A 288,358-nucleotide genomic window follows, 5' to 3' on the forward strand; every position below is an offset into this window, starting at 1 on the left:
CATCTCTGAAGGTTTTTTGCCGTGAAAATTCTGTGTGTTCGTCATAAGTTAGCTGTGACCTGGCAGCAAAAAAACAAAAAAAAACCTATCCTTACTCTTACTCTTGGATAAACATTCCATGTAGGGGAATTAACTTTGTTTCACATCCAAAATTCAAATAAGCAAAATTCTTTTTAAAATAAGTTTTTTTTCTGAAACCGGTTTGAAAGAAATAGTTACCAACTTTACACTTTTCAAGGTAAGGATACTAGCAGATATTTATTGTATAATTGAGGTCATCTGAGAAAGTGTTTCAATTTGTTCTCCGCCTTTTATTCGTGTAAGGAGTGTCAAAACAGCATACAAACACCTCCCCTTTCTCTCCCCACAACAGGCACCTTTTGAGGTAGGTGGAGATGAGAGAGCTCTGAGAGAACTATGACTAGCCAGCAGGCTTCATGAGTAGGAGCAGGGAAACAAACCCAATTCGCCAGATAAGACTGCTCATGTGGAGGAGTGGGGAATCAAACCCGGTTCTCCAGATTAGAGTCCATTGCTCTTAACCACCACACTGGTTCTGTTTCAATGCATAATCAGAAACCTCATTCTCTACTTTCTGAATGAATCTGGGGGTCTTCATGAATTGAGCTCACACCCTGCCGAAATAATAATGCATGCATGTATGTTGTGCATTTGAGTACTTATTCCTATTCTTCCTCAGCACCTGTAAAGGAATAATTGAAATTAAGGGCTACGATAGATGCATGTGGAGACATTGGCCAGTTTGGGTATTTTAACTTACTGGTTAACACTGATATTGCAAGAGTACAGGCCTCGGATGATGACATGACAGATTGCTCCAACGATTCCCTGGAAGCCATTTTTCTTTGTGAGACAAAATTGAAGCATGTTTTCTCTAAGGATATTTCAAGGAGATGAATGCAGATTAAGGCCCACCTTCCCAAAGCAGCTGTTCCTGCCGTATCAGGAAATCAAGCTTCAGAAGGAAAAAGTTAAGAATTTGGAAATAAAGCCAAGGAGTCACAGGGACAGCCGATATTGGCCGAATTGAATAATTGTACTGCCTATTTTCAGTGCTAGAATATGGTTGATTATAGATACAGATGAGGTTCTTCTGTTCCTAATATTGAGGCACTGAGAATTGAATACACAAGTGAAATATACACAAGTATACACAAATATACACAAGAGATTCATAATTACTGGATCGTCCTGCCATTCTGTTTTGAACTGAAATGCAATTGCAGATGAATGTCAGTTTCTTCTGAGCATAGGCAGGAATAACAGATACTTTTTTTCTCTGTACTTTCCATCATATTCCATATTTCCTCAAGTTGCTACTTGTCCTGTGTGGATACCATTTTTTCTTTTCTAACTGCAGAGCTGAAAGCAGCTTGGTGGGGGTGCGGAAGATTTAGAACTAAAAAATCGCTAAAGGGAAACGATCCGCTCTTCTGCCTGAGCCCTGGAGAAATGAACAATTGCTTCACCTCCACAGGATGCATTTTAGGGTGTGGGGGGAGAGAGAGATTGGGAATCACAACTCTGCTATGTAATCTGCAGTTGGCTGTCAGTTTGAGTAGAAATTATACAGAAATGCTGAAACCCAAAACAAAAGTTAAGTAATAATGACAATAACAGACAGCCGTGTGCAGGAAATTCACAACTACCTCCCCCCAAAACCCCAGTGACTCCTACTCTATTCCCACGCCCAACTCCATGCCCAGAAGATGGCAAAAAAAGCCCTCCGGCCTGAAGGAAAAATTTCTTCTTGACCCCAAAGTGGTGATCAGCATTATCCTGGCTTGGTTATGTAAGAAAAGGCCACGAGAGCCAAGCACTGACAAAAACCTTCCTGCCTTCCCTCTCATGGTCTGCCCAAGTTCACTAGTTGGGAGAAAGAAAGCTGTTTCAATCCATGATCTTAAGGCCTCCTCTTGGAAGAATCCTGTGTGAAAAGCTGGTCAGACATGCAGATTTAAAATGGTGCTGGTGTCAGGTTGCATCCCTGGCCTTTTGAAATGAAGGAGAGGGGGATATTCAAGCAAGTTTCCTTACAAGGGAACACTAAAGTATTTGGAGCTTTTAAATTTAGAAGCAGAAAAAAACAACCTAAGGAGAGAGAAGAAGAAGAGTTGGTTTTTATACTCCACTTTTTCTGTACTGTGAGTAGTCTCTAAGTGGCTTACAAATACCTTCTCTTCCCTGTTCCCCTCCCCACAACAGACACCAACGTGAGGTAGGTGGGGCTGAGAGGGCTCTGAGAGAATTCTGACTGGCCCATGGTTGGCCAGCAGGCTTTATGTAGAGGAGTGGGAAATCAAATATCATTTTCCAGATTAGAGTCTCCTGTAGAAGAGTAGAGAATCAAACTCAAAAGACTGGCCAATGCCTCATTATGGCTCACTAGTCACCACAAATATATTTCATCCACTGTTTCATCATCTGGCAAAAGACAAGTGATGGACTCATTCTTGATTTTGAAGTTCCATGATTTAGTCTCAAGGTTTACTCCCTTGTACTGAACCTATTTAGTTTTGTTGCTCTCACACTGGTCAATTGGTTGTACTGTATTTTGCTTCGTATGCAATAACATTTATGCATTGCTTGAACAATCAGGACATTAAAGTCAGTGGTGGGATCCAAAAATTTTAGCAACAGGTTCCCAAGGTGGTGGGATTCAAACTGTGGTAACGCCAATGGGGCTGGGTGGGGCACAACGGGGGCGTGGCTGGGCATTCCAGGGGGGGGGCATTCCTGGGCGGGGCTGTGGCAAGGACGCAGCCACTGCGCCAGTCCTTGGGCGGGAAACGAATGCACGCAGGCGCAGGCTGCCACGCACGCCGGCGCACCTCCTGCTAGACTGCTTCAAGTTCTGCGCGCTACTGCTGAGAGGAGGGGTGTAACTAAGGCAAAAATCACAAGGCAAAATCACCAATTAGTAACCCCCTCTCGGCACACACAAATAATTAGTAACCTACTCTCGGAAACCTGTGAGAACCTGCTGGATCCTACCTCTAATTAAAGTGCTCATTTGCCTATGATATACTCTATATAATGCTATAGAGTTCATTTTCCCAAGTGGCCATTTTCTTTCGGTGAAGTGATCTCTGTCGCCTGGAGATCAGTTGTACTAGTAGAAAATCTCCAGCCCCCACCAGGAGATTGGCATGGCAACCCTATTAACAAGCGAGAGCTCTGGGTTTGTGGACATTTTCATTTAACCACAGTGAAGTAAAAAATTCCGAACCTTGCCTCAGGTACCAATATATTTTGCGAGCTGAAAGATGAAGGGTGAAAATAAAACAACTATTGAAATCAGTCCTGTAAATAAAGGAGAAATTTTATTATCTGAGCTTAGAAAATGTAAACTTCAGCGTTATGCAAAAAAACCCAGAAGAAGCTCATATTTTTAGAAAAAGTGCTCCGTAAATAAACATCCGTGTAATGTGATTAAGGAGTAGCAATAAATATGAGTATGGGCCTGCACTTAATAATAATAGCAAATAGTTCTTCTGCTCATGGAAGGAAAAGACAATATTATATACAGCCTTTGAAGCTACCTCCCTTCATGAAACTCGCATAAAATGCGTAGGGGTGTACAGACAATAAATTTCCTCAAGCACCATTGTTTTTAGCTTTTCCTTTGCTGTACAGATGTATAGAGAAAACCATTATTGCCATTCAATACGTTATTAACAGTTCCAAATGAGCCTCAACTTATATGGCTCGCTTTATGGTTCCTGCAGTTGAATTTACACACATGTACACTCAAGAGATTTCAGGATTGGAAGAGGAGGCTGAAAAAGATTTTACTGGGTGTCGAGAAATGATGCATGTGCCCTGAGTGTGAAATCTTTAGCAGTAGGCATTAATAGTATTTTAATAAAACCTTCACATCAGGCAAATGGAGCAGCTATGGGTGACGCTTCCAGAAAATAGTTATTTGCTTTGTTTACACACCATCTTTCTCCCCAGTGGGGACTCAAAGCAGCTTGAATCTCCTCACAATGATCCTGTAGGGATGCCGTTCTCTGCGTAGGAACTGGGAATGCCCCAGCATTACAACTGATTTCCAAACGACAGAGATAAATTCCCCTGGAGAAAATGAGTGCTTTGTAGGATGGACTGTATGCTATTGTACCCCAGATTCCACCCCTAAATTTCACCTCTAAGGATTTCCCAACCCTACCACCACCACCCCCCACTGGTGACTGGCGGGGGGTGGGGGGTGGCAACCCTAAGTTTCAGAGGGTAGCTCTGTTGGTCTATCGTAGATCAGATAGATAGATTAGAGACAGAAAGATTCTTGAGCTTTCTCGTTGGTTCTCTGGAGTTGTCCCTGTGAAATAGATTAGGCAGAGTATATGTGACTGGCCCAAGATCACCCAGCAAACTCCCATTACAAAAATGGAGATTGAAACCTGGGTCTCCTATGTCTTAAGCGGATTCCACATGGGTCAAAAACAGCGGTGTGAAAATGGTGTTAAATGGTTTAAAATGATGTAAAAGGGTTTACTCTGTTTTCACATCATTTTCACACCGCTGTTTTTGGCCCATGTGGAATTCGTCTTAGTCTGACACTCAAAAAGTCTCCGACTCCTTTCATTGCAGAGATGTAAGAGGCAAGGCATCTTTCCCCATATATCTTCACTACAAAGCAGCATAGAGCTGGAGGGGTGGGTTTTTCCATGAAAAGGACTAATAGATTGTGCCAATAGATCATCATGTTATTGTGTTATAGCACAATAGCAATTATGTTTTGTTTTTATTTAAACCCTTCCCAATAAAATGGTAGGTGATGGAGGAAAGTGTATACAAAACTCGGCAAGTGCAAACATCTCTGCAGTGGTGATGATAGGGAAACAGACTCCTCACCACATAGATGCAGGTTTAGACAAAATACCCCTCTGTATTTAAGTTGCATCCCAGCAAGTGACAGATCCTTGAAATAAGAACATCCCAAGTTTACTCATTATACTGAAGCTATTGCATGTAACTAAGAAGAAGAAGAAGAAGAGTTTGGATTTATATCCCCCCTTTCTCTCCTGCAGGAGACTCAAAGGGGCTTACAATCTCCTTGCCCTTCCCCCCTCACAACAAACACCCTGTGAGGTAGGTGGGGCTGAGAGAGCTTCGAGAAACTGTGACCAGCCCAAGGTCACCCAGCTGGCGTGTGTGGGAGTGTACAGGCTAATCTGAATTCCCCAGATAAGCCTCCACAGCTCAGGCAGCAGAGTGGAGAATCAAACCCAGTTCCTCCAGATTAGATACACAAGCTCTTAACCTCCTACGCCACTGCTGCTCCTAAGCCCTAAAGTCCTTGAAAAATATCTTCAGAAGGGGAAAATTTGAATCTGAGAACAAAGAGGCAGCAAGACCATGCTCAACCCTTTTCTTGTCAGTCATTCCCCCCTCAAAAAATTCTCCTTCGCCATTTGTACCCTAGAAGCTTCCCAACCTGTGTTTGTGAGGGGAATCATAGGGAGGACCCAAGCACGTGTGGGGAAAATGTCAGGGGAGAGTAGAAAAGAGGGGCAGAATCTGAGAGTAGAAAAGAGGGACATTGGTCACTTCAGTCCTAAGACTGAACAAGGACGACATGTAGCAGGGATGCTGTTTACAGAGCCTGTTGTAACTTGACCTACTTATATTTTTCTTCGACTAAGAATAGAAAATTCCAGGCTTCTTGCCACCTATTAGGACTGCCAACAGTTTAAGAGAGTGAAATCCCATGCAGTTTATAGGTTGGGGTTTTACTTACAGACAGGGGCAGACTGGGGGGTTAAAACAGCTCAGGAACAAGCCAGGCTTGTGGTGCCCTCCGCTCTAGAAACCAGCCCAGACCTAGCTACAACACCAACAGTGAGGGGAGAGGTCATCCATTGGCTCCTTCCACAGTAGTTGGTGGCGAAGAATAGGCCACTGAAGGTCAGGCTCATTCCGCACATGCAGAATAATGCACTTTCAAACTGCTTTCAGTGCTCTTTGAAGCTGTGCAGAATGGCAAAATCCACTTGCAAACAGTTGTGAAAGTGGTTTGAAAACGTATTATTTTGCGTGTGCGGAAGGGGCCTCAGAGCCAATCTACCTCTGCTCTGCTTGAAGAGCTTCTGGGGCATGGCTGTCTCTGGCTTGGTTCTCAGTGGCTCACTGGGAACTTTCCCAGCAAGTTAGTAGCCAGTCCATACCTGCATATTAACATCTACAGGAAAACCTTTCGCCCTTCAAAGATTTCAAAGACTGAGAGGAAAAAGTAGTAATTAAGAATTATCACTATTGCCTAAAAATTGCCTTGAGAAAAAGTTCCAGAGTACTCAAGTTTTCACAATAAAACAACAAAAACAATAACTTTTTAATGTATTTGTTTTAAAAATAGCCAACCTTTGAGGCTATTCTAAAGCTGTCTTCTGTTCTTACTTTGGAAATTCAACATGTCCTGTCGCTGGATACAGCTGCAATTGTGCATCAGCTGTATCTGCCATTTCTGCCAAAGCAACTTTTCTGCCAAAGCAACTGCAGGTAATTCTTTGCCTTCGGATTTCAGCACTTGCATTGTATTTAATATTTGTCAGTGTGTTTTGGCTCAGCCTGTGTGAGTGAGCGTCTTATCTGTGACTTTTCTGTAAGCTGGCAACATGGAAGGGGAGGGCGGTGGTCTTGGCATTCTTGAAACTAGGAAAGCATCAAGAAGAAGATGACGACCTTGGATTTATATTCCACTTTTCTCAACCATAAGGTGTCTCAAAGTGGCTTGCAATCTCCTTCCTTCCCACTTTCCACAACAGACACCATATGAGGTAGGGGGAGCCAAGAGAATTATGAAAGAACTGTGATTGGCCCAAGGTCACCCAACAAGCTATATGGGTAAAAATGAGGAAACAAACCTAGTTCACCAGGTTAGAATCTGCTGCTCCTATAGAGGGGTGGGAAATCAAACCCGGTTCTCCAGATTAGAGTCTACCTCTCTTTACTACACACCATGCTGGCTTTCAACATTGGGAAGAAACACAGTGTGGCCCTCTTCCATGCAACCTGGGACTTTTGACATTACCCAAGCAGGAAAGGAAGGAGATGTGTACTAGCAGCTCAGCAGCCATGCAGATAATGTGAAAAGGGGCTCAATTTTGTTTGCCTTCTGATTTATCCCCATTCTTTGGCATCAAAATGTACAAGTGTCATAATACAGTATGTGTCAATCATCGGCCCTGTCTGCCTGCCAAGGAGGAATAACAAGACAGTCCAGTCCCTGCAAAGCACTGCTGTGTACATCAATAGCTTGGGGCTGCCTAGCAGCTGATAAGCGAAGACTGGCATGCGCCTTTAGCAGAGTCAATTTTTACACCTCTGCGCCGCAAGCCCCTGTCAAAAGGTAAGAGAGGGGCAGATGGAAGCTTTTCAGGGTATGGAGATCACCAGGTACTTTGCACCCCATGAAGCTTCTAATAATGGAACAGGACTTTTTTCCCCTCTAGGTGGTTGACAACCCTGCTGGGAAGAGACTTAGGGGCTTTCCCCACTGACAGAGTTGAACTGGTTTCTACCTAGGTTCGCCTCAGTGAATCCCCACTGCCACTGAGCTCAACATTGTTTTGTTTCAGGTCCCCCACCCCTCAGAACTGCTACATCCTTGTCGCAGTTATGAACTACACTTTTCTGCCGGAACAAAGTCAATACCGCTTCGAAGCTTCGAAGTGGGGAAGCATCGAAACAACACCTCATCCTTTCAACCAATCACGAGCCGCTTTTGTGGCATGTGCAGTCATGGCAGGCAAAAAGCACATGTAACTGTCATGGCGGGCAAAAGCACATGTAACAGTCATGGCGGGCAAAAAGCACATGTAACAGTCATGGCGGGCAAAAAGCACATGTAACTGTAAACTGTAAAAACTGTAAAAAAAAAAGAGAATGCTCCCGTTTCCCGCTGTAACACAAGCGCCAATCACAATCGAGGAGTGAAACAGGCACCAAGATGATCCCGCCCACTTAGCTCGGTTCCAGGGGGCCAACTCAGTTGCTGTGGGGACAGCCTGGAATCGCCCTCCACTGAAGGGAACCGAGTCAACCTTAGCTCCCTTCTGTAGTGGGGAAAGCCCCTAAATAGAGACAGTCCATTGGATGCTGTTTATTTTGGGCTCAGTGATGTCATTTTATAAAGTAGCTGGCTAGTTGCCTGTTCCCTTGCTAGACTTGCTAACAGTCTTAGAGGAAATGTCCTATCCCTTTAATTTACCTCCAGGCTATGAAAAGCTTCAGCTGCCTCTATCCATACAATGCAGCTCTATTAAAGGCAGAACCGCCAGTTTCCCACCAGCCATTGACTGGTAATATTTACCGTAGCTGTATCGTTGGAATGAGAGAATGAAGGTGCGTTTCCTAGCCCGAGCGAAAGAGTTCTTCTGCCTCAGCCTGGAGTCACGCAACAGAACAAAATAGCTAGGTCTTAGTTGGACTTTCATGCAGCACCTGCTGAGCAGGATTAAGGAAGGTCCAGGAGCTTGACTGAACTTCTTCATCTCAATATATGATCGTCTCTGTTGATTTTAACACAGCCACGAACTCAGAGCAATGAACCTCCGGCACGTGCAATCAAAACACATCGTTATGCTCCGATTACAGCTGTCTTTCTTTAGGGCATCAGTAGGGGAGAGAGCCTGTCAACCCATTTTTAAACGCAGATGAAGTAAATCGATTGCAATTTTCACTGGTTTGCAATTGGCTGTCGCGGAACTTTGGCATCATTTGTAACTGGAACAAAAATGGTGGTGGATTTGACAACTTTAGGGAGTCCAAAAACAATGAGACTATATTATCTAACATTTAGTTTCTGGCAGGGCATGCTCTACTATTACAGTGGGAACTCTACCCTGCTTTGACCTTCTCCCCACCTCTAAGCCTCCTTGCGATCCCTGACTACTGGTGAACCGCTTTGTCGGGCAGACTGAATGTCCTGCTAACAGCAGAGCTCAGCAGGGGCATCACCACAGCCTCCCTGTTCTAAACTCCACTGGAGTAACAGAGACCACAGATCACCTCAGCTTATTCTGGGACTGATGGGTGCCTCTCTGGATTACACCCACGCTGAGTAAATATCATCTGTCTGAATACAATTTTGGTTGGCACTAACCCGGAAATAATAGGTTCTGTTGCCAAATTTCTAGCATTTATGGTTTCTCTGTGCTGTTTCAGAAATGGCTTTTCATACACCATGGTGTGTTTTAATGTTTACTGTTTTGTATTCTGCCTTGTCTTTGCTTTTGACTCTGCTCAAGACCTTTGGTAAGAGGAGCATAACAATTAATGAAATAAAACTGCATTTGCAAATGTTTAGCCAGTGGCGTATCTGCCTAGGGACAGGGGGTACCCTCTGTCCCTAGGTGCCACTAATCTGGTCACTTGGGGTGCAAAATTGCCCCCCCTCCCCCGTGACCAGGAAGTCCTGCTGCCTCGTTGTCTTTGGGAGCCCTTGGCCCTCCCCATGTTGTCATCGATGTGGGCAGGGCCAAGAAGCCCGAGGACATCGCCCACTCAAGCCTCCCCCCCCCCTCCTGGCTCCCAGCTGGCAGCTGGCAGTCCCTTCTTCCCTGCCCTCTGGGGAGAGTAGAAGCAACTGCAAGGCTCCGTCCTCATCTCCTTTGCTTTTAAAAGTGGGGCTCATGGGCGGCAAAGTGGGGGGGTGGGGCTCATGGGTGGCAAATGCCAGCAAGAAAAGAGCATGAGGGGGAAAGATTAAGAAGTCCCTCCTCCCACATTGGCCTTTGGCTTCAAATTGCTTCCTCCGCTTCTATTTAAAAAAAGGGAGGGGGGATCATTTGTTGACTTATGGAACCACCCAGAGCATTTATTTCTGAGCCTGTTCTGTCTCACATGACTGTTATGTTGGAGATATTTCTGCATTTGTGATTTGTTGGGACAGATCATTTGACATAAACATTTGTGTTTTTTTCTGCTGCACCTTGCCTGAAGAATGTAGACATTGGTGGATTCCTCACAGCGTATGTGGAACAGGCTGCAATTGTTCTAAAGGAACTCGTTTTCCTTTTTGCCGTTCACATGTGTGCCCATCACCCGTTCAGGCAGCAACTGGAGCCCATGGAAACAATCCGGGTTGCTTTTGCTCTGTTGAACAGAGACACGTCTCTCTCTCTCTTTCTAAGTTTCCTGCAACTCATGCATAGCTGTGCAAGCATGCAGAAATGAACCCCCGCAGCCATACCGATCATCCCACAATACCATTGGGTGCACCTGCAAAGCTGCACATGTACAACGTACAAAAGAAAAAGGGACCTCCCTGCAAAAGCTAGGCAATAATGAATGTGTTCCTGTAGATCAGTCGCCGCCATGGGGAGAAAACATGCTTTGGGGGACTGTTGGGTGCTCAGAGAATCTGCCCACAACCTGCTGAGCAACCTGCATAGGATGGCGGGTGGGCAGATTCTTCTTGACAGTGGATGGCGTGGAACTTAAAGTGAACAGGTGGAAGGGAGGGAAATAAAGCATCTCCTGTGTTCTCACAGGAGCACCTCCAACCCAGGATTGTGCAAAAGGACTGATGGTTTAGCGCTCTTCAAAAATACCAGGTTAAAGGGAATAAAATGGGTCAAACTCATTTTGGGAATGACATAAGAACATAAAGAAGAGCCTTGCTGGATCAGACCAGAGTCCATCTAGTCCAGCTCTCTGCTACTCACAGTAGCCCACCAGGTGCCTTTGGGAGCTCACATGCAGACTGTGAAACCAATGGCCTTCTGCTGCTGCTGCTCCTGAGCACCTGGTCTGCTAAGGCATTTGCAATCTGAGATCAAGGAGGATCAAGATTGGTAGCCATAGATCGACTTCTCCTCCATAAATCTGTCCAAGCCCCTTTTAAAGCTATCCAGGAATGGGACCTATTCCCCCCCCCCCCCCCCCGCAACACACATCATAATGTCCTACACTCATTATATTTGGTCTGTGTGGAACCCACAATGTCCTGCTCTTTTCACTTAGAAGATACCTGACTGAAAGAATGACAATTCATTTACCTTGATGAGATTCATTTACCTTGACCTTGACGAGTTCCGCAGGGCCTGTAAGACTGAGCTATTCCACCAGGCCTTCGGGGAGACCAGCTGCTGATGTGGGTGCCCAAAACATCCTAAGAAGCACTCTAAGACCCACTGTCCTTCTCTTAAGAGGAGTTTTAATAGTCGGATGCCATCTATTTTAAACTTGATTGGGTTTGATAACTGAATGCTGCATTTTAAGTCTTAACTTTGTATCTTTGTTTTATTTGTTTGTCGGTGTTGTACACCGCCCTGAGCCCTTCGGGGGAGGGCAGTATAAAAATGAAATAAATACCGGTAAATAAATAAATAAATAAATAAATAAATAAATAAATAAATAAATAAATAAATAATGGCTTCACCACCTCACCACAGGATAAGAATGCTCAATTAGGGCTCAGATTTTCATCGCAAACCTTGTCAAGGCTGCCATGCTGTTTCTGATGCAGTTCAGAAATCACAGAATTATTTTTACCTCATCTATTTCACATGGAGACTATGCCAGGAGGGATGACAGTTGGCATGGCCCACAGCAGGGTTCTGAAGCCCTTCCCTTGATGTATCAAGTGTTACCTCACTAAGGCACATTTCATAAGGCATGTAAGTCTGTCACCGTGTCAGACAGACGTTGCCACCAAAATATTGTATGCCCTTGCTCCGTTGTTTTCAGGGAAAGTCTTCCTAAGGAAAGTGCTGAAGTGAGTAGCATTTATGGCACCACTTCTTTGCCTCCTTCCTTCCAATCCATCTCAAGCCCCATTTTTTGCAGTTGGCTTATCCCATTAACCCCTTCATTCCCAATTTTAACCAAGTTTTAAGAATGTACAAATGCATTCGCCATGTTGGGAAATTTCTGGAGATTTTGCAGGTGGAGCTGAGGAGGGTGGGCCTTGGGGAAGGGAGGAAGGAAGCAGCAGTGGCGCAGGAGGTTAAGAGCGCGTGTATCTAATCTGGAGGAACCGGGTTTGATTCTCCGCTCTGCCGCCTGAGCTGTGGAGGCTGATCTGGGGAATTCAGATTAGCCTGTACACTCCCACACACGCCAGCTGGGTGACCTCGGGCTAGTCACAGCTTCTCAGAGCTCTCTCAGCCCCACCCACCTCACAGGGTGTTTGTTGTGAGGGGGGAAGGGCAAGGAGATTGTAAACCCCTTTGAGTCTCCTACAAGAGAGAAAGGGGGGATATAAATCCAAAACTACTCTTCTTCTTCTTCTTCTTCTTCTTCTTCTTCTTCTTCTTCTTCTTCTTCTTCTTCTTCTTCTTCTTCTTCAATGGGGTATATAATGCTATATATGGCATTATATTCCAAAATGGCCATTTTCTCCAGATAGACTGATCTCTGCCACCTGTAATTCAGCTGAAATCCCAAGGGATCTCCCTGTACCACTTGGAGGTTCGCGGTCATTAGGAATCCATGACAGATAATGTTTTATGGAAACAAGTAGAAGTGTAGAGTGAAATCCACCATCTGTGGCTACTGTCCAGAGATATCATATGTAAGACCTGAATTCCTTTCCCCAGGCAAAAAAAAACCACTGTCAGCTATCTGCCATGAATACAATCACCAAACACTTGTGCCCAACTTTGGAGAAAGCCCAAATTTTCTACGCTTAATGAATATCTGCTTAATGCCCCCTGCTGGCTTCAGGACAGCAGACACTTATGCCTAGCAAAGTGGTATCGGACGCTGCTTGAGCAAACTTCAAGAAAACACGTACCATACGCAGAAGATTTATTTACAGCTATTACTAGGCAAGTTTAAGTGTTGCAGACAATCTCTGATAAATAAAAGCTCTCCAGGGTACCAAACTGTATGAAAAAGACATCTTGGGATTTCTCTGGAAGTCTGACGTTGTCTTGAAAAGAATACCCTGAAGAAGTGGCATAAATAATGGAACACGTCCTGGTTAAATATTCATGCGGGTTGTTTCTGGTTTGTTTACCGTATTTCAAAGCTCTTGATTGGGATCTGATGTAGGCGCTTTCAAAGAGGGGTACTGCGGGATTTAGGGAAGGGTGGTGGTAGAGCTAAAATGAACACGATGCACTAGAAAGTAATGAGTCATAGATCCACTCTACTTGCTTCAGCCCCTTTTTGATAAGAAGGGAGAAGAGCCGGAACTCCCACGTTATGTTGCCAACTTGCAAATAGGTTTCTGTTTCTAGGAAGAGAGAGACACACACATACATCTCTGGTGGCCTAATCTATCTACTGGGATGGGATCAGAGGTGGGATCCAGCAGGTTTTCACAGGTTCCCAAGAGTAGGTTACTAATTATTTGTGTGTGCCGAGAGGGGGTTACTAATTGGTGATTTTGACACGTGATTTTTGCCTTAGTTATTTATTTATTTATTTTTATTTTATTTATTTTTTCAATTTATTATACCGCCCCATCCCCGTAGGGCTCTGGGCATCCCCTCCTACTCAGCAGTAGCACAATCTACTTGAAGCAGTCTAGCAGGAGGTGCACCGGCGTGCGTGGCAGCCTGCGCCTGTGTGCATTCGTTTCTTGCCCAAGGATCGGCGCAGCGATTGCGTCCTTGCCACAGCCCTGCCCAGGAATGCCCCGCCCCCAAAATGCCCGATCACGCCCCCGTCGTGCCCCACCAGTCCCATTGGCGCTACGCCACAGTTTGGATCCCACCACCATGGGAACCTATTACTAAAATTTTTGGATCCCACCACTGGATGGGATTATGCAATTATCGCACCAATCAAACAGTACTAAGGGGTATAAAGAAGATGAATGGTGGGATGGATTAATAGAGTAGCCAGCCATGGTTGGGGAATACCTGGATATTTGGGGGGTGGAGCCAGGGGGAGGTGTTGGGGGACAGGACATAATACTGTAAAGTCCACCTTCAAAAGCAACCGTTTTCTCCAGGTGAACTGATCTCTATTGTCTGGAGATCAGTTGTATTAGCAGGAGATCTTCAGGGGCCGCCTGGAAGTTGGCATCAGTACTTAGATCCCCCCCAAATTATACACATACCCTCTGTTCTCCTTCTCTCTCTAAACACTTGATCAGCACTATTGCTAATTATCTGAGCAGGGCTGAACAGTTATGCACTTATATCAGGGCAAATGAGTTGGGGAATTTTTTTTCTCCATGAAGACTAAGAAAGTGGTGCATTGACTGTACATGCCTTGTAGACAGTGCGCTGGCCAGAGAATCTGGCTTTGGTAATCTGCTGAGTTTTAGGAATTCTAGCAAAACAAAACAAAAAGGAACATATGCATGAATTCCAGTGGCTGAGGTTTGAATTTGGTACTATTTTCACAAGCCCTGGCTTAAAACAATCTTTGCTAACCATTTTTTTTTTTGGCCAATACCTTTGATTCCAGTCTTAGCAAACAGCGATAGCAATGAACAGCACTAGCTCCAAGATTTAGTATTCACTTTGCATTTACCCTTGGTAAAAAAACTCATTTGAGTCATTACCTCTTTGCGTTAGTTACACGCTACATATTTTGCAGCACTGTTCATAAATCTCTAAGATTCGTATTCTTCCATTAGATTGTTCTGCTTCAGGATTAATGTTCACAGCCTACAGAAGCTTCATATAGATGGAGAAAATTTAGGGTTCTCTGGAGATATGGGGTGCTGGAGGAGAATCACACTGTACCAAGGTTAATGTCCTTCAGCCACACTTCATTTGAGAACTTTAGCACTTCTTTTACTCTCTGCAGTGGACTTGTATCCTGGTCATCCTTCAATACTGATAATCTGTCACAATCCCTGAAACGTTTGGTGGAATAAAAACAATTAAAATCAGTTATTTTTATGACAACTTCAATAGAAATCCCTGCGGAGGATAATCTAGAATGTGGGCACCAATACTAAGAAGGCCCCGCTCCCTTTCCCATCTAAATTCCTATTACAAGTTCTCCGTTTTTCAGATGATTTGGCAGCTGTCGCCGTGTGACATAGTCCTGTGCCATTTGGGACTGCAAGTGAATATGTGGCCGTGGTTGTTGATCCTATCAATCTTTCCTATCTGATAAGATTTGGCTGAGAAGGAAGACAACAAAATTGTGCCCTCCCCATTACTGGTCCCGCCCCTGAAGTTGCTTCAATCATGCAAAGTCCCCAGAAGCATAGTATCCTGCCCTGGGGCATCAAGGTTAGCAACACCCTGCAGATGCATCTGAAGGATGTCTTATTTATCAATGGTGCTCAGTCTCTGGGCATCAAGATGATAAATAATGCCATGTTTTGATTCTTTATACATTTTATGTCAAAAATCACATCTGAAAAGCCCAAAACTCACTCAAAGCAAATTTTAACTTCTGTCGGAAGCAATAAAGGTTACGTGTTTTCAATTGACTATTGCTAAGTGAAGCAGAATAGTCCAGAAGCAGAATCTCTGCCCCATGAGCGTAATATTTTTACACTAAAACAAAGAAATGTCAATAGTTCTTTGATTTTTATCTGAGGAGATATGGTGCCAGGTATAATGAATTTACAAGTCTTGGCAAACTCCATAATCATGTGAATCAAGTCTGGAGCACCTGAGACACCAACAAGGGTCCATTCCATACAACACAAATAAAATGTTTTGAGGCTGGAATATAAATCATTTGGGGCAGGAATTCTGCACAGCTTTTAGCCCGAAACATTTTGAAAACCTAGTCTTCCAACCTCAACACAACACATTTTATATAGAAAACACTAACCAGCATTTCTTTTTTCCCAAGACGTTGTCAAAACATTTCTTGCTTGCTATGCAGGAAGCAGGAAATGTTTTATTTTTCCTGCCAGAGTTCAAAAAGCTTTTACCATTTTTGCTGCTCATGCCCGCCATTTTCTGCGCTGCTGCAGAGCTCCTCTGTCCCGCTGGCCATTTGCTGAAGGTTTTCCATGGAGGTTTCCTCTGCTTGTAGCTCATCCACATGCGATTTCACTCCATAAAGTACATGTATAAAGTTAGTTGTGCCTGGCAATTCAGTGCACGTGTCATTTTTCCTCTTTTTTTGTTTCGTGGGAGCTGTCTTCTTCAGTGCTACAACGATACAATATGAGAATCTGCAATATATAGATATTTTTGCAGACATCCCCCTGAACCCCACCTCCAAAAAAGACACATGCGCAGGATCGCCAGCAAACTAACTTTATTCATGAACTTTACAGAGTGAAATCACTTGTGACTGATCTCAAGCAGAGGAAACTTTCGTGGGAAACCTTCAGCAAATGGAGAATCTCTGCAGCAGCACAAAATGGCAGGCCCAACAAATGAACATGACAAACTTGTGGGAGCGGGGGGAAGAACTATTTTGCCCTGGAAAGACTTTCTTTTCCTGCACTGTGCGAAAGCAAAAGCCAAAATGGTTCTTTTAAAAACATTTCCAAGACATTTTAAATGCTTTGTGTGGAATGGACCAAGATTTCCGGGATATACACTTTTAAGAATCAAATTTCCCTTAATCAAATATATCTGATGAAGGGAGCTTTGACTCTCAACAGCTCCTCCTTGAGAACCTTGTTGGTTTCTGAAGGGCTGCCAGACTCCAATTTATCTATTCTACTGCAGAGAAACATGGCTGCCTTCTGAAACGATTTCCATTATCACCTGTGGATTTTGAAATGTTTTGTGCAAAGGCAGAGGCGTATCTAGAGAAAATGTAACGCAGTGCAAAATCTGAGTGTCCCCCCACCGCCATATGGGTGGCCACCCTCCTGCACCATGATCAAACAACAAAGTCAGTGTAGGGACCCAAGGGGGAAGGAGGAGGGGTGTGGGGGTGACTAAATTACTGTAGCCTGGGAACACTTGGCCCCATATGTCCCACTGGGCAGTACGCCCCTGTGCAAAGGAACTCAAAGACAGGTGTCTGATTCTGAGCACATTCCTGCCAGACTGAGAGACAGTCCACTTTTTCTTTGACACTTAAAAACTGCCAAAATTTTCAACTCCTCTTCTCCTTTCAGTTCCTTTTCTCTAGCCTTTCCTCTGCTTTTGAATAGTGCTTTTTGACATTAAATAACCCCACTGAATCGACCTGAGAAGGATTCTCAGTAGACCAATTTAGAATAGGTCTGATTTCCATGTTTTATTGTATTTGCTCCTGCAACAGTAACCGGCCCAATAAGTAAACAAGTGGAGATTTCTCTGCAATTTATCTCCACACCAGGAAAAAAAAGCTCCTCCAGCTTTATCTCTGTGTCAAGATTACTGCTAAGTGCACAGGGAAGAAAGGGCAATCCTAAAAAGTGGCCAACTTTCCCCCACTTCATCATTGTCATATCTCCCACTCCCAATTTCTTCCCACATAAGTACCTATCATCACTCACATGGACACACACACACATTTCTATTTCTAGTACTCCAAGTTAGGTCTTCTCAAGGTTAGATTGCTATAATGCTTTGCGGCAATAGGACTGTCTTTGAAGGTCACTTGGAAACTTCAGCTGGTCCAAAACGCTGTTGTAAGATTGTTAAACAGGGACATAATGCCACAATGAGGGCATTCTGCCGTGTGAGCTTTAGACCAATTTTCCAGTCTGTTTCTAGGCACAATTCAACAGACAGGTTTTCAACCTGTGAAGCCTTAAATGGCTTAGACCAGGCTATCTTTTCCTCTAGCTGTTCACCTTCTATGGGTACCCCAGTCTTTAGAGGAGTAATGGGGGTTGATCAGAGATTGTGTTTTCTGTGCAGTGGCACAGCATGTCTAGAAGAGTCCTCCTTGGCTCAAAGATTGGCTCAACACACTTTGCAGATCCAAGTGCCCTCTTCCTTTGCCAACTTCACGGTCTCCAACTCTTGAAGACTGATGGTGTAGGTGAAGAGATATGTCTCCTCCCAGACACTGGTTCCAAGGAGGGAAGTATGCAGGGTTACTCTTCACAAATGAGTATATGCCTTCCCTCATGCCACTCTCCTTTTGGGTCACATAATTAAATGACATAATTAGGAACTATGCCTTCCATAACGCTATACAAAAATGCATGTGTGACATAACTTCATTAACACTGACAAACACCATATGGTAAAACTTAAAGAAAAACAAAGTACTTATAAATAATGCTGGCTGACTGATTTTATTTGCTCATTTATTGATATGACTAGCTAACAAAGGGTGCATAGTTATATGTGAGGGAAGGGGGAAACTAGAGCTCTCATTGGGCTGTGTAAGAACAGAAAATGCATGCTCTGTACTGCACTATTTGGATACCTGAAAACTAACTTAAACAGGGTTGTACTGCTCAGAAACAGCCAAGCGATCAAGGAAAAATCAGCTCCCTGACTTTTAATGACTGGCAAATGTCACAAAATCCATCCAGAGCCATAACTAGCTAATTTTGCACCTGAGGCAAGAATAGGAAATTGCACCCCATACTTCCATAGTAGTAATTTCTGTTAAAAAAAACAAATACATAAATAACAAGAGTGATGATAATAATAATACACTTATTTTAGTTATGATCTCCTTTTTCTACGCCGCTCAGCTTTGTGCCCCCGAGGCAAATGCCTCCCTTGTGATTTCTCCACACGTTTTTATGATGTTGTAATGTTTCTGTTTTAATGGCTTTTGTAGGTTATTGATTAAAAAGCAAGATGTTATTATTATTATTATTATTATTATTATTATTATTATTATTATTATTACAACAACAATAACAACGCCCACAACAATAATAATTCCATTCATTACAAATAACCCAAGAGCTTTACCAAAGCTCTCTTTTAACAAGAAGAGGTTCACTCCAACACAGCAGGTCAGGCATTCTATTTAATCTAATGCAGCTGTAATTCTTTTTACTTCAGATAACACTAATCTTCCTAATGGCTTCAAATGTATGTAGGCCTTAGCCGAACAGAAAATTACACAGTAAAATATAGCTCCTTTTAGAAATTGAACCATAAATTACTGGGATAAGCTTAAAATCTGTTTGTTTTTACAGAGTTGTGTGGGTTCAATAGGTAGCTTAGCTTCCATGTCTTCGTAGAAGCAAAGAGCAAAGAAAAGAGAGGTGCGTGGAAGTCACGAACTGCTGTAACATGAGGACTGTTGTGGCTGGAAATTTATACGGCTTTCTGTTAATAGATATTCTGCTGTATATCTCTGTGTGTGCGGAATTTGTGTGTATTTAGGATTCCCCTTGTGCCCATAACAAATCCTTGGATCAGGTTACCAGTCTTCAGGCAGTCGTTATTTATTATTTTATTAAATGGATATTCCACCCTTCCCAACTGAAGTCGGGCTCAGATATCTAAAAATAGGTAGACAGTAAATTCATAAAACTAACATTAAACATCTAAACTGAAAAAAACCAAAGATGACTAGCAGACAACAGCATAACCCTATGAAGAACATCTTCCCCATTTCAACACAGTCCTTTACTATGGGCTGTCTGAGCATGGGGGAAAATTAGAAAGAGAATGACTCAGAAAATGACATGCATGTTGTTAGTTGGTAACTGGAAGGCTGGTAGATGGAAATTGGACAAACAGTTACCCTCAACCCTACTAGCTCTGTCTTACAGGCTCTGAGGAACTGTTTAAGTTCCTGCAGGGCTCTGGTGTCAGCCCATAGATAGTTCTACCAGAAAAAGCCCTGGCTTTGGTTGAGGCCAATCTAATGTCCTTGGGACCAGGGACCACCAGGAGATTTCTATTGGAGGATTGTAGCGTCCTCTGTGGGAAATGTGGTGTGATGCAGTTCCACAGATATGAAGACCTCAAACTGCTGAGGGCCTTAAAGGTTAAAATAAGAACTTTGAACATGACTCAGAATGCTTCTGGCAACCAGTGCAGTTGACGTAACACAGGTGTTTTATGCTCTCTCTCTGATGCTCAGGTGAGGAGTCTAGCCACTGCATTTTGGACCAGTGTCAGCTTCCAAATCAGCCTCAAGGGCAGGTCCGTGTAGAACAAGTTCAGTAGTCTAACCTGGAGGTGACCCCTGTCAGAGCAAGATAGGTATGGGACCAATTATTGATGATGGACATGACCTGGACCTCCATAGACAGGGAGTGTGTGTGTGGCCTGGGCCTCCATAGGCAAGGAGGACTCTAAAGTCACACCCAGGCTTCTAACTGATGTGGCTGGTTGTAATGTCACATTGCCAAGTCATGACAGTTGGAAACCCTCCACCAACTCTCCCTGACCTTGCCACAGGACCTCTGTCATGTGATAAGCAGCCGCACCTTAAGTCTCCCCACATCGGCATGGCATCAGCACAATGCCAGTGGGTCTTGTGACCAGCATATCTCGAAACATCTTCAGGCTATGCCATCATAACTCAGGATGCACCTGAATAGCATGTAGTCCACATCTAAGACCCTTTATGCCAGAGTTTAGGACGGGGCTGTTAATCTCAAGTAATGATCCTCACAGATATGTTTGTATTACACTTGATCTTAGCCAAAAGACCAGGAAGCAAGAAGATATGTTTGTATACTTCCCTGGGATAAAGGAAGAAAGAATAGGTTTCATGAGATTGCCTAAAAGCTAAGCTACATATAAAAAAATTCATCTGATGCTGAATAGTACCACTTCAGACAGATGACACATTTGTACACTCCCTCATATAAATAACAAGTATGTCAGGGGTAAGTTTGCATGAGATTTTCTTTGAAGATATAGTAATGTAATTAGTACTATAATTCCCCTACTTTGCTTTGATTGTGTGTTCCAGCATGGCAAGGGGTTGGACTTGATGACTCTTGAGGTCTCTTCCAATTCTATGATTCTATGATTCTACTTGGAAGTGTGAATGGAAAAGTCCAGCTAGAAAAGCTGCTTTTGCTGATTATTCAGTTAAATAAATTGTCTTAGTTGCTGCTTCCACATAGTTTGGATCCTTCACTGTGTTGATAACATCTGTACTGAGGACCACGTGATAACATCTGTACTGAGGACCTCAGTACATAACACATATTTCTGATGTTAGAACAGCTGTTTCTTGGCGTGTCCACAAAACACAAAGGTCCCTGCCTGAGATCTTGCTGTGATATCTTGATCATACTGAAGTGGAAACTAGGAGATGGAAACCTAGAAATGAGGCCCATTCATTTTATAGGAATATCCCCACATCAAGGGCTGAGCTGCCTTCCCATATTTACCATTTCACCCAAACTGCACACGATTCCTTTATGTATCTTGCATCCATTGCTTCGTAAAAGTATGTAAATAGATTCTCTGTGTGAGTGAGAGAGAGAAAGCCTACATTCCCTTCCATACAGCATCACAAAACAGCGAGATTATGTGTTCCTGGCGATGAAGTGCACTATTAAGAGAATATGATTCTTTGGGTGCCATCTAGTGACCATAAGACGGTCCCACACAATTTCTTAGCACCTCCTAACATGTAAAATGCCTATCCCCTCTTCTCAGTATAAAATAAACTCAGTTTTTAATCAACCAGAATTACAGAGCAGGGTTTCCATGACGAGATCAGAGCATAGATTCATTTGTGTTATGGTTTCCCCAGATTCTTCTCTATGCTGTCATAAGTACATGAATTCATGAGAAGAATTAAAGATTGCCAAGCACGCGTAGAGTATTTTTCAGCCCCATTCAAAAGTCAGGCACCTGGGCAGGGCACTGTGGCTGCACCCAGCTGCCGCTCCCAGAGGTTTCCCAGAGCGTGGGAACACTTGCCTCTAAGAAGCTCCCATTGGGCTTAATAGACTTACATGCCATAAGTCTAAAGTCCCGGCCACCGGCATAACACCATGAATGGCTGGGACGGCACAGACTTCCTGCTACACCTCCTCAGCCCACTCCCACTATGCCAAACACTGACATTCCATCTGGCGCCACGTCCCAGAGCCGGGGGTGGGGGGGTGGCGGCAGCGGTGGCCACATGCCGCATTCCAATAGCTTTGCCGCTCCACTGGGGTAAGTGCTCCAGTGAGGGCAAATCCACCAGCACAGCCGCACACCACTTCCACTGGTAGATTTGCCACCATTCCCCCCCCCCCTCTTTCCTGGATGGGGTTCCCAATTTTAGTTCAAGTGCATCTAATCAAGGAGGGAAGAAGGCCGTGCATTGTCTTTTTAAAAGGGTGGTCTTGAATCACAGAAGGTTGTAAATGTGGGGCAGGATTGGACAAGAAGAAGAGTTTGGATTTATACCCCACCTTTTTCTCCTGTAAGGAGACTCAAAGGGACTTACAAACTATTTTCCCTTCCTCTCCACAACAGACACCTTGTGAGGTAGGTGGGGCTGAGAGAATTCCGAAGAACTGTGACTAGCCTGAGGTCACCCAGCAGGAATGTAGGAGTGCAGCAACACATATTTTCACCGATAAGCCTCTGCCACTCAGGTGGAGGAGTGGGGAATCAAACCCCATTCTGCAGATTAGAATCCACCTGCTGTTAACCACGGCACCACACTGGAATGGAGGTAGAGCATGAACAGCCAAGACTTCAGCTTGCCAGATGGATAAGCCCCTTGCTAGGTGCAGTTTGGCTCTTACACTTGAAGGGGACCATTGTTGCCCTAAGCAGGCAGTCTCTACCTTTTAGTTGGGATAATCAACTATGGAGATCCAGAACAAGAGGGGTAACCGGAATCAATAACCTGCCTATACTGGGATTATCCAGGTGAGAACTCTGACATAACAGGCAGTTGTATAATTAAATTGAGTTTTCGTAACAATTTTTTTTTAAAAAAACGAAGTAACAAAATAAGCAATAAGCACACATGCAAAACATACAAGGATTGACCAAGGGCTGACTAAGAAAGAAAGCTGGATAGAGTTTCAGAGGTGGGTGATAGTTACCAGGATTAAAGGGATGTCAGGGGGAGCAGCGCTGAGGATTAAAACAACCAGCGTTTTCAGGGTTAAGAGGAAGAGGCAAATGGTTGTACGTGCACAGATCCAGAACACACACGCATCACCCACAAAATATGGGGAGCTAGAGGACCAAGAGCCAGTGTGGTGTAGTGGTTAAGAGCAGGTGGTTTCTAATCTGGAGAACCAGGTTTGATTCCCCACTCCTCCACCTGTGTGGCAGAGGCTTATCTGGTGAACCAGATGCGCTTCCGCACTCCTACATTCCTGCTGGGTGACCATAGGCTAGTCACAGTTCTTTGGAACTCTCTCAGCCCCATCTACCTCACAAGGTGTCTGTTGTGGGGAGAGGAAGAGAAAGGAGCTTGTAGGCCACCTTGAGTCTCCTTACAGGAGAGAAAGGTGGGGTATAAATCCAAAACTCCTCTCTTCAATATTTATACCCCAAAATGGGTCCTGACATAGTATCAGATAAACTGGCAAGAAAGCCAGAGACAAAGATTTGATTGCCTTGCCGGGATTGTTTGGGGCATTGATGGGTCGTCAGGATGAATGAGAATGCTAGGGCTATTCTCCTGGATACTAATGAATTGCTGCGATGGATGCAGATGAATGCATATGAGGGTAAGTAATAGTCTGCTTGGAGCACTTTAGGGTGGCATAGTGGGGATTAGCTAGCCCCATTGTTCAGCCACACACACTTCAGGACTAGGGGAAAAATTCAAACCTGGGCGCCTTCCTGACACACAGACGGATCTCAAAATTCTGAGAGGCATCCATTTTGTGTAAAGCAGTGCCTTGCATATATGCCAGTTTTTGGTCACCATGTGTTTCTGGCACCCGAAAGCAGGAGGGGTCCAGCTACTTACGCCGTGATGATCCGAGTGCATTCTTCTTTTCTTTGGCTGCAAGATAACAGGCACTTAACCCGCCTCACGAACACCATCTCTGGGGATTAGGAGGATGGATTATTGTTATCAGTTCCATGTGAGAGGAATTAGGCGGCTTTGCACCCACCAGCCCACTGGAGGGGGAAAAAATCTTTTCTTCTGAAGATGAGCCAATCCTTTCAGGCAATGAGAAAACAGAATGGAAAAGTGTGTGGGTGGGTTGCTATTTGGGAATCCCGCCAGCTCAGGAAAAATAGAAAGGGGGACCTTTTCCAGGTTGCAAAGAATAAGGTTTTCCCTGGAAAAAAAATGCTCTGAATAAACTGAAATCCTTTGCTGTTTCCTCCAAATAAACCCCACTGAATAAACACACATAAGATCACACTCCACAAGCCACAAATGTCCTGACTGGTTGCTTCTCACGGCCTTTGTTTGAAAATTTCAAGTTGTTACCAGCAAGTTAGCCAAGATAGCTAAATTAACTGAGAAGATTCCCTGCCAATTTTAAAGGAATACTTTTGCTAGCTAATTTGTTCCTGGGCACAGGATAGTGTGGTGCCTGGATGCTACAGCAAAGAGTTTCTGGCTGGAAACCATTAAACCCACATAACTGAATACAAATTTATCTTGCCTGCCTGTCCCAAAAGAAATCATAAAGCGACAGATACCTGGACCCAAAGAACTGTAGCTCCAGATCCTTATAAATGCAACAGAAAAAAGTCCACTCCGAGTGCAATGAATATGCATTTATTTCATGGCTTTTCAGAAAAGGTACATCATGAATTACATTTTGCTTTAAATGTCACAAGAGTACTATGTAAAAAAATCCTACTTCCTTGTTTTAATTTGCTGGATAACTTATTGCTATGCAAGCAACACTTTTTTTACATTGGGGGCAGAGTCAGCAAGTAAAACTTTTCCCGCAAAAAGAAAACTCTAGAGCAGGTGTAACCTCAGCTTGTGGGTTCTGTGGGGCAGTACTTGGAATGAGTTTGCAAAGGAGCAAATTTAAACAAAACAGTTTACTTCTCTTTACAAATAACACTTTAAAAACATTTAACATTTACAATTCAAGGTTCTGTTCAGGTTGCATTTCAAGTCCTTCTATTTACAGTCTACTGATATTGCCAAGTCCAAATTCTTCTTTGCAAGTTGGCTGGCTCCTGAAGACTCCAAGGGCTTGATGAACAGGTTGCAACATGATGAAGGTTTCCAGGAGAACTCTCACCCATTACAACCACAAAAGAAAACCCTGAAACAATAAACTCCAACATTTACAACATAGCAAAAACAACAACTACCTTCCCAGTAGTTTCCAACAATATTGCAATTACCTTAACAAAGATTGGCGGCGGCGACCGTTGCATAGAAATCAAGGTCCGAGTCTGGTAGCCTTGTCCTCTGCAAAAGAGCTCTTGCAACCTCTCTGCTGCTCCGAGTCTCCACCCCCTTACTGGGTCAACCCATTCTGGGCATGGGGGTTACACAGGGAGAAAAAAAAACTATTGTCACGTGGCCCTTAGCTATTTGGAAGTTCAGCTCTTTACTGTTCAAAAGGCACTTAATTCATAGAAAAAGTGTAGGGCTGATGTTTGAAAAGCCATATAACTGACTGGCATCGGCCTCTCTTGAATTGATGGAGGACTGATTGACAGATTGCATCCCCAATATTTAGGTGGAACTGCTTTGATTCTCCAATTTTATACTAATTGTGTTAATTTTCAACAGTTAAGCATATGGCCTAAATATAGTTCTGGGAGGAGAAGGATGAGATCAGGAGGCACCCAAAAAGTCCTAGCATAAGTGCTTCCTTTGACAATCTAATGGAGAAGGCATCTTGTGAGGGGGAGCTGCTCGTTCTATGGATCATGATACAAAATCTGCCAGACAACCACATCCACAAATGGAAGCAGGGGGGTTCTTTATGGATCTATCACATGCAAACAGCTGTTGAAGTGCAAGGGAAGAGGTAAAGACCCACAAGAGGAACACTGAAGAAGCACATGGTGCTTCTATCTCACGTGTGCCACACAAATGAACGAGACAGGGAGAATGGCTGCCACCCATAGCCTAGGTACCCCCCCCCCCCCCGCCACAGATAAGTACTGTCAAAGAGTCAGTAATGGGAAGGAGGTGGGACATACAATCTTCTTCTTGGCCCTGAATATCTCTGCACTGAAACATCTCTGGAATGTGTGAATGCTGCCAATACTAAGGCTCCAATCAATCCAAACCTATGAGCGTAGAGCAGTTAGGGCCCAAAACTGCAGTCCTGGTGAGTTCCAGTCAGTTATTTGGTGGGATGGAAGAGCAGACTGAGCAGCTCCAAGTTCTGACAAGCAGCTTTCAGAATATCTCATTGACAAACCACCTGGATAGCATCTTGGAATTAGGTACACAGCAGCAAAAGATGCATGCAGTTCTCCATCTAGCTAAGGATCCAGGCACAGAGGGCAGGCGGGGGGGGGGGGGGGGTATGGTCCACAACTGCATCAGGGCCCCAAGGACCAGTAAGCCCTATTTATATTCTTGGTTGCAACAGGCCAACAAAGGTCATCCAGCTGGTTTGGTAAAAGCAGGTCATCAGGCAGATCTTGAACAAATTAAGATTTAAATTTAAGAGGTTTTTAAATTAATATTACTTTATTCATAGTCCACCTTTCTCACTGAAACGAAAGGCAGATAGCAGGATCCTCGAACTGCAGACTCTGCTTGTGCACTTACTTCCCTTTGGCTTCTGATAGGCCCCTGTTGGAAACAGGATGCTCGAACTGTTCTTCTGCGTGAACAATGTAGCATTAGGAACTCCAAAGCTATCTTCTCATTTTCAAAGAGATGAATTACACAGAGGTTTTGCACAATGTGAACTTTTAAAAAAATACACATCGCGCTTCTGTGGAACTCTCTGCCACCAGGAGCCATATGGTTCAACACTATGTCTGGAGCACACAATTTCAGGAAGACAGTTTCAGAAAGACAGACACAGCAATCAGGAGCTCAGAACATCCTTTAATTCAGTAGTAGCACAATGTTGTTTTGTTAGCTTCAGAGATGCTTGACGCAGTTATCTTAACTTGGGGTCATTATACTGATCTGCCCATTGTTAAGATGCACTTAAATGTATTGCAGGTCCCAGGATGCACACCATCTAATCACAGGGAGGGCGCAGGCCAGGTCTTTGCGCCTGGCCTCTCCTGCGGCCCCAATGGCTCCCTCCATGCCTAGGCTGCACTTGCCGGCTTCGTAGACCTGGGCACCTTGCTGGGTTTCGGGCGGTAGACCAGGGCGCCATCGCCAACCTGGCACTCCTCCGTGAGATCGGCAGACGGCTCAATCTTTCTCTCCCCTCCTCACCTCCCGTATCTAGGGAAAATGGAGCCCCAGCCGGGGGTAGAGGGGTTCAGATTTTGCCCCGGGCTCCATTTTTCCTAGCTACGTCTCTCCCTGCATGTTAAATCTGCACGATATCATGATTGATTTTACACTAAAAATAATATCTAGTCTGCATGAGGGCAGTATCTAGAGGAAAGTATAAAACCAGAGGCAGTTGTGTAGGGCGTGCTGTGGTCCAAAGGGGGGAATTCAATAGTTCCCTCCCTCGCTTTACAGCGCTCAGCCTCTCTCCCTACTGACCATCTGATCTCATCCGCAGTATCTCACTTTGGCTTTTCCACTCGTCAACCAGCTTCCTGCCAAAGAAATCCTGCAGTCCTTGGAAATGTAAACCTTGGAAACGGAAGAACTTAGTCAAAACAAGCCATTAATTTATTTGGAGTGCAATTGTTTTTAATTAGTTGTGTTGTATTCTTACCAAAAATAATTATTAGACTTTTCCCCCTTTCTACTACCATGCCAATTTGTCATTCCTCTGATGGCTCAAAGGCCAGATTATTTCAGAATGTAACTTTTAATGCAGATTATTCATCTTTAAGGATCTCACCCTGACTATCCCAAACACTGACATGAGCACATATTCCACGACAGGCCCTCTAATGTCCACTCTCTCATTTGAGGATATTTCCAAGGTCAGTCTCGCACCTCTGAGCATTCCCTGCTTCACAAGGCCGATGGTCCACTGGCCAGCACTTGCCCAGTCCCGTTTTCTTCTTTGTTGTGCAGTGCAGGTGAGGAGGCTGCCGTATCCAGATGGTTCTCCTCCATTTTTAAGGCAAGGTTGTCAAACCCAGTACTGGCGGTGAGTGGCAAGCTGGTCGAGGCAGCCTCTGCAGTCCGGGTTGGTGTGGAGCAATACAGGATGAATCCCACCATGATAATACCAAAGGACAGGAGATAGAGAACTGAAAACTGACAGATGCAAAAACAGAGTTTAAGATTATTAATAACAATAAAGTGAAGTCAAGTTGCTACAGACTTAAGGCGAATCCTTGAAGTGCCCCCCTTGAACTGGAGAAACTCCAGGTAGTCTCCCTGTTTCTTTTAAGGCTTCAAACCAGTCAGATGGGATGGCAAATTAGGTTGGAGGGACACTGTGTCTGTGTGAAGGGGTTAACCATTTACCTTGGCTCCTATATACTTTGTGTAGCTTTGGGATTAACCGCTTTGAGAAAGGACTGGGGGGGGGGGGCACTCTATCAAAGTAACACCAGGGGAAAAATATCTAATAATTCTTTCTCTGACTCCACAGTCCCAGTCTAATAATTTCCTTCCCTCTGGGGAAGTTTTTAAGACTTTAAAAAAATATTGAGGTGTCATCAAAATGTGAAGTTCACTCTTAAACTGCAGCCTGGATCCCTTTTCAATAAATGTAATGTTAAATTGTCTGGTGGAGATGCCACAATTTCATGCCATGTAAAATGTTTATTTAAGGAATGTACAGGCCTCTTTTAAACCGATGGGCCCATAAGAGTGTGCAACATAAACTATGAACCTCTCAGGATCCTGAAGTAAAAAAACACAAATAAACCCACCATTCCCTCAGCAAATTCTCCACAAGTGCACATGCCTCATTTCTACACCGCTCCACTGTTCCCACAAACGCAGCAGAAAGGGGCACAACATCATTAAAACATTAATAGTTTTGTAGTATTTAAAACCATCAGAAGCCTAATGACACAGACTAGGCCAAACTCATCAGACTTTGGAAGCTAAGAAGGTTGACCATAGTCATGATTTAAATGGGAAGCCACCTGGGAAGTCCAGTGTTGCTTCACAGAGGTAGGCCCTTGCCTTGAAAACCCTATAGCAGGGGTGTCCAACTCTGGCACTTCAGATGTTCATGGAGTACAATTCCCATCAGCCCCTGCTGGCATGGCCCAAAGGGGTCACAACCCACAGGTTGAGAACCACTGCTCTAGCACATTTTTAACCTGCCCTCCTTCAAGGAGCTCTGTGTGGTATACACCTTTCCCCGTTTTCCTTCTGCAACATGCCTGTGAGGTAGGTTAAGCAGAGAGAAAATGGCTGGCCCGAGGTCACCCAGCAAGTTGCTATGGAAACGTGGGGACTTGAATAAGGCTCTTCTAGGCCCAAGTCCAATCTGGCTCTAGCTAATGTGCTTTGCTGCAGTTACTCAAATGAAATTTCTGCTTATGATTAACATGCAGGTGTTACTTATTTCTGAACTAGTTAAGGTCCATGAAAGGTAATAAGCAAAGGGATGAAGGGTTCCAGTCAGTGGTGGGATTCAAGCATTTTAACAGCAGGTTCCCATGGTGGTGGGATTCAAATAATGACTGTTAAAAAGTATTTAAAAATATTTTAATATCACTTTTTATTAAAAAATATTAATACCTAATCATAATTTAAATTTTAATAACAGGTTATACAGAACCTTCGGAACCCCCTGAATCCCACCTCTGGTTCCAGTGTTTTTCTCAATGCCAAATCCCATTTATAATCTCTGCGGCCCTAATTAGCCAACCTGGCTCGCCATCTGCCTGGGTGTACCTAACTGCAGCACATCTGCCAGGCACAAAGAAAATCCCCAGCCTCACCCTCAGCATCTCTTGTTTCAAGAGCTCTCGGGGAGCTGCATTTCTGATTGGCACCTTGAAAAGTAGCTGCCGGTCGTAGTAAACAAACATGCTGACATGAATCAGCATATGTGGCAACTTCGTATGGCTACATATGTTCATTAGTGATGCAATCACAAGAGGTATAGGAGCAGAATTGATTTTCCAGCCCCCCAACCCCTGACTTTCCAAATTGAACATAAGATCCAGCATTGGAAAGGAACTGGTATTGTCTGCTCTGACTGGAAGTGACTTCCCAGGGTCTCAGCTAGAGGTCTTCCTGGTCCTTTTAGCAGATGTTGAGACTTGAACCGAAAGTCTTCTGTGTGCAAAGTAGATGTTCCACTGCTGAGCCACAGCCATTTCCAATGGCTGGTGAGCCCACCTTGCTTTAGTGTGTCACAAGTTGTACAAGCCTGGATGAATGCACGCAAGGGCTTCCCTCTCACTTCCGTTATGTTTGAATAATTCTCAGTTTCTGTCCACCCCTTCCACTTCACTCTGAACTTTGTTGGTACCTATCCAGAATTCAAGGTGGAAGATATTATTGGAAATTAATGAATGACAACAGTTCCTTCCCGTCCCATAGAAATGCTGTCCAGATACACCCTGCAGGTTTCTTGTTGAAATCCCATGGCTAGCTGACAAGGTTCCTGGGCTGGCTGATTTGCATGATATCAAAAGCACAGTGGGTCCAATTAATAAGGTGCCATAAGAACATATAAGAACATAAGAACAAGCCAACTGGATCAGACCAGAGTCCATTTAGTCCAGCACTCTGCTACTCGCAGTGGCCCACCAGGTGCCTTTGGGAGCTCACATGCAGGATGTGAAAGCAATGGCTTTCTGATGCTTTTGCTCCCGATCACATGGTCTGTTAAGGCAGTTGCAATCTCAGATCAAAGAGGATCAAGATTGGTAGCCATAGATCGACTTCTCCTCCATAAATCTGTCCAAGCCCCTTTTAAAGCTATCCAGGTTAGTGGCCATCCCCACCTCCTGTGGCAGCATATTGGGAGTAAGACCAATCACACGTTGCGTGAAGAAGTGTTTCCTTTTATTAGTCCTAATCCTTCCCCCCAGCATTTTCAATGAATGCCCCCTGGTTCTAATATTGTGAGAAAGAGAGAAAAATTTCTCTCTGTCAACATTTTCTATCCCATGCATAATTTTATAGACTTCAATCATATCCCCCCTCAGACGTCTCCTCTCCAAGTGTGTGTGGGGTGGGGAGCATGGAGAAGGCAGAAAGGAAAGCAATTCTTCCTGTGGTTCCCCTTCCCAATATAAAAATGCCACAACCAGTATGCGTAAGATATTCACACTGGGCACACCTAAAGCAGAAACGGGCTCCTCTGAGTAAGTTGGTTGACGTTTCTGATGCTTTCAGAAAGCAGCACTGCTATTCTATGAGGAATTAAGCATACTGTGCTTAGACTGGAGCACAGGGTTGCACTGTAAGACGAACAAAGTCAGGATGAATGGGAAAATCTGCAGATTTAAGAGAACATAAGCTTTTATATTATATATGGATATTCCCTCAGACAAAGCCAACTAAGCAATTCTGAGAAATGAAGAGGCTTATACACTCTTATGCGAACAAAAGCTTATGTAGGAAAAATTACATATGATTACATACAATGGACATAAATCACAGCAGAGCATTCATCCTGCATCGTCTGTATGAATGGGCGGCTGTATGAATGGGCGGCTATCTTCCCAGTCCTTCTGTAGGAGATTTGTTAGGTAAAGATGCTGGAGAATGATCCCAGGATCTTACGAATGCAAATCAGGCGCTGAAGCACTGAGCTATGTTCCCCTCCTTTGCACTTTCCCTGTTTTGCATCAGGACCTCAAAAATCATCCCTGCTCTGTGGGCTGCTAACAGCCTCTTGCAAGGAGCAAGTTCCGACAGAAGCACAGTGAGATGTTTCTCTCCATCTGCATCAGAGTCGAAGCACAAAAACAAATCAAGTCCTTCAGATGGGGAACGAGTTCTGGCTTGCAGGCTTATCGACTGCAGTTCTGCTGGGAAAAGTCATGTTTTTGAGTAATGAAGCTAAGCTTCTTAAAGGCAAAAGCTCCCTCCGCATCTCCTTAAAGACGTTCCAGCAAGTCAGCTATGCAAAGACGGCGTGGAAAATGGGCTTCCCGCCAGTGAAAGTGACATTGAAACATGTACTGTGGGGAAAAGTCCTATAGAAGGATTAGCGGCCTTCAAGAGATAATCAGAGAGGAAATTTTAGCTGAAAGGTCCTTCACAAGATCCACAGCTGCTTCGTTGCGTGGGTGTGTGGCGTATATAAACACACTGCCGCTGAAAGAGAAGGGCCTGTGGGAAGATGGTGTGGTAAGACAGATAATATGATGGGGAAAGTAATTAATGGTAAGATTTGTGTCCGGTAGCACTTTAAAGACCAACCAGATTTCCAGGCTATAAGCCTTTGAATGCCGAAGCTCCCTTCATTAGAGTTTTGATTCACCTTACTCCCTGGAAATCTTGTTGGTCTTTAAAAGAGCTACTGGACTCAAATCTCATTCTTCTACTGAAGACCCAGACACTGGGATATTTAGGGTGGGGCAAGCCAAGTGTGAGCCCCACTGCTACTTGTCTATGGGCACACAGCCCCCCCCCCTCCTTTGCAAAGCAGGAAGCCGCTGCCATTCAGAGGGCTGGTCTATCCATGGAGACCAGGTCTACTGACTCTGCTTAATGGCAGGTAGACCAGCCCTCCTGCAATTGAATGTAATACAGCGGCCTGGCCTCTGTGGAGCCAGGTCTGCCAATTCTTAACAGTGGGTAGACCAATCCTCCAGAGAGTTGGTCACCCACAGCTGAAAGTAATGAGTAGACCTGGCCTCCATGAAGAGCTGGTTAACAGTGACTGAAAGTAATGGACAGATCTGGCCATGAGAGAGATGGTCTTCCAAGATGGTGAAGGCCTGTTAGATTGGAGGGAGGGGGGCAATTTCAGTGCTTGTCCTGGGAACCACTTTCTGCAGATACACCCCCAGACACAGGTTCAAATCCCACTATCCTATGGATGATTGCTGGGTAATCCTCTTTTCTCTCTTGTTTTCTCTCTCTCCACAGCCCACCTCACAAGTTTATTGTGATGAGGATCCTGTCACAAGACCCTCGGAAGAAGGGGAGCAGCTAAAAGATTTTGAGGTGGGTTTGGGGAGAAATGTTTTAGGCCGTGTAAAACAGGTGAGGCTGTATCATCCTGGCTACAGCCCTGGATGGTGGGCTGCATTTAGCCTGGGGTGGATGCGGGGGACAAGGCGTATCAGTATAATTGGGCAGCCTATCCACAGCAAAACAATAAGTATCGCCTGGCTCTCAGTTGGTGAGGGGAGCCGGCTTAGTATGCTGGAATCATCCAGAGTATCTCAATATTATGGTCTAAATGTTCTGCCGCTAATTAGCTGTATTCCTGCAGCTCCAGCAGATACCCTGATTCCCAGCTTTGCAATCCCATCAAAGACCTCCCTCCATGCAGTGGAAATGAAATGGACATTTTAAGAGCTCTGGGCCTAACAAGGAGCAATTAACTGCTTAGCCATCATAACCAGCAGAGTTAACTTTTCTCCCTTGTCAAAAATAATCAGGAGATGGCCTTTTTACATCGGTAATAAAAGCACTAGGTTCGGTTAAAATTGTGGCTGTATTCTACAGTTCTGCAACAGCATAGGAAAAGCACAGTATAGGGTAGCAAGCATAAAATTCAGCAGCTTGACAATCTGAAGTTACATTAAAAAAATAAGTGTCCAACTCTTATAAAGCTGTGATGATAGGCGAGCCATGCCAGTTGATATCCCAGATGCCTACAAGAATGGCTAAATAATATCTCCATGAGATGGGAAGGTATTCCATGACCTGGACAGATACCTTTTTGCCCCCCCAAAACCAGCAAAAACGGGGATAAACTATGCAAAAGAGTGCTAATGACAAATGATGCAACATAAATTATGCTAATATAAGCAGCAGGGTTATGCTTTCCTTGGCACAGATTTCGAACTGTCAAGCAACAGAATTTAAGCCTGGCTGCAAATGGGGGGAGGGGGGGCTTACCTTGTAGTCAAATAAAAAGAGTCCAAAGAAAAGACTGTAGAGGTCAGCTGTCAGAATGCCCAAGTTGACCGACGTGGCACTGGTAACTCTGATCACTATCGGCATAAAGCTGTACAACCCGAACATGCACAGGGCAAAAGCCAGAAACAGCAAGACTGCAAGACAAGACAGCCTCTTAAAATTAAAAGATAAGGAACTCCAGTTATAAGAAAAGGAGAAAATGATAAGGAAAAATATTCTCAGAGTCCTTTAAACTCGTGGATGTGAGGCACTACAGCAGAGGCATAGCAAGGGGGGAAAGCGCCCGGTGCACTGGTGCATCCTCCGCCCCCGCCCTGGAACACCACCGCCCCATCCCGGAACACCACGCCATGCCCTTGGAACACCCTCACCACACCCCCGCATGGGCACGCACCCAGTGCATCGCACACACCCTGCCCCTTGGAGCTACGCCTCTGCATTACAGAAACCCCCCATCCCAGTGCATTTGGAGACCGACCTGCTGCCCCTCTTACTTATGACTAAGATCATCTGTTTGAACATCTTCCAGAAGGAATCTCAGGGACTCTCCCCTCTGGGCAAGCTTTTGGGCACCCCAGTTAAGTGGGAAGGGAATTTTAACATCCCTTTGATTCTCAGTTTTTAAAGTGGTATTCTAATGTTGTTGTTTTTTTAAAAAACATGTTTCATATGCTAAAACAACCCCAAAAGGGTTTTCAAGGCAAAAGACAAACAGGGATGGTTTGCCATTGCCTGCCTCTGGGTAAAAACCCTGGACTTCCTTAGTGGTCTCCCATCCAAATACAAACCAGGGCTGACCCTGCTTAGCTTCCCTGCTCCGATTTGATGGGGCTACCATGGTCAGATATGTGTCAAGTGAAATAAATAAGATTCAAATGAACTGAGTGCTGTCCAGAGTTAGCCATGTATACCTACGTTATGCTGATATTCATCCAATAGGCAAAATTATCTAACACATAATGGTTTTAATCTAATATTTCTCTTCCTACAAGCTGCAGCCAGTGCCACCCTTCAAAAGAGAAAGACTCATTCCACTAGCAAAAATCACTCTCCATCAATGGATATCTTTCTCCATTGAGGGGAAGTTTAACAGAGGCAAGTTTAATGGAAGCGACTCAAAGCTTCGCAAGACTGATCATGTGATCAGAAGATGGGGGAAACATACGAATTCAGAGCCCCATCCACTCAGAGGGTGGTCAGCTCTCCAAAGCCAACCTCCACCCCATCCTCTCTCACCTGTTTTTTACAGACAAGTAATAAAACTGAATGAATGCATAATACAAAAAAATTAAAACCAATTCACTGGAGCATTTTGCTATACGCTTACCGATTTTCCAGTTCCACTGAATATTCGCTATGTCTTTATGTTCCACAATGCCTCTAAAGAGAGGGCAAGATGAGGAAAGGGAAGCGAAAGAAGAACAAGGTCAATATTACTATTTTGGTTTTATCATTATTAACATGCACAATAACAAATTATTAACCCAATCCAATTTCCATCAAAACAATGCACTTTTAGGGCCCTGCGGGACTTGAAGGATATCCGCAGGGCCTGCAAAATGGTCCTGTTCACCCAGGCTTTTCCATCTAGTCAGCCGGGGAGACTATAAAGTATACCATCTGTTGCCTCGGCCTCTCATGAGCTTAGTGGGAGGGGGTGGGCTGCCAGCCATCTGGTTTTATCTGTTATATGTTTTATTCAATGGGCCTTTTATTGAAATATGGTATTGCTGTTGTATGCCACCCTGAGCCCTTCAGGGGAGGGCGGGTTATAAATAACCTTGGGTCATATCTATATGCTCCTCAACGGATGACCACCCCATCAAAGGGCTCACAGAGTGGCTTCTCGGAACAGGAGAAATGGAAACCACAGCTCCCAAACTCTGATGCTGGACATGGACCTTTAAGTGAGAACCTGTGCACCCACTTACAGGGAGCGTCATTAAAACAGTAGGATCTAGTTCTGAGGAAACATGTCTAGGATTGTGCTGTAAACTTCCCAATGAAGCAAGAGAGCAAGAGTCATAGCTCCTCCCACCCCTTCTGTCATTGGTCCAGGCATGTACTCCTCTTGTTCCCGTTAAGTGGCAAACCTGGAGATTTCTTTGCTGCAGGAGGTGAAGGTGACTCACGCCTCGTTTGGGAAGTTATACATTCACCTTTGGGCTAAATATTTAAGAGACTGCAGTGCTTCATAAAATGTAGGCCCTTTCAGCCTTGTTGTCAACAGTTTGCCTAAGTTTAAGGAAGTTGAAGAAAGGAAACAATGTCGAGAAGTCTGAGTGATATATGAGAGCCAAAACATAAAAAACATGAGTTAGTTCACTTTCAGTCTCTGAGTCGTGAGCTAGACATTATGCTTCCTCTGGTGGCTGGTTTGGAACCTAAAAAGGTTGTGGGAGGTAGGAGGCCAGGTGGCTTTATCTCTTTCTGTCGCTGACCCCTGGGACAAGTTTAGGCTCTGATGTAACTCTTTCTCACATTCTTTGGGAAAATGGGAGGGGGAATTGTTTCTGGATAAAGAGGGGTGCAAAAGCCAGCTCTGGCAGAACTGGCTTCTTGCAAGCTGAGTGCTTCGTTACCTTTCCAATAAACACTTCTGATCAACAATGAGCCTGTTTATTGATTCAAGAATCGAGACCTAACAGGATTCAAACCTGGCCTGCTCTAGTCCTAGTCTAGCCACTAAACCATGCTGGCATTCAGACTGAATGACAGAACATGGTTTACTGACTCTGGTTTAATCAAACCCTGTTGACTCCAAAGGTAGACAGTCTGCCAGTTTCATGGGAGTCAATTGTAATCCAATGAAGAGGCCTGCACTGTGAATTAAATTAACCTTTCCCACGTGAGAGTCAATATCGCTTCGTGTATAACAGACTTCTCTCTGTGATACACCTCTGAAGATGCCAGCCACAAATGCAGGTGAAACGTTAGGAACAAGATCCATCAGACCACAGCCACACAGCCCGGAAAACCCACCACAACCAGTATTGCTTCATTTGAAAACATATTTAACACAGACTGAACACACTGTCAAGTAGGCCTGTCACCTGAAAGAAATTTTAAGACCACCTTGGTGGATTTAATTGACTATATCGTCATAAATTCATCTGTAAATAAAAGAGTAGTTATAAAAGAAAAAATCAGGCTGTAATACTAAGGACACCTTCCTGGGAGTAAGACCAAGGACTTAATTCTGAGTAGAGCTGCTTAGGAGCGCTCCAATACTTCCTTTGCTTCCAGATGGTGCATATGTATGTCATAGCAAGCACCACCCATCCTCAAAAAGAGTGAGATACCTTTTCTATTACAGTTCGAAGGTTTTTGCTTAAAATTTAAGTCGTTCTTTAGCTACCACAAATTCCCCTTCTTCTACATTTCACTTCCTATTTGTTTTGGCATAGCATTCTAATAAAACAGTACTAAATTAAGGGATTGACTCCATGCCTTAAACATCATAGGAAGGGTACCTTATCTAGGACCAAATTTCTTTGACTTCAACTGCTGAATAATGGGGCAGAAGTCAGCAGAAGAAACTGTCCCCATTATGAAGAAAGAGCATCACCTTGATGGGTTTCTGCCCATTTCTTCAAGACACATTAGCCCTGCCCGCCCCAGCCCCCCGGTAAAAAGGTGTCAAAATTAACTGGAAAAGAAATGCCCCAAGATCAAAATTATTAAACCCACAAATAGTCTTTAGCCATGCAATTCCCTCTATGAAAGTGAAGGCTATTATGTGCAGGAGTAGCCATTACAGAACTCACAGGAGTAACCATTTACAGGACTCATTTCAACCGGCTTAGACTGGAAGAGTTCTCTTTAGGACTGCACTGGGCAAATTCCAAAGGTTAGCACGGTCAGAATCCAAGCCAATGGAGTCAATATACACACTGTTTATGACGATGCTCACTAAGTAATCTGGGGGCCACCTAATGCTCTCTGACATGCCACCTGTGTCTTTTCTGAGCACTGCTCCCAGTGTGACAACTGCCTCCTGTTTCAGAAAAATGGGCAAGACTTTTTTCCCAAGGTTGAGAAACAGCCAGAAACAGCTAGAAGAACGGACCTCCCATGAGGTGCAGGATTCATGCCAGGTGTGGAAATAAGTGTGGCTCTTGGTTGATGGAATCTGCAAATGCAGCACTCCCTGAGCCACAAATGGAGTACTTCTGGCCTATAAAAAGGAACTGTTAGGGTAGGTCAGACTAATAACTAAAAACATGAGGCGCCTGTGCTCCCCAGTAGGCTATCTGCAATGTTAACGCTGAATTAACAGCACCCCCATTAATTCAGGAAAGGAAGAAATCATTCTGTGGTATGGATGGTTTTCTTAATTAGAATTAAAGTACATATAATTGATCCTTACAGCTGCAGAGCGCTGATAATAGTCCCAAATAAGCCCACCATTCCTAGAAACTCCACTCTGCTCAGATTTTTCACAATGTATTCCTCACTCACATTCGAAATGGCATACAACGAGGCGCCAAGAAGGACTAAGACATCTCCAATCACCACGTTGCTTCCTGTGCAAAAAAAATATTAATCGAGAAGACTGTTGAAAAAACAAGGATTGTCAAATGGTAAAATTAAATACATAGATCGTGTTTCCATTTGAACTGGGATTGCTGCAAACTGACTCCTCCCTTTCAGAACTTTATCCCGCAATAGTCAATTCCACGTGGTCGTTATTTTATCCAGAAGTTATCTATTTTTTGGTTTCCCCCCTTTTTCACTTCCTGTCCCCGTTTCCTATAATCTTGTGTATATTATTTTTAACTGCAAATCACCTCACTACATGACAGAATTTTCTCCTATGGGATTGCCCCATTATTAAGAACATTGTGGCCTGCTTTCTGAAACTCTGATTTTAAAAGTGCAAAGTCTTCTTCATAGCCTTCCTTCTACTTGCAGCTGTTCCACTAGAGAGAAAAAAGTCACTTGAGTTTAAAGACGTCTCCCGGGGTTGGAAAAGGCTTCAGGCTTTGCTGACCAGTGTGGGAGAATGCAAACTACTCAGCAACAGCTTTTTTAAAAAACTAAGAAACCGTGCTTTGACCTATCTGGGGTTGGTGTGTGGTATGTTTAAAAAGATTGGATGGTGTACTGGTATGTATAAGTTTGGAAATTTTCATTTTTAACCTTAATATGTAAAGTGAACCTTTCAGAAGGTTTTTTCCATACAAGCACACCATTTTGTAAAGCTGGTATACAGAAGTGTGAGATAAAGGCCCCTTTAAAAAAATTAAGTGACATTTGTGTGTGGGTAATTTCACTTATAGATTACAGAGTCTTGTTTTAACTTACCTACCATCTGCAATTAGCTATCATGACTAGAAGCCTTTGATAAATTTGTCTTCACTGAATTTGTATAATGATCTTTTAGAGTCATCAAGCTGGTGGCAATTCTGTAAGATTATTATGCGTTGTGTACTTTCTCTTGGTCATGACTATTTGGTCCATTGACATTATTGAATCTCCCTCTCTCTGTTTTCTCAACACTCCATGTATTATTTCTGTATCAATTATTTTTATTATTTATTAGAATTATATACCACCCCTCCCCTTCTGGGCTCTGGGCAGTTATCATCTTTTCCTCCCCCCAACATTAAATCCTCTTACTTTTTCCCCCTTCCTCATAGGGGAAGTTCTCTACCGTGTTTCCCCAAATATAAGACAGTGTCTTATATTAATTTTTGCTCCCAAAGATGCGCTATGTCTTATTTTCAGGGGATGTCTTATTTTTCTGTGTTCTGTTCGTCGGGCATGCTTCCAAACAAAAACTTTGCTATGTCTTACTTTCGGGGGATGCCTTATATTTTGCACTTCAGCAAAACCTCTACTATGTCTTATTTTTTGGGGATGTCTTATATTTGGTAGCACCTTGACCATTTTGGGGATGTCTTATATTTGGTAGCACCTTGACCATTTTGGTTGCCCTTTTCTGCAAAGTCATTTATTCTGGGGGAAAACATAAAATATTTATCTAGATCAGGCCACTTGCTGGTTTTTCTATTCTGACAGAGCTGATTCTTATAATATGGTGGGAATTTAAAAATTGTGTTTGAGGAAAGGCGGTAGTGCTCAAACTGAGTGACCAGAGAGGATCTGTATATTATTTTGCGTGTGTTCATTTTGTGTTGTGTTGTTCTGAATGCTCTATTTGGATTTTGGGAATTTGGTAGCATTCAATGAGCGGTATAATTTATATAAAGAGCAATAGAAATGTAGAAGAATCCGGCTGGAGGCCATAAAAAGGGAGGTTGACCTCAAGTGATCATAAGTATGCTTACAGTGCAACCCTAAGAACGCTTTCCTGAAAGTGAACCCGTTAAATAGAGCTGAATAGATCTGCTTAGGATTGCACTGTTAGTTGACACCATCTCAAAAGAGACAGACAGACTAGAACAAAATTTCTAGTCCTTATGTTATGGAGGCACGCTAATAAAAAACTGAAATTCTCTGAAAGGGGAGATACGTCTATTCCTGTTGTGTGCACACAGTTACAGAAAGCCATTTTGTACACCTATAATTTTTAAGTGTTACGACTACATAGTATACCTCTATGCAGACATGCACAACAGGTCCTGGAATGATTTCAGTGGGTTATTTTGCAGCAGTAAAGTACAGGTTGAATCAGCTTTGCATGAAATTGCAGGCGTGATTAAATGTGGCACTTAAAGCATTGTCTGCATTACCTGGTATCTGTCTGATAATGCAAGCACACAAACCTTAGATTGCACAATAAAAAGTCTTTCAGCAGTGTATTTTATGATACAATTGCCATCATAAAGAATTTTGATGTACCACAATATACTGAGACAAAATGATGTCCATGAAATTAATGCTGGCGCACCGAAGCATAATCAAAACAAATTGCCATGTTTCATGTGTGAAATGCTGCTTTCAATGCATTACTTGGAAAGACAGGATAAACTCATTATTATTTTTTTACTTTGCTATAAAAGTGTAGTTTTGCATAATATTAAATAGTCTGATGGCGGGGGGGATTTATTATTAAGCTGTTCTTTTTTAGGTGCACATCACAAAGAACAGCTCAGAAGTGATTTTCAAATAATCACCCTGTTCTTCCAGTTGAAAAACATTTTCTTATTGGAACTGTGGTTTGGTAAATCCTTCTTATAATTCCAAACCAAAGTGCAAAAGCTTCACTGTATGGCAAATGTCTCTTGGTATAAATATGATTATGTAAAGAATGTATGTACATCTTTATACTTAGCTTTTCCTCCTAATGTCACCCTGCTTCCATTTGATCCTCACAACAACGACCTTGTGAGGTAGGCAGTGTAGAAGTGCGTGATTGGCCCCAGGTAACCCAGGTCCTAGTCTGACATTCTAGCCACTAGCCAACACATGTTCACAATGTGGAAGTAATGACAACAAGCTACGGCAATGCATGCATAGAGGGGCCCTTTCAGTGACTTTACAGGAACAGAATGAGTTCAGGTTTAACTGTCTTTCTGATGAGGCAAACGAACGCATTATATGCAAGTATGAGCTTGCGCAATTTCTCTGTTAAATGGTGTTACCCAAGCAAAGCTGCTACACAATAAGCATGTCGAGACTGGGTGGGTACTGAGCAAGCTAAGTAATTAACAGTGCAAACCTTGCGGGGGGTTCAGAAGAAGTACGATGCAGCCAACAAACATTGTGGAAACATTAATTTAGATTTTAGTTGAAATCTAGATGCATCGTATGAATACCTGTGGGAGGAAGTCTTATTTTTGTTGGGCCCTGTAAGAAATCCAGCATTGCATTTTTCAGACCCTCCAGTGTTTCCTTTGCCTCTTTCCTTCCCTCTGCCTCTTTTACCATTAATAGCCTAATTTAGCTGTCTGTGAAAATCAATAGATTGATCTTAATAAGAGCTGGAACAAGTTCGGCCATCTCTAAAAATTCCTAAATGGATGCTGAGAGAGTCTTGCTAGCATCAGAAAAACAAAAAGGCCCTGGGGCACAGAATGCCCCCTGAGACAAGCAGCAAGGTGGAGAGTCATCCAGGCGTGGAACGTGGCTAGATATCATTCAAATACTGAAGTTAGAGGTGCCAACTTTTTCTTCAGCAGGGCTCCAAAAGCAAAGAGTCAGCAAGTAGAGGGTTTCCCATCATCAAGCTGGTACTGCTGGGAAAAATGCGGATCCAGCAATACATAGGCAGAAACATAAACAGGTTTAGTATTGCAAACATAAGAATCCTAGCACTGATGCACACCAAAGACTGACACCCAGAAGAAAAGAATCAGTCCTTTGTCAGTGCCATAGGTCTCATTTCATCAAATTTTACCAAACCTTACCTTCTCCTTCTTGCCTCCCAGCTAATATATCTGCCCCGACCATGGTCCCTACACCCAGAAGGCAGACAGCAACGGCAATGAAATGGATCAGTTTGTATCTTGCACGAAGGATGAACCATGATAAAGCCATCAGCACCGGAATCCCAAAGCAGTCAAGGAGCTGGCAAAGCACAGGAAGAAACACATCCCAGTCTTACAAAGAATCACAAGTACTGATGTCTCGAACCAGATAAACAAATGGGCAAGACATGGTATAGGATCAATACAACAAGCAAAAAGTTCATTAAGTTTAAATGGGAGGTTAGAATTGCAGATAAATCTCAAGCCATTGAGTTTCCCTCACACATACATATGTAGAGATTTAGGCCCTTTCTGTCAACGCAAAATAATGCATTTTCAATCCACTTTCACAATTGTTTGCAAGTGGATTTTGCTATTCTGCACAGTAAAATCCAGCATTGAAAGTGAACTGAAAGTGCATTATTCGGCATGTGCGGAAGAGGCTTTAGTTGTGTCTAACTTTGCCTAGACTTCAGCTTTAAATTCAAGTCACGCAAAACATTCCTCCTGAGGTTTTACTTCAATCAAGTCAAATTAGCGTAGTGCTGTCAAACCAGTTATTTTAAAATGGATAAAATTCATTTTATTGTTTTAATCCCTCTTTTTATGTACTCAAAATCAGCCACAGCAACCAAATTAAAATATATTCATAATGCAATAAAAGAAAACCACCAGCACTAATTAATCTTTATAAATCACTCTTCTTAATCCAAATCTTCCTTTCTACTTGTTTTTGGGTTTTTTTGCCAGTGGCATGTATTCCTGCAATCACAGCTAGTTTTGTAGAATTTGAGACGCCCATGCATGGCTCCCATCTGCTTATGAGCTAGGATGTCACACAAAGATTTATCTGAGATTTATCTGCGCCTGTTTTTAACAACTTTTGTTGTTTTAATTTCTATTCATTCAAAGTAATTGCTGCTATTAGATTTTAATGGGGTTAAGTTATATTTTTGTATTTATTTGATGTCATTGTGAACAGCCATATAGTGAACCGCCTCGAGCCCTTCGGGGGTGAGGCAACCTAAAAATCGAACAAATAAATAAATAAATAAATAAATAAATAAAGTCTCAAGAAATATAGGCAAATTCCAAATTGGAGCTTGGGGAAGAACAAGAAGAAGAAGAGTTTGGATTTATACCACACCTTTCTCTCCTGTAAGGAGACTCAAGGTGGCTTACAAACTCCTTTCCCTTCAATGTATTGTCGAAGGCTTTCACGGCCGGAATCACTTGGGTGCTGTGTGGTTTCCGGGCTGTATGGCCGTGTTCTAGCAGCATTCTCTCCTGACATTTCGCCTGCATCTGTGGCTGGCATCTTCAGAGGATCCTTTCCCTTTGTCTCCCCACAACAGACACCATGAGAGACTAGCCCAAGGTCACCCAGCAAGAATGTAAGAGTGCAGAAACACATCTGGTTCACCAGATATGCCTGTGCCACTCAGGTGAAGGAGTGGGGAATCAAACCTGGTTCTCCAGTTTAGAATTCACTTGCTCTTAACCACTATACCACACAGGCAAGTGAGTGAGAGAGAGCGAGAGCGAGAGAGAACTTGATTACCTGGCCTCTTCTATCTTAAAACTCCTCCCACAAAGGTCAACCCATTCCTGACTGAATGTTTGTTCCAATATAAAAAGATTAAGTTCAAGGAAGATGCGCTCTTAAAAATATTTATTTACAAAAATGTGAGTTCATGTATGTCCAAAGCACAGCAGCAACCATTCTGTCTTTTCCTGCTCTATTACTTCTCTGTAATTCCTTCCCAACAATCAAAATCACAAAGTCACAATTCTTCCCTAATAATCCATGCTTCTCTCTCTCTCTCTCCATTTTGTGCCTGCTTCATATACAGTTTTCTCTTAAGAAGGTTGTCTCAGTGTTTTCAATGGCCTCTTACAACAATCACACTCTTCTAGGCTTGGTTCTCAACAGTAAATTCTTAGTCAAAACCAAAAGGCATCTTGGTTTCATCCAGGATTGAATTTTTTAAAAAAACTTCAAAAGTGACTGTGTTCTCCACAAGGTGTTTATTATCAGAGCCAAATGTCACAATTAAAAATGTTGCTGGCAAACAACTCCCTTCCCTATGTTAGTGACTTCTTTTAAAAACAGGAAGCCCTTTGGGCAGGGGCATATCTACAGAAAGCAGTGCCCAGGGCAAGCAGTGAAATTGTGCCCTCCCAAACATCTGACACGCATCTTTTAGACTTTTGATTGTACTGACTCACTATGTATAATCTGCTTTGTGAGAAAGGTGGACTATAAATAACATTAATAAACAAATAAAATCCCCCAACAGCATCACTAAGGCCCCTTCCGCACATGCAGAATAATGAACTTTCAACTCACTTTCAATGCACTTTGCAGCTGTGCGGAACAGCAAAATCCACTTGCAAACAATGGTGAAAGTGGATTGAAAGTGCATGTGTGGAAGGGGTCTAAGAATTTCATTCCATAACAACTCTATAACAAATCAAGCAACAACTCTATAACAAATCAATCACCTATCCAGCTGCCCTCTTAGAAGCAGTCCCTGTGCTATATTTGCAGTAACATTTTCAAAGACCAGCAACAAACAGTTCTTCAAGTACATCAAAAGTAGGAAGCCATCTAGGGAAGCGGTAGGCCCGTTAGATGACAAAGGAACAAAGGGTGTGCTAAAGGATGACAGGGAGATTGCAGAGAAGCTGAATGAATTCTTTGCATCTGTCTTCACCCAAGAGGAGGTGAGGAAAATTCCTGCACCTGAACAAAGCTTCTTAAGAGGCGAATCCGAGGAACTAGTGAAGATAGTGGTAGACAGGGAAGAAGTTCTGGAAGCCATTGATAAACTAAATGCTACCAAATCCCCTGGCCCAGATTGCATTCACCCAAGAGTTCTTAAAGAGCTCAAGCATCAAATTGCTGATCTTCTCACTTTAATATGCAACTCATCCCTGAAATCAGCCTCCATCCCTGAAGACTGGAAGATGGCCAATGTCACACCAATCTTTAAGAAAGGATCTAGGGGGGACCCAGGAAATTACAGGCCAGTCAGTTTGACATCTGTTCCTGGTAAATTAGTTGAATCTATCATTAAAGATAAAATTATAAAACATGTAAAAAAGCAAGACCTGCTGAGGAAGAGTCAGCATGGCTTTTGCAGAGATGTGCTGTCTTACAAACTTACTAGAGTTCTTTGAGGGTGTAAACAGGCATGTGGATAAGGGGGAACCAGTGGATATTATCCACTTGGATTTCCAAAAGGCTTTTGACAATAGTCTCCTCACCAGAGACTATTGAGAAAACTCAGCAATGAAGGAATAAGAGGGGAAATCCTCCTATGGATTGAAAACTGGTTGAGGAACAGGAAGCAAAGGGTGGGTCGTAAATGGGAAGTTCTCACAATGGAGAGATGTAGGGAGTGGTGTCCCCCAAGGATCCGTTTTGGGACCAGTGCTCTTTAACCTATTCATCAATGACCTGGAAGTAGGGGTGGATAGCGTGGTGGCCAAGTTTGCAGATGATACCAAATTAGGTAGGGTGGTGAGAAACACAAAAGACTGTGAAGAGCTCCAAGCAGACCTTGATAAATTAGGTGAGTGGGCTAACAAATGGCAAATTCAGTTCAATGTAGCAAATGTAAAGCAAAATGTACCAAAATGTAAAGTGATGCATATAGGGGCAAAAAATCCATACACGCTACAGGGATCAGTGCTATCAGTCACAGGCCAGGAAAGGGATTTGGGCGTCTTAGTTGATAATTCCATGGGAATGTCAACTCAATGCATGGCAGCTGTGAAAAAGGCAAACTCTATGCTGGGGATAATTAGGAAAGGAATTGATAATAAAACTGCAAAGACTGTCATGCCCTTATATAAAGCAATGGTGCGACCGCACTTGGGAGTACTGTGTTGAGTTCTGGTCACCACATCTCAAAAAGGATATCGAAGAGATAGAAAAAGTGCAGAGAAGGGCAACGAGGATGATTGAGGGATTGGAGCACCTTCCTTATGAGGAGAGGCTGCAGCGTTTGGGACTCTTTAGTTTGGAGAGGAGACGTCTGAGGGGGGATATGATTGAAATCTATAAAGTTATGCATGGGGTAGAAAATGTTGAGAGAGAGAAATTTTTCTCTCTTTCTCACAATACTAAAACCAGGGGGCATACATTGAAAATAATAGGGGGAAGAATTAGGACTAATAAAAGGAAACATTTTTTCACACGTGTGTTGGGAATATGCTGCCACAGGAGGTGGTGATGGCCACTAACCTGGATAGCTTTAAAAAGGGCTTGGACAGATTTGTGGAGGAGAAGTCGATCTCTGGCTACCAATCTTGATCCTCCTTGATCTTAGATTGCAAATGCCTTAGCAGACCCGGTGCTCGGGAGCAGCAGCAGAAGAAGGCCATTGCTTTCACATCCTGCATGTGAGCTCCCAAAGGCATCTGGTGGGCCACTGCGAATAGCAGGGTGCTGGACTAGATGGACTCTGGTCTGATCCAGCAGGCTTGTTCTTATGTTCTTAAAGCCTCAGGACTCAAATTGAGCGGCATTCTGTCTACCTTCTGACGAAGCACAAAAACTCTTTTCTTCCTTGTCCTACTGTGCAAATCTAATTGACTGTGGCGTGCCAAACACACTCAGCTCCCATTACAGCTCCACTGCTATCAATGTGGGAAGGCCACATTGGATATTAATTTTTTCTCAGCATTGTAAAAAAAAATCATGACTAAAATAAAAACATTTTAAAAACGAAAACCCTCCCTTCCTCAGTCCATGGATTGATTTCCACCCATTATCTATACTGCCCTCTCCATCTCATCCCCTTGCCAACAAAACGTTTGTGCCACAACAAATGTCTTTAACATTCTACAGGATCCTTTAGATCTTTTTACCTGAACACTTGTTAAGGTGGTGTACTGGTAGGCTTTGACGATGGTGTAGTTTGCTTCAACGTCAACCAGCCCCAGCAGAATGTACTTCCACCATTTACCCCTCAGGATCTTCAGGAGGCTGTCGCCGTCTGGAAACAAAGAAACACACATACGTGTCTGTGGGAAGCAGGACTAACACTCACACTTCCACTGTGATGAGAAAAAATGGCTCAACTCCAAACCGTCTAAGTCTGGCAACTTTCAGGGAACATTTTCTACATTGCAATGTTTGCCATGGAGCCCTCTAAGCATTGCAGAAGATACTGCACATGCACACACCGTCATCCTGCCAGGTTTCGCCTCCCACCTGAGACCTGGGCACCTGCTTCTGTTTAGATCCCACCCCCGTCCTCTCCTTTTCTCAGACCCATTATCAGCTCATTAGCCAGCTGCTATTGCAGTTCTCTCAGTATGTGGAATGTAGGTTGTTTTGACCCTGGTGGGGGAAGGTGGTTTCTCCTTCCAGGAGACTGTGGGACTGGACAGGTGCCCTCCCGCCTTGGGAACTGGTAAGGAAGGCAGGGTGACAGGACAAAGAGGTGGTGTAGGGTATAATGGTGCTTGCAATATGGGCTATGCTTAATAGTGGAAACAGAAGTCTAAATGCTCATTTCCTGTTGCTGTTTCATAATAAAGCAATCAACTGGAACCAGAGACTTGTTATTGAACAGTCCAGGGTGCAACACACACTCACAATGGACCACCCCCTACACACTGCTCAGAAGAAAAATGCCTGAAAAACTTCCATTGTCTCATCAATGTGACATCACTTCCAGTGCAGCAGTGACATAATTGGGCCAACACACTAGAATTCCACTAAAACATTTTGGTTTTACCATAGAATACCAGTGGAATTCTTGAACATTGCAATGGAATTCTTGAGCATTGCATCCCAATGCAATGACATCATTTCCAGAGTCATGCCAGGAGTGACATCACACTTTAGGAACAACAATAATTTGACTTTAACCATGCCCCACCCCCATCTCACCAGTTGCCAGTGCTTGGCCGGTGAACCTAGTCCAAATCCAAAACAGCCCCAATTGCACCTGGCAAATCATGTTTAAATCAGGAATTCCTGGCATATGTCTACTTGAAAGGACTTTTGGCACTGACAGACCTGGGAAGAGTGCATCTTGTAGTTAACACAACACATAGTTTGTGCAATAATGCTAAGGTACACTGGGCCTCTCCCATGCTCCACATAAAGAAGAAGTGTTTGGATTTATATCCCCCCTTACTCTCCTGTAGGAGACTCAAAGGGGCTTACAAACAATCCTTCCCCCTCACAACAAACACCCTGTGAGGTGGGAGGGGCTGAGAGAGCTCAGAAGAACTATGACTAGCCCAAGGTCACCCAGCTGGCATGTGTTGGAGTGCACAGGCTAATCTGAATTCCCCATATAAGGCTCCACAGCTCAGGCGGCAGAGCAGGGAATCAAACCCGGTTCCTCCAGATTGGAATGCACCTGCTCTTAACCACTACGCCTTGGAACAGGAGAAACTCAAAAGTTGTATTTAAGATGCCTTGACTCACTCAAGAACCTGATAACTTTCCTCTGTTCCCCATGGCATATTCCTGAACTACAGTTTGCATATGACTGCATCTACCTGATATGGTTGAAGGACAAGAGTTATATCAGTTCCCTAATACTGGGTGACATTCTATAATCTTCATACCTTTCCGAAAGGCCAGAGTTGTTGTATATACCAGAAGCAACAAGCAATAGTTGATAAAACTCTGCAGCATTGGAGTGTTTACACGAAAGCGTTCAGCCAAGTACTGGCTTGTAACTGCTGTCCCACATATACATAAGGAGAGCATCTGACCCAGGGCAAGTGTTTTCAAGATGCGCCTGTAAATGCAAACAAGAAGGAGTTTGGGTTATCTTTATACATTGCTTTGAAAAAAACACATGTCTCTTCACACCTTAGGCCAATGAAGATTCACTCAGCATCCATACACCTCTCCGGTGCTTCAACATCAGAGACTCTCCAACTGCCTCCTGGTTTTGCATTCTTCTCCCTTCCTCAGCAGAAGCTTATAGGCCACCAGCAAACAGCAGCGCAGGCCTCTGGCAACTGCAGAAACTCACCTGTTGCCCCCACAAGAGCTGGCTTTACCTTCATACCAGGGAAGTCTGCAGAAAAGCAAGTACTTCTTCACACAGAGCACAGTGAAAGTGTGAAATCTGCTGCCAGAAGACAGGGTGAGGGCTGCCAACTTGGAAGGCTTTAAAAGGGAAGTGGGCAAATTAATGGGGACAGAGTTATCAAAGGCTACTCATCATAGCGGATACCTGCTCCTTCCAGTACCACAGGCTGTATGACTCATTCCACCAGTTGCTGGCGAGTACAGGAAAGCTGCTGCTGCTGCAGTAATCCTGCTTGTGGGCTTCCTAGAGACAGGATGCTGTTCTTGATGGGCCTTTGGTCTGATCCAGCATGGCTCTTATGTTCTTAGAATCGCTATTTCCGCTCCCTCCCCCAGAGAGAAAGTATGTATGTGCAGCAAGGTAGAAAAGGCGCTTTCAATCTATTTCTCTACACTGAAAATGTTCTCTGTATGGCTGCAGGCTGCAACATTAACACGCCACAGTGATAGCACCATGAGAGAAGTTATACAGAAGCAGTAACGGAGGCTGATCGATCTCCTTCCTGAGCTAAAAATAATGAACTTTCCTTATCCTTGCTCTGTGGTTATCAAAATAGCCTTCCATCTCTATAACTCTTCAGCAATATAATCTGAATAGGATAAATGGATGTCATATGAAACAGAGCACACTTCACTGATTAAAACACTTTTGTCAAGAGAAATCAGATGTTTCAGAAGCCAGTTCTGAGGTTCTGCCTCTTTGCATGACCAGGAAAGAACCAAGGGGAGCGATTGGGCCAATGGAAGATCAGGACCAGGGAGACAGGGGCACTGCGGCATGAAGCTCCGTGAGACAAGGTAAACAGGCAGCAATCTGGGACACTGCTGAGGAATCAACTGGAGGTGTTGCTGTGGGCAGATAGGAACCAATGTGTTATTGTACATGAAGGTGTGCTGTGTTCCTTTGCAATAGATTTGCAGATCCTCTTTACGGTGGGGGGCTATCGGTCAATGGTGGAGCGTCTTTTTTACATGCAGAAGATCCCAGGTTCGGTTTTCTGGCATCTCCAGTTCCTGAAGAGATCCTTCTTCAGGTTCTCCCATTGTCTGAGATTAGGTGGGTGGCAATTCAGGAGGGGGCCTTTTCGGTCATGGAACCCAAACTCCAGAATTCGCTCCCCAGAGACTGACCTATCTTCTATTCTGTTGCCAACTTCTGCCAATGGGCAAAGACTTTTTTGCTTCATCTGGTGTTCTAACAAAAATACCTCCTTCCTGCCCTATGTTTTAATTGTTTTAATGATGTGTTCTTGTTCAATTTTAATAGTTTTAAGGCATGTTTTTGTTATGTATGTTTTTAATTTGTTAGCTGCTTTAATGTCTCTGATAAGGGAAGAAAACTAGAGTATAAATTTTGTAAATAAATAAATTCTTTCAACTGTAAATATACTTTTACAGTGCCATCCTAAGCAGAGTTAATGCATTTGGAAGGGCATGGGTCTGCTTAGGGCAGTACTGTCAGTCACCCAAGATGGCCATCTCTGCATATTCAAGTTCTTTCCCAGTTTCTCTCACAACCGAATACATCGGGTATCAACTTTAGTGTGCAGTTGCGGAAACACTTTTCTTAATGTGTCATAATGAATATTTCTCAGTTGGGTGAAAAAGATCAATATCGAGATGAAGCACTTTTCATAATAGATGCACCGGAGAGATTATTAATAGTAATTTGATTGCCTGTTGTGAAAGGGAAAAAAAAGATGCTGTTCTAGAATGTGGCGCTAAAAGATTTTGACCAAAAGGTTATAGAACAAAAAAAAAAAAAAAACTTCATAGGATATAAGAATCTTGCTTCAGAACCCTTCTCATATTGACGGAGAGATGTTTTCCACAAGGAACAGCAACCGTAGATGCATAACAAACATCTCCCTCATCACTAATTTCTCTAATTGTGCCCGTGGGACAGCTATTGATTCCCCCCTGTTCTTATCAATTATTTATTAGCCCGTAAATAGAAAAACAATTACCCGTCCCTTCCAAGGACTTGACCGCATCTCTCTGGCCCACTCTGCCATGGCAGTGGAGATTAATTGGGCTTGCTTTTAGGGTGAGGTAATCTGCTTGACCTCAGACAGACTTTTAGTTATTGAAGTCACACAGTTTGATTTATCTTCATGAACCACAAAAACTGTTAGATCACCGGCCCTGATTTGTTCCAGGAGGAGGAGGTGGTGACGTGGTAGCACAGCCCCAAGGTCACTCAACTGGACAGCACCGCTTCAGAGTGAGGGGATGAGTTCCAGTTTGCATGTTCCTTTTCACTTAAAAAAAAATAACCAAACTCCCAACAAACCCAACCCAACAAATGCAGGTAGAACCAGGGGGCATTCATTGAAAATGCTGGGGGGAAGAATTAGGACTGATAAAAGGAAACACTTCTTCACGCAACGTGTGATTGGTGTTTGGAATATGCTGCCACAGGAGGTGGTGATGGCCACTAACCTGGATAGCTTTAAAAAGGGCTTGGACAGATTTATGGAGGAGAAGTCGATCTATGGCTACTAATCTTGATCCTCCTTGATCTCAGATTGCAAATGCCTTAGGAGACCAGGTGTTCAGGAGCAGCAGCCGCAGAAGGCCATTGCTTTCACATCCTGCATGTGAGCTCCCAAAGGCACCTGGTGGGCCACTGCGAGTAGCAGAGTACTGGATTAGATGGACTCTGGTCTGATCCAGCAGGCTAGTTCATATGTTCTTAGGTAGGCACGGGTAGAAGAAAGGTTCTAACCTCCATCCCTCTGACTGCTGTGCTGGTTTGTATTTACAGGGAGCTAGTTTTGTTTAACACAAGGTACAATTTCAAAAAATGTAATCCCCCACCCCCACAGCTTGGAATGTGGCAGTGCAGCCTACAGCCTCAGGTATTTGCCATCTCATTTCCCTTCCTGCGTAAATCAGGTCTCAGAATCTAACCTAAGAGCTTGCTGTCCTTCACAAACTGGCTGAATTTGCTCTACAGAAATGTTACTTATTTATTAAGTCTTTATCCACACACCTGGAACACTTGAGGCAAAGTACATCATGCCCCCCTTCCCTCCCATTTGTCCTTACAACAGCCACCCTGTGAGTTAGGGAAGGCTGATACAGGGTGACTGGGCCAAGCTCACCAAGCAAGCTTCCATAAGCCAGCCCCCTCGCCACAATACCATGCTATGGCAGTAAGATATTTGTCTTCAAAGAGATGAGTGATTTTGAAGAGACACCCTGAAGCTGAAAGCCAATGCACAGTCCACTGAGTTTGATAAATGTTATTTCATAATAAACATGCATCGATTCTTTCACAGCCTGCTCCTTTGCCGGCAAAAGAAGACAGGTCTTGCCATAGTGCAACGTCACAGATGTTGTAGTGGGGTAGCAAACTCCCCAGCATGTTTGCTGTAAAAGCAATGAATGAAAATGAATGAATAAGTCAGAGAGTAGAAGTGAAAGATAAGACAGACACACAGAGGCACCATTTTAGATCCTCTGATTTCGTGTGAGAAGATTAATGTTCACAGAAGCATGATTTCTGGCCTCCAACTCCGGCTGCAGTTTGCTGGGCCCCTGAAATCATACTCAAGGGAGCGAATGAACCTCTGGAAATACATTGCTAAGATGGCAGAGGGAACTGGGGGGGGGGGGGGGGGTTCACATACCGTATATACTCGTGTATAAGTCGACCCACATATAAGTCGAGGGTGTGAAATGCAGCAGCTACTGGTCAATTTCAAAAATAAAAATAGATACCAATAAAATTACATTAATTGAGGCATCAGTAGGTTAAATGTTTTTGAATATTTATTTTTAAAAAACCAGTAAGCTAGCTCTGTAAGTGGAAAAGAGGAATATGGATACCCAACTCATAGATACCCAGAAATATACAAATTCTCACAAGCTATTTCCTACAGGGTGATTATGTGTTAATGTTTAACAGCCAAGTTACTGGCCATCCAGAAAAAAAAATATAAATTTAAGAAGGTATTCCACAACTGTGGCAAAAGGTTGACTAAACTCTAAGCTGATGTTACCTCAGAAGTACATCAGGTAACAATTACATTTTCAAATTAAAAAAAAATCTACAGCACAATCCTAAGAATGCATTTTCAGAAGTGAATCCCTCTGAGTCCCACTGGGACTAACTTCAGTGTAAGTGCTTAGGACTATAGCCCTAATGTACTTAAGCACGAGATAATTTTGGGTGTGACTTATTATTCATTAATCCGCAAATAATTACAGTACACTGGGTTATGTTTATGATTTTGTAAATTGTAAGAACGGCCCAGATAACTGAACTGTTCACCAGGACGGAAAGAGAAACCAGACAGAAGTTCAACAGTAGATTCTTGGGTGTTATGTGTTTTCCGAGGTTTTTTTTCTGGGTAGATTCTTCGTTTAAGGGGATCTGGAACAGTTTGTTTCTGGTAAAAGTAATACCCGTGTTTAGGGAGAGCAGGGGAGAAAAATTATTTTGGGGGCTGCAACGGTGGAGAAGTATTGTCAATTGCTGGAACAAAATATCTGGGAAAAGACCAATTTTTATTTCATTTATTTACAGTATGTTCACACACACAAAGATAAGGGTGATTGATAGATTGATACACCCTGATCTGGACAGCCCAAACTAGCTTGCTCTCATCAGATCTCAGAAGCGAAGCAGGAACAGCAGGCCCTGATTAGTACTTGGATGTGTGATCAGCAGGAAGTCTGGGGGCGCTATTCAGAAGCAGGCAGTGGCAAACCACCTCTGTTCATCTCCTGCCTCGAATATGCCATGAGATGATGGCATTAGCTGCAACTTGACAGCCGTATAGGGCTGTCGTCCTCCCTATGAACCTGTATGCCAATTCCTTCCTCTCACGGCTGCTGCTTATAGAACTTCAGTAGACTGGAATTCATGCAGAAGAAAAAAAATAGCTCTGATCAATAGCCATCTGTGTTGTGGTTCTGCAACCTGTGAGCACCACTCGAGACCCATTCGTCTGCTCGTTCAAGACCAGTTTGAACGATGTTGTCAACATCCTTTTCTACCCCAGCAAAGCAAAGTTGCATCATTTTGATGCAAGGTTTGACAGGATGCCAAAATATTGTCCAACCTCTGGATCAAGTTGCAAACCAAGCTTTTTTTCCCCAAGCAAAATACATTCTAGAAAGGAACTTGTCTGTTGGTTCAGAGGAAGGATCAACTTCGCAATCAGCTTTGTACCCGGCGTTTAACGTTCACACTGTAACAGCTCTGTTGACAGGGAGATGTGCTATCACCATTTTAAAATGCATTCAGTTACTTAACAGCTTTTGATTTTATATAAAATATTACTTAAGGCTTGTTTCCTCTTCAAAAGTTACAAGGAAAAAGGAGTCTCTAATTCTAGGATAGCAAAGTCTCTTAGGTCAGATTCCCTTTGCAGGAAGAAGAGACAGGCAATATTCTTATCTCTGCACTGGACACAGAAATATCCACCTACAATCCTTCTGAGATATAATGAATGAGACAAAAAATTAGATAGATCACACTAGACTAATTTCTCTTGCTTTACTAGTATGCATCCATTCTATTAAATTGTTTGGTGTAACTCCTGGCTTATCAACATAAATAGGTCTTATAAAATACAATTACTGGTTATCTGAGGTCAATGACATATCAAGAAACTAATAACATATCAAGCTAGGAGTAGATACTAGGAGAGAATATCCATGCTAGGAAGCCTCAAACTCTACGCCCTGATGTTGACACTCCAGGATAATTGACTGGCCATTGTGTAAAACAGGTTTCTGCACCTGATGGACCACTGGTGTGATCCCACAGTGTTCTTCTTAAGTTCTCATGCTATGCTCAACTGGCAAGCTGTAAATCTAATGACAGACTTGATTCTCCTTCCCCTTTGACCCATGTGTAGTCTAGGCCACAAACTCATTGATTAAAATTATGTCCTTTTCCCCAGTCCTCCAAATCTCAGATTAGGCAGCACCACTGCAAATGTTGCTGCAGTCAAATGTTGTGTATCCCTGGCTTACATAGTACTGCAACCACCCAGAAGAATGGATATGGTGATGCTAGCAGATACAAAATTTACTGACAAATGGGTTATCAGATTTCCCAGAAAGTTTCAAACACTGACAATCCATTCGTTCAGCCTTTAAAACATAATAGCCAAACCTAAAGGTCAGATTTTAATGATTCATCTATTGTTTAAATATCTAACAAAGCGATCTATTCGGTACCATCTTTGACAGAGGCTGAATTACATGCTGATTTCAGCTGCCAAGGGGTCGTTCAGCATTTTTCTGCTTTGGAAGAACATTGGGGTTCAAAGCACATCTTCTTGTACCTGGTTCAAGGTCTCCCTTCTTCTCACAAAATGCACATGGCCTAGCAGTCGAATTAGCAGTTTGGCCTCAGTTTGTCAGGGTTTGGGAACCAACACCAAGCAAGGTCAGCCACAATCAGTACTAGGATGAGAGACTGCCAAGCAAGACTGGGGTTGCTACGTGGAGAAAGGCAAACCTCTGCCCATCTTGTGCCTGAGCACCCCATGGAAGAGACTGCCAGGAGTCGGATGCAATCAAAAGGCATATTTTTCTTTTTTGATAAATCACTTACTGGAACATCACACAACTAGTGTCACTGGAGTTCTGTGTTTGGAATAAAACAGATTTGGGAAGGCCTGACATAGGTTTACACCACCGGGGGGAGAGGGGAGATAATTCTCCCCCTGCATTTTCCCTGAACAATAACACACAGGGATACACAGAGATGCACGCCCCTTCATGCTGCAGTGTTTGAGCTATAGATTCAAAGTCAAAACCTCAGTTAACAAGAGATGCTTTGCACTGCAAATATTTGCTGTTTGCAACTGCTCTGCAGTTCCCAAGCCGCAGTGCAAGCACATGCAAAAACAAAACAAAAGCCAGCCTGTTGGTAACACTGGATTCAAAGAAGGGTGTACATAAGTGTTGGTGGATCCAGCTTGCAATCAGCGACCCAATCCAAACGAGGGGGCATCATTTCCCACATCTTTTATTCTGTTTCCTCCATTAAATCATGAGCCTTTCAGACACCAAAGTCCACCTGAAACTCCGCGCGGAGACTACAGGGAGCTGTAAAAGCCATCTGTGATGAGCAGGCCTGTGCACGCAGGAAGCCTAAACTGTGGATCCCACTCTGCCTTACTCAGGTCAGGTATTCTGGGATGGCCTCTGTCCCGGGAAATACTGACTGAGGAAAGAATGCCTTGAGCACGGGCAGAGCGCTTTCTCCCAATCCCGTTCAACCACCGCCTGGCTTCCCACTCCGCAAATCCGGTATGGCCTGGCTTTTCAAATGCACCCAGCCTGGATGACCCAGGCGGCCTGTTTCCGCACCGGCAGTCCTCTTTCCCCGCAAAAGCCCTTCTTCCAGCGGCGCACGTGGCGGAAGGCTCCTCTCCGCGCTCTCGGTTAGCAGTGCGCGCGGCTTGGCCGGAAACCCCAGGGATCGCAGCGCCCACGCGCCTGGATCTGCAGCGGGTTCCCCACTCGCCGACTCGAGAAGCGCAGCCTTCCCTCCACGTGTAGCAAAGGCTGCGGCCAAAGGACAGCAACTTGCCGCCGCCGCCACCTTCCCTCCCTCCCTCCCGCCGCCTGCTCTTTGCACTCACCAGGTGCAGAGTTTCTCCTTGGCGCGGCTCAGCAGGCTGGCCAAGCAGGTCTGCCGGGGCGCAGCTGTCGCCGCCGCCGCTGTCGCCGGGGGGCTGGGGGTCTCCGGTGCGACCGAGGACGGCGCTTCCATTGCGAACAATGAGAGCCGCGCTAGAAGGAGGCGAGGCTGGGAAGGGGACGGAGGGAGGGCACCTCGAAGCGCCGGAGGAGCAGGAGGAGGAGCCGCTCTCTGTGGCTCCTCAGCCCGCGCTGCGGGATGTCGCTGCTGGGCTGCTGCGATGAGCCATTAACAGGCGAGCGAGTCTCTCGCAACCGGCCCTGATCCCTTTGCTGGGGGGCGCCTGCTCGGGCGGAAGATGCGGGCTCGGCTCGCTGCCAGGCTCATCCCCGCAGGGCCCCGGAAGTGTTTTTTGGGGTGGAGGGGGATTTTGTCTCCTTTTGCATTTTTTTTACAGCTGCATAGTTAATATGCAGAAACAATCTTGAATGTCAACTGTGTTTCTCACAATCATATAGGTGCAGAAAAAGTGCCGTCCAGTCACAGCTTCTGGCAGTCCGATAGAAGAGTAAATGAGTTTGGATTTATACCCCACTTTTCCCTCCTGGTGGCTCAGAGGGGCTTACAACAAGCTCCTGTCTTCTCCTTTCCCCACAATAGACACCTTGTGAGGGAGGTGGGATTGAGAGAGTTCGGAGAGAACTGTGACTAGCCCAGAGGAGGGGGGGGAACAAATCTGGTTCACCAGATAAAACTCCACTGCTCATGTGGAGGAGTGGAGAATCAAACCAGCTTCTCCAGATTAGAGTCGACCTGCTCTTCACCACTACACTGGGTCTCAATAGGGTTTTCAAGGCAAGGCACAAGACTAACAGGTGTGGTGTGTGCCATTGCCTTTCTCAGCACAACAACCCAATCACTCCTTGGTAGTCTCCCATCTAATTACTAACCAGGTCTGACCCTGCTTTGTTTCTGAGATCCAAATGGCCTGCGGCATCCAAGTCAGGGCCACCACTGTTAATACTGATGGTTAATTTAAAAAATTGAATTCATGCATCTGATGGAGTGCGTGCAGAATCAGTCAGCGGTTTACATTGGAATGAATTTCACTATAGTCGTTTAAGGTGCCGCTGGAATCCTATTTTGCTGCTACAGACCTGCAGGCTGCGTCCACATGGCACTGGAGGTTACAAAATCCACAATGGGATTTTACTGGGTAGACAAGACCATCCAGGAGGTGATTACAATAGAGAATAGTAGCTCAATATCCAAGGGTGTGCTGGAGCACCCAAACATGTCCTTTTGTCATTTCATGTTGCAGAATATAACCAAGCAGCTCAGCTCTGGATTAACTATTAAGCAAAATAAGCACGTGCCTAGGGCATCAAATAACGAGGAAAGGCCCCATAGTTTTTCTCCAGTGCCATATTTACAACGGACCATGGTACAATATTGCAGCTGAACCAGGACCCATAAAAAGGGGCCCCCACAATAAATGAAAAAAAATTAATATGAGTATAATTATAGTATTGAAAAGGTTAATAATATATTGTAATCTCGGGAATAACATTAATGGTCACAAATTGCACAGCTGAGCATTCATTTTCTCAGTTGAAGTATATTAAAAATCCCAACAGAACAACCATGCGACAAGACACGCTGGATACCTTATCTCTGCTACTTATTGAAGATTTGTTATGTCAGATTCATTTTGAGGATATGATCAAAGACTTTGCAATTAAAAATGCAGGAGAAAACTTTTTGCAATGTAAATAAAGTTATAAGAAAGCAACTGTAAACATTATTTTGCATCTTTGATTTGTGCAAGTTAAAATGCTATGTATATTCAAGGCAAGAAAGCAATGGAAAATAGATATTGTGTTTAATACAAATTGTTTTTATTTTGAATTACATGTACAGTATATTTATTTATTTATTTATTACTTAAACTTTTAAACCGCCCCATCCCCGAAGGGCTCTGGGCGGTGTACAACACAAAAATGTAAATACAGTTAAATAAATTACTAAAACCATTTAAAACAGCGACATATGCTTGAGTAATAAAGAGATCCATGCTAACTCCAACTTAAAATTCTCCCCGGAAAAGAGAGGGAGGTGAAAGAGTATGTTATGATGGAGGGAGGCCCAGGTGTACGAACTCCAGCTAAGGGGCCAAACTGGGGGGGGGGGGCACCATTCAGCGGCTGGACCCTCCAAAGGCCCGGCGGAACAACTCCGTTTTACAGGCCCTGCGGAATTCGATATGGGGGTATCATAATTTTTCCAGTACTTAAGGTAGTGTGACCAGACGTCCCGCTTTTGGCAGGACAATCCCGCTTTTAAGCAATTTGTCCCGCGGGGTTTTTTTAATCTCCCGATTTTTGGAAGGCTGCCACACTGCCTTTTGGGGCGCTCCCCATTTCCCTGCCCTGTCACAGGGTGGGAAAAGGGAGCACCCCAGAAGAGCAGTAGTGGCGGCCTCCGACTGCTGCCCAGCCATAGTTGAGCGCACTGCCTTTTACGCCTCTCAACCCCGGTTTCTCGCCCGGTCACAGGGCGGGAAACGGGGGCACCCCAAAAGGCAGTGCGCTCCTGCGGGCACGTGCGTCCCGCTTTAAAAAGGTGAAAATCTGGTCACCTTAATTTAAGGCCTCTAAAGGTCTTAATCCAGGTCTCTAAAGGTCTTAATCCAAGACCTTAATCCAGGTCTCTAAAGGTCTTAATCTGCAGCAGCTTTAACCACTGTGGGCCTCAACTTTTAATTGAAATTGTTTAGTACCACTTGTGTTGTTTGTGAGGTTGGTCAGTCTTTCTACTCCACCCTTCTGTCTATTGTGGCCAATATAGATTTGACTCCTGTTCACATGACCTGTGTGGCTCTTTCCATTCTGGCCTACGAGAAAGACCCCAAGGAGGGCCACAGGGTGATTGCTTTTCATCTGCTGGATTCTTTTCATATCCCCACTCTGCCTGTAAAAGCTTGCTGGATGACCTTGGGCCAGTCACTCAACAAACTGGGTTGTTGTAATGATAAAACGAAGGGGTGGAGAATAAAATAAGTAACTTTTTAAGGCCCCTGTAACATTTTGCATCTCTATTCAGGGAAAACGCAGGATATAACTGAGTAAATAAATGTCATTTTAAAATATACATGCCCTGCTTCTTTCCCAAATAGAATCATAGAGTTGGAAGAGACCCCGAGGGCCATCAAGTCCAACCCCCTGCAATGCAGGAACACGCAATCAAAGCACTCCTGACAGATGGCCATCGAGCTTCTCTTTAAAAACCTCCAAAGAAGAAGACTCCACCGTACTCTGAGATAGTGCATTCCACTGTCCAACAGCCCTTATTGTCAGGAAGTAGTAGTCCAAAAGCAGCTTACAAATAGTCCAAAGCAGCTTACAAAACACCGGATTTTTTTAAAACATCAAAAATATCCTAAAACAAGCTTGTTAATTTTTGAAAAACAGTCTAATGACCACAAGTACCAAATGCCACCAAATGTTTTCAATCACACAACCTCAAAAAAAAGTTGTACATAATCTATGGCAAGGGTCTCCAATGTTTTTGAGTCGGTGGGCATCTGTGGTAGTCTGCCATGGCGTAATGGGCGCAACAACAATTTGGTGGCTGTAGGAGGTGAAAGCCACACAGAGGAAGCCCAAATATAAGGGAGAAAGGGGATAATTTTAAACATATCCTGGAAAAGGGAAAGAGGAGCGAGAGAGAATGACAAAATACTGTGATTTGCTATTACTGTTGCCAAAACAATGTTATTTTAATCTGTACAGTTAATTTCACTTCCTGTGGCCAATCAGAAACCCTACTGAGCAAGAGCCCTCCCTCCTGCTTTCTAAAAACATTTGTTGACCACGAAGAAGTGTTGGAGACCCTGCTATATGGAGTGATAGGAGGAAAAACTCAAACAAGTTTCTCTGAAAAGGCTGTTCCTGAATGTAGCGTTCATCTCTGTGAACAAATGAGCCCTCGTTGATGCCAAGCCCATTTGTAATCGCTAAGAGGGATTCACTGGACTGATCTAAGCTGGCAAGCAGGTATGTTCCACGTTGGCCACTGTTCTGCTAATGTGGAGCAGATTAATTGGAGGCTGTGATGTTGGCCGGGAGAATCTTCTCCCACCTGCAGTTCCTTGGAGGTGGGCTGGAATAAAGTGCACCAAAAATAATTAGACAAATGTAGGCACACAGGTGAGAAAATCCCCATGAGTCATTTTCCTCCTGGCTGACTGACACACTGAGTCACATTCATTCACTCAAGCTGCACGAGGGTTCCCCCTTCCCCCAAGAAGCAGGCAACGCAATACAAATGTCATGTGTGCAAAAATGCAGAGAGGAAATGATTCTGGCACCCCAAGGGAGATGAATATATGTAGAATTAGTGGAGCCTCTGAAGACTTGGCAGGTCTACAAGGGAGATGGAGTCATTTCCCCATGCTTGAGTCTGGATGCCTCCCTTCCTTTTGAATGAATGGTAGTTAGTAGTATTTATTTTCAGAACCAGGATAAAGAATAAAAGGCATGGTAATGTGAACGTGCCACTATGGAAAGGTTTCTTCTAATGCACAAGACAATCTTGCTTTCCTAATTCCTGTGTAGGCCTTGACAATGCAATGTTTTTCATTGTCACAACAGGCCTTTGTTACCTCCTGTTGCTTTATTTCTCTTAATTGTTGTGGCTTTCCTCCTTTAATTCTCTTTCCTGATAGTGCAGGTAAAACATTAAGCACTGCAGACTGTACTTTCCTCCAAAAACAATGCCATGGCATTTATTAACATATGACCTAGGACGGATGCACTTTGCAGGAAGCTTTCATCTGAGAGGGGCGAGCACTAATTTCTTCTCCCCTACTGCAATGGAGGCACCAGCTGCCTGTCATTCTGCACTGGAGGGCCAATCAGCCTAAGCCTCCAGCTCAAAGAAAGCCTCCCATGTTGAGATGTGTTAAAGTTTCGATAGATTTTGCAACTTGTTTTGGTGCGCATCAAGTGTTGTCATTTATCATTGTTTATTGTGATTGCCAGCCTCAATCTTTTCAGATCTCAGAAGCTAAGCAGAGTCAGCCCTGGTGAGTACTTGGATGGGTGCCCACCAAGAAACACCAGGGTTGCTCTGCAGAGACAGGCAATGGCAAACCACCTCTCTCCAGCTCTTGCCTTGAAAACTCTATGGGGTCACCACAGGTTGTCTGTGACTTGATGGTACTTTTCACCATCACCGGGGGACTGGCGTCTCTAGACCTCTGAGGGGGTTGGCTCACTTGCTTAAAGTTGGGTGTTTATGACAAAGAGGCAGATCCCAGGAAATCAATACCCTTGACCTATGCGTGCTAACTCAATCCTTTTTCTTCTTGGGCTGTATACCCCTTTAGGAGGTTAGCACTGATATTTTCTTCACCACATACCTCGATTTTGGGCATTTTCAGGAGGGCATTTCCATCGTTTCCTTGGTCTTCCATGTGGGCGGTGGCCTCCAGGGTAAAAGTTTAGGGCCGTTTTTGCAACAGAAGTCTCCTCCAGGCGCATAATGTGCCCGTACCACTGGAGCCGTGCTTCCCTCATTTTCTTCGTAATTGGGGTAATTCCAAGTCTTTGTCATATGACTTCGTTTGTAACACGGTAGGAAAGAGTCAGGCCAAGTATCCACCGGAGCATCTTCTTTTCCATTACATGAAGAGCCTGTTCATGTTTCTAAGCTGTTGGCCAACATGATGTTCCATATAGGGCCACACGCATGCTAACTCAAGTGGCTAAGATAAAATACTTTTTTTTTACAGAAGTGTAAAAACTGGGAACTATACCACACTGCCTCTCAGTAGGAAGTTGATAGAATAAGGGAAGAGGGAGGGAATGACAAAACGTGTACATGAAGCTATGCTCAGTTATGTTCATAGTAAGCACCAATTTCCATTTACATTGTATGGCATATTGCATTTTATTACAACAAAGGGAAACACTCAATAAAATTGCTAGCGCAACATTGCATACTTCTTCCTACCCAATGCAAGTTAACTGGCTGTACCTAGAGGCACAGCTATGCTTCCCACACCCCTTCACTCCAGAGGGCTTCAAGCCTCCAAGCTAGCTTTTCCTGGGCAGATTATTCCTGTTGAGACCATGCAGAGAGTCTGGTTGGAGTTAGGTTGCAACTTTGAGGCTAGATTTGGTATTTCATGCTCGAGGAAATGTCATAAGTCCTTCCCAGAATGCTGCACCACAAAAATGCCTCCCCATCCTTCAGAAGGATCTGAAAGGGATTTGGCAGATCTGTGGGTCTTCCTGCTACATACTGGTGGCCACTATACATTTGTCTAAATTCCTTCCCAGTTTCTTCTCAACTGCCCATGTATGGTCTGGGGATGCAGCATCCCCCAGTAAAAGCTGGGATACATAACGCCCAGCAGCAATTTATGCATGCAGTGCTTACTTTGCACCTGTTTGCTTCACAATGGATTTTTCCTGCAGGAGTTGTTGTTGTTGTTTAAACAAGATTCTCCTGCTGTAAAGTGTCCACAGCCAAGCCGATCCTCCATTTTGCCCACCCTCCATCGCCTTGTTCTTTCTGTGCAACCTGCAGCTGGGGAGGCTGCCCTTTCCCTTTGTTGGAGGGGGCACTGTCTTTGGTCTAGTATTAATTTGCCAAATCATGTAAGTGTTAGGTCATTTCAGTATGAAAATTTTTTAAAAAACCAATCTTTCTGAAGTGGTGCCCAGAAGAGCAGGAGGAACAGAATTGTGTTGGTGGGAGAAGCTGGTAGGAGTAAAAAAACCCCCAAAGATAGCCAGTCTGTGTGCCTTTCTTGGGCACAGCCTCCAGAGTCTGCGGGTGTGTGATTTGGGGTGGTTCAAAACTTTTTGAAGAACAGAAGGCATGTAGCTGCTCTCGTTCCTTATCTGGTACATCTTTCTAATATATGTACTGGTATGTAGGTTTCCTGGGCGAGCACAAGTGGAGGCCGAACACACCAATGTATGACATCTTGCAGAGCAGAGTCACCGGTGTATGATTCTTGATAGTCCTGTGTTTATTTTGGGTTACAACTGACACCAGTTTTTTGAACAGCATTTCTTGGGCACCCTCTTTTGAACAGTTAGCAGTAAAGCTAGCCTTTGGACTGGCCAGCTAAGTATGTCCCCTTCAAGGCATAGTCCCCTAAGGCTGACAGGTGTGAAGGGCCTGTAAGACAGAATTGTTCTACCAGGCATATGGTTGAGGCAGCTAAGGTGATACATCTGCGCCCCCCTTCTTTTTTTCTTCCATTTCTTCCCTCCCCTCCCCTCCCCTTCTTTTATTTTCTTTAAAATATTTTTTCTTCCCTCCCCCATACCGTTTACTCTTCCTTTCTACAAAAGTTGCACCCAAATTAAATCGTGTCCAAGTTACAATTTTTGTAATTTTTTAAATGTGTATACCTTTTTTCAGAGAACTTTAGCAGAGTCTGTCTGCTTCATATTGCTAACTGCAGAATGGATAAGTTGGTTTAAAAAGTGCCCTCTGCTGGCTGTTTAAACATCCAAAGGTCCGTACACTGTAAGTTTATCCCTGCTATAGCCTGTCTTAGGTTGATACTACATAAGGGATCAGCATATCTTTTGAGGGATGGGAACTAAAGCAATATTTTAAAGCCTTGTCTTCAAGAAGAGTTTCTCTATTTAGGAAAAAGGTGAAATCATTTATTTATATTAGTTGATTTTGCAAAATGTATGTCCTGCCTTTCTGCCTTCACAAAAGCCATCTAAATGGCTAACAATTTTTTAAAAATGATAAAATCACACTTTTAAAACATTAAAATCACCCCCAAACCCCCCCTTCATTAAAAACAGAGTTAAAATACACACAAAAACATAAAAACAGCAATTAAAACACTGGTTTGGAAGGAAAGATCATTGAGGGAATGTCAAATGAACCAAAAAAAAGCTCACCCATTGGCAGAAGAGGACAGATAAATCTTCCTCGGGAGAGAGCTCCAGAGTTTTGGTGCCATGACTGAGAAGGCCCTCTCTTAGGTTGTTTTCCACCTAATCTCAGATGGCGGGGGCACCCCGAGCAGGGTCTCTGAGGATGCAACCAATAAACAGGAATAAGAAGATAACAGAATTACAAGGAAAGCTGGTGGGAGAAACAGATTTGTTGATGAAGGTAGATTTGTGTTTTCTTTTTTAATGGTCATATTCCTACATGCATGAATAGTGAACTAATTTGCCTGTTCACAAAATAAGACTTGCAGTCCCTCCCATCCCAATATCCAGCTCATATATCAAAACAAAGTGCTATGCCTGCTTGTCTAAGTTACATAGGAGCATTGCAAAGATACACTTTGAGGAAACTCTAGTGACAAGACACACACTCCAGTGTGACATTGGCACCGAGCCAGTGCATCTGCTATGCCAACTTAGAATTGGGCGGCACTGGGCCTAACCTATGGGGAAAATGGGACTTCATTAGCTTTCTAAGCCCTTTCAGTCCCAGATACGTTTGCGACACTGGCGAAATATTATGCCAGTGAAAACTCTGGCATAGCCCACAAAGGCTTGTGCCAGGGAGAAAAATAAATGCCTCCATCTTACTTCCCACCCCAAGCACTGATGTAGCTTAGGATGTCAACTAAGCCCACAGCCAGCCACATTCCCAGTGGCCAGTTACATGACATACATTTCCATTGCAGCCTTTCTGTCCCCCTCCCTCTAGCACCCCTGGTTTCACCATAGAAAACGTAGCATAAGATTATACCTCTCTGGCACAGTTAGATCACAGAGCTTTGCTCTTGGGTACTTAGCTGCATGGGGAAAGCAATGGCAAACTATCCCACAAAAGTGGTTTGCCTATAAAATCAGTGCTTGCAGTGGTACCCCAGGGTCAGATACGACCAGAGGTGGGATCCAGCAGGTTCTCACAGGTTCCCGAGAGTAGGTTACTAATTATTTGTGTGTGCCGAGAGGGGGTTACTAATTGGTGATTTTGCCATGTGATTTTTGCCTCAGTTACGCCCCTCCTCTCAGCAGTAGCGCGCAGAACTTGAAGCAGTCTAGCAGGAGGTGCACCAGCGTGCATGGCAGCCTGCGCCTGCGTGCATTCGTTTCCTGCCCAAGGACCAGCACAGTGGCTGCGTCCTTGCCACAGCCCCGCCCAGCAATGCCCCGCCCCCGGAATGCCCGGCCACGCCCCTGGAATGCCCCACCCAGCCCCATTGGCGCTACACCACAGTTTGAATCCCACCACCATGGGAACCTGTTACTAAAATTTTTGGATCCCACCACTGGATACGACTGAAAGGGAAACTACCTTTTTTTACTTAGCTGCAACAGAGAAGGCATTTAGCACAAACAGCTGACAGGGGATAGAACAAACGTTGCATTTGTCTGACACTGCTCTTCTCGGTACTCTTACAGGCCCCTCTCTTACATGCCAAGACAGAGACACCTGAGTGAGGGCAACCAGCAGGCTTCATGTGGAGCAGAGGGGAACAGAACGCAGCTCTCCAGATCTGAGTCTGCTGTTCTTAATCCCTGCACCACTCCGGCTCTTTTAAAATCATGTTCAAGTTACAAAATAATTTGAAACATTACAGGAAAGAAAAGTCAGCTTAGGCCAGTGATGGCGAACCTATGGCACAGGTGCCAGAGGTGGCACTCGGAGCCCTCTCTGTGGGCACGCGCACACAGCGTTCGTCATGTGGGGGGCAGAAAATCACCCCCCCTCACACACACATATCTAGGCTGGCCGGGTCCACTGAGCACAACGTGCGCGCACCGCAGTGAGCAGGGAGGACTTGGCTGGCGGGGCTGGTGCCTGAGCTCCGGGTGGCTGCTGTCCGAGGGGTGGCGCAGAGGAGGCAGAGATGCTAGAGAGGCACAGAGCAGTGCGTGCGGGACTTGCTGGAGGCTAGAGCAGGCTGGTCCCTGCTCAAGTGGGTGGGGCGGAGGAAGAGGGAGCCAACTGGTTTTTTCTAAACTAAAACCTCAGCATTCAGGTTAAATTGCCGTTTTGGCACTGTGTGTGTGATGAATAAGAGGGGTTTGGGTTGCAATTTGGGCACTCCGTCTCAAAAAAGGTTTGCCACCACTGGCTTAGGCTTTCATGGCTGGATTCAACTGGTTGTTGTGGGTTTTCCGGGCTGTGTGGCCGTGATCTGGTAGATCTCGTTCCTAACATTTCGCCCGCACCTGTGGAACGTTAGGAACAAGATCTACCAGACCACGGCTGCACAGCCCAGAAAACCCACACCAAAAGTCAGCTTGTTCAGGTGGAAGTGTGAAGTGTTGCCTCCAGCTGGGAAACACTGTTCGAAGGGAAAGGGTCAAAGTATTTCTTTTATAGATACGCATGGTCACTTTTATAGTCACTTTCTTGTTTATCTACAAAGATATATCTCTACATGCAGAATAGGCAGACTCCTCTTGCCTGGCATTAAAATGCATCGCACAGTGCATGTTTTCTGACTTGGTTCCGTGTGACTGAGAGACAAGATCCTCAATTTTTATTCAGTGTGTTAGATTAATCAAAAATATATTGAGATTTTTCATTAGCATTTGTCAATTCCATCTTCAATATTGCTGACAGGAAAGGCAGTTAGGAAGATGTAACTTCAGCCTGGGCGCAAAGCCAAAATGCACTTTCAGTTCTTTTTTCCCTCCAGCTACTACAGAAATTAGCAATAACCCTTAAACCTTTCATGCATTGATGCCCTGTGTCTTCAATAACATATTAGGGAGTTCTACTGGGCTGCTGACACTTGGGAAATCTCCCCAAATCACCCCTCCCCGGGAAAATCCCTCACCATTTCTGTAGTTCCCACTTTGCTTTTTTAACCTCTTTCACATACAACCCAGTATTTTCAATATCTTGGAAAATAATTAAGATACAAAAATGAATTTTAAAAAATCTAAAGGCGCACATGCCACAATTCAAATCAGTTTATGGATAGAAATAGAATTCAATTTCAATTTCAATTCAATTTCATTTTCAATTTTAATTTGTACTCCAGTACAAGATGTACTGTGGTCAAAGTATTGTAGAACGTTGTTTTAAAAACAAGGGGGAAGCACTAAATTTCATTATTATTATTTTCTATGGAATAGTTTTAGATTCCAGTTATATCAATACTAATTTTTAGTACATTATTATGTATTTTGTTGGTACATAAAACATAATTCAAATTATCACTTCTCCCCTGCTTCTCCCCAATCAAGGTGTGGTCTTTCACCTACTGCATTTTAGAGTTATATAACTTCATATTAAACCGTATCATATTTTTGTATTGACACTTCTTTAAGTTTAGAACAAAACTTTATGGAACTAACTGGAATGACTAATCTATTTGGCTCAATCTATATAATAGTACAACACAGAGAACTATTTATTAATTACTATAAATCATTAAGATGAACTATTAATAGACTGCAATGTGTCTCAAAAACAACAGAAAAAGTTAATGTATCCCTGCACAGATTACATTAAGAAATAATGTATTCTAAATACAAGCCTGACATAATTAAAATTGACTGGCTACAATCCATTCAAAGTTAAGCACATGAAAACTCATTGATTTCAGTGGGGGAGTTAGACAGGTGCTTAATATTCATGGGCACCCACTCACCTGAGCATTTCAAACAAGGTTACCCCTACCCATTCTTATACTAGAAAGGAAGATAAACCCTGAAGAATGAAAATTCTAGTTTTCCTGCTCCTCCACAAGAAGCCTGCTGGGCGACTTTGGGCTGGTCACAGTTCTCTCAGAACTCTATCCGCCCAACCTACCACACAAGAAGAAGAAGAGAAGAGGAGTTTGGATTTATATCCCCCCTTTCTCTCCTGTAGGACCCTCAAGGGGGCTTGCAATCTCCTTGCCCTTTCCCCCTCACAACAAACACCCTGTGAGGTAGGTGGGGCTGAGAGAGCTCCGAGAAGCTGTGACTAGCCCAAGGTCACCCAGCTGGCATGTGTGGGAGTGCACAGACTAATCTGAATTCCCCAGATAAGCCTCCACAGCTCAGGCGGCAGAGCTGGGAATCAAACCCGGTTCCTCCAGATTAGATACACGAGCTCTTAACCTCCTACGCCACTGCTGCTGTATAAATGGGTTAAAAAGCAATTGAGTGAATGGATTATGCACAATGAATTCAAACTGAGGAAAACTGAGTGATAGACAAAAAATGAATACAGGGCAAACTTACATTCTGCTTCCTCCTCTGCAAGAAGCTGACAGGATATTTTGAAGTAAATACAAATTACACAGCATGACCATACTGAAAACACTGAAAGATGTAAAAAGTCAACAGGGTAAAACCAGAATCGGAGCCACAAATTGAAGTACAAATACTTCTTGGAAATAATTTCAGAGAGAAGAAGAGGAGGAGGAAGAGTTTGGATTTATGCCCCACCTTTCTCTCCTGTAAGGAGACTCAAGATGGCTTACAAACTCCTTTCCCTTCCTCTCCCCACAACAGACACTTTGTGAAGTAGGTGGGGCTGAGAGAGTTCCGAAGAACTGTGACTAGCCGAATGTCACCCAGCAAGAATGTAGGAGTGCGGAAACACATCTGGTTCATCAGATAAGCCTCTGGTGTATTGGTCTGCAACGGAACAGTTAGATTTGATTCTTGTAGAACTCAAAGGTGCTAATGGACTGTAATCTTACTGTTCAGGGGAGCAGACAACTGAAAGCTCTCCTAAACAACACTGTTTTCACCAGCTTGTGGAAGGCAAACAGAAATGATGGCTGTTACAGTTGGACTGATGAATATGATAATACAAGCGTGTCCTGTTTAGGTTTGTAAAAAAACCCACCAAAGTTACATTTCCGGAGAGGAAAGGTTGCACTTTACTATGACAAAGGAGGAAGGAGTAGAATCAACAAGCAGATACCACCTTTTGGTCATCCTGTCACTGCCTCTGGTCTTCTAGAGGAGCGCCTTCAAATATTTCCAACTCTAACACAACTCTCCTCCCTCCCAGTGGTCACTACTGTCTAGTTAATGCATGGCTGTAAATTTGAGGTTGAGTGTAAGAAGCCTTCAACGTTCACTGTAGAACGGACTGGTCCAAAGTCCACTTGAAGTGTATATAGAATCCCAAGCTCTGATTGGCCCAAGTAGTATCCCAAGGTCTGATTGGCCCAAGTAGGAAACTCCCACACTAGGGAGAAACACATACGGAAGAGATCCACAGGTGCAAATCTTTTTTAAAAAGTAGGGTTGCCAATCTCCAGGTGAGGGTGGTATTCTCCTGGAATTACAACTGATCTTCAGACCATAGAGGTTAGTCCCCCTGGGGATTATGGCAGCTTGGGAGAGTGGACTCAGTGGTGTCAGATTCCAGCTGAGCTTCCTCCTTCCCCATATTACACACTCCCTCGATTCTGCCCCCATATCTCAACCAAGAATTGACAGCCCAACCAAGAAGACCTCAAGTTTCTCCCTCCTTCAGTCATGTATCCCTGTCAGAAACAGATTCAAGAGTAGAAGAAAATAAAGACATCCCCCCTGCCCAGCATGGCCACTACATAAGACACTGAAGCGTTTAGAGCAGAGCCTCAAGAACAGAGTATGGATGAGAGAGAGACCATTGTCTGCCTCATGATCCTGGTATTCCTTGATGGAATAATGCTCCCATCCAACTACTAACCAGGGACTGATCCTGCTTAGGCTGCTGAGATCTTATGTGATTGGGCAAGCCTGGGCCATTCAATTCAATAAAATAATAAAATACCAAATATGTAAAAGCAGTGGTGATCTGTAACAGATAAGAGATACTTTTCTTACTCTCACAATGGTAGATTTCGCAAAGGGCAAATATAACAGGTGTAGGACCCTTTATAAACCATTTGGCAGGGGGCGGGGGACTTTGCACAGGTCTTGTCCCCAAAACAAGTCTGCCCCGTTTTATTTCCCTCAACCCAGGATTTTTAAAAATCACTAAACCAGCTATTCTTTTGAAAAATCCTGGGTTGGAGCCACCTCCATGAGAACTGCCAGGCAGAAGGCGTTTTATTTCCCTCCCTTCCACCGCACTATCCACAGTCAGGGAGAATTCACTTGCCTTTGCCCCGCCATTGCAGGGAGGGCCCCTTTTGTTTGTTTGTTTTGTTTTGTGAGTTGTACCGGCATAGCTGTGGGAGTTCATTTCTGCCTGCCTGTGTAGCTGCGCATGTGTTGCAGGAAATTTTAAAAAGAAAAGAAAAGTGTCTCCATACAAAAGCATGAAAGCAACCCAAATTGTTTGCATGGGCTCCAATCGCTCACGCAGGTGAATGGGGAAAAGGAAAACAGGTTCCTTTCATAACAACTGCAACCTATTATATATTTCCTGTGCGGAATCGACCAATGTTTTGGAGCTTTTCAGATGACTTACTAGGGCTTACCTAGGAGGTTGTTTTATCTAAGTCCTGCATTTCCATTTGTTCGGGTACTTAAAGGGGCAAACAAATTTATGTACTGTAGTACATATAGTATTGTTTATTTCTTTACTTCATTTGTTTATACTCAGCCTTTCTCCCTTCTGAGGACCCAAAGATTTTGGGCCAAAGCTGCTTATTTCATCCTCCTTTCCTCCGTTTTAACCCTTTCTGTGTATGACTGGCCCCAGGTCACCTGGCAAGCTTTTTTCAAACCTGGATCCACCAGATCCTAGAGACCATCTCTCTGATTACTACACCAAGCTGGCTTCCCTATTTTAAACATGTATAAAATAATTTTTGTCAACCATTTTATGAATATCTGTAATTGTTGCAATTTATCATTAAAACAGCAGATCAGAGTGATTCTGTATAGTATTGCACTATAAGCCTGATAGTATCTAAACTGTTAATTCTGCAGGTTCTAGAGAAATAACATGCAGGTATTCATTGCTACCACTAGAGGCTGGTTGTTAACAGGGCTGCTCTTTGAAAATTGCGGTGGTGTTTCTTGGAGTGCCTTTAATTTTAATTTAATAAGCTCTTGGGAGTTTTGTTAAGATCAGTTTTAGCAATACACCAAAATCATAATGTAAAAATGTGGAACCCTTAAATCATATTACAATCAGGTTTGGATGCCACTGCGATTAGAAGAAATTGCAAACTGGTGATTAAAATGCCCAGATCAGCCCTTTTGTTTGATTTAGACAACTCACAGGGAACAACAAGCATCCACATCTCTGTTGGCTCTTCTTTTGAAGAAAATGTCTCCTAAGAGCTGGTGTAGCAGAAAGGCTATGGAGTGGAAAGACCCCAGACTGAACCTTCCCCTACTGTCTTAACTCAGTAGGGGATTTTAGACGAGCTGCTCCCTCCCAGTCTAGATCCCCACAAAAATTTGCATTGTAGGGGAAAAGAATACTGACCTACCTTGCTGGGTGGTTGGACGTGAAGTGCATTGAAATCTTGAAATTGCTGTATCAATGGTAAGCGTTAAGATAATGTCTCAGCATACATTTTAAGTAGAAGCATTAAACAATTCTACAGACGACCCATTTGGGTTTCCTCTCAAGCTTCTGTCATAACTAGACCAATTGCCCAGTTTCCATGCAGCATCTCGCTTCTCTGGCCAAGTTATTCTTACTTGTCTTGTGGGGGTGGAAAAGAAAGCTATGCATCTGTGTATCGAGGAATATCAGTCGTTTTAATTTTCTGTTTCAGTGGAATGTCTGGAGAATTATAGACTTTTGTGTTGCATTCGATAACAGCATTGGTGTCATGAATACATAAATAATTTGGGATAGTGATCATCAGCAAGTGTCCCTTGACTAGCAATGAGAAAGCCTTAGGTGTCTGCTTTATTTTGACCTACTTCTAGCTGCTTCACACATGAAGCTAAACTTACCTTTCCATGCCTTCTTTTTTTATTTATTTATGTTATTTATATCCCACCTTTCTCCCCAAAGGGGACCCAAAACGGCTTACATCGTTCTCCTTTTTATCCTCACAACAACTCTATATGGTAGGTTGGGCTGAAAGTGTGTGACCGGTCAGGGTCACCCAGCAAGCTTCCATAGCAGACATAGGATTCAAATATGGATCTAGCTGGACCGTAATTCAACACTTTAACCACTATTTATTATTATTTATACTGCCCCTCCCATATGGACTTGAGGCAACTTCCAACACTTCAACGTTTGCATTTTAGCAATTAACAAACTCACATTAAAACTCACAATAATTTAAATCTCATTACAGTCATTAAAATCCCATTATACTCAGTATATTTTATCGATGGAATAGAATAGAATCTTTATTGGCCAAGTGTGATTGGACACACAAGGAATTTGTCTCCGGTGCATATGCTCTCAGTGTACATAAAAGAAAATACATTTGTCAAGAATCATAAGGTACAGCACTTAATGATTGTCATATAGGTCTAGTAAGCAATCAGGAAACAATCAATAGTAATAAAAACATAAAATGTAAAATCATAAAATAAAATGAAATGTCAGCACAGGCTATAGTCATACAGTCATAATTGGGAGGAGATGGGTAATAGGAATGATGAAAAAAGTAGTGCAGTAATTATATAATAAATATATAATAAATAGTTTGACATTATTGAGGGAATTATTTGTTTAACAGAGTGATGGCATTCTATTCTATTCTATTCTATTCTATTCTATTCTATTCTATGGACACTATACCATAGAGCAGCGGTTCTCAACCTGTGGGTCGTGACCCCTTTGGGGGTAGAACGACCCTTTCACAGGGGTTGCCTAAGACTCTCTGCATTAGTGTTCTCCATCTGTAAAATGGATAAATGTTAGGGTTGGGAGTCACCACAACATGGGAAACTGTATTAAAGGGTTGCAGCATCAGAAGGTTGAGAACCAATGCCATAGAATCATAGAATCATAGAGTTGGAAGACACCCCAAGGGTCCATCAAGTCCAACCCCCTGCAATGCAGGAGAACATGCTGGCTGAACATTCTGAATACTGTTCAGGTTAATCTACGATGCTACTTAAAATTAGCATCAAGCCACCAAATTATATTCGGGAATAAATGTTAATTGCACCGTGTGTTTCTCTCTGTGATACACCTCTGAAGATTCCAGCCACAGATGCAGGCGAAACTTTAGGAACAAGATCTACCAGACCACGGCCACAGAGCCCAGAAAACCCACCACAACCAGTTAACTGCATTTATCGGATGCTCTTTCTGGTGCATATCTAGGCCAAGAAGCCAGATCAGCAGTGTAATCTGAAAATGCATTACACCCTGTTAAGCCCATTGATTTCAGTTGACTGAGAAACAGACAACTCTCCTCAGGATGGCATGATCATCTTCGATGCAAAAGAAGTCCAGTCCTTCCAGAAGTTGCCTCTATCTTGGCAAAAACGGAAGATGCATATCACTCCAATCCTAACCTGGCTGCACTGGTTGCCAGTTGAATTCCGGATTAGGTTCAAGGTGTTAGTTTTGACTTTTAAGGTCTTGAGTGGTCTTTGGGACCCTCATATCTTAGGAACCGCATTTCCCAATATTGCCTACACTCTTGTGATCAAAATATGCTGGTGGCCCCTGGCCCTGAGGACAATAGGTTAGCTTCAATCAGAGCCAGGATTTTCTCAGCCCTTGCTCCAGTCCGGTCAGCTTTCTGTCAGCTTTCATCAGGTCCCTGTGCGGTCTCAGTCAGTTCCACAGAACCTGTAAAACAGAAATGTTCCACTGAGCCTTTGGCTGAGGCCACCTGCTACTCTATACCATCTTACCTGCCTCCCAACCACTAACCACCAACTTATGATGGAACATGACCACTAACTGAGGAAAATTTCTTAGCAGGATACATGTACTGCCAGCACTCTCTTTTGCCTGGCATTTTGTCTTATTATGCTGTTTCATGCCATTTATAGATTTTTTAAAAGAAATCTCATGTATTTTTAATATCTATTTTAATGTATATTATCCAATTTGTTGTAAGCCACCCCAAGCCTGATTGTGATTGGGGGCTGGCTGGCAGGATACAAATGTAATAAAATAAATAAAATCCTGTTCAAATTTACTTAAAGAATGCCTCCCCATTTTCTTTCAGACAGGATGAAAAACATTTTGGAGGGAAAGTGGACATGAAGAAAGGAAATATGACTCAAATGTAATGAAGCAATTCATATTTATTATAAGGGGGGAAATCACAGTTCCATATTTGGGGAAGAGAAAAATCTGCCACGCTCTAGCATAAATATTGAGGGAAAGCAAGGGAATGTTTGCAGTTCCAACATGCTGTAGAATCTGTTCCTCGAGATGGCTAGAATTCATCCTGGAGCATCAGTAGCTGTTTCAGATTTGGCTTTGGCACTGTGTTTTTAATGGATGAGGGTAGCCTTCCCTGGGAGGCACAAACTTCGTTTGTTGGTCTTCTGGGAGAGCTGGTTGGCCATCCTATGAAACAGGATACTGGATTGGGGGAGAACCCAAACCAAGCCTACTCAGAAGTAAGTCCCATTTTATTCACAAGGGCTGACTCACAGGAAAGGATTTTTAATATTTTTAATATTGGAACCTGACTGGATGTTAGGGGAATGTTATCTGGGTGATTAAGATGCAGTGGTGTATCTACCTAGGGACAAGTTCCACCCCTTCCTGCTCCCCAAACCCCACCCCTGGCTTCAGTGCTTATAAAAGCAGGTCTCTTAGGCAAGTACTGCAGTCTCTTCTGGCCTGCCCAGAGGGGAGGTCAGAAGGGACTCCTGGCTGAGAGCCCAGCTGGCAGGGGGAGTCTGGGGGGGGGGGGGAGTTTGGGCACTCGGTCTCAAAAAGGTTCGCTATCACTGGGCTAGGATGTTCCAATCAGTTTCATGTTCCACCTGACATCAGGGCCCTGCAGAATCTGGTTCAGTTCCACAGGGCCTCCAAAATGGAGATGTTCCACCAGGCCTTTGGTTGAGTCTGTTCCACCTTCTGGCCTACCAACTTTCTCCACTCCCCTCGCCTTTCTTCCATCCCGAGAGTAAATGGGTTAGAGAGATGAATGGGATAGGGCTGATAATTTATTATGGGCTAAAGGGTCCTTATAGACACCTGGGTTTATGCCATCATTGATTTATAGTTTTAAAGGTTATTAACTTATATGTGACATTGGATTGATTTTATGACTGTTTTAAATCATGTGTGTGAGCTGCCCGGAGCCTGCCCGTGGCTTGGAAAGGGCAGGGTATTAAATTTCATAAAATAAAAATAAATTTAAAAATGAAATCTTTGGAACTACAACTCACAATAATTCCAAATCTGGTGGGCACTTTTGACACATTTTCTGATGAGTTATACCTGCCACAATTGGAGTGCCTTAGCTCCCATTACAAAGAGCGGGGTTAGGGATTAGTTGCTATAAGCTGGGCCAAGCGAGACTAGCAAACTTTTTATCCTGTGTTATCTACACACATATATTTCAATTTAATCCATTTGAAAAACGACGGGGGTGGGGCGGGGAGGGCTGAAAGCAGAAACCATATATTTGACAGTAAACAAAAGAAGATTTATTATTTGGTACTGGAAACACTTTTCATACTGTCATGGTGTAGAGAGCTATCAGCATTTTTAGATATTGAATTAACAGCAGTGAAAACAATGCCTTTTTTTTAACAGTAATGTATTATCATATCCACTGTGTGTGATATTTATTGTGAACAAAAATAGCAACATTTCAAGAACAGTCTATGAAAATATGTTCCATGTGTCTACAGTATATATGGGAATCACCATTATCTAATGCTGTAGATTAGTGGTTTTCAGCATCTCGTGGCCTAGGGCGCACATTTAGCACTTTAATGGCAGCACAGAGCACATTGATCTAAAACCACATAGCAGGAGAGTCATGAAAATCAGTCACCTGACAGAAGGAAAAGAGGCCAGAGTCACTGGAGGGTGGGGGTGGGGGGAGCTATTCACATTGCAAGCAAACATGGAGTGTCAAAGGACTGGTGTTGTAAGGGTGCCTGGCTGGGGAAAAGAGAAAAGATATGGGAGAGATTTTTAGGGAGGGATGCCTTTGAACTTGCCTGTGCATATGAAGACAGACAGGAAGTATGGAGACCTTAGCCTCTGAGCATAAGCACTAGCAGCAATAAAAGAGTTTCTATAGGGTCCTTCTTATGACTTAGTGGCAGGGGCGTAACGAGGCAAACTGTAGCCCTGGGCAAAACCTGAGTTGGATGCCCCCCCGCCCCCATGGGCGGCCACTCCACCACGACCAAATTTTTTTTGCACCAGGACATTGATGCGTGCAGGGGGTGCATTTTTAGACATATCAGCACTAAAATTTCAGTGTATCATCAGGAGACTGTCCTTATGCTGCCCTCCAAGTTTGGTGAGGTTTGGTTCAAGGAGTCCAAAGTTATGGACTCCCAAAGGGGGTGCCCCATCCCCCATTGTTTCCAATGGGAGCTAATCCCCAAATTGCGTGCCCTATGCAGCCCTTTGTCTGGAGTTAGGTCAAAACTCCTTGGAATCAGCCGCTTGGCTGAGGGCTTTTAGATTCTGGCTGCGAATTCATTTTCTCTCGGACTGTAATTCCCTGGTCCACCGTCTGCTTTCTGACACCCATTCCAACCCCTGGTTTTCCATAATTGAAGAAAAAATGGCCTCTATTGGACTGTCAGTGGATTCACTTTGCCCTTTGTCCTATTCAGAATCTTATAGAAAGTTAAAAGGTCAACTATTGGATAGAGAGTTCTCTACCCTAATCACCGCAGCCAAGCAAAAGTGCTCCCCCCTGTATTTTTCTCTCCCATTTGAACTTGGCACACTACCTGTATTACTTAATAGACCCTGCTCAAAGGAGAGCCATAATGCTTGCCAGGTTTAATGTTATGCCTTCTGCCTTGTTACATGGCAGATTTAATAAGCAAGAAAAGGCTAAAAGATTGTGCCCATGTAATGATGGCTCAGTTGAATCTCTGGCCCACCAATTACTACACTGTCTCAGATTCAAGGAAATCAGATTCAAGTATGTGAATCTTACTCCTTTACATTTACCAGATCTCCCCGATTTATTTAGATTACACTACTTGTTGGACAATCCTGATCCTTCTCTCTGTATGATAGTGGCAGACTTTCTCCTGGAAATTACTAAACGCCAGTAGATTTCCTTCGACCTAACATTTATTTCCTATATTGTATATGCCTTTTAATCCGTTTTTATTATTGTTGTACTGTTGTCTATGCCAATAAAGGCTTGCAATGGGAGCTAATAGGACATGGGGCTACAGTTTTGAGGGTCCATAACTTTGGCCCCCCTGAACCAAACTGCACCAAACCTGGGGGGTATCATCAGGGCAGTCTTCTGATGAGTCCCTGAAAGTTTTGAGACTGTAGCCCCCATCTCCTATTAGCTCCCATTGGAAACAATGGGGGATGGGGCACCCCCTTTAGGTGTCCATAACTTTGGACTCCTTGAACCAAACCTCACCAAACTACCCTAATCACCTCACCAAGCATAAGGACAGTCTCCGGATGATACGCTGAAAATTTGGTGCCACTAGCCTAAAAACTGCGCCCCCTGCAGGCCAAAAATTGAAAACCACTAAAAATACCCAAAAACAAACCCTGCATTTTGATGCCCCCCACAAGGTGATGTCCTGGACAGCTGCCCACCTTGCCCAATGGGCATTACCCCCCTGCTTCGTAGGCATGGACCTGCAAAGAGGAGAGCTAGTGCAGAGTGTGTGTACCAACAAAGCTGCACAGCCAAAAAGTAAAAAAAAAAGAACTTCCTATGTTTCTATGAAGCTGCGCTGCCAGAAATTAAAAAAAAACTTCCTGAAGCAGAGGGGAGGGGCTGCGGGATCGCGTTTCTGCCCCAACACAACAGCCAATCAGAAAGAGCCACAGAGTAGATCATAGGCTCGTGGAAATAGTTACAGTTTTTGTTCCTGGGATTCACTTTGACCCTCTCAACAGAGACACGCTGCGGTGGGAGGCAGAGACCGGGATGAAAAGGTGCTTTATCTTATGGAACCGGGGCGAACGAGGTTTATTTTCCCAGTGGGGATTCGCCCCAGGTTGTTGTGAGGATAAAAATGGAGGAGAGGAGAACAATGAAAGCCACTTTAGATCTCCACTGGGGAGAAAGGCAAAAGTATGCTATATCCTGTAACATTTTTGTTCTTTTCTGTGTGACCCCTTTATGAGTAATCTCTGCAAAGGAACCTCTCTGTAGTATTCTGAGGTGATGTGTGTTATGCTGCCTCCTTTATCTTTGATGCTACCAAGGGCTGTTGCTGTAGAATTCTTAGTTGGACTGAAGGAACAGGATGGCTTGCTGCATATGGTACACTGACAGAAAAGCCAACATGTGAGGGTGGTTCTGAGGTAAAAAGGGATCCTTTGCCCTAAAACAAATACTTGTTTTCCTTAAATATAGAGTTTAACATGTGGGGACTCACAGGAAACTTGTGGGAGCAGCTGTCTGATCCCCCGTCCCATCTTTCCTTTGTTTCCTCTCCCCCCTATGTCTTCCAGTCTCCCACTCTTTCTACCAACTCCCACGCTTTTTCCTACTCTCTCCTCCATTTTGTCACTTTCTCTTTCTGATACCCACTCTATCATTTTCTGTCTCTCTTTCTGTCCCCCCTCCCAGCCTCCTCCCCCCTATTCACACAGCAGCAGGTGGCAGCAGCTGAAATGGTTCAGTGCTATAAGGTAAAGCTGCAGGATGTGTGAATAAAAAAAGACTGAGATGATTATATTATGAGGTCATTTTAAATTGGAGGTCTATGATGAAATCCTGAGGAAATCAATTTTTTAAAAATCCCCCCCCCCCCACTGCACCCCTTTCCCAAACGTGGAGTTTGGGAGTGAGGAGGGCCTGTTTAACGCTGTCTTCAGGTGACCCCGGTCCAGCTTTAAAGGCTTCAAGCTGGACCCAAGCTTCAAATGGTGGAAGTCTGTCCCTTTTTAGTGTGGGGAATTAGCAAGAGCAGACTGTTGGCTTAGCAAAAGTTTGGGCAAGTTTGAGAGCGTGGTTACCTATATAAACTGAAGTCAGCTTTTGTAAGAAATTCACAGGAGAGCAAAATAAAGTTTAACAGTTTTATTAATGGTCAATAGGGATACACAAGCACACAACAATTAAAGCAGCAGAACACACAAGAAGTGTTGAGGGGAAAGGTTTGGAATAAATGAAGGTAATTTGGGGGATATCGGCTATAGTCACCTGACCTTGGAGCAGAATGGTCCAATGAACAGAGCTGAGTGACCCTCAGTTAGAAGAAAAAGATCAACGCATTAGGGACAATATCAACAGAGAGGTGTCCAGAGATATTGAACAGTAACTAGTAATTAACCTGAGATAGGAATGTTATTGTTACTTATATTTAGCTGTTGTTGGATTATTGCCAGGGTCTGGTGCAAATGTTGTATTATTATGCTTGGCCTTGTTGTATTGCTGTTGTTGTCATTTACCATGTTGTACACTGCCCTGAGCCCTCTGGGGGAGGGCAGTATATAAATTAAATTTAAATTCAAATTTCAAATCAAATCAAACTACTGGGAGAGGGTTTCTCATAGAGGAAAAGGGGACACTCAGGGTTATGTACAGTGGCCCTTAACCTTCCAGAACAAAGGAGAATCCTGTCTTTCCAGGGAAAGGCAAAAGACAGACATCAGCCTTAATGGTCTGAGTTTGAATCTGATGGTATGAATACTTAGTCTGATGGGCTAAGCTGGGAGGTGGGCAGAGTGCTGAGTCAATCACAGCTAAATGGCAATGTAAATAAGGTGGTCGTTAGAGAGATTAGTCAGAGGAAAATGTTTTAGGGTCAATACAATAGGGTCAGGAACACTTGGTGCAAAAACATTAACAAGTCCTTTGTCTTTGCAAGGGTGGATAGTCCAGGGCTAGAGACAGGAACACTTTCCAATGCAGGTGTATTGTACTCTCTTAATCCTTTTAGGAGGGGTGTGAGGAAGGTGTTTTGCAAGGCAGATATGGGTGAGGGCAAGTCCAGACAAGCTTTTACTGTATTCTTGTGAGTACACTAACCAATGCAGAGAATGGGCTCCCCCAATCTGGCACAACACTGCTAGGCACCCTAAGTGTTAGCAGGATTGGTAGAAATGCGGTTCTTAAAACACAGTCGTCGTCCCCCACCATTGTGGTGGTCTGTTAACAGGGGTGGAGCCAGTAGTATATAACTGAAGGCTGTGAGCTCAGAGGCTCAGTTTGATCCTGGCCTCAGCAAGGCCAGGATTGAGCTTTAAACTTTTAACTAACTTTAACCCAATATGCTACTTCCATTGCCTACCAGTGTTGTTTAGCATCTGTATGTGGAATGCTATATTTCAGCGGTCCCCAGCGTGGCACCTCTGAGCATCTTGGTACTGCAGGCACCTCTCCTGGTGCCTTCCAAGTGTTTCTAGAAAGTGGGTGGGGGCAGTTGGGACACCTGCTCTTCAAGGCTTTTGATTGGCCATTGGAGATCAGATTGGCTGTGGAGTTTTTTTAAAAGTTATTTCAGAAACTGCTATCACTACTATGCTCTGTTTCAAAATTCAGGCTCAAACAGGTTGGGATCCCTGCCATGTTTTAACAGACATGCATCCTTTACTTTGCTGCAGAGGAATAAGAAACACGTTTCCCAAGACTCACAAAACAGTACCATCCTACATCCATGGAAATCAATTGTCTTCCAAGGGCGAAAGTCTGCTTTCTAATCACAGTCAGGCAGTGTTTTTGTTGCTGCATCAGCTGCGGTACTTTGCTTCCAAGGAGTGCTGAATGGACAGCTCCTCTTCTTTCCATCTTAGTCTATCAGGCAGGCCCTGTTCTCAGTTCCTTTTCCTTTTAAAAAACAGGAAAGAAGCTCAAACCTATCTCTCACAACAGGGCCACCCCCCCCCCTCTTCTTGCCAAAAATCTTTCAGTGCTACCAAGGACCACCAAATCCCACCGTGCCATCATTGAACTCAAAAGAGCACAGTGAGTGTGACCACTTGCCAGCTCTTGAATCACTAAAGAAACTGCCATTTTTCCTGCAATCTCTTGTCACTACTAATCATCAACAAAAAAGAACATATCTATGTATTGTTGAAGGATTTATTTATTTGTTTGTTTGTTTGTTTGTTTGTTTGTTTATTCGGTTTATAGACCGCCCTCCCCCTAAGGGCTCAGGGCGGTGAACAACATAGATAGAGCACAATATAGCAAATCAAGTTAAAATTCAATAAGTTAAGCATACAGGCTCTAAAAGATAAAATATAAACCTTCCCCATTAAAATGAGGAAGTTAGAATCAACTGGCTGTTGTCGGTTTTCCGGGGGGGAAATTAACAATAGCCAATTGATATCTCTGTTAGGAGTATAAGTACAAAAAAAAATGCAAGAAGAGGCCTGCTGGTGGGACTGGTGGTTCCTCTAGTCCAGCATCCTGTTTCACACAGTGGCCAAACAGTTGCTTTTCTCCAAAATCATACAAACATGGCACAGAGGCCAAAGCCTCACTTTGTTGAGGTGCCCAGTAATTTGTATCAAAAGATATACTACCAGTGAACATAGAGGTTTCATTTAACATCATAGCTAACAGCCATTGAATTATTATTTATATGTATATATTGATTCTGCCCCTCTACAGTGTAGGTCTTCCCTGGCTTGTTTGGATGATGAACTTTATCTAGATAACAAAATGCATAGTTCCATGTTGCGCTATTGTGTCTGCATGCAGTCTCTCCTTGAAGGGTTTTGCATAAGGCTGGTAAAGCCCTCTGCCTGAAACCTTGGAGATATTTTTTCAGTCAGGTTAGGTGAAGCCCGGCTAGACAAACCAATGGCCTTCTAGAAAGTCTGTTTCAGGCACAAATGTAATGTCTGAATACACCAAGTACACATTTGCAGTCTCAGAAATAAACAGATTTCTTGGGGTTCCTTCAAGGCACTTTTATTCCAGCATAAGTTTTGTAAACTAGAGTCTACATCTTCAGATGATCACTCATTGGATCCACTCACTGCATCTGAAAAGTGGGCTCTTGTCAATGAAAGTTGACACTCACATTGTTTGTTTAGGGCACAAGGCCTTTGTTTCTGATGCAACAGCCTCAAGGTGTATCATGCAGATGTGTGAACCAAAGAACTAGGGTCAGTTCCCACTCTCTGTTAAATGTTCGCCAGTGGGATATCCAGCTGTGGCTTGAATTTGTCACCAGGTAATGAGCAAGATGATTCGAGGGCAGCTGCTTGTGTGGGAAGAGAATGCTGCCAGTCTCATTAAACTTAAAGGGAAAGGCTGTAGCTCAGTGGGCAGAGTATCTGCTTCACATGCAAAAGGTCCAAGGTTCGATTCCTGGCATTTTTCAACCTTGAGGAGATATTGGCAGTCAGAGTTGGCAATATTGATCTTGACAGACCAATAGTCTGATTCAGTATAAATCAGCTTCATGTGATTATCGGAAAGCAAACTTCCTCATTAATATGGGTTTTAATTAAAACAACAACAGCAGCCTCCCAAAAATTCTTCCATGGAAAAAGAAGAGCTTAACTGGAGTCGGAGTTGAATCCTAGCATCTGTTTCCCAGGTCAGCCCCTTGATTCTTTGGTTCACACATCTGCATGATACATCATTCTAGACTAGAGGGTAAGCATCAAAAAACAAACAACCGCCTCATGCCCTAAACCAACAATTCGAGTGTGAACCTTCATAGCCAAGAGCCCATTTTTTTCAGAGACAGCGAGTGGATCCAACGAGCAGTCATCTGAAGATGTGGATTATAGTCTACCAAATGTATGCCATTTTTCTCATTGCCCGGTGACAAATTCAAACCACATCTGGATATCCCACTGGTAAACATTTAACTGAGAGCGGGAACTGCCCCTGGTTCTTTGGTTTTCACATCTGCATGATACATCTTGGGGCTGTTGCATCGGAAACAAAGGCCTTGTGCCCTAAATAAACAATTTGAGTGTCAACTTTCATAGGCGAGAGCCCCCTTTTTTCAGAGACCGAGAGTGGATCCAACGTGCCATCATCTGAAGATGTAGACTAGCTCACCAAATTTATGCAGGAATAAAAGTGCCTTGAAGGAGTCCAGAGACATCTGTTTACTTCTGCAGCTGCAAATATGTTTGGTGGATTTGTAACCCCTATGTTAAGAATGGTTTGACCCAGAAAGGGGTGGAGTCTGTAAAGAAGCAGAAGGCTGCAGAACTCATGAGGTTGGAGGAAGCAAGGCTACCAGGCTGGGACCTTGATAGGTTATTATAAGCTCTTAACACCTTGTTTAAGGTAACTGCAATGTTGTTGGGAACTCGTGGGAAGGGAGATGTTTACTTTTGCTATATTGTAAATATTAGAATTTATTGTTTCAGGGCTTTTTGCGTGTTTAGTTGGTGAGAGTTCTTTTGGGGATCGTCATTATCTCGAATCCAGTACACCAAGCCTCTGGAGTCTTCATGAGCCCCCCGCTTGCAAGAAGAAATGGACGTAACATTGTATTGTCAAAGGCTTTCAGGGCCGGATTCAACTGGTTCTGGTGGGTTTTCCGGGCTGTGTGGTCATGGTCTGCTGGATCGTGTTCCTAACGTTTTGCCTGCATCTGTGGCTGGCATCTTCACTGTGTGTAACAGACTTCCCTCTGTAATACACCTCTGAAGATGCCAGCCACAGATGCAGGCAAAAACGTTAGGAACACGATCCAGCAAACCATGACCACACAGCCCGGAAAACCCACCAAAACCGGACTTAACATCATCAGGCTGTAATTAGAAGGACTTGGAATGAAACTTAAACAGGACCTTGAAGTGTTATGTTCAATGTTAATGTTTGATAAGTGTTATACTGAAGGAAAATTTAAAATTTTAGTTGTTGCAAACTCCTTCCAAGTGCTGCCCCACAGAACCCACAAGCTGAGGCGACACATTCACACGTGACGTTTGTGCCTGAAACACAGACTTTATAGTAAGGCCAAAAAAAATAGGTGAGTGTGCCTCTGAACGCCTCCAGAGCGCCTTTCTCCGGCCACTGACCCATCTGAGATGAAGGGAACCGAGTTTCCTGCTCTCTCTTATCGTCCAAACGTGAGCGCAGGCGGAGGAGGAGGCCAACATATTGGCGCCAGCCAGCAGTGGGTGCCTTGCCAACGCGCGCCCGCCCAGCCCAGGCAGGGAACCTCCTCTCCCTCCCAGCAGCGGCGGAGAGGCGGAGCAGAGACCCCACCCTGGTCCTCCTCCGCTCCCCCGTCCCTGCCAGCAGAGCGGGGAAAGCGCCCACCCACCGGCCCCAGAACAAAAGGCTCTCTCTCCAGCCGCCATCTGCCCTGCCCTGCCCAGCGCTGCTGCCTCCTTCCCTGCCGGGCAGGCAGCCTCCCCACCCCACCCCAGCCCCTGGCGTTGGCGCGCGGCCAGGCCCGGGAGTCTCCCGCCTGCCTCCTCTTCCTCCTCCTCCTCCCAGCCCTCTCATGCCGGGGATCGGGGCCGTGGGGGCTCGGTGCAGGCACCGCCCGAGGAGGCGCCCCCAAAAACCCGAGGATGGCGGCCCCCACGCCGGCGGGGAGGGCGCGCTGGAGGCGGCCATCTGGCTCTACCAGTTCCGCCTGATCGTGCTGGGCGACTCCACGGTGGGCAAGTCGTGCCTGCTGCACCGCTTCGCCGAGGGCCGCTTCCCGGGGCCCGTCAAGGCCGACCCCACCGTCGGGGTGGACTTCTACTCGCGCCTGCTGGAGATCGAGCCCGGCAAGAGGATCAAGCTGCTGCTCTGGGACACGGCCGGCCAGGAGAGGTTCAGGTACGCCGCCCTTTTCCTCCTTGGGGGGTGCCGAAGCTCAGCCCCCCAATTGCCCCCCCCCCACGCCTCTTGCGAATACCAGCAACATGGCGCGCCACTTCGGAGCATGTGCAGAGTGCCTTTCCCCGTGCCATCTCTTCCAGTTTTCTGCTCTCGCCTTTCCCAGAGTCTGACTCCCATTTCATTGCTGATCATGTGTGTAATAAGAATGCTTCTGAGCATGCATGAAGTGCCTTTCCCTAGCAATCTTGTCTTCCAATTCCCTCTTTTTTTCCACATATTTTTTTCACAGCCCTCAAGAAGTCCCCCCCCCGCCCCGCTGCTGTACCATTGCTTGCATATGGGTAAGAAAGAATGCTTCTGTCCATATGCAAAGTGCTTTCCCCACCCTTCCAGCCTTTTGCAACCTGTCCTCCCTCCCCACACCTTCCCTTTCGAGCCCCGCCATTAGCAGCCAACCTCCAGCCCTGGTCCAGAGCTTTGGCTTCCATTCTTTTCCCACCAAAGCTGTCGTTAGGAGACCTGGAGCGGAAGCACAGCTTTGGACCAGCCATGCAAAGCAGAAAATGAGATAAGTGCTGCTGATTGTCAAAACAGCAGAGAGCAGAAGTAAACCGAGTCCAAGGCATCCCTTTCCCTCCACTGGGCAAGGTGTGTTTTCAAAGGAACAGCTGTTTCCAGCTCCCTTCTCGCTTCCTTGCTTTTTTTTTTCTGGTGGAGGCGGGTAGGTGGTGTTCTTTCTCTCCCCTCTTCTGATGCAGTCGTGCCAACCTGATTTCACCTTCCCCGGGAAAAACCGATCTCCACCTTGAACAAAGGCTTCCCCTCTCTGTGAGTAAACAGTAAACTGAGGTTTCACGCTCCCTGCTTCCCGGAGCACTGAGACGAGAAGAGCCACGCTTACCTGGCACTGTTCCCTTTACAAGAGATATCGCTGGGGACGTCAGGCATGTTTGTAGCAGTTGTTTTATTTACAGATGAACAAGCATAGTATTGTTGGAGGCAAACAACAGATCTCATATCACAGCGGATCCCACATCAGCTTCTCAGAGAGAGATGAGAGAAAGAGAAACCCTGTGATTCTCTGTGCCCTTTCCAGAATCCACATTGCTGTTTACACACATAAAGGTAGTTCCGGGTGGGTAGTTCCGGGTGGGTACAATGGTCTGCAGTGGAAAAGCAAGATGTAGTCCAGTAGCGCCTTAAAGACTGACAAGATGTCAAGGGTGTAAGCTTTCAAAGTTCCTTTTGTCAGATCCACCAAGCTTGGATAAATGTAGGGATTCAATCATATGTGTGGAATGGAAAATGACAAGCAGTCAATGCATGGATAAAGAAAAATCAAATGTACACTACAAATGGATTGTATGTGTGTTTCCTGTAACATGTGAACAATGCTATTACCTGTCTTTTTAACTCATTCTGTTTGCCCCAAGCAAACACCACTACTTCAGGCAAAGACCCTAGGATAGTCTTGTTTACTGTACATTCACACCAAAATAGTCATATATGTCACATATGCTCAGAATTATTTTATGCAGACCCTGACTTGTTATTTTTAAGGTATACTTTCCATCCAGTGTTTCCAGAGGAGTGAAAATTCGAAGGGTTCAGGAACCATAGATAACAGACAACTAGAGAGATAGATAAGAGACAACTGAAACAGCTAAAAACCACTTAAATATGAAGAACAACGAAGAAGAGGAGTTTGGATTTATATCTCCCCTTTCTCTCCTGTAGGAGACTCAAAGGGGCTTACAATGTCCTTGCCCTTCCCCCCTCACAACAAACACCCTGTGAGGTGGGTGGGGCTGAGAGAGCTCCGAGAAGCTGTGACTAGCCCAAGGTCACCCAGCTGGCATGTGTGGGAGTGCACAGGCTAATCTGAATTCCCCAGATAAGCCTCCACAGCTCAGGCGGCAGAGTGGAAAATCAAACCCGGTTCCTCCAGATTAGAATGCACCTGCTCTTAACCACTGTGCCACTGCTGCTCCTAAACTAAAACACCTTTGTGTAACAGCTCTCTACAGCTTTCTCTGGAACAAGCAAAGATCATGTGACTTTCAGGCAAACCCTCAAGCTACCAGTGCCTTAACACTTTTAAGCGTCAGGGGATATCTCTAAATTGCAGATTCTGTCACCACAAGCATCACATCCTCTGGGGGAAAATATGGCTCATGATGAACAGGTGTAGAATAGTGGGGGGGGGGGCAGGGGAGATTTCACACAGAGATGGACAGGCAGGACAGGGGTTGCCAAACTATCCCTCTGTTGACACTCCTTCCCACTCCTGCTCTTTTGACTAATCCTGCTTCAGAGCCCAGCATGGGAAAAAAACAACCTGGAAACTCTAGTGATACTGTACAATGTGTCCACAATTACTTGCTGTAATTGAGAACATAACCTGAAAGTTATTTTTAGTTTTCTCTTACTATGCAATATTATGAGAGCTGTACTTGGTATGCTCTCTCTCACCCCCCGCCAGGAGTGTAAACTATTCAGGGATTTATTCAGCAGGGCTGTCCCCTCCTGGAATTTGGGTGAAACAAATTTGGCAGCAGGGTGGGATTGTACTGTCCCTAACACAGCAACCTTGCAATTTGGATACACACTTGGAGGCCTTGTTGACCCTGGATGCCCAGCAAAGCAATTCTAAGCAATGTTTACAAGGGACAGAGGGCTGCTAATAATCAATTTGTGCTGTAAGGGATAAAGATAGCCAGTGGTGAATTTTCCCAGTTTAGATTGGTGTACCAGCTGTGGACTTTGCTGGAAAAAGCAGCCCAGGACATGGTTACTCATGCATGAGAACATTTGGGTTGGACTACTGTGATGTGGTCTTCATAGGGCTGCCCTTGGAGATAGTTTGGAAGCTTCAGCTACTAAGAACGTGACAGCCTGATCACTATACAGAGGCAAGAAACCACTTCTGTTTGTTTCTTACCTTGAAAATCCTATAGGGTTATCATAAGTTGGCTGTAACTTGACAGCACTTTCCATCACAGCCTGTGGCACTGGCAGCCATTTTGTTATTTTTGTGGTGGCACTATCTCCCTGATCTAAGAATTCAAAACACACTCAAGACAAGACCTGGGGACCCCTGTTCTGGGGGCTAGAACTCAGCTGAGATCAGGTTCTTGACTCTTAGGAACTGAGGTCGGGAAGGGCAGAGTTATCGCACACCAAAAACATTTCCGAACGCTCCCTTTTACGTTCTGCCATAGAAATTTTTGGTTCATTAATCCTCTCCGTAATCTCCAGACCTTCCCTTGACATGCTAACCCAATAACACACAGCTGGTGTTTTTCTTTCCTGTTCTCTTCCTTCTGTTTTCTACTCTGCGAGCTCGTGTGGAGCCGGAGCCAGAGTTTTTCTGATTACAGCATTCATTTGAAAGAGGCTGTAAATACGCCAGCAGTGCAATAGACAGAGACTCATCTATTATTCCAACTCAAATTATAATAGTAGTGATAATAATTTATGACGACGGTGCTGCAGGGCAGTATACCGTAACCAGCCATATAAGCAGGTTGACGTTTGCTGTTCGCTGCTGAACAGAGAGACGTGTTGGAGTAGATAGGACTCAGAGGTACTTCTGCTTTACTTATCGCTTGTGACAGTTGGGCTAGGACAATATTATACACGGCATTTTACATATGTTCAGGCAAGTTGCATACATACATGACAGATTAATTTTGCATTCTCTGCCCTCCCCGCTGCTCAATTGAAATAAAATCATGTGGCACGCAATTTCTAGGACTGTATTTGAACTGTAACTGGTAGATTGAATATTTGCTCTCTTTAAAAAAATGTTCCCCACATGTACCAAGCTAGCGTATCAGGGAAGGGCAGAGGCATATCTAGGGAAAATGTAGCCTGGTGCAAAATCTGAGTTTTCCACGCCCCCCCCCCCCTCCATATGGGTGGCCACCCTCCGCCACCATGACCAAACAATGGGGAAGGAGGAGGGGCGTGGGGGCGATTTTCCGCCCCATGTGACTAAATGGCCGCAGCCCGGGGACATTTGACCCTCTACGTCAGTGATGGCGAACCTTTTTGAGGCCGAGTGCCCAAACTGCAACTCAAAACCCAATTATTTATCGCAAAGTGCCAACACGGCAATTTAATCTGAATACTGGGGTTTTAGTGCAGAAAAAATGGTTGGCTCCAAGGCACGCATTACTTGGGAGTAAGCTTGGTGGTAGTTGGTGGCTTTGCTTTGAAGCAATCGTGCAATGCTTCGAATGGGTCAATTACAACCCTAGGAGTGTTTAGAAGCAAGCCCCATTGCCAGCAACCGAACTTACTCCCAGGTAAAGGATTGTGCTTTAGTTCTTCCCATGAAAATCAGTGGGGTTTAACAGCACTTAACAGGGTTACCTACATGTCGTGCTCAGCAGCCCAGGCCAGCCTAGATGTGTGTGTGTGTGGAGGGCGATTTTCCACACCCTCACATGAAGAACTCTGTGCACGCGTGCCCACAGAGAGGGCTCTGAGTGCCACCTCTGGCACCCATGCCATAGGTTCGCCACCACTGCTCTACGTCCTCCTGGGTGGTACTCCCCTGGGGAAGAGTCTAAACTAGAATCTTCCACCTGTCAGGTCAAGGTCAAGGAAATTTTACTTGGGAGCACATTCAGACATGCAGCTGCCCTCTCAGCCCCAGTAATTCTGTTGTTGAGGGCCTAGAGTTGCCAGGTCCTCCCTCCTGGGCCCATGGCAGGGAATGTGGGATAGGGTTGCCAGATTAAGGTTGAGAACCTCCTGAAATCTGAGGATAGAGCTTCAGGAGGACAGGGACCTCAGCAGGGTACAATGTCCTTAGAGTTCACCACCTCCAAAGGATCCATTTTCTCCGTGGGAATTGATCGCTACAGTCTGGAGATGTACTGTCATTCCAGCAAATTCTCAAGTCTCACCTGGAGGCTGGTATCTCTAACCTGGCCCATCCTCAACGAAGGTGTCTGCGACAAAGCTGGGGATTGCCCAATACTGCAGGAACTGAGTGGGATCTGTCCCCCCAACCCAATACCTCAGGCAGCTACTGTTGGCTTGGCCAGAATTCCCAGGATGGGGACTTGGGCAGCAGGAAGCAGTAGCAACTGAGAGCAGGCCTTGCCACCTCCCTCACAGGTTCCAGAGCTTTGGGCACTGGTTGCTGACATCTCCTGATGCCAAAACAAGAAAGAGGATGCCTGGGAGCAGTGAGCTTCATAGGCTACCAGGCCATCCAGCCAGTATGGAAGCAGCCAGCAGAAGCCGATAACCGTGATATAGGATTAGAAGAAGAGGAGGAGGAGGAGGTGGTGGTGGTGGTCTGGGGGTGGGGGGAGTTCAGATGGAGCCCAGTCATGCAAGAAGTTGGGAGGAACCAGGCATGGAGGATTTGACTGAAGGCCTCCCAGGAACTGGCCAGTGAGGGGAAAGGGGAAGGCCAGTAAGGATGAAGAAGGAGACTGGAAGAAGTGCTGCTCAAACCCCTGGCCCAGATGATGGTTCAAGGCTTGGAGGTGGGGCCATGGAGGTAGGGCTGGACCTGATTGGCAGAGGGTGGGAAGGGAGCATAAATGGTAGCTCCACAACCAAGTGAAGTAGGCCATACTTTGTAGCAGTACTGGTCCAGGGATGAGAAGGATGACTTGGGTGGTGCAATGTTGTGCCCCCTTCCTTATTCTGAGGTTTAGGGAGACCCTGGGGAAGTAAAGCAGTGTAATAGCTGAAGGTCAGGGATTGGTGCCAGAGAGCGAAGAGCCTCACATCTGTATTATTACATGAATGTATACATTGTCTTCAAGTTGTATGTATGTATCACTGATTTCAGTGATGGCAGCTCTGTGCATGCAGTACACCTGGTAGTTAGGGATGCGACTTGACATATTGGTGTTTTCTTTCTTTCTTTCTTTCTTTCTTTCTTTCTTTCTTTCTTTCTTTCTTTCTTTCTTTCTTTCTTTCTTTCTTTCTTTCTTTCTTTCTTTCTTTCTTTCTTTCTTTCTTTCTTTCTTTCTTTCTTTCTTTCTTTCTTTCTTTCTTTCTTTCTTTCTTTCCCTGAAAGGTTTTGTTGTTGTTGGAATGGGCACGTTAGCCCCATTCAGAAGAAATAGGCTTGTTCTCTCATGGTTGATTTGTGCTTGCTCTTCTTTGACACCAGGACCTGCTCTGCTGCTCAGTTCCTGAAGATTTTGGGGGGCAGCCTGGGGAGGGGGGAGTTTGAGGGGGAGGGAAGGTGCTCAGCATGGATGTGATTCCATAGAGTCCACCTTTCAAAACCTCTGTTTCCTTCAGGGGAATTCTTCTTCCTGGTGTTGTCCCACTAATGCAGGGTCTGCTGTTGCCTTCAGGGGAATTGATATCAGAAATTTCGAGATTGTCCATAAATCTGGAATAACTGGAGGAGAGCAAACCTAAGGTCCCGCACGGAAAATAATTTTGGAAGAGTTGCAGAAACAGAATTTGATATTCCATGGGGACTTTGCCACTCAAAGTGGCTTTCTGGATTGCAGCCCTAAGCTTGTGAATTGGTATTAGTGCCTGGGGAAATCTTCTTTCCAAAGAACCCCCAGCGAGACTAAAAGAGTTCCCAGTGGTAAGATGTTAGTCTCTGCCGGGCCTATTATCCCTCTTCAAGGTTAGAAGAAGCAGGATCTACATTTTCAACCCAGCAATTAGGTCACAGACTTTGGTGCTGGCCCATTTTTAGCAGAGTGGTCTGCACAGGTTCCATTCTATATATGTAGTCCGACTAAAACATCAGTTTTAGAAGAGATTATTCTCAGAGGTCATCTTCGTTCTTGCTTTTTTAACCTGAATTATTAGGAAGGCCTATGGTCTAAATATGGGTCATTCCACAAGTCCATTTTCAGCTTTGTCAAAGACTTTCACAGCTGGAATCAACTGGCCGTTGTAGGTTTTCTGGGCTGTGTGGCTGTAGTCTGGTAGGTTTTGCTCCTAATATTTTGCCCACATCTAAGGCTGGCACCTTCAGAGGCATGTCTGTATTACCTGAGACTTTTAAGGAAACAACAACTGAATGAAAAACTGCTGGTGATCTTCTACCACTGGGCTATATTTATTTATTTATTTGTTGGATTTATAGGTCGCCTCACCCCCAAAGGGCTTGAGGCGGCTCACAATATGGCTGTTCTCTAAGACAGCAAATCAATACAAAAAGTATAACTTAAACCCATTAAAAACTTAAGCAGCAGTTTCTAGAAAGAAATACAAACTAAAACAACAGAAGTTGTTATAAACAGGCGCCCGATCTAAAGGCCAAAAGGGGGTAGGGGGTAGGCAGGGCCCAAGATGGAGTCAGGGCCCAACCAAGATGGAAAAAACAGGCAGCCTATAGAGAGTGTCTTAACACACTGCATCTGTGTGTGGTTCACCAGTTGCACAGTGGCAGATAGGAAGGCACTCCAAGGGTGATCACTCCTGCCCAGAGGATTATTGGCTGCCCTCTCCCCTCTTTGGAAGAACTTTATAATTCCCGCTGCCCAAAGAAAGTTCAGAATATTCTGAAGGACCTGTCTCATCCGGCATACTCTCTTTTTTAACTGTTACCATCTGGCAGACAATATAGGATTATAAAAACAAGGACAAATAGGCTTAGAGATTGCTTCTATTCTAGAGCTGTGGCTATGCTGAACTCAATGGTTTCATGTTGATGTGGTTCGGGCAGTGTAAGGATGGGTGGAGGAAGGGGAGTGTGAGGATGGGATGTGAGGTCTGAAATAGTGTGCATCGGGGAATGCTTGTAAATTTTGTTGTGTGTGCGCACTGACAATACATGCTTCTTATCTTATGTCATGGTAAGTTTTTCTCTCTCTGTTCCTCTGCAAATACAAGCCATAGATGCAGGTGAGTCATTAAGAGCAAAAACTACCAAACCACAGTCATACAACCCGGAAAATCCACAACAGCTACCTCACAGAGTGGTTGTGAGAATAAAATGGAGGAGAGCACAATGATGTAAGCGGCTACCATGACATGCCTCTGAAGATGCCAGCCAAAGATGTGAGCGAAATATTCGGAGCATAAACTACTAGATCGTGGCCACACAGCCCGGGAAAACCCACAACAGCCATTTTTGGCTTCTTTGCCTTTATTGTAGAGGTTTATTAAAAAATAGAAAGACATGAGGATGCAGGGCATTGACATGATTTTAACCATAAAGCTGGGAGGCTGGACCTCTCAGTCCAAGACTGTGGCAGTAGAGTTGAGCAGTTCATTCCAGGCCGAAGCATAATTTTTCAGGGCCTTGCATAAACCATCTGGATCCCATCCAGTCTCATGAGCCAAGAAATAAATGTTGTTTCTTAAATGAAGGCCCAGACGTCCATATTGGGTATATTTGGTTAATACAGCAGAATTTTGCCCAGTCACGGAAGTGTGATGTGCAGTAAATCAGTCTTCCCGAGAAGTAAATTGCAACAGTGAAACCTACATTTATTCTCGTAGGTTCTGGTCACGTTCCTGTTCTAGTTGATAGAAATATAGATCTAATCTAAAGAGTACCTAATCTAAAGAGTACATTTTGTGAGTGCAAGTGTGGGATATTTATTTCTACAAGACAGACCTGCAGAAATTCTCTGGAGGAGTCAGAGCAGTTCCCAGGTTCAGACAAAAAGAGGAACATCCTATTCAAGACATTATACTTGGAGTGATTTAGCACCCCCCGCCCCTGTCCAGGCATGCTCAGTCGCTCACTTCAACAGTTCACTCATTCCTCACCCCTCTATTTGGGCCTTGGTCCAGTCCTCCAGGTTTGCTTGCACAGATCTTCAGCATCAGCAGGGGTGGGGTGGGAGTAGCTGTTTGTTACCTTTCCACTCCAAGCTTCTTCTGTGGATCTCCATGGCAGAGAAAGGGAGAGGAAATTGGCACAAGGCTGTTTGGAGTTCCTTCCCTCTTTGTGGATTCCTGCCAACCTGTAAGGTGCAAGTGGTGAGCATGCCGCAACGGATCCCACACGCTTTCCAATATCATCAAAGCAGGGAAACCACTCGCTGACCTATCTTGTCAGATTTTTCCTGCTTTTTTTCCTGTCAGAGACTGAGGTGCTTCAGAAATGGTAGTGGAAGGTAATAAAAGCAATTTCCCTCATCACTATTATACTTCCAGAAGGTGAAAGAAAGTCTGTTATTAAAAAACCTTCCTTGGTTAACCCTTTTATAAGGCACAAATAATAATACAGAGGTAGAGATAACTTAAACAGACTACAAGATTTGTTACACAAGAGTGGGAGATTAATAATTTGGAGAAAGGAACAAATAAAGCAGCAGAAATACATATTTACAACAGAGATTTTTGGCAGAGAAGCAATGTTTGTTTTCAGGCCCAGGCTCAAATATGTTGGTCAGTTTCAGTAAGCTTAGATGGTAAAAAGATGTTTCCTAAGATATTGATTGTATATAAGACTAGCAGAAAAGCCCATTGTACAAACAAATACAGTTGGCTCTAGAAAGCTGTTGGTGAGAACAGTGCCCTCTGAGGGAAGCAACTCCTTCTGCCTCTCCTCCCCCTTGGCCCTGTTTCACCAACTCCCTCCTTCTCTTCCTCCTGTTGAAGGAGGAATGGCCTGGCTTCCCATCTCCCCATCTTCACAGGCACCCTGCTGGTCTGATCCCAATTGTGGATCCGGGCTTTGCAAAGTGTTGAGAGCCACATGGGTGCCTCCATAGGCACTCTCCCCACTGTTTTCAAAGTCAGGATCTTAGCTATTCAAGGCTGGGGGAGGAAAGCTAGTATTGAATGTTTGCTTAAGAATCACAGCTGCTTGAAGGGCTGGTCTACCTCCCATTAAGAAGGACTGGGTAGACTGGTCTACTCATTACATTCAATTGTGAGTAAATCAATGCTGATCTACCTCCCATTAAGACACAAAGGGTGTATCTGGCCTCCACACAGGCCAGGCCTACCCATTACTTTCAATCATGGGTAGTCCAACCTTCTGGAGGGCTAGTCTATCTCTCATTAAGAAGCAATGGGTAGATCTGGCCTCGCAAAGACCAAGTCTGCCTGTTACTTTCAATAGCGGGTAGACCAGCCCTCCTGCTCCTGGGTCAAGGGTGGGCACCTCCTTCTTGAGAGGGGGAGAGAGAGTGGGCAGCGGACTGGGCAGGCTTATGCCAGGCCAGGTGGGATTGCACCTTGCCATCACTGCCTCACTGGGCCTTGCTTCTTCTTTGGGATAGGAAGGGGGGCAGGGGACTTGGCTGGCTGATGGTGGGCCTGGCAGGAGGGTGCCTTGTCACTGCTGCCCTGTGGGGCCCTGCTTCTTCTTTGGGGGTGGGGGAAGACCAGTGGGGGAATGGAACGCCAGGCCCTGGTGAAATGTGTGGCAGTTGGGTAGAAGTGAGTTATCTTAGGATGGTACTCTGATCAATTGATTATTTTGTACATTAACTTCAGTACCCGCACTTAGCCCTCATAGATAGAAAACCTTCAAAATAAAACATAAAACACCCTCTTGAGGAAAATAAAAATGAAACCCAGTAGCCCAGACTAACTGGAATGTAGGGTTTTTCCCTCTTCCTGAAAGATACATCCCTGACTGATTATATATATGGCTCTTCAGCTTGAGCCCCGCAATAACCTAACCGCCAGTACACTCCAGTCTGCGTATTATTTGCTTAAACCACAGCACGAGGGTTGTCACCACAGCAGGGTACTGACTGCCACTACTGTCTTCAGAGAGGTGATTTTTTTCACAGCAAAGGCACAATAGCTATTCAAGAACTTCAGAACTCCAGATAGTTTTACATAGGGAGATCTCCTCCTCCTTCCTGGAGGATACTTCACCCAATCAGATTGCATGGTTGCCTCTGCCAATCAGGTGACTTCCCTGTTCTCAGGCCTCTATGGGTGCAAACAGTAATAGCTTTCGATGGGCCTGTACATATCAAAACACACTTTTCTCTGCAGTCCATCACACATGCATTTCTAATGCCTGTGCTGTGCTGCCCTGATTGGTTATAAGTCCCTGGAATATATATACCGGTAGACCTATTTTAAAATGTTAAGATAAATTACTCTTAATCAATTAATTCATTACTGTTACAGCCTTTGCGTCTAGGCTGTAACAGTAATGAATTAATTGATTAATTGATTTTAACATTTTAAATAACTTAAAACATGGCCCTAATTAATTTGGCTGCTGATTCTTAACATTTTTTAAAAAAATATGAGTGGTTTTGAAAACGACGCTTAGCAAGCACTAACATAAAAGAGGCATTTTTCCAAGCACAGCAGTATAGTCTCCTGCATTTAAGATGCCGGTGCTGTGACTCATGCAAGCAGCCTCTAGAAACAAAATACCTCTTTTTCTAGAACAATAGTTGTTTTTCTCACACCCATGGATACAGATTTATTGATCAATTAAGTGAAATTTGCATGATGAGTCAATTCGGTTTTCTTTAATTGGGGGATGGCCTGATCAACACACATGTCTTCCATTCATGTTTTATGTACCTCCTTTGGAAGGCTCTGTTGTAGCCAGGACAACTACAGTTGTCCTGTGAGGTGGCTTGAGGGATTTGAACTGGAATTTCCCACATTCCATCTCATGTCTCTAGCTACTGTTCCATAATGGCTCAGCTAGCTGATAAGCTAATCAGTGGGTAGCAGCGTGGTATAGTGCAGCACCAACCGAGTTGTTATTCATAGAGCACAATGCCCTCTAATGGGTGTTCCAGGAAAGCAGTTTCTGCAAACACAAAGTGATGTTCCCATTGAAGTCACAAGTTATTGTTTTTTGAAAATTCCAACTCTCCCTGTATCATCAGAGCTGGGAACCTACCAGAACTTTCTAGCAAATGGGTGAGCGTAAGAATTGCCCTACTGGATCAAACCAGTGGTTTTTCTAGTCCAGCGTCCTGTTCAGACACTGGCCTGGAGGACCAACAAACAGGGCACTGAGGACCAAAAACAGGGCACTGAGGCACTAAGTTTGCACCACTTCGGCAGAACCGGTTGTTAAAATGGTGCTTGTAAACAACCAGTTGTTAAATTATTTGAATCCCACCACTGGAACCAGTTGTTAAATCATTTGAATCCCACCCCTGCACTGAGGCCAAGGCCTTCCCCAATGCTACCTCCTAGAACTGCTATTCAGAGATTTACTGCTTCTGAATGAAAAAATTCTCCTTAGTCATCATGGCTGGTAGCCATTGATATCCTCCAAGAATCTGTCAAATCCCTTCTTAAACCCTTCCGCGCTAGGAAGCTATCTCTATATCCACTGGTTACATGCCTAATCAGTGGCGGAGCAGCAAGGAGATGGGGGGTGCGTCGCGCAGCAGGCGCATGCCTGGGGAAGCTGGAAAATCACTCCGGCCCCTCCTCTTTTCCTTGCGACCTTCCGCACCCTCCCCTCCATGCAGCCCCCCACAGTGCCCCTTCCCCCTTCCCACACTTACCTTAGTTCCTTTTCTTTTTCTAGTACTTTTTCAGGCTGAAAAAAAAAGCGGCCTATTTACAGTTCAGGCTCAAAAACGGTCTGAGGAACTACAGTTCCCAGGAGATCTTGGGGCTCACAAGGTGTCCTGGGAAGTATAGTTCCTCAGGCAGTTTTTAGCCTGAACTGTGAAGAGGCCGCTTTTTTCAGCCTGAAAAAGTACTAGAAAAAGAAAAGGAACTAAGGTAAGTGTGGGAAAGGGGGGTGCCGCGGGGGAGCCATGGGGGCAGAAAAAACACACTGTGCACCGGGCGCAGTTTGGCCCAGCTATACCTCTGTGCCAAATAAAGGTTGTTGTGGTTGTTGTTGTATATCCACTGGGATTGAATTCCACAATTCAATTATTCACCTTTATCATTCCTGAATCTGTTGCCCATGGAATTCATTGGGTGGTCCCCCACTAACTGTTATTGACCTTCCTCCTTAATTGTGTTATATGTTTTGTACGTTCATGTATTATTGAATTTGTTTAAATATTTTATATATACTTGTATTTCAAATGCTTTTTAATGTCTTGAGGTTTAATGTCCACCTCTATAAACCCGTTCACAGGGGAGAGCAGTATCTAAGCCAAATTAATGCTGATGCTGTTGTTGAAATGCTTTAATGGTTTGATGTTCACTGCCTGGGGGCTCCCTTTCAGGGTGGAAATGTTTTTAAAATAGCATAGGAACGTTTTAGAAATGATACAGACTGTAGAAGCAACATAGACTAGAACGTAGAATAAAGAAATAATGTAGAAATGTATTAGAAACAGTACTGCAAAAATAATATAGAAATGCTTTAAATAAATTAATCATTTAGGTACCATCGGCACCATAAGCAGCAGGACCTTGTGGGAGTCCCAAATTGGAGTACATTGGACTCTGGCAAACAGCCAGGCTAATAATCCTGCCTGCTTTTCCCCAGCTATTCATCTGTCTTCTTTCAGCTCAGCTGACTAAAGGCCCAGCCAGGCACAGAAAGACTACCAATACACTTTAATACACTTTAATTCCAGGAGAAGAAGAAGCAGTGGCGTAGTGGCTAAGAGCAGGTGCACTCTGATCTGGAGGAACCGGGTTTGATTCCCCGCTCTGCCGCTTGAGTTGTGGAGGCTTATCTGGGGAATTCAGATTAGCCTGTGCACTCCCACACACGCCAGCTGGGTGACCTTGGGCTAGTCACAGCTTCTCACAGCTCTCTCAGCCCCACCCACCCCCCAGGGTGTTTGTTGCGAGGGGGGAAGGGCAAGGAGATTGTAAGCTCCTTTGAGTCTCCTGCAGGAGAGAAAGGGGGGATATAAATAAACCCTCCTCCTCCTCCTCCTCCTCCTCCTCCTCCTCCTCTTCTTCTTCTTCTTCTTCTTCTTCTTCTTCTTCTTCTTCTTCTTCTTCTTCTTCTTCTTCTTCTTCTTCTTCTTCTTCTTCTTCTTCTTCTTCTTCTTCACAGAAAGACTACCAATACACTTTAATACATTTTAATTCCAGGAGGTCAGTCTCTCTGGTTTTGGAACGTGATTTGCAGCTTGCTGAACTAAAATAAGCTGGTCACTATGGAAATGAACCGTGCCTTTTTAAATATAAACGTCTGGTTCTGTTCTATTTCAACAGGCCCTGCTGATTTTCAGTGAATACGTGAGACCACAACTTGCATCCCTGTTGAGTTTCTCTCTCTTCTTTAATTTGTACAGGTCAATCACCCACTCATATTACCGGCATTCCGTGGGAGGCTTACTGGTGTTTGACATCACCAATCGGTCTTCTTTTGACCACGTGTGCGACTGGCTGGAGGAAGCTAAAATGCACGCAGACCCTTTCCAGCTGGTCTTTATCCTGGTTGGACATAAATGTGACTTGGAGTCCCAGCGTCAGGTTCCCAGAGAGGAAGCAGAAGAGCTGGCTTCCGTCTGCGGCATGAAATACATCGAAACCTCGGCCAAAGATGCTACCAACGTGGAAGAGTCTTTTACAGTTCTGACAACGGATATATATGAACTTGTGAAGAAAGGAGAGATCACGGTGCAGGATGGGTGGGAAGGGGTGAAAAGCGACTACGTTCCAAATGTCGGACATTCCCCGGAACAGGAAGACTCGCTTGGAGAGCAGTGCCCCTGCTAAAATGCTTGCATGTCAAAGAGCTGTATCATAGGATGATGTGTTGGAGCATGAGGCCAGTGTATATAACAGGTTATTTATGGAAAGGGTGTTGTGGTTCACTGGTAAGAGCATCTGCTTTGCATGCAGAAGTTGCTGGTTCAATCCATGACATTGCCATTTAAAAGAGAAAAGGGGTGAGGTGAACGTGAGAAGCCGAAAGACCGTTGCCTTGGCTCAGTATATGGCAGCCTCCTGTGCCTGTGTCTTTAAGAAGATGTATCCAAACACAGGGAAGTGACAAATAGGTTCTGGGCTGCCTAGGACATCCCAAGTCCAGCCGACAGGCTCCCGTTAAAATCCTGAGAATTACATCAAAATAAATATTTGATGAAATGTGAGATGGCCAAGAGCCCAAAGGGCTGAAAACTGATTTAAAAAGCAGCTTGATTTCACTATGTTGCTCCACTTTTGCATCTTTAAAAAAATACTGTATAAGGTTTTTTTTTTTTTTAAAGAGCTCTGGTCTATTAAAGCTTTGTTGATAATCACTTTAGAATATGGCTGTGAACATCGTTGTGAGACATGCAGTATGTTGATCACGTGTAGTTTGGCCTTCACCTTGTTCACGAAAATAAGCCTGAAATCGATTTAAAAACGGCAGCAACCGTTAGAACATTTCTATGCGGTTTTGTGATGGCTCCCCATCTGCTTTTTAACAAGGCCCTCCTCTCTAACCTTGCTTGGTACACTAACGTCACATCACTCATCCTGGGGGGAGATCATAGGGATCTAGCCACCTCACAAAGTGTCACGTTCCCTGTCCCTCCTTTATATCCTCATGTCACAAAAAGCTCTCTTTTTTTGTGGTGAAAGGCATGTTTTACGGATTTGTAAAAGACAGACAATGGTAGCAAGCAAAACTATTTATTTGTTCAATTTCTACCTGGCTCTTTTCTGACTCATAAGACACAACAGCAGGATTCTTTGACTTTATGTGGTGAAAAGCAGTCAAAATAAAATAAAAAAACTCTGGAATATGCCTTGTATTCTGATAAACTCCCTGCTTTGATTCACTCACTTTGTGACATCTCAGAAAGAAATAAGAGTGGATGAATGTTACTCCAAACAACACAACCCTTGTGGGACTTCATGGGCACACGTAAGTTCTTCAGGTCTTACAGTGCAGGGGCTACTCCATGCATACCGTGTTTCCCCGAATATAAGACAGTGTCTTATATTAATTTTTGCTCCCAAAGATGCGCTATGTCTTATTTTCAGGGGATGTCTTATTTTTCTGTGTTCTGTTCGTCGGGCATGCTTCCAAACAAAAACTTTGCTATGTCTTACTTTCGGGGGATGCCTTATATTTCGCACTTCAGCAAAACCTCTACTATGTCTTATTTTTCGGGGATGTCTTATATTAGGGGAAACAGGGTACATAAGGAAGCTTATTCATATCCTGGCAAAGGCTCATGTACATTATGATCCAAATGTAGCTGCGCCTCAGTGTCATATACTTTCCTACTGTAATTCTTTGCTTGTGTTGAAATAAACGTACAGCAAGCAAATGCAAAATTGCAGTTCCATCAGTACGCACTCTTTCTTTTAAACCTCCTTAATGAGAAGCCGTGTAGAGATGAATTCAACAGCATTAATTCATTAGCATTAATGCATGTTTGAATCTTTAAAAGCACATAAAGCAAACACGATGTAGAATGAATTATTTTTGCGTTTCCGTCGCCCGTATAGCTTGTGTGACTAACGATCTGCATGAAATTGATTTCCATCTTGCCAATGGTGTAAATAAAGCAGTTAATTTTTTATAATTGGGAAGACATTGTTCCAAACATAAGCCAGCTTTGTAAATAAACTCATAATGTTACCAGCCTACATTCTTAACAGCTGTCTTGCCTGCATGTATCCATGTTACTAATTTGCAGTACACTGACAACATGAAAGTGTTTTTCATTCCGATGTACAAAAGCATCCCTCCGTGATCACTTGGAGGTGATGTTTACTTGCCACGGGAGGCCTGACTTACAACCATATTTTTTTCCTGGTCAGCTTTTATGAGATAGTCTGTTTGGGCTTATTTGGGATCGTGGCCGAGTGATTAAGCCTTTCATTCACAGAAATTCCAGAGAGGTAACTAGTAAGAAGAAGAAGAAGAAGAGTTTGGATTTATATCCCCCCTTTCTCTCCTGCAGGAGACTCAAAGGGGCTTACAATCTCCTTGCCCTTCCCCCCTCACAACAAACACCCTGTGAGGTAGGTGGGGCTGAGAGAGCTCTGAGAAGCTGTGACTAGCCCAAGGTCACCCAGCTGGCGTGTGTGGGAGTGTACAGGCTAATCTGAATTCCCCAGATAAGCCTCCACAGCTCAGGCGGCAGAGCTGGGAATCAAACCCGGTTCCTCCAGATTAGATACATGAGCTCTTAACCTCCTACGCCACTGCTGCTCCTAGTAAGATGTTACCTCCATAGATGTTATCTCCTATCTCCATAGTAAGATGTTGCAGCAAGAAGTCCTGTGTACACAAGTGGTGTATAATGCTGAAAACAAACACATCTATAGCAATGAAAGCCATATAGCAATGTAAGCTTCCAAAGGTCACAACCCGCTCTGTCAAATTCAACAGTGGTTTTTGTTAGTTTATTTATTTATATAACCCATTTGTACCACACCTTTCTCCCTAATGGGGATCCAAAGAGGCTTACGTCATTCTCTTTTCTGCTCGTTCCTCACAACCATCCTGTGAGGTAGGTTAGGTTGAGTGTGAATGGGACAATGTATTCTTGAAGGCATTCAGATCCTCTGAAGATTCCAGCCACAGATGCAGGTGAAACGTCAGGAGAGAATGCTGCTAGAACAAGGCCATACAGCCCGGAAACCACACAGCGCCCCAACTTCCATGGGACAACTGAAGATTTGAACTCGGATCTCCCAAATACTAATCCAACACTTCTAACCACTATATCACAGTGGCTCTCGTGTAGGCTGTACGTGTATGTGTGTGGATAAAATGTCCCAGTGTTTGTGCAAGATGTTTTCCATGAAAATGTTTGTTGCCGTTGGCAGTCTAGCCACTGCAGGAGAGAAAGGGGGGATATAAATCCACTACCAACCAACACGGACACAACGTTATCATGAAATCCCCCCAAGCTAGAGGTGAAAAATTAGGATATAAAACCAGCGCTCCAGAGAAGACATTGATATAGTATCTAATGGGGTTAGAAAACATCTAATCAATATAGTCACAAATGTAGTCATAAAAATAATGAATTGCCACAGAAAACACAGCTCATAATACCAATGAAAAGACCGTCATCTAATGTATATCTTCTAAACCAGAACAATAACCTTGGGAGATCAAAAAGCAATAACCTTGGGAAATCAAAAAGCTTCTAGTCTTGGATGAAGGTCAGTCAGTTTCAAATTCCAAAAGTTAGAATGGCCTTGCACAATTTTCTAAATCATGCTAGAGAAGCTGGGCTTATGAACTTTCTCTGCTCAATTGTCCAACAGAGTGGAGCAATTATAACAAACTAGCGGGCCCGGCCACGCATTGCTGTGGCTCAGTCTGGTGAAGTGGAAAAGAAAGAAAAGGGGAAGCGAACGGTTCGAACATGTGTCATTGCACAATGCTTGCAAGGGAGGGGAGGGGCAAGGGGCCCCTCACTCCCCTCCCTGTCTCCCATTCCCTTGCATGGCACCCCACCCTGTCCCTCCCGAACGTTCCCCTTCCTCTGCTAGGGTGGGTGGGCCATGTCCAGGTGGCGAACCCTGTCTCTTTCACTCCCTTCCCTTGCAGGCAAATTACCTAGCTTAAAACACGCTGGGAGGCATGAGCTACATTGTGTTCAAATTTCAGAGCGTTTGGTCCAGCAAACTCCCGGACCCTCCCTCACCTTCCCCTTCCTCCGCTAGGGTGGGTGGGCCATGTCCAGATGACGGGCCCCATCTTTTTCACTCCAGTTGGCAGCGGTTTTCAAGGAAGGCATGGTTGTTTCCCGTGTAACAGAGGGTGTTGCTTTGACAGCCAGCAGATGGCGCTGTTGCAGAACAGAACTGTGGTTCCAACTGTCACAAGTGTGGCATGTACACAATAACTGGCACAGTTGTGACATGTACACAACAGGAGGTGTGGAAACAGTATGGAAACCTGGCCGCACGCGAATGCAATGTGTGAAAATTTCAAAGCAATCGGTCCAGTAGTTTGGGAGATTACCTGTCAGCAGAAAAATGCACAGACAGACAGACAGACAGACAAACAGATAGAAGATAGATGGTATCACTGGGACAAAGGATTTATCAGTCTTCAAAAAAGGGGTCACCAGTAGGTAACAGCATGCTGACCTCAACTGGGATGTGGTTCCCAGCTCAGAAAGAGCTTTATAAGTGAAAACCTGTAACTTGCATGTCTTCAGGATACATTCAGTGAGATTCCTGTGCCACCTTCTTAATTTTAGTTTGATTCCTATATGCTGTGTACATCTGGGGATAATCTGTTGTCAAAGCCCAGAGCACCTACCCCTGGGGAAGAAAAGGTGGAGTGGGGCACCACCCTAAGGAAGGCAGGTAGGGTTGTCAGTTTCCAGGGGGTGAGGCAGGCTGGAAGTCTCCTGGGATTACAATTGATCTCCAGGGGACAGAGCCCACCCAGTTCATTTGGCGAAAATTGCTGTTTTGGGAGGTGGACTGTATGTCATTACATCCCACTGAAGACCCAAATCTCCCTTCCAGTCACCCCGCCCCCCCCACCTCATCTCAGGCATTTCCCAGTCTGGAACCCACAATCCTAGCAGTAGTCCAGTGGCAAAGCTGAGAAGAGAGCCAGGAAAGACTGCAACACCAAGTAGGGTTGCCAACTCTGGGTTGAGAAATTCCTGGAGATTTGAGGCGGGTGGGACCTCAGGGAGAGCAGGGTTTGGGCAAGGAAAGGACCTTGGTGACTAATGCCATAGACATCATCTGCCAAAGAAGCCATTTTCTTAAGGGGATCTGATCTCTGTAACTTAGACATCACTTGTAATTCTGGGAGATCTCCAGATACCACCGAGAGCACAGGTGTCAAACTCGCGGCCCTCCAGTTGTTATGGACTACAGTGCCCATCATCCCCCTGCCATAACATCTGGAGGGCCACGAGTTTGACACCTATGACCTAGAGACTGGCAAACCTAAAGCAGGGGAGGACCAGCCAAGCAGAAGGCCAACCAGTACTCGTTCCCTCTGGACAAGAACGCTTCTGGGGTAAAGGCGCCCTTGAGATTATGGATTTCTTGGGTATAGGAACATGGAAGAAGGAACAGGGAGTGGCCACAGGAAGAGGGATAACAGGCCCGGCTGAAGGTGGAATAAGTGAGGGCTTCTTGTTAGGCAGTGGCCACAGGAAGAGGAATGACAGACCCCAGCCGCAGTTGGAATGAGTGAGGACTTCAGAGTACTGAGGTCCCTGGAGCCTTGAAAGATGCCATTTCTGGCCAAAGAGGGAACCAGAACTAATATTTCCTACCTGGACAGATTGAGTCAGCCCCTGGCTTAACCCTGCAAATAAGGTGCAGCAGCAAGGACAAGAGCTCAGGCTGGGAGAAGGACTCAGGCTGAAAATGAGGCCTAGCACCTAGGTAGGAATAGGTGAAGGTGCTGAGTGGTGAATGGCAGTGCCATTTCCAGATTTTTGGAGATCCTGAGCAGACAGTGCCCAGGGGCCCCCTTCCCCTCCTCACAAGCCCTCTCAACCACCTGCGCTCAAGGCCACCTGCACAACATCCATTTCCTTTCCTCCACAGCACTGGCTGTTGTGTGGAGCTGATGTGGCCAACTAGGAGACCTGCTACTCTGCAACACCTGCATGTACATCCCATCAGTGCTGGGAGGATGGGTGGTGGAATGCTTACAAGCAAATGAGCAGGGAAAGACACATGGACATGTGGAAGCAGAGGTGGAGGGGTTTGTGATTGTGGGCCCTACCACAAGCTCTAGGCCCCAGCAGTTGCTGTACCTGAGGGGATGCTGACACGGGCCCTAGCATGCTGACATAGGCCGGGCTACAAGGTGGTGGTTAAACTCTAAAACTGTAAAAAAAAAAAAAACCTAAGCAATTCATGACCAACCCATACATTTCTGGTATGCCGACTGTTCTTGAGGACTGTGGAAAGAGAGTATTACTCCTTGGGAAATGAAGTATCTGGTTCTAGGGGCTTCTCTAGGATATGGAATCTTACCTTCAGGATGGGTACAGGACTGAGGTATAAAACATAAAGCCATTGTTGGAAGCAGTTATTAAGAATGGAGAAGGGACTGCATAAAATGCAAAATCTCCCCCCCCCTCCCACATTTCCCCACAAAATTATGAATCCCTTCCAAGATTTTTTAAATCAAACAGTTCTTCAAGTACATCAAAAGCAGGAAGCCAGCAAGGGAAGCGGTAGGCCCGTTAGATGACAAAGGAACAAAGGCTAAAAGATGACAGGGAGATTGCAGAGAAGCTGAATGAATTCTTTGCATCTGTCTTCACCCAAGAGGAGGTGAGGAACATTCCTGCACCTGAACCAAGCTTCTTAGGAGGCGAATCCGAGGAACTAGCGAAGATAGTGGTAGACAAGGAAGAAGTTCTGGCAGCCATTGATAAACTAAATGTTACCAAATCCCCTGGCCCAGATTGCATTCACCCAAGAGTTCTTAAAGAGCTCAAGCATGAAATTGCTGATCTTCTCACTTTAATATGCAACTTATCCCTGAAATCAGGCTCCATCCCTGAAGACTGGAAGATGGCCAATGTCACACCAATCTTTAAGAAAGGATCTAGGGGGGCCCCGGGAAATTACAGGCCAGTCAGTTTGACATCTGTTCCTGGTAAATTAGTAGAATCTATCATTAAAGATAAAATTATAAAACATGTAGAAAAGCAAGACCTGCTGAGAAAGAGTCAGCATGGCTTTTGCAGAGGCAAATCCTGTCTTACAAACTCACTAGAGTTCTTTGAGGGTGTAAACAGGCATGTGGATAAGGGGGAACCAGTGGACATTGTCTACTTGGATTTTCAAAAGGCTTTTGACAAAGTTCCTCACCAGAGACTATTGAGAAAACTCAGCAATGAAGGAATAAGAGGGGAAGTCCTCCTATGGATTAAAAACTGGTTGAGAAACAGGAAACAAAGAGTGGGTGTAAATGGGAAGTTCTCACAATGGAGAGATGTCGGGAGTGGTGTCCCCCAAGGATCCGTTTTGGGACCAGTGCTCTTTAACCTATTCATAAATGACCTGGAAGTAGGGGTGGGTAGCGTGGTGGCCAAGTTTGCAGATGATACCAAATTATGTAGGGTGGTGAGAACCACAAAGGATTGCGAAGAGCTCCAAGCGGACCTTGATAAATTAGGTGAGTGGGCTCAGAAATGGCAAATGCAGTTCAATGTAGCAAAATGTAAAGTGATGCACATAGGGGCAAAAAATCCAAACTTCACATACACGCTACAGGGGTCAGTGCTATCAGTCACAGACCAGGAAAGGAATTTAGGCATCTTAGTTGATAGTTCCATGGGAATGTCAACTCAATGCATGGCAGCTGTGAAAAAGGCAAACTCTATGCTGGGGATAATTAGGAAAGGAATTGAGAATAAAACTGCAAAGATTGTCATGCCCTTATATAAAGCAGTGGTGCGACTGCACTTGGAGTACTGTGTCCAGTTCTGGTCGCCGCATCTCAAAAAGGATATTGAGGAGATAGAAAAAGTGCAGAGAAGGGCAACAAGGATGATTGAGGGACTGGAGCACCTTCCCTATGAGGAGAGGCTGCAGCGTTTGGGACTCTTTAGTTTGGAGAGGAGGGGGCTGAGGGGGGATATGATTGAAGTCTACAAAATTATGCATGGGGTAGAAAATGTTGACAGAGAGAAATTTTTCTCTCTTTCTCACAATACTAGAACCAGGGGGGCATTCATTGAAAATGCTGGGGGGAAGAATTAGAACTAATAAAAGGAAACACTTCTTCACGCAACGTGTGATTGGTGTTTGGAATATGCTGCCACAGGAGGTGGTGATGGCCACTAACCTGGATAGCTTTAAAAGGGGCTTGGACAGATTTATGGAGGAGAAGTTGATTTATGGCTACCAATCTTGATCCTCTTTGATCTGAGATTGCAAATGCCTTAACAGACCAGGTGATCGGGAGCAACAGCCGCAGAAGGCCATTGCGTTCACATCCTACATGTGAGCTCCCAAAGGCACCTGGTGGGCCACTGCGAGTAGCAGAGAGCTGGACTAGATGGACTTTGGTCTGATCCAGCTGGCTTGTTCTTATGTTCTTCTTATGTTCTTACTTCTGGGGGATGGCTAGTGTAAGGTTTTGTTGATTTAGCATTGTGTGATAGATTAAACTGATATATACCGGCACAGTTCTGCTGAAGTCCACAATCCTTGCCCACTGTTACTTTTTGAAGGCTAACATTTCAGTTTTTAAGATTTAGCACCAAGAACATATTTGGCATTATGTTTTTGGAAAATGAGTCACCAGAACTGTTTGTGCATTCTAATGAGCAACTGGAGCTAGCAGAATGTACAGTTCTGTTTGTACACCACACAAACAGAATCTGGTTCCCGAAATACTCTCCTATTTGTATGTGCCACCTGATCAATGCATGTATGCACTATGAAATAGTTCTCTTTGAATAAAATGTGATTTTTTCCCCCTCAGGTAAGTGGGCTTAACATTGAAGTCTTATGATGCAAGCACTTTGACTTTGATTGAGGACGAATGCCGACTCTCTGGCAGAAGAAGAAGAAGAGTTTGGATTTATATCCCCCCTTTCTCTCCTGTAGGAGACTCAAAGAGGCTTACAATCTCCTTGCCCTTTCCCCCTCATAACAAACACCCTGTGAGGTAGGTGGGGCTGAGAGAGCTCTGAGAAGCTGTGATTAGCCCAAGGTCACCCAGCTGGTGTGTGTGGGAGTGTACAGGCTAATCTGAATTCCCCAGATAAGCCTCCACAGCTCAGGCGGCAGAGCTGGGAATCAAACCCGGTTCCTTCAGATTAGATACACGAGCTCTTAACCTCCTACGCCACTGCTGCTCCTAGGAAGAAGCTTAAATCTCACTGTGAAAGGTTAAGCAAAACCAGGTACCTTGCCAGTAATGCACCTAAACCATGGTTATTTATATACTCACAAATCGCTGAGTTTTTAAAATTTTATTAAAAGGAAAGGAAAAGAAATAATAAAATCAGTTCTCTCTCAGCTTTAGACAGTTCCAAATATAAAACACAATCAGGGGCGGAGCATGGGGGAACTGCAGCAGAGGTACACCTGCATCCTGCACCCCTGCCACGCCCCGTCCACCTCTCCCCACCCCAGAACACCCTTGCACCGGTGTATTTCACCCCACCCCACCCCCTTGGCGCTACGCCACTGAAAACACTACAATACAAGGCTATTCAACCTAAGGCAGAAAAACACCAAGAACAACTATGAGAAAATCTTGAGAAGAATCCTTCTGAATGAATCTCCTTAGAATGGTGTCAGGGGTTTTATAGAATTGGCTCATCTAGACCAGGGGTAGGGAACCTGCGGCTCTCCAGATGTTCAGGAACTACAATTCCCATCAGCCCCTACCAGCATGGCCAATTGGCCATGCTGACAGAGGCAGATGGGAATTGTAGTTCCTGAACATCTGGAGAGCCGCAGGTTCCCTATCCCTGATCTAGACCATTTGATCAGTAATTAACCAATTGGGTGTCAGATAGAGTTGATGAGGGAGACAGTCCTCACCTGAGCATTCTTGGCAATTAAGACCTATATGTCCGGTTTAGAATTTGGCCTTGTAAAAGCCAATTCCGCTATCTAAAGAACAACACCTCTTAAAATAAACACAAACACAGTTTACCACCTTAGTGAGGCCAAATGGTTGCATTGTAAATGACCTAGCAAGACTAAATGGTTGCCTCATAAAAGACCCAATATACAAGACAAATGATCTCTAAGTAAATTTAAAGGAATATATATACTTTCTTCACGCTCGCCTTTTGAAAAAAGAATCAAAGGCCCACTTTAGCCATTGTCCAAAGCCTAAACGGGAGGGCACAGCGCCCCTCACAAATTCCCAGATGAAGTTACGTGTTCTAAAAGATGCTTTGTTCTGGAAACAGACGTTTCTAAAGAAGTCAACAGACCATTTACTATCTAAGTGGTTACTGTGGATTCCCCAAAACACAGAATAGTGAAGCTAATAATGGCAGCCTAGAAAATCTAATTATTTCCTTGCTTAGAAAAGTAGCTGATGGGTGAGGCTTGTCACGTAGGTATAGATTTTTTATGGGGTGGGTTCGGTGACTTTTTATGGGGTGGCTTTCCGGCTGTTCCATTCCATGCACTGTTTCAAGGGACATGTAAAGGAAGGGGTTTGAACCCAAGAACCCCCCCTTACCTACATCCCTGCTTGTCAGCTGAGAACTTGAGTTCTACCTTGGGTGTTGTTTTTCTTGCACAGGTCTACACTTATTACATCTCACATATATCATGTGCGATCAGGCTTTGTGTTATTTTGTCGGTGTGCTAGCAATAATGCCAAAAGAGAAATGCAATGTGATGCAATATGAGAGATGCAACGTGCGGAGCTTATGGCTAAGGCTGCCATGGATTTCCTACATCATGCTGGCCCCAGAGACTTGTATCCCTGCTTCTCCCTGCCCTGACAGGAAAAATCATCTAATACATTCTCTCACAAAGGAGAAGGGGAAGGAAGAAACGACTGCTGGAGCGAAGTGAATTCTTTGGTTTAAATTCACACACATGTTCCCTAACTTGGACGGCCCAAGCTAGCCTGATCTCATCAAATTATCAGAAGATAAGCAGAGATTCTGGTCAGTGTTTAGATGGGAGACCACCAATGTGGATCAGAGTCACTACCCAGAGGCAGGCAATGGCAGACCATCTCTGAACATCTGCTGCCTTGAAAACTATATGGTTGGCTGTGACTTAACACCATTTTGCACACATGACAAAGTATCTGTCAATTACATTTTTGTCCCACTTTTCCTTCAAGGAGGTTAGGACTATAGGTAACCCCTTTGAAGACCAAGATGTTGACGTGGTGTGCATGTTTTCAAGACAATTCTGAGCTTTCAGTTCAAATGCATGTGCAACCCCCCAAAGAATTTTCAAATAGTGGGAAAGGAAATATGTTCATTCATCTATGGCTCCTAATAGCAGGTTTTCAAGCCAGTTTTCAAAGTGGGTGTGTGTGAAAAGCAAAACACACTGAAATGTTACCTTTTGCCTTGGAGACTGAGATAGTGGAATGAATCTGTGCACATTTACAAAACAATTCCCCCTTTGAACCTAAAACTGCAGTTCCACCTTTGATTTTAGAGAGAGGTGGAGCAAAATTTTAGGGAGAGGTGTGTGCAAAACACATTATAAAGTATTATATGAAGCAAGGTCTGTTGTAATTGACCAGTTCTCATTTAATTTCTCTTCAAACATAGCAATAGAAGCTGCCTTAGAAGCTGTCATTTCCTCAGAAGAACAACTGTAATTCTGGAAACTCCAGCAGTCTCCTTGAAGTTGGCAGCTCTGCTATATTTTTCTGTACCAGGTCTAACAACAACGCTCATGGAAATGGCATGGCAGGAATTAATCCCCTCAGCACCACAGCCCTGAATGAAATCGATTCCAGCGGCACTTTAAGAGGCTTTCCGCACTGACAGAGTTGTACTGGTTTCTATCTAGGTTCACCTCAGTGTATCCGCACTGCAACTGAGCTCAACGTTGTTTTGTCTCAGTTCCCCTCCCCCTCAGAACTGCGACATCCCTGTCGCAGTTATGAACTGCACCTTTCTGCTGGAACAAGGTCGATACAGCTTCGAAGCTTCGAAGTGCGGATGCATTGAAACGACACCTCATCCGTTCAACCAATCAGGCGCCGCTTTTGTGGCATGCGCAGAACGGGAGAGTCGTGGCAGGCATGTAACTGTAAACTGTAAAAACTGTAAAAAAAAAACGCCCCCGTTTCCCATGGTAACACAAGCTCCAATCACGATCGAGAAGCGAAACAGGCACCAAGATGATCCCGCCCACTTAGCTGGGTTCCAGGGGGCCAAGTAAGTTGCTGTGCGGACAGCCTGGAATTGCCCCCCACTGAAGGGAACCGAGTTGACCTTAGCTCCCTTCTGTAGTGCGGAAAGCCCCTAAGTTTAAAAGGCATTTTGGGAAATGCCCAGCATGTGCAGTTTGACCTGTTATCCAAGCCCAGGCTCAACTGAAAGCAGGAGATAAGACTACAAATCCATCAATAAACTCTACTTCAGCCACCTCTAGCTCTGCTCTGTCTAGGCCAGTGATGGCGAACCTTTTCGAGACTGAGTGCCCAAACTGCAACCCAAAACTCACTTATTTATCGCAAAGTGCCAACATGGCAATTTAACCTGAATACTGAGGTTTTAGTATAGAAAAAACGGTTAGCTCCAAGGGGCGCGTTACTTGGGAATGGTGGTAGTCGGTGGCTTTGCTTTGAATCAACTGTGGAACGTTTCGAACGGGTGAATCACAACCCTAGGAGGGTTTACTCAGAAGCAAGCCCCATTGCCAGCAACCTAGCTTACTCCCAGGTAAAGGATTGTTCTTTCCATGAAAATCAGTAGGGTTTAACAGGGTTACCTACACTGCTTACCCAAAACTAGTCTTAGGTTTAATGGTAATAATCTCCCTCAAATAATTACACTATTATCACATGACGAACTCTCTGCACGCGTGCCCGCAGAGAGGGCTCTGAGTGCCACCTCTAGCACCCATGCCATAGGTTCGCCACCACTGGTCTAGGCTAGCTCAATGTCAACTTTTTCAGAGCATAGCCCTCCTTTTTTTCTGGCCTGTCCCCCCAAATCTGGGTTCTGCTTCTGTTCTGTAAATAGTGGTGCCAGGTTCCCCTTTTGCTGGAGGCATCCTGCTCTGCACCCCTAGGCTCCCACAGTTACTCTGTGGAACAGCAGGAGCAAAATGGGGGGAAGGGGAAAATGGATATTGCATCAATGCTGTAACACCAGCTCTGGCACAAAATGGGAAGTGATGTCAATATGTTGGCATGGTGGTCTGGAATTCACCTGATAGAGGATCACCCTGACATGCTGACATCACACTAGGGTTGCTGGGTACGGCCAGGCAACCTGTCCCTAGTAACCAGCAGGCAACACAGGAGGGCAGTGTGGGGAGATGCTATTGTGGTAAAGATACCAGGATTTTTAACAATTCCCTTTGATGCCTGCATGGCACTAGTGGAAGGAGGAAAGCCTAGGGGTGCCAGCTCTGGGTTGGGAAGTTCATGAAAATTCTTCGGGTGGAGCCTGGGGGAGGAATCTCAGAGGGGTATAATGCCCAAGCAGCTCTTTTCTCCAGCGGAACTGATCTCTGTAATCTTGAGAACCAGTTGTAAGTCCAGATCTCCAGCCACCCCCTGGAAACTGGCAACCCTGCAGGGATGCACAAGTGTCACACTGGCATGCCTGTGTGGCTTCCAGTTTCAACCCAACCTCTAACGTTTCACAAAAACCTCACTAGTAAAACCACAGAGGTTTTTTTGTCCAAATGCTAGTGTCCCCAATGAGGCCCCCCACTCTAACCTGGTAAGTCCCTTTAAGGTTGGCAAGCCATGCTTGGGAACATTATGACAGAATGCCTGGAAGTGGTATAGCACCCTTCTAGGAATCGCTGAAAACTTTATGGTAAAAGCCTGAACTAATGACAGTCCATTGACTTTACCTTAGACTTTCTGCAGATTTCTGGAGAGGTGTGAGATCAAGTCCAGAATTTCTCCAGAAGTGACATTACTCCATAAGGTGAATCATTTGTTATAAAAAATAGCTCTCACTAATGGCTGCCCCCAGTGTCCCTGTCTACACAATCCCCCTCTGGTTGCCAGACCAGGCCTGACACCTATAGTACGGTAGTAAAAATTTACAGAAGTGCCATTGGAGGCATTGATTTAAGTGCAGTTATGGGGGACCCAGAGGTGTCTGTGGTTGGACAAAGGACTGCAATCAGTTGAGGTGCAGCAGTCGAGAAGATTGTATGCTTGCTTCCATATTACAACAGAGTTCCGAACAAATGTGAGAATTTCATTCATTTTTTATGCATTGCCCTTGTCAAAACCATTATTTTCTGCATTATTGAACATGGTATCTTGATACAAGAGCATTAAGAAGGAGGAGGAGGAGGAGGAGGAGGAGGAGGAGGAGGAGGAGAAGAAGAAGAAGAAGAAGAAGAAGAAGAAGAAGAAGAAGAAGAAGAAGAAGAAGAAGAAGAAGAGGAGTTGGGTTTATATCCCCCTTTCTCTCCTATAGGAGACTCAAAGGGGCTTACAAACTCCTTTCTCTTCCCCCCTCACAACAAACACCCTGTGAGGTAGGTGGGCTGAGAGAGCTCAGAAGAACTGTGACTACTAGCCCAAGGTCACCCAGTTGGCATGTGTTGGAGTGTACAGGCTAATCTGAATTCCCCAGATAAGCCTCCACAGCTCAGGCAGCAGAGCAGGGAATCAAATCAAACCCGGTTCCTCCAGATTACAGAAAGTAAAAAATGTATTTTTACTTTCAAATGGGTGATGGGAGCAGGGCTAGGTAGACACTAGGACCCAGTCAGAGCACTGTACAGCAAAAAAGGTCCAGCAAGCTTTGTTCTGTGGCAGAGGAATGTGCAATCTACTAACATCTTTATGTGAAACAGAGTACAGCCTTTTGGGTGCAATATCAATGTATTAAAATATTCATTTCCTTTGTTTCCTTATTAAAATATTCATTTCCTTTCCTTTTTGTTCAAACTAACTTAAAGAGGATAAATAATTAAAAAAAGAGAAAAACATTTCCCATCACCTTCTAGCACCCAAAAAGCAGACAGAGCTGGTACTATGGTGAAGTGCATTTTTATATAAACTATAAATAAATTTGCATCTATGAATGTAAATTGCCATATGCAAATTTTGTATCCACCCCCTTTGTGGCTTTTGTCTTTTGCTTGGGTCAACCTAACCCATCAACTGATGCAAACACATTCAGATCACTGCTTGCTATAGATTGATTTACATCAAACTGAACAGAAAGACAGTATTTTCTTTATAACCACGTTGAGAGTATTTGAGGAACTGCCTCAAACTAAACCTGCACCACCGGTTCCTATGGGTTTTACACCTGTTTCAACTGTCCTGGCTTCTCAAAGAACTCTGGGAAATGTAGTTTGCTGAGGTAGTAGCTACAGAATCCCCAGACCATCGCTCCTTAAAACGACAACTCCCAGGGCTCATTAGATACTTTTTAAAATGTTTTTATTTATTTATTTAAAACATTTTAATTTTTATTTATTTAAAATATTTTATTTTTATTTTAAAAACATTTTTATTTAAAACATTTAAAATATTTTAAATTTAAATATGTTAAATCCTTATTCTCTGGATAGCCAGAGCGGATTAGTTCTGAGAAAGACATCCCAGGGTTCACTGTCTGGGGGGAAGGAGTGAGGCGACCTCCGCTCGGCAGGGGTCACTGTGGGCAGTCTCCTCGCCGCTCTTTCCATCAGCCGCGCATCCGGCTCGTGAGCGCCGCATCCTGTGGGCTCGCCCAGCCCCCCGCGCGGAGCCGGGCCGCCGCCGCCGCCGCCAGTGCCCGGACTGTTCACCCGCCCGCCCATGAGGCGTTGAAAGCGGTGCCGGGAAGGGCGGAAAGAGCCGCCTCGGGCCCTAGGCTCTTGCACGTCGTCCGTCCCGTGTGGGGCGGCGGGGACCATGTAAAAGGAGAGCGCCGAGACCAGTCCCAGAGCCCGGGAGCAGCCGCCGGCCTGCCCCAGCGCGTGGAGGGGATCATGGCGACGTCGAATTTGTTAAAGGTGAGGGAGAGATCAGGGAGGCGGAGGATGAGGGAAGCCGTCGGGGGGGGGGAGCGTGGGGTTATCTGTGGGGCGGAGTAGGAGGAGTCCCGGCAGGAGGTGGGAATTGAAGAATGGGGGGGGGGGTTGCACGTTTTGGGGGTGTGGGTCCCTGAGAGGCTTGCGCAGGTCAGGGTGAAAGCTGAAGGCAGAGTAGCAAACAGCGGGGCCGGGCAGAGGGGAGACAACCCCATTAAAAGCGGGCCTCCCCTAAACGTGTAAAAACACACTAACTCTTCTGCTTTTCCTCTGTTCTTCCTGTTTGCAGCCCCCTTCTCCTTCCCCTGAACGAATGGCATAAAGAGGAAGGAACTCGTGAAAGGTGTTTCAGGGTTTAGGGAGGTGCAACTGTGCTGTCTTTGCTCTCCTTTCAGGGCTTTGTAGAGAAGGCTGGTGCCACTTCGATCCTCAAGTAGATATACAGAACTCAGGTTCATCAACCACAAACAGATACAAAAACTTTGTTCCAATAGGATATTTCCAGTAGGAAATATCAACATGCAGAACATAATGAGTAACAGCAATACTATGGTATATGTAACAAGGTTTACAAAGCCATCTACTTGTGTGCATCTCACAGACATTTGAGGCTTGTGCTGCTGTAACAGGAAATAAATGTGTAACAGAAAATAACTTGGTACACTAGACCCCAAGTACATTAACCAGTTACATTATCATTCCAAGTGGAAAAGTGCCCACTAGAAGTAAGTGAAGATAGAACAAGAATGTCATTGGGTCTAAGCCACAGGTGTCAAACTTGCGGCCCTCCATATGTTATGGACTACAGTTCCCATCATCCCCATGCCAGCATGATGCTGGCAGGGGATGCTGGGAACTGTAGTCCATAACATCTGGCAGACCGCAAGTTTGACACCTATGGTCTAAGCCCTTTCATCAGCTTTCTTTGCAATTATCAACGCTGCTCTTGTTCCTTCTGGATAATTTTTCATCTGTTCAGCACATGTAAATACTCCATCAAGCTAAGGTGTGCTTCGATGATTCTCTAGCCACTTAAATCCTGGCTGCATCCACACTGTTGTGAATGATAGCACAAGAGCACAATATTCATAAGTGGATTTTCCCGTTTGAATGAGACAGTCCTGTTGTGAATTATGGTTATCCAACAATAAGAATGCAGTATCCATTGACTGTGAGGATGCATTTGCTTGTAATGCTCTGGAAGATACTTTGCACATAGCCTGTGTGTGGTTAAGAAGAAATCTGGAAGTGTAGAAGGTCCTACCTAAGAGGTTTAGAAATGAAGGCCTGAGAGCAGAGCACAGCCCAAGGTATCTTGAATACTGCATAGGTTTGTGAAGCTGCTTTGTGCTGTCAGTCTGGTAATATTTATGTTGCAGCAACTCTCCAAAATCTCAAGTGTTTCACAGTCTTGAGAGTCTTTAACTGAATGGTGATTGAACCTGGGGTTTTACACATCCGGCTACTGAGCCTAACCCTGAATCCTAAACATACTGATGTGCCTGGGATTGACTTCTAAGTAACCTGCATAGTATTGAGCTGTGAGATGGGCAGTCATAATGCTACCCTTCTTCCTTCAACACCTATTAAAACTGAGGTTCATGTTTGCTTGTGCCCCTTCAAATAAGCAACCATGTTCTTGTGTAGCTCCTGTTTCATTGGGATTTGTGCAGAAGAGGTTCCCAAAGGATCTTGCCCTGCACATCAAGTTAGATCTGCCTTCAGTGCTACCCAGAACCCACCATGTCAAATTGCTGCTTCAACTTTCATTTTGATAGTGCCTTGTAGGGCCTTATTTGCCAGTTGCCACCTTCGCATTAGTCGTTGCACGTTAGCTTTTAGTACAGCTTCTGTACACAGGAGTATTGACACAGATGAGAGTCCCCGCTTTGCCTGCTAACACATGCTGCAACGGTTGAGAAAATAATTCTCTTTTCTAATGTGCTCCTACAGTTTACATGTCAGATATTGTAACTCCTTTTGGTAACTAACTCAGAAGCAAGGTGTGGTGTAACCATAGTTTCCAACCTTTTCTTTAACGAGAGATCTACTTCTGAGTAATAAAAAAATATTTTGAGCTACTTCTCTCCCTCCTCATGTTACTAAGTTTTGTCCTGAAAAACATCACATAGTTTAGGAAGAGCACCAGATATGAAGTTGTGAGCTATTCCGCACAGAGAAAAAATTCTATGAAATAAAAGCTTAAAAGAATGGCAGTTATCTTGATCCTACTTGATCTGAGATTGCAAATGCCTTAGCAGACCAGGTGCTTGGCAACAACAGCAGCAGAAGGCCATTGCTTTCACATCCTGCATGTGAGCTCCCAAAGGTATCTGGTGGGCCACTGCGAGTAGCAGAGTCCTGGACTAGATGGACTCTGGTCTGATCCAGCAGGCTCGTTCTTATTAAAAGGGGCTTGGACAGATGTATGAAGGAGAAGTCGATCTATGGCTACCAATCCTGATCTTCTTGAAGTCTTCTCCAGAGTCTTTTAGGGGTTGCACTAAAAGCTTCAACTTCTGCACTGTGGCTCTCAAGCTTCTGTTATGGAGCCCTGATACAGGATGTTGTGCTATAGTGCAAGAATTAAAGGGCTGGAACTAAAGCAGCAGTCAGATGACAGCATTTTTAGGAAATGCAGGTCAGAAATATTGTTTTCCTCATTTCTTAGAAGAAAAGTCTGGTGGCAATAGGAGATAAAGATCCAGGGAACTGAGAAAATGACTTGAAAAGAAAATGAACCAGCCAAAGGGAAGCAACTGTTATTATTTTTATTTATAGTCCACCTTTGTCATTGCTATCCCAGCTGAATTACAATAATTAAAAAACAAACAAACATTTTCAGTTAATTAGTAGTGGATTACAAAATTTGGTAACTTTGGGCAATTTTGGTAAGCAGATTACCAAGTATGATGACATTGTGAATCTAACAAATTCCTGGTAAAACAAAATAGTGTGGTTGGGCTGGGATTGTGCAACATGGGGGAAAGTACTGGAGCAGCGCAGACAAATATAAGGCAACAAGACAGTCAGTGTAAGGAAGACTATTCCTCATAAAAGTCACCTTCTGAGCTGAACCGTTATACGGCAGCTTTGCTCCTTCTACAAGAATGCCTTTCTGAACAGCCAGAGGGAAGCTATATTCTTTGGGGGCAGGACTGCTGTAATTAAGCTCTGTGTGTGTGTAAGTGTATGAAAGAGAAATGTGTATGTAGAAATGTGGTATTCATAGAGAGAACTGGAGAAGTCCCCAATTTAGAAATTTGATGCTGTGCATGGAATTACGGGAAATATGGGAGACCTTTTTTCAGCCGTATGCCAGGCTGGTCCTTCTGATGCTAGTTCGGAAAAATCTCTGGGACCAAAATCGAAAAGCTTGAAATATTTTCCATCTCTTGTAGAGACAATATAATAAAGCTTCATTTAATTCACAATACTTGGGTATTAAGTACAGCGTGTGGTAACTAGTTTAGCTTGTACTATCTTTTTTGTTTCCTTTGCTCCCAATAAAATAGCATTGTTGTATCAATGTAAATCAAACACATTATTTTTTTTTTGCCTGAACACTGGAAATGGGTACGCCCTGCACTTGCTGATTAAAAAAAAACAATGGGTTATAAGAGACTATACAGCTTTATTGTTTACTATGAGTACTCCTTATCTTTTAAAAGGATTAAACACAAGCCACCGAAATTTTGCAGCTTTTGAAAGAGTTAACTTTCAAAATTAACTTTGTGAAAGAGTTAACTCTCCCAGTTAACTGACTCTTTCAATCCTGATCATGTTGGTGTCGAACAGTAAGTAAAAAAGAAAAATGTTTGCTGCTTATCTCCACAAAATTTGATATTTTAAAACAATCCAGTTTCTTTCATTGTCAATGTGCTCTCACCAAAGCTGATCTGTGGTTTTAGCTTTGTGCAATGCTGTGGAATTGACTGGAGCACTCATAATATTTCAATATACGAGTGCCATTACCTGAGGGCTATGCCTAGTGTCATGTGTAAAATTCAGATCATTTATTGTTCCATGAAGCCCAAAACGGAATTTTTCTTCCACTTTTTATTTTGTTTTACTGTTTCCCGTTGCGCTATCCCTGTCTAAAAATTGGGGTCAGGTTGACCTGGAGTAGTGAGAAGGAAAAAGACAGTCCTTTTGTTTTTGATCGTCTCGGTTCTATACTCAGTGTCTTTCTCAACCTGAATTAGTTGCTGTGTGGGTGTTTCATTCTAAGCATGCCCCTTGTCCTTTTCTTTTTTGGTAAATTGTTTTGTGGTAGCTTTGGGGTAATTTTTGGTACTCATTTCCTTGAAAGGGGAACTGCATGTTGGATGAAACTGAGAAAAATCTATTTTCTCCCTGATGTCTTTGCTGCTGTTTTTTTAAGGAGTAATAAAGAGTTGGGATTTTTTTGGCAGCTGGTGGCATGCTCATGCAATCCCAAGGTTTTTGTGTCTGTGATTTATTTTGGGGTCCCTTTCACCCTGCACCGGGTGAGTAAAGTCAGTTTTTTGTTTTAGATATATTTTTAAAATTACAAACTCAAGTCAGTGAAGTTTTACTTTGTGATGTCCGCTCTAATTCTTTTAACCAACGTGGCAATTTGCATTCTTTGTGAAAGAATAGCTTGAAAACATTTCCGACCCTAAAACCATATGTTGAAAGGATATCAAGTGGACTGAAATGGATTTGCAGCTTTTAAAAAGAATTAAAATGTATTGCAAATTAAGGATTGAATTACGTGATTGGTTTTGAAAAGGAACATCTACAGAATTCATATGCCAAGATATTCCAATCTAAACCCATCAAAATCCACAGGCCTCAGCTGGAATAATTCTGCGTAGTATTGCTGTCGAAGTATGATTGGGTAAGTGTAGCCTGTGTAACTGACCCACACTCTGACGTATCTGTATTTGGTCCCTGGTGACATTATCAAACTTCACTCTAAATATTAAGCTAGAACTTTCACTTGTCAAGACAAGAAACAGTAAGACATTGTATATTCCATATAGATTTGATGGTTATCTCAAGCACATTCATGGAAGTGAGTGGACTTCCTGATCTACCTAAGGAGATTTTCAGGAAGCTTATTAGTTCTTCAGTGATCTCAGTGGTGCAGCATCAGAATACATGTGCTACATGTTGCCAACTCTCTGGAGCAATCCTTGAGAATAGCTATTGGGTCTCCTGCTCAAAAGCATTGCTCTTCAGGAAAGGCAGTTGACGATAAAAATAGTGCAAAGGTTGGGGTTTGCTAGCTGGTAACTGGAACAACCATTGCTTTCCAATGTCCTGGTCATGACCTTCAAAAATAATTTCTCTCTTTTCAAAGATTTATTTGATCGATTTTATAGGATGTTGGGAGGTTACAAAATACTTAGCATAATGAACAATAGAAAGACAAGGAATTTGTGCGATAAACATACTTGGTGCAAAATATAGTTTATAAAGTTAACATCCAATGGGAAAAGGCAAAAGCGGTCTAATAGCAATTAATTAGAGACTTTGATAATAAATATGAACAGTTGAAAGGGTGAGGGAAAGTCTGTAGAAAACTATGTCTGAATTTTCTTTTAAGGAAGAATTCCAGGAAACTCAAAAAAGAAAAAAAATGAGTATCTACACCTAAAAAAAGTCACAATACATAATAACTATTGAATTGTTAGCTTTAAAATACAATTTCTCTTGTGCTCAAAGAAGTAAAAATGGTGGCATCCATGAATTTCTTGTCACAGACAGTGGGGTAAATGGAAAACACTTAGCCTCAGATGTGACGACGCTCAAAGGCTGCCTGTTGAGAAACGGGCTTCCAGGGGCTCATCAGAACCTGAGAGTCCGCCTTGACTTTTGTATAAGCTTTTTGTAACCTCTTAGCATACGCAAAGAAATAGCAAAGTGGGCTCTGCCCAAGGTGCTTGGCACAACTAATCAAGGCGTGTTGGATAATTTTGAATTAAGCAACTTTGGAATAGCGTGAGATCTAAAACTAGGTAAAGTAGTGTATTAATGAAGTTCCAGAGGCAGCAAATGTCCACAAGTTGAAATGGAATGCACTGACCGAAATTGATGGTTGTCAGAGAGCTTCAGTCTGCATTGATCATCTTGCTTTGCATCTTACCCTTTATGATCACATGGTCGCTTGCATTGTTCAGTTTCATACAGTTAGTCCTATGGCATTATTGATTTGAGGTCCTATACCAGTGATGGCGAACCTTTTCGAGACCGAGTGCCCAAATCGCAACCCAACACCCACTTATTTATCGCAAAGTGCCAACACGGCAATTTAACCAGAATACTGAGGTTTCAGTTTAGAAACACGTTCTTCGGGAGTAAGCTTGGTGAAGCAACCATGCAACACTTCAAATGGGTGAATCACGACCCTAGGAGGGTTTACTCAGAAGCAAGTCCCATTGCCAGCAACCGAGCTTACTCCCAGGTAAACCGCGCCCAGGCCAGCCTAGATATATGTGTGTGTGTGGGGTGTGTGTGTGATTTTCCGCCCCTCCACATGACAGACTCTGGGCATGCGTGCCCACAGAAAGGGCTCTTGAGTGCCACCTCTGGCACCCGTGCCATAGGTTCGCCACCACTGTCCTATACTGTATTTCATAGGTGTCAAACTTGCGGCCCTCCAGATGTTATGGACTACAGTTCCCACCATCCCCTGACAGCATGATGCTGGCAGGGGAGATGATAGAAACAACAGTCCCTCCTTCTGAACACCTATCCTGTATTTCTCCCCCCCCCACCTCCCCGGTAATCCACCTTGAGTCTTAGTGAGAAAGGTGGACTTTAAATAAGCTACATTAGTGGAAACATCCTTCTGAGTAAACATGGGTAAGATCATGTTACCACTTTTCCCCCTCTTCTGGTTCTGGTTTTGCAACAGCCCTCACTACTTCTCACTGTCACACTGTGTGTAAACCCCATATTTTCCCACCACCCCCGCTATTCTGCCCATTGTTTCTTTTAAGCATTTCCCAGACCTAGTCCATTTTCCAGACCTATGGCTGATCTCCTAATTATCACCACTACCAGCTGTCAAATGGCACTCACCAGCAAATTTCTGTGGTAAATGGATTTAATAGCTGTAATTGACTTGCTTGGATTTGCTATTACTACTGTATAGGTCTTGTCACCCTGGCAGCCAGATACCAGCTTTTTCCAACCCACACGCTCTCTTCCCCCCTTACTTTTAGTTTGTAATTGCAAGTTCAGTTCTGTGGTTCGTGCCCTTTTCTTCCTGTTATATCCGAGAAGTCATTCCAGAGTTTACCAGCAAGTAATACAGAACTGAGGAAAACATTGTAGCATACAGTTTCTTTTATGACTCACTGACTCTTCCTGTATTCTTAAAGTCCATTTGTCTGGTTCTTTTTTAACTGTTGTGCAACTACACTAAATGTGCAGCTGCAAGAGAGTTGTTAATGGGCTGTAGTGCATCGGCTCAGATTTCATAACTATTTGAAATGCGTGTGTCTAGCTGGATTCAAGCAATCTTTGGACTGGGCTCTCTCGTTTCCCGTGATCTCAGCTGCTAGAACAGCATCATGTTCCAAGATCGTAAGAAGCCTAACAAGCAGTGTGGCAGACTCCATCTCGGGCGTTCTGACTTAGTGTTTCGCTGACTGCTTTCTGAGCACTATGCAGGGCTCCTGGAGATAACCACAGCATGCAATGCCGTCGTGACCATATTAGGAAAACAGCAAGATACTTTCAGAATCCTTTCACCTGTTATTTCAGATGTATATATACTACAGCAATGTTTCTGTTTAATTTTTTGGAATTCAGCAGGTCTTACAGGTCACATCAGGTCCAGAGATATTTCTGCTTTATCTATTCTTATGTGTAGGAGATGGCCCTGATCTATTAGTCAGTAGTGGAAATCACAGCGTAAATTGTTAAAATGGTAGCAGGGGCACAAAAAGATGATTTTGCATAGTGTCCTGGAGGAGGACAAGTGGTATAGCTGGTAACAGAAAGTAGACCTTCTGTCCCACTCAGTAAATTATTTCTTATAAATTCTCCACCAGAGTAGTGGATTATGCGAGCTATATTGAGCGAATCAGTGACATTAGAGCTGTGTTGTGGCTATACCTGTATAGTATCTATATGACGAATAGAGCTGTGTTGTGGCTATACCTGTGTAGTATCTATATGACAGAGTAGGTATGTAGGCAAGAAGAACAACACGGTTAACAAGCAATAGGACAGGAAAGGGGAGCCTTGATTTGTATGTGTAAATTATAGGCACTGGTGCCCAGAAATTGTTAACGATGAAACGAAGTTTGTAAGAACATGGAGAACTCCTCTTATATACTTTGTGGTTTTAAGCCTCCTGGGAATCCCTTGGGCCAACCGCTGTAGCTGAGAAAAGCAATTTTGGGGTAGTTGGAGCTTTTGGCGCCTGCTGTGTATTTTCTCCCTCAGTTTATGCTGTGATTCTGTTCATTCCAGATTCTGTTTGTTCCAGATTCTGTTCATTCCAGACACAAAGTTGTCAGCCATATGCAGCTCGTGTTTCTTTACCTGAAAAAACTGCCAGGTGTCTTTGGGGCTTGGCCAGCTGTGAGACAGATGTAGTGGGGGGTGGGGACAGGAAATGGGCAGTTTGTACTCTGATGTTCTGAAACCTATCCCGTTAGTTGCAACAGACCAGATTTCAAGTAGGAGACATGCTAGAATTATTGCTTTGTGGAATATGACAGTGATGGTGGATAGTTCCTGATTCTATCAAGAGAATCTTTGGTGGAAGGTAAAGTGGTGGTGCTTGGTATCTTTGCAGCCAGCTCTGTATCTGCCAGAGCCTATGCTTGTTAGTGACACATTTGACAGCATTGTTATTTCAAACCACTTTTTAGTTTGTCTAATTTTGCACTTAGGTTTTCAATGTTTCAGACTTTCACAGGCAGAACACGTTTACTCTTTCCCATCATATACTTGTCTTTGAATAAAGGAATGCCTGGGGTGGTGCAACTTGGATCAGTGTGCATTTTTCTCTTGAAAGAATCAGAGGCGAGCCTGTGTCCAATATCTGCTTCAGTCTGCATGTACAGCGCCTGCCTTATCAGGTTCTGCGTTATCACATCGGTCCTGTCTGAGGGAGAACAGATTCGTGTGTTTCAGCTTCAACTTGTATTAAGTTGCTCAAAGCAGGAATATAAGAATGTGTAAACTGGTCCCTGTGCACCTGTGCAGGCACATCATAAAGAGGCAGGTATGATACAGTCAGTGCTTCTTCCCCTCCCACCATACTTTTAGCAACCAAACAACATATTTGAGGGCAATAGAGAACTGCCTTTTAAAAAATATTTCCGGAAAATCTTTTGTCAGTTGTCTTTTGAGAATGAATGTAGTGGTCTACATAAATTGCTGAATGCCTATGATTCACCAGAGTTTTGATTCACTACTGGGGAAGTTTGTGTTTAGTGTTTGTTTCTGAGAACAACGTGTTCCTTATAAAGTGGACCTTGTTGGACCTTGTAGTATTTGGTCTTGGGGGGCTCTAATAGTGTTCAAAAACATAATAGGGATGCAGAGTTGGATCCAGCCAGTTTTTCCATTTGTGAAAAAGGGAGGGGGGTTCCCTTTGACCACCAGAAAGGCTATATTTGGGCCCTGCTTGGTCAAAGACCCTGTTAGTAAGAAAGGGAATTGGATGAGGTTGAACACAAAAAGGTGGCTGGATCCAACGCAAACATAACAATGAAACATCTAATTGTCTGGAGATTTTCCAGCTACCTGATTTGTATCTTGATAATGTCATAGTTTTATTTCTTGCTCAATTCAGGCTCTGGCCCATTAGTTAACAATAGCAGTTTTTCACTGGTTACTATAAATTGAGCAACTTTTCCTAGGGAATAGGGAACCTAACTTTATTATAAGGGCCTTTTAAAGGGTTGTTGATTCTTGGACATCTGAAATTGGGTGAGAGACAGGACATGTGCTATGGTACATGCGTCTGTATATCCTCCCAAAGACTGCTAATAATGTTATATGAACATGAACTTCACAAGGTCTCCTGCAGTGAGTTTTTAAAAGGCAGTGGTCGTCCAGCTAACGTGCTTGGTTAAAGTCTGCAATTCTTTGCTCACTTGACATTAAAACACTGAGCAATGTCTGATGGACTTGTTTCTGAATAAGTGTATGGTTTATTTTTGGCCTGCCTTAAAATTATGTTTGCTCCTTTCTTTCTTGGAAGAATAAAGGTGCCCTTCAGTTTGAAGACAAATGGGATTTCATGCGCCCTATTGTCCTGAAGCTTCTTCGGCAGGAATCCGTCACGAAGCAACAGTGGTTCGATCTGTTTTCGTAAGTAATTCTTGTAACTTGCAGTTCTTAAATACTGTAATAGAAACACAGCTATGGTCTTTTGTAATATCATTATAACCATTGCTCTAGGGAAGATCCTATCAGAAACATTTCAATTACAGTAAGCGGTTTTTTGTGATTTGCTCGCACCCATCCTTGAAAATTATTAGTAATTCAGTTTCTGTGATTTATTTGGACTTATGGTTTACTTTTTAAAAATGGCTACAAATGCCTGGATTTTTTTCCTCATTCAGATAACTAGGAAAATGGTTAGATGATGGTATCTTTTATACCCAGTGCTGGCTGGGGCTGCTCTGTTGACAAGGCTGTGAATACCATTCGGGTTATTAACATTCAAAGTAGAAAATATGCTAATCAGAGCAATTAGCATCGCTCCGATTTTTGCCGACTCAAAACTAGGTCACAACTTTTAACAGTACACGAGCTGCAAAACATATATGGTTTCCAGAGGTATTCTTTTTGATTCCCTGAGGGGAGAGGCTCACGCTTCATAAGAACTGTGGGGCTGGGTGGGGGCAGGGAAGCAGAGGAGAGCTGAGTGTGTGAAACACAAGACTTGCCCGTCTGAAAACTGCTTTGCTCTTCGTAAAGTTTGCTGCCCTGCCCTCGGATGATTTTTTTCCCTTTGCTTTCTGATGCCTTCTTGCATCACAAGTAACCTGAGGTTGCCCAGTATTCCGCTCTAATAAATGGCATGAAAAGGGGATCATAATCTTGGGATGGCCGGGGGAGAGTGGAGTAAGACTTTTCAAATTTGTTTAAGCATCTGCTGCTTGAAAGGCAAAAGGAACCATCTACGGCCAGCCTTGCAGGGCTTTTGTTACAATTTTTGAGTTACGTGTGTGCCAGATTGGAAGTTGACAAATGCATAAAACTGAACGTAGAAATCTGATCTCGGTTTCCCATGTAGTTTTCTGCCATAGAATTTCAAAGAGGTCTTCATAAATAAAATATTGCAAGGGAGTCCCCACATCCATAATTATTCTTGAAAGTTTGTTCAATTCAGATATGTATTTTAAGCAGACTACCCGAAGAGCTCCATTAGATTTGTAGTTAGCTGGTGGGTAAATCAGCCATTGTCAGAAGACCTCTTTTCTATGTTGATAGGTAGCAGCTCACTGGATCTTAAGGTCTAGTCTATTGCAGCTACAAATGCTTCTCTACTTGGTAATAATAGGCATAATAATTCTCTACTTGATAATAATAGGCATAGAGGGTAGTATCATATACACAAAACTATATGATCTAATATTCAGTTACAACCTTTATGGTGCATGTAAAAAAACTGGTCTCATTCAATCAGTTTGTCTGTTTCATCTCCCAGCTCTCCCGAATGATAAGCTGGCATCATGTGTTGTCCTGTCCATAAGCCAGAGAGTGAGACAGAGAGACAGAGAGACAGAGAGAGACAGAGATCTGGGTCATTAATGACCCATGGAGTGATTCCACATACCAATGTTTATTAGGCCGGCTATGTTTATGGGGTGGTTTGCCATTGTCTTTCCCATCTACACTTTACCCCCAGCAAGGCAGATAGTTCCAGGTACCTATTTGTTTCTGACCTTTACTGATTACAAAGTTCAGAGTTTTTGTTTTGTACTGACTGTATGAATGTATTTTCTAGGGATGTACATGCAGTTTGTTTATGGGATGATAAAGGCCCAGCAAAAATACACCAGGCTTTAAAAGAAGACATCCTTGATTTTATTAAACAAGCACAAGCCGTAAGTGTTCAACCCGAAAGAGTGCAAACGCTTTTGCAACATAGTGTTAAAGTGTAAATGGCTTCTTTTTAAGGTTTCTTTTCATAAACCCAGATAGTCCAATATGGCATATTGGGCTGTGTGAAATCAAGAACTGGAACAGATGCTACGGATCATCTCCCTCAAACACCTTCCTTGATAAAGGCTATCCAAGGGCTGTATCTTTACAATTTCTTCTTCTTTTTTCAAAGTTCTGTTTTGGCAGACTTGCCTTTTAAGAAAATCACAGAGATGTTTACATTTGGCCAGAAACATGCAGATGTCAAATTCCAGAATTCAGTCTAGAACATCTGTGGGTTCAAGCGGGGGGAGGGTTTAATCCATTCTTCCCCCCTGTTGGAGACCCGGGAGCAGCATTTGCGGGGCGTTTGGGGCTGCTGTGGGAGGGGAAATGAGCAAAATCACTGTTTCCACTGCACTCACGGAAATTCTATGTGGGATCTAAGCCATAGTATGTAGACAAGTGAGCTTGCCAAATATTCCACTATTTTTACAAGGTTCAGCTTGAAAAATAAAATGTTAACACAGTGATGAAATGAAAATGGCAGCCAAACAATACTTCAAAGGAGTTATCTGGTAGTACAGTTTTCTGGCAGGATTTTCAAGAGAGTCATAAAGGTTCGCCCAGTTAAGCATCGGAGCACTGTATGTTTGCATTCCAATCCCATGCCATGAATCAGCTGCCAGTACCTGTGGGGGGCTCCCTCTAATGGTATTGTGATTGGGCCTGTGGCATGGCAGGAGGAGGGGCTGCTGACCTGAAATAGTGCAGAGGAAGTGTTTGCCCATTTGTGAATGCAGATGTTTGTGCCTGCAGCCACCTGAAGGGCAAATAATATTTCCAGAGGTCTAGATACTGTTTGCTCTTTAGAGTCTGAAATAGAGGCAATAACCTAGTCTGCACATATAATTACATCTAATTGGGCTTCCACAAGTACATATGAAATAGTCAGCTCTTGATTCCAAGGCACTTCTCCATCAAACACATATATGAAATGCGAGGCCAGAATGATAGTCACCTCAGAAGAGCAAGTTCATAATATTCTTTATGAATATCTTTATGTTTGGATCTGCCTCCTCTTTTCAGAGAGTGCTGAGCCACCAAGACGATACCGCATTACTGAAAGCCTACATTGTAGAGTGGCGGAAATTCTTCACACAATGTGATATCTTGCCGAAGCCATTTTGCCAGCTGGAGATTACTCTCATGGGCAAGCAGGGCAGCAGTAAGAAGTCCAATGTAGAAGACAGTATTGTTCGAAAGGTAGGTGGTACTTTGCCCTTCAGGAAACTCCGTTGTGGTGAGGAGGTTTGTTAACAGTATTTACAAATGTATGAAGAAGCTTTGTGTCAAGTTCAACCAACTCAATGTTATCTACTCCGATTGCCAGTGGAGCTCCAGGATCTTGGACAGATCACGGTGAGCTCCTGCTACTTGATGTCTTTTAGCTGGAGTTTTCAGATTACATACAAAGCATGTACTGTCATGCTGTATTGTGACCCTGTCCTGATGATATTCTAAAGGTCATGCTACCCCTCAGTCTAGTGAGACGTGGGCCCTGTGGAACTTGGAATGTTCCTCCAGGCCTATGGCTGAGGACCACAGTAGTCTGTACATCTAAGCTGGCCTCTCCTCTCTCTCCTTCCTGTCTCCGCCCCCACTTGCTCATTTTCCAGTCATACTTGAATAAAACTTTTTGGGGCACCAAAAGATAATGAAATGGATCTGTATGCTTTAATGGGAATCTGTTTTGTTCACTCCTAAGGATATTTTTATTGTGAATGTATAATGTTTTGATATAGAATTACTCGTTGTGGAAGTTGCCCTGAGCCCAACTCGGACAATGGCAAGGTATGAATTGAATAAAATAAAAAGTAAAGCTGATTCATACCCACAGCAACAAAGGAACTAAATTCTGCTGCAACCCAAGTGACACTGGCTGTGTACACATGGCATATCTAAGTGGGTATGAGCCAACACACACACACACACAGAGTGGAAGGGCAAGAAGGGGTGAGCTTGCTTTTGTGAGCTGGGTATGAACTGAGTGCTTAATAACCCTATTTGTTACCTTGTTAGCATACTTGACAGTTAGGGTGAAAAGACACCTTCAGTTTAGGGCAAATCTGATTGTTAAAAGGGAACTATAATATCAACCGAGGCATGAGTGGTCCTTGCAGGGACAGTCCATGCCGCTTTAAGAAGGGAGTGCAGTGTTATTTCAAAACTCACATTCTCTGCACCAAACAAATCCAAGAACTAGATCTCAATGCTTTGTCTTTAGAAAACCTTTACGTGACTTTTAATTTTTTTCCCTTTTCTCCTTATTGTATCTGTAGCTCATGTTAGATACGTGGAACGAGTCCATATTTTCAAATATAAAGACTCGCCTCCAAGACAGTGCCATGAAGCTGGTGCATGCTGAACGGCTGGGGGAAGCATTTGACTCTCAACTGGTCATTGGTGTTAGAGAATCTTATGGTATGTCTTGTTACTTCAGGCATAACTGCAACCTCCCGTGTGATGTAGTGGTTAGGAGCGGTGGATTCTAATCTGAAGAACTGAATTTGATTCCACCCTCCTCCACATGAGCGCCAGACACTAATCTGATGAACTGGGTTTGTTTTTCCACTCCTCTACAGGAAGCCTCTACAAGAAACCTTGGGCTAGTCACAGTTCTCTTTGAACTTTCTCAGCCCCACCTATCTCACATTGTGGCTGTTGTGGGGAGGGGAAGGGAATCATAGAGTTGGAAGAGACCACAAGGGCCATCAAGTCCAACCCCCTGCCATGCAGGAACACACAGTCAAAGCACTGCCAACATATGTCCATCCAGTCTCTCTTTAGAAACCTTCAAAGAAGGAGACTCCACCACTCCCTGAGGCAGTGAATTCCACTGCCAAACAGCCCTGACAGTCAGAAAGTTCTTCCAAATGTTTAGGAAGGTGATTGTAAGCTGCTTTGAGCCTCATTCCAGGAACGAAAAGTGAGGTATAAAGACCAACTCTTCTTCTTCTCTGTTCTAATTTACAAACTATCACAGATTGCCTCCAATTAGAAGGTGCTTTGAAAAAAGATGGTAAATGTTCAGAAAAAAATAATTTTATTGAACAGCTGGTGAAGTTTTTAGTGATGGCTGATAGCAATGCATTACTACAGGAAATTATGCTTTTGACAGTTATAGTGACTGACAGGTTCAGAGAACCGTCCCTTCCCTTCCCCCCCCCCCCCCGGCCACAAGCAGTTAACAAACTTGTAATCTTAAATCTGCACCTGTGTTTAAACTGCTTATGGGCTTTTCCTGCACTTGAAGCCTGTCCCTTAACTAGTTGGTCAAAAAGAGATTGCCTCAGACATTATCAGTATTGGTTTTTAAAATCTGTGAGTTGGATTCAAAGTGCTATGAGCAGAGCTCTGCAGATGGAACAGAACCTGCCATTCCCATAAAATGCTGCTCTTGGGAGTAGCATGTGGAGCAAATGGAGGTGCAGCTGGAGGGGGTAACAGGTGAAAATACCCCCTTTTTTGGCTGATGTGCCTTCCTTCATTGGAAGATGCCCTTTGCATCCATACCCATGCCAGTATCAAGCAGATGCCCCGAGATGCATTCTTGGGTGTGTGTGGGCGTGCGTGCGTGCGTGCGTGCGGGTGTGTGTGTGTGGGGGAATCATTTGAATCACTCTGCTCATAATTCAAAAGTCTCCTGAGGCATCACTCACTCTACACCATTTGACTTTGAAAAAGTCTGAACCCTCCCCTCCCCCCTTACATTTCTGTTAATTCAGAAATTATTTGTCAGACAAATTTATACGGACTGGTTACTGATATCCTCCTTATTCATTATTAAAATCTATATGGAAGGCTAGACTATGTTTCTGTATATGTGCGTTAGTACTGATATATAAATTGCTTTATTCAAGTGAAGAAAAGATGTTTCTTCATTAAAAAGTTCCAGATGAAATATCTAACTTTACATTTCTTTCTGCAGTTAATCTGTGTTCTAATCCTGAAGATAAGCTCCAGATTTATCGGGATAACTTTGAGAAAGCTTATCTTGATTCGACGGAGAGATTTTACAGGACTCAGGCCCCTTCCTATTTGCAACAAAATGGTGTACAGAACTATATGAAATATGTAAGTGAAAAAGGCATTAATTTGAAGACAGCTGGTTTGGTTAATGTCAGTACATTTCAGTGATGGTGCTTCTGCTTCTGCACAGGCAGATGCTAAATTAAAGGAAGAGGAGAAAAGAGCACTACGATATTTAGAAACCAGACGTGAATGTAACTCTGTAGAAGCGGTAAGTGCACACTGTATGTGAGTGTGTAGCAGAATCAAGTGTTGACTTTAATGCTGGGAAGGATTCACAAAATTTTATTAAACCAGAGCCCTTTTCCTACAGTCAAGTCTGTCATATCAATGCAGCCTCATATTCTGTCCAGCTACAATCTCGTACATCCAGGTATCCAGTTTCTGTATGCATTAGGGCCGAGTGCACGTAAAGAAGTAGATCTGACATCTGAATAATGGGCAGCCCCATCTAGTGCCACCCCGCCACTCCCATAGAGACTTCCGGGTGGTGTGGGGAAGCTTAAAACGGCTCCCCACTACCAGGAAGCCCTTATTGGGCAGAATAGACTTATGTCACATTTTGGGGGGCATAAGTCAGCTCTCCAGTCTGCTGGTGCAATGGAAAGAACAGCTTGAAGTGAGCCAACTAAATTCAGCTTCTCCCCTAGCCACACCCCCAGACCACTCCCCTCTACAGCGGCAGGAGCACAGAGATGCTGGCGCCATATAGAGTGCTGCGTATCAGTGTCGAGGAAGGCCACAGGGGGCACATGCTAGATGTTTTGCCCCTCCGCCAAGGCAAGAAATCCACTTGCACGGCTGCACATCACTTCCACAGGTGGATTTGCTCCACTCCCCTTGGATGGGGCCGTAAATGCCAACATACTGTGCATGGGAGAATCTTTTCTGTTTAAGAGACTTGTGCGGATGGGTTTGTAAAGCAACACTATCTGAAGTCTCCGAATGGTTCTTACTTCTTTTCAGCTTATGGAGTGCTGTGTGAATGCTCTGGTGACTTCTTTTAAAGAGACTATTTTAGCCGAATGCCAAGGCATGATCAAACGAAATGAAACAGAAAGTAAGTGCAACTTGAAATACATTTGAGAGTAAAATACATTTGAGACATACTTCTATTGGGTAAAAGTAGTGGACTAGAAAGAATGGGTGCTGTAAGCTACAGCTGAATAATTGCAAAGAAATTTGTATTCATTTTGTGGATCAGGTAGACAAGATAGCTTTAATGGTTTTGAAATGATGTTAATCCTGGCACAGTTTGAAAATTACATCTCTGCTCCTCATGTTCATTTGTGCTGCGCTTCATTCCGCTGCTGGTTTTTCTCCATCTTTTAATCTTCCATAAGAGAGTTGCAGTGTCACTTAGTTACCGCCACATTGAAATTGAGATAAAGTACATCGTTCTACCCTAGGAAGGGAATGAACTTATGCATTTTATTGGTGAACGATTTCACTAAAGATGAGGGATATTTAATTATGATTCATGTATAAGTCTCGGAAGGAACAAACTGGGGAAACCAAAACATTTTTTGTTGCCTCACTGCATGGAAAAGTTACGTAACTATTCCATACGGTAGATGAGAAATTATTAACCGTTTGAACAATTGGCTGTTAATTCCCGATACGAGACTTCCAGTTTTCAAAACAGAAAGTTGTACTCTTGAGCTTGGAAATTCAGAAGGCAGTCTGACCTTAAAACTATGCCTGCCTCCTTGTTCTATCAGCATTTGTTTGGATCTGGTCCAGTGCTGAATATAGCAAGACGCCAAACCACATGCAAGTCTGACTGTCATCTCTCACTATGGAAACATTGATTACTGAACATGGGAAACTGTGGAGAACTCCAGTGAAATCCTTTATACATAAATCCCAGTTTCTTTCCTGTTATTTTATCAACACTTTCCCCAGTAGCTTGCAGTGTGCACGTGTGAGTTGCACACGAAGTAGACAGCTGTTTGTACAATCCTCCCAGACTTCTTGCAGTGTACAGATTGACTCATTGTTCCTTCAATTTTTTGTATCTTCAGAATTGCATTTAATGTTTTCGTTGATGGATAAAGTTCCTAATGGAATAGAGCCCATGTTAAAAGATTTGGAAGAGCATATTGTTAGCGCTGGATTGGCAGATATGGTAGCAGCTGCTGAAACTATTACTACTGTAAGTGGGTATTTTTCTTGTCCCTTTCGTGTCTAAAAATCATGCCTTGCAAGGATATGTTTTAAGTTGCTGCAACGAATATGTGAATGTGGATTTAACAAAATCGACTTATTAGAATGCACAATAAAAAATATTACACGTTTGTTAAAATTAGGGGGTCTAGAAATGCATTTCAGTGAAGACCAGCAAGCTTTAAGTGAGTGACATAATTTAAGCAGTCACATCCCCTGACAGTTAACATCTGACTTCATGTAATTTGGGAAGACTAGCAGCAAGTCAACTACCTGGGTCTTGGTGAACTAGGTGGACTTGCCACTATGCATCCGCCATTCACTCTTAAACTAGTTATCATTCACACTAACACATTGTATACTGTGAGACTTTTCTCACAGAAATAGCAATTGCAGGCAGTAGAAGTAGGCTGCATGTATAAGAAAGGGCTCTACCTTCTTGAGATCTCTAAAATAATTTTCAGTGGGGGTACCTGGTGCATTTCTTCAGTCAGTAATGTGGGGTGGACCAAACCGGTGACCCCCACTGGACTGTCTGGTTTGATCTGTTAACTAGTACATTGTAGGGGTGAGCCCGCGAACCCAGCAGAACCAGAACGTAGAAAGAGCGCCTGGCATGCCGGTGCCGGCTACGGCCTTCTGGGCGCACTCGCTTCCCCAACCCCCGTTCCCCCATGAGTCACAGGTCAAGAGATGCCTGACTCACGGTCACCAGATGTCCCAGACAAAGGGACAAAGGGGCTCCTGCCCCCAGGTGTGGATTAGATCCAGACGCTGATGCTTTCTCCTGCACGTAGCAGCCCTATGAGATCATGCATCACATGATGGTCTCCCGCTCTCCTGCCTCCCGGTCCGCCCTCATTGCCCCCCCTCTTGTAAACCCTAATAAAAGGAGGCAGAGCCTAGCACACGGCAGAGTTGCCAGGATCACGGGATCCTGCGCTTCCTGCTACTGTCTCTCTCCACCAGATGGAATCTCCGCGTGTCGTCTCTTCCTTGGGGCCTCGTGGGCAAGACTACAGTACATTCCTTTTTAAAATTGGAGTTTGAAGCTGTTAGTAAACCGTGGTTTAAACAGAACTGCGATAGACATAAAGTCATGGTTATTGCTAGCACAAATGCAGTTATGCCTGACGAGAGAATGGAAAAAAATTGTTGAAGGAGGCAGGAAGTACGCATTGTGAATAAATGGTTCTGGAGCTGATTTCTGTTTTAACTAGGATTGATGGAAAACATGTGACATGTATGCGCCCAGCCACAGGAAGCACTTCTGAATAGGATGTTCTGTGCTCCCGGTCTTATCTCTTCTAAGTGGAATGGAGTTTCTAAGAAATGCACTTGGGAGAAGTCGGGGTTACATAATTGAAACAAGTCTGCTGTGTAACAAGTGATACAGTTTGTACTTGCAGTTGATGTGCCACGCTTTGAAGGGAGTTGGTTTAACATAAGCTGTGAGGAACAAGCAATTCATAGTTTGTCATCGCTACTGAATAACGATCACACGTGCTGTTTTCCCCCTTCACAGATTTTGGCTTTTTATTTCTTGCTGTTCTCTTTGTTTTACTATTAGGATTCTGAGAAGTACGTAGAACAATTGCTCACGTTATTTAATCGATTTAGCAAACTGGTAAAAGAAGCTTTTCAAGACGATCCAAGATTCCTTACTGCCAGAGATAAGGTACTCTGTTATAAATTCAGTTGACCTGTTGCTTATTCATATGGACAGTTAAATCTAGAAACTATTGCTTATGTTCATTTTCGTGGGTTCACTGGACAGGCCCACACTGGGTCTGTGCATGTATGCAGGCCAGTCACGGTGGAATAGAAAGCTTTTAGAAGCTCACTAGCTGACTAGAAATGCACTCACTCCTCAGCACCAAAGGTGGGAAAGGGTCCTATCACATCTGCTCGTAGGTTGGGGGATTGACAGGCTCTTTGATGGGTTCCCCCCTACTAAGTTCCAGAAAGACAAGGTTGCCCTTTGCCCAAGTACTGATCAACAAAGATGGTCTTGGTTTTCCACCTGAGAGAGGGCATTGTCTTACCTGCCTTTTTTGCTTCCCTGTCCTCTCCTGCGGAGGTTGCCATGCACTCTTTAGACATCCACAGGGCTTCGTTGTTTTACATATATAGAACCACTTCTTTTCTTAAAGATCACAATTTGTTTATTTGTTTTATTGCTCCTCAGAAATGACAAAAAGTATCCCATTAGACATTGTCAAAATGCTTACCAAGGGTATTACAAAAGCATATGATCTGGCTAAGGTCTCCTGCTCCTTAGCGGTGCATGCCCACTCCACCAGAGCTTCCAGCAAAATTTACAATTAAAATATAAATATAGCATTTAAAATCCCAGTTAATAAACTCAATTGTGCCTTAAACAACAAAGGGGAACAATCAGAGAGGAAATGAGAAAGCTCATTAAACTCTGATTGGAAAGAAAAACGAAGAACAATAATACAACAATAATAAATAGGGGAAAGAAGGGAGAGGGGGAGGGGAGGCCAGCAGGATGAAAATTGTCACTGCCCTCAACCATTGGCCTGGCAGAACATCTCAGTCTTCCAGGCCTTGTGGAATTACATCAGGTCACTTGAAAGAGAAGCTGAAACTGAGAAGGTTCTGGCTTTGACTGAGGACAGCCAAATAGGTAATAGTTCCATTAACTTAGTTGGAAACATCTCCAATAGTCAGAGACTTTACTGATGGTCCTTTGCATCCTTTGGAATTTTGACACAGGGAGGCAAAACCAACCACAAGACATCAGGAACATTACTAGCTACTGAAAGTCATCTGTGGAGTTGTGAAGCTACTTAAATAAACTCAGAATGTTGCTGCTTGTTGGGACTTATTGCTGTCTGGTCATGTTTGTTCAGAGTGACTTGACTTTCTCTGCTCTGTGGGCTTCCAAACTGCTTCCCTATGCTCTTCCTCATTGGATGAATTGTTGATCATCGTGTTTTGTGAACCTGACAAAACATGGTTGGTTTCCAACTGGAGTTCGCAGTATTTTTGCCAAGGGGGCGCCATAGGGACAGATTGTGGAGCATATCATCTAGGTTGCTAAATCATGGTCCAATTTGACATCTAAACCAGGATACTGAGAATGGTGAGGGATGTATATATAAATATATAAATATGATAATAAATAAATAATAAATAAATAAAATGTGAAATTATTGTTTTAGAGTTTTTTCTTGAATTAATATTGTTGAGTGACTGGTTTCATTTGTTTTTGCTAGGCATATAAAGCTGTTGTAAATGATGCTACAATATTTAAACTTGAATTACCATTGAAACAAAAGGGGTGAGTAACTTTGATCCTGCTTTGAATCAAGTAGCCTTCAGTTTGAAATTGTTATCACAAGTTTCGTTCTTTGCATGAATAGTTAGCTCTTTTCATACTTCCTAAGTGTTTGCTTGCATTTTTGTCTTTTGCTTTTGAATCTCAGAGATGTATACAACAGCCCAATATTTAAATGAACACAATGAACTCTAAAACATTACTGCTATGTTGACTTCATACCTAGCTGTCAAAAAAAGTTTTCCTCTCTTCAAGAGAATCGGGGTTTCTTATGTATGTGAGGAAAGGTTGTTCTACACATGCTGCTGTTGCTTGAACTTGGAACACAGATGTTCATAATTAAGAGGGTCAGTTTATGGAAGATACTGTTATCCCTTCCACATTTCTGGGGTTAGGAGCGTGCCCCCTGCCCGCCCGCCCCCCCCCCCCCGGATTTGGAAATTCGCATCACATTTTTTGCCCTCCCTTCGTACCAGAGAATAAGGCTGAATATTTTTGGGGTTTTTTTAACTTTTAAAAAGGAATTTGTATATATTTATGGTATTAAAAGATAAAATATACTGATATTATACAATACTAAACATATCTTTTATGCATTTCTGAGTTTATAAACCTTGTCGTCTGCAGCTTCCACAAAACACCCCAAAACTCCCATTTAATTTCGTATGCCGACGCACGATATATCAAAACCACGGGGGGGGGGGGGGGGGGTTGTGACATGAAAGGGATAAATGTACTTCTAAATGTTTGTAAAACTGGAGCTGGTGCTATCCAGTATAAACCCAGTGCCCATGAAGCTAGTGGGGTTGTTTGAAAAATAACAAAATACTAAAAGATATGAATTAAAATTCAGTATTAAATACCCAGCACAAAAATACAGATGATAAAAACAGACCACTGGCTGTTAAATGTCCAGATTTAAAAAATCAGCCCCTTAATTAAAAGCCTGGGTGAATAGCAACCAGGTGAACCTCAAGGGGAGGACATTATATAAACAAGGTGCCCCCACTGAAGGACAGTTGCCCGTCTTCAGTTGCCCTGACTCCAGTGATAGTTCAGCTGATCTACATGGAGGAAAATTTCAGGTTCAGTCCCCAGCATCTCCACTTAAAAGGATTGAGTAGTAGGTATTGTGGAAAACCTCTGCCTGAGACCCTGAGGATCTGCTTCCAATCAGAGTAGACATTATTGATTTTGATTGTCCATTGATATAATCCAGTTTAAGGCTGTGTTGCATCACATGCTTGCAACGAGAACATTTCTGAATCCTTAATTTAATCTGTCCTAATCTAGGAGCTGAATCAAACCACCTTATCTTGCGACCCTTTTGTTCCGTAGCCTTTCTGTTTCAGCCCTTGCTTGTTCATCTAGCAGTGGGCTAGATGCTTAAAGCACATACAGCTTATACAGATTGCACTGTTGGAAAATTGGTGTTTCTTTACCCATCCTGCAAGCATTCATATTTCCTGTGCGGTTCTACTTGTTTTCCCTAGCCTTCTGAGTACAGTTTATCTTATAGTTTGGTCTTATTTGCGTTAATGGATTAGGAAAACACGGTTCCCTCAGACGTAGCATATAGAATTTATAAAAGTGTTGGCACTATTATTATGGCGCTATTCAAGAGGAATTAAATTGCCCTTCATTGGTTAGTCGTAACCTGTTATTTGCACAATGCAGGAAAGTAACATGGATAATTTTGTGACCAGTGCTCCTCATGTTCTATTAGGGTTGGGTTGAAAACACAGCCAGAGTCCAAGTGCCCGGAGCTACTCGCTAATTACTGTGATATGTTGTTAAGGAAAACACCGCTAAGCAAAAAACTGACCTCTGAAGAAATTGAAGCGAAGCTGAAGGAAGTGGTATGTTCAGACGGTTTTTTATGACCTTTAAATTGGAGAGAAATAAATTTTATGGTTGTGATTGCCCCCTTTAAATATCTCACTTAATTTAGTTCACTTAATTTAGTTGTTGACCAGGGAGTTATGTTGTGTTTGACTGATAAAACTGATAGCCACCAGGTTAGCTCAATGTCTTTTTATTTCAAAAAATTGACTTTCTGACAGGTACTCATTGACTGAATGGCGATTACTGCTTTGTATTATCAGTGTTTAGCCCTTTCTCATTCTTCTGGAATATTCATAAACAGACCCATATATCCACAGTTAAGGGCAAAGTGTTGCAAGTCATGTTTTAGTATACCCAGCTTGACTAACTTTCTTCTGGTCTCCAGTATTCTGTTCTTTCAAAAGATATTTGAGAATGTGGTGGCTACATTCCTGGATTCATGGTTGTTTCAATTCATTTCATTTTGTTTTGTAACATAGTCTATTTTAGTCACCCTGGTGATTTATAATCTGAGATTGCAAATGCCTCAGCAGACCAGGTCCTCGGGGGGAGCAGCAGCAGCAGCAACAGAAGGCCATTGCTTTCACATCCTGCATGTGAGCTCCCAAAGGCACCTGGTGTGCCACTGCGAGTAGCAGAGTGCTGGACTAGATGGACTCTGGTCTGATACAGCAAGACTCTTCTTTATGTTCTTATGTCATGAGATCAAACTTGGTATCCTTCTAGACTGACTGGCCAAGTTAGATTTGAGGTTGACCATGGTATTGTGGCAGGTGTCAAGTCGTAAACTCATTAGTTAATTTTGCCTGATAGCTTTGTGATTTACCTCTTCAAGTGTTTTTAAAAAACACTTTACACTGATTTGATGGCATTGGGGCTCAGTGGAAGATATGCTTTCTGCCTGGTTGCTGTGTTTGATTTGATTTTTGTTTGTATGATGCTGACCTGACTTTTTAAAAATATTGTTGTAAGACACCCCTAGGGATCATATGGGATGGAAGGATGGGAAATATGTTTAAATACATATTGTGGTGTTTAATCACTGTATATTTTAATTGTTCTTGTTGCGTGCCACTTAAGGGGGCTCGTTTTTTTGTTGTTAAAAAACAAAATGGAAGTTGAACAACATATTCCATGCCAGCATCTACTTGTTACTTTTTGTGTGTTTTACTGGGTTAAAAAATAGACTGATCAAAAGGAGAAAAGCAGGAAATTTGAATTCAAAGTAAAGCTGTGCAGTGTGTTCCTCAGTGATGAATGGCAAGAGACTTGTGATGATGTGTGTAGCATGTTGATAGGGTGTACCTAATGACAACAAAATAGAATTTGGGACTAAAATTTTAGTATTTCCCAGTTGTCTATAGTGACAACATGAGCTAACTACGGGTAGTGAAAGTCGCTTAATTTTTTTTATACAGCTGTTGGTGCTTAAGTATGTACAGAACAAAGATGTTTTCATGAGATACCACAAAGCACACTTAACGAGGCGTCTCATATTGGATATATCAGCAGATAGTGAAATAGAAGAGAACATGGTGGAATGGCTGAGAGTAAGTATTATCGAATCCTATTCGTCCCTCCCTCAAAATTTTTTATTGAATTAAAATAGTAATATCTGTCATTTTTCTTCTAATAGTAAGTAGAGCAAAATAATACGTAGAAGAAATAGAATCATAGAGTTGGTGGACGAGACCACACGAACTTGATGGCTCTTGTGGTCTTTTCCAACTCTATGATTCTAAGTAGTTAATACCATATGCTTCTCTGCCAGGGAGGGAAGAGGAAGGCTGCAGCTTTACTCTACTCACCCCTGCTATAGGGTAGGGTAGTCCAGCTTTCTGTGCTTGCAAGAGGCATGCTGGTTCTGGGACCAGCGGCCAAAGGGCAAGGGCACAAGGGTACCTCCCATTGGGGTGCCTGTTTGAGGGACTAGTAGAAGTGGCGCAGGCCCTTTTAAAAAATTGGGTTGAGGGGTGGGGTAGGGTAGTGTGGGTGATCTCATGGTTAAACATGAGTTGGGAGGTGTGTTTTCTGCTTAGCATTTGGTGCAGAGGGGAGACCACCTGATCTACCGCTCTCACTGCTGCAGCTAGGCGTGATGGTCGATTTTGGTGGTGCACAGGACTGGTGTGGGAGGACAGCCTTTTGAGAATGTAATCCTGAATGGGAGACAGGAGAGCAGTTCGCTAGCCTCCTCTTTTCGAGTGGAAGATGAAAGGCCCAACCTGCCTGCCAGCTACTGTGGTTTGAGGTGGTGTCTAATCTGGGGGCTTATAGGGGTTGGTTGATTGGGGGCATGTAGCTGGGTGGGGAGGAAGAAATGGGCCAGGGCGGGTCTATTCCAGGGCTGACAGGCAGGAGGATCTATGGCAGGGGTAGGGAACCTGCGGCTCTCCAGTTGTTCAGGAACTACAATTCCCATCAGCCCCTACCAGCATGGCCAGAGGTCTATTCCAGAGACTGACAGGCAGGAGGATCTATATAGCAGGGAGTAGGGAGACTCTTTGGCTCTCTCCAGTTGTTCAGGAACTACAATTCCCATCAGCCCCTACCAGCATGGCCAATTGGCCATGCTGACAGAGGCTGATGGGAATTGTAGTTCCTGAACATCTGGAGAGCCGCTGGTTCCCTACCCCTGATCTATGGCATTGGGGCACAGGGAGGTAGGTTGCAGAGAAGGGGTCCTAGATGTTGGTATGCTATCACCCCTTCTTCTCTGCCCCCAACCTTGAAAGAGCAGGAGTGCATTTCGTACAGTCTGTTTGCCTGGTGCTGCTGCTTGTGAATGCCAGGTTGGTTCAAAATAAGTCTGTCCTCATCTGGGACTTGGTGCTGAGTAGGGGGGGGGGGGGGGGCTGGTGTGCATCACATAGACCTCAGTGGGCAAGCTTTGGGGCCCGGTGCTTACCTAGCTCTGTCCTCTGGCACCTATCACCAGCCTAGATTTGACTGTCACCTGTTTTTGTAGTTATATTGTGGACAACATTGAAATTGTCAGGTCTATTGGATAGGTGTGCAGTGTGAGAATCAAACTTCGGGTGTTGCAAAGTGGAATGGCTACTAAGGCATACACATCTTTATTTGTTTTGGATACTGTGCATTGCCTGGGGAGATAAATCAGTAGCGGTACTGACAACTACCTGTACTCTCAGGATCCTTTTACATCCCATTGCAAAAGTCAAAGGTGGTTGTTGTAAAGTAAACTTAGTTGTTATGTTAACATTTAACTACCCTTCATGCTTTTGTGTTTATTGCTTATATATAAAAGGCAGAGCTTTCTATGTAATAAAAGCTTAGGATCCTGATAAGCATATTTAACATTTCTATATACAGGAAGTCGGAATGCCAGCAGATTATGTGAATAAACTGGCAAGAATGTTCCAAGATATCAAAGTATCTGAAGATTTGAACCAGGCCTTCAAAGAAATGCACAAAAATAATAAATTGGCCTTACCAGGTACTTCCTCTCATGTTTATATAGAGACAACTTGTTTCGGTACTGAACTGCATGAAATTAGAGTGTGTCTCCTTGTCAGAGGCCCCTTCCGCACATGCAGAATAATGCACTTTTAATCCACTTTCACAATTGTTTGCAAGTGGATTTTGCTATTTCGCACAGTCAAATCCAGCTTCAAAGTGCATTGAAAGTGGATTGAAAGTGCATTGTGCTGCATGTGTGGAAGGGGCCAGAGCTAATTTCCCCCCCCCCCCCCCCGCTGGTTATGTGTTGCAGTCCAATTCTAAGCGCTCCAGTATTGTTTTTTACAGCTGATTCTGTGAATATAAAAATTTTGAATGCCGGCGCTTGGTCCAGGAGCTCTGAAAAGGTGTTTGTATCACTGCCGACAGAACTCGAAGATCTCATCCCTGAGGTAGAAGAGTTCTATAAAAAGAACCACAGTGGCAGGAAGCTTCACTGGCATCACCTGATGTCCAACGGAATTGTACGTTGCTATGCTTGGGGCAGCCGCTTCTCTTTGATATTGATTTAAAATACGTACTTGCTCTTGATGAACTGGGAATATTTGCAGTCAGTACAGCTGATGCTCTGTGTTTGGTCCCATGAAACAGATAACATTTAAGAACGAAGTTGGTCAGTATGACTTGGAGGTGACCACATTTCAGCTGGCTGTGCTTTTTGCGTGGAACCAAAGACCCCGAGAGAAGATCAGCTTTGAAAATCTTAAACTGGCGACAGAACTCCCCGATGCTGAGCTTAGGAGAACGTTATGGGTATGGCCCCACTTATTAAAACCAGTTTATTGGTTATGGGATTCTGGGAGCATCGTGTAAGTATTGGATGAAGGTTTTCAGAGCAAAGTGTGGAATGGTTTAGTGGTCAGGATGTAGAACTAGAATCTGAGAGACTCAGATTCAGCTCTACATAACTTCACTAGGTGAACTTTGGCCAGTCTCTCTCCCCCTCTCCATCCTACCTCAAGGGATGATGTTGTGGGGAGAAAATGTAGAGCTGGATAGCCTAATGTAATCTAGTTTGGGTCGTCATTGGCAGCGGGGGGAAGTAGAGTATAAAGATGTAAATTAAAAAAAAATCCTTTGCCACTATCTTAAGAATAATTTTGAGATACAGCACACAAAGGGGGAGCATCAAGATACTAGAGCCGTGGTGGCGAACCTTTGGCACTCCAGATGTTATGGACTACAATTGGCCATGCTGGCAGGGGCTGATGGGAATTGTAGTCCATAACATCTGGAGTGCCAAAGGTTCGCCACCACTGTACTAGAGCAATATACTTACTGGGGAATTGCACAAAGGTTTTCTCAGTTGTGAAGTATGCCAGAACAGTTTGCCTACTTTGATCAAATTTCATATTGTCCTTTTGTAGTTTAGCGAAACAGTTAGTGACTTTTCACAAGGCTTTGATCCAGATAGCTTATTTTTTGTTTAGGGAAACTCGTCATTTCTTAAGTGCTTCAAAATACTTGGAATATTTTTAAATTTAAAAAACTAAAAAATGAATTGTTGCCCTGTTGTTTTTCTTAACAGTCTCTTGTAGCATTTCCAAAGTTGAAACGGCAGGTTTTGTCATATGAACCTCAAGTCAATTCACCCAAAGACTTTACAGAAGGAACTCTCTTCTCAGTGAACCAAGAGTTCAGTTTAATGTAAGATGTATTTATTTTATTCACTATTGTTATTTATAGTCAGGGCATATTGCACAGTGTACGTTGATCCAATCAGTAGAATGAGGCATCTACTAAGCAAGGCTTTTTTCCTGAATATTTCTTAGAAAACAGGTTTTAAAATTTAATGGAGCAGCTATTTCTAGAATTTATCTCTTGAGTTCCATTGAATCATGGCAAAATTTAAAATGCAGCACCCCTGCATTTTGTGATTGACAGCAGCCTTCTGTTATGGTTGGGAGTAGGGTTAGAGTTAGGGTTAGGAGTTATAGTTGGGAGTAAAAGGCTCTGGGCGCAAGATCTGGAGAATAGCTTTGCCTGAGATCCTGGAAAGGCTGAATATGTTAAGGGAGCCTCTTATATCCTGAATTGCGGGGTGTTTGTCATCTTTTGCTTCATCTCCCCTTTGCTTCTTTCAGAAAAAACGCTAAAGTTCAAAAAAGAGGTAAGATAAACCTAATTGGTAGACTGCAACTAACTACAGAGAGAATGCGAGAAGAGGAAAACGAAGGGATAGTTCAGCTAAGAATATTACGAACCCAGGTAGGTTAGCTCTGCTGTTGAACTCGCTGACTGGCTTTCCAATTCCTAACCACTGTTTCACTTTACGATGCATTTTTAAATTAGCAGAACGTGATCTTTTGGTATGCTGTTAAAAAAAGTTTGGGATTGCCTCAGCAGTTGATGGTTAGGCCGCCTCCCCCACCATTTGTCAGTATATCTAGTTAGAGAAAGAATAGGACAACTGACAATATAGGAATGTGGAAAGGCATATTTAATTATCTCTCTGTGCTCAAAAGAGCTTGATAGTGCGGAAAACTAAGAATCTGTTTTGTTCTATAGTGATGTGAAGGTTAGATGGGCAGATTCACTAGGGATTCCTGTGTATTTCAGTACTAGTAGAACATCAAGGGACTAATGTTGCAGTTCTAAACAGAGCTACCCCTTTCCGAGTCCACTGAAGTCATTGGACTTGCTAGGGTGTAACTCTGAGCTCCTTGAGTTATGACCAGGGCCATTTCTGCAAGAGCACCAAACCATGCATGCTCTCAGATAGCAAAATTGATCACAGACTTCAGCTTCCTAAGAATATTTGCTTTTATTTTAACGAAACCCCAATTTCTAGCCCTCATGATTGAAAGTATGAGTGTGTGTGTGTGTATGTGCTGGAATTGTAGAAGTTAGGATTGTAGCTGAGTAAGATTTATCAGTGGTTTAAAGCAAAGCTTCAGATTTCTTGATCCTCCTTTCCCTAGTGTACCTGAATAAGTTATGCAAAAACTGCAAAACAAGAAATTATGCCATTTGCATGATTTACCCAAGTAATAGAATTTTGATCATTTGGGTGCAGCTTCTTCTTTTGAGCATTCTATATTTACAGCCCCGATTGGTATTCGGGAGAACTTGTACAAGAAGGGAAAGTGTAGTTCAGTGTCTGAGTGTATGCTGAAGGCCCCAAGCTTGATGTTAGTTGTCAACTCTTGAACAGGAACTCCAGTAGCAGGGGCCTGGAAATCCTGTCCCTCAAACCTTTGAGAGCCATTTGTCTGTTGAAGTAAAGAGGACTAGGATAGGTGGCTCTGTAGACTGACTCAGAATAAAACATCGTGACACGTTGTAGGAAAACAAACTCAAAACAGCACAGTAAAGTGGGTGCAATGGCAGGGACGTTAAACTGACATGTTGTCTATCAACCGTTCTCCATTGCCTACAAAAGGAGCATAGCTAGCTGCTTTTCCATGCAGCTGTCCTGCTTTACTTTTTTGGCAGGAGTGGCGAAGGATGGGGACAGCGAACTTCATAACTATATTTTGCTTGGTTTGGCCTGTCTGGTGTCGACCAAAGCCCAGGCCTTTCCCATCATGGCTCCTGTTCTGTGGATTGAGCTCTCTGAAGAGAAGAGGGGAGCACCTCCTAGGACTTAGGTGTTAAACTTACAGCCCTCCAGATGTTATGAACTACAGTTCCCATCATCCCCTACCAGCATGATGCTGGCAGGAAATGATGGGGACTGTAGTCCATAACATCTGGAGGGTCGTGAGTTTGAAACCTGTGTCCTAGGAGAACTTCAGTCTTTAGCTGGAAATGGATTTTAACTATTCTTATAAGCTGCCTAGAAGCGTGAGGAAAGGAGGGGTGGGAATGCTTTAATAAATGTGACAGTAATAGCATTTAGTCCTGTGGTGCTATATTGACACTGCAAGCCAATTCATACGTTCAACTTCTCAGTACTGAAATGTGTCGTGAGCCTTAGGAATTGGAAGCCTGCCTACCCCATGCTTATGCGTATGTGTGATTTGCTTGATTTTATATGCTGCTTTTCAGCCTTAACGTTGTCCTTCAAGGAGAGGGCAACTCCAGTTCTCTCCTCTTTGATCTGAAGCCCCTGATCCAGGTGCTATCATTCATACAAGGAACGTACATGTTCGGAGCACTATACATGCTCTATAATGCACGGAAGCTAGCAGCCGGAGTGAATGTCTGAACCGGTGCTGTGATCATAATGGGTCCCAGCGAGGGAAGAATCGGAGACTCATAGAGTTGGAAGAGACCACCTGGGCTGTCGAGCCCAAGCCAGGCTTATGTACCTTTTGCATGAATCCAAATAAGCTTGTTCTCAGTATCTTCTACCAGAGTGTGATTCTAACTTGTGCTGCCTGCGTATTCAGGCTACATACACTGACATCATATAAACTTAGGTTAGCTGCTTACATTAAACAAATATATATATACATCCTTTGTAAAATTGTATGTGTGCAGCTTTCTAAAATCAACAGCTTTCTTGGTAAAAGAATCATCAGATTTGGAATACTTTTCACTTACAAACATGGCAGCAGTTTCTTCTATGCTGGTGGGTAATACAGTGTTTCCCTGAAAATAAGACAGGGTCTTATATTAATTTTTTGCTCCAAAAGATGCTTTAGGGCTTATTTTCAGAGGATGTCTTATTTTTTCCCCCGTCACGTGACCAGATCAGCTGGGCCGGGGGATCTGTAACGAGGGCTTATTTTTGGAGTCGGGCTTATATTTAAGACATCCTCCAAAAATCCAAAAAAGTCATTCTGGGGCTTATTTTGGGGGTAGGTCTTATTTTGGGGGAAACAGGGTAGCAGGTCTAAGGGCTTCCTCCCACACATGGGTTCCAGGCACAGCACGTCCAGTAACTTTGCAGAAACCCCCTGGCCTTTCTGTCAGCTGTGTGGTAGCTGATGGTGTAATTAAAGCAGCCCATGTGGCTAAAGGCAGCTGGCCTGAACTTGGCCCTCCTTAACAAGCTGTGGGTTAGATCCTGAGCACCGCACCATCCTGAAGTCTGTGGAGTAGGCCTTCCTGGTCTCTCTCATCCGGTAGCTGTGTGAAATTCTGACCCTGGTGAATTCACTGACCCTTAGCAGCGAAGTGGGGGAGGACTCGAGGTAGGAAAGGATAATCTGAGGAAATCCCCTCTCTTCCTCTGCCGGTGGAAATTCCATCCTGCTGACCTTGCGATGCACTCTGTTTTTCAAGCACTGCTGCTCTGCACTTGTGAAGCTGACTCCACAGTTTCTCTGCCATCTGGTTAACTGGATGTAGCTTTGCCGGACTCGACCAACATATATCAAAAGCATCTTTCCCCCCCTCTCTTGTCGTTGCTTAGGAGGCTATCATCCAAATAATGAAAATGAGGAAGAAAATTACTAACGCTCAGCTTCAGACTGAACTGGTAGAGATATTAAAAAACATGTTCTTGCCGCAGAAGAAAATGATAAAAGAGCAAATTGAGTGGCTTATAGAACACAAATATATCAGAAGAGATGAATCAGATATCAACACTTTTATATACATGGCATAGTGCGGAGGCTGACTGGAAGATGCCAGGAGGAAAACGCGCGTTGAAGGTGGCTCGGGCAGACAACTACCGGAGAAGGGACTCAGCGGGAGGAGGACTCGTTTGACTTTGCATTACATATTCAAATCCCTGCCTTGCCTTACCAGAGAGAACTTTTTTGATTTGCCAACTGTTTTTTTTCAGCTAGCATGATGGCGTTCCCTTCACGTTGCACACATTTTTAACAGCATGCTGGGGTTTTTTTGTGGGGAATTTTACATTCACGGAGAGTCTGTGGTGAGCTGTTTTTTTTTTTTAAGAAAAAAAAAGATTTGATTTACTCCCACTTGGAAAAAGAAAGGACAGATTTTGGGGGAGGGGGGGTTAGGTAAATAATACTTGCACAAGGAAAAAGGTCTTCAAATATCCATGCACTGAGGAACTTCTGTTAGTTTTCACTTTTTTAAGAAAAGCAAACAGGACTAGATGTAGCACTTCACAGTTTGTGTTTTGAATCTGCCGCTGAAGCATACTGTTCTCCTTTGATCCCTTTTGATGTATAAGGTTTGGACAGCACACGCACCTCATAGCTGAAGGTCTGTATTTATCCTGTATTTGGCTCAGCCGAGGGCTTCGGGAGAACACACTCGGATTTGGATACTGAGACGTGTGGGTGTTCAACAGGATAGATCCACTTCGTCAGTTTTCTTTTCAAAACTGCGGGTGAACACTTGATTTGTTTATATGGACAGATTGGTTTCAGTCCCCCCCCCTTCTTCTTCTTCTTCTTTTTTTTAAAAAAGAAGGGTTGCTTTCTCTTCAATATGATTTCACCTTTTAAAAAGCTGTGTTTCATGAATTGGTCTGTTGATGGTGAAACGAAACGAAATATTAAGTGTATTTCTTTGTACATTTAATATTTGTATTCACTGTGTTGATATGCTTGTATAAATCTGAATGCATTAAAAAAAATAGCCGATACACAAGTTACCCCTCCCCCCCCCCCAAATAGAAATTAACTTTTTGACAATCCCTCTATTTCTTCTTGGATTATTTATTTTGAAAATATCTTAGGGTTACTTTTAAAAATACAATTCCATTCTGAAAAATGATGGCGTGGACAGAGACAACTCTTTAGCCTGGTAGGTAGGTCTGCTTTGTATGCTTTATAAATATATATATATATTTTAATACCCACCACCACTTTCCTACTTTTTATGCTGACATTGTAGAACAATTTAAAAAGTCCTGTCGACTCTGTTGAACACGGCTGCTGCCAGCCCGTTCCTTTCAGTGGAATCTCTAGGAGTCCTCCTTCGGATTCTTCCTCTGTACTTCCATTACAAAAACCGCATCCAACTTTTAAAAGCAAAGCAACTGTGAAATGTACAGTAAGGCTTTACAGAGAACAAGCAGATGGCTGCATTACGAATGAAAGAAAAACGTGAATGTCTCTTTAAATCAGTTCTAAGTACATTGCTCGCTGTCTTCAGCTGCTTTGAAATGCCTGCCATTGCTTTGTAATTTTTGGGGGGGGCCTTGGTACATAAAAGGCAACACAATCGAGTGGAAAAAATGCAGCTTTTATGGTGCCCTGCTTTTCCTTTTGCACATTAGAAAACAGCTTTGCAATCCTCCCTTGGAAATTTTAGAACCTCAGATGCTCACTCTCATCCTGGTTAGTTTGTCTTGACCTCTAGGGATTGGTGGTGATGTTTAATAATCTTGACTTTTGTGCTTATTTGGGTAAGGAGAGAGGCTATCACACGGTATGTGGGCTCAGATAGTTTTATCGCAGCTGTTGTATTCCATGACCTTTGGGTTCAGCAATATCTGTTGACACAGAGGGGTTCGTATCTGAATCTCTGTCCTGAAGCAAGCTCCAAAGTACAAAATGGGCGTGGGGGCATGGGGACAGATTGCGAATTCTTTCAGATGCCATTGAAAACCAAATCTATGTAAAGGCAGGTGAATAAAAGCGTGTACTGATCTAAAATACCTTGCATTCAATTTCAGAGTTAAGACAGTGTTGTTGGGAAAAATTGTGAATGAGAAAGTGATTTCGTGTACCTGCCAGTCACAGGCTGAACTTGTTGAAGAAAGAAACCTGTAGTCGGAAGTTCACTTAGCTTCAGTGCAGTGAGAAAAGATACAGATGTGTACAGATGCTTCTCCTATGCATTTTGATTGGATGCTTTTGTATTAGAAGGGCCTCTTTTGATTCTGCTTTGGAGGAGCGGGCATGACATGTTAACTATCAAACCGGCTAAAATCCCTGTTTTGTTTTGTTGGGGGTTTTTTTTTAAGTTTGACAACATGTTTAAAAATAATTTCATTTCAGTCCTTGGAAGTCCAAATATTTGCGGAGACTTGAATTAGTGGCTGGGGTCTAAATGGTGTTTAGACTTCAATTTGTGCCCTGGGTCTCACTGCAAAACCTTTTTCTCCCATCTTTACTCCTCCCCTCCCCAAAAAAGCCATTCCTGGAGATTGTGGGAGGGATCTCCAGAGCAGTGTCCAATACCACAAAAGCAGCTGTACTTGGAAGTGAAAATTGCTATCTTCTCTCTCCCTGGGTGGAGGTGACGAAGCACTTTAGGTGTGTGCATGGAACTTTTGGGGGCTTGCCAATGAGTAATTTTTGAAAGGAACTCTGTCTTGTGCATTCACACTGAACATTGAGTGGTTGTCTTGTCCATAATTTTAATGTACGGAAGAACTGTACATTGATCAATGTGTCTAAGGCAAGGGGAAATTAGAATGGACTGTGTGCCTATAACGGTACCATTTTTCTTCATTTTTGTGTATGTTTGAACAAGATGTCATGTAGAACACAATTTGAAAAATCACACCAGCAGTTTTTTTTAACAGGTGCAGAATCACATTTAGCATTCCTTGTCAGGACAGTTTTTTTCACCAAGATGCCCTTAAGGCTAAAGTTATCAGGAGTAGGACAGCTTGGTTTGTTGTTTTGGGGGTGGGATTCTTTTGCAGGAAGATGAAAGCATTCAAATCTGAAAAATGGAATTATCCTCCATCACAATATGGAAACATGGCACTTTTAAATATGACTTTTAGCTTTGGATATCTTTCTCCGAAGACTTAGCATAAAGAGGGTGCTGCTCTTGAACAAACATTTTTTTAAAAATGTTGCTGCAAAGCGCTGCTATTGTGGTTGGTATTAAATAAAACAAAACTCTAGATGTGAAAAATAATGTAGGTTGCGTTAATTTTAAGCATAGTTCTAAAAACTTTCTCCCAGCAAATGAGATTCAGATTTAATAATTTTGAAGTCTTCCACATTTTCCCTTTACCTCTCTGATTTCCCTGGTTTTCCGTCTACTCATTTGTTTAACCCCGTTGTTCTTGTTGGAATAGAATGTAGTTAAATTATGTTTTAGTAGTGGCTCTCCTCCCTCCTTTCCCCCTCCAACGATGTCATATGGCCTAAGAAGTCAATCGTTTTGAATTTATTTACATTGTGATATTTGTTGTGAAAGATAAAAATTTTTAACAAATACCGCCAAATAAAAAATATTTGATAATTTCATGGAAAGATTTGGTATCTTAAGCACGAAACTATTTTCTATTTTCACGGAACTGGCTGGGATGCTACCTTTGTAAATTTGAGGTCCTATTTGTGAAATAAATACACGAGAGCTTTCCTGTTAATAGACTCTATGTAGCCTGGAGTGCAGTGCAAACTTGAGTTCCTAGGTTGTAATATCTATCTACATACGGTTATTTACATTTTTTTGAATGTGTGCCACTACAAGCTGAGATAAAATGCTGTACAATTTTGACTGGTAGCAGTTTTTTCTTGTATGGCAGTCTGGCTGAACTATTTTGATGTAATGCTTAATTTTTTGAATTTTATTTTTTAAGTTGTATAATTTATTTTCTTGCAAAATGTAATATAAAATATTATAAAAAAATCAAAAACATTGTGTCCTCTCCGGAGCCTTTCCTGAACAAGAATTAAATGCATCTGCTAAACACAGTTCATGAAAATAGGAAAACCTAGACCTAGAGATGCCAGCCACAGATGCGAGCGAAACGTTAGGAACAAGATCTACCAGACCACGGCCACACAGCCCAGAAAACACACAACAACCACCAGAGTGGAGTCTTCCACACTCCAGTTCTAGTTTGCTGGTTTGACTTCTAGTAGCTTAGGAGTTTTGTGCTCTCCTGCTTTAAAAACAATTTAGTAGGACCTTGAAAAGCAATGTAACAGGGATGCATATTTAGATATGTATTTGCATCATTATCAGCTACATGTGTAGTGTGTGCTTCATTTATAACCATAAGTGATGTAAAAATATGAAATGTAATGGTCGCTTGTCAGCTACTGAGGATTGTCATGATGTATGCCAAGGAAAAACTGGAAAAGGAACATTTTCTGCGCATAATCCCTAAATTCTCACCTGATTTTTTAATGTGTCCCGATGTATAATTATGATAGCAAAAGCCACTGAGGAGCCTGCAGGAATCAATCCATTTATCCATGTCCCTGTCAACTTCTTTCCCCAGTTCCAACTTAAAAGCAGTAGTTGATCCGCACGCCAGAATCTGGACCAGAACAGGAAAGTTCACTTCCTCCGGAAGTTCACGGAATTGCAAAATTGCAATACCTTATTTCCAAAAGTTGTTGGCAATTTCCCATCATCTTGATATTTTTCTCTGCATTGCATGTGTAGTCCACAGGAAAGTTCATAGTTTTAAATATTTGATTGGATTAATGTACACGAAAGTATAAACGATCATACACAAAGCAAGTACCAGCCACATAACAATAGGATGTAGTTGGGCTGCACCAAATCTACTCTTTTTCATCTTTAAATGCATGATCTGATCTCCAGTAGCAATGATTGTTGAGACTCTCTGGAAATGACCATGATTCTGGTGCCCTGCTGTCTATATTTAGCGAGGCATGAGGTGAGCGCTCTCTAGAAGGAGAAGCAACCAGGGGATGTTTACATGACTTCACTGGTAATTTAACAGATAGGTGAATGTGCAACCAGATAAAGTAGCTGGAATTTCTGCCCACCCTTTGCAGAAGGACTTTCCTGAAGAATGCTATTGTACAACCTGTACAGAAGCATAGGCAATTCTATGTGATCAGACTTCCAGAGATGAGGACACCTCTATCTAAAATGAGCATCAACACACCGATGCTCCAAAACACACAAGCTGTATCCTCTGCTCAGGCTGCATGATAAACATTCTCAGAAGCTCTGGGGAGTCATGCAAGCCACTACATTTGAGGGCTGTTCAAAAGAGAAATAATAACTCAACCAGCCCAAGTCCCAGAGAGTATCTAAAGGAGTTTGTGGCCATGGTTCACACACATGCAGTGGTCACAGGAGCTTTTCTACAACTGCATGTGGCCACGTAAAAATTCATAAACCTCTGTGGCCATTCCACCCACACTCCAGATGACTTGTGTTCTTGAAAGTCTGCTAAAATAACATTTACATAGCTCAAAGCCTGTTGTAAGCTAATCTGGTGCAAAAACCTTTGGTTTTATTGCCTAATCCTTTATAGCCTGTAGCATATTCATAGGGCTTCACGGTCTTATCTGCTAAGCAATAAAACTAGCAATTCTAAAGGAAATATGGATAATCTAGTAACTCAATTGCTTAAATTTTTTTAAAAAAACCTTTAGGTCAGATCCAAAGGACTAGTTTTGTTGCTTTTTAAAAGACAGAAATCTGATGGTGGCCAAAATATACAAAACTGCATAAAACTGATATTGTTTCCTGTATAGAAGTTGGTAATGGTTTACACAAAAAAGCCTTCATTTCAAATTTAAGATTCCATTTATTAAAGAAAAGTATCACAAGATTAAAAACTGCTTAAAAAACAACTTTTTCTATCTATATGCTATATTCACTTCCTTAACAGACCAGGTGATCGGGAGCAACAGCTGCAGAAGGCCATTGCTTTCACATCCTGCACGTGAACTCCCAAAGGCACCTGGTGGGCCACTGCCAGTAGCAGAGAGCTGGACTAGATGGACTCTAGTCTCATCCAGCTGGCTTGTTCTTATGTACATCCTGGCTGATAAATGCCTCCTACCCCAGCAACAGGTTTTCTTAAACCAAGATACCTAAACACCACAGAGTTGTCAGTTCGCACTGAGTATGTTGTTATTTGTGGGTTTCTTCTTCAGCAAGTCCTGATGGAACTTTGCTATTTGGGGGACTTAACTGCAAAGTCAATTGGTTTGAAAAGTAAACTTCTTGACAAATACGTGTTCCATTCAGGTTTGCTAAAACCGGAAGAGTATTTCAAAAGATGCCAATATCTCTGTGTTGAGTGCAGTCAAGTTGTTTCTGTCTCACGGTGACCCTCTAAATTAAAGTGCCCTGACCTGGATAGCCCCAGGCTAGCCTGATTTCATGAGATTTCAGAAACTAAGCCAGGCGCATTAGTATTTGGATGCGCAGCTTCCAAAGAATTCCAGGGTTGATGTGAAGGCAGGCAGACTGAGGGCTGAAGCTTCCTTGATTGAGTCAATCCACTTCATGTTGGGTCATCCTTTTTCCCTGTTGCCTTCAATTTTTCCTAGCATTATTATCTTTCCCAATGAGCAAATATAGACACCAGTTAACACCTTGCTCTCACCAAGGGTTGTCACCTGAGCCCAATTCTCCCCTACCCAACGTACATATTGCCATTTTTTGTCCCTAAAGACACTTCTTGGCTTGCTGGATATTGTATTTATTTTACCCTACAGCAGCTGGTTCTGCATTAGCTACCAAAACAAGGGTAGGTTAATCAGTTGATCATAAGTTTTCTTTCTAAATTTTTTTTTTTAAAGAATACTGTTAAAACTAATGTTTGTAATATACAGGACAGAATAGCTGCATCAAACACATTAAGCATCGTTCATTTGTACAGGGACTTGTGGAAGGTATAAAGAAAAACCTAGTGAGCTGGATGCAGGCTTTCATGATCATTGCTGGATGGAGACATGTAGCAGGAAAGGTAGAAATTATTGTCTTGCTAGAGGACCTCTTTCTCCTTTTGCACAAAAAGGTTGGGCATGACAACAGGTTGCGACAATAAATTGCATTCAGCAACCTGCAGTAAAAGCAAAGATGATACCTACAATAATAATTGCAATGGACTACAACCCTGTTCTATTGTAAATGTGCCCTCGTGGATCCTTCTCAATCCATATTTTCATGGAGAACAGCAGCAACTGTGGACACACTCCCTTGGGAATGAATCCTGCTGGCCTCCACGGGCTTTCTAGGAAAGGATGCTTAGAACAGGGATGAAAAAGTACATTTGTGCCTAAAACAGGGTTTGAATTTCCTAAATCCTTTTCACACACACCCATTTTCAAAACTGAGAATCTGCTTTACCCTTTGCATATTTGTGATAAAGGGAGCAGAATGTTTCCTTTTCCCGAACTTGATATTTGTGTGAGAAAACATCTCCTTCCCCAGGTTGCAGCCCCTTCCTCCCAGTCTCTCACAATCCCACAAACTCACACAACTCCATAAAATCCCACACAGGCAACGGCTAAGTAACCACCTCGGCCCCTGCCTTCCCTTCTCTAGTTGCCACGCCCCCGTCCCTTGCGCGGCCCAATAGAATGAGTCTCTGATTGACACGCCCCCCGTCCCTCACCTCTGTGGGGCTACGGACTGAGCGGCGCGTGCGTCGCTCCTAAAATCCTATTGGTCGAGAAGAGGGGCGGGGTCCATTGGCGGCTTGTGCGGCTGAAGGTTACGGAGGCGCTTAGACGGCCCGGCAGTCGGTCTGAGACCATCGGAGGGTGCAGAGGTCGGCTAGGGAGCGAAGATGATGGGCGGACGGCAAGTGCCGAAGGCGCTGCGGGTGAGGGAATAAAAAATGCCGTTCCCGGTCTGGCCGTGGCGGCTTCCGTTCGGGGCTCCTGCTGGTCTTCGGCCGCCACCTTCTGTTGTCCTTCTTCCCACCCGCCACCCGGAGTGAGGTGGAGGAGCCTTGGGGGGTGGGTAGAATGAGTGGACGAGACCACTTCAGACTCCGGGGGGGGGGACGATGCACGCGCGCGGGGTGTGTGGCAGCAGGTCTCCCCCGCGTGCGACTAATGATCCCGTCTCAGAGCAAGTTTAAGCATCGCCATTTCGTCAATGACCAAATAATTTTTATTGTTAACATGTGGGGAGAGGAAGGGAAGAAGTTTGTAGGTCGCTTTGAGACTCCTTCCTGGAGAGAGGAGCGGAGTATAAATCCAAAATTTTCTTTCCTCCATCGTGGTGTAGTGGTTAAGAGCAGGTGGATTCTAATCTGGAGAGCCGGGTTTGATTCCCCACTATCCCACCTGAGTGGCGGAGGCTTATGTGGTGAACCAGATGTGTTTCTGCACTCCTACATTCCTGCTGGGTGAACCCTGGACTAGTCACAGTTATCTCAGAACTCTCTCAGCCCCACCTATCTTACAAGGTGTCTGTTGTAGCGAGAGGAAGCTTGTAAGCCACTTTGAGTTTCCTTACAGGAGAGAAAGGTGCAGTATAAATCCAAACTCTTCTTCTTCTTCCCATCTCTGCTTTGTTTTTTTAAAAGGACTCCCTTCATTGCAGTATTGTAAAGAATAGAAATACACCTTCAAAGACTGAATTGGGGGAGGGGGGAGAAAATTAAATAGGGTCTTCGCTTTGCACTGCTTTGTTGTTAGGAAACAAACAACACCCCGAGCTGCTTTGAATCCCAACTAGGAGAAAAGGCAGAATATAACTAAAGGTAACTATAGATATACGAAGTTGCCTGATACTGAATTGGAACAGTTCATCTGGCAAGGCCATTGTTGTTTAGCAGTGGGGGTCTTATGCATGCAAAGTAGGTGCTCTGCTTCTGAGCCATGAACCCTTCCCGTGTCATGAAACTATAAAAGTGCAGGAAATACAGGGTGAAATGTGAGTATATAACATTCACATCTAACCAGGAAATATACAGAGATCATTCACAAGTTGTGCTAGTAGGGGTCTGCAACCTGCGGCTCTTCAGATGTTCATGGACTACAATTCCCATCAGCCCCTGCCAGCATGGCCAATTGGCTGATGGGATTTGTAGTCCATGAACATCTGGAGAACTGCAGGTTGCAGACCCTTATTTGATAGAATAATAAAACAGTGACCATAATGAGGATCCGTTCCTAGCATCTGAGGAGATGGGCATGGATGGACGTTTAATATGGGAATAAAATCTCATTAGCCATTGAAATGCCGCAAGACTCCTGTTTCTTTTTATTACAGCCTGGCTTCCTATCTAGACTTCTTGCAGAACAAGATTTTTGTGGGCTAGTGCTCGTACAGGTGTAAGATATCTATTGGCCAAGATTGTCAGCAGAGATTTGCTTCCAATGCTGTTCACTCCACAGTCACATCGCTAATGAACAGGGAGGGATGAGGTCCAGAGGGTGTTGCCCTCAGCAAGGCTTCTGTTGATAGTGTTTGCAGAAGAGAACTTCTGGCTGTTGTGACTTTGAAGGGCAAACATGTTCCTTAATTTGGTGTGGAAAACACGCTGCCTGCAGTGCTTATCCACTTTGCCTCATAATTCCTTGCTTATGAGGAATTGCACATAAAGTATGCCTCGTAAAGGGGAATAATAGCCTTTCCTCAAATGACACACCTGTTCAGTAGTTTGAGCGCAGAGGATGAAAAAAAAGGAAATTTATATCAAAATTCTGGTGTGCTTCCTTGGATGACTTGCAGGATTGCCTTAATGGTGTGCTGTTGTAGCAAAGCTAACCCAACAGACTAAAGCAGAGAGACTGCCCAGCCTTTGGCAGTGCTAATGTTTGTTAACATAGACTTCTAAGTGGGGCAAAGTTCGTAGGATCAAAAGGTTAAATAAGCAAACTGGACAGCTCAGCAATGATGACTGGTTTCTAATGATGTACTGCATCATTAACTGAGCAGTGGCCCATTATGCATGAAACACTTCAGGGCTCTTGGCTGTTCAGTGGGGCTGTAGTGTGGTCTCCTCGTGTTTCTGTTTGCATTCAAGGAGGCATTCACTGCCTGCTCCACTGTGCTAGCTTGCTGAAGTCTCAATGGATCTCTGCTTTGCCTGGTGCTTTTAATTCTGCCCAACAACTTCTTAAAGGCACAGATCTCATCACACTTGGTAGTTGCAAGCTAAAGGGCTTTGTGAAAGCCATTGAAATCGCAGCTATAGCGATGTACCTGTGATTGCAGTTATAGCAATATTGTAGCCCCTTTCTAAAAATAACCCTCCCCCCAGAAAGAGGCAAAGCAATTCCATGGATCAGGCTCTGCTGAAGAAGGGGACCATGTCCTAGAATTGATATCTCTCCCTCGCACACACCCTCCCCCCACATATGTTCTGCTTCTTCTGCTGCAGGAAGAGAGGTCTGTCATTAAATGGTTAGCCCACCATTTGTAATTCATCCTACAGACATCCTCCATCCTGTTGTTAACTGCAACGACTCTGGAAGTTGAGAGTGCACGGGAAATGGCTGATCTGCCTTTTGGAGGTTTTTAAACGCAATAAAAGAGCGATTTTGCAGGGATTCTCTGCTTACATCAATATAACAAATAACAAAAATTAAAGTAATAAAAAATCTGAAAAGGGGAAAAGGGAGAGGTGTGTATGAGAGGGAGTGTGAGGGACTGGTGGTGGGCGGAGGGAAGATGTCCAAGCCAAAGCTTTGCTCACTGGCAAATCTCCCCCGCTTTAGTGGCAAATAAAATTAAAGTTGCGCTAGAAGTGATGTCGCTTGGTGTGGGGAGTGTGGAAATTGAAAGCAGGGCTCGGGGAACTACATCTGTGCAAGAAATCTTGCTGCAATAAACATTTGCCCTTGCTGCGCAGCAGACATCTTGTGCACAATGGGCCAAACAGGTATTTTAAGCACCAGGATTTTTATGGTCATGCTGGCCAGAACTATTCAGAAGTTATTCCAAATGTTACCCCTTTATACGTCTTCACTTCTGAATGCATTTAGAAGATACAGTTGCAAAAAGAAACTTTCCTGCCCTCCTGGTGTTACTAAATGTGTTGTAATATGTATAACTAGTGTGTTAAAATATTTAAAGTGGAAACATTCTTAATCCCTAGCATTTTGCAGTCAAAAGGGATATGCCAGTGGTGGCGAACCTATGGCATGGGTGCCAGAGGTGGCATTCAGAGCCCTCTCTGTGGGTACGGGCACCCAGAGTTCATCATGTGTAGGGGGGCAGAAAATCATACCCCACAAACACACATCTAGGCTGGCCTGGGTACGATCCTTTACCTGGGAGTAAGCTCAGTTGCTGGCAATGGGGCTTGCTTCTGAGTAAACTCTCCTAGGGTCATGATTCATCCATTCGAAGTGTTGCATGGTTGTTTCACCAAGCTTACTTCTGAGTAACGTGCACCTCGGAGCCAACCGGTTTTCCTAAACGAAAACCTCAGTATTCAGATTAAATTGCCATGTTGGCACTTTGCAATAAATAAGTGGGTTTTGGGTTGCAGTTTGGACGCTTGGTCTCAAAAAGGTTCGCTATCACTGGGATATGCCACACATAAAGCTGTTACAACACAATGAACATCAAATTCTGTTTTCAGGCGATGATATATGGAAGCCGGGGCTATTCATCACAACGTGGTTTAAATGTAAGTATGAAACATGGTGTAATGTGAAGTATTAGCTGTGATGCCTCATTATCCCTTGAAAATTAGGCTGTATTATTCTGTAGCAGCAAGCTTGCATTTGTTCAGATTGGGGGGGTGGGGGCTTGAACAAGCTTTAACTTGTTCAAATAAATACAGATAGACTGAAGTTAAGAGATGGTTAATTTACTACATACATATGAAGTCACTTTTTTCCTCCCATAGTCCCACAAACATTTCTACGGAGCTACTACCTGAATTCTCCTTGAGCTGGTTTAAAAGGGAACGCTCTGGAAATGCTACAAGTTGTGGCTGGAATAAGTGTTTCATTTAGATCAGGGGTCTGCAACCTGCGGTTCTCCAGATGTTCATGGACTATTAATTCCCATCAGCCCCTGCCACCATGGCCAATTGGCAGGGGCTGATGGGAATTGTAGTCCATGAACATCTCGAGAGCCGTAGGTTGCAGACCCCTGATTTAGGTGTTCTTTAAAGCGGGGGCTTCCGGCTTGTGTGAAAAATCCCACATGGAAGCAACCGTTGTTTACTTACTTGCTGTCAATTGTGCACTAACCTCACCGAGGGCTAAACTGCACATGACCGTTGTTCTTTGAAAGGAGTTTCCAGGAGTTTCCATGTGGTTTTTTTGCTCCTTAAAATTGGGTTTCCCCCACTCCCAAATCAGGACCACCCCACCCCACCCATCATTTTTCTCATTTGAAACTTATTTGGGTACCTTCTGTTTGCTCCATGGTGCAGACATTCAGTGACTGATTCAGGTTTCTATGCAGTGGAATGAGGAGCAGCTCTCTGGGGTCATTTCAGATCAGACAGTGCAGGGGGAGAAGGCTTAAATCCAGCCCTATCTTCATAATTGCATTTTAAGGAAGCAAACTGCACGGCGCTCCATTCATTTAATTCCCACCATCATGCTTAGTTTTGCCTGCAAATATAGCGGCATATCCTACATCATTGAAGAGATTGGTACCAATCCTGAGATCCTTGCTGCGTTAGGTTAATAAGACATTAATTGAATGTAAAGGATTTGCGACATTAGAAATCACCAAGTCTCAGCTTTCTGATGGAAGTATAAGATACATGAGTTCACCATTGAATCAGTTACAGTATGTATTTTTGCTTGTTAGGACGTCGTCATCGTAAGCGCCGTCCGGACACCGATTGGCTCTTTTCAGGGATCTCTTTTCTCATTTCCAGCTACTGCTCTTGGCTCTATTGCCATTAAAGGCGCAATTGAAAGAGCAGGTAAGTAATGAGATGAGTTCATTTACTTACACAATGTTTAAAATTAGAAAATAGAGTAGGAATCATAGAGTTTGAAGAGGGCCATCAAGGGCCATCAAGTCCAACCCCCTGCCATACAGGAATCCACAGAGTACCCTTGATAGATGGCTATCCATCCAGATGTTAGAAAATGTCTAGTTCCTTTCTTGACAATAAACCTAAATTAAATATGAAATGGAAACAGTGGAGACATTTGATAGCTTGGTTATGTCAGTCTTAGCAAGATTGCAGTCTGCCAGGATGGTCTGGTTTAGAATGAAAGTGAATGGAATCTTTAGTGGTCCAAGATCCCAGATAGTCTATAGGTGGCTCTCTTGAGGCTTATCATCTCTTAGGATTTCTGTCACATTTTCCCTTTGAAGATCTGTTCAGGCCAGCTTGTTTTGCAGAATTGCTAGTCCAAGCTGGACAGTACGGGATGTTGGATACCAGGAATGAGACAGCTTATTTTTCACTAAACTTTAGAAATTTCAGCAAAGAAAACAAAATTACAGCACTGAACAGAATATGTATTTCCTGGTACATAGTTTTTGCACATAAGGCGCATTAGGAAGGATTTCTGGATAGCGTATCAGTGGTTACATTGTTCTTGCCTTTAATGTGTTTGATCTCAAATTCATAATCCTGCAGGACTAAACTCCGGTGCAGAAACTGGGCGTTAGTCTCTCTGGCCTTTTTGAGCCAACAGAGATCCAGTGTAGGGTAGTGGTTAAGAATGTTGGACCAGGTTCTGGGAGACCTGGGTTTGAATCCCCACTTGTGCCATGGAAGCTTGCTGGGTGTCCTTGGGGCAGTCACTCTCTCAGCCTAACCTACTTTACAGGATTGTTGTGAGGATAAAATGGAGGAGAGGAGAATCGTATAAGCTGCTTTGGATCCTTCCTGTGGAGAAAAGTGGTGTATAGGTGAATTAAATAAAGAAATTTTTTTTTGTCGTGAGCACTACTGACCATTTTGCTATAAAGCTGGTGCAACTAGTGGATTGTCTCTAGGGATTGCCAATAAAGTGTGTTACACCAAGGCTGCCTTACATGTTATATTTGACAGAAAAATGCCATGGGAATCTTTCCATTGAAGCAGTGTGTTTATTTTGAGCTATTTTCAGATCCTCTTTTGTCACAGCTGTCTTTGCCCTTCACGATGTAATACATGAGCAATTCCTGGCAAGCCTACCTTGTCCAAGAGGGCAGAACCATGGTGACTTAACAGTCTGCACAGTCTGAAGCAGGCTTTGAGTTTTCAAAAAGCACCCGCCTTGTTTCACTTCTCATTCTTTTTCTTTAGGTCAAGAGTTCTGAACTGAAACGAAAAAAAGCTTGCCATCTCTCAGAATGTATTATGGTGTAAGCCTGTTAAAACTTCATGGTTAGAAATGTGCTCTTTGTTGCAGGCATCCCAAAAGAAGAAGTGAAGGAAGTATACATGGGTAATGTTATCCAGGCTGGGCAAGGACAAGCTCCTGCACGACAAGCAACGCTTGGTGCAGGTATTAAAACTATTCTTTTTTCAATGCTGGTTATGACTATGTATGGTGGTGGTCCCCAATCTTGTTGGGCCTGTCGGCATGTTTGGAATTTTGAGAACAGGGAGTGGTCACCGATACGAAATGGCTACTGTGGAGGCATCGCAACACGTAAGGAGCTTGCGAGCCACACACATCCTCCTTCAGCGGAGTCAGTTATATTTGAATAGACGATTCGTGCAAACCTGAAGGTGACGTCTCCTGTCTTTTTTGTTTGCTCCTGTTAGCAAAAGCAAAGACGCCCTTTCTGTAGTGCAAGAAAGGTCTATAAACAAGATTAGTTGTTTAAATGGTAAAAACGGTGAATGTAATCATAGATACTTTAAAATTCAAGCTCTGGGTGTTCTGAAGGAGCCTTATGGTTTTTTCTAATGCCGTAACCAGAACTTTACTGGTCAGTCCCTGTAGTTTGTCTATGTAGCAGGTATATTTCCAGAAGTATTTATTTTATTCTATTTACAGACCGCCCTTTCCCTTGCGGGCTCAGGAGGGCTTTGAACATGAATTTATGACAATGGCATTGATAAAGTACCCCATACAGCCAGTAACAATTGATAGCAGTTCATCCAGATGATGTTAAAACCCTAACAAAATTAAAACAAGCTCCTCATTCATAGTGGTATAAAGGGAAAGGAATAAACTGAGCAAAATAAAGGAAGGGGAAAGAGGGATGCTCTCTAGATCAAATACTGTTGCTGTCTCAACCATAGGCATGGTGGAACAACTCTGTCTTAACAGGCCCTATGAAATTGTGCCAAGTCACTCAGGGCTTGGGTCTCCTCTGACAGAGCATTCCACAAGGCTGGGGTCGGGGCCAAAAATGCCCTAGTCTTGGTTAAGGACAGTCTTTTGAGCCAGGGATCACTTGCGAGTAGATCTTTTTCATAGTGAAGCAAAAAATCTCAAAGGTTTAATGTTGTCTATAGAAGGGACTACCAGAGAGTTGGGGAAAGGTATCAGCGCTGCCTCTAATCGATATGAGAACTAGAGAAAAGTGGTTTATAACAGGAGTGTATATTGAGATTTTATGGTGTATGTTTTGAATTGATAAAGACAACTGGTGAGTTCAGTATTTGCATTTGCTTGCCAGTTGTCATTAGTTTCCATAGTAGTTCATCTTAATTTGGCCCAGGTTTACCAGTTTCTACTCCTTGCACAACTGTCAACAAAGTTTGCGCTTCTGGAATGAAATCCATTATGATGGCAGCGCAGAGCCTGATGTGTGGGAATCAGGTAGGATCATTATAGAGTGTTCATAAGATTTATGAATATGTGGTCTCCGAAATAAGCCTAATGTTGTATTTGCCTGTAATAATTGTTACAGGTTAGTGGAATCTTTGTGCATGCCTTGTTGTAGTGATACAGTCCTGCAACCTCTGTTCATTCAAATGGGGTGTGTGCAGGGAATATTTTAGCCACTGATACTTTGAATTTATGTGCTAATACTGTTCAGTGATAGCTGACATAGCTGCATAATTTCACTATTTCACTATAAATTTATTATTTGGAATAACATGAATAGTCATACATACTTTTGGATCTTAAAGTAAACCATAGTGGGTGGGTTCGTATAATACAACAAAAAAAGAGACAACTTTTGAAGTCATACTGTAATTTTTTGCCTTAAAAAGGGAATGATTCAAAGCATTATTAAAATGGGGTGTTGCGTGGTTTCCGTGCTGTGTGGCTGTGTTCTAGTAGCATTTTTTCCTGATGTTTCGCCTGCATCTGTGGCTAGTATCTTCAGAGGGAAGATACTCTGAATATGCCAGCCACAGATGCAGGTGAAATGTCAGGAGAAAATGCTACTAGAACACGGCCACACAGCACGGAAACAACGCAACACCCCAGTGATTCCGGCCATGAAAGCCTTCGACATTATTAAAATGTTAAGTATTTTTTTCTCATAAAAGTCTTATAAGACATTGTACAAATCTTTCTGAACAGGATGTAATGGTGGCTGGTGGGATGGAGAGCATGTCTAATGTGCCCTATACAATGAACAGAGGAGCAACCCCTTATGGAGGAGTAAAACTGGAAGACCTGATTGTGAAAGATGGTTTAACAGATGTCTACAATAAAATCCACATGGTAAATATTCTTAATTCCTTGGGGAAAATACCATTAAAGTTCTGAGCTTTTAACAGCATTGATTTTTGTGGATTTAAGAAAGACAGTAGCTGTTCAGAGAGGTATCTTGTCTTTCTGACTGTTGAGGTTCAGCATAGTTAGTTGTATTTAACTGCTTCTTAGAAAGATCGGGAGGCCGCATATTAAAACGACCGTAGTGGGTACAGCTATTAGTCCCAGTAATATCTAGCTCAGTTTACTCCATGGTTTGAGAACACCATTCTGTATTTCTTCCCCATCATGTCACGATCCACTGCTCTGGATTCGGATGTTGTCTCCATCATGAGGGTGAATTTGGGGTCTGCATGCCTTTACTGTACATAGAACAGAATGTCTAAACAATGGGAAATCCCATTCCTCTCCCCTCCAGTCTTTGCATACGTATACATTTGATGTTCAACTCTTCACTAAATCCAGAAAGGATTGTCTTCAACTGATAAACAAAGAAGAGTAAACGTAAAGTGTGATTCTGCAGTATTTGCACATGTTTTGGACTTTATTTTCCCTACCAGAAAGTTCCAATTACATTGCTTGCAAACAAGTATAATTTGGTCCAGTCGAAAGCTGCCAGGTGGCATTTGTTTCTTTAAAGTATCTTTAAAGCTGTCTCCATTTAAAAAAATGGTTAAAAACATTGAGCAGTCAACAGTAAAAGCAGCAGACAACATCATAAGTGAGCAGATAATACCGCTTAAAGAAGACCAAAATGTATTTGTGTTGGTTCAGTGTTTAGCTTGGGACTCAAGCTAAACTTGACAATGTTTTTTGAAGCTCACCTGCAAGGCAAAGGTCTTTGAGCCCTGGAGCCTGATTTTTATTATTTTCATTATAGCATTTTGAAGATTCTCACAGGATTGAACAATAGGAACTGTGAGGCTTTCTGTCTTGAGTGCTTTCACTTGTAACCTGATCCAAATAGTGCTAACAATGGTCATAATCCTCTGAGTACTCACTATAAATAATGCAAATAAATGAATTGTTTCCATGTGGAGGCTCACTTTTACCAGTTGAATTTAGGAAGTAACAATCTAGTCCTGTTTTAAATGCTGAAAAGAATTGTTAAATTAAGCAAACGGTAGTATAAGAACTGCTGAAATACAGGAGTTTTGTATTAGCAGAGCAGATCTGTTTGAAAACCTGCCCTGTTCTTAAAAGGACTTAATTGTTTTTCCTCCTCCCTCTTTCATAGGGTAATTGTGCAGAGAATACTGCTAAAAAGTTTACAGTGTCACGGGAAGATCAAGATGCCTATGCCATCAAATCTTATACAAAAAGCAAGGAAGCTTGGGACTCTGGAGTTCTTGCAAAGGAGATTGTACCTGTTACTATTTCTCAGAAAGGTACTGTGACTAAAATGTATGATGTGACACATTAACTTAAGAGGGTTGCTGTGGTGGTCTCCAGTAGACCAGCTAGATTCAAGTCCAGTAAGACTTTAGAGACCAGCAAGATTTAATGAGTATAAGCTTTCGAGAGTCAAAGATATCTCATGAAGGGAACTTTGCCCCTTGAACCCATAAAATCTGGTTGGCCTTTAAAGTCCTACTGGACTTGAATGTGGGTGTGACACATTAAACACAAAATATTGAAAAGTTACACTAGAATGTCAGTGGTATTTGCCGTCTGACAAATGTGTCATGGATATGAATGAAGATTTGTCGTTTTATTTTCTGTGCTTGTTTTGCTGGACTAGAGACATATGCTGGATCCTGTCACTGAATTCATATCAAACAGAACATATCCATAGACTTTTTTTCTGAGCATGTCGCTGATAGCTTTTTGATTAACCTTAAAGTTAAGGAGATAATAGAACCAAGTTGAAATTTTGCTGCCCAATTCCAAAACATTGTCATTTTCTTCTTTTTGGGGAAAATGTATTCTTTATGTACCTGAAATACTGTCTAGAGAGGGGTGTCTAGAGAGATTGATACTGTCTAGAGAGGCTGCGATGGGAGGCGTATATAAAGCCCCCTTTGAACTTCTGGTAATAGTTCCATGATTCTTTGGCTCTTGGGCACTCTTTCCCCACATTTACTCAAACAACTAAATGTGTTTCCATACTCTTGTGTTTACTGTTCCAGTGTCTGTAACAGCCCTGAATATTAACAGCCCTGGCTTTTCATCCTTGATTCATCAAACCCGTTGTTTCCCTCCAAATGGACTTTTCTGTTGAGCTGATATAATGTTAAATACCTTGGGAAATGAAGAAGTCTGTAAACCTCAATGGAGATGATAGCAGGAGAAAATTAGCGTGGTTCTGGCCAGCAATTATATTTAGAGGCAAGGGATAAAGATCTAAGCTTTCTTCCTTGTCCTTCCTTTTCCAAACTGTGTGGCTTGCTGTCAAGCGTAGCTGCAGTATTCCTTCTCATAAAACCATAGCGGAGGGAGGGACAAGTGGAGCAGCAGTATAAAAAAGGGCAAGAACAACAACAGGAGGTAGAGTATTCTGGGCTGCACGATTATTTTGCACCCTCCACTGTGACTTGTGAAGGAAGGGGTGTGCTGGCTAAAGTGTCTAGCGAGCTTCGAAGAAACTCCGTAGTATCTCTGAGGCTGAATTCAGCCATGTGTTATAAGCTGACAATGTTTTACTAAACAAACTCTGCATTTTAGGGAAACCAGACACAGAGTTTAAAGAAGACGAAGAGTACAAGCGTGTTGATTTTAGTAAAGTTCCAAAGCTGAGGGCCGTTTTTCAGAAAGAAAATGGTAAGCCTTGAAAAAAAGTGGTTGCTGACTTTTTGCATGGTAATAATTTTTCCATAAGGCCAAAAAAGCACTGCTCCTTAAACATTACCTATGGGGTTTTTTTCACTGACCATAGCACTTTAATATAAAACCAGCATTGTTGTTGATTTGTTCTGATGATGGCCAGAATTAATATTAGAGGAGCGTGAATTCATGCTTTTGTCCTAAAAGATCATTGTCCTTTCAGGCACAATAACTGCTGCCAATGCCAGTACCCTCAATGATGGAGCAGCTGCTTTGGTTCTGATGACTTCAGACGCAGCCAAAAGGTTAAATGTCAAACCGTTGGCTAGGATAGCAGGTAGGAATCTTTGAAATACCAGGTGGCAGACTGGAATGGTGACATTTTACTTTTCGTTTTGGGGTTAAACTGGAAGGACAGAAAGGTGCTGTCATAACAAACAACTTTTAAATGCACATTTTATAAAATGCTAGGAACTTTTGATCATCTAGCGGTTTCTCTAAAATGTATCCCTTATAATCTTAATAAAGAATGGCCTGCAACACTATGCCAGGACTGTAAATGTGTCTAGGTCAGGATCATTGTGGAAACAAGCATCTAAGATACCTTATTCTGAATGAGCACCATAGATCTGGCTGAAATACAGGAACCAAACATTGCTTGTCTGACTAGCATTTATGATCTTGTAGCTTTTGCAGATGCCGCTGTTGATCCTATCGACTTCCCCATTGCTCCAGCACATGCTATTCCCAAGGTAGGAACTCCTGTGTTGCTTCCACATTAAAAGAAGCCTCTCTTTAAGCAGCACTGTGAATATTCATCATCTCTCATTATAGTAATTACAAAAACATTCTATACTTTGAATACTTTAGGGTGATTTGTAAGTTGTCATTCCATCACAGAAATGCCAGTTCTTCCACAGGAACGCTTGTTTCCAGAGGAAAGGGCGTCTTTTGCAGAATAGTGCACTTTCAGTGCACTTTGCAGCTGGATTTTACTGTTTGGAATAACAGAAATCACTTGCAAGCAATTGTGCAAGTGGATTGAAAGTGCTTTATTCTGCATGTGTTGAAGGGGCCTCAGAGGTACCTGGCCAAAAACGCTTCTGTGCTGATTTAATGCCCAGTTGGATGTTTATGCTATTGTACGTGCAACCAAGGTAAAAAAGAAGATAAAAGTGTGTAAGAACTGGGTCATTACAGGTCCATGGTGTGGCGTCACATTACAATGTTTACAGAGTGGTCTGCCGCTGGCTTCCCCAGTCGTCTACACTTGACCCCAACAAGCTGGGTGCTCATTTTACTATCCTCAGAAGGTTGGAAGACTGAGTCATCCTTGAGCCCGGTACCTGAAGTCGACTTCCATTGTGAACAGAGCTTTGACTACAGTACTGCAGCTTACCACTCAGTGCCACAGGGCTCTCTGGTTGCAACGAAACACAACTGAAAGTGATCTTTTAGTAACACTTCCGATGGCTGCTGAAGAAATGGTTCAAGCTGCAGTGTTTTCTTTTCAGATACTGAGTCAGGCAGGACTCAAAAAAGAAGACATTGCGATGTGGGAAATTAACGAAGCATTCAGTGTTGTTGTTCTGGCCAATATTAAGATGCTGGGCATCGATCCGGAGAAGGTGAACATTCACGGAGGAGCAGTCTCTTTAGGACATCCAATTGGGTATGTGATGTACTGTTTGTCTCTACAACGGGGGAATCTCTGATGGGAACTATTTGGAACCTCTCAGTTGTTTTTCTAAGCGAAGACAAACGGATTTTAGGATCGTGGCAGTTCTAATAAACGTGGAAGGAAACAAGTCTGCTCATTCCATTTTAAGCCCAAGATTAATGGAGCTTGAAACTATATTTGTTACATACGTGCTCACCTTCCTAGCCTTATCTTAGCGCAAGGAACCGAAAAGGTGAAAAGCCAGCTCTGCTTGCCTTCAGGGTCAAGAACTGATGCTAGAACTTAAGCTAGAAAAGTTCATGTAAAAAACCAGGGTTTTGGGCTTTTTTAAAGTATGAAGTTACAATTTTGGCTTCAGCTGGCTTAACTATGGTAGACCTTACGAATGGCTGTAGAAAATAAACCAGAGTTAAAGCTTAATCCTTCCATTTTTTTTCCTTCTGGAGAAGGGGGAAAGGGCAGCAATGGTTTTCAGTAGTCGGCCTTCCTTTCCTTTCTGCATCTGGCATATTCTGCATAATGAGGCAGATATTGGTGGAGTGCTATCTTAATCTACTCAATTTGAATCTTAAGGGCTTTATACTATTATTCGTATATATGTGTGAGCGTATGACTGTTTTAATGTATTAATATGGTTATCCTAAGCCATCCTGAGCCTGGTTTGTGTCAGGAAAGGAGGGTGTAGAAACATAATAAAATAATCATAGAGACTGGGAGCTGGAGAACCAACAGTATTCAAACTGATATGGTATCCTTTTTCTATCTTAGGATGTCTGGAGCACGAATTGTTGTTCATATGACTCATGCACTGAAGCAAGGAGAGTATGGCCTTGCTGGAATTTGCAATGGAGGCGGAGGTGCATCGGCAATACTGATACAAAAATTATAGGCTCTTTAAAAGGCGTACACTTAAACGGCTGTTACAGATATTTATGGAATTGCCCCCCCCCCCCATATGTTAAAACTCGGTTCACCATCGTTTGAAAAAATTCATGTTTTTACTACATCATGCTGCAAAGCAAATGTGATTTTATACTATGGAATTACAAAACATGTTAGACTTCTAATCAAGAGAATAAAGATTGTAAACAATCCTGATTTACTAGTAGCTGTGTTCAAATAATTCAACACAAATGGCAGGATCTGCACATTGTTCATTTGGGCCAGAACATTTTAGTATTTTCATGGGGTAGGCAAAGCTGCCCACTGTTGTTTCTCAAGTCAAGAAAGAATGGTGGTGTGTAGTTTCCCTTTACAGCATAAAAAGATACGCAGCAGCTACAGTGAGTTTCGGTTTTTCTGCTAGATAGGTACAGATGTAGCATAGCATACATTGGGCACTGCATCAGCTGAGGAAAAAGACCAGATAATTTGGCCTACGCCTTGTATAGATACAGACCTTTATATAGGTGTAAGTTTATTTTTTGCTTGCTGTAGGTATTTAATGAAAGGCTTAAGGTAATAAAGAGGGCTATGGCTTAGGAGTTGCACATGAACTTTACATGTAGAAGTTCCTAGCTTCAATCTGTGCCCTTGTCTAGTAAAAGCATCAGGGGAAAGTCTTCCAAATCACCTATTCCATTAGACCCTGGAAAACTGTTGTCTGAAAAGACCAGAGGTTCCTACCTTTTTGAGCCTGAGGGCACCTTTGGAATGCTGCCGCTAAGGTACCAGGGAGAGACGTACTTAATGGTTCAATATTTCAGGCAGAAACTGTTTAACAGAATGCCTTTTAAAAATGAACATATTGTTGAAAAATATTTGTACGAATATGTAAAAGTTCACTGCATGCCTGAAGATCCTACTGCTGTGGAGACAGCCATAGAAGCAAGTTTTTAAAATTAAAATCTCCACAGCTAATCAGAAGCCCTGGTGGGAAAAAGCCACACACATTTTGTGAAAACAGGTGCCATGTTGAAAATCCCTAGGCTTATGACAACTCCATAAGCTTTCCAAGGCAAAGTGATTTGCCATCATAGACCTCTGATTAGCAGCCCTGAACCTTCCTGGTGATCTGCTGTACAGTTTCTGAGATCAAGCTAGCCTGGGGCATTATCTCCTTCAGGACAAAACCAACCAAGCCCAAAAGTTGCATTTTTACAAACTTTAAACACAATAAAAATAAAATGGCTGTTTAAGATCGACAGATGTTATCAGAAAGTTGAAAGTTTTTATTGTAACATTTGTAACTAGATATGTAGAACAGAAAAAATAAACTCCCTACAAAGGTAGTTGAATTTTCATTTCTGTAGTTTAGTTATCCATTGAAGACTGGAGGCAACCACTGACTTTCCCCCAACTAAATCCACAGATTCTGTGATCTCAAGTATTAACACCTTGGAAGCAAATGGCATTGAGTTCAGTGGCATCAACTTTAAAGCAAGTTTAAGAGCAGGAACGCTCATCCCTATGGGACCAGTTTAAACAGATAAATATGTATGTAGATCTAGCAGAACATGGCCACTGTCTGCTGCTAATAAAATAATTTTTTTTAATGTCAACATCTGTACAATATTTACAGTAACCAAATACACCTGTGCAAACTTAGAAGAGGGTCTCCGTGTTAAGTGCTGTCTCCAAAGAATGTTTACCAGGTTGAAATTCCATTGAAAAATAGCAACTTCCTTCAGAACCAGTGGATTTTCTTTTATCAAGTGAAAACTTCAGTTTTCCAAGGGTGCAGCACACAATTTGCTCTCCTTAAGCTCACCAGAGAGCAACATGATCTGAAATCCAGACAGTTCTTTATTCATCATAATGCAACGATAATAAGAATTTGTCCACATCCATTCCAGCGGGAAAGGAAATTGGCAGCTTTTTCTGCTGAAAGGAAAATATATATCTGGGTGATTAAATATCTAATACATCGAATATCTGATACATATATACACAGTACACTGGTCATAAAAAGACTATATATATTAAAAAACTAATATTGTAACCAAATAAAGATGTCTAGGGTTATGGAGCTATCCGGCTGAGAGCTAGAACAGATGGCCTCTTGTATGCCCTATGTCATCACTGCACTGGTACACAATCCACTTTGTACTATTACACATATAATTGTACTATTACTCATACAATCGTACTATTACACATATAAGCTTTGTTACCCAGCATTCTTGAGGAATGGGTGTTACTGGTTAAATGAATGAGCTGGATACTTGATCTTATACTTCTGCCTCACCTGCAACCTTGAGAATGTCAAGCTGACAGGTCCTAAGCCTGGCAGGACCCTTGCAATTCCTCTGGGGGCCACAGAACTGTCCTGCCAGCGGAAGAATGAGCAGGCCAGTTGAGGAAATCAGCTGGCCTCAATTGCAGCTGTAGGCATCAAGCCAGACAGCTAGAGAGGAGGCCATGGAACATCACCTGAAGACGTGGTGCCAATTAACTGGTTAATTGGGTCTGCCAGATCACAAAGCTTTTACTATATGCTTAAAATGAGTGGAGTCTATTTACCTTTACTTTCTTCTTTTTTATCGGCACTGTGAAGTTCTGAAGGTCCTTTTTGCTGGCAGTCCAGGAATTTCTCTCACACTCTACGGTGTCTTCCTGTTTCCTTTTTTTGGCTGAGCTTCTCAGAGGCCTAAACTGTTGGGAATTGTCTTTGAGGGGTGTATTTGTACTCGTCCTGGCAATAGCTGCTCGAGAAAGTATCATTAAAGTGTGAGCAGCCATGCTAACACTGTTTTCGCTGCTGGTCTCGCTAGCTGGGCTACAGGCGGGCAGGTCAGGGGTAGCTGGAGGGACCATGATCCTGGGTGTTGTACTATCCTCACTGTACCGTTTACACGTGGGTGTCTTTATTATATCAAAGGTGTCCTCGGAGTGTCTATCTCCAGTCCCGGAGGGGGTACGGGGTACTGGCAAATCCCCATTTTCCGGTAGTTTAGCAGCAGGACTCTGCCTCTGAATGTCATGAAGCATCTCCACAGCCTGTTTGGTTAACGGGCTGGTCAAGCAGTGGGTTTGGCCATGAGATTTTGTCTGGTCCTTCTTAGCCTCCTTGGAAGTCAGAACTCCGGAATTTTTGCTGTTTGCGTTCAGCTGGAGCCCTTGCTTTTTATTCGGTTCTTGTGCTGGGGAGCAGTTCTTCTCGATATGAAGGCTGATGCTTGGAGGGCCGTTTGACAGAGAAGTCCCTTCGTGATTAGGACTTATTTCGTCAACTCCTCTTTCCAGCTCGTTTTCTTTGTTTGCCGTCTGCTTTCTCAGCACGTCGGACGCCAGCCCCGGCCCTAAAGCCTTCCGCTCCAACTGGGCTTCTCTCACGGTCGCGTTTCTGTTCGTGATGTCCGGCTTACACAAAATCCTAGGCAACATCCTCTCGCGCTCCCTTTTGCTGGGCTGAGTTTTGGTGGAGGGAGGCACCCCGCTGAGAGAATCCCCAGAGAGGGAAGCGTTTTCGTTCCTTTCTTTCTGTGGAGCTGGCAGGCTTCCTCCTGCACCACCCGGACTGCTGTCGAAGCAAAGCACTCTTCTGTGGCTTTCGCTTTGCTTGGGGTTGCAGCTGGTTGTGTCAACAGCAACAGCCTCTAGCTTCTTTCTTAAGTTGGCACAGTTCCCAATCCTGAAAGAAAACACAGTGTGGGATATGAGGGAGATCATGCAACTTTCTCTAGGGGTTTTTTTTTTTGGGGGGGGGGGGGTTGGCGCTGTTTTTGAAGGTATTGCTGAGGGTCAAACAAGACATATTTTCATCTTCAAGATATCTGAAGCTTTTTTTCTGTCCAGAGGTCAAATCAGCCACTAGAAAAACAGGATTAACCCTTTCTGCCCTTGCACAATTCTGCCCCTTCCTGAAGCTGCTATTTGTTCCATAGTGAGAGTACCTGTGATTTTCACCTATTGTGCAAAAAAGAATGCTGAGAAGGTGGTGAAGGGATGAAGTTGGAAAAATCGGACTAAGACCCCCCCTCCCTGCAGCCACTTGGCTTGCCTCCCCCCCAAACTAAAATAAACATGGGCGATTTGCATCACAGATCTTCTCATAAATGGTCAAAATTGGTCCTGGGCTACTGAGCATATTAGTAAACTATATTAACAGATATGGTGATTTAGGAAGGAAATTCCACTCTTCATCTAGAGCCCTGTTGAACGGTCCAGCTTGGTTTCACCTTCTTGCCATTTCAAGAAAGCATAAATGGCAATTTATTATATATGTATTACCTAGACTTATGCCTAAGTGGGAAAACTTATTCATAAGAACATAAGAACGAGCCTGTTGGATCATATCAGAGTGCATCTAGTCCAGCTCTCTGCTACTTGCAGTGGCCCACCAGGTGCCTTTGGAAGCTAACATGCAGGATGTGAAAGCAATGGCCTTCTGCTGTTGCTGCTCCTGAGCACCTGGTCTGCTAAGGCATTTGCAATCTCAGGTCAAGGAGGATCAAGATTGGTAGACAATTCAAACAATTCTGCTTTTTACTTTGACCAACACTAATGCTGGAAGTACACTTGTCACTATTTTTAAAATCTGAAGTTCTCTGAACGATGTTACAGATGGAAGAACGTTACAGATGCAGGAAAGATGCTACTCACTGCCATACATCAGACACTGCAGCCGAAAACTTAACAGGCCACCAGGGGCGATGAAGACAACAGGTGTGGTGTGGACAAAGAAAGAAGTAGGGCTCAGTACAAGAACTGTCCAAACTAACCCTGATCACATTCACAAGAAATCTAATCCACGAACTAAGTGATCACATGGTCACCAGCAACTCCTGCAATCATAATGGCTGCAAAAGTATCATTGCAAATGTTAGAAACAGCTGCCAGCCACATCTGTGATTGGCTACCTCATATGGTTGAGGAAAACCTTCCTGGGGACTCTGGGAGTCAAGGAAGATATTGCATAAAATTGTTCCTTGTTTAAAAAAAGAAGAAAAGAAAAACCAACTGCTGACCTTTGCACACGACGATTTACAGGATCTGACCCATTCTGATCCATCTTTAGCTTTCCTTTAAAAAAAAGGAGAAAGACAGAGAATGAGAAAACGTTTGAAAAAACTCAAACCAGCTGTTTCCATGATGGCACCCAACTGTGCAGTAAGAGTTAAGTGTTCTATTCGCGATCTCCTGAGTTTCGGAGTTAAGGCTATCCAGGGCAGAAAAAGATAAGTTCTCCCACGAGTGCTGTAGAGTGGTACAGAATTACACAACTTTGCTTGGCATGTTCCTAGCTTACCAGCATTTAACTTGCTTCTTGGGAGCTTCTGAGATTTGGGAGGGAGAGGTAATTTCGGAACTCCACCACCGCATAGAGAAGTCTGTACGGGCATGTGCAGGACCTTGGGAAAATGACAGTCGCACAGTGAAAAACTCTTATCATTTTGAGCTGGAAAGTCTTATACTGCGCAGGCGGTATCATTTTACCTGTCGGGAAGGATCCGAGAATGCATTTCCACTCTGTCCCATTATAGATACAGGAATCATTCCCACCATTCCTTGCAACACAGGCTGTACCGGAGAGGCGATTATAATGGCAGAACCTAAAAATTAATGCAGGTCAGTGACAGCTTTTGGTATTTTGTTTAAGGAGATCTCAGAGACAACCTTGCACCTCACTAATTAGGGAAGGCGGGAGAAGGGTCCAAATGCACATTAAAACTTCCCTCCTGAAACTGCACACATCTGGTCTAGTCAGCTGCCCGGACGGAATGTGATCCAGGAAATGAGTGTAAGCAACTTTAATCTTTTAAAAATGCAAATGTTGCAAATGGATCTCCAGACAGCCACATATTTAGCTACCCGGCTGAGAGATGCAACAAAAGGCATCACTCTCACTGTACAGTATAAGAACAGAAAGATACAGAACTATCTCTAAAGTCTGACTCAGACATGAATAAGCTCTTCCATGTGGACTGGCATAGCCTATCCAACAGCCTATCCAAAACCTTCCAGGTTTTGATGGTCCTTGGGCAGACAGTGCCCAAAATCCCTCTTCCCCCCCACCAACTGTCACTTCTACCAGACTATGCATCCTTTTCTTGCTTACAAGAAGCCCTCTCCCACTGCCTGCACTTTCAACTGCCTGAACATTTCCACATTAGCACTGGAAAATGTGTGTGCTTGGTACTGTTGCTTCTGTAGAGTACAACAGGAACTACTAGAACTAGAGTACAACAGGAACTAGAGTACAACAGGAACTAGAGTACAACAGGAACTACCGTTATCAAGGCTGCTTACACACATATACAAGATAACAGTGTAAACGTTTCAACAAATAAAGTGCAAACAGCAATCAAAAATGCAGACTGCGATAGCATATATCGCAGGTGTACTCTAATCTGGGGGAACCAGGTTTGATTCCCTGCTGTGCTGCTTGAGCTGTGGAGGCTTATCTGGGGAATTCAGACTAGCCTGTGTTCTCCCAACACACGCCAGCTGGGTGACCTTGGGCTAGTCACAGTTTTTCGGAGCTCTCTCAGCCCCACCTACCTCACAGGGTGGTTGTTGTGGGGGGGGGAGGAAAAGGAGTTTATAAGCCCTTCTGAGTATCCTTGCAGGAGAGAAAGGGGGGATATAAATCCAACTCTTCTTCTATGTAAGCAACAAGCTGTCAACCAGTAATTTACAGGTAAGCAGCCTTGATACGGTGGTTCCTGTGGCGCTCTGCTGTTTGAACACTGCATCTGCTAGTGTCTGTCATTTTGTAGCTCAACTGCTGCTTCTGTAGAGCTACAAAATGCCGCTGATGTGCACCATCCACGTGTACTTCCTTATCGTTGTTGGGAAGATGAAAGCATGAATGATGGCTCGCTTGCAAGCGACTGGGCTGAGGCACACGTGGGGGATCAGCAGCTCTAGACCCCACCAGAATCCCTGGGCCTCGCAGCTGCCCGACCTCAGGGAATGTTGACACCAGGCCTGTTTTCCAAGATGTGCAGGAAGCAGCATCTGAGCTGGTGCCTCCCCGGATGAAGTCGCTATTTCCTAGTTGTGACTGATGGCAGCTGAAAAGCATCAGGGGGAGTTCTGCGTAGGAAACAGAGAGACTTGCAGAACTGCCACAGACATTGAAGGGGATGCAGAAGACCTTGTTTGTGAGGGGCTTTCTATATACCCTGGAGTTCCTGAGTAAAAGGCCTCACTGCTTAGTGCATTTTCAGGCAGACCTCCTTTGCCTCTCTGCCTACCTGACCAACCATTTATTGCTGAAGTCTACAGCCTCAAAGGGAAATCTTAATAGTGTAAAGTCTATCTCAAGAAAGCAAATGGAGGCTATCCGGCAGCTCTACAGCCCAATTACCATTTTTTTCCTAATTATCTAGAACAGGGGTCTGCAACCTGCGGCTCTCCAGATGTTCATGGACTACAATTCCCATCAGCTCCTGCCAGCATGGCCAATTGGCCATACTGGCAGGGGCTTATGGGATTTGTAGTCCATGAACATCTGGAGAGCCGCAGGTTGCAGACCCCTGATTTAGAAGCAGCAGGTGCAGCCAACCCATTCCCAGGGCAATCCATGCTAGCTAGAATGGGTGTCTCAGTCCAAAACAATTAGGAGGCTCCAGTGAGGAGATTCAGAAAGAAAAGCCGCAGCCTCCAGTGTTTCCTGGCTGGATTTCCACTACTGTTTGGAGCACCCACACATTGCCCATCATATCTGATCTCAGTTTGGTCAATAAGCCTTGTCAGTTGCCAAATGAAGTTCAGCAATCAGCTGAACTCTGCTTTCTACTGCACAACCCTGGGGTGAAATCAAGCATCAAAGAACAGCAATTAAAAACAAGTGGACAACAGCAAAGGAATCCATCACTGAGTCCTCTGTTATTATCCCCTCTCTCACACACATCTAGAATTCCTAGCTCTCAGGTCTTATCAGTTGCTATAATTTTTCATCCAGCCATCAGCCACAGTTACCTTCAAGTGAAGAGCGCAGTAACCGGTGCACTAGCTTACTTTATGACTAAAGCAAACAGCTATTAGCTCAGACCAGATGAAGGCAGAGTTATAACCACTAGTTACCCTGTGAAAAATTTGGAGACAATGGCGGGTTCATGGCAAACAAGCTGTTCGTTCTGGGAGGCGTCCGTAACTGCTGCACCGCTGGGACTTGCGACGTGAGGGATGTCGAACCTCCTGGCAACATGACTAAATTCGACGGAGTAACATTTGAACTCAATGCTGTTGGCTCAGTCACACAGGTGGTGATGTAGACGTTGCCGCAGTTGCCGAAAGATGTGGTTGTGCCTGGCATGAGCTGTATAAATCCCCCCTCCTTTGCAACGCTGCATGTCCCAGCGACGGAAAACACTGCACACTCTTCGTTCTGCACATTGAGCGTGCTCACAACAGAATCTTGGCCTCTTACGATGAGAAGATTCTGTTCTACCAAACCCGAATCCCCCGTCCTTTCAATCTCTTCCGAAGTTACTAAGCACCTGGCTGGTCCCACCCCACTGGTCGGTGACTTGGCCGGAGAGGACAATATGATAGTTGGCAAATTCTCCCCAGTGATGCTGGAAACGGCATTGCTCAGCTCAGCGTCTGATGAAATGAAGGGGTCGTCGCTGATGATGATTTTTAGGGAAACGATACTGGAGGGGTCTTCGTCAGTGGCTTGACTACCAGACGAAAGGCTGCCTGCCGCTTTGGTCCCCGGACTGGATTCTCCAGCTGGCTCTGGAGGAGGAGAGCAGCAAGCGGCGGATGTGGCGGGATTGCTTTCCACAGGTGTCTCTGTCTGCCTCTCATTGTCAGAAGGCAGAAATAAGCTATCAGCACCTGGTTTTGTAGGAGACGACGGCTCCTGCACTTCTGCCAGCATCGTCTCAGAATCCGCTGATTCCTGGTTTGGGTGTTTTGAACAAGACTCTTCAAGCACAAGCTGATCCTCGGAATGTAAACTGTCGGAAGTGGCGACAACTTCAAGTTGGAGCTCTGCTGCAGCTGGATCTGGTGAACTGACCGAAGGCACTGTGGTGGAATCTAACGTCAATTTATTCTGATCTTGCAAGTTAGAAAGAGTGGGACTGGTAGGATTTTGTTGGCTGGCAGCAGAAAACAAGGGAGATTCTTGGGCTACCTGCTTCACAGTTTTATCTGACTCTTCCAGAGGGTGAGAGTCAGCTACATTTCTTCCGTCCAGCATCTCACTGTGACCAGAATTTAGAGGAGAGAGTGGTTTTGCGTTTGCCTTCTCAGATAATATATTATCAGGAAAGGAACAACACTCAGCTCTTTCTGAGAGGGACTTCTGTTGAGCATCCAACTGATCATACTGCAACTCAAGAAAGTTTTGGCCACCCGGAGGCAACAGACTGGTTTCAGATTCTGGATCTAGTCCGCATACTGTTGTTTCTGGGTTTGGGTAAGAACTTGAATTGTTTCCATTTAACTCCGAAGCACAAACATGGTCTGGTTCAGATTCAAAGGCCATTTTATGCTGGAGCTGTTGGCTGTGCAACCTGGTTTCATCTGAATGCGTTTCGGTCCCAACTTCAGAGACTCCTTGAAATTCTCCACCTATTATGCTTTGCATCTTCAAATGTTCTTCCAAGATTACATCACTGCCACCCTCCTTCAGGGTACAAGTTGCTTCTTTGGGTAGATCTCCTGTGTAGGACAATCTCTCTTGAGGATCATCACCTGCAACAGAGTTTCAGCAAGTTCATTACTGAGTTAAGCTACCGGCCTGCTTGCATCTCTCAGAGGAACCATACAGGATCAGACCTTAACACCACAGCCTGAAAAAATCTGCTTTCTATCTTTAAACCTTTTTAAATTTTGTAACATGTAGCCTGATGAAGAGTTCAGGTGTGCTCAAAAGCCTGTACAATGTTGTGTGTCAATTTGTCTTAATGTTACTTGGACTTTTCCCCCTAGCTTGACAGGAGACCATAGCTCTGCCCTCTGGGGTTTTCAATGTTTTATTTATTTTAAAAGTGTTCTTATCATTAAAAAATAGATTCCCCAGAGAAACAGTTAACACAGGAAACAACAACAAAAACATACAGGAAAAACTAATATGGCCTCTTACACAAATTAAGATCATTCCTGTCTCGGCCTCAAGGTAAATCGATCCAGAAACAAAGATACCATTTCCTCCCACTGGTATACAAATCTATAAAACTCTCTGCTGGCTGAGATTAAGGAATTAACTAAACCCATTCACTTGAATTTTGTGCTGTCTGGCAATCAATATGTCATTTATGCTCCGTGGTCAACAGCTGGCAGTAGCAACCGTGCCAGGCTTGTGACTTCTGGGAAGAGGGAGCAGGTCACCTTGGTTAGAGGACAAACAGCACCAGCCACACAACATTTTTTTAAAAAACCCTGCTATTTAGAAGACATAGACTTAAAACTCATCTATTAATTGACAATCATAGTCCAGTCCTGTGTATGCTTAGTCAGATTCTACTGACTCCACTGATTTCAGTGGAAATACCCTCCAAACTGCAGCCTCAACTTTTCTGCGTGACAGTTCACCCATGTTTAGGGTTGTCATCTCTGGGTTGCATCCCCTTCCCAATAAAAAAACCCTGTTGTACAAACACGGGCAGACAATGTGCTTACCTTTTCTTCACAGCTGGCAGTGCTGGCACCCAGGAGCCTCTCTGGGCCTGGCCATGCAGGTGTCTATGAGCTTCTTCAGACCTGAAGCAGCTCCCAGATGCCGTTGCTGCTGCAGCTGAGCCTGGCACCATGCCTGGTTCCTTATAACAGGGGAGCCACTCCAGGCCTGGAGAAACTTCCAGACACTGCAGCTGCCATAGCTGGTAAGATACAGTGGGGGGGGAGGGGGGAGAGGGATAGGAAATATTGACAACAAGAGGAGGGGGAATAAAGAGGGGTTATTGGAGAAGGGGGTAGACACCAGGTAGACTGACAGAAGGGGGGGGGAGAAGGTTATCAGAGAAAGAAAGGGGAAGATTGACAGATAAGATGTGGGGCAAAAGGGAGAGGGGATAGGTTAGCAGATAAGGAGAAGGGGCAGAAAGAGAGGTAGGGAAGACTGACAGAATGGGAGGAAGGAGGAAGAGAACAAAGATTGTTAGAGAAGCGGGGAGAGGGAAGGAAGAAAAGTTGGGGAGGGATACACTCTCCCTGCAAATTTCTTGCGGGTCCCTGTTTGTAGAAGAATAATATGCAAATATTCTCTTGACAGCACGGTATGTCTTTTCACCAGAGGAAGCCCCTGATGTTAGGAGGAGGAGCACAAGATCCAACCCAGGTACATTTAAGAAGCAAGTTCTTACTAATTGCTTTGGTTCCAATATAACTTTCTAGTGCTTGGAGGTTTTCTTCGTCCACCAACATGGCATTCTCTTCCCCTCCACCCTGAACAAAAACACCAGCAGAAGCATTTTTGCTACCTTTGGTTTTACCTATTAAAAAACAGAAAAGTAAACGTTAGTGGAGGGACAATAAAATAACGAAAGCGATGCAAGCTTTAGATGTTAAACCAAAAGAATCTGAGAATCAGGGTCATTTCCATTTTCATTAGCATAATTCTTAAAGCCATTCTGGCCAGTGGCATTCCACACATTCTAAATTAAATAGGAATCATGCCCCTCAGCTGTTGGGCTGCCCTTTCTGGGTGGGAGAAAGGTTTCTACTAGAATTCACTACAAATACTTCATAGTTATCAGACAAAAATCCATAAACACCAACTAGTGCAAGATCTGATACACTTCTACAGAACTGCTGATTGGTAATAAACGATGACCAAAAAAAATCTTGTCAGCTAACAGAAGAAACCAAACAGACTACTGTGCTGAAATGTCCTTCCTTCATCAAAATCTCCTTGAGGGAATGATTTCAATCATCATAACGTTCCACTGATTCAAATACAAGAGAAAAGCACATTATCCAAAGCTCAGTTCAGATATAACACAAAAACAAGATATATTTGAACAAAATCTATTAAATCCTGGTCACCACAACAAGAATTGTCTTCTTTCAATTGTGTGTGTGTGTGGGGGGGGGGGGGTGTCACCAAAGAAGCAGGCAGGATCAAACCCCATAAAGCCCCAGTTCTCTCCTCAGTTGAGACAGCCCAGATCTTCCTGGGAACTTGGATAGAGCAGGGGTCAGACATATGAAATGCATATCCTTTTAAAATGACAGCATCCTCATAGGGTATGTGTTTAATGGGAAAGAGAGGATGGTTTTACTTGTGGTTGTACTTGTTTTTTAAAGGCCGCAATTTTGGTCTACTTCTAGTTGTGCGCCTGAGTGCTAATAAAAAAACATTCATTTAGATTGACTTGGTTGATCTCTGTTACTCTTCCTCCTGGAAATATTGCATGGGAATAAAAACTTCATTCACACAGATAAAGGATCCTTTGTTCATCTGGCTGGAGACCCCGTAACAAACTAATTTCCTCCTCTCCGGCCTAGTTCAGGTAATAATCCTACTTTCAGATATCACACTAAACCAAGTTAAGGCCAGCTATAATTAGTAACCTAACATTTGATACTGTTAGTGAAGTTATTTTAATTCGTCCACGGTTTCACACAATGTCTTAACTGAGTCACGGACTCTTCCTGAAACAAATGGTTAAGCTTCAAAGCTACCCACCATTAATGGTTTATGTTATTTTTCGATATACAGAGTGTAAAATCATACCAAAATCGAACATATCAAAGAGTCCATGAAATGCTGGATCCGACTCTGTTTGCTCCAGAATTTCCTGGATGGCTTCCTCAGTCATGTGAATCTCACCCTGCTGTTTTAAAACAATGAAGTTGTTGGTTTTAAATTTATAACCAGTTTTCTCTAAAAGTAGGCTGCATTCAGACGTCACAGCAAAACAACAATAAGTTTTTTTTAAAAAAAACCAAGCTTACTTGTCAGGTTTGCGTGCATACCTTGTCCTCTGTTCCCCACCCCCAGACATAATTGAAGCTAATTAAGGTTCTCCATTAAGGAGGAAAGGATGCACGCAAACACGTGCTAGATGCACGTGCTGGATTCATGAACACTCTCAGCATCAGCTTATTGGGAGATCTCAATGCAGTGTTAGAAACGCACTCCTGGAAGCTAAGATATTTGCCTTCTGCTAAAAAGCAGGAGTTCCTCAGACGTAGCAAATACCGGAGCCCTTCCCTACTGCCCACAAACCTAGGAACGAGGCACATCACCATTGCATAAACGTCAATATGCCCCCCAAAAAGGCATCTTCCGAGGCTGAATTCCAGTGTCAGGAGGAAATGTCAGGGAAAGCCCTTGGCCTCTATGCCCTATGATTGGACCTCCAGATGAACTGGTTGGCCATTGTGTGAGACAGGACGCTGGACTAGCACCACCCAAAACGGCATTCATGTACAATTCACTGAAAGTAGTAACACTGGAGCAAATCTGTCCTGGTCAGTCCTCCGTCCTAGTTCCCACCGGCGAGGGGACATCTGATGTCCGGCGAGGGGAAAACAAATGCTACAACCTGCCTCCTTGGCTTTCCTGGCAGCCAGCCCATGACAAAATTAGCATCATCATACATTTTATGCAATGCATAGTAAACCTCAAGGCCTTACTTGGAGAGCAAGGAACTCATCAATTGAAGACTCCTGTATTGTAAGGCTGCTCTCTGGTTGCTTCGGAGCCTGAGAAACAGTGCCATCGCTGAAAAGGGAAAACACACCCAGTTATAAAATAATTAATACAGACTTCAGAAATAATGGTGATTTGGAAAAGATTTCAAATGAAATCTGTTACCTGCCCAAGAATTTGTTAATGTTTTCAGCCAGCTTCTCCTGAAGACATTTGTTTCTCAGAATTTTCTCCCTGGCATTTTGAATAACCATTTGCTACAAGAAAAAAATGTGAAGTTCAAGTCATTTTTGGTGCTGTTAGTAAGAAAACAATTGTTTTATCAGTGTCAGGGATCCATTTATTTTCAACCTCTAAACTGTAATTACAAAAAAACAACAACCAGGGGGACTTGGAAACATTTATGCTGTGGCTGATTAATGCGCAAGGACTCCCCACATTCCATACATACCACTCCTAAGGACACTCCCACACAATTAAATGAGGCTATGTACGTTTCAGTATAACACAGAACCATCGAAACTGGATGGTGAAGTCAGTGCTACAAAATCCTGCAGTAAATTATGCTATCTAATCACAAAGGCACACAGCTCACAGTTACTCCATTCTGACATGAGTCCAGCTACTTAAATTCTAAAGCACTGAATTGGATAGTCTTTCCAAAGAAGAAGAAGAGTTTGGATTTATATCCCCCCTTTCTCTCCTGCAGGAGACTCAAAGGGGCCTACAATCTCCTTGCCCTTCCCCCCTCACAACAAACACCCTGTGAGGTGGGTGGGGCTGAGAGAGCGCCGAAAAGCTGTGACTAGCCCAAGGTCACCCAGCTGGCGTGTGTGGGAGTGCACAGGCTAATGTGAATTCCCCAGATAAGCCTCCACAGCTCAAGCGGCAGAGCAGGGAATCAAACCCGGTTCCTCCAGATCAGAATTTAGGGGTCATTAAACGTTATACAGAAAAGGATCTGATAGTGAAGCTCCTGTACCCCTTTTCCTTTTACAAGTAGTCATTTTCCATTCTGCTTACAGGAAAATTGCCCTCTATAAGTCCTTCAAGTGGCTCACTTTCTTCTTCCATGGGTGAACTTTCTTCTTCCACTGTGGGAGAATCCTCTGAGCTACTGTTCGACGACTGTGATCCAGAGGACACGGCTTTTTTCTTTTGGGAGTCACTGAAATATTTGAGAAGTTCGTAAGAAGTGGGGACCGAACGAACACAAAGTGACACGGACAGCACGAAGACAAGAGCTTAGCAATTCATGCTAAAGACCCCCCAACATATTATTTTCCTGTTCACTGAGATCCACATGCATCATGATGTTTATGATTATGATTTGGCTCAACAGTTTGCATTCTAGAGACACACGATTAAATGGGGAACTTAAAACTGAGGGGAAGCGACTCGGCACAGGTTTGCACACAAAGTAGCATGAAAGCAGAGAAGGATCAAGTGGGAGGTGTAAGCAGGGGATCATGTGCCCCCTCCATGTGATCAGTTTGGGGACTTTGTTGTTCGGCAGATGTTGCTTAACTTCGAATGTATAAGGGGGACATAAAACAATAACCTAAGCTGGAAACTAGCACCCACTTTTTCCGTTTTCCTGGAGACATCGTACTTGAGTGAAGCTTCCGCTCTTGAACTGCTGCAGAAACTAAGCTGAGAGAATCTCCTGCTTTAAAAGATACCAAGTAATAATTATCAACAACAATGATAACAAATGCCTGCATTCTGGAGGATACCCCCCATCCCAAATTCTCATTCTCCTTTAAAGCAACTGACTGCATGATTTTAAGTCCTTGTGAGGATTCACACCCTCTCTTGTTTTTAAAGACAATGGAATCTGAAGTAGCCATTGAAGTCCCTGCTGGAAATCCATGCTCATTATGAACACGTGACTTATTCTGAATCAAACCATTGGTCCATTAATGCCAATATAGTCTACTCAAACTAGCAGGAGCACCTCAAGGTCTTAGAAGAAGAATTGGATTTTTATATCCCCCCCTTTCTCTCCTGTAAGGAGACTCAAGGGGGCTTACAAAATCCTTTCCCTTCTCTCCTCACAACAAACAGGGTGAGGTAGGTGGGGCTGAGAGAGCTCTGAGAAGCTGTGACTAGCCCAAGGTCACCCAGCTGGCGTGTGTGGGAGTGCACAGGCTATTCTGAATTCTCCAGATAAGCCTCCACAGTTCAAACGGCAGAGCCGGGAATCAAACCTGGTTCAGCAGATTAGAGTGCACCTGCTCTTAACCACTACACCATGCTGGCTGTAAGGCGGTAGGCATTTCACCGTGTCTACTACCCGATCCATTAAACTGGCCAGGCTGGGAATTCACTTCATTTTGCATGCCAAGCAGGTGTTCTATCACCATGGTCCTTCCCCACTGGTTGTAATTCAGATGAGGATTTTAAAGCAATCTCATCAGCAAATAAAAAAATCCATATCAAAATTTCCTCACTGTTAATACAGATTCCTTGGGCTTGGGGCTGGTGTGCAGATGCAGGGCCTGAACTGGTCTCAGCCTGATTTGGAGTTGCCACTGGCTTAAGAATAACTTGCGTGGCTGTCATTGGAATGGAGCTCAGCTGTCCTGGTTGAAGCACAAGACATGGCGGCCCCAAACTGGAAGAGGCTGATGACTGGAGACACTTCTGCTTCTTCAGATCTGCAATTGCGCTTCTTGTGCGGCCTAAGAGAAGAGTTAAAATTAAATTATTTGTTTACTATGTTTAAACTAGCAAAGCATCCATACTAATACGTAAACTGTGGAGTAGTATACACTGAGAATAATACCAATTGGCAAGAAATATACTACAGCGACCCTGAGCCTAAAGCTCCAAAAAAGAAGGCTGCTGATGTCACAAAATTAGCAAACCAGCCATACTGTTACTATTCTGAAGACCTTACTGCAGAGCTGAAGCAAAACCAGTTGCTCATTTACCTGTGCAGCAATTTTCCAGCCAAATCAGGTACGCAATTACAGTCCTGTTGCCAAAGACCAAGTGGAGCAGTTGTAGATGATGTTGTGGAATTACTCACAAACTTCAGCGGCACTGAGAGACCTTATTGCCTGGGTCCCTTCCAGATCAAGGTAGCAGTTGCAGCTTCAGGGAAGCTCAACCTTTCTCAACTGGAGCTCTGAAAAGTTTACCTTGCCTACCTGCTTGGTAAGGGGATGTGGACATATGCACAATAAATGTTCTAAAAGATGCTTGTGGGTAGGGGAGTCTTCACCAGTGCAGTCCCTGCTACAACATTCAGCTCTATCTCTATTAAGCTATATATATTAGTATTAAAAATAACACTGGAAATGTTTTGGGGGAAGGATCTTATAAGAAGAAGAGTTTGAATTTATATCCCCCCTTTCTCTCTTGTAAGGAGACTCAATCTCCTTTCCCCTCCTCGCCCACAACAAACACCCTGTGATGAGGGTAAGGCTGAGAGAGCGCCGAAGAACTGTGACTTGCCCAAGGTCACCCAGTTGGCATGTGTTGGAGTGCACAAGCTAATCTGGTTCACCAGATAAGCCTCCACAGCTCAAATGACAGAGCAGGAAATCAAACCCGGTTCTCCAAATTAGAGTGCATCTGCTCTTAACCACTATACCACACTGACTTGTTAAGACTGAAATACTAAGCTTCCATACTTAGAAGTAAGTCTCCCTGAAATCTCTGGGACTTTACTTCCAAATAAATGTAGTTCAGAGCAGGCAAAGGCTTACAAAGATTAACTTCACAGCACGTAAAATCTATCACAACTTTCTGAGACGTACCCCTTTGGTGAGCAGAAAATGCACTAGAATTCTGCATGCTCCTAAAAAAAAAAGATTGACAAACTACATTAGAATACTCTATGTCATGAATGCCAAAAGTACTATACAGTTTGATATGTATTAGACAGAAAACAGCCACATAATATTGTTTATGTAAGATGTGAAACAAATGCATAAGCAAATGCAGCATAAAAGCAATGTCATATTTTCCATGAACTTCATGTCCCTTTGATGAGGGCCATGAGTTTCAATATGCTATATTTCCCAGACAAAGCTTTGGAATATTTGAAGCCATTTTCAAAATAAAATAACTGCGACATATATCATCATTATGCTTAATTCTGAACGTGCCCCAAAGTGCTGGTAAAAAATAAGCAGAACATAGTAATGTACAGAGAAGGGAGATTTTCCTACAAATGTAGGTGAGGGAGATTAGTTGCTGTCTTCGGAGTTGCCTAGCAACTCCCAAAGTGCATTGGCAGAGGGGAAGTCTGCATGAAGGGTCAGCAGGCTGAATGCCCAATAGGCACTTGCTTTGGAGGAGCAACAGGTGGTAAACTCTAGCAATGCATGGGGGGCAGGGAGCCAATGGCCAGTCTGGTGCTCGTCAGCCCAGTTGGTAAGGGCGAAGAGAGAAGGTTGCAGCTGAAAGCTCCCTCCCAACCCACGCACAGCCAGCACACAGAACCCACTTTCTTTGGCTGCCACTGTCTTTCCCTCCTGGTGGCAAGGAGGGGGTAGATCCAGAAAAGAGGGTGCAGTGGGGAAGGGGGGCAAAAGGGACTAGTGTTGGGAAAAAATTGTAGTAGGGAAGAGACTAGAGTAGGCAGCAGTGGGATGAGGAGCATGGCGAAAGCTGGCAGGGGTGGAAGATCAAAATCTGGAGGAGACCAGAGACAAAATTTCCATGCAAGTTTTTCATGCGTCCCACTTGTACATACCATGTATTTGTACATGTACAATTTATGGAAAGCTGTAGAAATAACTGCAACTAAAATGGTACCAATTGCCTATTTATATCTCACAAAGACTTTAATCATGAACAGGTTTTTTATTGTGTTATGATTATTGTTATGCCAAATAAAGGCTTATATTATTATTATTATTATTATTATTATTATTAATTAATAATAATTAAAATTAATATTTTAATTATAATTAAAAATAATATTAATAATAATAATAATAATAATAATAATAATAATAATAATAATAATAATAATAATGAACAAGTTGACTCGCTATTCCTCCTGTATTTGGTTGTCCTGATTTGACCCAAATGCTTCAGAATCATTTCTGCAAAAGCTAATAATTCAAAGCTATCAAGGAGATGACATCAGTCAAGCAATCATCACAACACCACCAAGTTAGCCCACAGGGAGGAGACCTTTCACTCCTTTAATTAGAAAGTGTAGGCAAACTCCCTCAGAAATATGGGCTAGCATTTCCATTCCAAACAGATTACCTGATCTGAGACAGGGTATAGTCTAACTTCTTCCACAAGGATGACATCATTGCAGGAACGTCATGCGCAGTTTCTTTTAAAAAAGAAATCAAAACAAAAAACATGCACCTGAGAATGGCTGAAATTGAGGCTGGAAAGGCAGCGAGCCATAGGGAGAGACCGTACAGTTGACAAGGCTATGGGGGGCTGAATTCACAGAAATTCCAACAGAGGTCACAAAATGAATGCAATTTTACCACCTCCCCCTTTTCACTGCAGCCCCCGGGGGGGTCTGTGAAAAGCTGCTCCTGAGTGGTAGACAACTCTCAGGAACAGGGTGGGAGACTGCAGCAGGAAGGAGAAATGGGAGGAAATCAGTCTTCAATGTGTATTAGTAGAAGGGTTTGGCAAACTAACAAATGGGATAATGTTTACTATCATTAAACACTGCTCCTTTTAGTATACAGTGGAACCTCGGTTTTCGTTGGTAATCCGTCCGAAAAGAATCGATGAAAACCGAAACCGATGAAAACTGAGGCAAACTTTTCCATAGAAATCAATGTAAATCCAATTAATCCGTTCTAGGCACTCCAAAAAAGTACCAAAAACACATTTTTTGGTGAATAAACATAGTGTTTAATGCTGAAAACAGTAACAAACAATAACACTAGGACCAGCTTCAGAGCCAGTGGACCAATATCGCACCAGAAAGCTGTCCAAAGAGGTCTGTTTCTTATGCCTCTTTAAGATTTGTCTGAAATGGGGCATGACATTGTCATTAGTTGCAGACATGGCTGCAACAGCTTTTTCTGGGTGATTTTTCTCCACAAACCCCTGCACCTTACTGCAAATCGATGAAAACCGAGGCAAATCGATGAAAACCGAGACAAATTTTTCACTGAAAAAAATCAATGAAAACCGAAACCGATGAAAACTGAAGGCAATGAAAACCGAGGGTCCACTGTATATAATTTGAGAGGGAGAGGTGAAAATCTGAGGAACATATTCACTAAACAAAGAAATCTTTACTTGGAAATGGGTCTCGTTAGCTTCAGCTGAGCTCACTTCCTAATAAGTATGATAGGTTTTGCATTCCTGGAGATTAATGTGTGTACAACATGCCCTCTCAAATTTTATTTAAGATCTCTATTTAAGATCTACTCTGTTAATGAATGTCATTATAGTGCTATGTGGCCTGGTGCTACCATATTTATGGAAGACCAAATCACAAAAAAGCTATTTAAACAAACAGATTTCATGAAATTTCTTAAATCTGGCAATTCACTTAGCAAGAAGTTATGCATGCTAAATGGATTTTAGAATTTGAAATTTGGATTTTCACACACAAAAAACCCACCCCGCTAGAGGGGAAAATTTGTTCAGACTCAAAATAGCCAAATTCTAGCATTGCCCAAACCCTGCTCTCTCGCTACGTACCTTTTGTTTTCATTGCTATGTACTCATTCAGGATAGTGGTCAAGTTTTTCCCAAACAGAGACTGCAGAAGAAAGAATAGTATTAAAGCTGAAGAACCTCTGGTACCAGCAGACTGCAAAACATTAGCTCCGTAAAAGTGCTCTGACCACACAGATGCCATGGATGAAAAATCCATTAATCAAACAACTTTCATAGGGAATTCGTTTTCATGGTAGAGAACACAGCTCTTGAAATGGGCTCAGGTTTAATAGAGCAGATTCACCTGGAAAATGTCATTGTGGCATGCGAGAGTTATACAAGTGGGGCAAATGAGGACTCACCAATAAACAAGCTGGAACGAAGCCATCCCCTGTACAGTGTTCTGCATATTCTTTTAAATCTGAGCTTTCCAATATAAATGTTCGGCATGTGCTTAAAAGTTTTTCCTGCTGTAAATACCCTGCAAACAGACAAATCAAAAGTTTCTGCTGCATTATGTGTCACTATGACTAAGCAAAAAGCCAAAGGACTGATATACCAAACATCATTTATTGGCTCAGTTCAGACACTGCATAAAACCTTTGTTTAAATATATTAAATATAGTTAGTGTGACCTGAAGCTAGAATTCGAGGTTTAGTAACGAAAGTTAGTCTTTACTGTGATGTTGCATGATCAATGAGTGCAGGAATGCGAGTCTTATATTGACTTGTTTCTCAGTATGCCCTCCTACACAACAGAGAAGAGCTAATGAAACTAGCACACATCGCGGCAAACTAGGATTTGAATGATCAGGTAAGTGGGGAAATGAGTCCTGAGTTCATAGACTAACCATAGTTAAAACAAATCTTAGTTTGGTGCGATGTTTGTATTGAGCCATATATTTTTAGAAGTGCAATTCCATGAAAGGTGATCAGCAGTTTTTATTGCTGAAGGAAATACACTGAAAAGCTGACTGTGCCATGTGAAATGGAGCCACATTCTCTTAAGATATCTATTACTGGCCTTGCTATTCAATAGGACCTTCTGCTTCATTTTAGTCTAATAAACTTGTGAGACAGGTAAAACGGCAGAACAGGGATCCAAGCCTAGGTCTCCCAGATTCAAGACCAACACCTTAACTTCCACATCACACTTTTGAGTCAATGCTAAGAATCATATTCTAACTGAGAATTTTAAGTTAAACAATGACAGAACCTCCCACAGCAAGAAGTTAGTCAGAATGTGAGTCTTATTTCTGTATTCCAAATGTACTGTGTCTCCAACAAAAAACTACCTCAGACCTTTTTTCCGGTCTTTTCCCAATGTACAATGGAGAAGTGAGATCTCACCGTGACTGCCCTGAAAGATAATGGGAACTGCATGCATGCAGAACCTAACCCACCGTCTTATTGCCAGTGTATAATCTGGCAAACAATTACAGAATTGGATTCTATTAACTTTGGGTTTACATGGGAACAGTCTATTTCAGTGTTCTGACCACATAACATCTAGCAGTTTCGCTTTTGGAACACGTCAGCGTCTACCGGATGGAGAGGCACACCCACCAAATCCAGGTTAGGGCGAATGATCCATGCAAAGAAGGGAATGAAACTAGCTACCAATAACCAAGGCTGAAAATAATCTCTACATTTATACTCCAATTAAAAATAAACAACAAGCTTGTATGCGGAATTGGTAGCACAAGCAGCTTTGGCTTTCTTGTGTGCCAGTACTATTGGCAGATTCATCCCCAGGAGATGGCATCATGAGAGAAATAGAAAAGGAGTCACAGTTCTTCTTGTAGGTTTTTTGCCCTCTGAAAAGGAAATGATTTGAATTATCTAGTCCCAGACCATTAGTGTATATACCACTGTATCCAGTCACATTTTCTCATTCTGAATCTAGCTCTGACCTGGATAAAACAACATTCTCTTTTCTCATTAGACACTGAACTTACACCATTTTCTTTTCCACATTTTGTTTTCACGAAGCCTGAGGATGGCTTTGTGCAACTGCATAAAAAGAAGCAAATCAGGTGGGATGGGCGATACCCTGTTTTCCCGAAAATAAGCCCCAGTATGATTTTTCAGGATGCTTGGATTTTGGAGGATGCTTGAAATATAAGCCCTACTTCAAAAATAAGCCCTAGTTACAGATTCCCCGGCACAACTGATCTGGTCATGTGGGTGGTGCAAAATCATGGAAAAAAATAAGACATCCCCTGAAAATAAGCCCTAACACATCTTTTGGAGCAAAAATTAATATAGGACCCTGTCTTATTTTCGGTGAAACACTGTAGCTGTGATATCTAGTTTTTATTAGCATGACATTGTGCAGAAAATAAACATTAAACAGCTGTTTAACCAGGTATTATTTATGTTAGGAATTTCTATATCACCTCTTCGTCCCCAAGGAAATAAATCCACACATTAAAAAGAAATGAAAACACAAATATATATAAAACTATTTATTTGCAGGACAGCTCTAAATGTTCAGAACAAAACCCTGATTCCACCAACCCAAAAATGGTCAAATTAAGCCAAGCAACTAACTCAATTCGGTCTTTGCCTCAACTGAATAATTGTCAGAACTGCCAATTCATTGGCCATCATCCAGCCTATTACTGTCTCAAAGCAGTGATTCAGAACATGTCCTGCCTGACTATCAAAACAGAGTGAAGTGCCATCTGCATACCAACTATGCTGTACTTCAAACCCCAAATGGCATCGCTTGTCAATGTCACATGAGATGTTAAACAGTACAGCTGGACAAGACGAAACCTTATGGAACATCAAAGAACAAATGCCACATGGGTCAAGCAATGGTTTCTCAGAATTACATCCTGGTAATGGTGTGAGAAGTAGCAGCAGAACTTCTGAAGCTCAGTGCCTCTCCATCTCAGTTCATCATCCTAGAAGGGAACTATGGTGGAGGAGAAGAGTTTGGATTTTATACCCCACTTTTCCCAACTGTAAGGAGTCTCCAAGTGGCTTACAAACTCTTTCCTTTCCTCTTCCTCACAATAAATACCTAGTAAGTTAGGTGAGCTTGAGAGATTTCTGAGAGAACTGTGACTAGCCCAGGGTCACCCAGCAGATCTTATGTGGAAAAGCAGGGAAACAAACCTGGTTCACCAAATTAGATCCCCGGCCCCAAGGATCCCTGTCTCCCACCAGAGCCAAGGTTTTTACGGCCCTGGCTCCTGCATAGTGGAAAGTACTGTTCGCAGATGCTAGAGCTCTGCAGGATATTGCAAAATTTCGCAGAGCTTGGAAGACCAAACTATTCTGTCAGGCATACAATTGAAGCCGAGATAAAATGCTGTGAAATCTGTAGGCCCCAACATCTACATTCCTCCTATACCCAAATGACAGCTATGAGACTGGACAGTTGGGATCTACATGGGCAAATGATTCAGATTAAAAATGACAACAGGGTTTTCATTATATGTTTAATTGTTATTTATGTTAAGTATTTTTATGTGACTATTTACAGCTTCATCCAAACTCCCCAGCAGCAGGCCTACAGCGCTAATGCAGCATGGTCCTGCCACTTCCAAAAGAGCTTTCCAGAGGCATGGAAAGAGGGAAAAGCTCTGAAATCCATTGCCGCTCAAAAGATAGGATTGAAAGGACATATGCCATTAAAAGAATGGCATATGTCCAAGAGCTGGTGTGCCATGTAACCAGCCCTCAACCTTGGGAGGGACCTGACTAACATACATCCCGTATGCTGATGTCTGAGAAGGGCCAGACTTCCATGTTTTGTGATGATGAGGTTGCACGATGCACGGTTTCCCCCTCCGCCAGGACAGGTGCCCAGAGGAGGGTGAATGCACCAGCATGACTGCATGTCATGTCCACATGCCTTTCACACGCACCTTTGGGCCCATGTCCACATGCCTTTCACACGCACCTTTAGGCCCATGAGCCTACATTTCACCTGTTAATGGCTGGCAAATGACACAGCATCCAACTGTAAGTCAGAACTGACTCCCAAATCCAGTGTGTAATCTGCCACACAGGCGAGTGACTACATATACAGGGACAGAAATACACCTTTCAAGGAAACCACCAGTTACAACGTACTCATCTGCGGGCAAAAAAAAAAGCATACATGATTTTGAATCACACAGAACTTTTTATCTGCCTGGGCTACCCTGTTTAACCCTACTTAGTATTATGCATATTTTCAGAGGTAAAACCACTTCTCATGAACTGACACAACTTGCAAATGACAAGAAAGCCAATGGGATTCTGGGATGCATCAATAAGAGTATAGTATCTCGACCGAGGGAAGTAATTGTACCACTCTACTCTGCATTGGTCAGACCTCACCTAGAGTACTGTGTTCAGTTCTGGGCACCACAATTGAAGAAGGGTATTGATAAGCTGGAACATGTCCAGAGGAGGGCAACCAATATGGTAAAAGGTCTGGAATCCATTTTCTATGAAGAGAGGTTTAGGGAGCTGGGGATGTTTCGTCTAGAGACGCCAAGGTTAAGGGGGGACATGACAGCTATGTTTAAATATTTGAAGGGATGCCATGTCAAAGAGGGAGCAAGCTTGTTTTCTGCTGCCTCAGAGACTAGAACACGGAGTAATGGACTCAAGATGCAGGAAAAGAGATTCCACCTAAACATTAGGAAGAACTTTCTGACTGTCAGGGCAGTTCGACAGTGGAATTCATTGCCTCAGAGAGTGGTGGAGTCTCCTTCTTTGGAGATTTTTAAACAAAGGCTGGATGAACAGATGTCGGGAGTGCTTTGAATGTGTGTTCCTGCATGGCAGGGGGTTGGTCTTGATGGCCCTTGTGGTCTCTTCCAACTCTATGTTTCTACAAAAACAGAAAGGAGTGATAGTGACTTGTTTAAAGTTGCGTATTAAATTTATGGCAGCCACGAGATTTGAGCAGGGAACTTTACGTATTAGCCACTGGTTAAACACCATCTCCCATCATGGCTGGCTGCATTTCCACAAGGGTGTGGTCAACGTCCAGCAGTTACTGCTGTCAGATAAGATATCACACTGTTGCACATTACTCATGGGTATTGATTGTCCACACAAGAGATAACGTGGGAGTGTATGAAAGCAGAGGCGTCGGGAAAAACAGGGATGAAATTCAGCACCCAACCCTCTCACTCTCCTTCACGTTTCTTCCAAGAAGAAAAAGAGCAAAAATGACAATGCAGCCTGGGTGCCCAGCAGCTCTCCTCCCCAACACGCTCTGAGAGCCAGCGTGGTGAAGTGGTTAAGAGCGGCAGACTCTAATTTGGAGAACTGGGTTTGTTTCCCCACTCCTACACATGAAGCCTACAGGGTGACCTTGGGCTAGTCACAGTTCTTTGGAACTCTCTCAGCACCACCTAGCTCACAAGGTGTCTGCTGTGGGGAGAGGAAGGGAAGGAGTTTGTAAGCCACCTTGACTCTTACAGGAGAGAAAGGTGGGGTATAAATCCAAACTCTTCTTCCTGGAGGTCCCAAGAGGCAAGAAGACACGGACGGGAAGGAGCCCCAAGGGCCGTTTTCCCAGCAGTCCCCCTGAAAAAGACGGAAGGTTTCCCCGCCTGCTTACCTAGCACCAGGCGAGCCACGTCGGAGGGCAGCAACATGGCGAGCACCGGGGGTGTCCCCCCAGAGAAGCCGACTCTCCCGCCTGTCCCAGCCTCCCGGTCGCAGAAACCCGCCTAAAGCTCCCGACAACTCCCACTCTCCGCCCCGCCCACCAACTTCCGGTATCAGAAGTCACAACAAACTTTTTTTTTTCCGCTTCCTGCGAGGACGGTGGTTCAGGCGGGAGGAGAGTGAGCACAGAGACAGAGGCGGGAGAAAAGTCTAGAGCGGTGTATAGCGTGAACTTCCGGTAAAACTGAAAGGGACTGTGGGCCGCTGAGTCGTGCCGCCTCTGGCCCTTGGTGTCTCTATGGTAAAAAAGCCTCTGCTTGGAGCCGATAGCGGGGAAGCCGGTTCGGTTTCAGACCGGAACTGTTTTTCTGCCCCGCCTCCCTTCTCTATCATTGAGGGAATTCTCGCCTCGGTTTGCTGTTCTTGGGAAAACGGTGAGGCGACGTGAGTGGGCGCGTGGCTGTGGTCAAGTGGGCGGGGGGAGGGGGAACCGCGCAGGTGCCTTTCGGGTCCGCCAGCCCTCCCTTGCGCGAGCCAGCGCTCCTCCGCCTAACGGTCTCCTCCTCCCCGCCTCGCTTGGCTGCTCCTCTCTCGTGCCTCTGCATGGACTGCCTCCTTTCCTTTGCATTTTGCATAATGCCGCCGTCTCTAGGCTGAGGTGGCATTTCGTGGCCCCTTGACTGGTATTTATTTTTCCTTCCTGTTCTCTTCCACGTGCGTGTATATGCGCGCCTGGGCAGATCCACCACGTGCATCTGAGAAAGCAGGCTGTAATCCCCCAAACTTCATCGTGCAATAAAAACATGCAAGCATTTAAAATGTCGCACGACTCCCTTATCAGTTCTTTGCAGCAGCAGACTAATGCAGAGTCTGTCCTTCTGGAATGGTCGCGGTTCTCCTGTTTCCCTCCTTATATAATGTAGGATGCCAAGCTGCTTCTGGTCATAGCCTCTTCCCTGACAGGGTTGGGTTCCCGTCCCCCGCAGGACTAAACTACTAACATGCAGCATTGGTTAGGTGGAGGGGTTTGTCAGATTCAGCATTGTCAGATGCAGCATTGGTTTGGTGGAGGGGTCTCATTTTGTGTATATGTACAGCTAAATGGGATTGATACATCTCAGCTTCAAAACCGAAAGAACAAAAATGTACTGTGTCTGAAGCAAGTAAATCCAGGGGAAAATCCCCCCCAAAACACTACACTACATGGTTGTATGTACGTCAACTCATGTGAATGTATTGTCAAACAAGTGTACACCTCTCCACAGATGCAAAAGAAAAACACAAAAACCTTTAACAGGAATTATGAATGCCAGCTGGGCTCACTTAAATATGTGGCAACAGTAAATGTCCTGAAAGTCTACAATGAAGGTGGTTACATTCAGCAAATCTTTCATGCAAATACAGCAGTTGTCCCAGTGTACTCCTGTATTGTGGAATTTAATCCACTTCTCTGCAGCGTACTTCTGTCTTGCCCCCAGTTTGTTTTGGGATCACTATCTTCCAGAATTTTTCCAAAGTCTGTGCTGTCACTACCAGATGTTGGGCTGTGAACCACAGAATGCTGAAATTGCATTACAGTTGAATTCCACAAAACAGACGTACACCTCCCCAGACAACCCTGTTCCCACCCACCCTTCCACCACCCAATCAGCCCTCTTTCCCCTGCTTCCACCAAACTTCCGCACTTACCAAACTCCTGGGACCAGACGATCATTGACCGGTAGGCAGGAAGCAGCTGGACCAGATTGGGAAAGGAGTGTGTAAGGCACCAGTAAAGCTCATTGTGGGGGGAAATGCTGACCCACCCTTTCCTAGAGCTCATTACCCACCCACCCCACAATTGCCTTTGCGACTGGTTAATAAATAAAAGCTATTGATTATAATTAAAATATATTGATCTCTTGAGTGCCTTGCTGTTCAGTGACTAACAACTTGACAAGCAATATTTGCAATGAAAAATATTCTGTTGTAAAATAAGTAAGCTTTCATTGTACTGGTTGCTCTACTGTCCATTTCATTCTTGCAACCCTGAATCACTGCTTGATGTAACAGCAAACAAAATTAAATGCCAACCATGCACAACTCTTGACTTTTTTGTGTGTAGCTTTATTGTAGGGATTATGTTTAAAAGAAAGTTACCTGAAATACTGGCACACAGTTTATCCAAAATATTGGGACTTTGAGCAGGACTGTGTCAACTATAGCCTAACATTGGAGCTGTTTTTGGAGCTCAGTTGTGAAATATTTAAAGAAACAAATACCATGGAACATGTGAAAAGCGCATTTTCCCCTTTCACTAACTAAGTTCACATCACACATTTGACTTGGCTCCCACGGCTTAGTCTGGTTGAAGATATTATCCACTATGTTTTATATTGCTCTTTCTATCTACCCATCCACCATAAATTGCTGAATCAATTACTGGCAATTTTTTCTGGCTCTGATGAGGAATGCGTTAGCTTTTTATTGGCTGATGCCTCCTGCTGGTAACTTTTAAAGTGACTACCGTACTTTCTACTTCTTAGCAATTAATATAAGGAAGAAATCAGTACCTATTAAGTATGTAAGAATTCTAGCCCAATTGTTATGTGTTAGTATTTCTGGATCGCTGATTTATTTTATTTGTTTTATTTGCTTTGTTACATATTTGTAATATGTTCATAATAACTGCTTGTAATATGCATTGTGTAATATATTTGTTTAATGACGTTATGGCCTATGGCTACAACAGTAAGTCAATGACTGACTGAGAGCCCCATCCAAAGGGGTGGGGTGAAAAGTGCTTGAGGGAGTGGTGTGCCCTTGCGCTGACACATTTGATGCTAGCATGGGAGGGGTGAGCCGGGGCATTCCTGGAGTGTAGCTCCCTCACAGGATTGAGGGCCAGTAGCATGGTGCACTGGCTTTTGGGCGTATGCCTGCTTTTGGGCCACTTCCAATTTCCAAAACAAATTTTTGTACTTAAAAACACGTTTTTCTAGTCAATTTTACTTTTAATTAAACACAATTAAGCACAACTTTTTCAGATCAATAATTAACAAATGTACAAATGAATGAATACTGTATGCGTGAGTGCTTTTAAACATAAAAGCACTTGCATATACATACTTCCTGAAACACGTAAAAATAGTCAGGTCTGACAGCTGAATCAGCACTCAGTTTGCAGGCTTTGAAATTTTAGTTGTAAGGCTTGGTCCCTCTTTTTTAAAACAAAGAAACAATAAAGCTTTAAGGCCAGAAATGCTGAATTGGAAAACCAACAATTGGAAACCAACAAAATACCAACACAGAAACATTGATCAAAAACTAAATTATGTCTGTCTTACAGTTTAAGATTAGGGTTTTTGTTGGAGACCTGGGCCTATGGATTGTTTCACTAATTATCTGTGACAACTCAATGGAACATCTTTGTACAGAAATAGCAGCTTGAATTCAGCAACCTGTGCACAGAACACGGAATTTCCCAGCATTCATCTTGGTTCCTGCAGCCCCTTCTGACCCTGAACGGAGGATCATTCCTGTGGTCATGAGACCCGTGCATTAAAATAGCCAGATGACTGAGGAAGGCTGGAAGGAAGAGGGAAAAATGAAGAAATTGTTCCTCCTCAATTTTCTGCAGCGGTAAAGGGCAATATTGCATATGCCCTTTCACACCTAATTCCCATCACACACAGCTGTTCCTCAAAATGGGTCTATTTTGGGATTGGTAAGGACTGCAGGAACTGACAAGAATGCAAAAAACCTGGTGTGTAACAGACTTCTCTCTGTGATACACCTCTGAAGATTCCAGCCACAGATGCAGGCGAAACATTAGGAACAAGATCCACCAGCCACACAGCCCGGAAAAACCATCGCAACCCATTTAATCTGGCCGTGAAAGCCTTCAACAATACATTGAACCTCAGTGTGCCTTCTGTGTACCACTGAATGCCACGTAAGGGGTGGTGTTGATAAACAACAGGATCAAATTGCTTTGTGGGTATCTGGAAGCAATTGCTTGACCCCTATTGAGAATGCTGAGTTAGATTGACCTTGGTCTGGTCTGACCAGGCAGTTGTGTTCTGACTTGAAACGTGATTGTATTTCTGTTCACAGGTCCACACTGCATATGCATCCACAACTGAGCCATGAGCCTGGCACTCCATGACTTGCTCAATTGCTGCTGTCAGCTTGACAATGACAAAGCTACTGAGCGGAAGGTAAATTAACACAGGCCCCTTTTTCATGCACAATGGTGAAAGAATACTAACACTCTCTCCCCCTCTCCCTTTGCTGTGTTTTTAGAAAGAGATTGAAAAATTCAAGCGGCTCATCTGTGATCCTGAAATAGTTCGGCAGCTAGACAGTAATTCTGATTCCCGAGATGCAAAACAGATCAACTGGGATGCTACATTTAGGTAGAGTATTTATCCTGTTAGGTGACGAGAAGCCAAAATAAATGTTATTTTAGAATTGCTGTTCAGCTGAAAGGTTATTCCAAACCAGAAGATTCATTAGAGGATCTATGGGGATTTGTACACAGACAGGGTACATGTACATATGCACATTCTACAGAGCGCATGGATGAAGGAAACTTCACCTTCTCTCTTTCTACATTACCAGCCCAGTTGTATTTTTAGGTGAAAGAAAAGTTCAGCATCATGCAGTAAGAAAGCAGTTCAGCATCATGCAGTAAGCTTGGCGAAGGCATCAGAGCTACTTTGCCTCACCTTTATTTTTAAAATACACAGGGGGAGAGAGAGACCTTCCCTTTCTCTTCTTCAAATGTAAACATTTGCAAAGATATTATGGATGGATCCCCCATCCCAATTGTTCTCTGTGAGAAAAAGAATTTGAAAATGTAATGTCTGTTTAGCTGGAATAATCCTTAGCATTTATGTAAAGTTTCGGAATGTTCAGAGTTTTTAATGTACGTTGGTAATCTGTACACAAACTCTGTGAGGAGATCATCCCCACACCAAATATTGTAGATGGGAGGCAGACAGTGAGCATTTGCAGCTTGCCTAAGTTCCTGGTAATAGTTCACATTGTTTTTGTGACAGTGATGAGGTTTGGGCCAGAAGCTTTCCACTTCACAGTGTTACAGCAGGGTAACGGGTTCAAAATATTTAAGCCAAGATTTTCAGCACGTTCTGCGCCTACAATAGCTCCTTTTCTAAGCTGCTGGCTCTTTGGAGCGGTGATGCCAGACAGGAAGCATTCCAAAGCAAAGTAAGAATGACTCATTATTGCAGCCTTGCAAATAGATATCCAGAGAGGCCTGGCCTGTTCTGCTGACTATTTCTCTCTTCTGACTGTTGCTTCTCCCCTCACTGAATGATCCCAGCAATCCTAGAGCTGCCCTTTTCTTTTCCAGCTTGAGAAATGTAGTTCAGTGCTTTTCTTGGCTCACTCTGCTATTTGCCCAGAGTCAATTTCTGCCTGGCATTCCTAAAAGGCAAAGGATATGGCTGTTTTTATTTTTATGTGACTGTGGAGGAGCAGGAGGGTCACAGTATCCTTTGTGAGATCTTGGTGATCTGAACGATGACCGTTCTTGTCAATTTATTAACTTGTGTTCTTATGGAGGATGTTTGCATTTTTGTTTTTGAAGGTTCCTGCAGAAATACATCCAGAAAGAAACAGAGAGTGTCAGATCAGCGAAGCCCAATGTCTCTGCCTCTACACAAGCAGCAAGGCAGAAAAAGATGCAAGAGCTCAGCAGTCTGGTGAAGTATTTCATCAGATGTGCCAACAAAAGTTAGTGGTGTTCATGTAAACATCATTAGGAATGTTGAGTGAACTTTTTAATTAATTTTAATTAATTAATTTTAATTAATCAGTTTTCTAATTGATTTTCTGAGAGCTTCCGGCTCTTGACAAGAGTTGAGCAACATCTGCCCCATCTATAAAAAGTCTGCGTGTGATCCTAGACTCAGGTCACATTTATAGCCAAACTGGCGTTTTTTTTTCACTTTGCCAGGTTAGGCAGCTGGTTCCCTGCCGGTCTCACTCTGACCTTGCCATAGTGATCTATGCAAGGTCACCTCCAGATTACACTACTGTAACTCGCTGTAGGGAGGACGACCCTTAAGACTGCTGCAAAATCTCCAGCTGGTTCATAATACAGCTGCATGAGTCCTAGGCCCCTTCCACACATGTAGAATAATGCCCTTTCAATCCACTTTCAGTGTACTTTGCAGCTGGATTTTACTGAGCTGAATAGCAAAACCCACTTGCAAACCACCTCGCGCAGTATACTCCCCAAGAGAGTGCTTTGCTTTGCTAATAACAACTTCGTAGAGATCCCTGGCCTGAAAACTGTCCGGCTATCCTTGACCAGGGCCAGAGCCTTTTTGGCTCTGGCCCCAGCCTGGTGAAACATTCTGTCTGATGAGACCACGGCCCTGTGGGATTTGTCACAGTTCCACAGGGCCAGGAAGATGCCCTGCCGGGCAAAAGGTTGAGGGCAGCAACTGCATTCCATTTTAACTAACTTCATGTTACTTATTGATGTTAGTTATTGGTGGAATGCTCTGCCTGGTGAAATCCGAGCCCTGTGGATTCTGTTTCCGTTCCGCAGGGCCTGCAAAACAGAGCTGTTCCACCGAGCCTCTTCTGTCGAGCCAGCCGGACATCCCCTCCCCTGCTAAAATCGTCTCTGGTCCTCAATGGGCTACGATGTTTGCACTTGTTCCTTAATGCTCCCATGTTGGACTATTATGCCATCTATTGTATCTGTTTTATTTAGATTTTATGATGTTTTAATGTCTCTGTTTATTGTATTACTGCATTTATTGTGTATTTTTAATTGTAAGCTGCCTTGAGTCGCTAGAGATAAGGCGGGAAACAAACAAACAAATACATAAAATACACCCTCATTGGTATTTATGGGAAAGATGCCATTTTTATGAGAATCAGTTTTTTGTCTAATATCATTGAATATTGTATTGTTGGTTTTAACTGTATAATCTATCTTGTTCACCGCTCTGAGCCAGTTTTTCGGGGAGAGTGGTTTAGAAATAACATTAATCCAATAACGGTATGTGTCCTGCCACTTCCATTTAGCAAAGTTAAGAGCTTTTCTCATGTTTATGTTCTGCTTTTGCACAGGAGCACCCAGGTTAAAATGTCAAGAGCTTCTGATTTACGTGATGAGCACAGTGAGCAATCCATCAAGTTGTGCCGTTTATGGAACTGATTGTAGCAGCATATTGCTAAAGGATATTCTTGCCGTGAGGAAATACTGGTGTGAGATCTCTTCACAGCAGTGGTCAGGTTAGTAGGCATATCCTTCATCATTAAGACTGCTGTGGTGTATACATCTCCAGGGAGAATTAACCCCAAGAGTACATTTCAGAATAAAGATACGCAGGGACAGGCTTTATAAATGCCTAACTTATTTCCGTGAATAGATAATACATTGTGATGTCTGACTCATTTATCAATAATACAAGACCTTCTTGATTTGTTCTTGTGTCATGGAACGTCATTGAATATCAAAGCTGTTCAGATTTTCTGACAGTTTTATCACTTTGCAAACAGGAGCTGGTTTTGAAAAACTTTTAGAAATAAGGAGAAATAATGAGAATGGTTTAGTCATGTTGTCTGAGCATGAGCATCAAATAATTTGAACTTGATATGGCTCTAGATCTTCAAAACCTGTACTGCAAATTGTTTCTCAAGTCATCCAGAGAGATTAACAAAGTTTTGGTGGCGAGAATAATTTACACACTGACTAGAGGACTCTGCTTCCAAGCTGATGAGTTAACTCCTAATCTTTTTAACTTCTTTTCCGAAGCTCTGCAAGCTGCGAGGTAAGTTTAATCTTGCTTTATCTCTTGACTCTGAACTTAAGAGACATGGTTAGTTTTTTAAGCTCAGTTAGTCTCCCTGTCAATTGCCTGTGTGTTATCCAGACACGCTGAAATATTTTAAATATATTCTGCATGTTGATCAGTAGCGCTAAGATATTTGAATTGTTTATGTATCAAAACTTTTTAAGAATAAAAATAGGTATGTCAGAACCAATATCCTGTTTCCTTCTTTTCCTGATAAAAAGTTGATTGTGGCTGGTTTTTTGTTATTCTCATTCTGAACATTTGAATCTCGTATCATTTATCATTTCTGTCTTCGATTGTTGTTTTTTCAGTTGTACTGTTAGTTTTGTAACTTCTGTACTGAACAGGTGATATCATCTTTACGCCCATGTAATCCTTTCCAGATTGTTGAATAACATAGACTTCTTACTTGATCTACTTTCCTGAAGTTGTGTCCTGCACATGGCAGCACTTTTCCCTTGCACAATAGGCTCTTTTGCCAATGAGAGGCTCTTTGTGTTTGAGCAAAGGAGGACTGTTAGGGGAACTCTGCAAATTCCAACTCCTGATCTCTGAGTAGTGGTAGTTGTAGTAACTACAGTATAACTGAATAAGAACATCAGTTGTTTTACATATATGTAGTGATAATTTCTAAAGGATTCAGCTCCCAACATCTTGACCTACCATGTTTCTCCGAAAATAAGACAGTGTCTTATATTAATTTTTGCCCCCAATGATGCACTATGCTTTATTTTCAGGGGATGTCTTATTTTTCCGCTCCACAGCTGCATGCTCTGGTGTTCTGTTCCACGGGCATGCTTCCAAACAAAAACTTTGCTACATCTTACCTTCGGGGGATGTTTAGCCCTTCAGCAAAACCTCTACTATGTCTTATTCTCAGGGGATGTCTTATTTTCAGAGAAACAGTGTAGTTGATCGCAGAGCTTTATTTAAGCTGGGTGGTTAAGAGTTTGATACAAACTATTTATTTTGCAGACGAGAAAGAAACCCTGCAGGCCTGGAACACATTTTTGAAGCAATGAACATATTTTTGAGTATCTGTGCAATAAACTACCGAATGCGGGTTTGTAAACTAGGGGAGCAAATTCTTCCAACAGTTCTTTATATATGGGCACAGCATAAACCAAACGATTCTTTGAAAGAGCAGATCGTTCAGCTAGTTCAACTGCAGGTTCATGTACATCATCCAAATGGAGCTAAAACTCAGGAAAAAGGTAGGTCTTTTGTGCTCATATGTGACAGAGAGTCTGTGTACAGATGTCTGTCTCCTTGGTAATCTGACTTTGGGTTGCTTAAGATGAAGGTGTTGGAAGTTTTTAGGGCTTCCTAGGTTTCTTTATATGATTGCTATAGCATAATTTTCCTACTTATTATCAGAATGTTTCAATCTTTTCTTTATATAATAATCAAATAATTAGTTTAGACATATGGGAGACCCCCAGGACTTCCCATATCCATCCACTTGTGCCATCCACTTGCTGGTTAGCTCACCTGCCTGAAGCACTGCCACCTCAACCTGCCTGGCTTATACAGAGGCTCCTTCCGCCCACAACCCTACGTGTAGGTAGCTCCTGATATTCTCAGCTGGTAAAGGTGAGGAGGCTCCCACACTTACCCCTCCCCCCAGCACCACCTTCCTGGATCATGTGGTGGCTTCCTTAAAAAGGGCAGGTGACGCCTCTCAACATAGCATCACAAGATCTTGGTATTTCCACTTGTAATTTTGTTTTTGGATTTTTGTGCAAATCTTAGAACTGACTTAAGTTTGTACAAACATCCCCCTACCCTGTGCCTGATCCCAGTGTGCAGATTTAACAATCCACACACTTTGGTCCCTGTTCAGAATTAGAAACATGGGAAACATATATCAATAATTGCTGGTAAACCTCTGCAATCTTGAGAAGTCACTTGTTGTGTAGATGGTATGTAAGACTGGATGAGAATTAAATTGTTTTATTGTTGTGTAAACAGGAGCATACGACTCAGCAAAATGGCAAAGTATTTTGTACAACCTGTACGATCTGTTAACGAATGAGATAAGTCTCATAGGCAGCAGAGGAAGGTATTCTTCAGGCTCTCGCAATATCGCTTTGAAGGAAAACCTGGTTGATTTAATGGCTGATATTTGTCATCAGGTAAACTTGTTACCTCTTTTGTATATTGTTCATGTATAGGACAAGATTCTTTTCTTATGGATGTGGCAGAGTGATGCCCACAGGGTGTAACAACTGTGTGCAGGCTCAAGTACCCTCTCGAGGCTTTTCTAGAACTGAGAAGTGTGTGTTTATTTCCAGTGTTCCCAACCTGTCTATCCACTCCATCAAAAAACAGGGTTCAGAATTCATGTTCCTTGAATGAGTAGAGGGGGAAGGGCTAGTCACAGGTCTCTTGTCTTAATACCAGCCTGTGCATTGACTGCATGCATGCAGGCGTGGAGGTCTTAAGGTTTTTATGTCCCATTAGAGGTATGTCCATTGGCCAACCCTTCAGTTAAGAAGAAGAAGAAGAGTTTGGATTTATATCCCCTCTTTCTCTCCTGTAAGGAGACTCAAAGGGGCTTACAATCTCCTTTCCCTCCCCCCCCCCAACAAACACCCTGTGAGGTGTGTGGGGCTGAGAGAGTTCAAAAGAACCGTGACTCGCTCAAGGTCACCCAGCTGGCGTGTGTTGGAGTGCACAGGCTAATCTGGTTCCCCAGATAAACCTCCACAGCTCAAATGGCAGAGTGGGGAATCAAACCCGGTTCTCCAGATTAGAGGGCACCTGCTCTTAACCACTACGGCACTTCTGCTTCAGTGTCCTTACAGTATTTAGGGGTGATTTAAATACTGAATTAGCAACTGTGCCTCTTACCAAAAGAGCTGCGGCAGACCTGTACAAAGCAACACAAGAGTGATCATTCTTCTTTGTGAACTATGGCCAAAATAAGATTGATAAGAAGCATCATATCCTGCCATTGTTCCGAACGGCGACCCAAAGTGGCTTACATTGTTCTCGTCTCCTTCGTTTTATCCTCACAGTAACCCAATGAGGTATGTCTGGCTGAACGTGTAGGACTGGTCCAAAGTCACTCGGTAACCCTCAGTGGCAGACAGCAGAATTCACACCTGGATCTCTTTAATCCCAGCATGATATTCTAACCACTACATCACGTTGGCTGTGGAGTCTCAACTCACTTTATAAAAAAGGAGGGAATATTTTCCACCCTCCCTGACTGTGGTGCTTTTTTCCCCCCAACGTGGAGCCAAAATAGCTCACACTGTCCTCCTGTCCTCTGTTTTATCCTCACAACAGTAACCCTGTGAGGGTTAAGAGGGTGTGACAGGTTAAGAGGCTGAAAGTCTGAAACCAGCTGAAAGTCTGTTGCAGAGTGGAGATCAAAACCTGGGTGTCCTTCATTCTAGGCCACAGGTGTCAAACTTGCGGCCCTCCAGATGTTATGAACTACAGCTCCCATCATCCCCTGCCAGCATGATGCTGGCAGGCGATGCTGGGAGGTGTAGTCCATAACATCTGGAGGGCCGCAAGTTTGACACCTATGTTCTAGGCAAATCCTCTAGCCATCATACCAAACAGCCAAAAAGCAGGGGTGGGGGGGGGGATAGACTGGAGATTATATGGGCCAGAATATTCCAGTTCCCTTTATGCTTGCCACTGCAGCTCCCATAATCATTCTGAAGGTAGTGGCCACTTTTGAAACCCCTGTCTTTGTTTACCGATGAATTATATGTGGTACAGATGGAACAACCTTTCGTTATAGATGTAGGGATTTCTCTATGCCCCCAAAATGTGTCTGCATAGGGGAGGAATATAACAGTCATCATTTTCTGTCATTGCAACATAAATCTTTGGTTTCTTTTGTGTGTTTTGTACGCTTACATTCTGAAGAAAATTAATTCAAGTGAAATGCGGGGGATTAGCCAAGCTTGCTCTGATATCAGCAGCTATTTCTTGAGCCTCCATTACACTGATTGAGCCTCAGTACTTTCAGGGCATTCATGTTTTAGTATAAGCTTGTCTAATTATATTTGTTACTTTACTTTTTGTTGTTTCAGGTCTTTACTGAAGATACCAAAGTCCTAGAGATAACTCAGTCATATGCTGTTACCCAGAGAGAGTGTGGAGATGGAGAAGGACCCTTCAAACGCAGGAGAATTGAATTGGGTTGGGAAGTGATTCGGGACAGTCTGCAAAAATCACTGAACGATTTTGATGTCATACCTTGGTAAAAAAAAAAGCACTTATTCTAGGTCCGTGGTGGCGAACCTATGGCACTCCAGATGTACAATTCCCATCAGCCCCTGCCAGCATGGCCAATTGGCCATGAACAAGTCCATGAGCATCTGGAGTGCCATAGGTTCGCCGCCACTGTTCTAGTTTTTCACTCGAAAGTGCTGATTTTGCGCTGTTTTAACTGATTTTTGCTTGTTTTTCAAGGTTGCAGATCACCATCCAGTTAGTTTCAAAGTACCCCACGAGTCTTCCTCATCATGAGCTGCATCATTTACTCAACATACTGTATCAATTACTACCTCACCAGCGTCGGGGGAAACGAACACCTTACGTGCTAAGGTGCTTTAAAGAAATTGCTTTGTGTCAGAGCCAACAATTAGATCTGAAAGCTACGCAGAAGTTAGAGCTGCAGCGAACCTGGTCAAAAATTTGGTCTCTTGTTGTTTGTAGTCTCAATTTTCAGCAAACCGAAATGGAAAGTTTTGGGTTACTTGGAGTCATAATTCAGGAGCACTTAGTAACAATGGACAGAGAAATCTGGAAGATATTTTCTGGAGCTGCATGCAAGCCCTCAAGGTAAGACGGGAATTTTCTTTTTATAGTTTGCATAGTCCAGATAACAATGACTTCAAACTTTTGTGCTTTTTAGCATGATGACAACTGTGTTGTCATTATCTTCTGTAATTAATATGAGCGCATTTGTTTGTTGGAATCTTGGATTGTTCAGGTTCTGGAATATTCTATAATCTACTTACATAAATTCAACTGTACCGCATCTGATGTGGTATCTCTGTTAAAAAGCTATAAATATTTTTATTAAGAGTTGTTTTCGACCCCCTGTAATAGTTAAACCAGAGACTAATAAAAACAAATCGTCTTGTCCCCCTCAAAGGGACAAGTGTAGCATTAGTATAGCATTAGGCGCAGTGTAGCATTAGACGCAGTGAAGTGTAGCATTAGGCGCAGGGGTCTGCAACCTGTGGCTCTCCAGTTGTTCATGGACTACAAATCCCATCAACCTGATGGGAATTGTAGTCCATGAACATTTGGAGAGCCGCAGGTTGCAGACTCCTGCCGGCTAGGGATATAATTTCTGGTATCTTGTATACAAGAATATCACATTAGTAACACTGCTAATCTCTGAATTATGGGTAAGAAAAGGATGTAGAAAGATGTACTACTTCTTGTTGTCTCTTCCCTATCATGAAGAAATAGCCAAGCCAGCGATTCCCAACGGGTGCTGTGAGCATATCCCAGGGGTACCGCGGCAATGCTACTGGCCCCCCTCACTTTTGTGGGGTCTCCCGCCAGCACCAGCAAGGATATGGAGCTGGCCCAGGGGGCAGGGCCTGCTGCAAGGTCAGCAGCAACTTCCTACCCCCACCCCCACCCCCGTGCTTCCCTTCACCCTAGGAGGGGAAGGTGGGGGGTGGCAAGCAGGGAAACTGGGAGGGGAAGGTGGGGGGAGGTTGGCAGGGGTACCGTGAGGTCAAGAGTGAGGTCAAGGGTACCATGACATCGAAAAGGTTGGAAAACACTGAGCCAAGCCCTTCCTTCTGCCATTGGATTTAACCATGATTAAAGGGTACATCTGCAATGATTTTAACCATGGTTAATAACAGCCGAGTTTTGAAATCCCATTTCAGACTGTTGTTTGAATGTTGATCCTTGTTAATTTAGCCATAGAATGCTGGGGCAGACATTATCCTTGGGAAAGGATAGAATGAAATTACTTCCAGATCCTTCTGACAAGCTGATCTCTGAACCATGGTTAAGAGATTGACAGTGTCATCGTAAGATAACTTTCCTGGGAGTAAGCCTCATTGGCTGCAGCTGCGTCGGCCTTCCTTAGGATTCCTTAGTTCCTGAAAGCTATGACATTGCACACAACCTGTTATATTGATTATAATCTGGAGGGAATTATCTTGATTAGTTCTGCAGCTCAGTTCTTGGCGGTAGCAATGAGAAGTTTGGGAGTGCCAGAAACGTCGAATGTCAAAACAGCCCAGAATTACGGGGAAGGAAATGCAGGGTATACATTGAAAGAAACAATCATGAAATGGCTTTTGTTCTGCCATCTGGAGGAAGACATGGAAGACAGTGTGGAGCTGCCTCCTATTCTCTGCAGGTAAATAATTTGAGAAAAGTCAACCTGCACAATAAAATCTTTCTGATGGACATGTTCATGGACATGTTTATTTTAATTTTACAGGTTATTTTAACTACCTTGATTTTATATATGGATAACAAGGTGTTGCTTGAAAAGTAGATGTAGCGTGAGGAAGCTGGACTGAAGGTGTATCTGCAGCCATGAAACATTCTGTGCTCAGGACTTTAATTTAGAATTGTGATTTCTAGAGTGGGGTTGAAGGGATTGCTTCAACTGACTTTTCCAAAATTTCTTCCAGTGACTTTCCTAATCTGGTGTTGCAGAAAATTCTTGTAAGCCTGACAATGAAGAACTGTAGAGCTGCACTAGAATTTTTCCACAAAGCTTCAGAATGGTATGTTTCCAAAATCAGTGTGTGTGTTTCTGTAAATTAGAGGAAATATTTTTAAATTTAAACTTTTTGATTTTAGATATCTGGGTACCATTTAGCTTGGGAAATTCATGAAAAGTTCTATCTATGCAATCCAGAGGGCAAGCTTCCTAAGAACCACTCAGTTCATGCTGCATCCAATACTTTATTTTAATTTGAGTCCCGATCAGAAACTTTTCATGCAACACAGCAGATAGTTTTTGAAGTGGAGGGAACTTAACATAACTTTTAAACTAATACAACCAGACAAAATTCCATGCTTCCAGAATACTTCATTTTGTTGCAAACTGTTAGAAGCTGAAATTTTCTCCAGTGTGAAATAACAAAATCTGGGATATATGACCAACTGAGATACTGACATCACAATCCTAAACAGAATCATGCCTTTCTTAGCCCATGGATGTCTGTGGGTTTAGAAGGATATAACTCTGTTTAGGATTGCACTGCGGCTTACCAAAAAGCATAACAACAGAGCACCAAAAAGCCTGCATATTCCCTGTGAAAACTTTCTAGATTAAAACATACTACAAAGGTGGTGGTGGTTGTCAGAAAAAAACATTTACCACTGTATTTAAAAACATAAGAACATAAGAACTAGCCTGCTGGATCAGACCAGAGTCCATCTAGCCCAGCATTCTGCTACTCACAGTGGCCCACCAGGTGCTTTTGGGAGCTGTCATGCTGTCATCTGAGCCTCCCTTTCTACTCCTACATAGCCTTCCACCAAAATGCTGTCCTTGTTAATGGGGAAAAGGTTTTTATTTCGCTTGCAAGCTGCAAATACTGAAAATCTGTTGTAAATCTGTAGTAAATCCTTTTGTAAATAATCTATTTACATTTTTATCCCCTTAAAATGATATAACATACACCAGTAGTCCTGTTTTACAAATCCCTGATTTGTGTGGGGTTTTTGTTTTAAAAATTAACATAGAAATATTTATTAATACCCCTCTCCCCAAATCTTTCAAAGAGGAATTTTCTTTACAGCACAGAGGTCTGCTGTTGTACAACAACTCCCCCTGGCCAAAAAAACCCCCTTTCTTGTTCCATCTTTGGCAACAATTATTGTAGTAAAATATCACAGATAATCTTTCTTCTATTTTTAAAGTATGGAACATTCACAAAAGAAAGAAGCCAGTCTTCCAGAAACAGAACCATATTTCATGCAGACAACTTTTGATGAAATTATTTCTTTCACAAATGCGACTGATAAGACATCAACTAACAAAGTGCCTGGTTCCAGACTGGTTGTCAGTCAGAAATTGAAAGATGCCCTGGAGCATGATCTGTTACTGATGTCAGAACAGCTTCTTAATAACATCTCCCTTGATGTAAGTTAAAAAATTAAAGTCTGTACTGTTGTCTTTTATTTACAAGGTGATTTGGAAGTTGCTGTGTTCTGTAGTAGTACAGAATTTAAGACCAGTTGCATTTAAATGCAAACAAAAATGTTCAGCGTATAAGCTTTTGTGACCCAGGCTGACTTGGTCAGATGAATATATGTTTTCTTGTGATTAATGGTCAGTGGCTGTCAAGATTTTCACAATTAGAGTAACATTAGCATAGCATATTTCAAAATGAGTACACCACATCTAGTATCAGTGTTTAACATTAATGAAATTATCCTGAAATTTAGTGAATAATAAAAAAAGGCCCTTGTGCTCATTTTGTGATAGTGTGGTGTAATGGTCAAGACTAATCTGGTGAACCAGGTTTACTTCCCTACTCCTACACATGAAACCAGCTGGGCAACCTCGGGTTAGTTTACAGAAGGGAAAAGAACCTGTCTGGCTCTAGTGCGAACTTTAAAACTCTATTTTTAATGAAAATAATTAAAACGTTTATATAACAGAACCATAACTCTTAATCAACAACAAAAGTATACATATTATAAATAACAACAACAATAAAACAATGAATAATTGTTCTTGGATTGAATTCCACTGAATTCCACAGGGGATCCCAAATACAATAATATCAAGTCTCTGTAAAAAAGTTATTACTTTGAAAGAGATCCACTAATGGTGTAGAAGTGAAGGATGCCAATGTCTGATGCCTTTACATACTCAACTTCCATAGATGAGTTTCATGTGTTCATAGATGAACGTACACACATCATGATGTTGGTAGAGAAATCTTTGGCTGGTAGTCAATAGACCTTGGGTTAGTCACAGTTCTCTCAGAACTCTCTAGCCCCACCTACCTCACAAGGTGCCCATTGTGGGGAGGGGAAGGAAGGTGATTGTAAGCCACTTTGAAACTCCTTACAATGGAGAAAAGTGAGGTATGAAAACCAACTCTAATAATAATGATAGTATTCGGTGCTAAATAAATTTACCATCTCTGATTTAGTTTGGATACTGAAAAGAAACTATTGAACTTGGATTTTGACAGTGTGTAACTGTAGACAATGTAATAAAAACACTTTTGATTCATTTTTGTTGTTCATATAATTTACTTTAAGGCTATGCCTGCAGAAAACCTTGTGCGTTGTATTGGTCTCTTGATTGGTGTTCTGGGTTGTTATTGCTATGCTGGGATACAGACAGAAGAGGAAGCATGCAGATCTGAGCTTTTTCATAAAGCCAAGGTAGGACTTTTGGTTATTATTTGGCTGAAAAATATGCTAAAAGGTGAAAGGTACAGCTGTGATGTACTTATAATATATGTAAGGAAAATCTTGAAGTAGTGATTTCCCCTCGCAATTGATCTTTAGACAGTCCCAAAGGATTTCATGACAGAATGCATCTAATTGTGCTCTTCCAACCATTGGAAGAAGAGGGACATGATTATACTATAGGCCAAAGGTTTGCATTCCAAATATAGTTGACAGGAGCTGTATAAATAAGAATCAGGGATTTGTAAAACAGGACTACTGGTGTATGTTATATCATTTTAAGGGGATGAGAATGTAAATAGATTATTTACAGAAGGATTCACTACAGATTTACAACAGATTTTCAGTATTTGCAGATTGCAATCAAAATAAAAACCTTTTCCCCATTAACAGCATTTTGGTGGAAGGTTATGTAGGGGTAGAAAGGGAGGCTCAGATGACAGCATGGGATCCATACTGTGTTTTAATCTCTATTTAAGGTTTTTTCTATTTAATCTCTATTTTTAAGGTTTTAAGGTTGCCTGTCTGTAGACATTAACCAGACTCTGATATTGAATATAATAGTCATTGGAAGTCTGTCCAAGGTGAGGTACCATACTTTTCATAGCCAGATCTGCAGAGCATGGGAAAGACAAAGGGAGCGAGCGGGAGTTAGTAATGTTTACGTAAAGTGAGGTGAGAGCCATTATCTGGTTGCTTGGCACTACTAAGCGAAGGAATGCAGGGGAATGAAGCTAGGATAGTCTGCAAAGCAAGGCAGGTGAAGATTGGAGCAGCTGCAGCTGTGTGAGAACGCTCTGATGTAATGGAGCTATCAGTTCCCAGCTCCTACCAGGAGACAATGATAGCCTGCAACCAAGCTCATAGCAGCTGAAACTGTGAAACAGATTAAAGGGCTGTTAGTAAGAGCCATTAAAAGCATTTAGGCTGCCATGAAACACTTGAGCAAAAGGTGATTACCCAGAATTCTGACCCCCGTTTAATAATGGAGAATCTGAGAAGCAACAAGTTCATTCATATGGGGCGGTGCCTTCTGTCCAGGGTTCCCTGGAGCCCTGTGTTCTGAGCACATCTCCTTGTAGATTCTACATCGTTTTTCAGTCTCATTTTAGCTGCTACCCTTTTTCTTACATCTGACAGTTGATGGTTAGATAAATGGCTTATTACAAGTGTTTGCTCTTTTTGAAAATGTGGAGTGGGCCAGGACGAGGAAGTTAGAATTCTTCATCCAAACATAGGATTGAAAATCTCAGGAAACAACTCACAGATTTGGTAGTCCCCATGAAGTTAGAGGCTAGGTGTTCTCTCCATAAAGAAAGTTCCACTTGAGGTTCTTGGATTGAATTCCACTTTATGGCAGATTTCCTTTTAACTTCCCCAAGCTACTTGTGGGGTCTCCCCTCTCCCAAGAATGTCCTTTTGGGCTGCAGCTAGTGGGAGAGGCAGGAAAGTCCATGGAAGGTCTAGGTAGGATCTAAGTCTACATCTTCCTCCAGCTGAAGCATCTTTGTTTGACATGTAACTTTAGTAATTCACAAAATAAAGACTAGAATTAGCTGTGTTTTGAAAGCAAAGGCTCTGTAATGCCTATTGTTGAGATCAAGCCAAACTATCACAAAACATTCAAGTGTTTAAGTTCTCCAAAGCTCTTCATTGGGCTGGACGTTCAGTATATAAAAAAATTTCTTTTCAATATACCGTAACAGTCTGTTTGGACATAATTCCATTGAATTCAGTTAATTCTGCAGTATATCCTGGGTCCTGTGTTTCTACAATCTGCTTTCTGTCATGCCCGTGAAACATCTTGAAGCACTTCTCCCCTTTCTTTTGTTTTTGGTACTCAACATCCAGCCTGATGAAAATTTTTAGAGAAACTGAAAACTTGCTCATTGTTTTTTAATATATTGATGACCTAACAAAAGTTATTGCACAACCACTTAACATGGTTAATCACAACTAAATTTCAAATTTGATTTGTTTGGCATACATCTAGATCAGGGGTCTGCAACCTGCGGCTCTCCAGATGTTCATGGACTACAAATCCCATCAGCCCCTGCCAGCATGGCCAATTAGTCATGCTGGCAGGGGCTGCTGGGAATTGTAGTCCATGAACATCTGGAGAGTCACAGGTTGCAGACCCCTGATCTAGATGAAAAAACTTATGCAGGTAACAGTTTCTTAACGTTTTGTTTTCTTTGTCTTTGAATAGTCTCTTATGCATTATGTTGGAGAGAGTGTTTCTCAGTCCAAAAGCAAACTAAACGAAGATGCTAGGACAATCTCTCTGAAGGCTTTAATCATACAATGTACTAGTTGCTTATGTAACTGTACCCAGGTAAGACATTTGCTGGTTTTTTTACTCAAATCCATAAATTAGTGAAGCTGAACGTTTTTGGGGTTTTTTGGCCATTTTAAAATTTACCTTGATCAAGATTACATAGTAAACTAAGGATATTTGAAATAATGTTCCACTGAAATCTTTGAATCCCACTTAATTATATCAGTAGAACAACTATTGAAAATAAAATGTGCCCAGATGCATTCAGTTGAGAAGCTGAAACTCTTTCCTATTAGGGTCCCATCTGAAAACACATATTATACCAAGCAGTTTGTTGGTATCTAATCATACATGTGGATATACATGAACGTACATTCTTTGCAGAACAATGCGGTGGCCCAAATGAATGTTGCAAATTGCTGTAATCTTTTGCAAATGGTTTCTGCGCGGACTAAGGGAAAAATAAAATATTAGAGTGAAATTCTGAGCTTCAGTTAAGTTGCTTAAGTGCCATTTAAACGAATAGGATATAAGCAGCCTACCCATGTACAGAACTGAAAAAGTTCAATGAGGAACTTAGTCTTCGCTTATAAAGCAATAATTCATTTTGTGACCATTTAAAAATATTATAGTATTTGATTTTGTGACCCACCTTTCTCCCCAACGGGGAACCAAAGCAGCTTACATAATTCTCCTGTCCTCCGTTTTCTGCTCACAACAACCTTGCAAGGTTGATTTGTCTGTGAGAGACTGATTGACTCAAGGTCACCCGTCAGGCTTCCATGACAAAGTGCAGGGGGTAGGGGTGAACCTGGTTTTCCGACAACCTATACCAGTGGTGGCGAACCTTTGGCACTCCAGATGTTATGTACTACAATTCCCATCAGCCCTTGCCAGTATGGACAATTGGCCATGCGGGCAGGGGCTGATGGGAATTGTAGTCCATAGCATCTGGAGTGCCAAAGGTTCGCCACCACGGACCTATACCAACCACTACACCACATGAGCTCTAATTAGTAGAATATAAAAGAAGTTTTAAATTTGGTAACATCTGCGGTCTCTATCCATTTCTACTTTTACTTGGTCCTTTGGCGTTTTATTTAGGAGAAAGTGAATTAAAAATTGACTGTTTACAAACTACAAACCTAAGCATGATTGATCTATGTATCAGTATGTCTGGGGAAAACCTCCTTGCTGATCTAGTAAACAGTGCTGTTTACAGTATGATTGCAGTATGATTGCAGTATGTTTGCAGTATGATTTCAAACTTAGTCATTTGGTATTCGCTGCCTGCCTCACAAAGCAAGATAAACAGATTATTTAATTGGTATTTCCTTTGGATTTTTGACAGAACAGCCCCAGAAAGAGCCTGTCTGCTTTTTTCTTGCATTTGTTAACATCAAAGCTGATGAACGATCTTGCGGATATTTGCAAACATCTGGTGAGCTGTCGCTATGTATAGTGTTTTCCTTCTCCTCATAGATTGTGTATCGATTTAGTGTATCCCAAAGATGTGGTAAAGGAAATATAATTACCCACATAAGAGAACTATATTGTAATTGAAAGGCTGGGTTTAGTCTTCCCTGTACTGGCTAAGAATGATTGTGTACAGGCGGAGTCCTGGATGGCGGTGCCCACTTCGGAGCCAGGGCTGCTTGCCGTTCTGGAAAATACAGTGACTTTATTTTTTGGTTTCTGGTAGAAGAAGAAGAAGAGTTTGGATTTATATCCCCCTTTCTCTCCTGTAGGAGACTCAAAGGGGCTTACAATCTCCTTGCCCTTCCCCCCTCACAACAAACACCCTGTGAGGTAGATGGGGCTGAGAGAGCTCCGAGAAGCTGTGACTAGCCCAAGGTCACCCAGCTGGCGTGTGTGGGAGTGTACAGGCTAATCTGAATTCCCCAGATAAGCCTCCACAGCTCAGGCGGCAGAGCTGGGAATCAAACCGGTTCCTCCAGATTAGATACATGATCTCTTAACTTCCTAGGCCACTGCTGCTCCTGAAAATGAGATGATCTCTCTCAATCAAGTACTAAAGCAACTTACTGGTGTGGACTGGTAAAGCTGTGAATTATTTGTGACTTACTTGATTGAGAGAGATCATCTCATCTTCAGTTGAGATCAGGTGGGAATATCTAGGGCCTTTTTAAAAAATTAAACTTTGAACTACAAAACTATGTCATAAAATTAATATAATCTTTACAGTAGACTTGGGACTTTTAGTTGCATGATTTTGCTTGAATTACAAGGGCAAGAGAAAGGGCTTTCTCAGCAAAAGTCTAGTTTGGTGGTACCCACATGATCCTGCCAATATGAGACACACAGGAATATGTTTGTTCACACATGCTTTTGGTGACCAGGGATAATGTTTTCGTGGTTTGTGTATAGTTTGATGAGGGGTGTGTGTATAAGTGCCATCCCATAGGAGCTGGGAGAGTGGGCTGCAGGGATCGTATGATTTTATTGTTAAGAAAAGGATGTAAGAATTCTAAACAAGTCGATCATATTTCTGTTTAGATGGCTTTTATGGGAAAGCCAAGTGAAGCTGCAGAAGTCGATTTAATGGAAGATGATGGTGAAGGGAGTGGGAAAAATGGAGAGAATACGGTATTGGATTTATTTGATGACCATTCTGCTGACCCTGGTGATACCAGCGAGGTTGGGGAGATGCAGATTTTGACGGGTATTTTAATCTGACCTACGTATACGTTTATATGATTTTATAAAATAATGTATGTATTTATGTTAAGCATTTATATCTCACTTTGCAGCATAAATGCGGGGAAATGATAGAAGGTCTATCCATAAACAGTAGAATTAAAGAGATACTAACTTTATTCTTGAGACCTTGTGGTCTGAGAAAATCTTGACCTGGTACCTAAATTATGATAATTAGTGTGCTCTCAGGTGGTCTGAGGGAAGGTGCCAGTACTGAAAAGGCCCTTTTTCAGACATCCTAAACTTATTCCTGAAGATGGGCGTACCCATAGAAGCCCCTCTTTGAAATATATCCTTTAAAAGTCAGGTTTATGTGGGAGAAGAGGATACTTCAGATGCTCACTAGTACTGCATACTTAGTTTTGTGAGTCACAGCCAACAGTCTGAGTCCTTGAATGGAATTAAAAGTGCTATGAAAAGCAGCATTAAAAACGGGATTAAATTATCTGTCATGTGAAAAGTTTCCAGCATATGTTGATGACCAATTCTTCAAAAGGTTAAATTGCTGAAAGAAGATCATTATGTAACTTTTTAAAATAAAGTTGAATTTCTGAAGGCACACAGTCCCTAGCATGCCTGGCATTAGACATGGATTTTCTCTTGACCCGGTATTATGTCTCTCCTGCGTTGTTGTTTTTTGCTATGTGTGACAGCTGCAGTGTGGAGCAGGCACAGGTCTCAAGAAACTTATTGATGTGCTTACCAGCTAAAATTTGATTGTGACTCCTTAGCGAACGCCCACTTTGTGCTTGAAGGTGTGGGTAATAAAGTGGGTAATAAAGTTACCGTAATAAAACTTCATTTACAGGTGCCATAAGCCCGTTATCAGAAGATCACCTCTCTAAGCAAGATTTGCTGCTCCTTGATATTGTCAAGTTCTTGTGTATTGCTGTAACAGCTGCCCCCGTACAAACGGTTTGCTTTCGATCTTCTGAAATTCAGAGGAAACTCTTAATGTTAATTGATGGAAGCACATTCGATCTGGTTAAACCACTTCATCTGCAAATGGTGAGTGACAGTGGGAAGGGGAAATTGTTCTGTTTAGCAGATCTGTATTGTTTCCCATGCACCGTGTTAAATGGCCTTTGGTCTTGTGTTCACCATTTTAGCAAGAGATTTCTTCTTCTGGATGAACAGGAACTTTTAAAATCAAGTAAATAGTTTTGTAAACGCTTCTATCGTTTTATGTTTAATAATTGAATTACGAATTGCCAAGTAAGAATTGTTTTCAGTTCACTGAGAATGGTAGTGGCATCTGATTGGCAGAAAGATTTTAATGTTCTTTACCAATGTCCCCAACACAGTGCCTGTGGGTGCCAGGACTCCCACTGACACATTTCTTGGATCTCAGCAAGAGTTTTTAGAGAGTTGGAAGGGCATTTTCCCTGCAGTCCTTCTGTTTGGCTTTTGGAGATCTGATTGGTTGGGCAGATAAAAACACTGGTTCTATTCTTCCTCACTTCTCTTTCCCAATATGTATTTAAAATTATACCTCTTCTCCCATGCATTTGGACTTCCTCTCTGTGTGTGATTCTGCCTCTTGTAGTAGCCTTTTTATGGCTATGCCACCAGCCATGTCAGAATCTGAAAGGTGCCCTCAGGTTTAAAAAGGTACGGGACCCTGTCCTATTCCGACATTGAAGTAATTGCAACTCAAACATTTATAACCTAGGCCAGTGATGGTGAACCTTTTCAAGACTCGAGTGCCCAAACTGCAACCCAAAACCCACTTATTTATCGCAAAGTGCCAACCTGGCAATTTAACCTGAATACTGAGGTTTTAGTTCAGAAAAAACGGTTGGCTCCGAGGTGTGCGTTACTCAGGAGTAAGCTTGGTGGTAGTCGGTGGCTTTGCTTTGAAGCAATCATGCAACTCTTCCAATGGATGAATCACGACCCTAGGAGGGTTTACTCAGAAGCAAGCCCCATTGTCAGCAACTGAGCTTACTCCCAAGTAAAGGATTGCACTTTAGTTCTTCGCATGAAAATCAGTGGGCCCAGGCCAGCCTAGATGTGTGTGTGGGGGCACTCTGTTTTCGTGTGCCCACAGAGAGGGCTCTGAGTGCCACCTCTGGCACCCGTGCCATAGGTTCGCCACCACTGACCTAGGCGAACTCCACATGGGCCAAAAACAGCAGTGTGAAAACGGTGTGAAAATGGTGTAAACACCGTTTTCACACCGCTGTTTTTGGCCCATGCAGAATCCACCCTAGTGCGACTGCCCTTTTATTTCCATAGGCAGATGGTATGATAACTTTATACATAAATGAGCAAACACACTGATTTTTTAAATTGTGCTTTATACTAGTACTTACTCCTGCTGAAGGAGCTCCCCAATGAAGGAAATCCTTTGCCGGAAGATCACGTTACCTCGCTTCTCAAGCCTCTTTCGTAAGAAAATAATCTTGTTTAACAAAGCAGCTGTGATTCAGATTTTTCCAAATAGATTAATCACATTTCCCCTCCCCCTTCCTTCAGGAACGTGTGTTCCTTTTACCGTCGAGATCAAGAAGTTTGCTCAGCAATCCTTAGACATCTTATTCCTGTGGTGACCGCTTTGGATACTGTCAGAATAAATACTGAAGATTTAAGTGAAGCTCAAGGGCAGTTTTTAACAGTTATTGGAGCGTTTTGGTATGTTAAGCCAATTTTCAGTTGTGATGCACTTTATGTCCATAAATAAATCCTTTGCAGTCCTTTTAAAAAGTGGAAGGTCTTCCCCAATGAATTAAACTGCCGGCTCTGGCAAAAGAAATTTGAGGAAATAAATTAGGTGTGTGTACGTTAAGCACTGTCAAGTTGTTTCAGATCATGGCCGTTTTATGAATCATTGTCCTCCAAAACGTCCTATCACCAACAAGGTCTTGCAAAATAAGAATTTGAGAAGCAGGACACCAACCAGAGAAGCAGTTGGCTCCACGAATATTCTGTGTTCACTGTGGAGAATGTGGGGCATATAATGCCCCAGCCTCTCTTTTCAGGAAGGGAGTCTAAAACTGAGTCAAATTGAGGTGATGAGAGATGATGTCCTTTTACCGCTGTGCTATAGAGAGTGTCTTAACCTACTGCATCTGTGTATGGTTCTCCAGTTGCACAGTGGCAGATAGGAAGGCGCTCCAAACGGTGATCACTACTGCACAGAGGATTATCGGCTGCCCTCTCCCCTCCTTGGAAGAACTCTATAATTCCCGAAGCCTAAAGAAAGCCCAAAATATTCTGAGACCCGTCTCATCCAGCACACTCTCTTTTTGAACTGTTACCATCTGGCAGATGATACAGGTCTATGAAAACTAGGACAAAGAGGCTTAGAGACATCTTCTACTCTAAAGCTGTGGCTATGCTGAACTCCGCAGCTTCGTGTTGATGTGTTTGGGGCTGTGTAGGGATGGGTGGAGGAAGGGGAAAGTGTGGATGGGGTATGAGTCTGAAATTGTGTGCATCGAGGAATGCTGCTGTAAATTTCGTTGTGCGTGCACAATGACAATAAAATGCTTATGCTTGTGTTGAGGCAGGATTCCGCTAAATAATTTGTTGCCAAAAAAAGTAACAAATTGAATGGAAAGCCTGATTGGCTTATTTATACCCATTATTAACACATTGTGCTTGAATCTTCACGGGATCTTAAAAATACAACATAATTCTTTTGAAACACTAAAAAAAATCAGATATCATAGAACTGTAAGTAGTCGTAGCACTTACTTCCCCATGTTCCTAATTTGGTACTCAAATACGATCTATTCCAGGCAATTGACAAATAAAGGGAAATGCACAGCTCCATTAAGAATAGCATTAGTGCAGTGCATGAAGGCCATACTTCAGGTAAGTCCAGAACCTGCATTTATCAAAAGCTGAGTTTCCTACATCTTTTTTTGGCACTTAGGAAGCTGACTTCTGTTTTTGTTTTTAGGCTGATCCTCACTCAAAATGGGCCTTGCTTCAAGGTGAAGAAAGTCTTCCTGTGCGTGATGCTTTCCCCCACTTCCTTGCTGATAGTAACTTCCAAGTTTGTATGGTTGCTGCTAAGTCAGTTTCCAGGTATATCATATGTGGTTGTTTTAGCGATCTAAGTATCTTCTAAAATCAAGAGTTGGGCATCGAAAATTGCCTGTTTTTTTAACTTGCCACTGGAAGAAGAGCCTTTATGAAGCCATTTCTTCTCATGTGTAAGGTGGTTCTGAAAAAAAAATTGGATAGGGTAGAAGTCCAGGGCTTCATGCTGTCAGGCAAAATTTATTCCACTAGCAAAATACCAAGGGTTCAGTCCTGCAGAAGTCACAGGCGGACACTAAGCATTCTTGCCTTTCCCTTCCCTACAGCAGCCCCTGTGAGCCCTGGAAAGGGAAATCCTTGTAGAGAAAAGTTATGTAATAGGGGCAGCTGCAATAAGTAGGGGGAATTGTCCTCTTCTGCCTTTTGCTATCATTTGTAGTTTATTGACATTGTTATTGCTTCTTGTGCTATATCTATCAGAGGAACCACTGACAGTGCAGTTTTGCCTCTTCCTGCTGTCTCTACAGCTCCCCAAGTTTGTTGTGTTTTGCCGTCATGGGTCCAAACCCCTGCATTTTCATTGTTCACAGAGCATCTTCTGGGGAAAGGGGTGGGTTGGGTGGGGAATTTGCCATCACTAATGCCTTTCACTGTGTATAGGAGGAAACTCCAGTGTAAACCTTCAGAGAACCTATGAAGGGCAGGGCTGGGAATGGATCTTGAAACTGCTAAACCATCTTGCAAGAAGTAATAAATATGTATTTAGGCAGGCTTATTAATTCCCTTTGTTTCTCTCTCTGGTTCTTCAAGCTGGTCTTTGTTGGAAGGAGTCAATTTTCACTGGGTTGTATTTATAACGCCGTCTTGGTTGCTCAGTCATAAAGATATCTTGGGGGAGGGGGCAGGAACAGTAGAGAAGAGCTCAGACTAAAAACGTCACCAAACAAAGTGAACCTACAAGAGTATTCTAAATTGTTTTCTTCTGTTTGGGTTATAAGCTTGTTCCATGATGTGAAGTTGGGAGACTCAACAGGCTTACTGCAAGCGCTTCCTTTGAAGCTTCAGCAAAGGGCTTTTGAGCTTTTATACATGAATGTTCAAGAAGGAACAAAGAAACTGGTAATACAGTTTGTTGCTACATATGTAAAGAAATAGGAATAAAACTTCTTTGCATTGTGATAACTTCTTCTGTGCTAAAGACTGTGATTTTTTCCCAGTCAGTGAGCCAAGCAACCAGTTCACATTAGAACTTTTTTTAGTCTTACATTTGAAGTACAGTGTCTGAAAAATATATTTGGATCCTAATTGGATGTGCTACTTTTGAAAACCCTTGTTCTAGCTTTGTCTGCTAATCAGTATAAGGATAATGAATATATAAAACTGCCTTAAATGGAGTCAGACTTGTACAGTTAGAACCCTTTTAGTACTTTTGATCCTTTGATGATCTCCTAAAGTCTAAATTTCCAGTGAGAAAAACTTCTAAATTATCATGACAACGTAATTTTTCTCAACAATTTCTTGCATTTCTGAATCAGAGCACCGTTTTATTGAACTGTAAACTAAGAGTCATTTTGACTAGGTATATTGAACAATTTCCTCTTCTCTTCTGTATTCTTTGTGACTAAAGAGACATAACAGTGGGAACCAAGAGAACATTCCTGATGAAGAGCATAATAGAAAATCAGTTCTCCTCACGCTAATATCTATGATTTTGTGCTGCAGTCCTGTATGTGAAAAGCAGGCATTGTTTGCAATGTTCCAGTGTGTGAAAGGGAGCGGATTAGAACCTGTTCTTGTAAGAAAGGTAAGCAGTTTGGGAGACTGTGAGACTACAGAAGGTAAATTGAAGGCACAGAGCTGAGGAAGGCATTTGCATAGTTTTCAAAGAATGGACTCTTGATGGAAAAAGGCATTTAACTCATCTAGACGTCTTATTCATTTAAAATTCCTCTGTGGTATGTTACATCATAGAATAAATAGCGTTGAGAATACTGTTGCTACACACTTTGTTTCTACGTTGTTAATTTATTTAGTAAAATGGATGGGAGAAGCCTTGGCACGTAAGAGCATCCTGAGCAACTGTTAGAACCACTTCCCCCTGTGTAATGTGCTGCTACAGATAATATAATAAGAGTGATGCTATCTAGTATTGCTTTTTTTTTCAAAATGCAGGTATTAGAAAGGATTTCTGGCACTTCTGGCTATAAAAGTGTAGAAGACTTCCTGAATGCCCACTTAGATTATATTGTTCTGGAGTGGCTGAACTGTGGATATAGTCTTTCTATTTTTCCATATGTTCTATTGAATTACTCCAGCTTGGAAGAATTCTACAGGTACGTTTCTACATTATATTCACACATTTGGAGAACCACAATTTCCAAGGGTCATTTTCCCTATCTTTCTTTTTTCTCTTCTCCTGGCAGCCACCATATCCTGTTCTCTTTTCCTGCTTCCTTCTCTTCTTCCTAATCACCAACCAACTTTTCTTTTACCTGCTGACCTCAGTTGTATCCCACTTTTCTCCCCAATGGTGACCCAAAGCAATTTCTCCCCTCCTCCATCTCCTCCAGGCAGATTAAGCTAATGATTTGCCCAAGGTCAGTCAGGCTTCCGTGGCAGACTGGGGGTTCGAACCTGAGGTTCTCAGGTCCTAGTCTGATACTCTTAACCACTACACAGCACTGATTCTCAGCTTTCCCTCTCCCTGGGAAAAGTGGGCAAGTCACAAAAGTTGTTATGGTGAGTTGCGTGACAGCTGTTGCCAGGGCTGGCCAAGTTGTACAAAGGCTGGCACTGAGCCCAGGGGAATTGTGTGGCATTGCATCATCTGGCAACCAGCACCACACTGTTACCCAATGAAGTTTCCTTGAGGGGCTGATGGGAGTCGTAGTCCATGAACATCTGGAGAGCCACAGGTTGCAGACCCCTGGTCTAGCACCTCAACAGTCTAGCACTAATCTTGCTGCTGTTTTGGAGGGGAGCTCTTCAGACTCTGGGAAACCCTATTGGTAATTGTCCAGATTGGAGAAATTGACATAAAAGATTTGGGGTTCCTTGATGGCAGCTACAAGCGTGCTGGGAATTTTAGGAGTCTTTGTTCTGGCACTTTGAAACTTCTGGTATAGGGAAAGCCTTTGCTAGTTGGTATAGGGAAAGCTACTTTGCTAGTTGATAAATCTCCATTCCAAGTTAGCCACTGAAGACTCCCCCACCTCTGAGCATGTGAATCTCTCTGGATACAAAGGAGGCACTCAGAGGGCTCCAATTTGGGCTAATATCCCATTTTCAATTGGCAAAGTTACTGGTATCCTGAGCAGTTGCCTGAACCAGTAGGAGCACAATGATATTTTAGACATGCCCTGGGAGATGGCATTTATGTTGTTCTCCCTGCACTATCAGTCCATATGGGGCTTGGTCTTTTCTTTTTTTTCAATTCTATATTGTTATTAAGACAAGAGTCCACTGTGCTATCGTAGCAAGACCTGGAAGAAGAAGAAGAGTTTGGATTTATATCCCCCCTTTCTCACCTGTAAGGAGACTTAAAGGGGCTTACAAACTCCTTTCCCTTCCCCCCTCACAGCAAACATCCTGTGAGGTGGGTGGGGCTAAGAGAGCTCTGAAGAACTGTGACTAGCCCAAGGTCATCCAGCTGGCGTCTGCTGGAGTGCACAAGCTAATCTGGTTCACCAGATAAGCCTCCACAGCTCAAGTGGCAGAGCAGGGAATCAAACCCGGTTCTCCAGATTAGAGTGCGCCTGCTCTTAGCCACTGCACTACACTGGCACTCTAGAAGCAGGGTGCCCAGTGGTTGCTGCTGAGTGCTGGCCCCCATGAGTTATTTCACCAGGGCAGGAAGGAAGGATCAGGAGATGGACTGGAAAGCCTCCCCCTGCCTTTACTAAAAGAAATTAAGACTTGATGGTGTTGCCTAGCAACCCCCTCAGTATCTACAGAGGGCATTCATTCTTAAAAGTATAGGAACTGCTTCTATTATTTTGGGATCTTTTAACCCCACCCTCCAGTTTTTTCATATTTTACGCAAACCTGGGGCTACAAACCTGTATTAATTCTGTGTGTTAACTGCTCTGAGCCCTGCTGTTGGCTAGGAAAGAGCAACGTAGGAAGTCCAATAAAATAAAATTGTTGGCTTTAAGAATCCATTGTTGGATTCATGGTTATGCCCTTGTTTAGACTTTAATATATTGATTAATGTTTTTTTTCATATATACTAAAAGGGCAGAAAATCTTAAATATAACATTACTGGATTCTAAATTCTTTTTTTAAAAATCTTTGTAAAACAGCATGTCATGTTTTCTCAAGAAGTTCATGGAGATGTTTAATTTGCAGGTCAAGTTACAAAGTTTTGATTCCACAATTGGTGATCAGAGACCAGTTTGAAGAAATGAAATCCGTTGCTAACAAGATTGAAAGGGAGTGGCGTCAGCTTCTGGCACATTGCTTTCCAAAAATCCTTCTCAATATCCTTCCTTATTTTGCTTGTCAAAATCAAGAAGATGGTGAAATTGCACACAAGAGAGAGAGAGCTTACAAAGTGTATGATATGCTGAAGGATGAAAATTGCTTAGGAAAACAGGTACCTTATAACCTTTTTTGCTTCTGTTCACATGATGCTCAGAAGTGTTAGACTTTGTAATTCTATAATATCCTTTTACAATCATTTTTAAGTCTCTCTGTAAATAGGCTTCTGAATTCTGAGAAAAGTTGTTTTCCATATTCTTTTGTCATGTATCTTTTGCTACATACTGTTTGCTTTGTAATTTTGGAATGCTGTGTTGATTTGTATGCTATGCAGTTGCAAGTCTCCCTTATATCATTTGTGATTTAAAATAATCTGACAGAAGTCTTGGGGAATATTATGGTACTTAGAGGGTAATGATTTCTTCCCTTGCTGGAAAATTTCTTTAGACAAAGGGTTCCTTGGTAACCAACTGCCATCACTCAGGACTTTCTAAGAACATCTCCGAAGTGGCCAACCTATGGTGCTCCCGATGTTTATGGACTACAATTCCCATCAGTAACCATCCTTGTATTATGATAAAACTCAGCCTCTCTGTTTTTGTTTTTTTTACAGCTGATGGACAATTTAATTCACAGTAATTTGCCTGAGATTGTGGTTGAGGTGCTGATGACCTTACATGAGCCAGTAAATATCGGAGCAGGAGGAGAGTCTGCCTTAACAAGATTTACAGGGTACAGTTTACTTTTGTCTTTTACTGTGTTCTGCATTATACAGATTTTATATTGTTTTGTTCATGTGTTAAGTGGCCATGATTGTCACGTAAAAGTTTATGGAAATATTTAAGTGGGAATGGCATGGGAGAAGTGTCACGCTCTTTATCATTTTTTTGCCTACACATGTCCCCACATGTATTTGATATTCAATTCAAATTAACAATATTTTTTTTAAAATTCATATTGTCATGGATTAAAATGTGCCCTCATTCTTAAAAAATCTGTTTTAAAGCATTATGATCTAGTTCCTGCTGTGAGAAGCCATCTGTCCAGTCTGATCCCATTTAATGACATTTAAACTGCTAACGTTTATAGTTGTAGTCTCAAAACAGCTCTGAGAGGCATGGAGGAGAAGTCGATCTATGGCTACCAATCTTGATCCTCCTTGATCTCAGATTGCAAATGCCTTAGCAGACCAGGTGCTCAAAAGCAGCAGCAGGCCATTGCTTTCACATCCTGCATGTGAGCTCCCAAAGGCACCTGGTGGGCCGCTGCGAGTAGCAGAGTGCTGGACTAGATGGACTCTGGTCTGATCCAGCAGGCTCTTTCTTATGTTCTTATGCAGTCTTTTCAATTTTCTTTTCCAGAGAACTGGATCCCGTTCCTAATCCTCCTCATTTCCCATCACATGTAATCAAAGCAACACTGGATTACATTAGTGGCTGCCATAAAACAAAGTCAAAAAGTCTTGTTGCAGTTCTTTCCAAAAACCCGGTGAGTAATTGATGCTCAACTTTGGGATATGTGATCTGACAGTATTACCCTGCAGAAGCTATTGTGCACCTTAGCTCTGCTGTACATGAAGATACTCTATATATGGTAACATTGGAAGTATGTAGTAATCTGTATAAGGTCAGAAAAGAGCTGCTTTATGTTGTATGCCTGCATAATTCAACTGCTAATAAAACTCACTTCCAGAAAATTAGGATGACGTCTTGCAAAATAATTTAAGCTTAGAGGAAAGTAAGGAATATCTCACAAAGGATATTATTCTTGCCTATGTTTGAAGGATACTGTGACGTTTATGGGCTTTGCCTGTGCTTTAAAACAGTGAAGAGGGGTGTCCCATTTAATTTGTCATATTTATTTAATATTCGATTTCGATTCGATTTCGAATACCTTTAATGGCATATATATTTATTTAATACTGACTTGCATTTTTATTGAGGAGACCTGTCTGATAGCACTTCAGGAACCATACCGAAACATGCAGTTGAGTTTGGAAACTGCTTTTCTCTGAAAAAAAAATTACATAACTGTACAGCGCTGAGACTGGGGCTAACCATGACGCCACCTTATACATCACTATTGCTAAAAATGGCAGCCATATATCTACTACAGTGTGTCTAATTCTGTCACAGTAGTGCGAATTTCTCTGTCACCTTTGCTATACTGCAGCCAATAATGTGTGTATAGCTTGGGAGAATTTACTACAGTGAGGTGCTAATAAGGATGAGGTGGGCTTAACATTAGTGAAAGCGGGGCAGGGACTTGGGATGTGGCTGTCAGTTCTGCCTGTAGTGTCAGACTTTTAAAGTGCATCTCTTTTCCTTTTTTGTTTTTGGCTCATTCTGCACATGCAGAATAATGCACTTTCAAACTGCTTTCAGTGGTCTTTGAAGCTGTGCGGAATAGCAAAATCCACTTGCAAACAGTTGTGAAAGTGGTTTGAAAATGCATTATTTTGTGTGTGCGGAAGGGGCCTTTGTTTATAGTGGTATTAACATAAGCCGCACCTTTAAAATCTGATTTTTATGATATTGCTTTTAGCATTTTCTTCTGTTTTTTTTTGTAGGAGTCATTCCAGAGAATCTTACTTGCCATATGTAAGGAGTTATCTGGAACAAGTAACGTTTACCAGAAACATAGGAACCTCATGATATATCATTTTTTTGTGACTTTATTACTGCAAGAAATAAAAGATGGTTTAGGAGGTGCGTGGGCTTTTGTTCTTCGAGATGTGATTTACACAATAATTCACCACGTCAGCAACAGGTAAATGTGGTTGTTATTTACAAAACGCATTGTGCGCTCATGCAGACAGAGGTTTTTTTCCAGCTTTGCTTTCTCCTTTATAAAATTGTTGAGATTGAACCTGGACTATTAAAGTCAGTTTCTGAGCCTTCTAAGAACTATGCTGCATTGCTTCCACTTGTTTGTAAAAATTGTAAAAGTTTGTAAAATTATTTGTATGTTTGTTTCGTGTCCTGATATATTCTGCTATCAAAGTGTTTGTTATTCCTTCCTTAACCTTGACAACAACCCTCCCATTCATATATAAATATATTATAATTGTTTCTGTTATTTTTATTTGTGCCTCTTTTTGAAAAGACCTTTGCCATTGAAAGGGGTGTCCCTCCGGAGTTTCTTACTATGTTGTGACCTTCTCAGTCGTGTTTGTCACACAACAATCACCTGTTGTAAGGATGCCCTGGGAAGTCATCTGCATGTTATTGTGGGTACGCTAATACCTATCGTTGGAGAGCAACCTGACGCCCAAGAAGAGGTAGGTTGTTAATAAGCATTTTCTTTGAATTTTAGTACTCAGTCCCCCCCATTTTGACAAGGATCTGGGTAATGGGAGCAGCAGCAGCAGCAGGCCATTGCTTTCACATCCTGCATGTGAGCTCCCAAAGGTACCTGGTGGGCCACTGCAAGTAGCAGAGTGCTGGACTAGATGGACTCTGGTCTGATCCAGCAAGGCTTATGTTCTTATGTTCTTAACTTCTTGGACATACCCAGTGAAAATGTTCAGCTTTCTCAGTTTGAATGTGAGACTTCCCATTCAGTAGCACAAATGCTTGTGAAAGGGCCCCTCTGTTTCAGATCAGAGCTTGGCAATAGGAGGTGTTGGCATTAGGAGGTGTTGATACAAGTTCGGAGCGTGCCAGGGTGTACGGAACTATTTGCATGAGTCTTTGAATCTCACTCCTGTTATCCATGCAAGAAATCCTGTTAAATGAAAACCCATAATTTGTTGAAGTTAAGCTAATACTTCCATTATGGTCAAATGTGCCCCTCAAGAACTGCCACAGTGGGTTGCCCTGGCTCAGCTAAGAATTGGATATGTTGATGAAGGCATTTGGGGGTGGGGTCCCACCAGGGTGCTGGTTCTTCACATACAGCCACCCGGCTGCACTGTGTTTCATTTCATGCGAGGGCATTCATCTTCATTTTTTCTTCAGAACAATTAAATGGCTGTCCTCTTTTTAAGTACTGGGGTCTAATTGATGACAGGATTAAGTTGTATGTGTGTGAATTGAATCGCAGCGTTAAGTGGTTTTCAAGAAACATATGTTGTAATATGACCTAGTGCCACCATTCCATCAAATCTAGTTTTCAAATCTGAATCTTTGTAATAGTGCCTTTCAGCTTTTATACCTATGTATCTCTACCCTTTAGTACCTTCTCTACCCTATGTCATTTAGATCCTGCTTCTGCCCCCCCCCCCCCCGCTGCTACTTCCATTGGCTGTTTTGCTATCATAGTGTATTGAAAAAAATATTTGCACTTATTTGGCAAAACCCTCAATTGTACAGTAGTCAAATATGCATAGTTATTTTTAGAGCATGCCAATAAAGAAGTAAAATTAAGTAATCAGAGATCAGTGATTGCTTTTCTTAATTATAACTACTGTGTGACTGCCATTAAATCTAAGCAAGAGTAATCTAAGCAAGAACTATCGGTTGCAGTTAGACTCTTTTGGAGACATACTAATAAAGTATTATATTTATCAGCTCAATGTAATTACAACGATTATATTTTAAAGTTCTGTTGCATAGTTATGCTGTATATATTCTGTGTTGACTGTGGGCCACAGAGGGTTGTGTATGTGGAAGAATTACAGCCCAATCCAGGAGGGGAGGACGGATTTGCCTCTGGAGCTGGTACACTCCTGTGCCAGCATGGGTGCCCACCCCACCAGCACGAGGACCAAATGCCCCAGCAGTGGGCAGGTGCTGCATGGTTCCATCACCCAAACCAGAAGCTGCTGTCCCTGCCCCCGTCTGCTGCCTCAGAAAGCTGTGACGGCATGGCCAGAGGTGGGCCAGGATGGAGTCGACCTTAGTCAGCTTCCCCTGTCCGCCCAGCCCCTGTGTGATGTCAGGGCCTGCCATAGAGATGTGCCACATTTTCTGTGGCATCCCTCTTTCTCCCCTATGAGGGATTCTCACCATTTGTTGTTTGTTTGAGTTTCCCATGCCTGCCAGCCCACTCTGGATTGGGTTGTTAGTGTTTGTGTGCCAGCCAAGAGGTATTTTTTTACATGTCAGTATCATCAAGATTACAGCTGTTCTAGGATTTGAACTCCTGCAGTGCACTTGTCTTTGAACTTCGAGAGAGAATGTGTATGCTTTTACATCTCAGGATTTTTTTAACGTGATTTTCTTCTCATTAAAATCTGTAGCATGGCTTCAGAGTGTTGATAGTTCCCAGTATAATACTATAAAGTGAGCATTCTGTCAAAATTTGAATTCAGGTTGGATCGATGGAACCATGCAAAATTTGGCGATTTGGCCCCTCCCTCTCCATTTTACACTTACAGTTAAAGTCAGCTACATAGTGGGGACGTTTAGGTGCTATTTCCTTTCTTTACTTTTATACACAGTGAAATCAGGAGCAGGCCTTAAATGTCTGTATTTTGTTGTCATAGCTTTCCCTCCTTCCCTCATCTCTCACAGAAGTGCACTTTTGGATAAGGCACATTATCAACAGTCATCTTTGTCCTTGCCCTGGGCTGGTTTTGGAAACCAAAGTATCCTTGGTTGCCCAGGTCTTTATCATTGGAGAGTGACAGTGGCAGTCCGTTCCTGTTACATTTCCAGGGCTTCTCACTCAGGCCCTTTCCGCACATGCAGAATAGTGCACTTTCATTCCACTTTCAATCCACTTTGCAGCTGGATTTTACTGTGCTGAACAGCAAAATCCATGTGCAAACAATTGTGAAAGTGGATTGAAAGTGCACTATTCTGCATGTGTGGACGGGGCCCCAGCCCTGTGAGATCTTTGCTGTGGTGTCCGGTCAGGCCTTATCTTGTCCTTTGTCCTGTTAAAACCCATGTGCATCTGTTGGGTGAGGTTATCTAGTCACCACTATGCTAGTGCCATCCAGCTTTATTTGGCCCTAACAACAGATTTCTATATGAGAGTCTGGAGGATAGTAATGGCCTAGAACAGGGCTAATAAACTGAACCTGAGTCCTAATTAGAATGAAGCGTTACTGGTCAGTAAACTGTAAGGATATAAACTATGGATTTAAAGAGTCAGCATGTTCCAGATGGGAAACTTTCATAACTCAGATCCTCACGTTTTTTGTTTTATGTAGGTTTTGGGCTTGCTGAAGTATCTTGTGGTGGATAATATGGACAACGAAAACCTGAAGCAGGCAATTAAACATCTAGACCCTTTCCCTGATCTTCCCATGTTTAAGGAATTACGTACCGCTCAACAAAAAATAAAATACAGTACAGGGCAGTTTTCACTTTTGGAGGTAATGGAACTGTTAAATTTGCAAAATCACAACATAGTATTCACAATAAAAGTCAGAAGTGCAGATTGCGTAGAAATACTTTTACTCTTATCAAGAAAGTCTTGTCTTTTTACTGTTTATTGTACATGTGTTTTTGTTGCAGTTTTCAGATTGTGGCAACTGATTACAGTTACACTGTAGATCAATTACATATATCTGTATTTTCTTTAATAATTCAAAGTCATTTGTTTGGGTTCTGGGCAGTGTAAGCGAAACAGAAGCTTTAGATGCAATAAATGTACTGTGTAATGAACAAGAGGAGGTTAAAGGGGAACATGATTGCTCTCTAAATATATGAAAATCTGTCACTTAGAAGAGAGCCGGGAGCTGTTCCTGTTGGCAGCAGACGATAAGACTTAGAATAATGGGTATAAATTATGGGCAGAAAGATGTCAGCTAGATAGTAAGGAAAATTTTACAGTAAAAATAGTCAGCAGTGGAATCTGCTACCTGGGAAGGTGGTAACCTCCCCTTCAATGACAGTCTTCTAGCAGTAACAAACTGCTAGTGGACAAACACTTGTCAGGGATGCTTTAGACAAGTCAGGCATTGAGCAGGAGGTTGGATTAGATAGCTTGTGTGGGATTTTCCAACTCCTAGGATTCTGTACATTCTTGTATCCTTCATATACATTGATTGATTCTTGCAGGAAATTAATCATTTCCTATCCTTCAATATCTCTGATGCCTTACCCATAACGAGACTCGAAGGCTTAAATGATTTACGCAAACAACTTGAAAACCATAAAGATCAGATGAAGGACCTTATGAAAGCATCTCAGGGTAAGAGATTACTTGTGCATACTGTATATTGTAGTCTTTGTATTGAGACTGCTGTTAGAAATGCTGTATCTACAAAATAAATTCAATGCTAAGTGATTATATCCCGGATTGGAGATCACATAGGCTCCTTCTGCACATGCAGAATAATGCACTTTCAATCCACTTTCACAATTGTTTGCAAGTGGATCTGGCTATTCCGCACAGCTGCAAAGTGCACTGAAAGTGGATTGAAAGTGCATTATTTGGCATGTGTGAAAGGGACCCTAATGCCACAGCCATAATGAAACAAAGCTAGCCAGCGTATGATAGGAGACCACCTTTGTCTGAACTGCTGATTTGCATAATTGAAAAAATTAGAGATAATAATAATAAATATGGAGAAGTGTTTTATGTTTTGATGTATTTAAGTGAAGAGAGGCATGTCAGACAAACACTTTCATCCCCCACTGAATAGACTGGAGTATTCTAATACTTTTTTTCTCAAATGATAGAAAATCCAAAAGACTGCATCATAGTCAAGCTGATGGCATGCTTGATACAGCTCTCAAAAACTGCTGTAAGCTCAACTGATACTGTTTTGGGTAAGTGACCTTTTAGCTGAGCAAAGTTTATTTTAACTGCAGTGGAAAAAGTCAGTCACCATGCTTTCGTATACTACCAAAGAAATGTAACTGATCTGTAAAAGATCAGAACCGTAAAGCAATCATTGTTGCATATTTTTAATATTAATATTCTGTTAATAGATTTGTATAAATAACGTTTGAAGCTTTGGATCAGTGCCATACCAGGCCTAAATGGTGCCCAGGGGTCTGACCACACACACACACACACCCGCACACACACCCCACTTACAAGAGTCAGCAGTGAGGGCGGGGCTCAGGACGGGCGCTGCAGCAGTAGGCTGGCTTCTGCCTCGGCCTGCACTGTAGCCTCCCCGAGCCCCACTCACCCTGGCCTACCTGTGCCGCAGCCACCGCTGCCAACCCCCAGCCTCCCTGCAAGCTGGCTTCTGCCCTCCCCAGGCAGGAGCCGGCCTGCAGGGAGGCCAAGCGAGTGGGCTCGGCGGCAGGCACCTGGGGACATAGGATATCCCATGTCTCCATTATTGGTACGCCACTGCTTTGGATCCAAGGTGTTATCAAAGAAGGTGGTCAGATGATGGAGCAAATCTCTTCTACTTCTAGGGGGTAACAGGGACATGAACACTGATGTGTTAACCTCAGGAAGATTGGTAGCTTTTGTGACTGAAAGCTTACTGAAAATTCAACATAGTCAAACCACAAATTATTAAGAGTTTTTTTTCTTTGCTATTAACGTTCAAAGGGTAGTGACTTATAGGTATAAGTTGTGTGCATAATAACATCTGTATTTTTAATATTTGCTTTTGCAGAAGCAGTTGGGAGCTGTTTGGGAGAAATTGGACCGATAAATTTTTCTGCCACTGCTTTGCAACATAATAAAAGCACATACAGTTCAGTTAATCTGTTTGAAGACAGAGACCTTCAGTGTACCTTCATAATGTTATGTCTAATAAATAATGCTTTAATAGATCATTGGTAAGTATATTGTTAAGTATCTACTTACTAATAGCCCAGTTGGCCAGATCTTTGGATACTTAAATTTGAGTGACTGGAACAGGCAAGACAGCTCCTTCTACAAACTTGAAAAACACCCCAGCTTTGCAGAAAAATGTGAAATCTAAAATAAATTCATGGGGGAGAGGTGTAAAACCACCTAAAATGAAAAACAGGATCTGTAGCTTTAAGTAGTGGATTCCCTCAGTGACAAATTGTTGCTAGCCAACCAGAGATTCTGAACTTGGGTCTGTCAGTAAAAGGCACAAGAAAAGGACAAGGCCCTTCCCAGGCCTATTTTGGTCTTTGAGGAAGGATTTATTGGGACCAGGCCTGGGCTCCAGAATTGCCAGCGTACAGTTGAGAAATTCCTGGAGATTTTGAGGGGGAGTCTGAAGAGGGGAGAGGCCTCAGCTGGATCTAATGCCACAGAGTCCACCTTCCAGAGCAGTTATTTTCTCCAGAGGAATAGAGTCATCTGAAGTTGTAATTTTACATTTTAATTTATTTTATTAATTTTTTATCCAATCCTCCCTGATTGAGGTTTGGCTCAGGGCAGCATACAAACATTTTAAAACAATGTTACTAATACATAAAAATTCACTAACCATAATTATTGTTTAAAAAAGCTCAAGATGGGGATAATTTGGCCTATGATAAACCGCTCGGCTCAACCTGAGCATAACCTTGGAGATCTCCAGGTCTCCCCTGGAGGCTCACAAACTTAGGCCTGGCAGCAACCTCTGGTTGACTTGATACACTCAACTAGGCCTGACTGGGTGACTTGAATGACTAGGCCTGGCTGTTTGCTACTGTTCAAAAGCAGCCACCCTGTGAAAACCACTGTGGTACAGTGGTTAGAGTGCCAGAGTAGGGTCTGGGAGCTCCAAGTATGAATTCCCATCTTGTTGTGGAAGCTCACTGGGTGATTTTGAACTAGTCTCATAATTTTTGCCTCGCCTACCCCACAGGGTTGTTGAGCAGATCAAAGGGAGAGGAGAATAATGTAAGCCCCACTGTGGAGAAAGATGGGGGTAAAAATAAAGTGAATAATAAATATAGGTGAACATGGGAGGGAGATAAAAGGTGGGTTAGTAACTGGCTGAGTAGGAAAGAACGAGGCAGTGGAAGGGGAAAGGGTACAGCGTTTGTCAGGAAGAGAGAAAGAGGAAATAGCATGGGGAGTGGGATTCAGGAATAAGCGAGTGGTGGTTGGGAAGGAGAGAAAGAAGCAGGAAAAGGGGAGAAGTTTTGAAATGAGATGGCTCCTGCAAGTCCGTGTGGGTTCCTACTTGCTGTATATAAGTATACATTGGTTTAAAAATAAGTGTGTATGATCACATCGTTTGCATTTTAAAACAGTTGTCCTTCTTACAGCATCGAAGTTCGGTCAGCTGCTGCAGCTTGTTTGAAAAACATTTTAGCCACCAAAACCGGTCAGACATTTTGGGAGATGTATAAAAGCAAAGCAGATGCCATGCTTATCTACCTACATCCTTTCCGAGTATCTAAGAAAAAGGTATTACCTGTTTTGTGTGGTTCGAAGCTAGATGGAGAAGCCCTGCAGTTTTTCTCTCTGCGAAGGAGGAAACCTTTGATCAAACAGCTCCTCCTATTTCAGTCCAAAATTTTCAACAGTAAACTTTCTGGTATCGGCGAGAGGCCGCCCTATTCTGATCCTGAGGGCAAGATCTGCTTACAGCTCCAAGTTTTGGCCTCTCAGTGCCTCTTCCTCTTTACCTTCCTTTCCCATCATTTAAAGGAATATAAATCCTGATACATCTGGCAAGCCTGCCAGAGCCATATCTCATCTGCTACTTTAATTTGGTCATTTTCTTCCCTATAGAAGAACACTCACTAGAAAATAGCTGATAGAAGATTGTAGACCCACTGCTGGAAGGTCCCAGTGGAGGCTGTGAGCCTGCACCAATTGTTGCCAGATGTTCAACAATATTAGCAGTCCTTTTCCTGTACAATCTGAACAAGGACTAAACCAGAATGATGATGCCACTGGTGATATCCATCAGGTGGAAGCAGGATGCTAAATTTCTGTGCTCCCCTCCCCATACACATTCACTATTAGCAGGTCTTCTCTAGATATTCTAGACTGAATAAGGAGGGCAGTGCACTGAGGTTCAGGAGACCACTCAGCCCTGTAGAATTGTTCTGTCAGGTGAGGTGGGAGATTCTTTCTTCAATGTATTGTCAAAGGCTTTCACTGCCGGAGTCGCTGGAGTGTTGTGGGGTTTCCAGGCTGCATGGCCATGTTCCAGTAGCTTTTTTTCTTGACATTTCACCTGCATCTGTGGCTGGCATCCTCTGAAGATGTCAGCCACAGATGCAGGTGAAACGTGAGGAGAAAATGCTGCTGGAACATGGCCATACAGCCCAGAAACCCCACCACACCCCATACTTTCTAGAAAAGAACATTCACATCTGCACCTATGAGTCATAGTTGGAGCAACAATTGTCCTGAGGAAAAAGAAATTTGGTGGTTTTTTAAAGGAGCACATATTTAAAAATTTAATAAATTTTGCTTCAACAGATGCAACACAGGCATACAGTAAGCAACACTCATTTATGTACTCTGAAATATCCCTTAAGATGTAAATATAAGATTTAATTTCTCCTTATATTTATCAGTTACAGTATTGAACTGGAAGTCTAACAAGACAGGAAACATTTTTCATAAAATGTACATGATAATTTAGACTTGCTGTTTATTTCATTTGGGAAGATAGTTTATCTGCTACCATAATAACACAGGTTTTCTTGTACTAAAGGGTTAGGTTCAGAAGTTATCTTTTCTTCCTTATGTGAACCAGCTCATTTAAAAAGCAGAATTAGGTAATTCTATAGCCACTAATAATTTTAAAAAATCATTAATGTTGTAAGCACTTTGGTTCTTCTTGTTTAATTTATTGATACTAAACAATTAGAATGAAGCTTGGAATTATCTTCAGGGCTTTTTAAAGTGTTATTTTACTTCTCCTCTGTCATTATTAATGTGGTAAGAAGAGATTTAGGTTTACAGTGGTTGTGAAGAGTGATATGTATGCCTATAAAAGAGCTTTGCTGACTCCCTTTTTTCTCTTTCTCCATTTCAAATAAAAATATTTAGTTATTGGAAGTTTCTGTGAATGCACGAGATAATTCTTTGGACAATCTGGACAATAAAAACATTTGGATTCCTCAGGGTAGAAGCCATGATGTTTGGATTAAGACCTTAACTTGTGCGTTGTTGGATAGCGGAGGGGTAGAAAGTGAAGTCCTTCAGTTTCTGAAGCCTTTGTGTGAGGTAACGTAATTCTGCTACACCTTTCTTCTTCTGCAGCCATGTGTTCTACATCTTGTCTTCTAATTATTATTTGTTTTACATCATTATTAAAATCTGTTACTACATTGATTTTTCATCCTTCCAATCGCTTGTTAGTATGTGACCTTTGTAAGTATTTTTATTTATTTATTTATTTATTTTTCAAATTTATATCCCGCCCAACCCCCGAAGGGCTCTGGGCGGCGGACAACACAAAATTCAAATACAATAAGCATAAAAACAATATATAAATATATAAATTAATCACTAAATAACATATTTAAAATGCAGCAAATTAATACATGATACAGCAATGCCCGCAAAGTCCCTCTTAGACCCTCCCGAGGGGGAAAGAAAAAAGAGTGGGTCCTACAGATGGAATGGACCCTACCTATAAGATGAAAAGGAGGGAGAGGGAGAGTGGATACTGTGATATCAAACAGTGAAAGTGAAGTATGAGTGAAAGTGACCGCAGGAGGTCCATTAAAAAAACGAATTTGAGTTTTCAGCAGTTTATTTTGCATTTGTTCTAGGTTCAAACAAATTTTTGTCAGACTGTCCTTCCCTACTTGATTCATGACATCCTGCTTCATGATTCCAATGAACGGGGACAGACTCTACTGTCCACACATATCGAGATGTTTTTTGCAACCTGCTGCAAATATACTATGACTCCCAGTCAGTCATCAACACCTGCAAATTCAGATCCAGGTGATACCGAAAAGTTTTTTTTTCCTTTTGCTAAAATGTAAGATTAGTGTGAAGTAATTCATTTGTTAAACATCAAAGTAGCAACACGAGTTTTAGCTTTCAGAACTATTGTTGATTTTCCTCTGAAGTGATTAATTGTTCGTACACCACTGTCGCTTTATGGGGAACGCTGCAGATTCCCTGCCTCTCTGACTCTGCAACTTAAAAAGTCTGGTGTTGGGAGATAAAATGGTAGCGGCTGAGGTAACAAGCAGTGGACAGGAACAAATGTTTTAGTTAATAATGTGGGTGAGCCACCCTGAGCCTGGCGCTTGCTGGAACAGGATAGGGTGTCAAATTTAATAAATAAATGCAGTTAGGTGTACTTCGGTTTCAGTTGAGGATAAAAATTAAGGGGATTCAAATACAGGATTCATGGGAGGCGAGACTGGACTGCATAGGTTGTTCTGTGAGAACTTTTAGGAGTAAGTAGAGCCATGTATCTGTTTTTCTTTCAAATAATAACTTTCATTAAGGCACACTGTAGATTTTGATAAATTGCCAAATTTGCCAAATTTGATAAATTGCCAAGTTTGATAATTATTGCCAAATATCAATATTTTTTGTCAAGGTTATCAAAACCGAAAGTATGAATTGAAATAGCATCTATTTGTTTGATTTACTCTTCATATTTAGACTTAATCGTGAGAGTCAGCATGGCCCAACAGAGAACTGGGTTCAAATTTCTGCTGGACCATAAGCCTTAATTTTAAAGGCTGTGGAGAAGTCTCCATTTTTGTAGGACGGTTGTATCAGTGAAGTGCCTGAGATGATGTTTACAAATATAAGAACATAAGAACAAGCCAGCTGGATCAGACCAGGGTCCATCTAGTCCAGCTCTCTGCTACTCGCAGTGGCCCACCAGGTGCCTTTGGGAGCTCACATGCAGGATGTGAAAGCAGTGGCCTTCTGCGGCTGTTGCTCCCGAGCACCTGGACTGTTAAGGCATTTGCAATCTCAGATCAAAGAGGTTCAAGATTGGTAGCCATAAATCGACTTCTCCATAAATCTGTCCAAGCCCCTTTTAAAGCTATCCAGGTTAGTGGCCATCACCACCTCCTGTGGCAGCATATTCCAAACACCAATCACACATTGCGTGAAGCTGAATTGAAAGCTGAATTGAAATAAGGATTCCAGAGCACTTTAGCTTTCAAAGCAAAACTGGAGAGGGGTGTGGGTTTTTCCCTGATAATCCATAATGTGAATTACTGTAATAGATCCTGGCTTTTTAACACATAGACTCAGAAACTCTTGTCTGTGGAAGTGTGGATAAAATATCTCGACGGGCAATGCTTGCTGTGGTTGACTGCTTAAGGCGGCAAAAGAGGTGTGTTTAATTTTTGTGCTGTTTGTATTCTCTTATTGTATTTGTGTCATACTGTAGTGCTCAGCTTAACCCATTTGATCAAGAACTGTTGCTATTGGGGGAGGGGAGAGCGTACTTAGGAATCATTCAAATATCTAATGAAAATTGCTTTGTGTTTAGTCTGGAATGGTCCTGTAGATTACATTCAAGCAACTTCTACAGTCTGTTAGCATCCAATCATTCTAAAATAGCAAGCTTGTTCTCGCTTAAAATTATGTTAGGTTTTTTCCTCTTGGTCTGCCAGCAAGTTATTTTTTTCCAAAATAAGTCATTAAACTAACAAATATTTGACTAAATAGTGACTGGCAAAAGTTATAATATGGGCCCCTTTCTGCTAAAAACAATCTTGTAAGGTTAGGCAAATATATCTAATTGGAATTTTTTTAAATGCTTTTAGGAGTCCTTCCAGTACGGTCTTTGAAGACAGCTTCTGGCTCGAGTTAAACTACCTTCGGGTTGCCATGACAGCCCAGTCCTGTGCAGCCCATTTCACGGCTTTGCTGTACGTAGAAATCTATGCAGACAAGATAAATTTGAACAAAGAGCAGAAAAGGTACCCTTATTAAATGCAACCTATTCCTGTTCATCTGATATATTGGTTAACATTTGTTCACATGAAATGAATTTGCCTTTGAGTTGTGCTTCTTGCCTTAGAAAAAAGTACCGTTTGTCATTCACTAATGCCCTCCTAATGCTGAAAATAGGATAGCTGTAAAAGTTTTAACTTTTCATCAAGCAAGTTCTGTCCCGTCATTTTCAGTACAGTGCGCCACTGACTCCAGTGAAGCTATGAATTCCAAAACTGATGGGTCGAGACTTTCTCATCTTCCATGCGCTTTCAAAAGTAATATGGTTATTCAGTTTGCATTAGGAAAGTGAGTGGCAGGCCTTCATGTAATTGCAGATTACTAGTGCCATAGCTTAGACAGATATCTATAACCTTTCTCCTGGAAAGATGCCAGGAAATATGTGAATTAGTCCACCACATCTTCCTGGATCTTCCTTTCATTGCAATGCTCTGTGGGACCTCGTGCCTGCCTCCCCCCCCCCGCCGGTCCACCCAACATCCAATTCTGTTTGCAGATTAAAAAATTGTATTTAAGCGCTGGCTTTGTCAAAACCTTTAGCATTGCTTAAACATAGCACTTTGATAAAAGAGACCCTCCCTCCCTTGTCTGATTCTCTTTTTAGATTAAAGAATCGTATTTAAGTGCCGGCTTAGTCAAAAGCATTACGCTCGGCATTGTAAAAGACAGCACTTTGATAAAAGAGCATTTATATCATTTTGGATGGCTATCAGCAACATTTTTAGGCTCTGTGCTGCTGGGAGTAACAAAATGGAGGGTGCAACTGTAAAAAACGAAAGCGTTGCTAATAGCTGTCCAGAGCAATATAAATGCTCTTTTATCAAAGTGCTGTGTTTAACAATGCCGAGCGTAATGGTTTTGACTAAGCCGGCACTTAAATACAATTCTTTAATCTAAAAGGAGAATCTGTGCTTCTTTGACAAACAGTCGCACGCACATTCGACGTCCACTGAAGGACGCACGACCACATTGTCATCTTTCAGTGGGAAAGGGTATAGCTACTTTTATGAAAGCATAAAAATAGTGTATATCCTTCACCTTTCACTACACACGAACACATGAAGCTGCTTTGTACTGTATCACGTCATTGGTTCATCAGACTGACAAAGGTTCTCCAGAGTCTCAAGTAAAGGTCTTTCACATCACCTGCTACCTGTCCCTTTTACCTGAAGATGCCAGAAATTGAACCTGGGACCTTCTGTCTGCCAGGCCAATGCTCTACCATTGAGCCTTGCTCTCTTCTCTACCATCTGCTGTTTTTATTTTAATTCCCTCCTTGTAGGTCTTCTTCAAAAGCAGCTCAACGCTTAACATTTGAGGAAGGAAGTCAGAATTTAACACTTACAGATTTGAGTGAGAAGAGTAAAGAAGAGACTGGGATAAACTTGCAGGTATAGTAAGGCTTTGGGACGTGGTATCTGTGGTAGTGTTCCCGACAACAGTTTTGTTTCTAAAACGTCTAACAAGGAAATGAAGTTCATCAGGCCAAATTGCAGTAGTGCGTCCCCATTGATCTCTGGATAACTGTGCCTAGCATAAAAGGCCCTGCCAGATTTTGAAGTACTAGGAAGTGTGCTCAAGGGGGTCATTATAATCTGCAGCATATCTTTGAATTCAGTTAGCGCTCCAGGAGCTAAAGGAAGGCCTTGACTGTAGCCTGTTGCTCATGTGTGACATAATCTACATGTTGCTGCATTTGCCCACTATGATCATAGCATCTGACTAGAACCCAGAGGTCCTCAAGCAAACCCCATGGAACTTAAGATTTTGATTCTTTGGCCAGCAGTCCCTCTTGTGAAGTATTGCAGTATCTTTTTGAATGTCCTTCTGTTTCAAAGGTACTTTGCCGAGTAGCATTGGCTGTTGCTTAGATCATTTACTTTTGGGTGTTAACAGTAGTTTCATTATTACACAGAAGCATAACTGCATGATGTCTGTAGTGCCTGTCTCAGAATTTGCTCCCTAAATGGTTGACTATTTTCGGTGTACTAGAAGTAAAAACTGACAAAATTATTGTTTCTGCTGGATTTAGGACCTTCTCATGGATATCTACAGAAGCATAGGAGAGCCAGATAGTCTCTATGGCTGTGGTGGAGGCAGAATGTTGCAGCCTTTAGCCAGGTATCTGTTTTGTTAGATAATCTCTCTTTTATCTTACCTTTTAAAAACATTTTAATCACGTGCTTTCTCAAACCAACATGCAAAACTCCAATATCATAAGATGAAATCATATGAATGAACCTATGAAGGCTCAGTGTTCTAAATCTTTTCATTGTTCTTGCTGTGTAACAGGATAAGAACTTACGAGCATGAGGCTGTATGGGGGAAAGCCCTAGTCACCTATGACCTTGAAAGAAGCCTTCCACCTGCCACGCGGCAAGCAGGAATAATAGAGGTAGTTCTTCATACCGTAAAGCTGCTAATAGGTCACTGAAATGATTTAGGTTCCTGGTATCAGCAAACCTGGAGCTAAATAGCATTCAGATTTTATTGGCTATGATAGTGTTAGGTGAGTTTTCATGGCACCATATTTCCTCTGTGGCAGCATTTATTGGCCTTGGTTTGAGTGAGTATTTCAGTTCATATGAATATCCTGCAAACCTCTAGGATCTGTTCTCTTCCAACCACCACCACCCATATTCTAATTGGCTAGCTTTACTGCAGGTGCCGTCACCTTGAAGAAGCAAGGTTGTCATCCTTGAACAATAGTACTTTTTCAGTGGTGGCTGCCTTCATAGCACTCTCTCTTTCAGATGGAAGATCCAGCAGTTTTGTCTTGCTAGGTCTTTTGAGTTTTATGCTGCTGGTTTTGTCTCCTCCTGGCGTTATATATATTTTTTTCAGTGTTGCAGTGTATATTTGTTCATTCTTACCATTGTCCAGTAGGCAATACACTAGATGTTATGGTTGACCAGTATGAAATAGCTTGGTTGACTTTATTGAATTTGCTTCCTTGTTTAGTCTGCCTTTCTCAGATTTACGAAGTTTAAAAATGCAATGTAATACAGTGCAATAAAACTGGATGACAAAACTAGAAAGCAGCATAGTAAAATAGTACAATGTATACAATAAACCATGCAATCAGAACCGCTTAAAATTTTCAGACACCAAAACTGTACTCCTCTTCCCTTATGTTAACACCTTCCTGAACACTAAGGCCGTTTCCATACGGAAAAGCGGAAAGCGAGCTGGAATTCGGCGCTTTTGGCGCCCGACCCGAAGACGCTAAGGACCGTCATGCATGGGCCGGTCCCAGGAAAAAACGGGCAGCCGAAGCGCCCAGCGTGAGCGCCTTGGCGCCCGCCCTGACCTGGCTTGTCCCTGGGCCTCGACGCGTCGCGAGGCCTGGGGACCCGCGCCCTGATCCCCTCGCGTGCCTGCTTACTTTCGGCGCAAGCCAGCCGAAGGCGTGTCCCACAGGCCTCAGCGAAGTGCCGGAAGTTAGGTACAATGGAAGATACCGAGTGGTGGAAGCGTGGAAGCCATGCCGTTAAGCTCGGCAGCTGGCTTCCGCGGCGGCTTATTCGGAAGAAGAGCAGCTTCCCAGCGTTCTGGGAATCTCGCCGGCTGCTGCCCGAATAGCCGAAGTGGCTCGACGGCAGCGGCTTTCGCTGCAGCTGCGCTCGCCCGTCGCCGAGATGGCGGCCTGGAGACGGCGTTTTTACCGTCTCCAGGCCGTCATTTTCTGCCCGTGCGGAAACGGCCTAAGTCTGTCGGTGCAACAAAGGTTGTTGACCCAAAACACCATACCTCAGATGTCCCACAAGTCTCAGTAGTATGCAGTATTGTTTAGTCAGTAATGTTGGGAGTATCTTCATGACTCAAACCTTATTTTTCAGCGGCTCACCTTTTATCTCACTGTTTGTAGGCCTTGCAGAATTTTGGCTTGTGTGACACCCTTTCCGTCTACTTAAAAGGACTGGAGCAGGATAATCCTGAATCCTCGATGGAACTGCAAGAGCTTCGTTATCAGGCAGCTTGGAGGAATATGCAGTGGGACAGCATCTCTTCTGTCAAGTAATACAAACCCTGCCAATGTTTTTTAACCATGGCACTTTATTTTAGCCTACAGTTATTTCATGCTGAAAATTAAAAGCTGTATTCAAGGCACGTTCATTGGGAGCTTTTGGCACTTTGCTTAGGATTGAAGGAGACCTAATGGCAGCCAGTATACCAATTAAAGGCTACTTTTAGACATTTGGTTAAATTGGTTCTGGTGGGTTTTCTGGGCTGTGTGGCCGTGGTCGGGTGGATTTTGTTCCCAACGTTTTGCCTGCATCTGTGGCTGGCATCTTCAGAGGTGTATCGCAGGTGCAGGCGAAACGTTAGGAACAAAATCCACCAGACCACGGCCACACAGCCCGGAAAACCCACCAGAACCAGTTGAATCCGGTCGTGAAAGCCTTCGACAATACATTCAGTTAAATGTTTGTGTACAACTGTATATCTTTTTTGTTCATTTTTAAGAGATGAGATGGGAGAAAGAGGCTACCATGAATCTGTGTATGATGCTCTGCAGTGTTTAAGGGACAAGGAATTTCCTACTTTTTACGAAAGACTAAAGTGTGCCAGGTAAATAGCAAGTATCTCTACTGCATGTGCTATTGTAAAATGAAATGCTATTGTATATATTCTAGGCTTTTATTCTTCTGTTTTCTTAAATGTCACAAAGTATATTAATGGGAGATGAATGCAAAAACCAGCCGCTTCTCTGCACAGTTTCTAATGAGTTTTCCATCTGAATAATGATTAAGGCCTTTATTTTTGAATTTGTGACAAAAATAAAGTTAAGCTACGCAAATATCAAAATGTCACCAAGAGGGATGGTCTCAGGGGAACCAATTAAAGTTTATATAGAGATTTCACACAATAAGCATCCCTGGTTAGTTTTACAGGGCTCTTTAAGTCAGACGTCATATCAGTGAAAAGTTTGCGTTCCAGCCCAATTTTATTTTCATATGAGAAATTTTGAACGGATGCTGACTTATAGTGACTCGGACGACTGACCCATCTTGCTCGGTGTTATCTGCTCTGAATGCTAACAGCTCTCCAGAGTCTCAAAACAGGCAAACATCTTTCCTGACTGACCCTTAGATCTTTTAATGGAAGATGTTAACGATTGAACCTGGAACTCATATCGCTGAGCCGCAGCACCTTCTCCTCTTGAAACCTGTTTTGTCTCAAGTGCATGAATATATTAAGTGGGCTGCAGCACAAAATCCTTTGTTTTCTGGTGCTATTTAAAAGTATTTTGATAGCAAACAGCATAGCAGTCCACATAAACTGTTTCTTACAATTCATAGAGTCAAGGAAGTCGAAGAACTGTCCAAAGGTGGTCTGGAGTCTGTGTATTCTTTACTGCCAACGCTTTGCAGACTGCAGACCATAGGAGAGCTGGAACACGTCGGACGACTTTTCTCTGAGTATGTGGTCGTTTCTTTGAATGTTTCGCTTTCACTGTGTTATGTTGTGTTCAAAGATGTAAAAACTGCAAAATATTCTGCACCAGCAGAAATGAAAACGATTGCAAAATGCACAAATTCGCCAGTGTTCAGAGTCCTGAACACAGTTTGGGATCATCCTATTAAACTGTGTTCAAGACTCTTTGTACAACTTTTGCATTTTTTGCATTCTGCAGTTGTATTCAGAGATTCAGATCAAGATGCCTGTGCATCACCACAGATCGGACTCTACATGTCTTCGTTATACTTTTGAATAAATATTACAGTCTAAATCAAAAAGGTAAACAAAACCTATCAAGTAGTGAAATATTGCATGTGTGTGTTTCAGTAGTGCAAGGTTTGATAGGTTTTGTTTACCCTTTTGATAGATTATGTTTGCTGCTTAGCTAACATCTTGCCCACGTTCAGACCTCTGTTCATGGCAGGCACAAATATTTTGTTTACCACACCAACACAGACCTTCCTGCAGGCACAAATTGGGCAAATTAGAGTTGTTTTCCTTCCCACCGATTGGACTACACCGTGGTTTAATTTAGAACCTTGGTTTGTGGGGGGAAACACTCTTATTTTACCAGGAAAGGGGAGGAGCTGAGTGAGTGGGTGGTCATGGCAAACAAGTCATGTTCTGGCCAATCCCAAACAGACAATCCCAATCCAGATTGGGGAGGGGGGTACACTGGTGCATTTGACACACACACACACACCACCACCACCACCACCCCCGGGCACAAGGGGTATCCCTGCCAGCTCACAGAACAAATGCTCTCCATAGCTCTGCGGCAAGTGGGCCCAGAAGTCTGGGCTGTCACAGAGTTGCATTGGTGTCCATAATGGACACCAGCGTGGGGTAGGCTGAGCCAGGGCATTCCCAGGGGCAGAACCAACATTAGTCAGCATATTGTCGAAGGCTTTCACGGCCGGATTCAACTGGTTGTGGTGGGTTTTCCAGGCTGTGTGGCCGTTGTCTGGAAGATCTTGTTCCTGATGTTTCGCCTGCATCTGTGGCTGGCATTTTCAGAGGTGTATCACAGAAAGAAGTGTGTTACACACTGTGTCTAGTGAGAAGGGAATGTTTAGTGGGGTATATATTGTCCATGTCCCAGGGTGGGGAACCAATCAGTTCCACCCAAACACTGATTGGTTCTGTAGGAACCATCTATAGGACTCCAGTTTCCTCTTCATACAAATTTTCCTGTTGGCTCATCCAGTTTGGTGCACATTTCAGAGGTCTGAATGAACGCTCCGGCTCAAAGAACCTCCGACGATCTTTCTTCTATCGAATAGTGCTCAATACATTGCTTCTCCGCAAGGCTAGTAAAAGCCTCAAGCATAAAATTTTTGATTCCTGAATTGTCATTTGAAATCAGCACCATTCCTCAAAATTGTATCCTTGTACCTTTGTGTAAAAAACTTACTAATATTCAGTGTGAGCTCTTTGCTTTCTTTCATATCATCTCTGTTCCAGATCTTTTACTAACAAGCAACTGAATCATCTGTATATGAAGTGGCAGAGGCAGTCCCAGCTTCTCCAGGACAGTGATTTCAGTTTCCAGGAGCCTATTATGGCTCTACGCACAGTGATTCTGGAGGTCCTGCTCGAGAAAGAGAATGAGAACACCAAAGTGGAATGCATTAAAGATACCCTCACCAAACATCTTGTGGAACTATCAAGATTGGCTCGAGTGGCCAAAAACACACAGGTATTAGACTCAAATATAGGCCTGCTTTCAGAGTACCTGCCGGCAAGTATATCTTAATTAATTTATAAATAGTGCGTTGGATCCTGTTAAAATCTTTGCTCATGGAAGAATTTCTGACAGGAGCATGGCTTCTCCATCTCCCACTGGGGGGCAAAATGTTCCCCCAAATGCTGCTGCAGGGGACAGGGGATTGCCTAGGACAGAAGATGGATCTTTGTTTGCCATGGAAGATGGGAATCGGTTTGCTCCTATTGCCTGCAGAAATTGGATCCTTCTAGCTTTCTGCTGAAGCTATGGTGAGAAGGGGTCTGGTCCCAGTCTCACTGTTCCCCCACCTGTAATTGGCATAGTTGTTTCTCTGTAGGAGCCTTTTTGGGGAAAAGAAAGGTTAGTGAATAATGCATTTTGCCAACAGAAAGCCAGCTGGTAGGATACACCCCACTAGCCCTGTAGCTGATATAGAGTGTGAGTTGTGGGCCTAAAAATCCATAGTTCACATCACATCTCAGTCTCACAATTGCTAGGTGGGTTCAGCAGGCTGCTGACTCCTGCTTCAAACCCACCACTACAATATGGGATGGTAATCCTGGACAGCTATGGACATTACTGCTATAATGATTGTGAAGGGCTTTAATTACTTGAAGTATAGAGGTGTTTATTATTATCCATATCCTCCACTATATACTTACAGACTGTGTTCTCAGTAGGGTCTAGATTTTTCTTACATCCAGATCTTCGCAGCCACAAAATAATTATTTGTGCTGCTGGTACAGTCTTGTGCTTCATAAAAATGGTACCAGGTGTCAGGCTCTTGAACGTGGAAATAACAGAGACCGTAGGAAAGTCCTAAAGCAGTTTATTTCTAACAATGCGTAGAGTAACAATAGAAAGCTGAATCTAATCTCTCCAGCTTAAATCCAGAGATTATATCCTTCAAACTCCCCCCCCCCCCATTTGTCCCACACCAAATGTGCCTTACAAATTCTACAACATTTGCACTACAGAGCTTCAAAGAACCTGGGAACCGTTCGCACCTTCTTGCAGGAGAGCTGGCACCAGGGAGTTGCCAGGAAGGGAAGAGGGAAACAGAAAAGCAGTTACAGGAAAACATTTGCAATTCTTACACAGCAAGACATCGGGGCACTGACAGGCCTGGTCCTGACATTAGGATCCAGGATGGGTTGTGACTCAAATAGTAAAGGGTTGGATTTTGGTTGAATGCCAGCAATAGAATGCACATGCTGGATCTTCTGAGTTGTTGAGGGGACAGGTTTCTGGATGGCATTTGACTAGATATGGTATATATGCACATGGAATTTTAACTGTAACATAGTGTAATTGGATTTTGGATTTCAGAAATGTGAACCAAATGGACCACAACGTCAAAAAAAGGAGAAAAAACTGAACAATTATTATTTTTTTCAGCTTCCAGAGAGATCGATGTTTCAGATTAAACAGTACAATCCAACAAGACATGGGGTGTCTGAGTGGCAGTTGGAGGAAGCCCAGGTGTTCTGGGCTAAAAAGGAAACGAGTTTAGCATTGAGTATCCTAAAGAAGTTGATCAAGAAATTGGATGAAGATTGGTTCACGGTAATGCTCTATATTCTGTTGACTTGATTGTTTGAATCCCTCATCTTGAATCAGTCTACAGTGCTTAAAAGGACCAGAATATATGTAGCCAGGCCTAATAAAAAATGAAGGGAGTATCATTGCTTATTGCCAGGTCACTACCTTATGGACAACTGTTAATAGTCTAAATGCTATTTTTCTTCTAAGGTTGAAAAAGACCCAAACCTGAAGTTAATTTACACAGAATGTTTGAGATTATCTGGAAGCTGGTTAGCAGAGACTTGTTTGGAAAATCCTACAGTCATTATGCAGAGTTACTTGGAAAAGGTAAATGACTTCTAATTACACAATTTTGGAAAATAATCCAAGAAAATGATAATATATTTGGTATAGTTTTTAAGGTATTTTATCTGCATCTATACAGTCAGCTTGTTGTTTAACCATTAAATAGCCATCCTGGGTTACTGTTGTTTTTCTAATGTTCTTTCTAGGCAGTAGAAGTCGCTGGAAGCCAAAGTGGTGACCACAGTGACGAACTAAAGAGTGGGAAAATGAAGGCGTTTCTGTCTCTAGCTCGTTTTTCAGATACTCAGTATCAAAGAATTGAAAACTACATGAAATCCTCAGAGTTTGAAAACAAGCAAGCTTTGTTAATGGCAGCCAAGGCAGAAGTTGGCCTACTGCGAGAGCATAAGATTCAAATTAACAGGTAGATCTCTTAATTGAGGTGTTGTTGACGGAAGATGACTGCCATGTTGCTCCCTAATGAAAAACAAGCTAAACATATAGCTGGTGGAATGGATGTGATCTTAGAGTTAATGGCACTTTAGTCTTCAGGAAAGGAATTAGCAATTCTGATGGTTGCCCCCCCCCCCATTTTAGACCCTCACTTGAGCTCCTGTGCTGATTCTGTGGCTCTGCTGACCACCAGAAACAAAGGCTGCTTCTGCATGGCCAGATTTGTGGGGCTGCATCGCCATGATTAATGCCGATGCCAGCCCCGAAATGCCTTCCTACCTTGTCTGGCCGTCCATCGCTCTGAGGATGGCCAGCGTGACGACTGTAGCGACGGAGGCTAGGAGGAGGCTAGGAGGAGCGTCCCCTGGCCTCCTAAGAGCGCCGGATGCCGGACAAAGTAGGAAGGCATTTGGGGCCGGCGCAGGGAATACACCGGCTTCCACCCACTGCCGTTCGCTTGGCAACTGGTGGAAGCCGGTGTATTCTGACAACCTCACTCCCTGAGCGAGGTTGGAAGACATTGTTTGGGGAGGGAAAGAGCGGCACTGCATCATATTCACAGCGCCGCCTGTGCAAAGCATCCCCCCCCCACCCCCCACGATATTTTACCGGACCAGAATCAGTGATTCCGGCCCGTGCAGAAAGGGCCAAAATTTCAAGGGTCTCAGAGTCCTGGGAAGAAAGGTTGTCCTATTCCATGATGTCAGTGGGTGGCTGGATACATACCATGAATGTAACTATTTTATTTCTGAATCTTTGTCGATAAGATATACAATCAAAGTTCAACGGGAGCTTGAACTTGATGAGCGTGCGATCAAGGCACTGAAAGAAGATCGCAAACGTTTCCTATGCAAAGCGGTTGAAAACTACATCAGCTGTTTGCTTAGTGGAGAAGAGTATGACTTGTGGATCTTCCGGCTTTGTTCCCTCTGGCTTGAGAACTCCGGAGTTGCCGATGTCAATGCTATGATTAAGGTTAGCTCCTCTGTAGCTTTCCGACTCCTGTATTTGTATATGAATATCTGGTGAAGGGTGAGTTTGCTATTATCACAGGACATGATTGGTGAGCACGTGATACACAACAGGTTTGTGTATGGTGACTGACTGGGTGGTATTCACCCTGAAAATTTTACAGGTACCAATTTGACTTCTATCATGGAAGAATGGCGGGGGGGGGGGGGGTATTACATTTATGCAACTTCTATATCATTCTTGCAAATTATATCGTCTGCACTCTTGGTAAAGATAGACTGCTGCCACAAGGGGAGATTCCCCAAATGGGAAAGAGGAAAATGTCATGTTAATGGGAATGACCACATGAATGTGTTCATTCAGAGGATGTTTTGTGGGTTTTCCCTTTATGATGGGGACGGGAGTCTTATCTCAATCTGGTTCAAAAGGCAGACTGGAGAGTGGTTGCCAGGGAATGTCCAAGAGGAAGAACTAAGGTGTATATGAGCTCTCTACATGAGGAGGAGCTAAGCTCACTGCTGTGTCCTGTATCCCCTTAGCCTTTTACAGGCATTTTCTCCCCCTTCCTGACTGAGCTGCAAGTGAGGGGAAAAGAGTAGAGTTCAGGACTAGGGCGGAGTGTGTGTGCGTGCATGTGTGCTTCAGTGGGGTGATAATTGTGCCTGCCTTCTTTTGCAGGCATGACAAGGAGAGAAGGGGAGAAACAGGATTCCAGCAGTGGGTGGGGGAGGAGGCCATTCCCTCTTGTTCCTATATGTCTTGCTATTTATGCTATGGCAGGAACATGTTCATCCATGCCATTGGGCTTAATGGACTTATGCCACCTTTTTGGTGATGTAAATCCTAATCCCCGGACACCAACGCAACAGGGGCAATGGCCGAAAGGCTCTGGCCATGGTCCTGGACCGCCCCCACTACAGCAGGGGCACAGGATGCTGGCACGGTGTCCAGCACCTCATCCCACCACAAGGAACGGTTGGGGAGGCCACACACTGGCATGTTTGCTCCTTTGCTGGGGCAGGTGCCCCAGGAAGGGCAAATCTGCTGGCATGGCCCCCACCACTCCGACCAGCAGATTCAGCTCCCCCTTTTGGATGGAGCTGCTGGAAACTTATGTAGAAAAGTAAGTTTTGAAATGCACTGACATCTGCACATACGTGCTGTGTTTTAAATATTAATTCTTTTCTCCTGTTCCCTTTGTTTCCTGTCTCTATTGCATGTGCTTCTGTGGCACAACAGAGAGGGGGAGAGAAAATACCGTCTTACAAGTTTTTGCCTCTGATGTACCAATTGGCTGCTAGAATGGGAACCAAGGCGGTGGAAGGACTAGGATTTCATCACATTCTGAATGACGTAATTGATCTTCAACCATATAACCTTTCTTTCCTGTGACATGCAAATATAGGTTTTTTTTCCATAATAGACCACTGTTACTTAATTGTACACTTGCTTGATTAGACATCAAGGATATTTACATTATATTGTAGTGGATTTTTTATTTATTTTGCAGTTAGAAGTGATTTAGCATCTTCAAAAGATGGTCATTTTATTTCTTAAAAAGTTAGAAACCCATACACTGGCTTGGATTCAGCTTTGGGCAAAATGAAAACGAGATCTTTGTGTAGCTTCTCTTGTTGAAGGGACCGCATGAGACCTTGTGCCTTCAGCCATTTCCACTTGGAATGCATCTGAGGATTGTTCTGTGATACTCGTAGGCTGTCATGTTCTTATAGTGACCCACTATGTAGAACTTGTAAAGAGCTACTACTGGGAAGAAAATTCCAGGATTTAATAACCTCAAGAAGGTCAACCATCTTCTCCATCTCCCATATTATACTTTGAGGGGGCCATTTTAAGAATGAAGAGGCTGCTAGGCCCAGTTCCTGAAAATACAGGGAGGGTCATTCAATACATTGCAGAAGTGGAAAGCAAGTGTGTTTCTGCTTGCGCAAGAGCTCTAGTGCAAGTGAAAAATTTTCCACTGGATCCAAGCCATGAAGTGCAACCAAAGCCTATCCTGGTTGGGTGTATGATTATTTGGAAGTAAGCCTCATGGAGTGCAATTGAGTGTACAGTTGCTGTAATCATATTCATACTTTGTAGTTAGACTAGGTGTGTTCTACAGAAGAGTTTCCAGTTGTTGTAATTGCCATTTCTGGTAAAAGCTCTGGTCTACCTCTGGAATTGGGGAGTTGATACACTTTCTCGTCATTTTTTTCCCTCTTTTCAAAAAACCCATTCATCTGACTGGTTTTCAGAGTCCTATGACCAACTAAATGGGTTTATAGACCACTGGAATGTAACTGGGAGAAAACACAAATTGAATATGACTGAACATGAGTGAAAGAGCACCTTTAGGCCTACTTTGGGGCAGTGATGAGTGTCTGGTATAATTACCTCTTTGCCCCATTCTTTCTGTGCAGACTCAGCCGGCAGAGCTTTCCTCACAAGAGATAGGTTTCTTTGTCTCCAGTAGATCTCACTAGAGGCTAGAGCAGGGGTAGGGAACCTTTAACACTCAAAGAGCCATATGGACCCGTTTTCCACTGGAAAAGAAAACACTTGGAGGCGCAAATTTTTTTTTGACATTTAAAATAAAGATAACACTATATATATAGGGGTTTTTTTACCTTTTACTCTGCTCATTCTGAGAAACGCATGGATGCGCCCGCCCTGCTGCTTGCAGGGCGGGCAAGGATGAAGCTGGCGGCTCGGCCTCGCCGGCCACCGGGAAAGCGCCCACCCCGCTCCAACGGGGCGGGCGAGAGGGGAAGCCCGCGGCTGTAGCCGACCGTGGGCAGTTGGTGCGCCCGCCCTGCTGCCTGCAGGGCAGGCAAGGATGGGGCCGGCGGCTCGACTCGTGGAGCCACAGTGCAAGGGCAGAAGAGCCACATGTGGCTCTCGAGCCGCAGGTTCCCTACCCCTGGGCTAGAGCTTCGCAGACTTCCAGGTCATTTCTGACCACAGTGAATCATAGAATCATAGAGTTGGAAGAGACCCCAAGGGCCATCAAGTCCAACCCCCTGCAATGCAGGAACGCATAATCAAAGTACTCCTGACAGATGGCCGTCCAGCCTCCCTTTAAAAACCTCCAAAGAAGGAGACTCCACCACACTCCGAGGTAGTGCATTCAACTGTTGAACAGCCCTTACTTTCAGGAAGTTTTTCCTGATGTTTAGGTGGAATCTCTTCCTTCACATGGAACCCATTATTCCTGGTCCTAGTCTCTGGAGCGGCAGAAAACAAGCTTGCTCCTCACCAACATGACATCCCTTCAAATATCTAATCAGGGCTATCAGGTCACTTCTTACCTGTTATTCACCAAATTAAACATACCCAGCTCTCTAAGTCTTCTCGTAGGGCATGGATTCCAGACCTTTTACCATTTTGGTTGCCCTCCTCTGGACCTGTTCCAGCTTGTCAGTATCCTTTTTCAGCAGAGTTTAAAGCGGAGCTACTCAGGTAAGATGAGAAGGTCTTTAGTCTTCTTGCACTCACTGCAACCTTCTCGCACACTTGGAAAAAAATACTCTTCACGCAAGATATTCTTTCCATAGGAAGGTTTTACTTTAGCAGTTGCAAGGTTACACAAGTCTATTCTATACAAGACTATGAGACTATACAGAACTCTTCAGCTAGAACAAAGTTCAACACACACTCTCTGAACTTAGATTCAACTCAGTCTCTATCTGAACTTAGCATATACAAAGCATTGCTTATACATCCAACTGGATACTTTTCCCCACCCTGGCATCAGCCTTTCATTGGTCTAGAGTTACAGTTGAACTCACCAATCATGTTAAAGGTTAACTGTTCCTTCGCCCCTAGAATGACTTTCTCTGGCCTTGGGGTTGCAAACTTCTGCTAACTTAGAAGATGACCCTTTTGTGAACCTTTACTCTTTTTTATATATATATATCTATATCTATCTATCTATCTATCTATCTATCTATCTATCTATCTATCTATCTATCTATATCTATCTATCTATCTATCTATCTATCTATCTATCTATCTATATACACACACACACATACATACACATATATATACATATATACATATATATATATACATACATACATATATATATATATATATACATAAATATACATACATATATATATATATGTATATATATATGTGTGTGTGTGTGTGTGTGTATATATATATGTATATATATATATGTGTGTATATATATGTATATGTGTGCGTGTGTGCGTGTGTGCGTGTGTGTGTGTGTGTGTGTGTGTGTGTATATATACATATATATACATATATATACATATATATACATCTCTCTCTCTCTCTCTCTCTCTCTCTCTCTCTCTCTCTCTCTCTCTCTCTCTCTCTCAGGACATTCTTCTTGAATTGTGGGGTTCAATTCTTGAACTGTACACAATATTCCAGGTGAGATCTAACCAATTCAGAATAGAGAGGTACAATTACATCCCCCAATCTAGACTATAGTGCAAAGGGTTCATGCTTATTTATCACATTCTAAAGAGGCTGGATCTCCTTAAGTGCCTTATTTTGCCATATAAGTTTGCCCAGGCATTGAGCTTTATTTTAATGGCTCTGTTATGAGTTCTTATGATCGGTGGCCACAAGTCATAAGGTCTTTTCGGCAGTGGCTCTTATCTGTAGAATTCTTTCCGCTGCACTACCTGCTTTGCACATTCATTTCTAAGGTTTAGGTGCCAGGTGATTTCATTTCTGTTTACCCAGGCAATAGAATGCATGTGCCTGTGTACATTTTTGCTGACTGGTTTGGATGTCATTTTCTTCTTAGATTTGGTATATTTTAAAAAATCTTGTGGCTTTAATTGCTGTAATGAATTTTTCAACATTTTTACTATTGATGCCTTTATTGAGTATGGTTACTGCTGCTAGTTTTACTGCTTTTATTGATAATGTTTAAAAGTATTTTATTTCAGTCCACCTCTTAAAATGCTATATAGTAATGATAAAGTAAAAAAAATCAATAGTAAAATTAATGTATTCAGGACTTAAGGCTAAGTAATTGTTCATATAGTTGAGCTTTTCAGCTCGTATCACTTTTCAGATCGAAAACATGAAAGTGTATTTTTCTTGTAACATTTTACAGTTTGTGCAGTAAAGTGCTAATTTGGGTTGTATAAAGCAAGATTAATACAGAATTAAATCACGTGGAACATTATTATTAAGCCTTTGATGTTTTCTGCGACGCTGAGATCACAGGTGACGTTTCACATATATTACGTTTCCAATGTTTTATATTTCCTAATAGCTTCTAGCAAGGATTTCTCTAGATCATCCACATCACAGTTTATTTATAATCCTGGCCTTAGCAAATGCTGACAAGGACGAACATTTGACAAAATCAGAAGCATCAAGGCAAAGCAGACTACCTAAAAATGCGCCAAAAGAAATTTCCCCATTGGACATGGTACTTGAATTCTGCTGTAATTTTTTTTGTAATTTAATTCAACCATGCAGTAGCTCCGTACTGAGAACATGTTACACACCTGCATGGTCATTGTTGCAGTTACTGATTTTCATATTGTTCAAGATCGCGTAGCATCCAACTGTCCAGTTTCCTGTCCCGTCTCACCCCCACTCCCCACAATGCTAGCTGACTTTAATTTGAAATATGTGGAATGGTACCATTTGCATTTTAAATAGTATTCCATTTTTTTGATTCTGTAGGATAGAATGGAGGCTGCTAGGAATATAATTAACAAGATCAAACATCAAAGGGCTAACATGGTGAGAAGCACCGAAGCGCTTTGTGATGCTTATATAATTTTAGCAAACCTGGATGCAAGTCCCTGGAAATCTCAGAGAGGTAAGTGACTGGGGGAGGGGGTGACATGATTACGGTAAAAGCAGTCCTGATAGTAGCTTGAAGATAACAACATTCATATATATATATTGATGACTGATTTTGTGAAAAGTATTTTTCTTTTCCATCAAGGTGCTTTACTTACCTCTTAATGGGATGGTTAACTAGTATAGGGACACAGTTAACTAGTTAGCTGTACATTAATAAGTGCTAGTATGCCAGTACATCCATATGTACCCATGGTTGGTAGAAGAAATCCGTAGGTGATACTGAGATATTTCGAATAATTTCATTAATATCGAGAGGGAAATGTTATAAGAGCCCCTGGAGGATGGGGCGGTATAAAAGTTTAATAAATAAATAAATAAATATAAAAAAATAAGCTGTTTCTTCATAGTCAAGAGCCCAGCGCCTCACCTTTCAAAAGACAAGATGTTAACGTGGCATATAAGTGTTTAGTGCTTGCATTTGTCATTAATGCAGGAGGTATAAGTATCCCATCTGATCAGCCTATTATGAAACTAAAGAATCTAGAAGATGTTGTGGTACCTACCTTGGAAATTAAGGTAAATAAACCTTTGCTTTCCTGAATAATTGTTCCCACATAGTCACATTAGAGGGCATTAATGCTCATGGAATGGAATGAATTGTAACAGGTTCTGCTGGGCATGTTGCCTAATTGGAGACACAGTGTCCTTACAACAATAGTTTGTTGTGTTTTATTATTACTTTTAATGGGTCATAATTTGTTTCTTTTTATGCTGTAAACTACCTTGTAAATTTACTGTTGAACGACGTAGTTGATCAACGTGACATGGCTGCATCTGCAAATATTTACAATTTTAGGTGGATCCAAGTGGAAAGTATGAAAATTTGGTCACAGTGAGGTCATTCAAACCTCAGTTTCGCTTAGCAGGAGGTGTCAATCTGCCAAAAATAATAGACTGTGTCGGATCAGATGGGAGAGAGAGAAGACAACTTGTCAAGGTGGGTTCTGTGCACTGCAGTTCTTAGAGGAGTGTCCTTTCACCAACTGAGAAAGTTGTCTTCCTTTTTTTATTCTTGTGCAGTTTGGTAGGTCATATTCAGACGTCTGTCTGTCTTCAGACGTAAGCCATAGTTAAAGCACTTCAAGTTGCTGAAGCAAGGTAAGCAGTTAGATAGCATGATTTCTGAAGTAGGCCTTAGAGCAAGGATGTAGATAAGGGTGGGTTCTCGGGTTCAAATTTCCCGCATTGAATGTCTGAAGCTCCGCCCTCTGTGGGTTTTTTGTTTTTTAAGTGTTTTTTTTGTTTTCGGCCTACAGGGGGCACAGTTTTTAGGCTAGCGTCACCAAACTTTGAGGGATTGTTTGGGAGATTCTCCTGATGATACTGCCCAGGTTTGGTGAGGTTTGGTTCAGGGGGTCCAGAGTTATGGACTCTCAAAGGGGGTGCCCTCATCCCCCTTTGTTTCCAATGGGAGCTAATAGAAGATGGGGGCTACACATTTGAGGGACTATAAATTTGGACCTCTTGAACCAAACTTCACCAAACCTTGGTGGTATCATCAGGAGTCTCTCTTACTGATACCACCCATGTTTGGTGAAGCTTGGTCCAGGGGGTCCAAAGCAGAGGTGGGATGCAGCCTATTCGCACCTATTTGGTAGAACCGGTTACTAAAATTTTCTCAGTTCGGAGAACTGGTTATTAATGATTAACTCCACTAGGGACAAGGGCGTAATCTCTGTCCCTGGGTACAACAAATCTCTTCAAGTGGGGGATGCAAAATCGCCCCCCAGGGCCCCCTGCAGCCCCCCTGCCTCCCATGGCACGCTCCCATGTGTGTATGAACTGTATAAAATAATACAATATATAGTAATTCTATTTTTTTTTGTTCATTGGTATAAAGGTTGGGAAAGTATTATAGGTAAAGATTTTTCATTTTCTTTTTTCCCCTTGAAATTTATATTGGAAAGAGAGGAGTTTAAACTACTTAAGGATTTTGGATCTCTCCCTCTTAGTTTTCTTTCAAGTGGAATAGATAGTTATAGGAAACTGAAGGGGAAGTAAAAAGTAGGGAGGGAGGGAAATATGGGAAGGAGGGAGGCAATATAGGATGTTTTAGTTGGGTTGGGGGGTTGAGAGAGATAGACAATTAGATATGTTTGTAATATGTTAACAATTGTAAACAGTTTTTGGTTTCTCTCCTTATGTTATTATTTAAAATCAATTAATATAATTATATAAAAAAGAAATAATACACTACCATACGGTATATTGCTTTTTAAATACTTTAAACAGTCATTATTTGAATCTAGAGGCGGGGCGAAGGGGAACTGCACCTGGGACACGCACACCCTGCATCCTTGCCACAGCCCCGCCCAGGAATGCCCCACCCACGGAATGCCTGGCCACACCCCGTTGTGCCCCACCCAGCCCCATTGACGCTACGCTACTGTTTGAATCCCACCACCATTGGAACCTGTTACTAAAATTTTTGAATCCCACCACTGGTCCAAAGCTATGGACTCCCAAAGTGGGTGCCCCCATCCCCCACTGTTTCCAATGGGAGCTAATAGAAGATGGGGGCTACACATTTGAAGGTCCATAACTTTGGACCCCCTGAACCAAACTTCACCAAACCTGGGAGGTATCATCAGGAGAGACTCCTAAAGATACCCTGAAAGTTTGTTGCTGCTAGCTTAATAATTACACCCCTGACAGCAGGCACCCCCAAAATTTCCCCAGATTCTCCTTTTAAATCCACCCCCTTCAGCATGGATTTAAAGGGAGAATATGAGGTCCCCAGTTTAAACACTGAAAGTGATGCTGTTTCAGGGTGGGGGATAATCCAGCCCAAAACAGCATCACTTTCAATGTTGTTTTAACTGGGGACCCCAGATTCTCCCTTTAAGGTGGATTTAAAAGGAGAATTTGGGTTCTCTAGTTTAAACACCATTGAAAGTGATGCTGTTTGGGGGTGGATTCCAGCATCACAGCGGTCGCCCGGGGGGGGGGGGGCTCAGATTTTGCACTGGACTCCATTTTCCCTAGCTACACCTCTGCCTGGAGGGGAGGGCAGAAGGGGCTGCCGGCTGCCAGCTGGGAGCCCAACTGGTGGCGGGGTGGGGGAGGGCAGGGCAGCGGAGTCTGCTGTCCCTGACTTCGGAGAGCTGCTTTTATAAGCACTGGGGCCGGGGCTTGGGGAGGTGTGGCCATGCCCCAGGGGCAGGTGGGGGCGTGGCCCCGCCCCCAAACTCTCCTCATTAAAAATCTATACCTACGTCCCTGTCTTAGTGATCATTTAACCCGGGTGTGCATGCAAAAAAGGGCTTCTGCCACCCCAGTTGACGGCATTCTAAGATATATAGTTGTGTGAGTTTGAATCTTCTTTTTGATACCCATTGTAGTTCAAGGTATTTCCGTATTGTGAAGGGAAATACAGGGAAAATGGTAGCCAGTTGATGTGATATGAAATGAAAAGTCAGTCTTAAATATTTTAAACATAGTAGGGATACATTCTTGACAAAACCAGGAAGAAATTTAATTTGGCACTTGAAACAAGAAAATAGAATAGGTTGTATTTTCAAGCTCCTGAGCAGTTCTGGAGAACCAAGTTATAAAATGACAATAAACAATAGTCACCACACTTTCTTGCCTTTAGTATTGTATGGAGGTATTTTGTGCTGTTTGAGACTGTCATCCTAAGGATAATTTCTTGAGAGTGAGTTTCATTTACCATCAACCCGCATATAAGTCGAGGCACCGAATTTTACCACAAAAAACTGGGAAAACTTATTGACTCACGTATAAGTCGAGGGTGGGAAATGCAGCAGCTACTGGTAAATTTCAAAAATAAAAATAGATACCAATAAAATTACATTAATTGAGGCATCAGTAGGTTAAATGTTTTTGAATATTTATTTCAAAGAAAAACAGTAAACTAGCTCTAAGTGGAAAAGAGGGTAAATGAGAACAATATGGTTCAACAATAACTTTAACAGTACAAAAACCTTAGCTCAATCAGCAACCAAGCTAAAATACAAGAGTTAAAATCCTTCAAAACTAGATTCCTCATCATCATCTGTATGTCCAAATGTAACCCAACTCAGATTTTAAGAGGGATATTTTCAGAAAAGGAAAAATTCAAGTCTTTGACAATGTGATCCCACCTTATGACCCTTAACATTCACCAGACTTACAACAAAAGAAATATAAACACAATATCCCCTTCTCAGCAATTAATACAAACATTCTCATACCTGAAATGGAGCATTTCCTTTCCTGAAATACAGGCCTCAACAATTGAAATGGAGGCTTTCCTTCCTTATGAGGAAAATTTGAGCTCTTTAGCACCCTTTAATGACATACAGCAAATACCTTATAATACAGTATAAGACTCGCATATAAGTCGAGGGAGGCTTTTTCAGCATTAAAAATGTGCTGAAAAAGTCGACTTATACACAAGTATATATGGTACTTGAGTGGGACCTCTGAGTAAAAGAGCACAGAATGAGACTGCTACATGAATTTTTTTGTGCTAGCATTCAACTTACTGAGCCAGGAACATTCCTAACCTGTTGTCTTTCTTGTATCTGTTAAAGGGCCGCGATGACCTGAGGCAGGATGCTGTCATGCAGCAGGTTTTCCAGATGTGCAACTCTCTGCTCCAGCAAAATAGTGAGACCCGAAAGAGAAAGTTGACTATCCGCAGATATAAGGCAAGGGCTTGCCTGCTGCTGTTGCACCAGAATGGTCCAGAACATACTGCCAGCTCCTTGAAAGCTTTTTTAAAAACAAAAAACCTGGGAGCTAGTGTCCTAAATATACTCTTACACCTTCCTCCTTTGGAGTGATCTTCTCTCCTTTCTCTTTTAAACAGAGAGAGAGAGAGAGTGTGTGTGTAAAGTGCCATCAAGTGACTTCCAACTAATGACAACCCCTTAAGGCAGGGGTGTCCAACTCTGGCGCTTCAGATGTTCATGGACTACAATTCCCATCAGCCTTTGCTGGCATGGCCAGTTGGGGCTGATGGGAATTGTAGTCCATGAACATCTGAAGCGCCAGAGTTGGACACCTCTGCCATAGGGTGTCAAGGCAAGAGACTAACAGAGATGGTTTGCCATTGCCTCTGCACAACAGCCCTGGCCTTCCTTGGTGGTCTCCCATCCAGTTACTAACCAGGTCTTATCCTGCTTAGCCTCTGAGATTCAATGCGATCAGGCCAACCTGAGTGAGTCCAAGTCAGGGCTTGAACAGCCTGGTTGCATATTGTATGTCCTCTGTCACAAACCGTGGCTTTTAAATATGATTTGAAATGTGTTCGCCAGTTAGGTTACTTAATGTTCATCTGATTGTCTCCTAGGTGGTTCCCCTCTCTCAGAGAAGTGGCGTCCTAGAGTGGTGCACAGGAACTATTCCTCTGGGCGAATTCCTTATCAATACTGACAAGAGTGCTCACAGAAGATACAGGCCACAGGATTACACCAATCAAATTTGTCACAAGCAAATGGTGGTGAGTCAAAACAAAAGGGTAAAAAAGGCTGAATCCTACACAGGACTGCTGGCAAAGGCAGATCTTTCCCCAAAAGTTGCAAAGATGGCCTTCACAGCATATGTTCCTCCAGAGTGAAGGTTAGGTAGGGAAGCCATTACTGTCTCTAAATTTTTCACATTTCATTTCACAGGATGCGCAGAAGAAAGATTCTGAGAAGAAATACGATATCTTCGTGGATGTTTGCCAGAATTTTCAACCTGTATTTCGCTATTTCTGCATGGAAAAGTTTCTTGATCCAGCAGTGTGGTTTGAGAAACGTTTGGCGTACACGCGCAGTGTGGCAACATCGTCAATAGGTATTGCAAAATAAATGTGATTGGCGAAGGCTTTCATGGCCAGAATCACTGGGGTGTTGTGCGGTTTCCGAGCTGTATGGCCGTGTTCCAGTAGCATTTTCTCCCAATGTTTCTCCTGCATCTGTGACTGGCATCTTCAGAGGATCTGATAGTAGTAAAGCAAATGCTACTGGAACACAGCCATACAGCCCGGAAACCCCACAACACCTAAATGTTATTGGTTTTTCCATGGTTTAGCAATTACACTTTTTCAGAACCATGTGCTGTTGGATCATTCTCCATAAAATGAGCCTTCCCCAAAATACTGATAAGAAGTTGCAAAGAATAGTGCTTTTGCCCCAGCAGTTGCTATTAGGGCTGGAAGTTTTAATCTGTTTGACAGGTTCGCTGGCTTGATTTTTTGTTTATCAAGCAGTTTACGATGAATTTGATCCAAATGGCAACATTTTGGGGTGGGGTGGGGTGGTATTTTGGTTCTGGTTCATTACTGTGTTAGGGGAATAAAAAGAGTATGTTGAAGATTGTCCTTCCTTAGTCAGCTGGTTTGGGGTGGCAGCTATCCACACACCAATCCTCTAGTACCCCTGAAAAAAACATTCTTGAAGGTAAAGGGGCCTTTCAGAGTATCATACAATGCAGCAAGATGGGCTGTGTTGGAAGGGAAAGTAGACAACCATCCCAACCATTCACAGCTCTTTGGAAAAATAAAACACATCGAGAAGCAAACTGTCTGGTTTATCTCTAGATGTGCTCTGTTGTAGAAGTGACATAATTTTACAAAAAATAACTTTATGAGAAACAAGTGAATTAAATCTATTGTTATGTACTTGTGGCTTCATTTTGACACTTTCCTCTTTCAGTTGGCTACATCCTTGGTCTTGGAGACAGACACGTACAGAATATTCTGTTAGATGAGCAAACTGCAGAACTGGTACACATAGATCTAGGTATGTGTAAAAGCAAGGAATTGGGTTTCAATTTTTAATGTGTTTATGATTGAATTTCTATTTTAGATTTGAGGGTCATCTGACTGAGTTATGTCACGTCATTGAACGCCAGGGTTGATTTGACTTATCTAGCTGGCTAGGCAAGTGTCCCCTCCCTCACCCCTCCATGTGCGTCCCTTCCAAAGCTGCATGCCTGGTGGAAGAGAATGACCGTCCCAAATAGGAGGAGTGTACCATTCTTCACTCAAGGACTTTTAATTTTAAAAATATTTGTTTATCTCCTGTTTCTGTTAGGTGTTGCTTTTGAGCAAGGCAAAATCCTTCCTACCCCAGAAACTGTACCTTTTAGGTTAACTAGAGATGTAGTGGATGGAATGGGTATCACCGGAGTTGAGGGAGTCTTCAGGAGGTAAGGTGATTTGAACAATGGTTCTGTATTAAATGCTTAATGGAATCCTAGCTTTGCAGAACTGCCCTAGAATAACAGCTAATTAATGTTAGCATATAATATGCAAGTAGAGCCAATAAACAGTTGTAAAAAATGAGAAGTAATCTTACATTAACATTAATATTGCAAACTGGTCTAGTAATGCAATCTTTCCCAGGTGCTGTGAAAAAACTATGGCTGTCATGAGGAATTCCCAAGAAACTCTGCTAACCATTGTAGAGGTAAGCGTTTCTTCACGTCTCTGGTTGCAAACTGAAAAGAGCGCTTTGATTCCTTGAATTCTTTCATGTTGCCAAAATGACATTGTTAAGGCTTCTGCTAGAAGAAGAATTCAATTCATATCCCTCCTTTCTCTCCTGTAAGGAGACTCAGAGGGGCTTACAAACTCCTTTCCCTTCCCCCCTCACAACAAACACCCTGTGAGGTAGGTGGGGCTGAGGGAACTCCGTAGAGCGGCGACTAGCCCAAGGTCACCCAGCTGGAGTGTGTTGGAGTATACAGGCTAATCTGAATTCCCCAGATAAGTCTCCACAGCTCAAGCAGCAGAGCGGGGAATCAAACCCGGTTCCTCCAGATTAGAATACACCTGCTCTTAAACACTACACCACTGCTGCTCCTATTCACTATCACTATTGCCATTAATGCTTGTGTTTGTGGCACATTTCACACTAGATCTGCCACCATGCCAGAATTCCTCGGTGGCTTGACCAGTTTAAGAATGTCACACATGCAGGCCCACAGTTTACAGCCTAAGAATGGTACTACTAGCTTTATACAGAAACACCTTTGTGTCCTGTCACATCCAGGTACTTCTCTATGACCCTCTTTTTGACTGGACCATGAACCCTTTAAAAGCTTTGTATCTGCAGCAAAGGCCAGAGGATGAGACTGATACTAGTGGGAGCCTCAACGCTTCCAATCAAGAACACAACGCAACAGCAAGGTAACTCAGCCTATCCTTGTGGTGTTGATTTGTTTGTTTTTTTGCCTTCGGGTTTCACAGCTTTCCATTTTCTTCCTTTTAGTAGCGACATCCAGACTTTTAATAAAGTGGCCGAGCGTGTCCTGATGCGACTTCAGGAGAAGCTGAAAGGAGTAGAGGAGGGGACAGTGCTCAGTGTGGGGGGCCAGGTGAACCTTCTCATACAGCAAGCCATGGATCCCAAAAATCTCAGCCGCCTCTTTCCGGGGTGGAAAGCCTGGGTGTGAATATATTCGGTAGGTTTGAACGAGCAAGCGGGTTCCTTTGAGAGGAGTGGTCAGCATTTCAGATTACGTACGTTCAGATTACATAAGGACAACTTGAACGCTGAATTTTTTTAACATGTTGTAAGTCTTTCTTGTAGTCAATAAAAGGTGGGGAGGGGTGTGTGTGTGACCTTTCACTGGAAGCATGTGGTATGATGCCAGAAAAGAAAGAAGACCACTTTATTTAAAAAAGTTAATGCCGCTATCATTTACTTGAATTAAAACTAAAACAATTGGTTAATAAATGCAGAACCCCCACCTGGTGTATAACACAGGAATGGTATTACAGCATAGTGCTGCTCTTTGTAGCGTCTATGTATTCAAAGAGCCAGAACTTTAAATCTGGTTTTGGTAAATGCCCAGTGACCACTTTGGCTGGCTGCCACATGAGCGACTCCATCCTGAGGTCACTTCCAGACTGATGTGAGTTCCCCTATTACAAATACACTGTTGGGAAAAGACACCCATCAATTTTACTATGCACATTAGCGGTGGGAACTAGGTGTAACCCAGGAGTCTGCAACTTGCGGCTCTCCAGATGTTCATGGGCTACAAATCCCATCAGCCAATTTGCCATGCTGGCAGGGGCTGATGGGATTTGTAGTCCAGGAACATCTGGAGAGCTGCAGGTTGCAGACCCCTGGTGTAACCCCTTATTAGTGTATGTGGGTGGTGTCTTTGTACACCAGGCCTGTAAAACTGTCCCTTGAGTTTAACCCAGGGTCAAAATATCACGCTTAAAATTAATATAAGTTACACAGCCCAGAAGACCACATTTCAGTACTGGCAAAGAAAGACATTCGGACATGAGAAAATTAGTGTATAATGTAAACATTTATATTCATAGAGAAAGAGTTTTGCTTCAGTAATTGTTTATGACTATAATTGTTTGGTCATTACTGACAAGCAGAATATATCCCTCCACTGTGAATGGCTGGATGTTCTTTTGCTTTTTATAAACGCCGGGTGAAATGCTTGTTTTGAAAGCTGAAGTCCCTTTTCCTACCATTGCATGCAGCAAAGTGTGAAGCCTTCCTGCTAGCTAACTTCCAACTGAAGCGGAAGAAGAGCCGCCGACATTGGAGAAAGGCTCTTTCGGCTCACGGGAACGCTTCATGCCAGAGAATCTGAATGGAAATCTTAGTGATATGCTACCCCATGTACTGGCCTCCTATTCTATACCATGGAAATAGGGGCCTTGATCCTACAGTTCATGATTATTACCACCATTCAAAAGGGGCATTAATATGAACTTCCTACACTGATAAGCTAAAGTATGTAAAATAACCACTCTGCTTTTTAAATTGTGTAATGCCTTCTGGGATATATGGTTATTTTCATGGAAAGAATAAATTTTCCCATGTCCTTTTAAAAAAAATTCTGTGGTGATGAATCCTTGCTGTGATGTAAACGGGAACAACATCGACTACATTCTGACCAGAGCTGGGGGCTGATCTGTAGTTTAAAACCAAGTGACGGCTTTGTGACGTACATGGAAAAACAAAGCCTAGACGCAATGTCTTTATCTCTGCATTTTGCCCTTCATTCCCTTGCCATGTAGCAGCAGCAGCAGCAGCAAGAGAACAAAACGAAGTAATGGATAAGCTGCAGGAATTTTGCCCACGGTGCTTAGTTTTGCGATGATACTAGAATGATGGGCAGACCGTCTGCAGCCTGAGGCAAGAGGGAATGGCTCCTCTGCCCCACCCTGCCTCCAGAGGGCTTTCCAGCTGCACGGGGAGGCAGAAAAAACAAGACAAAACCCCTGCTGCCGGAAAGCCTTCTGTAGAGCTAAGTGGACTTTCGCACACACAAACACACACACACACCCCGGTAGTACAAATTTGACCCCTGGGCCGTGGTATATCTGCTGACTAATGTCAGCTCTAATGTCAGCTCTAATGTCTGCTGACTAATGTCAGCTCTACCCCCAGGAATGCCCCAGTCTGCCGCCACCCCCACCCCCCACACCAGTGTCCAATTGGACACCAACATACCTCTGCAGCAGCCTCAATTTCCAGGTTTCACCACTGCGGAGCTGAGGGGCGACTGGCCACCAGCACGTTTGCTCGCTCTGCCAGCGGGGCTGCCCTGTGCAGGCTCCGCTACTCAATTCGCCCCCTCCCCAAAGGATTGCTTTCTATATCATTCTTATAAAGAGGGCAGCCATTTTCTCCGTGGATTCCAAACTTTGATCGCTGACTTGTTTCCAATAAGACTTACTGACAAAATGATCGGTTCTTGCCAAGGATTGCTCGTTGTTCTCAGTCTGATAGACTGAGAGAGAGCTCCCCCCGCGGCTTTATTTTAACTTAAGCAAGACAAAGCAACAGTCTAATCCAATCATTAAAAAATATTCTAGGCAAGTAAAATTAAGGAGCAGTCTTCATTTAACAATTTTTAACCCTATATATATATGTGAGTACAAATTATTTAACTTTACAGTACAGTACAGTTAGATCTAACTTCAAACTTCATTTAACAATTTTTTAACCCTATATATATATGAGTACAAATTATTTAACTTTACAGTACAGTACAGTTAGATCTAACTTCAAACTGAGTTGGAAAGGCTATTCGTGTGTCAGGAAATACAAGAACATGCAACAGGGATTCTCTTTATACAGTCTACCTGCAGAGTTACTTTTTATCTCCTGAAGCTTCATTTTACTTAGTACTTAAGGAGTTGACATTCCCACGAATACTTGTATTTTTGCAGGCTTCTCCCGCCATCTGAAATTTATCCTCAATTGTATAGGATACTTTTTGAAACTGACATTTTTTTTACCGGATTCTCCTTCGGTCGACGTGGCGACAATTTTTGGAGCTCCCCTGGTCCCTCAGACACTTCGGCAGGTTTGCAGTATTCACTCAACCAGAAACCTAAACATTGGAAATGGAAATCAAGGAGATCTGAATGATGCAGGGGAGGGGCCACGGCTCAGGGGAGGGGCCACGGAAGAGCATCTGCTTTGCATGCAGAAGGTCCCAGGTTGGAGCTCCAGTTTTAAAAAAACCAGATAATAGGTGATAGCTGGAGCACTGGTCGATTCTGCACAGCAAACGTATAATGGGTTGCAGTCGTTATAAAGGAACCCATTTCCCTTTTCCCCGTTCACATGCAGGCCAATCGAAGCCCATGGAAACAATCCGGGTTACTGTCACGCTTTTGCACGGAGATACTTCTCTTTTTAAAAATTTCCTGCAACACATGCGTAGCTACGCAGGCATGCAAAAATGAACATACACACACCGCTGCCACTCTGATCTTCCCACAATGTGATCGGCAGCACTTGCGTAGCTGCGCATGGGCAACATGCCAAAAAAAAAATAAAATAAAAGGGGCTTCCCTGCAGTGGCAGGGCAATGGCAGGCGGATTCTCTCTGGCTGTGGAAGGCACAGTGGGAGGGAGGGAAAATTAAAAGCCTCCTGCCTGCCATTGGGAGTGGCTCCAACTTGGGATTCTGCAAAAGGATGGCTCTTTTAGCTATTTTCAAAAATCCCAAATTGAGAGAAATAAAATAGGGCAGACTCGTTTTGGGCACGGGACCTGCGCAAAGTCCCCCCCCCCTACTTTGCATTGTGTCCTACACCCATTATATTTGACCTGTGCAGAACCCACTATTGCTATCAGTCAGAGGAGACCACTGGTCTGACTCAGTTTAAGATAGCTTCGTGGGTTCACTATAGGTACTGGAAGAGGGAGTGAGTCATGCCTGAAATTGCCTGTAGGCTGTATTCTTTCACATCAGTCACTCATTTCTACAGCATTGCAGCATGATGACCGGAGTCAGCTGTACCTTTAGTAATTAAACCTGATATACTATTGAACAGCCATGTAGATTTTTCCCTGGGTTGTTTTTTTTAAAGTGAAGCAGTAGTTTGCCAAACTGTAAATAATCTGGCAGTAGGCAAGTTTGCAACAGCCTACTGCATGATCTCATGTGTTCATTCGGCCTCTTAGAAAATGCCTTAGCATGCTCAAATGCATTACTTAATTGTTAATGACAGCACTGATAATTGGGTAATGTATGTGCCTGCCTTTTTCAAGCATTATTTAAAAGCTGAGTTGCACTGGGGGAAAAAAAAGATCTAAGACCTAATTAATAAACTGCACACAATGACACCTCGCTTAATCAAATGTGTGGGTTATCCCTGGGTCTGGATTGGGTTGCACTCCCCCCTAAGAAGTCGATTTGCAGCATGAAGATGCTCCTGGACCTTTCTTTGCGGAAATGATCTTGCTACTGTAGTAGGTGCCTTGGGAACATCTAGATTAGATTGCTGCCATATGCTCTTTAAAGGCCTAGAACGCTTGGAACCAACATTCCTCAAGGCCCACGTTCTCCCATAAGAACCCGCTTGTTTTCTCTGGTCATTTTCAGAAGCCCTGCTTTGGTTGCCCCTGCAATCTGAGGCTAGATAGATGGCAATTCAAGGAAGGGCTTTCTCTGTCTTAGCACCAAAACTTTGTAACATCCTCTCCATGGAAAGTCATCTGTCTTCCTCTATCAGTGCCTACTTCTGCCAGGTAAAGACTTTTTGTTTCATTTTTGCTGTATCCCCAATAACTGTTATTGGCCTTCCCCAGAAGTGGGATCCAGCAGGTTCTCACAGGTTCCCGAGAGTAGGTTACTAATTATTTGTGTGTGCCGAGAGGGGGTTACTAATTGGTGATTTTGCCACGTGATTTTTGCCTTAGTTACGCCCCTCCTCTCAGCAGTAGCGCGCAGAACTTGAAGCAGTCTAGCAGGAGGTGCACCTCCTGCGCCTGCGTGCATTCGTTTCCCGCCCAAGGACCGGTGCAGCAGCATCCTTGCCACATCCCCGCTCAGGAATGCCCCGCCCCTGGAATGCCCAGCCATGCCCCCGTCGTGCCCCGCCCAGCCCCATTGGTGTTATGCCACAGTTTGAATCCCACAACCATGGGAACCTGTTACTAAAATGTTTGGATCCCACCACTGGCCCTCCCCCCTGGCTCTGGTAATATTTGTCTGTTTTTATTGAAATATCTTAAAATTTTAAATGGTCATGGAATGGTCATAGCGTTGGAAGGGGCCATAAAGGACATCTAGTCCAACCCCCTGCTCAATGCAGGATCAAAGCATCCCTGACAAACGTTCATTCAGCAGCTGCTTGAAGACTGCCTGAAGTGGGGAGTCCACCCCTTCCCTAGGCAGCCAATTCCACTGCTGAGATACTCTTACTGTACCTAGTTTTTTCCCTAACATCCAGCCAATACCTTTCTGCCCATAATTTCTAACCACGGTTGCAAATGTTTTTAGGAGCACTGCCTTGGAGATCCTGATCAGGTGAAAAGGTGGCATAAAATGTTTTCAGTCAATAAATCTTAATACTGTAGGAAATGCATATTTAAAATATGGTTCAACACCTACTTCCCCAAGCAATACACTGTTCCTTTTACATAGGGCAGCTTTTTCACGTGACGGATCAAGACTGGGTTTTTGCAACGGTAAAATTCCGCACTGAAATTTTTTTTCTCCTGCATCAAAAATGGGTGTCGGGCAATCAGTTGCAACTAAAGAGGGGCGAGCCCCTGCACCAGCTTGGTTTAGAAAGGGCCAGCTTCGTGTAAGGTAATTTGGGCTTCCTTTTGGATTGGACCCAAACCAATTCAGACATCCCTACTTAGAACAAACACTCATGTCATGCTGTAAGTGGCAATTCCCCTCACCCCTTGACTTCCTTTGTCAAACTTATTCTGGAAGTGGAAGACTTGCAGGAAGAAGTCTCCCGTCTGCAGAGTCCTCCACCTTAACAACTAGAGACTCCTCGGCTGCTGCCAGGAAGCATTCATGTATTCAGGAGTGACTGATGATCTCCAGCTCAAATCTTAGGAACTGCAGTTCCTGTTTCCCAGTGTCAATGGAGCTTTGTATCAATTGAGCCTCAAATGCCTAAGGCAAACCTCTTTCAAATTGGTTTTCCACGTATCCCAGAAGTCATTATAGATTTTGTTAAGAACATAAGAAAGAGCCTGCTGGATCAGACCAGAGTCCATCTAGTCCAGCACTCTGCTACTTGCAGCAGCCCACCAGGTGCCTTTGGGAGCTCACAGGCAGGATGTGAAAGCAATGGCCTGCTGCTGCTGCTGCTCCTGAGCACCTGGACTGTTAAGGCATTTGCAATCTCAGATCAAGGAGGATCAAGATTGGTAGCCATACATCGACTTCTCCTCCATAAATCTGTCCAAGCCCCTTTTAAAGCTATCCAGGTTCGTGGCCATCACCACCTCCTGTGGCAGCATATTCCAAACACCAATCACGCGTTGCGTGAAGAAGTGTTTCCTTTTAATAGTCCTAATTCTCTCCCCCACCCCCCCACCCCCAGCATTTTCAATGAATGCCCCCTGGTTCTAGTATTGTGAGAAAGAGAGAGAAATTTCTCTCTGTCAACATTTTCTACCCCGTGCATAATTTAAATTTTTGACTCACTTTTGAACAGAAAAGTTCACAGAGATTTATTGACGAGAGTCGAGGTGTCATACCTGAGACGTCTTCTGAAAACTTGCTTGTTCCGATTGTTTTCCACTTCTCGGCGTACCTAGACACAACAGCAAACAAGCGCATTCCATGAAATTGAACCATAACAAGCAAAAACACTTGTTACAGTGTTTTTAAACATACAGTGTTTTAAACATAAAAAGGGTGAAAAATTATTGCCCTCAATACAGTCTGAAAGAAACTAGGAGTGCCCTTCCAACAATAAAGACTGAAGAAGATACAGAAGGATAAAAAAGACCACTTTTTAAAAAGTTACTCTTCATAGTTGAGTGCACTTGTCCACTTTAACATTTCATCCACCTCCCAGTCCGTCACACTATCTAGTCCTTCATTTCCCAGGCAGGCAATGAATCCTTCTGCAGCTCTTTGGATTAATAAGGTTTTAGTTGGGTCCAGCGTTTTAACCTGCAGTTGTGATCCATAGTACCTAGGAAACAGGGAAAGGCGTTTTCATTGTAGATACCTTGCTTAACTGTAGGTGGCAGTTTAACCTTAGACTTACAAACAACGAAGATTTTTAAAAGTAAAATCGTTTCGCAAGACGATAGCTGAATGCTGCAGTAGAATCTAATTTTAAATGAAGGGGGGTTTTTTTTGCTCTTTTCAAAATATGTTAATTTTTAAAAACAAAAGTAAAATGTTACGGCGCTCTCCCTGGATATTGGTCTGTGGTCACCCATTAGACAGAGGTGGGATACAGCAGGTTCTCACAGGTTCCCGAGAGTAGGTTACTAATTATTTGTGTGTGCCGAGAGGGGGTTACTAATTGGTGATTTTGCCACGTGATTTTTGCCTTAGTTACGCCCCTCCTCTCAGCAGTAGCACACAGAACTTGAAGCAGTCTAGCAGGAGGTGCACCGGCGTGCGTGTCCCTGCCACAGCCCCGCCCAGGAATGCCCCGCCCCCTGAATGCCCCGCCCCGCCCCCGCCGTGCCCCGCCCAGCCCCATTGGCACTACGCCACAGTTTGAATCCCACCACCATGGGAACCTGTTACTAAAATTTTTGGATCCCACCACTGCCATTAGAGCAGGGATCCATAACCTTTCTGAGCCTGTGGGCACCTTTGAAATTCTGACACCAGGTAGTGGGTACAAGTGCAACAGAGGGAGCCCGAGTACAGGAGACAAGAGGAATCATTTTTTTAAAATATACTGAAGAAAAAGAATCATGAGTGAGAATAAAACCAGCACTGCAGCGGCAGTTGCTGGTGAAACAATGCCATTTTAATTTGAACAGCCGATGAGATATTCAGTGGTCCCCTGCTATGGAGGCCCCCCTCTCATTTTCTATAATCACACAGTGGACGCCAAAAAAAGATGTTGGTGGGTGTCAGGGTTCCTACGGGCATCACGCCGGGGGCACCTGCATTATAGGACTTAAATTAATTTAAATAAAGATTAAAAGGGCAAAACAAAGCGTGTGAATTGCCATTTAAGATGGACTCAGCTAAGGAAAGAATAGAAATGACAAAATCTGCAATATATTAAGAACATAAGGACTAGCCTGCTGGATCAGACCACAGTCCATCTAGACCAGCATTCTGCTACTCGCAGTGGCCCACCAGGTGCCTTTGGGAGCTCACATGCAGGATTTGAAAGCAATGGCCTTCTGCTGCTGTTGCTCCTGAGCACCTAAATATTCAGGTACACCCTTTATTTACAGGGCTGAATGCTAAGAAAAACCCTAAGCCCATTGTACAAAGAGATGGGAGTTATTCTCAGCAAGGAGGAACTAGCAATACTCTAAGGCCAACTATTGTGTTTTGAAGAGAGCTCCAGCACTTGACGAATGTTAACAAGGTGCTGTAAGAAGCAACAACCTCAAGTGAATGCCAGGGCAGCCGTGGTTGTGGTCGCTTAGGGCAGTGATATTTCTAGAGGTATCCACGGAATAGTGTGTGATCTGAGAAGTGTGTCCAACAAGTTCCCTGTTACGCACAGCCAATTGCAACCTTATTTCAGGGACCGGAACTCATGCAGTGACTCAGGAACCTCAAAGTTCTGTCAAGTTAACTGGCTTTAAGTTCTGCATGAGAGTTCTGACAAAGCCCCTGGATTTGTGTATTAGCAACAGAACCCAAGCATGAAGGAAACTCCTTAAGTTCCTTCCAGCAATGATGCTTTTTGAGAGACTAGACACAGAAGAGTGCAATAAAGAAAGTTTCCAGCTTCAGACCTCTTCCGCACAGCACAGGTAGAGCGAGTTGCAGTCGGGCTAAAGTAACCCGCTCTCCTGTTTTCCCCATTCGCGTGCCTCCATGCAGGCAGCGACTGGAGCCCGCGGAAACAATGTGGGTTGCTGGACCAAATTGTGTTTGCTGTTTCCAGCAGGTATCTAGTTTTATCATCCTTGAAACCAATGCTGAAATACCATGTTGATCATGCCTGCATGATTCATGACCCAACAAGCCAAACATATCTTATCACTCATGCACAGTTGCCGGCCAGCTGTCCCATCTTCACAATCCCAGGCAGGTAGCAGGAAGGGGAGGGGGGATGCATGATTAGTTGACTTTCTTAGGATTAAGCTTCATTGAATAATATGGGAAATGGTTCCAAGATGTTTAGGACTGTGTCACAGTTTATATAGGCCCACAATAAGCAGAAAGACTCAGCCCAAAATGCCACTGACCAAGTAGTATTTAAGCTACGATTCATAGCAGGCTCTGAGAAGCTGGCCAGTAACAGAGTGGTGCAGGGATATTTATTAGGACTTGGTTACGATTCAATACAACTAATTAACACCACGGAGAAAAAAAGGTCTACTATCATATGCCAGTCTTCCAACAGCAGTAACTCACATTCGTTTCAGCCACTCTATTTTTTTCTTTTTCTTTTTTCTCTCTATGTCTTGTCTTTTCTGCAACTTGTTAAAACGAAAATCCTTTACTTTAACGTTGTCTTCAGCAGTTATGCTGTCCAGACCCCTGAAGAACTGAAATATATTGTCGGATCAGGTCACAAACTGGTACTTCTTAACACTTCTACAAGAGGCTGTTGTGGGGTTTCTGGGCTGTGTGGCCAATGGCCTGGTGATTTTAACTTCTAATGTTTCACCCGCACCTGTGGCTGGTATCTTCAGAGGCGTGTCGTGGTAAGATGTATGTCTCAAAACTCATGGCTGCACAGCTTAGAAAACCCACAACAGTCAGTTTAATTCTGGCTGTGAAAGCCTTCGACAATGCCTCTACGAGAATTGGCTAAGCTTTTTCCTCCCTTGCTTGCTGCAGGGTGGCCAACCTCCAGGAGATCTCCTGGAATTACAACTCATCTGCAGACAACATGGATCCATTTCTGAGGAGAAAATGGCGGCTGTGGAGGGTGGGCTCTAAGGCATTACATCTCTGCTGAGCACTCTCCTCTCCTGGAGGATAATACTCCCTCCCCAAATCTCCAGGAATCTCCCAACCTGGAATTATTGTCTCTGTGCCCTCAAAAACACTCATTTTATCTATCTATCTATCTATCTATCTATCTATCTATCTATCTATCTATCTATCTATCTATCTATCTATCTATCTATCTATCTATCTATCTATCTATCTATCTATCTATCTATCTATCTATCTATCTATCTATCTATCTATCTATCTATCTATCTATCTATCTATCTATCTATCTATCTATCTATCTATCTATCTATCTATCTATCTATCTATTGAATTTGTATGCCGCCCTCGCCCAAGGGGCTCAGAGCGGTGTACAACAATCATATATCTACCATTTAAAATCAGCTAAAAACAATCAATCCCTACTCATTAAAGAACCATAAATTGCATAAATTACACAGATTTCAGATGGCATCAGAAGTCGTCCCCCCTTCCTTGCACCCGCGTGTGGCTACAAGCTACGTTAAAACAAAAGAATCGCAGATAAGCATAAGCATAAGCATAAGCATAAGCATTTTATTGTCATTGTGCACGCACAACGAAATTTACAGCAGCATTCCTCGATGCACACAATTTCAGACTCATACAATTTCAGACTCATGCAATTTCAGACTCATACATCATCATCCTCCACCCATCCCTACATAGCCCCAAATACATCCAATATGGAAACGTGACGGAGTTTAGCATAGCCACAGCTCTAGAGTAGAAGCTGTCTCCTAAGCCCTCTTTGTCCCTAGATTCACAGGAGGGCCCTGTAACTATGCGTCCTGCCAGATGGTAGCAGTTTAAAAAGAGAGTGTGCTGGATGAGACGGGTCCCTTAGAATATTTTGGGCTTTATTTAGACTTCGGGCATTATAGATTTCTTCCAAGGAGGGGAGAGGGCAGCCGATATTCCTTTGTGCAGTATTGATCACCCTTTGGAGCGCCTTCCTATTCGCCACTGTGCAACTGGAGAACCATACACAGATGCAGTAGGTTAGGACACTCTCTATAGCACAGCGGTAAAAAGGACCACCAGAAGTTTTTCCATCCTAGTTGTTTAGCTTCCTTAAAAGTCTCCAGAGAAAGTACAGTCTTTGCTGCTGGGCTTTTCTTAACCACCGCGGTGAGTCTCTGTACTCCCAGGTCAAATCCTCTTTAATCCATAACGCCCAGGAATTTAAAACTAGCCACCCGCTCCACTTGATCTCCATTTATGCGGTCAAGGGGCTGAATTTCCTGAGGCTATTCCTTCTATAGTCCGCTATGAGCTCCTTTGTCTTGGTAATTAGTGTTGAGACCCAGGTTATTTTCCCTGCTTCCTGAGTGCAGTCGGTACTTCTGATTCCGATATGCAGTCTCATCCCCTCAAGAGATGAGCCCCACCACCGTTAATGTCAATCAATGTAAAGATTTGATAATGGTGTTACTATGATAGACAGGAGTACAATCATATGTATAAAGGGTGAACAGTAAAGGGCTCAACACACAGCCCTGTGGCGTTCCCATATTTAGAGTAAGAACTGAGGAAACCCGATTTCCCAGATAGTATGATTCTTGAAAAAGCTGGGTGGGGGGAGGAACATGGGGCGGACTCGTGTTAGAAGCAGAATCCGTGCGAAGTTTCCCCCTAAAATGGGTTTTATATTATCAGTAGCCTGCATTTATTGGCCTGTGCAGAAGGGGCCAAAGGTGCATTGTATACGACGGAACAATGATGACTATTTTTGCCCTTAAAGTTTGCAGAAAATTATCTCGGTCACAAAAAATTATGTAGGGCCCGTCCTTTCACCACAGTAAATGTTACCAATACTTTCCAATGAAACGTGAGCGCTCACCATGAGAACAGCGGTCGCTATGGAGTTAGCCACATTTGTTTACAAAAGCAACTGATATAGGAATATATTATAGAAAGCCCTGAAAATGCTCCAGGTGTAAGCAAGAATGAGTATATCACAACCCTACCCAATGGGCTGTAGTGGTATTTTTTGTAGAAAACTATAACAAAACGGGCACATGGAATTATTTTCTTACCCTGGGGGAAAGAAGTCTCCAGCCGTTATTCTCTATCCGTTGGTACCAGCCACTCAAGTCCTCCTTGTTTTCTCTGTGGGGTTTTCCCCGTTGCCCCTTTAGGGTTGCAAGCTTTGCGTAGTCTCTAGGACTGTTAGCACACATATCCACAACAGGTCTGTGGGTAAAGACTTTGTAATATATGCATGGAGGAAACTTTGCCTGCAAAGAAATTAACCATGTAAAAAAAAAAGAGAGAGAATCGAAGTTCTATTCATTGCCATTAAAGTGACAAAAATTGCTTTAAAATTCCCCACACATCTCTGTGGATTAAGATAAACTCTCACTAACTCAAAGTAAGGCATTCCTCTCCGAGTAGAAAGTATTTTTCTTAACAGATATATTTTTGTCCTCACCCCAATCACACACAAACATGAAGGAGATTACTATAATTCTAATTTTAAAGACAGGAGATTTGGGGTCAGCAGAAAGTGACTTCACAAGTGCACTTTACAAACATGTAGGCAGAGGTGGGATCCAGCAGGTTCTCACAGGTTCCCGAGAGTAGGTTACTAATTATTTGTGTGTGCCGAGAGGGGGTTACTAATTGGTGATTTTGCCACGTGATTTTTGCCTTAGTTACGCCCCTCCTCTCAGCAGTAACGCGCAGAACTTGAAGCAGTCTAGCAGGAGGTGCACCGGCGTGCGTGGCAGCCTGCGCCTGCGTGCATTCGTTTCCCGTCCAAGGACCGGTGCAGCGGCTGCGTCCTTGCCACAGCCCCGCCCCTGGAATGCCCGGCCACGCCCCTGTCGTGCCCCACCCAGCCCCGTTGGCGCTACGCCACAGTTTGAATCCCACCACCATGGGAACCTGTTACTAAAATTTTTGGATCCCACCGCTGCATGTATGGGGTAATGTGACAGTATTGTTTCTCAGATGTACCCCTTCAAACTGCTGGATGGAGACTGCTAGGCTGAAATCCTTCTAGCCCATTAACCTTTTTGCACATAGGGAAGGTTTTGCTCCCCGTGGAAGAGCATCAGAACACGCCTCCTTCCCGCAGTCTGAAGCAGAAAAATCGAGGAATGACTATTCCAAGTGCATATCTGAATTAGATCATGATCAGCGAGTAAATCAGACCGGCCAGCTCAGAGGCACATAATGACTGACTTATTTTCCCTGACGCATCCTGGGACTCACTACCCTGACAGGTAGAAAGCAGGATCCCTCAGAAGAACTTTGTGTGAGTCGTGTATCTTGCCCATCTCCACTGAGCAATTCTTTATTCCATCTCCCCATTGCTCTCCCTGAGATATAGCTACCTCAGCCATGTAGTGTGTGTATACGTGCGTGTGTGTCTGGGCTGAAGATTCGCTAGTCAGAATTTTGGTTTTCAGTAGAACAACAACTAGATTCATGTCCAGGAGCACCTTAGAGACCACAAGATTTTCAGGGCATAAGCTTTCAACAGTCAAAGCTTCCTTCAACAGGTATCTGATGAAGCTTTTGACTCTTGTATCCCAAAAACCTTGTTGATTTCTAAGGTGCTACTGGACTTGAATCCAGCTGTTCTACTGCAGACTAACACAGCTACCTCTGAAACCATCTTTAGAAGATTTGAGTCCAGCAGCACCTTAAAAATCGACACGATTCCCAGGGAACCAAGAGTCAAAACTCCTGAAAGTCTTGTTAGTCTTTAAGGTGCTACTGGACTCAAATCTTGCTTTAGTCAGAATATGATTTCCAAGTAAGCAGCTTATTTGTAAGATAAACAAAAGGATAAACCACAAGGGTTCAGGGATAAACCAAAAGGATTCAGATTAAAAGAAAAACAAGTTTTGATGCTATGTCGCTTGCATAGTCTGGTCAGGTTCCCATTGTATAGATATCTGCATAACTGAGATAGAGGTAGTGGGGTGCTGTGTGGTTTCCGGGCTGTATGGCCGTGTTCTAGCAGCATTCTCTCCTGATGTTTCGCCTGCATCTGTGGCTGGCATCTTCAGAGGATCTGATAGTAGGAAAACAAATGGAGTATATATACCTGTGAGCAACAATGAAGATAGCAAGGTCAGTAGGTGAGGGCATCTGAATAGAAGTGACCTGGCATGTGAGTAACAATTAAGTATATAGTATGTGTGTAACAATGACTAAGACATCTAGAAATGGTAGTTTTCCTTCATTTTCTTTTTCCATAGTAAACTGGATGTTTGGGTGGATCTTGTTGATATGGTCCAGGAACTAAACAAGTTTTGAAAACACAGAAATTCTGGACCACTCTGACAACCACTATGTCAGACTGCACAGAGAAGCCATTGAAATCCACAAGCACATGGACAATTTCAACAGAAAGGAAGAGACCATGAAAATGAACAAAACTTGGCTACCAGTGTTGAAAAACACTAGAGTCAAGACAGTGTCTAATCAGCTCCACACAAACACAGGATGACTATAGACAGTAAACAAAGGCCAGGCTACTTCTATTCAGATGCCCTCACCTATTGACCTTGCTATCTTCATTGTTACTCACATACTATATATTTCATTGTTACTCACATGCCAGGTCACTTCTACTCAGATGCCCTCACCTTGCTATCTTCATTGTTACTCACAGGTATATATGCTCCACTTGTTTTCCTACTATCAGATCCTCTGAAGATGCCAGCCACAGATGCAGGCGACACATCAGGAGCGAATGCTGCTAGAACACGGCCATACATCCTGGAAACCACACAGCACCCCAGTGATTCCGGCCGTGAAAGCCTTCGACAATACAAAGATAGAGGTAGTTCTTCCAGGCCCAAATCTCTTGACAACTGTGGGGAAAATAGTCCCTATTCACTCTGTTGGTTTAGGGAAAAGAGGGGGCAAGAGTTTAGTCAACCTCCTCCTAGGAGTCTGGTTGCCCATCTATTTAGTTCATTTACAGACTCAGCACAGATTATTAAAAAAAATTAAAGCCTATAATAAAGCTTTATGCGCACAGTCATCTGCCATAAAACTATTTTAAGGTATGGAATTCTCCTGGCAATGAAGGCTTTCTGTTGGTAAACATTTATTTAAACAAGTAAAAACTATTCTAATATTGCAACCATCATAAAAATTCTCAATGAAGCTGTATTTTAAAACAAAGGAATAAAAATCTGTTCTAAAATTATAGCTGTGATTAATATTGTCAATAAGGCTATATTTATGAGCCAAGAAAATAAAATTCAATATAGTTAGTTGCTTTCTTTGCCCTGATTTTCCTGGCAGTAACAGTAAAGAGCCACTCTGAAAGAGACAAAGGGATCTGGTAACAAAAAGATTAATTTTTCTGGGTCAAATAAAGGAGAGAATAGCTGAAAAAATATCTTTATCAATAACTTGGATGATGGAATAGTAGGGCATGCTAATCAAATTTGCAGATGACACCAAATTAGGAGGATAACTAATTCCTCAGAGGACATGTCAGAATTCAAAATGACCTGGACAGATTAGAGAGCTGGGCCGAAACTAACAAAATGAATTTCAACAGAGATAAATGTGAGTTACTACAGTTAGGCGGGGGAAAAAATTAAATGCACAGATATAAGATGGGTGACACCTGGCTTGATAACAGTACACGTGAAAGGGATCTGAGTAGACCACATGAATCAGCAGTGTGATGCGGCAGCCAAGAAAGCCAATGAATTCTGGGCTGCATCAATAGGAGTATAATGTTTAGGTTGAGGAATGGAATAGTATCACTCTATTCTGCATTGGTCAGACCTCACCTGGAATACTGTGTCAAGTTCTAGGCATTGCAATTCAAGAAGGATATTGACAAGCTGGAATAGGGTCCAGAGGAGGGCAACCAAAATGGTAAAAAGTCTGGATTCCATGCCTTGTGAGGAACAGCTTGGGGAGCTAGGTTATGTTTCAACTGGAGAAGAGAAGGTTAAGGTGTGACATGATAGCCATGTTTAAATATCTGAAGGGATGTCATGTTGAAAAGGGAGCAAGCTTGTTTTCTGCTGCTCCAGAGAGCAGGACATGGAGTAATGGATTCAAGGTACAGGAAAAGAGATTCCACCTAAACATTAGGAAGAACATCCTGATTGTAAGTGCTGTTCGACAGTGGAATACATTGCCTGGGAGTGGGGTGGAGTCTCCTGCTTTGGAGGTTTTTAAACAGAGGCTGGATGGCTGTCTGTCAAGGGTGCTTTGATTGTATATTCCGGCATGGCAGGGGGGGGTTGGACTTGATGGCCCTTGTGGTCCCTTCCAACTGAATGATTCTGTGATTCTAAGACGAGTTGATTTAATATAGCCTGCTTTTTCCTCTACTTTATACCCTACTTTTTCTCTACTTTAAGGAGTTTCAAAGCTGACAATAGGCTTCAGAACATAAAGAATAGAAGAATGTGAAAATATATATTTCATGTATTGCATTTGCACTCTTAAAAAATCTTCATGCTAGGTATACATACCCCACCTAGTCTGAATCTGATATGGACCCCAGCTGCAGCATCTAAGAATTCTGCCTGCAACCAGAGGAAAAGAAGCATAAGGCCTTTTAATTACAAGAACCTTCGAGAACAGAACTGCCAGTTCTAAGATGTACTGCAGAATTTCTTAAACTGGGGTCCTAAGAATCTGCTTCCCCCACTTCGGAAGGCTGCCGCTGCCCACAAGTACCAAGTTTCCAAATCACATCCGAACACCAGGCAGAAAACACACTGATCTGTCTGTGGCTCCAAAGAAGTGACACAGTTACTTCAGATATAAAAATGAATTGTATTTCACTCTTTCTTCCTAATGCAAAAAAATTCAGCACAGAAAGAGAGAGAGAGAGAGAGAGAGAGAGAGAGAGAGAGAGAGAGAGAGAGAGAGAGAGAGGCTGATTCCGCATGGGCCAAAAACAGCAGTGTGAAAACGGTGTGAAAACAGTAAAAACCCTTTTACACCATTTTAAACCCTTTTACACCGTTTTCACACTGCTGTTTTTTTGCCCATGCGGAATCAACCAGAGAGAGAGAGAGAGACTTTGAATACCAAATAACTACCAATGGCAATTTTCAGTTCAATACCAGAGGCTAAGGTTTTATCTATTTCTATGTGCTTTGAAATAGTTTCCACTGCTGTTCAGTGGGCTTTAGAAGTTAATCAGTAAAGAAGGCCCCTTCCGCACACGCAAAATAATGCATTTTCAAACCACTTTCACAACTGTTTGCAAGTGGATTTTGCCATTCCGCACAGCTTCAAAGAGCACTGAAAGCAGTTTGAAAGTGGCTTATTCTGCATGTGCGGAATGAGCCGAAGTTTCTTGTTATCTCTGATATAGAAATATTCAGTCAAGGTATTGAGAGTTGAAGCCCTACAGAATCAGCTGGCCCTGAGTCCTGTATGTATGGACAATAAAGTCATTTTTGGCCCCTTCCGCACATGCAAAATAATGCGTTTTCAAGCCACTTTCACAGCTGTTTGCAAGAGGATTTTGCCATTCCGCACAGCTTCAAAGAGCACGGAAAGCAGTTTGAAAGTGCATTATTCTGCACGTGCGGTAGCTGATAGGGTCTCATAATATTGTTTTAAAGATGAGGGGAAGAAAGGCCACAGGGCCTTTAGGACTTGTCAGATATACTTAGACAAGGGGCTGTCCAGTGAATGCTGGAAAGGGAGGAGAAGGCAGCCAATAGATTTAAATCAAAAGGAAAAAGTTTTGAGAATAAAGTTACAGATTAAAGTTGCAAGGCCCTTTTAAATCTTGCTTACAGCCATGCAATCAATTGCCTGTTCTAATCAAGTAAGCTAGAGAGGTAAAAAATAATTACTACTTAGAAGCTCAAACTAGACAAGGCATTGGGTCCACAATGTGTTTCATCAAATGTCCTCATCAATTTAACACTTACCTCTCTAGGTTCAATATACCTCATCAGATATGAAGGGTCCCCGCATTGCTTAAAACCTATTAGATCTTTATAGAACTGAAACACACCGCAATCCTGCCCAAGAAAAAAATAATAATAATCACTGCTAAATTCTCTGTCCCATTTTGTGTACAACACCGCTATATCAACAGAGGCTCTTCTCTGAGTTACTTATGAAAACAGTAAAACCACATCAGCCACAAATAAGGCAAAAGTGTCTCCACATTTGAGGGGGTCTCCAAGTATAAGCAAGCAACACAAGTCCCCCACCCCATGTTGATGCTCTAGGACAGTGATGGAGAACATATGACACATGTGCCAAAGATGATATGCCACTACATTTCGGGTGACATGGCAGTGTTTACCAGCATCCAACAACTGTTCTCCCTGTTGGAGTCTGAGCCATTTTTGTAATTATTCCATGTTTCTTTATATAATACATAGCACTACACAGTATTGGACTGTATTCAGAGGCGTAGCAAGAGAGAAAAGCGCCCAGTGCACTGTTGCGTCCTTCGCCCCCGCCCCACCCTGGAACGCCCCCGCCCTGGAACTCCATGCCACGCCCCCACCACACCCCTGCCACGCCCCCACAGGGACGTGCACCCAGTGCATCACGCGCGCCCCTGCCCCCTTGGAGCTACGCCTCTGACTGTATTATTTAAATAAATGAATATGTAAAGAATTGTTTCACTTTTGTTCATGGGGAGGGGGGGGGGCACCAGCAGAATCAAGATAGGCATTCCACATTTTTGACACACCAGGCTCAACAGGTTCACCATCACTGCTCTAGGAACACAAAATTTTGAGATCAGCTAAAGAAAAAAAAGAGGGTGGAGAAAAACCAACCTATTCAAGCTCCCGTGAGTGCACAGAATGCTTGAGAAGTTGAGCCAGGATTTAAACATTGTTTTCCCCCTTCTGCAGTGCCCTGTCAAACCACACTGCATAATGCTCAGGCTCTCACATACTGAAATTAAGGGAGGCTGCTCAGTCTCAGAACTCAAGGGGGGCACTCTTGTGAAGTTACCATTAAATTCCACAGAATACTGCCCAACAGGCTCTCTCGGGTTTCAAGAGAGGCATGAGAAGGAGCTAATAAATAGACTTTGTAGTAGGTTCAAGTGATAAAGTAAATCCACATGTGGCAAACCGAGTTCCTTTAAAAAGAAATTAACTCAGAGTAAAGGCCATCGAAAAGAAACTTGCGTAGCATTTTCATACCTGCCCAGACTGAATGTTTGCTTGGCAAACCCATTTGCCTGAGCAGTTCCCAAGAGCTCATGCTGTCTGAGTAGGGTTGCCAGCTCTAGGTTGGGAAATACCTGGACATTTAGAGGATGGAGCCTGAGAAGGGTGGGGTTTGGGGAAGGGAGAGACTTCAGTGGAGTATAATTGCCATAGAGTCCGCCTTCCAAAATGGCCCTGTTTTTCAGTTGAACTGGTCTCTGTTGCCAGGAGGATCTCCAGTCAACATTTGGAGGTTGGTAACTCTATCGTTGAGCAATCAAAAATATGTTGGCAGTGAAGGACTTTGCGCTGTTACTTAACCTCAGACTTCAGAAGGGTGTTTAACTATAGAGTCAAAAAGATAGAGGGGTTAAGGCACTGGGCATCCTTTCTCTACTGCTCTGATGAGCTTTGATTGTGTGTTTTGGCATTGCAGGGGGTTGGACTGGATGGCCCTTGGGGTCTTTTCCAACTCTATGACTCTTTGATCTATGTGTAATTACTACTGTCAGGAATACTTCCTTCCTTCCTGCTTCTTCTCACACCTCCACTCGCACGCATGCACCACTTCATCTTGAAACCATGAGGGCAGGACACAGGTCCTGTATCTCCCTCCATCCCTAGTTAGTTAGAATAGATTAGGAAACTATATTAACTTTATCCTATTCCGAAATGTAGTTCCTTTGAGAAAAGTGGATGAGGCTTTGCTGTGCAAACTAAAGTCTTCCCCATTCTGCCAAATTCCTGGATCAAGAATCTAACTGGTTCTTGAGGGACCAAGATTCTTGAATTCCAACACAATATAAATGGTGGGTTAAGGAAAAGTCGAATTCTCTCAAAAAATCAACATTTTGCTCATCACGTTTATTTTGTTAACAGAACTGGGAAAAGGGAGCAAATGCCATCCCTTGTCAGTGTCCTCGGACTTCACTGGCACAGAGATTTCACTGAATGAACTTCTGTTAAACCTATGAATGCATTTTAAATACAAAAAGTATCCACTTGGTACCAGGTTAACTGTAATGGCTTTCCTCAAAGAATCTGGGAAACTGTCGTTCATTGTGGGTGCACAGAAAATTCTCCATTTAAGTTCTGTAGTGCCTCTCACAGAATTATAGTTTTCTAAGGCTGATTCCGCATGGGCCAAAAACAGCAGTGTGAAAACAGTGTGAAAATGGTGTAAAAGGGTTTAAAACGGTGTAAAAGGGTTTATACTGTTTTCACACCGTTTTCAAACCGCTGTTTTTGGCCCATGCGGAATCAGCCTAAGTTCCTGGGGAAGAAGAATGACTGTGAAGCCGCTTGGCAACTTGATCCTATGGTCCTGCTATGCCAATGGTGTTACCCTGAGACTAATGACCATGTAACATAACTGCAACTCTTTGTAGTCCCAACAACAAAGTAAAACAAGCTAAAGCTGCAGAAACAAGATTTAGCATAAAGGCAGCCCTGGCAGTTCTGGTGCCACCACTAATCATGACGTTGTGCATTAAGGCCCACCATCAGCCATATGCAGAGGTCACCAAGCTATGTATTATGAGGGCAGGACCGCCACAGTGATATCATCCAACCCAGGCAATGCCTTCTTCACATAGCATCCACAAAGGAGATGCTCCCTCGCTGGAGGTCTCTGTGGCCCAGCAGTTAACTGCTCAGCAACTGATGCTTGAGGACACAAATTCTAGGTCTCCCCCTGGACAGAAGATGTGACTCCACCAAAATTCCTTGGAGTCTGTAAATAGCTGCCCTGCCATTCCAATCACACATAGCCAAGTAGGTTGGAAGCACGATGCAAACTCAGAGCCCTGATGAGGTGTCTAGCCATCCTGCCATTGGGATAGGGCTGCCAACTTCCAGGACTCCAAACTCCGCCCTCAGACTCCACCCCTAAAATATCCAGGTATTTCCTCACCCAGAGCAGTTAACCCGACATTGGGAGTCACTGCCTTGTGAAGACACCTCAGATGAGTAGCAAAGGATGAGAGCAAGTTCTCAGCAGGTCATCACAACAATGAAGACGTCCCTTGGCTTTTATGGACCAAGGTGGAATTAATTCTGAAAGCAACACAAAGAAGCAAATGTTGCCAGTCTTTGTTCTTAATAGGGCCCTTGTACCTTGCAACACACATACCACCATCCTCTCTCCCAGATCAAGCTTGAAAATAAATTGTTTTCCAGCTTGAGTTGTGTAGTGCAGACTGGGAAAATGACTGATTAATCAACACTGATTGGTTGGCTCTTGCGTCAGTCACAATGTGACCACTTCCATATTCCAAGAGTAGTTTTCAGCGTGTGACAAATAAGAGGTGGAATGCTTTAAAGATCTGAACAAACTTTTAAACAAGTTGGGGATGGGGTAGTTGTTGATATAGTTCTAAGAACAAAGGCAGGTGAAACATCAGAAAGCCCAATGCCTGCTCTTGTTGCAATGCAAACTATATGCAGCCTGAGGCCATGGACTGGCCTACTCCACTGGCCTTTAAACCTTTCCGATAGGGCTCAGCCAGCAGACATTCTGAACTGTGACTTCACAGGTACTGAATATTTCCTTATGAGATTCTGGATTGGATACTTAAGCAGCTTTTTTAAATGGCATTTCTGACTCACCAGCCATCTTCTCCAAGCTCTCTGAATTGTAATTGCAGCTGTTTCCCTCTCGTCCTCATCAAGGCGAAACTGCACAACCGTCTTCCTTTTTTCCATACTTCTTTCCACACTTTTTGAAAATCTCCTAGAATAATATATTTTAGTAACATTTACATCAATTACTAAGAATCATTTTCCAAATCTGTTTGCTTTTCAGCTAATTTTTAAAATTTGGTCAGACGGTCGCGTTGATCAGCCTTTTATTAATGCAAAGGCTTCAAAACAACCAGGTCTTATGTACAACAACTCAGAAGTACATCCCAGTAAATTTAGTAAGGGTTACTGTGCAAGAGTGGATAAGACTGCAGCTGTGCATGCCATTCCTCCTCCTCCTCCTCCTCCTCCTCCTCCTCCTCCTCCTCTTCATCTTCTTCTTCTTCTTCTTCTTCTTCTTCTTCTTCTTCTTATTATTATTATTATTATTATTATTATTATTATTATTATATTGATACAAAAACAGTTATACACAGCAAACAAGATCAATATGCTGGATTTTGTATTACATCACACGTCGGACACTTCCCAAGCAT

At 43.1% G+C, this 288,358-nt stretch overlaps 7 protein-coding genes across 12 annotated transcripts in view; 4 read left to right on the plus strand and 3 right to left on the minus strand.

Moving 5' to 3' along the window:
- Positions 1-27,446: 27,446 nt before the first annotated feature.
- Positions 27,447-57,004, minus strand: SLC35F2 (solute carrier family 35 member F2). Its single transcript, XM_048495275.1, has 8 exons — positions 56,811-57,004; positions 48,723-48,898; positions 47,004-47,131; positions 42,066-42,225; positions 38,120-38,276; positions 35,078-35,130; positions 33,730-33,884; positions 27,447-27,987 (listed from the first exon to the last, which is right to left on the minus strand). The coding sequence occupies exons 1-8, from the start codon at positions 56,939-56,941 to the stop codon at positions 27,739-27,741; spliced, it is 1,209 nt and encodes a 402-aa protein (XP_048351232.1). The 5' UTR covers positions 56,942-57,004; the 3' UTR covers positions 27,447-27,738.
- A 27,893-nt stretch (positions 57,005-84,897) lies between these two features.
- Positions 84,898-101,041, plus strand: RAB39A (RAB39A, member RAS oncogene family). The gene is made up of 2 exons (XM_048495238.1): positions 84,898-85,493; positions 99,617-101,041. Exons 1-2 carry the CDS (start codon positions 85,168-85,170, stop codon positions 100,041-100,043), a joined length of 753 nt encoding a protein of 250 aa, XP_048351195.1. The 5' UTR covers positions 84,898-85,167; the 3' UTR covers positions 100,044-101,041.
- A 14,576-nt stretch (positions 101,042-115,617) lies between these two features.
- Positions 115,618-152,295, plus strand: CUL5 (cullin 5). The gene is made up of 19 exons (XM_048493631.1): positions 115,618-115,883; positions 126,100-126,209; positions 127,855-127,954; positions 129,081-129,257; positions 130,334-130,475; positions 131,983-132,128; positions 132,214-132,294; positions 133,050-133,143; positions 134,108-134,238; positions 135,820-135,927; positions 137,492-137,556; positions 139,280-139,412; positions 140,817-140,948; positions 142,732-142,855; positions 143,167-143,342; positions 143,470-143,631; positions 144,407-144,525; positions 144,963-145,086; positions 148,181-152,295. Exons 1-19 carry the CDS (start codon positions 115,860-115,862, stop codon positions 148,373-148,375), a joined length of 2,343 nt encoding a protein of 780 aa, XP_048349588.1. The 5' UTR covers positions 115,618-115,859; the 3' UTR covers positions 148,376-152,295.
- Positions 152,296-156,048: 3,753 nt separating this feature from the next.
- Positions 156,049-170,418, plus strand: ACAT1 (acetyl-CoA acetyltransferase 1). Its single transcript, XM_048493224.1, has 12 exons — positions 156,049-156,205; positions 159,926-159,973; positions 161,116-161,233; positions 162,663-162,758; positions 163,927-164,027; positions 164,742-164,885; positions 166,114-166,264; positions 167,541-167,636; positions 167,863-167,976; positions 168,327-168,391; positions 169,154-169,311; positions 170,089-170,418. Exons 1-12 carry the CDS (start codon positions 156,170-156,172, stop codon positions 170,207-170,209), a joined length of 1,248 nt encoding a protein of 415 aa, XP_048349181.1. The 5' UTR covers positions 156,049-156,169; the 3' UTR covers positions 170,210-170,418.
- Positions 170,419-171,468: 1,050 nt separating this feature from the next.
- Positions 171,469-196,136, minus strand: LOC125430892 (protein NPAT). Of its 3 annotated transcripts, none has more exons than XM_048493222.1 (18): positions 196,002-196,136; positions 190,789-190,907; positions 190,469-190,529; positions 189,053-189,125; positions 187,588-187,628; positions 186,274-186,504; positions 185,405-185,486; positions 184,844-184,988; positions 183,986-184,077; positions 183,805-183,892; positions 182,900-182,999; positions 181,527-181,655; positions 178,294-179,916; positions 175,699-175,814; positions 175,511-175,613; positions 175,230-175,284; positions 172,783-173,893; positions 171,469-172,143 (listed from the first exon to the last, which is right to left on the minus strand). In XM_048493222.1, exons 1-18 carry the CDS (start codon positions 196,036-196,038, stop codon positions 172,066-172,068), a joined length of 4,284 nt encoding a protein of 1,427 aa, XP_048349179.1. In that variant the 5' UTR covers positions 196,039-196,136; the 3' UTR covers positions 171,469-172,065. The 3 variants fall into 3 exon arrangements, with proteins under 3 accessions (XP_048349179.1, XP_048349180.1, XP_048349178.1); XM_048493223.1 differs by having other exon boundaries at positions 171,469-172,140; positions 185,405-185,489; XM_048493221.1 differs by having other exon boundaries at positions 185,405-185,489.
- Positions 196,137-196,271: 135 nt separating this feature from the next.
- On the plus strand, positions 196,272-267,529 carry ATM (ATM serine/threonine kinase). 2 transcript variants are annotated; one of them, XM_048493888.1, is made up of 63 exons: positions 196,272-196,289; positions 200,147-200,250; positions 200,336-200,448; positions 201,645-201,790; positions 203,144-203,308; positions 203,682-203,847; positions 204,847-205,085; positions 205,843-206,006; positions 207,927-208,096; positions 208,309-208,680; positions 210,038-210,232; positions 210,513-210,608; positions 211,753-211,975; positions 213,109-213,234; positions 215,471-215,596; positions 216,891-216,980; positions 218,057-218,222; positions 219,066-219,265; positions 220,566-220,648; positions 220,736-220,891; positions 222,001-222,076; positions 222,165-222,292; positions 223,246-223,366; positions 223,875-224,051; positions 224,420-224,580; positions 226,596-226,842; positions 227,341-227,459; positions 228,089-228,215; positions 229,297-229,496; positions 229,833-230,007; positions 232,828-232,992; positions 233,681-233,813; positions 234,305-234,394; positions 235,204-235,369; positions 236,765-236,906; positions 238,509-238,685; positions 239,237-239,414; positions 240,693-240,780; positions 241,217-241,372; positions 242,689-242,797; positions 243,439-243,527; positions 243,699-243,801; positions 245,275-245,423; positions 245,874-245,978; positions 246,710-246,829; positions 248,334-248,568; positions 249,994-250,161; positions 250,348-250,467; positions 250,632-250,849; positions 251,646-251,853; positions 253,090-253,203; positions 257,120-257,278; positions 257,539-257,677; positions 258,158-258,240; positions 258,521-258,661; positions 262,260-262,376; positions 263,021-263,170; positions 263,343-263,508; positions 264,369-264,455; positions 264,750-264,864; positions 265,061-265,124; positions 265,710-265,846; positions 265,929-267,529. In XM_048493888.1, the coding sequence occupies exons 2-63, from the start codon at positions 200,179-200,181 to the stop codon at positions 266,110-266,112; spliced, it is 9,174 nt and encodes a 3,057-aa protein (XP_048349845.1). In that variant the 5' UTR covers positions 196,272-196,289; positions 200,147-200,178; the 3' UTR covers positions 266,113-267,529. The 2 variants fall into 2 exon arrangements, with proteins under 2 accessions (XP_048349845.1, XP_048349844.1); XM_048493887.1 differs by lacking the exon at positions 196,272-196,289 and adding an exon at positions 196,349-196,485.
- Positions 267,530-268,391: 862 nt separating this feature from the next.
- The window catches only part of LG04H11orf65 (linkage group 04 C11orf65 homolog), a 23,223-nt gene continuing 3,256 nt past the window's right edge, over positions 268,392-288,358 (minus strand). Inside the window, exons 2-9 of one of the 3 annotated variants that reach the window (XM_048494710.1) lie at positions 287,790-287,913; positions 283,935-284,027; positions 282,513-282,566; positions 278,085-278,285; positions 275,479-275,612; positions 272,933-273,103; positions 272,661-272,716; positions 268,392-269,034 (exon numbers count right to left, since the gene is read on the minus strand). In XM_048494710.1, the coding sequence (XP_048350667.1) occupies positions 268,898-269,034; positions 272,661-272,716; positions 272,933-273,103; positions 275,479-275,612; positions 278,085-278,285; positions 282,513-282,566; positions 283,935-284,027; positions 287,790-287,885 (942 nt within the window). In that variant the 5' untranslated portion in view covers positions 287,886-287,913 and the 3' untranslated portion in view covers positions 268,392-268,897. The remainder of the gene's footprint in view (positions 269,035-272,660; positions 272,717-272,932; positions 273,104-275,478; positions 275,613-278,084; positions 278,286-282,512; positions 282,567-283,934; positions 284,028-287,789; positions 287,914-288,358) is intronic. The other 2 variants (XM_048494711.1, XM_048494712.1) reach the window with 2 other exon arrangements.

Source organism: Sphaerodactylus townsendi, linkage group LG04, assembly GCF_021028975.2.
Source record: "Sphaerodactylus townsendi isolate TG3544 linkage group LG04, MPM_Stown_v2.3, whole genome shotgun sequence".
Taxonomy (NCBI): domain Eukaryota; kingdom Metazoa; phylum Chordata; class Lepidosauria; order Squamata; family Sphaerodactylidae; genus Sphaerodactylus; species Sphaerodactylus townsendi.

Bases quoted from the DNA above. Each gene is read 5' to 3' on its own strand.
- LOC125430892 (XM_048493221.1), bottom strand. From the start codon at position 196,038: ATGTTGCTGCCCTCCGACGTGGCTCGCCTGGTGCTAG. The intron at 184,078-184,843 runs GTAAGCAGAATG...TTTTTCTTGTAG, and splicing joins TTATAGAGGGCAATTTTCCT to CAAATGGTTATTCAAAATGC. The intron at 175,614-175,698 runs GTAAAATGATAC...CATTTTCCCAAG, and splicing joins TCTCGGATCCTTCCCGACAG to GTCCTGCACATGCCCGTACA.
- ACAT1 (XM_048493224.1), top strand. From the start codon at position 156,170: ATGATGGGCGGACGGCAAGTGCCGAAGGCGCTGCGG. The intron at 162,759-163,926 runs GTATTAAAACTA...AATTTGGCCCAG, and splicing joins ACAAGCAACGCTTGGTGCAG to GTTTACCAGTTTCTACTCCT. The intron at 164,028-164,741 runs GTAGGATCATTA...CTTTCTGAACAG, and splicing joins GCCTGATGTGTGGGAATCAG to GATGTAATGGTGGCTGGTGG.
- ATM (XM_048493888.1), top strand. From the start codon at position 200,179: ATGAGCCTGGCACTCCATGACTTGCTCAATTGCTGCTGTCAGCTTGAC. The intron at 229,497-229,832 runs GTAAATGTGGTT...CTTTTTGAAAAG, and splicing joins ATTCACCACGTCAGCAACAG to ACCTTTGCCATTGAAAGGGG. The intron at 232,993-233,680 runs GTAATGGAACTG...TGATTCTTGCAG, and splicing joins GGCAGTTTTCACTTTTGGAG to GAAATTAATCATTTCCTATC.
- RAB39A (XM_048495238.1), top strand. From the start codon at position 85,168: ATGCCGGGGATCGGGGCCGTGGGGGCTCGGTGCAGGCACCGCCCGAGG. The intron at 85,494-99,616 runs GTACGCCGCCCT...TAATTTGTACAG, and splicing joins GCCGGCCAGGAGAGGTTCAG to GTCAATCACCCACTCATATT.
- SLC35F2 (XM_048495275.1), bottom strand. From the start codon at position 56,941: ATGGAAGCGCCGTCCTCGGTCGCACCGGAGACCCCCAGCCCCCCGGCG. The intron at 42,226-47,003 runs GTAAAAAGATCT...GTGCTTTGCCAG, and splicing joins CCACCTTAACAAGTGTTCAG to CTCCTTGACTGCTTTGGGAT. The intron at 27,988-33,729 runs GTAAGCCCCCCC...TGCATCTGTCAG, and splicing joins TCTTTTTATTTGACTACAAG to TTTTCAGTTCTCTATCTCCT.
- CUL5 (XM_048493631.1), top strand. From the start codon at position 115,860: ATGGCGACGTCGAATTTGTTAAAG. The intron at 140,949-142,731 runs GTAAGTATTATC...TTCTATATACAG, and splicing joins ACATGGTGGAATGGCTGAGA to GAAGTCGGAATGCCAGCAGA. The intron at 143,632-144,406 runs GTATGGCCCCAC...TTTTCTTAACAG, and splicing joins AGCTTAGGAGAACGTTATGG to TCTCTTGTAGCATTTCCAAA.